Genomic DNA, 251,130 nt, shown 5'->3' on the forward strand with positions numbered 1-251,130 from the left:
GCAGGTGGTTCAAACACTGAGAAATTCTCACTGGATTATTTTCACATTTGTCCTTTTCCCCCGCTTCTCAACTACAATAAAATTGCGCGTATATTACTAGCACTGATGACATTACCTAGTTGGGTCATGAAACGTCTGCAAGGAAACCAACAAGCTCAGAGAGCATCAAGGACCCAGAGTCGTCGTGTCGTTGTCCTCGTTGTTGTTGTTGTTGTTGTTGTCATCCCCATCCCCATCCTCTTTCTCCTCCTCCTGCCCACAAATCTCACTCTCTTCTAGCACTGATGATGTTACGTAGTTGGGTGCCTGAAATGTTTTCCAATCCAGCTGAGAGAATACCTTCTTCCTCCTCCTCCTCCTCCTCCTGACGATGATGATGTTATCTAGTTGGGTAGTGAAACGTCTGCAAGACAACCATCAAGATCATAAAGCATCAAGGATCCCACAGTCCTCCACCTCCTCCTCTCACACACCCAATTCCCTTCTAGCACGGATGATGTTACTTAGTTGAGTCATGAAACGCCTGCAAGAAAGCCACCAAGCTCAGAGAGCACCAAGGACCAAATAGTTCTCTTCCTCCTCCTCTTCCTCCTCTCTTCCTCTTCCTCCTCCACTTTCTCCTCTCTGCAACCCCACCACTCTCTTCTAACACTGATGACGTTACCTAGTTGGGTCATGAAATGTCTGCAAGAAAACCAGCCAGCTCAGAAAGCACCAAGGACCGTACATATATTCCTGTTTATCATCCAAAGCTCCCCTAATTTTCAGACTTTTAAATCCAGGTTTTAAAATTCCCCATTGTTGTGGCCAATTTTATCTCTTCTTTCTCAGCCAAGGAAAACTACTCGGCTCTTACGCAAAGCCGTGTTTATACGACTCTGGGCTCAACTTCCCCGTCCTTTTCTTTGCTGGTTTTAAAAACATAAAATAACAGGCTTTGCTTTTCTTCCTTTCGGACAAATGGATGAATCCCCCTTTTGTTTAATTTACTTCTTTAAGCGGAGAAATGATATACAGCTGGTCCTCAGCTTACGACCCCGGTTGTTGTGCCCCAAATTTTCACCGCTAGGCAAGGCAGTTGCTAAGTAAGTTTTGCCCCATTTTACAACCTTTCCTGCCACCGTTGTTAAGCGAGACACGCTCGTCGTTCCGTGAATCGTGCCGTCGTTAAGCCCATCTGGTTTCCCCCGTTGACTTTGCTTATCGGAAGATGGAAGGCTGCAATACATGCCAGTTGGAAAGCGCCCAAATTTCAAACTCGTGACCAGGGGGATGCTGCAACGATTGTTAAGTGTGAAAAACAGTCATACGTCACTTTTTTCAGTGCCGTTGCAACATTGGCCATCAATCTAAAGGTTTTGAGTCGAGAACTGTGGTCGTCAGTTGAGAACAGAATACAGAGCAGAGGGTTGGACTAGATGGCCTCCAAGGTCCCTCCCGACTCTGTTCTTTTGTTCACTGCCTCTACTTTCAAATAGAATAACAGAATTGGAAGGGACCTTAAAGGTCTTCTAGTCCAACCCCCTGCTCAGGTAGGAAACCTTACTCTACCATTTCAGACAAATGGTTGTCCTACCTCTTCTTAAAAACTTCCAGCGTTGGAGCACTGACACCTTCTAGAGGCAAGCAGTTCCATAGATTAATTGTCCTCACTGTCAGGAAATTTCTCCTTAATTCTAAGTTGCTTCTGTTCTTGATTAGTTTCCATCTATTGCTTGCCTTCTGCTTTGGAGAATAGGTTGACTGCCTCTTCTTTGGGATAATCCCTCAAATATTGAAAAACTGATCATGTCACCCCTAGTACTTCTTTTCATTAAATTCGACATACCCAGTTCCGGCAACCGTTCTTCATATACTTTAGCCTTCACAGAATAAGTGTTCAAAGGGACCTTGGAGGTCTTCTAGTCCAAACCCCTGCCTAGGCAGGAAACCCTACAACACTTCAGACAAATGGTTATCCAACATCTTCTTTAAAACTTCCAGTGTTGGGGCATTCACAACTTCTGGAGGCAACTTCTGTTCCACTGATTCATTGTTCTAACTGTCAGGAAGTTTCTCCTCAGTTCTAAGTTGCTTCTCTCCTTGATTAGTTTCCACCCATTGCTTCTTGTTCTACCCTCAGGTGCCTTGGAGAACAGTTTGACTCCCTCTTCTTTGTGGCAACCCCTGAGATGTTGGAAGACTGCTATCATGTCTCCCCTAGTCCTTTTTTTCATTCAACTAGACATGCCCAGTTCCTGCAACCGTTCTTCATATGTTTTAGCCTCCAGTCCCCTCATCCTCTTTGTTGCTCTTCTCTGCACTCTTTCTAGAGTCTCCGCATCTTTTCTACATCGTGGAGACCAAAACTGGATGCTGTATTCCAAGTGTGGCCTTACCAAGGCCTTGTAAAGTGGTAGTCACCCTTACTCTGCTTGTGGTATATTACCGCTGCATTTCCCAACCAAGATGCTTTACTTCGAATCTTAGAATAGAGCTGGAAGGGACCTCAGAGGTCTTCTAGTCCAGCCCCCTGCTCACCATGGAGAAGCTTCCTCCTTCCATCTATGAAACACAGCTTCCCAAATCCCTGTCCTTGCCATGAGGACTAGGAACTTGCAATAAACAACAGCTTGGGAGGCAGCACCAGCTCCTCGGGGCCGGTGCTATTTTTAATGGCCAACAGATCTGACTTGGCAGAAGAGTTGTGTTTCATAACAGCTCCTGGAACCTCATCCGTAGTTTGACCCCTGGCCAACATCCCAGCGGCCCAAATCAACTTCCCACCCATGTCTACACACGCCTGAATTTCTCAACCGGCAGCTCCTCCCCATCTCTTATAGGCTCTGGACAGGCTCACACGCTCACCCTTTCCCCAAAAAGTATTGGACTGTGAAGAAGACTATCCGGGAGTCCAGATCTGCTTGGAGTGAAAACGTTCTTGAGGTCAAGGAGAAGAAACCCAATTTTTTTTTAGAAACCTCCTGAAGTCCTTTCGCCTCCTCCCGTGCGAACCTATGGATCAAGGGGCTTCAGACTTGGAGAAGCCCCCCCTCAGCACTTCATCCGACGAAGATCGCAAAAATTCGCTCCTTCCCTGCTGCAGGAAATTATGTCGGCTGTTTCCTTCCAATTTCTGGGAAGAGGTGAAGAATATTTTGGTGATGGCCGGGCCGTTGGTAAGTCTCTTCTTCGCTTTGCAAACGTACAGCCCATCAGACATGTTTTTAAGGCAGGTTTAAAAACAAAACAGAATATCAGAGTTGGATGGGACCTTGGAGGTCTTCTAGTCCAGCCCCCTGCTCAAGCAGGAGACCCAGTAACCCTTTCTGACAAGTGGTTGTCCAATCTCTGGATGCCGTATTCCCAAGGCCTTATAAAGTGGTATTAACACTTCACGTGATCTTGATTCTCTCCCTCTGTTGATGCAGCCTAGAACTGTGTTGGCTTTTTTGGCAGCTGCTGCACACAGCTGGCTCCTATTTCAATGGTTGCCCACTAGGACTCCAAGAATCACCTTATTCTCTCTCGGCTTAGCCAAGGTCGGCCGACTTTCATTTTTATTTTGTTTCTTTACAGAGATTCTCAGTCATCCAGGTTCCAGATCATGGTTCTCCCAAATGTCTTTTCTCAAGGGCAACTGGACTTTTCTAGCTTATTCTTCCTTGAAAATGTTTCGCTTCTCATCCAAAAAGCTTCTTCAGTTCTGAAGAAGGGAAATGTTTTTCAAGGAGGAAAAAACCAAGGAAGTGCAGTTGACTTTCGGAAAAATAAAAACACCTTTGGGATTTTATTTTGTTTTATTTATGAACAACTCTAGATGTTTGTGGTTTAGTGGCAGCAAAAAATTCCCCAGCCAGAATGCTTTAAGAGGGGTGGACTTCAATTCCCAGAATCCCACAGCCAGCAGGCTTTAAGATGGATGGACTTCAATTCCCAGAATCCCACAGCCATCATGCTTTAAGAGGGGAGGAATTCCACTCCCAGAATTCCCCAGCCAGAATGCTTTAAGAGGGGTGGACTTCCACTCCCAGAATTCCCCAGCCAGCATGCTTTAAGAGGGGTGGACTTCAATTCCCAGAATCCCACAGCCATCATGCTTTAAGATGGGTGGACTTCCACTCCCAGAATTCCCCAGCAAGCATGCTTTAAGATGGATGGACTTCAATTCCCAGAATCCCACAGCCATCATGCTTTAAGAGGGGAGGAATTCCACTCCCAGAATTCCCCAGCCAGAATGCTTTAAGAGGGGTGGACTTCCACTCCCAGAATTCCCCAGCCAGCATGCTTTAAGAGGGGTGGACTTCAATTCCCAGAATCCCACAGCCATCATGCTTTAAGATGGGTGGACTTCCACTCCCAGAATTCCCCAGCAAGCATGCTTTAAGATGGATGGACTTCAATTCCCAGAATCCCACAGCCATCATGCTTTAAGAGGGGAGGAATTCCACTCCCAGAATTCCCCAGCCAGAATGCTTTAAGAGGGGTGGACTTCCACTCCCAGAATTCCCCAGCCAGCATGCTTTAAGATGGGTGGACTTCAATTCCCAGAATCCCACAGCCATCATGCTTTAAGATGGGTGGACTTCCACTCCCAGAATTCCCCAGCCAGCATGCTTTAAGATGGATGGACTTCAATTCCCAGAATCCCACAGCCAGCATGCTTTAAGAGGGATGGACTTCCACTCCCAGAATTCCCCAGCCAGAATGCTTTAAGAGGGGTGGACTTCCACTCCCAGAATTCCCCAGCCAGCATGCTTTAAGAGGGGTGGGCTTCCACTCCCAGAATCCCCCAGCCAGCATGCTTTAAGATGGATGGACTTCAATTCCCAGAATCCCACAGCCAGCATGCTTTAAGAGGGGAGGAATTCCACTCCCAGAATTCCCCAGCCAGAATGCTTTAAGAGGGGTGGACTTCCACTCCCAGAATTCCCCAGCCAGCCATGCTTTAAGAGGGATGGGCTTCCACTCCCAAAATTCCCCAGCTAGAATGCTTTAAAATGGGTGGGCTTCCACTCCCAGAATCCCTCTGCCATCATGCTTTAAGAGGGGTGGGCTTCCACTCCCAGAATCCCCCAGCCAGCAGGCTTTAAGAATGATGGACTTCAATTCAGCATTCAAGTGGGGGAATTCTGGGTTTTGAAGTCCAACCTTCTTAAAGTCCCACAGTTGAAAAACATTGCTAATCTACAACCAAACCCTGAAATTGCTATTATTGCGCCCTTTCAACCTATTGGAAGCTTAAAGATGCACAGCTCCAGGATTCACATGGTAGCTTCTACCACCCTTGTGCGTGGCACTTTGAAGGGTCCCAAATCTTCACCTGCCCTCTCCTCACCTTTTTCCCCTTAGATGGTGATTCAACTCTTGGTGTTTATGATTCACGTCGTCAGTACGATATTTTGCGGGCACATGGGCAAGGTTGAACTGGCATCCGTCACACTTGCCATCGCGGTGAGTTTCTCTTTTTACCTGTTCCCCCACCACCTCCCTCCATCTTCTTCGGGTGGTACCTTCCAGCTGACTATTGGCTGACCTCTAAAAGCTAAACAGAGCCAGCCCTGGGATGGAAGACCACAAGGAAATCCCAAAGCTCACATAACAAACGCCTCGCTCAGCAACAAGTAATTTGGGGCTCCGTTGTGGTCGTAAGTCGAGGACTAGCTGCGTTGCGTTATTGCTGTGAAGGTGTAGCTTCAGTGGGAAATTGTATTGTATTGTATTGTAAATTGAAAGGTGCGCTTGGAGTTTCCAGTGTAGATTTTGCAAACTGTAGAGCTCCAATATTAGGATTAAGAGAGGGATTAAACCTTAACCCCTTTTATAATCTCCCTCTTATGATTTTGGATAAGAATAGTAGCAGGTAGGTAATCTCTGGAGTTTCTCACGTTTTTTTCCTCCTCTTTCTTTCTCCCTGTTTTTAGGTGATCAATGTGACGGGCATTTCTATCGGTTTCGGGCTGTCCTCGGCTTGTGACACGTTAATATCTCAGGTGGGTCACAACGGCAACTTTTTTACCTGCTTGGGGGAGATGTGGGGGTAGCTAAACAAGATCTTCCATGGAAGGCAGCCAGAGGTGGGTTTCGCATAATGTCCACGCATGTCCGTAACCTTTCACGTGTCAGGTTTCCTTAAAAATGCCCTAATTGATTCATGAATATATTGAGTCAAGGTTCAGTACCAAAACCAGTCGTTTATTAGGAGCACCACAGGCAAGATCTGTTCGCAGCAGTGACATGCGGTGAGGTTTATGGCTGGTGAGGCACTGACACAGTGGTGGGTTTCAAATATTTTTAGACTTGTGGACTTCAACTCCCAGAATTCCACAGCCAGGCCTGCTCAGTTCTGATTTAAAACGACAGCATTTGTTTTTCTCCTTTGCGAAATAAGTTTCCTTTTTTCATTTTCTTTTTCTTCTCCCTTCCCCTCCTTCCTCCCTCTCTCCCTTCCTCCCCCTCTCTCAAACACACACACACAGAGAGAAGTTGGATTGACTATCTCTCCTACCCCTTCCCTCTCTCACTCACTCTCAAACAAACACACACACACACACAAAAGTTGGATTGGATATCTTTTCCAGTGGCTTGAAAGCAGCTCCTCTGCCATCCCCCCCCCTTCCCCTGCTGTCTTCCCCAAACACCTCCACCATTGCAAATGCAGCCTGCTGTCCAGGTTGGAAATGCCTGGAACGCAATAAAGCCCACCCACTCACCTCCTGCTGGCAGGCTGGGGTGAGAGGAGAGGCAGAGAAGCCAGAGGGGAGCCGATCCGAGCCTTCCAAAAGAAAGAGGCTGGGGGAAAGTGTGTGTGCTACAGCATGGCTCTTTGCCTGGCTTCCGTGGATGACTCTGCTTAACTGTTAAAAAAACCCTCTAAAAAAGCGCCCTCTACTATGAGGCAGGAGAACTGCGTGCCTGACCTACGTCAGGAATTTTTAGGCTTTTAACCCTTGCTTAACTCTGCTCGAGTGATCATAAAATGCCTAAAGTCAGACTAGAGGAGGCCTGCAGTTCTCCTGCCTCATAGTAGAGGGCGCTTTTTTAGAGGCTTTTTTTAACAGTTAAGCAGAGTCATCCACGGAAGCCAGGCAAAGAGCCATGCTGTAGCACACATACTTTCCCCCAGCCTCTTTCTTTTGGAAGGCTCGGATCGGCTCCCCTCTGGCTTCTTTAGAGGCTTTTTTAAACAGTTAAGCAGAGTCATCCACGGTGAGGCAGCAACTAGCTCAGCTTTTTCCTTTTACATTTTTTTTTCTTTTCATGATGAGAGCGGTGAGGCTGTGCCTCACTTGCCTCACCTGACTGCACGTCACTGGTTCGCCGTCAAGTCTATGCTTTGTTTGGTTTATAGCTGAACTTTACCCCTGTTCCTTCCCTCCCCTCAGTCTGTGATACCAAAAGAAAGAACGCAATCCATTTTCCTTATTTATCTCTATTCAGGATGTTTGGAAGGGCTAAATCTGGGGATGGAGCCCCTTCAAAATCCAAAAGAGTGGCGTTTTTTAAAAAATATTTTCTGCACAAGAGATTCCATGTCCCCTTTGCTATTACGGGATTTGAAAGCGCTCCTGAGACGGTGATATAACATTGTTTATCTGTGGGATCCTTGGTGCTCTCTCTCAGCTTGGTGGTTTTCTTGCAGATGTTTCATTGCCTAATTAGGTAACAGCATCAGTGCTAGAAGGGAGGAGGGCTTGTAGGGAGGAGGAGGAAGAGGACGAGGACGGGGAAAAGGGCTGTGGAGTCTTTGATGCTCTCTGAGCTTGGTGGTTTCCTTGCAGGCGTTTCATGATCGAACTAGGTAACATCATCAGTGCTAGAAGGGAGTGGGGCTTGCAGGGAGGAGGAGGAGGAAGAGGAGGAGGAGGGAGAGGGAGGAAAAGGAAAACCGAGGGATCTTTGGTGCTCTTTGAGCTTGGTGGTTTCTTTGCAGACGTTTCATGACCAAACTAGGTAACATCATCAGTGCTAGAAGGGGGAGGAGGAGGAGGAGGAGGAGGAGGAGGAGGAGGAGGAGGAGGAGGAAGAGGAGGAGGAGGAGGAGGAAAACTGATGAGTCCTTGGTGCTCTTTGAGCTTGGTGGTTTCCTTGCAGACGTTTCATGACCAAACTAGGTAACATCATCAGTGCTAGAAGGGGGAGGAGGAGGAGGAGGAGGAGGAGGAGGAGGAGGAGGAGGAGGAGGAGGAGGAGGAGGAGGAGGAGGAAGAGGAGGAGGAGGAGGAGGAGGAGGAGGAAAACTGATGAGTCCTTGGTGCTCTCTGAGCTTGGTGGTTTCCTTGCAGACGTTTCATGACCAAACTAGGTAACATCATCAGTGCTAGAAGGGGGAGGAGGAGGAGGAGGAGGAGGAGGAGGAGGAGGAGGAAGAGGAGGAGGAGGAGGAGGAGGAGGAGGAGGAAAACTGATGAGTCCTTGGTGCTCTTTGAGCTTGGTGGTTTCCTTGCAGACGTTTCATGACCAAACTAGGTAACATCATCAGTGCTAGAAGGGGGAGGAGGAGGAGGAGGAGGAGGAGGAGGAGGAGGAGGAGGAAGAGGAGGAGGAGGAGGAGGAGGAGGAGGAGGAGGAGGAAAACTGATGAGTCCTTGGTGCTCTTTGAGCTTGGTGGTTTCCTTGCAGACGTTTCATGACCAAACTAGTTAACATCAGCAGTGGTTGAAGGGAGTGGAGTTTGCAAGAAGGAGGGGAACGAGGAGGAGGAGAGATAACCAATCAAAGGGTAACTGTAGGAGGAGGACCGACAGATCCTGGAGGTGGAGTCAAAACAGGAACCAGCCTAGCATCCTAACATAGCCACAAACAAACCTGGCCAAAGCTAACCATTGGTCAAGAAGATTCCCGCAGATAGGCTTTTTGCACTCTATCCCTTTCCTTGGCCTTTCACATGTGCCACCTCTGGTCTTTCCCCTTCTTCTTCCAGACGTACGGCGGGAAGAACATGAAACGGGTGGGCACCATCCTCCAACAAGGTGTCCTGATCCTCCTCCTCTGCTGTTTCCCATGCTGGGCGTTTTTCATCAACACAGAACAGCTCCTGTTGCTAATCCGGCAGGATCCGGAAGTCTCCAGGTGAGGAAGGCGATCGAGGCAGGTACCAATCCCACTCTATAAAGCAGTGACGGCTAACCTTTTTGTCTCTGTGGGCCAAAAGCGCATGCACGTGGGCGCAACAGCACACGCATGTGCCCTCACCCATAATGCAACGCGTGATGTGCTCCACCCCCCCCCCTGCACACATAACACCACCCCCCGCACCCCATTTTTGGCCTAGCAGGCGTCCCTGCAGCTTTCCGGGACCAAAAACAGTCTCCCTCATGTGCCCCGCCCCCGCGCATGCGCTATCACTGCGTTAATTGGTTTGCTAGCTGTGCTGAAGATTTATTGCGCATGCTACAGTTCTTATCTGACAAGTTTTACTGCGCATGCATTTTCACATGCCTTCTTAACTTTCACTTCTGTTCTTTTGTTCGCCTGCCAAGAGAGGTAGGCACATAGCTCTGCCAACATGTAATAAATTCAGTTAGCAAGCTTGTATTTCTACTTTCTTTTATATTAAAATGTTTTTATTAGATCATGCTTCGGGTTTATTTTTGCTTATTCAAGAAATATACTCCGAAGATACCCCAAAATTAACTAGCTGATGGAAGGTGCGCACGCATGCGCAGAGGACCAGAGGGGTAGGTTCGCCATCATAGCTATGAAGCTTTAGTAAGGCCACACCTAGAGTACTGCATCCAGTTTTGGTCACCACATCAAACATACGGTGAATGGTTGCAGGAACGGGGCATGGTTAGTCTAGTGAAGAGAAGGACCAGGGGAGACAGGAGAGCATAGTGCATGCTCCCAATTGCGAAACGGTAGGGGAGGTAAGTGAATTCCACTCCTGATACCCAGATGCTACACTGGCCATGTGTTGATGTTGACGTATGTATAAAAACAAAATAAAAAGCCTACAACCCCCCCAAAATATCACGTCTACTTAGAACAGTTTTAATCCATCAAGAATATCCATCCAAAATTCACATCGAGTAAGATTATTCGTTGAAAATTCGAAATTGGCATCGACTGGGAGCATTGTATGACATTCACACCCATTAAGAAATCTATTTAAAATCCACACCAAGGAAGCATTCAACATTCAGCTCCGTTAAGAAAGGACTCGAATCCATAATGAACATCCATTCAAAATTCAAACCATTTAAGATCTTTCAGAATTAAATGAGGAAAGAGCACCCATTCAAAATACAAAGTTGGTCACAAGATCACATGGCCCCCTCATAAAAATTTCCCACAAAACTGGGCCTTTTGAATTTAATTAAGTGGGCATTATCTTATACACACACACACACACACACACACACACACACACACACATACATACACACACACACAAAGTTAAAGTTTGAGGTATGTCACAAGATAGGGCTTCTTCAAAGAGGCTATTTTAGCTCGCAATGTGGTGCCCGAAGGGGCTACCTCAAAGCATATGAATTTTTAAAGACATCCATGAACGTAATTGCGGAATAGAATAATTAGAAATTAATGCCATTTTTTTTTTGTCTTTCCAGGCTCACTCAGGTTTATGTCATGATCTTTATCCCAGCGCTGCCTGTAAGTTTCCAGCTTTTCCTTCACTTTTCTTCCAGAGTCAGGAAAGAATTGATAGCTTCCCTTTCAAATATCTATCATTTATCTATCCATCCATCACATCTAGTTTTCTAGCTATCGGTATCTATCTAAATTTAGCTATTTAGCTACCTATCCACTCATCTATCTATCATCTATCTATCTATCTATCTATCTATCTATCTATCTATCTATCTATCTATCTATCTATCTACCTACCTACCTACCTACCTACCTACCTACCTACCTACCTACCTACCTACCTACCAGTGGTGGGTTTCTACCGGATCGCACCGGATCGCGAGATCCGGTTGAAGAATGAACCCGGAAGTAATTTCCTGCCCCGCCCCCTTGGCGTTTTTTGCATCGGGGCTGACTTCCCGCCGCCACTGCTGTTCCTTGTCTTCTGGCCGCGGCCCCACGCCGTGGAAAACATAGGCGCAATTACAGCCCGGAGCAGGAGCAAAGCCCCTTTCCCAACTGGCCTTTCCTCGCTTGGAGGGCTTTGGAGGGAAGCTTCTGCAGAAGCCCGGGTGAGTGACAACAAGTTCCCACCGTTACGAAGTCTCGGAGGCTGTAATTTTCTGAGCTGTGCGCGCGCGCCTGTTTTCCACGGCGTGGAGCAGCGGCAAGGCTCTGCGCAGCCAGCGATGATTCCGGGGGCCATCCGGGAAGATGAGGAACATGAGGGGGGACCCTGCCCCCCACTGATGGCCTCCGGAATCATCGCTGGCCGCGCAGAGCCTTGCCGCTGCTCCACGCCGTGGAAAACATAGGCGCAATTACAGCCCGGAGCAGGAGCAAAGCCCCTTTCCCAACTGGCCCTTCCTCCCTCAGAACGCTTCAGAGGGAAGCGTCTGCAGAAGCCCGGGTGAGTGACAACAAGTTCCCACCGTTACGAAGTCTCGGAGGCGGTAATTTTCTGAGCTGTGCGCGCGCGCCTGTTTTCCACGGCGTGGAGCAGCGGCAAGATTCTGCGTGGCCGGCAATGACTCAGGATGCCATCCGGGAAGACGAGGAACGCGAGGGGGAACCGTTGACGGCCTCCGCAATCATCGCTCGCCTCGTAGAGCCTCGCTGCTGCTCCACGCCGTGGAAAACAGGCGCGCGCGCACAGCTCAGAAAATTACAGCCTCCGAGGCTCAGAACGCTTCGGAGGGAAGCTTCTGCATAAGTCCGGCCGAGTGACAACAAGTTTCCGCCGTTACGAAGTCTCGGAGGCTGTAATTTTCTGAGCTGTGTGCGCGTGCCTGTTTTCCACGGCGTGGAGCAGCAGCGAGGCTCTGCGAGGCGAGCGATGATTGCGGAGGCCGTCAACGGTCCCCCCTCACGTTCCTCGTCTTCCCGGATGGCATTTGGAGTGATTGCCGGCCACACAAACCTCGCTGCTGCTCCACGCCGTGGAAAACAGGCGCACGCGCACAGCTCAGAAAATTACAGCCTCCGAGGCTTCGTAACGGTGGGAACTTGTTGTCACTCGGCCGGGCTTATGCAGAAGCTTCCCTCCAAAGCCCTCCAAGCGAGGAAAGGCCAGTTGGAAAAGGGGCTTTGCTCCTGCTCCTGGCTGGAGGCTTCCCTCCGAAGTCTTGGGATGTTCTGAGGAGCCCCCCAAGGAAAAATGCCGCTGCCAGGTAGTTAAAAGTACCTCTCTGATTCTGTCAAACTCTGTCAGTCTCTCTCTGATTCCCTCTCTCACTCCCTCTCTGTTCCTCTCTCTCTCTGTCTGTCTGTCTCACTCACACACACACACACACTGTGGTCACCTTGTTGAGTGTTCCAATCACATTTGAAACACTCAACAACTGGCCTGCCTTTATGGTATTTTGCAGCATTCTGCAGTCATAGGACCAAAATATATGGTTAAAAGCATATATTTTGGTCCTATGACTGCAGAATGCTGCAAAATACCATAAATGCAAGCCAGTTGTTGAGTGTTTCAAATGTGATTGGAACACTCAACAAGGTGACCACAGTGTGTGTGTGTGAGTGAGACAGACAGACAGACAGAGAGAGGGAGTGAGGGAGGGAATCAGAGAGACTGACAGACACACACACACACACACACACATACACACACAGACAGAGAGGGGGAGGGAGGGAGAGAAAGATAGAGAGACACACACAGAGTGAGTGATTAAGTGAATGAGTGAGAGACAGACACACCCACATACACAGAGTGACGGAGAGAGAGGAAGGGAGGGGAGAGAGACAGAGACAGACAGACACACACACACAGAGTGAGTGAGAGACAGACAGACACACACACACAGAGTGACAGAGATGGGGGAAGGAGGAGAGAGAGACAGAGATAGAGAGAGAGAGACAGACAGATAGACACCCAGAGAAAATGACAGAGGGAGACAGAGAGGGAGAGAGGGAGAGAGAGACAAAGAGCCAGAGAGAGAGAGAAAAAGAAAAAGAAAAAAAGAAAGTGGGAGAGAGAGATGAAAGAAAGAAAGAAAAAGAACTTATGACCACAATTGAGCCCAAAATTTTGGTTGCTAAGCAAGAGCATCGTTAAGTGAGTTTCACCACATTTTCCAAGTTAGCCATGCCCACCTGGTCACATGACTGCCAAGCCACTCCCACCAGGTCACATGGCTGGCAAGCCACTCCCACAAAGGAGGCCACACCCACAGAGTAGGTTCCAAAAAAATTTGAAACCCACCACTGCTACCTACCTACCTACCTATCTATTCATTCACCAGTATCTATCTGTATCTAGATAGATAGATAGATAGCTACCTACCTACCTAGCCATCCATCCATCCATCCACCAGTATCTAGCTGTCAGTCTGTCTGTCTCCATCCATCCATCCATCCATCCATCATCCATCATCCATCATCCATCATCCATCTTATCATCTTATCTTATCTTATCATCTTATCTTATCTCTACCTACCTACCTACCTACCTACCTACCTACCTATCTATCTACCTACCTACCTACCTACCTACCTACCTATATCTATTCATTCACCAGTATCTATCTGTATCTAGATAGCTAGATAGCTACCTACCTAGCCATCCATCCATCCATCATCCATCTATCTTATCTTATCATCTTATCATCTTATCATCTTATCTCATCTCATCTCATCTCATCTCATCTTATCATCTATCTATCTATCTATCTATCTATCTATCTATCTATCTATCATCTGTTGGTATCTACCTGTATCTAGCTAGCTGGCTGGGAATTCTGGGAATAGAAGTCCAAAGATCTTACAAACAATGAGAACCAATGGTCTAGATATTTTCTAAAAAGTCTTCCAAACTAGGCATTCAGGATGCAACAATTTTATGGCTTGGCAATGCTGTAAAAAATATGGCAATTCCTTTGTTTTAGAGCAACTGAACAACAAATTAACAAATCTTACTTTTTTCTGAATTGCTGATTTTTTTTTCTAATTTCCCTTTTGTTCCCTCTTCCAGGCAGCCTTTATTTACCAGATCCAAATGCGGTATTTGCAAAACCAGGTAGGGCATTCCTTTCTTTCTTGTGGTTAAGAATTTGTCCTCTTTGCCTCTGGAATAGGAATAGGAATAGGAATAGGAATAGAACTGAACTGAACTGAACAGAACAGAACAGAACAGAACAGAACAATAGAATACAAACAGAACAGAAACAGAAATAGGACAGGACAGAATAGAACAGAAACAGAACAGAATAGAACAATAGAACAGAAACAGAAATAGGTCAGGACAGAATAATAGAATAGAAACAGAACAGGAACAGAACAGGAATAGAGCAGAACAGAAACAGAAACAGAAATAGGACAGGACAGAATAGAACAGAAACAGAACAGAATAGAATAATAGAACAGAAATAGAACAGGAACAGAACAGAAACAGAACAGAAACAGAAACAGAAATAGGACAGGACAGAATAGAACAGAAACAGAACAGAACAGAACAGAACAGAACAGAACAGAACAGAACAATAGAACAGAAACAGAAATAGGACAGGACAGAATAATAGAATAGAAACAGAACAGGAACAGAACAGGAATAGAGCAGAACAGAAACAGAAACAGAAATGGAACAGAATATAACAGAAACAGAACAGAATAGAACAATAGAACAGAAACAGAGCAGGAACAGAACAGAAACAGAAATAGGACAGGACAGAATAGAATAGAATAGAACAGAAACAGAACAGAATAGAATAATAGAACAGAAACAGAGCAGGAACAGAACAGAAACAGAAATAGGACAGGACAGAAACAGAGCAGAAACAGAAATAGGGCAGGACAGAATAGAACAGAAACAGAACAGAACAGAACAATAGAACAGAAACAGAACAGAACAATAGAACAGAAACAGAGCAGGAACAGAACAGAAACAGAAATAGGACAGGACATAATGGAACAGAAACAGAACAGAATAGAATAATAGAACAGAAACAGAACAGAAACAGAAATAGGACAGAACGGAACAGAACAGAACAGAATATTCTTTATTGGCCAAGTGTGATTGAAAGGAAATTTTCTTAAAGAGGCTTAGTAGTTTGAGGGGTTGAAAAAACATGGTCCCACTTGAAGTGTAATTCAAAAAAGAAATAAAAGAATATGTATCTCATTGCAGAAAATCATCTGGCCAGAGGTTTTTTGTGGCATCGCTGCAAACATCATCAATGTCCTGGCGAATTATGTTTTCCTTTACCAGTTCAACATGGGCGTTAGGTAAGTACAGGAGGCTGTTGGGGCCAAAAATATCCATTTTCAGGGCAGGATGATTTGTTCTTCTCCATCCTTGGATCCCAGGTTTTCTTTACCAATTTATTTATTTGTTTTTGAAAACCCGACATCAATTATGGGTTTAGCAAAAAGATTGTTGATAAAACAATAGATTAAGTGAACTGGATTTCATCAAACCACAAAATGTGAACAAAAAATTCAACTAAGGGTAGTCCTCGACTTACGATAGTTCATTTAGTGACCAAAGTTACAACGGCATTGAAAAAAGTGACTTAGGACTGTTTTTCACACTTGTGACCGCTGCTCCATCCCTCGGATGCTTCGGATGCTTGGCAACTGACTCACATTTATGACGGTTGCAATGTCCTGGGGCCACGTGACCCTCTCTTGCGACCTTCTGACAAGCAAAGTCAAAGGGGAGGATAGATTCACTTAACAACCGTGTTGCTAACTGAATAATTGCACTGATCCAAGTAATAACGGCGGTGAGAAAGGTCGTAAAATGGGACAAAAACTGTCTCACTTAGCAATGGAAATTATGGGCTCAGTTGTGGTCGTAAGTCAAAGATTGGCTGCATATAGCAAAACGTAACAATTTAAAGGAGTAACAGAGATCCATTACAGGTAGTCCTCGACTTATGACCATCATTGAGCCCAAAATTAATCAGTTGTTAGGTGAGTTTTGTTCCATTTTACGACCTTTCTTGGCACAATTGTTAAGTGACTCACTGGAGTTGATGTTAGCAACATGGTTGTTAAATGAATCACTGGAGTTGATAAGTTAGCAACATGGTTGTTAAGTGAATCACCGGAGTTGATAAGTTAGCAACATGGTTGTTAAGTGATTCACCGGAGTTGCTAAGTTAGCAACATGGTTGTTAAGTGAATCACCGGAGTTGCTAAGTTAGCAACATGGTTGTTAAGTGAATCACTGGAGTTGTTAAGTTAGCAACATGGTTGTTAAGTGAATCACCGGAGTTGCTAAGTTAGCAACATGGTTGTTAAGTGAATCACTGGAGTTGATAAGTTAGCAACATGGTTGTTAAGTGAATCTGGTCCGTCCCCCCGTCCCCCCATTGATTTTGCTTGTCAGAAGGTCGCAAGAAGGGATCGCGTGACCCTAGGACGCTGCAACTGTCATAAACGTGAGTCAGTTGTCAAACATCTGAATTGTGTGATCCCTAAATGAACAGTTGTAAGTCGAGGACTACCAGTACGGATAATCCTTGGCTTATGACTACAATTGGAAGTGGGATGCGGTCATTAATTTTACAATTTTGCAACCTTTTCTGCCACAGCTGTTAAGTGAAGCATGCGGTCCTTAAGTGAAGCAGACAGTCACTAAGCAGATCCTGGTTCTCCTATGTCCTCTGCTTGTCGGAAGGACCCCTGGGAAAGTCACGGATGGCCATCCAATGTTCCTGGGAATGCTGCCAAGCGCTCCAATTTGGACCCTGCAGCCACTGAGACCGTCGTAGGTGTGAGGATGGATCATAGGCCACCTTTTTCGGGGCCGTTGCAACTTCAAATGGACAAAGGAAGGGGTCGTAAGTCGAGGACCATCTGTATTGGAATTCCTCTCCATCAAAGGCATGGCGAAGAAACGGAAAGCAACATGGTGTGAATAGTCACAAAATGAACCCCCCACACACAAAAAACCCTCCCAAAGGAATTATTTTTTTAAAATGCACCCTAATTTCTCCTCTGCGCCTCTTTTCCTTTCCTCCCAGGGGGTCTGCGTGGGCCAACACCATCGCTCAGTACGCGCAAGCCATCGCCCTCTTCCTCTACATCAAGTGGAAGAAGCTCCATGTCGAAACCTGGGGAGGTGAGATCCCCCCCCCACCTTATAGCCACGAGGAAGAGGGGGGTTTGGCCCTTCCTCACTCGCCCCCCTCGCCCACTCCTCAATTAGAAGGTGGATTAGAAAGACAGTTTGGTCTGGTGGAGGGAGGGCAAAGCCTTTTCTTACGGCGTGCCAAAATTGCGCCCCATGTGCAGGCCCACTCACCCCCTCCCTGCCCACCCGCACATGTGTATACACCAGGCCCACCCACCTTTTAGGCATGAAACCTATCTGGGTGACTTTGGGTCAATCACTAGGAGACAGTGAGTTCTAGTTTCGCCTTAGGCATGAAACCTATCTGGGTGACTTTGGGTCAATCACTAGAAGACAGTGAGTTCTAGTTTCGCCTTAGGCATGAAATCTATCTGGGTGACTTTGGGTCAATCACTAGGAGACAGTGAGTTCTAGTTTCGCCTTAGGCATGAAATCTATCTGGGTGACTTTGGGTCAATCACTAGGAGACAGTGAGTTCTAGTTTCGCCTTAGGCATGAAACCTATCTGGGTGACTTTGGGTCAATCACTAGGAGACAGTGAGTTCTAGTTTCGCCTTAGGCATGAAACCTATCTGGGTGACTTTGGGTCAATCACTAGGAGACAGTGAGTTCTAGTTTCGCCTTAGGCATGAAATCTATCTGGGTGACTTTGGGTCAATCACTAGGAGACAGTGAGTTCTAGTTTCGCCTTAGGCATGAAACCTATCTGGGTGACTTTGGGTCAATCACTAGGAGACAGTGAGTTCTAGTTTCGCCTTAGGCATGAAACCTATCTGGGTGACTTTGGGTCAATCACTAGGAGACAGTGAGTTCTAGTTTCGCCTTAGGCATGAAACCTATCTGGGTGACTTTGGGTCAATCACTAGGAGACAGTGAGTTCTAGTTTCGCCTTAGGCATGAAATCTATCTGGGTGACTTTGGGTCAATCACTAGGAGACAGTGAGTTCTAGTTTCGCCTTAGGCATGAAATCTATCTGGGTGACTTTGGGTCAATCACTAGAAGACAGTGAGTTCTAGTTTCGCCTTAGGCATGAAACCTATCTGGGTGACTTTGGGTCAATCACTAGGAGACAGTGAGTTCTAGTTTCGCCTTAGGCATGAAACCTATCTGGGTGACTTTGGGTCAATCACTAGAAGACAGTGAGTTCTAGTTTCGCCTTAGGCATGAAATCTATCTGGGTGACTTTGGGTCAATCACTAGAAGACAGTGAGTTCTAGTTTCGCCTTAGGCATGAAATCTATCTGGGTGACTTTGGGTCAATCACTAGGAGACAGTGAGTTCTAGTTTCACCTTAGGCATGAAATCTATCTGGGTGACTTTGGGTCAATCACTAGGAGACAGTGAGTTCTAGTTTCACCTTAGGCATGAAATCTATCTGGGTGACTTTGGGTCAATCACTAGGAGACAGTGAGTTCTAGTTTCACCTTAGGCATGAAATCTATCTGGGTGACTTTGGGTCAATCACTAGAAGACAGTGAGTTCTAGTTTCGCCTTAGGCATGAAATCTATCTGGGTGACTTTGGGTCAATCACTAGGAGACAGTGAGTTCTAGTTTCACCTTAGGCATGAAATCTATCTGGGTGACTTTGGGTCAATCACTAGGAGACAGTGAGTTCTAGTTTCACCTTAGGCATGAAACCTATCTGGGTGACTTTGGGTCAATCACTAGAAGACAGTGAGTTCTAGTTTCGCCTTAGGCATGAAACCTATCTGGGTGACTTTGGGTCAATCACTAGGAGACAGTGAGTTCTAGTTTCGCCTTAGGCATGAAATCTATCTGGGTGACTTTGGGTCAATCACTAGAAGACAGTGAGTTCTAGTTTCGCCTTAGGCATGAAACCTATCTGGGTGACTTTGGGTCAATCACTAGGAGACAGTGAGTTCTAGTTTCGCCTTAGGCATGAAACCTATCTGGGTGACTTTGGGTCAATCACTAGGAGACAGTGAGTTCTAGTTTCGCCTTAGGCATGAAACCTATCTGGGTGACTTTGGGTCAATCACTAGAAGACAGTGAGTTCTAGTTTCGCCTTAGGCATGAAACCTATCTGGGTGACTTTGGGTCCATCACTAGGAGACTGTGAGTTCTAGTTCCCCTCCCAGACTCCCACTAGTGACTTCTCAATTAGAGGATGGATTAGAGAGCCAGTTTAGTCTAGTGATTAAGATATCAGGTTAGAAAGAAGGAGATGGTGAGTTCTAGTTCCGTCTTAGACATGAAGGCCGGCTGGGGTGACTTTGGGCCAATCACCAGGAACTGTGAATTCTAGTCCCACTTTAGTCATTAAAGTCAGCTATCTAACTTTGGGCCAATCACCAGGAGACAATGAGTTCTAGTCCTACCTAACGCAGGATGGTATCAGGGGAGGGGGAAGTGGGGGTTGGCCCAATCACCAGGAGAACTCTGAGTTCTAGTCCTGACTTAGGCATGAAAGCCAGCTGGGTGACTTTGGCCCAATCACCAGGAGACTGTGAGTTCTAGTCCTGCTTTATTAAAAATGGCATTTGACTCTGTTTTGTGGACACTTAGATATACTTGTGCCGGACTCAAAAGCCAGCATTCTCTTGTTGTTTGACGTTTGCTTTCAAACCACGAATCCCGGCTTGTTCAAGCGATCTTCCTTTATTTTTCCAGGTTGGTCCATGGATTGCCTGCAGGAATGGGGCCTCTTCATGTCACTGGCATTTCCTAGCATGCTGATGACTTGCATTGAATGGTGGACCTTCGAAATTGGAAGCTTTCTGATAGGTCAGGAGTGGGCAGGGGGAGGAGCAATGGCTGGAGGTGGGTGGAGCCAAAAGGCATGACCCGCCCTTTCTCCTAGAAGTAGTCCTCAACTTACGACCACAATTGACCCCAAACTTTACGTTGCCAAGTGAGAAATTTGTGAAGCGAGGTTGGCCCCATTTTTACGACCTTTCTCGCCACATTCATTAAGTGAATCCCTGCAGTTCTTAAATTAGTCACACGGTTGTTAAATGAACCGGGCTCCCCTGTTGCTTCTCAGTAGGTCGCAAAAGGGGATCACACGACCGCGGGACACTGCGACCGTCATAAATAGGAGTCACTTTGCCAAGCATCTGAATTTTGATCGCGTGACCACCGTTGCCACAACGGTCACAAATGTGAAAAATAGTCCTAAATCATTTTTTTCAGTGAAATTTCGAACGGTCACTAAATGAACTGTTGTAAGTCGAGGACTACCTGCACTTACAAATGTTGCAGCACCCCAAGGTCATGTCATTTACACTTGAGCGCCTTCTCAATAAGCTGTGAGAGAAGCCGGACTCACTTAATGATCACACGGTTGTAAAAGTGAGGGCGACTCACTTAGCAACTGTCCTGCTTAGCATCAGTAATTCTGGTTCCAATTGTACATTGAGGGTTGTCATAATCCTTGGAGGAGCCCTCAGGGAAGAGATCCAAAAAGTCAACATGGCGGCTGAGCCGCCATGTTGACTTTTTACAATACAATACAATACAATACAGTAGCAGAGTTGGGAGGGACCTTGGAGGTCTTCTAGTCCAACCCCCTGCCTAGGCAGGAAACCCTATACCGTTTCAGACAAATGGCTATCCAACATCTTCTTAAAGACTTCCAGTGTTGGGGCATTCACAACTTCTGGAGGCAACTTCTGTTCCACTGATTCATTGCTCTCACTGTCAGGAAATTTCTCCTCAGTTCTAGGTTGCTTCTCTTCTTGATTAGTTTCCACCCATTGTTCTTGTCCTGCCCTCAGGTGGAGAATAGCTTGACTCCTTCTTCTTTGTGGCAACCCCTGAGATATTGGAACAATGCTATCATGTCTCCCCTAGTCCTTCTTTCTCTTAAGCTAGACATACCCAGTTCCTGCAACCGTTCTTCATATGTTTTAGTCTCCAGTCCCCTAATCCTCTTTCTTGCTCTTCTCTGCACTCTTTCTAGAGTCTCAGCATCTTTTCTACATCGTGGCGACCAAAACTGGATGCAAATATTCCAAGTGTGGCCTTACCAAGGCCTTGTAAAGTGGTATTAAGACTTCACGTGATCTTTTTTTTTTTTTCCAAACAAAAATTTTATTAGTTTTACAAAAAATAATCGGGAAAAGGGATGGTGAATAAGATTACAAATTTTGACAGCTACATTATGCAGGAAATGGCCCTCCCCCCATTCTCATAACTTTCATTTATTAATACATTAAGTTGTTACTACTTAATATTTTGTCAGCATATTTTAGCCTTTTATCTTCAAGTGATTTCAATCATTTTACATCAAACAGATTTTCTAGTTCATTTTTGTGATCTAAGTTTTCTCGGTGTTGCCTCTTCTCCCCCCACCAGCAAGGCTCCAGCACCTCCCGTGTCCTGTGTGTCCCGTGTAGTGTCATCAGATTTATCCAGGAGGACTTTGTTTTTTTCCATGAAGGCCTCAGCCTCCATAGTTGTGTTAATTCTAACTCTGGTGTCCTCCCAGAATATCAGCATACCTTCTGGCATGAGCCATCTAAACCACACCCCTTTCTGGTATAATTTCTTCGCTAGAAGCGAATATTTTTTTCTTTTATCTCTAACTTTCTTTGGGATTTGTTTCAAGGTGGCTATTTCTCTATCCTTGTATTTTAATACTTGCCCCCTTTGTGCACTCAGAATCTCATCTCTTGTAGTCTTTCTGAGAAATTTAATGTGGACCTCCCTTGGAACATTGTGTGTTCTGGCGTATGCTGAGTTTACTCTATAGACCAGGTCAATATCCCACCCCATCTGTTGTCTGTCTTTTTTGATATATTCAGCCAATAATTTTGTCATAATGTCCCTCAAATTTTCATCATCAGCTTCAATTACATTTTGAAATCTAAGGAAGAAAGACATCCTTTCAAACTCCATTTTTATCTGATGGTTCTCAAGTTCTTGGTTTCCTTTCTGCGCCCCCCCCCCCCAACCTCCCTCCTCATCTCAGCCGTCCCCTCCTCCAAAAGTTCCAATCTTTGTGTATTTTGGGCCGTTCGGTTCTGGTTTTCTCTGAGCTGTTCATTCATTTCTTTTAGTTGATTCTTCAGTTCTTCCTGCCCCTTTAAGATCGTTTGAAACATCTGTTGAGTTAGGTCCACCTCAAGGGGCTTGGGCTGGAGCAAAGATGTTAGTGTCTGTTGTCCACTGGGGCTGGACGCTGAGGATGTCGAGGCAGAACCAGCGAAGCCTGGTTTCCCCGGTGGTGGTTTTTTTTGTGCCATTGTGGTAAGAAGAGCTCAGAAATGTCTATGTCAATACAGGAAAAAAGCGATTGTAAAAGTAGATAGCCGAGAGAGATCAAAGACTTCACGTGATCTTGATTCTCTCCCTCTGTTGATGCAGCCTAGAACTGTGTTGGGTTTTTTGGCAGCTGCCGCACACGGCTGGCTCCTATTTAAATGGTTGTCCATGAGGACTCCAAGATCCCTCTCACAGTTACTACTATTGAGGAAGGTACCACCTATACTGTACCTGTGCATTCCATTTTTGTTGCCTAAATGTAGAACCTGACTCTTTTCAGCATTGAATTTCATTTTATTAGATAGTGCCCAATGTTCAAGTTTGTCAAGATCCTTCTGTATCTTAAGCCTGTCTTCTGGAGTGTTGGCTATTCCTGCCAGCTTGGTGTCATCTGCAAATGTGATGAGTTCCCCATTTATTCCCTCATCCAAATCATTGATGAAGATGTTGAAGAGTACTGGGCCTAAAACAGAGCCTTGGGATACTCCACTGCATACCTCCCTCCATGTAGATGCAGTTCCATTGAGGACTACACGTTGAGTGCGGTTGGTCAGCCAGTTACGAATCCATCTGGTGGTGATGCTGTCTAACCCACATTCTTCTACTTTATCTAGTAGTAGGTTATGGTCTACCTTATCAAATGCCTTACGGAAGTCCAAGTAAATTATATCGACGGCATTCCTCTGGTCCACTAATTTTGTCACTTTGTCAAAGAATGCAATGAGATTAGTCTGGCATGATCTGTTTTTGCCTTTGTTCTGACTTTTTGGATCTCTTCCCTCAGGACATCCCTGAATATTTATTTTTCCTTTTTCCTGTGATTTTAAAATTTTATTTCAGGCCTCCTCAGTGTGCTGGATCTGTCTGCGCAATCTGTCATCTATGAAATTGCCACCGTAGCTTATATGGTAAGCCTTTCCCGTCCATCATATCGCCACAAAATAGGGCGAGGTCTGCCATTTTGACTTTTTTGACCTTCCTTGGTAGACACCTGGAATTAGCAAACCAAAATGTAAATTTCCCTGCATTCTGTGTGCATCTTATGCTTTGCATGGGCTGTAATTGATATGCCGGTACAGTCGGTCTTTGACTTATGACTGTTTATTTAGAGGCCCTGTGTAATTACGAGGGTGTGGAGAAAAGGAACTTATGACCAGCTCTCACACTTACGACCATTTGCAGCATTCCCCCACGGACACCGGATCAAAATTCAGACGCTTGGCAACTGACTCATATTTATGACGGCTGCAGGGAGTCCCAGCCAGCTTCCAACAAGCAAAGTCAAAGGGGAAAGATGGATTCGCTTAAGGACCATGTGATTCACTTCATGACTACCCAAAAAGGTCGTAAAATGAGGTGCAACTCATTTCATGACCATATCACTTAGCAACCAAAGTTCCCATTGCAATCGTGGCCACATGTCAAACAACTGCCTCATTTACTGACTGTTCACATTTAACAACCATGAGAATTTTTTTTTACAATCAATCCTCACATTTATGACGGTCACAGGTCTATAAACCAAAGGAAAGTGGAAGTCAGATCATAAACACAGTTGCAATGTTTTGCTGAATGACCAGTTATGGTTGCTAAACTATCTGTGCCGTCCATACAGGAAGTCTTCGCTTTACGACCACAATGGAGCCCGAAATTTGCCTTGTGAAGTAAGATAGTTGTTCAGTGCGTTTTGCCCCTTTTTATGACCTGCCTTGCCACAGCTGCTAAGCGAATCACTGCAGTTGTTAAGTTAATAAAACGGTTGCTAAGTGAATCCGGCTTCCCCATTGAGTTTGCTTGTCAGAACGCTGCACAAAGGGATCGCGTGACCTCGGGTCCCTGCGACCGTCATAAATATGGGTCAGTTGGCAAGCCACCTGAGTTTTGATCATGTGACCATGGAGGGGATGCTGCAATGGTTGCAAGTGTGAAAAAAAAAGGGTCATAAGTCACTTTTTCTTCAGTGTCCTCGTGACGTCAAACGGTCACTAAATGAACGCGTGTAAATCGAGGACCACCAGTAGGGTATTTATTTTTTTAATTTTATATTAGAAAACTTACATTATCGCCTACTTGCACTTGGCGACTGAAGGCAGGAATATAAAAAAACAGGAATATAAAAAACATCACATCAAAAATAAAAATAGTAAAATAATTTTAAAAACAATAAATTATTAAAGTGATAAATTCAATTCAACGACCCTCTAAAACAGGGGTGTCCAAACTTGGGAACTTTAAGACGTGTGGACTTCAATTCCCAGAATTCCCCAGCCAGCATTCCCCAGGCAACTTTAACAGTTGTGGACTTCAACTCCCAGCATTCCCCAGCCAACTTTAAGACTTGTGGACTTCAACTCCCAGCATTCCCCAGCCAACTTTAAGACTTGTGGACTTCAACTCCCAGCATTCCCCAGCCAGCATTCCCCAGCCAACTTTAACAGTTGTGGACTTCAATTCCCAGCATTCCCCAGCCACCTTTAACAGTTGTGGACTTCAACTCCCAGAATTCCCCAGCCAGCATAAGTCCATAAGTCTTAAAGTTCCCAAGTTTGGACACTCCTGCTCTAAAAGGATGCAAATGACCAGCTGTCTGCAAGGAATATAAATCCTTCCATCCCCCGCCATCCAGTCAGAGTTGAAGAAGCTTCTTGGATGGGAAGGGAAACGTCTTCAAAGAAGAACCAGAAAGTCCAGTTGCCTTCCACCTTAATGGGCTCCATCCCATTCTGGGAATATATATATATTTTAAAAAATCAATAAATCCAGGTCTGTCTCCTCTCTTTGTCCGTTTTAGATTCCCTTCGGGATCGGGGCCGCCACCAGCGTCCGAGTGGGCAATGCCTTAGGAGCTGGGAAGGTGGAAGAAGCCCGGAAGTCTTCTGTGGTCGCCATATTTTGCACAGGTATCATTCTGGGGCCCATAGAAAGAAGAGAATCCATGGGAAGCATAAACCAGCATTTCAGGACCAGAATAGAGCAGGAAGGGGCCTTGGAGGTCTTCTAGTCCAACCCTCTGCTCAGAAAAGACCCATTCCAGGCAAATGCCAGTCCAGTCTCTTCTTAAAAACCTCCAGTGATGGAGTGTTCACAACTTCTGGTGGCAAGCTGTTCCACTGGTTAATTAATTGTCCACAGTTAGGGACACACCTGATCTAGGTGCTCCTTAAGTGTTTACCTGTGTATTTTTATTTATTTTTACTTATTTTTATTTATTTTTATTTACTTTTATTTATTTTTATTTATTTATTTTTATTTTTTATTTATATTTATTTATATTTATTTATTTTTATATTTATTTATATTATTTTTAATTTTTTTATTTATTTGTATTAATTTTTATTTATTTATATTTATATTTATTTATTTTAATTTTATTTCATTTTATTTTATTTTATTTATTTTTATTATTTTATTTTATTATTTTATTCTATTATTTCATTTTATTATTTTATTTTTATTTATTATTTTCTTTATTATTTTATTTTATTTATTTATTTTTAAATTTTATTTTATTTTATTTTAATTTTAATAATTTTAATTTAAATTTTTTGAGCCAGAAGCCAAGTTGCTTTCAGGGCTGCCTTGGTTTGAGAAGATATGAAAGCAACGGTTGCAGGAATTCGTTATGGCCAGTCTCGAGACGGTTACTTCTCTCCTTGATTAGTTTCCATCCGTTGCTTCTTGTCCTTCTGGTACTTTGGGGAATAGCTTGACTGCCTCTTCTTTGAGAGCAGCCCCTGAGATATTGGAAGACTGCTATCATGTCTCCCCTGGTGCTTCTTTTCTGGAATAGAATGAATGAGCTGGAAGGGACCTTGGAGGTCATCCAATCCAGCCCCCTGCTCAAGCAGGAGAACCTCCTATACCAGTGAGGGCTAAACTTTCCGCCGTCGCGTGCTGAAAGCCCCCTCGCCTATAATGCAAGCGAGTGCGACCTCCCCTGTGTGTGCTGAGGGAGCCCCAAAATGCAATGCGCCCTGCTCCCTGTGCGTGCCGCACATCCCTGCATGTGCCCTGCCCCCCCCCCGAGCATGTGGGACAGAAACCCGAAGAACAGCTGGGCGGCAGTAGGTGCATGTGCATGCACGGTAGAGCTGGGCTCAGGCAACGGCTGGTGTGCCCGCAGAGAGGGGCTGCTTGCCACCTGTGGCACACATGCCAGAGATTTGCCATTTCAGAGTGGTCACTGCTGGCTCCTATTTAGCTGGTTGTCCACTAAGACTCCAAGATCCCACTCACCAGTGGTGGGTTTCAAAAATTTTTAAAACCTCTTCTGTAGGTGTGGCTTGCTTTGTGGGAGTGGCTCGGCCGTCATGCGACCGGGCGGGAGTGGCTCAACAGTGATGTGACCGGGTGGGAGTGGCTCGATGGTCATGTGATCGGGTGGAAGTGGCTCGGTGGTCATGCGACCGGGTGGGAGTGGCTCGGCAGTCATGCGACCGGGTGGGAGTGGCTCAACGGTGATGTGACCGGGTGGGAGTGGCTCGGTGGTCATGTGACCGGGTGGGAGTGGCTCAATGGTCATGCGACTGGGTGGGAGTGGCTCAACGGTGATGTGACCGGGTGGGAGTGGCTCGGTGGTCATGTGACCGGGTGGGAGTGGCTCGGTGGTCATGTGATCGGGTGGGGTGGCTCGGCAGTCATGTGACCGGGTGGGCATGGCCAACTTGGAAAATGTGGTGAAACTTACTTAACAACGCTCTTGCTTAGCAACCGAAATTTTGGGCTCAATTGTGGTCATAAGTTCTCTTTCCTTCTTTCTCTTTCTTTCTTTGTCTCTTTTTTTTCCCCCTCCAGTTGGATTCTTCCTCCTGATGTGTGTTGCGTTGACAGCCTCGAAGGATGTTTTGGCGTACATTTTCACAAGTGAAAAGTGAGTGTGACAGTCGGGCGTGAACCCCTCAGATCCTGAGCGTATCTTGAATGCACAGGTTGTCTTCGACCTCCCACTATTTGTTTAATGACCACCTGAACTTATAATGGCAATGAAAAAACTGGTTTATTTACGGGTGTAAATTCAGGGGGGTTACCAAGGAACACCCCCCCTTGGTGGCCATGTGACTGGGGGGGCTGCTATTGTAACTTCAAACGGTTGCTAAGTCGAGGACTGACTATTCCAATAGTCCTGGACCTACAACCACAATTGAGCCCAACATTTCTGTTGCTAAGCGAGACAGATAAGTCTGTTTTTCCCCATTTTACGACTTTTCCCGCCACAGTTGTTAAGGGAATCACTGCCGTTGTTCAGTTAGACGCACGGCCGTAAAGTGAATCTGACTTCCTCGCGCTTGATGGAAGGTCACCAAAGGGGATCCAATCACGTGACCCCGGGACGCTGCAAACAGTTGTAAATATGAACCAGTTGGTCTGAACGGTCTGAATTTTGATCAGGTGACCAGGGGGATGCTGCGACGGTCGTAGGTGTGAAACATGGTTATAAGTCCCTTCTGAAGGTGCCTTTGTAGCTTTGAATGGCCACTAAATGAACTGTTGTAAGTCGAGGACTACCTGTAATAATAAATCTGTGTGTTTGTGAGTCCCAGGAATCAGGGGTGTCCAGTTTTGGCAACTTTTAGACCTGTGGACTTCAATTCCCAGAATTCTGATAGTTAGTTACAGATGAACAGAGTTGGAAGGGACCTTGTAGGTCATCTAGTCCAACCCCCCGCTCAAGCAGGGGACCCTACATCAACTCTGACAGATGGCAGTAAGTCTCTTCTTGAAAGCTTCCACAACTTCTCTTCTCTTCTTTTCTCTACTTTAACAGACAGATTGACTGAGTTTGAAGGGACCTTGTAGGTCATCTAGTCCACCCCTCCCAATCAGGAGATACTATTCCATTTCTGACAGATGGCAGTCCAGTCACTTCTTGAAAGCTTCCAGTGATGAAGCTCCCCCAACTTCTCTTCTTTTCTCCTCTCCGCTCCTTTCCTCTCAACTCTTTAACAGTTAAACAGAGTTTGAAGGGACCTATGGGGAACTCATCAAATTTGCAGATGACACCAAGCTGGCAGGAATAGACAACACTCCAGAAGATAGGCTTAAGATACAGAAGGATCTTGACAAACTTGAACATTGGGCACTATCTAATAAAATGAAATTCAATGGTGAAAAGAGTAAGGTTCTACATTTAGGCAACAAAAATGGAATGCACAGGTAGAGTATAGATGGTACCTGGCTCAGTAGTAGTAACTGTGAAAGGGATCTTGGAGTCCTAGTGGACAACCATTTAAATAGGAGCCAGCCATGTGCAGCAGCTGCCAAAAAAGCCAACACAGACCTAGGCTGCATCAACAGAGGGAGAGAATCAAGATCACGTGAAGGGTTAATACCACTTTATAAGGCCTTGGTAAGGCCACACTTGGAATACGCCATTCAGTTCTGGTCACCACGATGTAGAAAAGATGTGGAGACTCTAGAAAGAGTGCAGAGAAGAGCAAGGAAGAGGATTAGGGGACTGGAGACTAAAACATATGAATGGTTGCAGGAACTGGGTATGTTTAGCTTAAGAGAAAGAAGGACTAGGGGAGACATGATAGCAGTGTTCCAATATCTCAGAGGTTGCCACAAAGAAGAGGGAGTCAAACTATTCTCCAAAGCACCTGAGGGTAGAACAAGAAGCAATGGGTGGAAACTAATCAAGGAGAGAAGCAACTTAGAACTGAGGAGAAACTTCCTGACAGTTAGAACAATTAATCAGTGGAACAGAAGTTGCCTCCAGAAGTTGTGAATGCCCCAACACTGGAAGTCTTTAAGAAGATGTTGGATAGACATTTGTCTGAAGTGGTATAGGGTTTCCTGCCTAGGCACGGGGTTGGACTAGAAGACCTCCGAAGTCCCTTCCAACTCTGCTATAAGAAAGAGTTTGAAGGGACCTTGTAGGTCATCTAGTCCAACCCCCCTCAATCAGGAGACCCTACACCAATTCTGTCAGATGGCAGTCCAGTCTCTTCTTGAAAGCTTCCAGTGATGAAGCTCCCACAACTTCTCTTCTCTTCTCTTCTCTTCTCTTCTCTTCTCTTCTCTTCTCTTCTCTTCTCTTCTCTTCTCTTCTCTTCTCTTCTCTTCCCTTCTTTAACAGACAGATTGACAGAGTTTGAAGGGACCTTGTAGGTCATCTAGTCCAACCCCCCCCCCGCCCCAACCAAGCAAGAGACCCTACACCAATTCTGTCAGATGGCAGTCCAGTCTCTTCTTGAAAGCTTCCAGTGATGAAGTCCACAGCTCTTAAGGATTGGACACCCTGACTTAGAAGAGGTTGGTGCTGATGATGGTTTTAATCTTATTTGTCCCAAACAGAGAAGTGGTTGACCTCGTGGGTTATGTGATGCCCGTCTACATAGCCTTCCACCTGTTTGAAGCTCTTTGTGTGAGTCCTTTTCTTTCTCACTTCTTTCCACTGGGCTGGAGAGGGTTAAATAAATTTAAAAGCTGGAGTTAAGCCCTGGCATCCTCAAATGTTTTAGGGTTACAGTCAACTGTGGTTTGTTTAGTAGACCAAACCATGACTTAATGGGGTATATGAAGGTAGTTTGCTGTAGGGTGGAATGGGCGGACTTCAACTCCCAGAATTCTCCAGTCAGCATACTTTGTGGTTGAGTGACTTCAATTCCCAGGATTCCCTAATCAGTCTGCCTTAATTAACTCCCAGAATTCCTCAGTCAGTCTGCCTCACTTCAAATCTCAGAATTCCCCAGCCAGCAATGCTTTAAGATGGGTGAAATTCAATTCCCAGAATCCCTCAGCCAGCCTGCTTTAAGATGGGTGGACTTCCACTCCCAGAATCCCCCATCCAAAATGCTTTAAGATGGGTGGACTTCCACTCCCAGAATCCCCCAGGCAGCATGCTTTAAGATGGGTGAACTTCAATTCCCAGAATTCCCCATCCAAAATGCTTTAAGATGGGTGGACTTCCACTCCCAGAATCCCCCAGCCAGCATGCTTTAAGATGGGTGGACTTCCACTCCCAGAATCCCCCAGGCAGCATGCTTTAAGATGGGTGAACTCCAATTCCCAGAATCCCCCAGTCAGCATACTTTAAGATGGGTGGACTTCAATTCCCAGAATCCCCCAACCAGCCTGCTTTAAGATGGGTGGACTTCAATTCCCAGAATCCCCTAGCCAGCATGCTTTAAGATGGATGGACTTCCACTCCCAGAATCCCCCAGCCAGCATGTCTTAAGCAGGGTGTACTCAGTGCTGGGATTTAATTTTTTTACTACCGGTTCTGTGGGCGTGGCTTGCCTGGCGTGACAGGGGCGCTGCAAAATCCCCATCCCCTCCCAATCGGGAGGCAGAGAATAGATAGGAGCGAGGCCAGTCAGAGGTGGTATTTACCGGTTCCCCGAACTACTCAAAATTTCCACTACCGGTTCTCTAGAACTGGTCAGAACCTGTTGAATGCCACCTCTGGGTGGACTTCAACTCCCAGAATGCCCCAGCCAGCACAGTGAGAACCCTGGGAGTTGAACTCCACGCACCTCCAGTTTGCAGAGGTTCACAAACTCTCTTGTAACCCGTCCTTCTTTTCGTCCCTTGCAGGCGACAACCAGCGGGGTGCTGCGTGGCACCGGAAGGCAGAAACTAGGCGCCATTTTCAACACGTTGGGCTACTACACTGTAGGCCTGCCCTTGGGGGTCGTCCTCCTTTTCGTCGCCAAAATTGGCATGATAGGTACTGGCACTGAGCAGAGAGTGACACGGCAGCTCTTGTCCACGTAATCCTCGAGTTACGATGATAATAATTGAGCCCCACAGTTAGAGTTGTGACTCATGAGGATCCAGTGACGTGCAGTGAGGTGAGGCTGGTGACATCATCAGGAAGGCGGGGAATGGGACCACGTGTGCTGGAGGCTCAGGCTGCCTCAGCCTCCAGCATACGTGATCCCATTCCCCGCTTTCCTGAGCGTGCTCCGCCGGCTCGCGCTCCGCAGTCCTCGAAAGCGACTGGGGAACGACGAGAACCTTCCTGCCTCTGCTGGACTTTGCGCGCTCCTCGCGATTGCATATTGCAGTCGCGAGGAGCGCGCGAAATCCAGCAGAAGCAGGAAGGTTCTCGTCGTTCCCCAGTCGCTTTCGTGCCTTTGTCATCCGGGAGCGCCGATAACATTTCTGCCTCCGCAGCTCCCGGGCGCGGATGGACGGAGGTAGCCAGAATGGCACCGAGGCAGTCCGGCAGGCGAGCGACCGAGGATCAGGCTGCCTCGCTCGCTCTTTCGTCTGCCCTGACCGCCTCGGCATCGGTGTGGCTATATCCGTCCGGCCGCGCCCGAGGCGGTCTGGGCGGACAAAAGAGCTAGCGAGGCAGCCTGATCCTCGGTCGCTCGCCCGCCGGACTGCCTCGGTGCCATTCTGGCTACCTCTGTCCGGCTGTGCCCAGGAGCTGCGGAGGCAGAAATGTTGTCGGCGCTGACGGATGACGAAGGCACGAAAGCGACTGGGGAACGACGAGAACCTTCCTGCCTCTGCTGGAACCCAGTCGCTTTCGTGCTTTCGTCATCCGGGAGCACCGACAACACTTCTGCCTCAGCAGCTCCCGGGCGCGGCCGGACGGATGTATATAATATTATAATGTTATATATATATATATATATATATATATATATATATATATATATATATATATATATATATATATATAGTATATAATATTATATACTATTATTTCATGAAGAGAGGTGAGGCTCTGCCTCCCCTGCCTCCCCTGACCGCACGTCCCTGTGAGGATCATAAAACAGGTCTGATTTGACTTTTGCAATCTTTTTTCCCACAAGGGTTGCTAAGCAAACTCGCTGTTTGCGAAAGGGCGGTTTTTTTGTCGTAAACTGGAAATAAATGCAGGTTTGGAACAAAAAAAAGTCGCAAATCGTAGTCAGGAGGTGATCGTGGGAATCTTCAGATGTGGGACAGTTGCCCAAAAGGTGGACATATGACCGGGGAGAGGGACACGACGACGTCACAACTTCGAAACCAGGTTGCAAGTCATTCCAAAGTTGCTTTTTTTTCAGGCGACAAGTGGACTTTCTTGGTTTTTCTTTGAAGACATTTCGCTTCTCCTGCAAGAAGCTTCTTCGGCTCTGACCGGATGGTGGGGAATGGAAGGATTGATACTCCTTGCAGACAAGCTGGTCATTTGCGTCCTTTTAGAGGGTCGTTGAGGCCAATTGGAAGTTTGTCTGTGTCCTTGGGGACACAGACTGAGGCTTCCCAAGAGCCTGAAGCAAACTCCTGGCAAAAACCCCTTTTATTAATTGACTGTGAATTCGGCTCCTGGTCTTTCAAGGGAGGATTTACGGTCACAGACCTTATCTTGCTTGGAGAGCTCCCAGGCTGATATCTGCAGAACTTGGCAAGGAGTCCCTGAGAGTCATGAACCAATGAAGTGAACTAATGGTCTCCTGCAAACTCCACTCCCCTTTCGCTCCTCTTTTATTCCCTCTGGGAGGGGCCATTCATTGGCCACCTGTGGACTTACTCCCAAGTCGACCCCTGTTCCTTAGCTGTTCCCTTCCTCTGGCAACTCTGTGCATATGCACGCTGGGAACAGGCTCCAGCTGTTCTTCTGCCTCACTGATCTCTGACTCCGAAGGCAGCTGATAACTGGCATACGGTCCTGGCCCCCTCTCTGCCTCCGACACAGAGCCCTCATCCGAGCCTTCCCCAGACTCCAGGACTGGCCCAGGTTCCTCCCCAACCCTCCTCACTGTCCGGATCTTTTGGAAATAAAAAATAAAAGGATGCAAATGACCAGCTGTCTGCAAGGAGTGTCCATCCTTCCCTTCCCCACAATCCGGTCAGAGGTGAAGAAGCTTCTTGGATGAGAAGCAGAACGTCTTCAAAAGAGAAAAAAAAAACCAGAAAGTCCAGTTGCCTCTTGAAAAAAAACACCTTTGGGACAACCACGACCTGAATGTAGGAGAACCTCCGTAGACTTTCAGGATGCAAGTCCCTTTTCCATTTCCACTTAGCGTCTTTAAACTGTCGCTAAGTGATGAGTCCCAAATCGAGGACTACCTGCGTGTAATTAATACAGTGGCACCTGGATACTCAACTGTTTTGAAACTCCTTGAATTTGGTGCTCGACGCATTTTGATGCAAAAATGTTGCCCCGGTACTCATCGTTTGTTTAATACTCAACACATAAGCTAGAACTTGTCGGTGACGGCTGCCTTGTGATTCGCTGCAGCTAGTCCTCGACCTCCGACTGCCGTTGAGTCCAGAATTTCTGTTGCTAAGTGAGAAATTTGTTAAGTGAATGCTGCCCCATTTTACGACCTTCCTTCCCACCGCTGTTAAGTGAATCGCTGCAGTGATTCAATTAGTCACACGGTTGTTAAGTAAATCCGGCTTCCCTGCTTGTCACAAGGTCGCAAAAGTTGATCACGTGAGGCCGGGATACTGCAACCGTCATAAATGTGAGTCAGTGGCCAAGCCCTCTGAGTTTTGATCGCGGGGCCACAGGGAGAGTTGCAACTGCCGTAGGCGCGCAAACAATCACAAGCCACTTTTTTCAGCGCCGTCGTAACTTTACTCCTTAAGCGCATGGTTGTAAGTTGAGGACTCCCTGTGTCCAAGGTCATTAAGTGAGCTTGTCTGGGACAGTCGCAAATGGCAGTCACATGACCTCCGGACACTGTAAGCATCATAAATACGAGAATCATCTTTAAGTCACTTTGAATGGCCGCTAAGTCACCGGTCATAACTTGAGGACTGTCGTGTGATATTTTTTTAAAGTTTCTCCTCTTTGTGCTGTTTCTAGGGTTTTGGCTGGGAATGCTGACTTGCACCCTGATCCCCTGCATCTGTTCCATCACTTACGTTATCCGCATGAACTGGGACCAGGTGGCTGAAGAGGTAAGCGGCAACCACGCTCCACCCCTAGGGAACACTCCCCCTGCAGGACGATTCCTATCTCCCTTTTTTTCCCCCCGTCCTGGCCATTGGCGCTCTTTCACCCCGCTCATCTTACAAGGAGTCCTCTATTGACAACGATGATCAAGCCCAGACTTATATAACGCCGGTCATTAAACAAGTCACCGTGTAACCCCGTCCACTTTTGTAACCGGCTTTTTTTTATTACAGAGGTCGTTAAGTGAACGCCACGGTTGCAGAGCAAAAGCTGTGGTTGTTCAGCAAACGTCGTGGTCGTTAAATGAATCCGTTGTCTTTTCTTTTCTTTTCTTTTTTCTGGAAGGGGGACGTAAACCTTGGTTTCTGGCAAAACGGTACAGGGTTTCCTGCCTAGGCAGGGGGTTGGACTAGAAGACCTCCAAGGTCCCTTCCAACTCTACTATTGTATTGTAAGTGTCGTAAATCATGATTAACCTGACCCCCGGAGGCTGCAAATGGCTGTAATTGTGGGGCAATTGCTGAGCTGCCAAAATTCAAACATATGATCATATGAGTCAGAAACATATGAGTCTTTAAGTAGCCCCTAGGGGAGGTGTGTTGTAGCTATAAGCAGACTCTAAGTGACCAGTCGTAAAGCGAGGATTCCCTCCATGCAGAAATTCCTGTATGTTTTACTTATTGATTGATTGATTTGTTTTGTAGCCTTCCTTTACTATTTCTACAAATAACTCAAGGTGGTGAACATATACAATGCATCTTCCTCCCCCTATTTCCCCAGAAAAACCAACCCTGTGAGGTAGGTTGGCTGAGAAGGAGGGACTAGCCCAAAGTCACCCAGCTGGCTTTCATGTTGAAGGTGGGACTAAAACTCACAGTCTCAAAGTGATTTGCCCAGAATCACCCAGCTAGCTTTTATGTCTAGGCCCTAGGATGATACTAGAATTCACAGTCTCCTGGTGATTGGCCCCAAATCGTCCAACTGGCATTCACAACTGAGGCGGGACTAGAACTCCCCTCTCCAGGTGATTGGCCCAAAGTCACCCAGCTAGCTTTCATGGCTAAGTTGGAACTAGAACTCATAGTCCCCTGGTGATTGGCCCAAAATCATCCAACTGGCTTTCATGCCTAAGGCAGGATTAGAACTCACTATCACCTGGTGATTGGCCCAAAGTCACCCAGCTGGCTTTCATGGCGAAGGTGGGATTAGTATTCACAGTCTCAAACTACCGTTAATTGGCCCAGAGTCACCCAGGTAGCTTTTATGCCTAGGGTGATACTAGAACTCACGGTCTCCTAGTGATTGGCCCAAAGTCACCCAGCTAGTTTTCATGCCTAAAATGGGACTAGAACTCCCTATTTCCTGGTGATTGGCCCAAAGTCACCCAGCTAGTTTTGGGTCTAGAACTCCCTGTCTCCTGGTGATTGGCCCAAAGTCACCCAGCTAGTTTTCATGCCTAAGGTGGGACTAGAACTCCCTGTCTCCTGGTGATTGGCCCAAAGTCACCCAGCGAGTTTTCATACCTAAAGTGGGACTAGAACTCCCTGTCTCCTGGTGATTGGCCCAAAGTCACCCAGCTAGTTTCATGCCTAAGGTGGAACTAGAACTCACTTTCTCCTGGTGATTGGCCCAAAGTCACCCAGCTAGCTCTCATGCCTAAGGTGGGACTAGAACTCCATCTCCTGGTGATTGGCCCAAAGTCACCCAGCGAGTTTTCATGCCTAAGGTGGGACTAGAACTCATAACCATTAGACCAAACTGCCTCTCTTCGTTTCACACTCTTCTAGCAAAAAGGAGTTCTTAGTGTTAAGACGCATGCAAGCGCGCACTGCGCGTGTCCATGTGGACGCCACCGGGCCTGTTCCAACCGTACCGGTTGGAACGGTATCCGGAACCCACCAGTGGTCCATCCCGTCTCCTCGCTCCACTACCCTTCCTGGCCGAACCGCGGAGGAAAACTACAATGCTAATCCGGCCCTCCGAGAAATCCAGTTTGACACCCTGGCCTACAGTCACTGTGTGTGAGTTGGTTGGCCATATAATTTTTTAAAAAAATAAATAAATACGTTTAATAAAATATCTGCTGTCCGGCCCGTCTCTTTTTAGGCCCAGCTCCGTGCCAAACTCTCTCAGAAGCCAGTGGAGGATTTGAACTCGGTTCCCATCCCGGACAAGGCCGTTTCTTCTTCCAATACGGAACGCAAAGCAGGGTTTGGAGGTGAGCGAAGGAGCAAGACTTTGTAGCCGTGCCAGGCCCGGCCTTGCCGATACAGGCAGTCCTCGACTTACGACCATTCGTTCAGTGTCAGGATTAAGGAGTAAGAATCAAGTTTGCATTTTAAAGCAACAAGGAGGGCTTTAATCGAATCGGGTCCTGGAAAAAAAAAAGTTCTTCATTTTAAGATATAGTGAATTGTGGCCTCTATTCTGGTCGTTAAGTCGAGGACTGCCTGGAGCTGTGTTCGAGTCCCGCTTGTCCTTTTCTGTTCCAGGAAACATGGATGCCCAGAACGGCGTTGTGCTTCTGAGCTTCACCATCATAGATGGCCCAACCTTGCAGGACAAGGCAGCGTCCAGTGTCCCCAGGAGGGGCCGCGTTCTGACTACCAAAGAACTGATTGTGAGGCGGGGACTGGCGGTGGCCAGCGCCGTGGGAATTCTAGTCGTGGGAATATTGATACGGATATTCACAGTCGACAATTAACAGCTGGGGAGAGACTAGAACAGCCCCTCTTGAACCCAAGGCAAAGAAACGAGAGCGGGGTGCTCAGTGGCAGGAACCTGTTTCATCCAGCAGAGGGCACTAGTGTGTTATACTCAGAAATTCCACCAGGGGGCAAAGTTCAGAAGTTACAGACGTTATACTCAGAGGTTCAACCAGGGGGCGACGTTCAGAGGTTACAGACGTTATACTCAGCAGTTCCACCAGGGGGCGCCCATCTCAGACAAACATCGTGGGACGTTGGCCATTTTGCTTCGCCCAAGTTGGCCGAATCCGGCGTCTCAACATGCAAAAAGACTTGATTTTGGGGAGTTCAGAAAGTTTATTTCCATCACGCGGCCACCTGTTGTAGATAACCTAACGTATTTCATGTAACCTTTCCAGATAAACATCTTTTAGTAGTAATTTTTTTTTAACATGGTTTTTAAATGTAGGCCAGGGGTGTGCTGGCTGGGGAATTCTGGGAGTTGAAGTCCACAAATCTTAAAGTTGCCAAGTTTGGACACCCCTGATGTACGCCTTTCAAAGAAACAAGAAAAGCAGGTTAGAAAAGGTTAGCAAACAAGCAGATATGGACCCCAGGGAGGTCAAAAAAGTCAAAATGACACTCCAACCATGTCATACCATGTTTCCCCGAAAATAAGACCTCCCTGGATAATAAGCCCGATCGGGCTTCTGAGCGCATGTGCTAAAATAAGCCCTCCCTGAAAATATTGCAACGCAGTAGCAGCCATGAGGTGACCACGCTCGCCGCCTCCTGCACCTCAAAAATAATAAGACCTCCCCCAAAATAAGGCCAAGTGCTTATTTCGGGTGTGGATGGGTCAAAAGAAAATAAGACCCTGTCTTATTTTCGAGGAAACACAGTAGAAGTTTCATTCTTGTTTACGTGGGATTGCAAAGATGAAGTTCCAATGACATGGTTGGAAGGGTGCCATTTTGACTTTTTTGACCGCCTTGTGGATGCCAGTGGCCCTCTATTTTTTGGGGGGGTGGGGTGCCCTTTAATTTAAAGAGATTAACCCAAGCAGCAGACGGGGTAATTAATGTAAGATTTATTTGGCTTGTGCAAGGTGGGTTTTTTTTTAGCTATGGTTTGGTCCAACGAAGCTCTGAGGATCTTAGCTAGGAACTCAAGAATGCTATTTATACACGGAACACAATCTAACCAGGATTAGGCCCCCCTTCGGGTTTCTCTCTCAAGCTTCCAGCATTTGGAAGATTCTCCTTTCCGTCCACCGTAGTTCATTCGTAGGTTTTAATCACTTACTATTGTAGGAAGAAAAATTTACAAACCAGTGAGAAACGTACTGGAAATAAAATGGAGGCTGATTGGAAAGGATTCAGAACTACAGTGTGTAGTTGTGGGACAGCTGACAAATTGGTTTGACGAGTACCCGGATTGCTATAGGGTTCTGAGATGCTCCAGGGGGTTGTGCAATATAGTGAGCCTTGTGTCTTTTGCTATTCTGATGGTGGTGAGTTAATCCTATTATTTCCTAGAAGTCATTTCCTGTTCTTAGAATTTGGGGATGCCCCCCCCCCCCTGTAAATTTTAATCCCATCAACTGGAGTTGAAGGTGTTTTATTTGTGAATAGGCTGGCCTGGATTTCTTAATGGGCACAAAATATCCATCTCTAAAGACTTCGGGCATCTGCTGGAGGCTGTGGGGTGTTGCTTTCTGCCTCTAAGAACACGTTTCTCCATTTCTCCTTTGGGGAAATAGACTATTCAGCCTCTTTTAATATTCCCCCCAAAATTTCAATCTTTAGAAAGGTGTGTGGTTACTTCTTACACTATTAATCCTAGTTTGTTTGACGTCTGCTGGTTTCAAACCTAGGGTGATTGAACCAATGGCCAAGGGATGCCTAGGGCGTGCTCAGGATAATGGGATGCGGAACTGATCTTGAGAGATAGGAAGAAGCATATTTGCAACTGTCAGAGAAAAGGTTGCTAAGCCCAAAGCAGCAATAAGGACGTGGGAAACATCTTAGAAGATACCTTCACTAGTATCTTGAGCTGTAAATATGAGCTGGAGGGTGAGATTTACTTTCAATAACTGCGGAGCTCCTGTACAATGAATTTATTCCAGCTGGGGATGGTGGGAATTGTAGTACAGCTACATCATGCCTCCAATAGCATACGGCCTAACACATTACTCTCAAACCTCTGGACATATCCTTGGGTAGCATTTCTCAAGCTTGGCAGCTGGACGATGGGTGGATTTCCACTCCCAGAATTCCCCAGTCAGCGTGCTTTAAGATGGCTGACTTCCACTCCCAGAATTCCCCAGCTAGCATGCTTTAAGATGGTTGATTTCGACTCCCAGAATTCCCCAGTCAGCCTGCTTTAAGATGGCTGACTTCCACTTGCAGAATTCCCCAGCCAGCCTGCTTTAAGATGGCTGATTTCCACTCCCAGAATTCCCCAGTCAGCGTGCTTTAAGATGGCTGACTTCCACTCCCAGAATTCCCCAGTCAGCATGCTTTAAGATGGCTGATTTCCACTCCCAGAATTCCCCAGTCAGCCTGCTTTAAGATGGCTGACTTCCACTTGCAGAATTCCCCAGCCAGCCTGCTTTAAGATGGCTGACTTCCACTCCCAGAATTCCCCAGTCAGCATGCTTTAAGATGGCTGATTTCCACTCCCAGAATTCCCCAGTCAGCGTGCTTTAAGATGGCTGATTTCCACTCCCAGAATTCCCCAGTCAGCGTGCTTTAAGATGGCTGATTTCCACTCCCAGAATTCTCGTCAGCGTGCTTTAAGATGGGTGGACTTCCACTCCCAGAATTCCCCAGCCAGCCTGCTTTAAGATGGGTGGACTTCAATTCCCAGAATTCCCCAGCAAGCATGCTTTAAGAGGGATGGACTTCCACTCCCAGAATCCCACAGCAAGCATGCTTTAAGATGGATGGACTTCAATTCCCAGAATCCCACAGCCATCATGCTTTAAGAGGGGAGGAATTCCACTCCCAGAATTCCCCAGCCAATATGCTTTAAGATGGGTGGGCTTCCACTCCCAGAATTCCCCAGCCAGCCTGCTTTAATATGGGTGGACTTCCACTCCCAGAATCCCCTAGTCAGCCTGCTTTAAGATGGCTGACTTCCACTCCCAGAATTCTCCAGTCAGCCTGCTTTAAGATAGTGGTGAATTCTGGGTGTTGAAGTCCACCCAACGTCCAGCTGTCACGCCTGAAAAACACTCTGCATAGATCAAAAATATCTCTGTGGAGGACAAACCGGGACAAAATCAGCTGCCCTCAGAGCAAAACAATTTTGGGTTCAAATGCATCCCTCTTTTGTTCCCTGCCATAAAATTGTCTTTCCCGGAGAGAAGAAATATAAGAATATAGAAGATATATTCTCACCCGAGAAATCAACCTTTGCCGCTTACCCTAGTTGAGTTTAATGATTAAGGAGAAATTGTGTTAACTCTTGTAAGTAGGTGTTAGAAAAAACACCCCACCCGACACACACACACACATACACACACATGCCTGGAACAGTTTTTTTTTTTAACACCACATTGTGCGATGATGGCCTCTGTGGAATTGCGCTCTCAGAAAAGTACCACCTGAAAAAAGGGGGAGAAAAAATGTTAAAACTTCTGCATTAAAAAAAAAAGGACAAGAGATACAGGTAGTTCTTGACCGATGATTATTGCAATTGGGACCTTACAACCTTACTGACCCTTCAAAGTTACAAAGGCACTGAAAAAATGACTTATGACCGTTTTTCACATTTATGACCGTTGCAGCATTCCCCTTGGTCACATAAGTAAACTTCAAATGCTTGGCAACTGGTATATCCTATCATCTACCTACCTACCTACCTACCTACCTACCTACATCTATCTATCTATCTATCTATCTATCTATCTATCTATCTATCTATCTATCTATCTATCTATCTATCTATCTATCATCTATCTATCTATCTATCTATCACCTATATCTCTCTATCTATCTTTATCTATCTGTATCTATCATCTATCTATCTATCATCTATCTATCTATCTATCTATCTATCTATCTATCTATCTATCTATCTATCTATCTATCATCTATCTATCTATCTATCTATCTATCTATCTATCTTGTATCTATCATCTCTATCTGTCTGTCTGTCTGTCTGTATCTATCATCTATCTATCTATCTATCTATCTATCTATCTATCTATCTATCTATCTTGTATCTATCATCTCTATCTGTCTGTCTGTCTGTCTGTATCTATCATCTATCTATCATCTATCTATCTATCATCTATCTATCTATCTATCTATCTATCTATCTATCTATCATCTATCTATCTATCTATCTATCTATCTATCTCTATCTATCCATCTATCTATCTATCTCTATCTATCTATCTATCTATCTATCTATCTATCTATCATCTATCTATCTATCTATCTATCTATCTATCTATCTATCTATCATCTATCTATCTATCTCTATTCTATCTTTCTATCATCTTCCTTCCCATCCCTCCCTACTTCTGTCTCTATCATCTTTCTCTTCTCTTCTCTCTCTCTCTCTCCATCCATCCAATCATCTACATCTACTCATCTATTTATCCAAATATAAAATAACAGAATTGGAAGGGACCTTGGAGGTCTTCTAGTCCAACCCCCTGCTTAGGTAGGAAACCCTATACCGTTTCAGACAAATGGCTATCCAACATCTTCTTAAAGACTTCCAGTGTTGGGGCATTCACAACTTCTGGAGGCAACTTCTGTTCCACTGATTAATTGTTCTCACTGTCAGGAAATTTCTCCTCAGTTCTAAGTTGCTTCTCTCCTTGATAAGTTTCCACCCATTGCTTCTTGTTCTGTCCTCAGGTGCCTTGGAGAATAGTTTGACTCCCTCTTTTTTGTGGAAACCTCTGAGATATTGGAAGACTGCTATCATGTCTCCCCTGGTCCTTCTTTTCATTCCACTAGACATACCCAGTTCCTGCAACCGTTCTTCATATGTTTTAGGTCCCCTAATCACACAGCCTCGACAGGTGCTGCAACCTGAGCTGAGCTCCATCCTCTGCACATCAAAGGTGACTCTTGATCTCATCGTAAATACTTTAATCTTGTTTTCCTGGCAGCCATCTGGAGTGCATTGGCATGTTTTCTTTTCAAATTCCCAGGCTATTTTCCACCCGAGAGATTTCCTGGTTGCCTCTCATCCAAATAATAACTTGATATTCCCCTGCTTGGCTTCCCACTAGATGCGAGATGCCATTGTCAGCGAGAGGACGGACAGTCCTCGACATACGACCGTTCGTTTATGGACCGCTCAGAGTCCCATTAACTCCCATTAACCCCTGCCTCTTCCTTAGCAACAGGAAATTTCATCCTCCATGCTGGTCGTAAGTCGAGGTGTAAGCTCAAGCAGTTGCTAAACAAGCGGTCGTAAGTCCAAGACTAGCTATTGCATTTCCGGAAGCTTTGTGGAGGGGTCCATTTCTTGTTTCGGCCTACTGTTGTGGCCCGCCAGTGGCCAGCGTAACTACCAGTAGATTCGGCCAGTGAGGAGGTTGGGGAGGAACCTGAGCAGCAGCCCCCATTTCCCAGACCCCCCCTCCCCTCCAGTTTTCCTGACACCCTGCCAGAAAGAGAACTTCTAAGTCTCTTTTAATAGCTAGCTGCTTTACAAGAGAAACTCGGTGCATTGTGGTCAATTTTATCTTCTCGCCCTCCAAGTAAGACCTCCCTTGCCCTGGTAGAAGTGGGCCCTCCTCCTACTTGCAATAGGGGACCCCAGGTCAGCTGCATTCAGACAACCAAACAGCTACTTGTGTAGGTTGTGGTTTGCCGGCAGCCTGCGGAGCTGGCAGTAGAGTCGGAGAGTGAGGAGGTTGGGGAAGAACATGGGCCAGTCCTGGAGTCTCTGAGGAGGGCTCTGTGTCGGAGGCAGGGAGGGGGCCAGGGCTGTCCGACAGTTATCAGCTGCCTTCAGAGGCAGGCATCAGTGAGGCAGAAGAACAGCTGGAGCCTGTTCCCAGTGTGCGCATGCGCAGAGCTGCCAGAGGAAGGGAACAGCTAAAGAAGAGGGGTCGACTTGTGAGTAAGGCAGTGGTGGGTTCCTGCCGGATCGCACCGGATCGCGCGCTCCCTTTCGGCGCTAAACCCGGAAGTACGTTCTGGCCCCGCCCCTGGCGACAGGACGATGCTTGCCTGCGCTCCACCAGCTCGGCTGGGAGCGGAGACGTTTCCTCAGCGGAGCGGAGTGCCTGAAAGGGACGCAGGCTCAGCCTGCCAGGCTGCCACCGCTCCACTGAAGACATTGCTGAGCAGAGAAACGTCTCCGGTCCCAGCCGAGCTGGTGGAGCGCAGGCAAGCGTCGTCCTGTTGCCAGGGGCGGGGCCAGAACGTACTTCCGGGTTCAGCGCCGAAAGGGAGCACCCGATCTGGTGCGATCCGGCAGGAACCCACCACTGGAGTAAGGCCACAGGTGGACGATGAATGGCCCCTCCCAGAGGGAATAAAAGAGGGGCGAAAGGGGAGTGGAGCTTGCAGGAGACACTGAGTTCGCTTAATTGGTTCGTGACTCTCCGGGACTCCTTGCCAAGTTCTGCAGATGTCGGCCTGGCAGCTCTCCAAGCAAGATAAAGTCTGTGACTGTAAATCCTCCGTGGAAAGACTTTGTTGGATGTGAATGACCAGAATTCACAGTCAATTAATAAAAGGGTTTTTTGTTGGGACAAGGAGGTTGCTTCAGGCTCTTGGGAAGCCTCAGTCAGAACACCTATTCCGGAGCCCTGACGTCACACATCCTGGCCAGGACTCACCTTGATCACAACAGCGGCCACGATACCAAGAACTGCCAGGGCGACGAGGCCAAACTTCCACATGCTGAACCGCTTCAAGACGATGAATTTAGCCCAATCCACCTTCTTCTGGCTGTTAGGGGGGTACCGAATACTGTTGGCGGCTTCCATCTTGAACGACCGGATGAGACAGGCGCGGAGATGGGAAAAGGTATCGAAGCCGAAACGGCCGTGGTAGGCACCCATGCCACTGTTACCTGTGGGGAGAATCAGTTTTTAAGGGTCATAGGTGGGGAGAAGGGAGTTGTATAAAAACCAGGAGACAGGGAGTTCTAGTTCTGTGTTAGGCATGAAATCTGGCTGGCGGACTTTGGGCCAATCACCAGGAGATGGTGAGTTCTAGTCCCCTTTAGGCATGAAAGCCAGCTGGGTGACTTTGGCCCAGTCACCAGGAGACAGTGAGTTCTAGTCCTGACTGAGCTATGAAAGTCAACTGGGTGCCTTTGGGCCAATCACCAGGAGACGGTAAATTCTAGTTCTGTGTTAGGCATGAAACCTGGCTGGAGGACTTTGGGCCAATCAGCAGGAGACGGTGAGTTCTAGGTCCCCGTCCCCCCCCTTTAGGCATGAAACCTGGTGGGTGACTTTGGCCCAGTCATCAGGAGACAGTGAGTTCTAGTCCTGGTTGAGATATGAAAGTCAACTGGGTGACTTTTGCCCCAAATACTAGGGGATGGTGAGCCCTAGTCCCCCCACCCTTAAGCATAAAAACCGGCTAGGTGACTTTGGGCCAATCACCAGGAGAAGGTGAGTTCTAGTCCCCCCTTAGGCATGAAAACCTGGTGGGCGACTTTGGCCTAGTCGGCAGGAGACAGTGAGTTCTAGTCCTGGCTGAGGCATGAAAGTCAGCTAGGTGGCTTTTGCCCCAAATACTAGAGGATGGTGAGTTCTAGTCCCCCCCCCCCCCCTTAGGCATGAAAGCCAGTTGGGCAACTTTGGGCCAATCACTAAGAGACGGTGAGTTCTAGTCGTCCCCCTCCCTTAGGCATGAAAGCCAGCTGGGTGACTTTGGGCCAATCACCAAGAGACGGTGAGTTCTAGTCCCCCCCCCCCTTAGGCATGAAAGCCAGCTGGGTGACTTTGGGCCAATCACTAAGAGACGGTGAGTTCTAGTCCCCCCCCCCCCCTTAGGCATGAAAGCCAGCTGGGTGACTTTGGGCCAATCACCAAGAGACGGTGAGTTCTAGTCCCCCCCCCCCCTTAGGCATGAAAGCCAGCTGGGTGACTTTGGGCCAATCACCAAGAGACGGTGAGTTCTAGTCCCCCCCCCCCCCTTAGGCATGAAAGCCAGCTGGGTGACTTTGGGCCAATCACTAAGAGACGGTGAGTTCTAGTCCCCCCCCCCCCCTTAGGCATGAAAGCCAGCTGGGTGACTTTGGGCCAATCACCAAGAGACGGTGAGTTCTAGTCCCCCCCCCCCCTTAGGCATGAAAGCCAGCTGGGTGACTTTGGGCCAATCACCAAGAGACGGTGAGTTCTAGTCCCCCCCCCCCCTTAGGCATGAAAGCCAGCTGGGTGACTTTGGGCCAATCACCAAGAGACGGTGAGTTCTAGTCCCCCCCCCCCCTTAGGCATGAAAGCCAGCTGGGTGACTTTGGGCCAATCACCAAGAGACGGTGAGTTCTAGTCTCGTCTTAGACACAAAAGCCAGCTGGGCGACTTTGGGCCAATGCCTTTCAGCTCAACCCTCCTCACAGGGTTGTTGTGGTAGGAAAAATAGGAAGAGGAAGGAGCATTAGGTATGCCTGCCACCTTGAGGTACTAATAAAATAATAAAGGTGGGATATGCATAAATAAATAAAATAAAAGCAAATTGAAAAACCTAATTCATAAATAAAAATAAATATATATCTCTTCCCTTTCAAAGCCTCTAGAACCATGGTGGCAAACCTATGACACGCCTTCCACAGATGGCATGCGGAGGCCTCTCTCCGTCGCCCAGGTCAGCTTTACCACGCATGAGTGCGCGCCTCCCACCGTCTAGCTGATTTTTGGATCTCTGCCGGGCATATGGGAGACGTACGCGCATGTGCGGGAAGGCACGTGGGGGAGGGGTCGCGCGCACATGCGCGTGGGGGTAGCACACCTCCCCCACCGTTTTTGGTTTCAGGAGGCTTCAGGGAGGCCTGCTAGGCCCAAAATGTACCTGTGTGTGTGTGTGTGTGTGAGAGAGAGAGAGAGAGAGAGAGAGACATGCGCAGGAGGGGCGAATTGCATTATTTACCTCAGTTTCTTGATAATTTACCTCAGTTTCTTGATAATTACACACACGTGCGATTTCGGCACGTGAGGAAAAAAAGGTTAGCCATCGCGGTTCTAGAAGATCTATTGCACAAAAGATGTCTGTTGCTTTGGGCATACCTTGCCAAATTGGGACGTCAGATAAGTCAAGGCGTTACATTAAATGTTAAAATGTCAGCTTCTTTTTCCAGCATTCCTGCTCACTGGCCAGCTTTAATCCAACCTGGCTAAACAGCATGCTGGGACTGGGAAGGTGGCCTTGGGGGAAGGAGGAATCTTAGCAGAAAATGTCCCAAAGGTGCTTTTTTTCAGGAGGCAATTGCACTTTCTGGGTTTTTTATTCCTTTTGAAGACGTTTTGCTTCTCATCCAAGAAGCTTCAACAGAACTGAGGAAGCTTTTTGAATGAGAAGCAAAACGTCTTCAAAAGGAGGGAGAGGGGAAAGAAAGTCCAGTGGCCTCCTGAAAAAAGTACCTTTGGGACAGCCATGACCTGGATTTTGGAGAATCTCTACCAACGTTTAGCTATGCAATTTGGGATAAAGACCCTTTGAATGGCTGTGGGAACAGGAATGGATTTCCAGAGGAAAAATTGCAGACTACAAGAGCTATTTGCACCACTCAGGTGACCCTGAGGACACAGATAAATCTCTAAGGGGCCTCAATGACTTTCTAAAAAGGATGCAAATGGCCAGCTGCCTGCAAGGAGTATCAATCCTTCCCTTCCCCACCATCCTGTCAGAGTTGAAGAAGCTTCTTGGATGAGAAGCGAAATGTCTTCAAAAGGAAAAAAAATCAGAAAGCCCAGTTGCCTCTTGAAAAAAAAAGCACCTTTGGGGCAACTGTGGCTTGGATGATGGAGAATCTCTATAGACTTTTAGCTATGCAATTTGGGATGGACACCTTTTGAATGATTGTGGGAGTAGGAATGGATTTCCAGAGGGAAAAAATGGCAGACTACAGGAACAATATTGCACCAGCCAGGTGACCTTGAGGACACAGATAAACCTCCAAGTGGCCTCGATGGCCCTCTAAAAGGATGCAAGTGACCAGCTGTCTGCAAGGAGTATCGATCCCTTCCGTTCCCCACCATCCGGTCAGAACTGAAGAAGCTTCTTGGATGAGAAGCGAAACGTCTTCAAAAGAAAAATAACCAAGAAAGTCCATGTTGCCTCCTGAAAAAAAAGCCCCTTTGGGACAACCAAGGACTTGGAGGACGGAGAACCTCTTAAAGACTCTAAGCAGAAAATCGTTCTAATTGGGGAACCCAAACGGCCTTCCCCTCTGAGACTCACCCACGCCCCCGAAAGGTAAACCAGGAATGGAGAAGTGCATGAGGACGTCGTTTGCGGTCACTCCGCCACTGGAGGTTTCGGCAATCATTTTATCGATGACCTGGGAGGCAAGAGAGAAGAACAGGGACTGCAAAGGACGTCGACACATCGGTTGATCTGGATGAGAAATCAATGCCAACTCCCATGTGGATGGGTGGGGTACAGCTAGTCCTCGACTTACGACAGTTCCACCGCACTGAAAATAGGGACCGACGACAGCATTTCCCACTCGCGACTTTTGCAGCATCCCCATTAACCCCTGGTCAAAATTCAGACGCTTGGCAACTGGTTCATATTTATGACGGTCGCATTAACCATGGGTCACGCAATCCCCTTTTGTGACCTTCAGCTTGTTGGATTTACTTATCATGTTCCTAACTTATGGACTGTGGCAAGAAAGTTCGTAAAATGGGGAAAGAGTCACTTAACAAACGACTCGAGAAGGGAAAGGGAGAGAAAGAAAGAATGAAAGGAAGGAGGGAGGGAGGGAGGAAAAAAAAGGGAGGGAGGAAGGAAAGAAAGAAGAAAAAGGAAGGAAGGAGCTAGGAAGGAAGGAGAAAAGGAAGGAAAAAGGAGGGAGGGAGGAAGGAAAGAAAGAAGAAAAAGAAAGGAAGGAAGGAGCTAGGAAGAGAGGAAGGAAAGAAAGAAAAAGAAGAAAAAGAAAAAAGGAAGGAAGGAGCAAGAAAGAAAGGAAGAAAGAGGAAGGGAGGGAGGGAGGAAAGAAAGAAGAAAAAGAAAGGACGTTAGGAAAGAAAGAAAAAGAAAGGAAGGAGCAAGGAAGAAAAGAAGGAAAGAAAAAAGAAAGAAAAAGGAAGGAAAGAAAGAAAGAAAAAGGAAAAGAAAGAAAAAAGGAAGGAAGGAAGGAAGGAAGAGGGAGGGAGGAAAGAAAAGAAAGAAAGAGAAAGAAAGAAAGAAAGAAAAGAAAGAAAAAGGAAGAAAGAGAAGGAAGAAAAAGAAGGATAATAATAATCCAGGAAAGGTTTATATCCGAAGGAAGAGAGTCCTGAATTGAAGGGCACGGAATGATGTGGGAGGCCTACCCTACCTTGCTGTTGTTGGAGAAGACGTAGAGGGCCAGGGGCTTCTCCCGCTGGTTGATGAACTGGATGGCTTCCTCTAGGCCCTTCACCGTGACGATGGGCAGGATGGGGCCGAAAATCTCTTCCTGCATGACACGGGCTTCCGGATTGACGTCCGTCAGGATGGTGGGAGCTGGAAAAGAGAGGAAGGGAGAGAAGGCCACGAAAATAGCCACGGTTCTTGGCTTAGTGGCAGGGCCAGCCCTAGCATATGTTTTTACCTACTATATTTATATTTATTGAGAGTTTTACAGAAACTCAAAGACAAAGGAAGGAAGGAAAGAAGGAATGAAGGAGAGGGAGGGGAAAGAAGGAATGAAGGAAAAAAGAAAGGAAAGAAAGAAGAAGGGATGGTAGGTGGGAGGAAGGAAGGAAGAAGGAAGGAGAGAGAGAGATGGGGAAGGAAGAAGGAAGGAAAGAAGAGAGAAAAGAAAGAAAGGAAGGAAGGAAAGATGGAGGGAAGGAAGGAGGGAAGAAGGAAGGAGAAAGAAAGAGGGAGGGATCGATTGATTGATTTTTAAGAGATGAACCCATTAAACTTTGGAGTCTGAAATGGTAGAGGTTTTCCTGCCTAAGCAGGGGGTTGGACTAGAAGACCTCCAAGGTCCCTTCCAAATATGTTCTTGTGATCTGTTCATCTTTTACACTCGGGTCAAACTGAAATTCTTGGATGGCCTTAAGTTATTAGAACATAGACTCCCAGGGCTGGTAGGGACCTTGGAGGTCTTCTAGTCCAACCCCCTGCCAAGGCAGAAGACCTTATTTGCTATCCCTACAAGACATTTTAAAGGCCTTCAATAAATGGAGGGGAGTGTGTGTGTTGGGGGCTCACCTATGAAACGGGTGGACTCATCCGTTTCACCCCCGTAGGCCACCTTCTGTCCTTCCAAAAGGCCCATCAGTCTCTTGAAATGGCGCTTGTTCACGATCCGCTCGTAATCCGGGGAGTCCTTAACGTTCTCGCCGTAAAATTCCTGTGAGGGAATCAACATGGACGGGTTGCTTTATGTAACCAGGATTGGCCTCGGCCTTACGAGAAGTCCTTGAGTTATGATGACCACAATGGAGATTGGAAGTTCCATCACTAAGAGAGATGGGAGGGAGGGAAAGGAGGGAGGGAGGGAGGGAGGGAGGGAAGGAAGGAAGGAAGAACAACAGCAGAAAGAACAACAGAAAGCAAAAGGGAGAGCAAGGAAGAAAGCAAAAGGGAAAAAGGAAGAGAAAGGATGGAAATAGAATAGGAAGGGAGGAAGGGAGGGAGGGAGGAAGGAAGAAGAGAGAGGGAAGGAGATAGGGAGGAAGGAAAGAGGGATGGGGAAGAGAGGGAAGAAGGGAGGAAAGGAGGAAGGGAGGGAGGGAGGAGACAGAGGGAAGGAGATAGGGGGGAAGGAAGGAAGAGAGACGGAGGGAGGGAGATAGGGAGGGAGGAAAGAGGGAGGTGGAAGAGAGGGAAGAATGGAGGAAAGAAGGGAGGGTGGGAAGAAGGAAGGGAAGGAGATAGGGAGGGAGGGGGGAAGAAGAGAGAGGGAAGGAGATAGGGAGGGAGGAAGGAAAGAAAGAGGGAGGGGGAAGAGAGGGAAGAAGGAAGGAAAGAAGAAAGGGAGGGAGGAAGGAAGAAGACAAAGGGGAGATAGGGAGGAAGAAAGGAAGAGAGGGAGGGAGATAGGGAGGGAGGGAGGAAAGAGGGAGGGGGAAGAGAGGGAAGAAGGAAGGAAAGAAGGGAGGGAGGGAGGAAGGAAGGAAGAAAGAAAGGAAGGGAAGAAGATAGGGAGGAAGGAAGGAAGGGAGGGAGAGGGAAGGAGATAGGGAGGGAGGAAGAGAGAGGGAAGGAGGGAGATAAGGAGGGAGGAAGGAAGGAAAGAGGGAGGGGGAAGAGAGGAAAGAAGGAAGGAAAGAAGGAAGAGACGGAGGGCGGAAGGAGAAAAGGAAAGGGGGGGAAAGGAGACCAATTTTTCCAACCTGATTTCCTTCAGCATAAAAGGGAAAAAAGAGAAATTTTGAATTTCCTGTATTAAGATCCTGTCATTTTGCCCTGGAGTTCCCGTGGGATTTGTTTCATGCCTGGCCTACCTCGAAGGCTTGGGGTTGGGGATTTACACCCTTCCCCTGCAGTTACAACCCCGGGAAGCTTTTGCTAAGCCATCAGTGCAAAAAAGAAGCCACTTCCATTTTATTATAACCCCAAATCTTTGTGTTGCTGCTTGCAAAGGAAGCTGCTTTGCTCCTAATCCCGGCCGAGGAAAAAAGTTTCCTCTGGAGTTTTGGTCAAGGAACAATGCACGTTTCTCTCTTTTGGAAGATTCAACTGGCATTTGCCCAGAAACTCCGAAGTTCTGATGCCATCAAGACAGTGGTGAAATCTAATTCCCGCCCGCCTCCACCGGTTCTGTGGGTGTGGCTTGGTGGGCAGGTGGTGGCCTTGTGACTGGGTGGGCGTGGCCAATTTTTTTTTCACTCTCTAAAGCATTTTTTTCCTACCTATTCGCCCAAACTGGCAGGGAAAAAATGCTTTAAAAAGTGGGGAAAACAACCTTCCGAGGATCGCGTGACTCACAGCTTTTTTTTACTACTGCTTTGCAGAACAAATGACAACCGTCCCTAGCGGTTCGGCTGAACCAGGCCCAACCGGGAGGATTTCACCCCCGCGTCAAGACCTGGTTTTACCCCCCAGTGGCCTTCCCACGGCCTCGTTCTTACCTTGAGGTTCTTTTTAATGATCTCCACGACCGTCTTCTGAATGGATGGGCTGCATAGGATGTAATCCGGGGCAATGCAGGTCTGGCCACAATTCATGTATTTCCCCCACGCGATGCGCCTGAAGGATGAAAGGATCCCAGAAGGTTAAGAGGAGGAAGGGGCTCCTTTCTATCCTCCTTCTCTGTGATTCCCTGTTCTGTTCTGTTCTATCCTATTCTTATTTCTATTCTATTCTCATTTCTTATTCTATTCTTTTCTATTCCATTCCATTCCATTTCTACATTCTATTCTATTCTCATTCCTTATTCTATTCTATTCTATTCTACTCTATTCTCTCTGTTTTCTATTCCATTCCAGTCCATTCATTCTATTATTCTATTCAATTTTTCTATATTTATTCTATTCTATCCCACTTCTACATTCTAATATATTCTATTCTTATTTCTATTCTATTCTTATTTCTATTCTATTCTCATTTCTTATTCTATTCTCATTTCTATTCTATTCTATTGTGATTTCTGTTCTCTTCTGTTCTATCCTACCCTATTCTTATCTCTATTCTATTCTCATTTCTTATTCTATTCGATCCCATTTCTACATTCTATTCTATTCTCATTTCTTATTCTATTCTCATTTCTATTCTATTCTATTCTCATTTCTTATTCTATTCTATTCTCATTTCTATTCTGTTCTGATTTCTGTTCTGTTCTGTTCTATCCTACCCTATTCTTATTTCTATTCTATTCTATTCTCATTTCTATTCTGTTCTATTGTGTTTTCTGTTCTGTTCTATCCTATCTTATTCTTATTTCTATTCTATTCTTATTTCTATTCTATTCTCATTTCTTATTCTATTCTCATTTCTTATTCTATTCTCATTTCTATTCTATTCTATTCTCATTTCTATTCTATTCTATTGTGATTTCTCTTCTGTTCTGTTCTATCCTATCCTACCCTATTCTTATTTCTATTCTATTCTCATTTCTTATTCTATTCTATTCCATTCCTACATTCTATTCTATTCTCATTTCTTATTCTATTCTATTCTACTCTATTCTCTATGTTTTCTATTCCATTCCAGTCCATTCATTCTATTATTCTATTCAATTTTTTCTGTATTTATTCTATTCTATCCCATTTCTACATTCAATAATACAATACAATAGTAGAGGTGGAAGGGACCTTGGAGGTCTTCTAGTCCAACCCCCTGCCTAGGCAGGAAACCCTATACCGCTTCAGACAAATAGCTATCCAACATCTTAAAGACTTCCAGTGTTGGGGCATTCACAACTTCTGGAGGCAACTTCTGTTCCACTGATTAATTGTTCTAACTGTCAGGAAGTTTCACCTCAGTTCTAAGTTGCTTCTCTCCTTGATTAGTTTCCACCCATTGCTTCTTGTTCTACCCTCAGGTGCCTTGGAGAATAGTTTGACTCTCTCTTCTTTGTTATATTCTATTATATTCTATTCTTATTTCTATTCTATTCTTATTTCTATTCTATTCTTATTTCTATTCTATTCTCATTTCTATTCTATTCTATTGTGATTTCTGTTCTGTTCTGTTCTATTCTATCCCATTTCTACATTCTATTCTATTCTTATTTCTATTCTATTCTCATTTCTTATTCTATTCTCATTTCTATTCTATTCTCATTTCTATTCTATTCTCATTTCTGATTCTATTCTATTCTCATTTCTATTCTATTGTATTGTGATTTCTGTTCTGTTCTGTTCTATCCTACTCTATTCTTATTTCTATTCTATTCTCATTTCTTATTCTATTCCATTCCATCACATTTCTACATTCTATTCTATTCCAATTGGGCCTAGTCACTCTCTCACGCCCGCCTACTTGACAGGATTGTGGTTGTGAGGACAAATAAAAGAGAGAATGGTATGTATGTTGAATCAAACACCAGAAGGAAAAGAAGGAAATAATGTCATCATTATTTTGATTACAACTTGTGCGCTAATCTGTATTAAAATGGCACCTTTGTCTACCATGTGAAACCATCACGATTCAAAACATGTTAATTGTTTGGGTGTGTAGATACATCTCGACAAAAGTACGTCCCTCCTACACATCCATCCCACACAAAAGTTTTCCCACGGTTGCTTTAAAAAGGGGTGAGTAAATTTACTCAGCTCTGCGTTAGACCTAGATCTAACAATCCAAACTTTTCAAAGTTGGCCGTTCCATTCCATTCTGTAATTCTATTCTTCTTTCTATTCTCCATCCTAGCCTATTCCTACGTCCGTGCCAGTTGCCAAGCATCTCCATTTCCATCCTGTGAACCTTGGACATGCTGGACGGCGTGTGAGAAAAAGTTCCTTTTTCAGTGCCTTTGAAATCTGGCTACCGGTCGAAAATGCCAAACCTACCTGCAGGCCACCTCAAGATTGCAGCCCTCATCGATGTAACAGGGGCTCTTCCCGCCCAGCTCGAGCGTGACGGGGGTCAGATGCTTGGAGGCGGCTTCCATAACAATTTTGCCAACGGTGCTGTTGCCCGTGTACAAGATGTGGTCAAATCTTTGCTTCAGCAGTTCCGTCGTCTCCGGCACTCCTCCGTTGACCACTGGATACAGATCCTGGGGGAGGGGGGGGTTGGGACAGGGGATACAGGCGGTCCTCGAGTTACGACCACAGTTGAGCTCCAAATCTATGTGGCTAAGTAAAACCTTTGCTAATTTTGGCGAATGCTACAACTTTTCTTGCCACCGTGGTTAAGGGAATCCTTGCGTTTGTTAAGTGAACTATGGGATTGTTAAGTGAATATGGATCCCCTATGGAGTTTCCTGGTCAGAATAAGGCAATACAATAGCAGAGTTGGAAGGGACCTTGGAGGTCTTCTAGTCCAACCCCCTGCCTAGGCAGGAAACCCTATACCGTTTCAAACAAATGGCTATCCAACATCTTCTTAAAGACTTCCAGTGTTGGGGCATTCACAACTTCTGGAGGCAACTTCTGTTCCACTGGTTAATTGTTCTCACTGTCAGGAAGTTTCTCCTCAGTTCTAAGTTGCTTCTCTCCTTGATTAGTTTCCACCCATTGCTTCTTGTCCTGCCCTCAGGTGCCTTGGAGAATAGTTCAACTCCCTCTTCTTTGTGGCAACCCCTGGGATATTGGAACACTGGTATCATGGGGAAGAAAATGGTAAGTGAGCATTTGTCTACCCTAGACGAGTTCAAATCACCAGGACCGGATGGATTACACCCCAGGGTTCTGAAGGAACTAGCAGACGAGATCTCAGAACCACTGAATTTTATCTTTCAGAGATCCTGGAACACCGGGGAACTACCAGAGGACTGGAAAAGAGCTGATGTGGTTCCCATCTTCAAAAAAGGGGAAAAACAGATCCAGGAAACTACAGACCTATCAGCCTGACCTCAATACCAGGAAAGATTCTGGAAAAAATAATCAAGCAACAAATTTGCGAACACCTAGAAGCAAACAAAGTAATAGCCAAAAGCCAACATGCCTGATCATGCCAGACTAATCTTATTGCATTCTTTGACAAAGTGACAAAATTAGTGGACCAGAGGAATGCCGTCGATATAGTTTACTTGGACTTCAGTAAGGCATTTGATAAAGTAGACCATTACCTACTACTACATAAAAATGAAACGCACAGGTACAGTATAAGTGGTACCTTGCTCAATAGTACTAACTGTGAAAGGGATCTTGGAGTCCTAGTGGACAACCATTTAAATATGAGCCAGCTGTGTGCAGCAGCTGCCAAAAAAGCCAACACAGTTCTAGGCTGCATCAACAGAGGGAGAGAATCAAGATCATGTGAAGTTTTGATACCACTTTATAAGGCAATATTTGCATCCAGTTTTGGTCGCCACGATGTAAAAAAGATGTGGAGACTCTAGAAAGAGTGCAGAGAAGGGCAAGAAAGAGGATTAGGGGACTGGAGACTAAAACATACGAAGAAAGGTTGCAGGAACTGGGTATGTCTAGTTTAATGAAAAGAAGGACTAGGGGAGACAGGATAGCAGTCTTCCAATATCTCAGGGATTGCCCCAAAGAAGAGGGAGTCAAGCTATTCTCCAAGGCATCCTCTATCCCTCTGTTGATGTAGCCTAGGACTGTATTGGCTTTTTTGGCAGCTGCTGCACATGGCTGGCTCATATTTAAATGGTTGTCCACTAGGACTCCAAGATCCCTTTCACAGTTACTACTGTTGAGCAAGGTACCACCTATACTGTACCTGTGCATTCCGTTTTTGTTGCCTAAATGTAGAACCTTACTCTTTTCACCATTGAATTTCATTTTGTTAGATAGTGCCCAATGTTCAAGTTTGTCAAGATCCTTCTGTATCTTAAGCCTATCTTCTGGAGTGTTGGCTATTCCTGCCAGCTTGGTGTCATCTGCAAATTTGATGAGTTCCCCATTTATTCTCTCATCCAAATCATTGATGAAGATGTTGAAGAGTACTGGGCCCAAAACAGAGCCTTGGGGGACTCCACTGCATACCTACCTCCATTGAGAAATAGTTCCATTGAGGAAGGTCGCTAAAATGGGATGATGTGACCCCTGGGCAATGCAACCGTCGTAAATGTGAGTCAGTTGACAAGCATCCAAATATAAATCCTGTGACCATAGGGAGGCATGTGGGGGGGAGAGCACGGGGGGGGACGACACGCGCATCCTTCCTTTTTCTCCTCGCGTGCCCAAATCGCCCACACCCTTAATGCAATGCGCCCCACCCTGTGAGCATGTGCATGCAACCCCCCCCCCGTGCTCCTCCCACCCCCCCGCATATCCCCCTCCTCAAGCCCCATTTTTGGTTTCAGGAGGCTTCAGCGAGGCCTGCTAGGCCCAAAACGGGGCATGGGGTTGGGGGGTGGATATGCGCGGAGGTGGGAGGAGCATGCACAAGCTCAGGGAGTGGGGCGCATTGTATTATGGGTGTGGGTGCGAAAAATTTTTAGCCACTGTTCGATCCTGTGAAAGACCCCCACGCTCTCAAAAACACACGAGTCCTGGAGGTTGGCAAATGAAGCGCAACCACACTTCGAAGCAAACACGGCAACAATTCTTCACACTGACCTTGTCGAGGTATTGAGGGAGCAGCTTTTCAAACAACTGGGCTGTGTTTTCGCTGATCTCCGACGGCTTGACCACCACAGCATTGCCTGAAAGACACACATACACGGGAATGGAGAATTAAAGGGCGCCATGAGGCCATCTAGTCCAACCCCGTGCTCTGTGCCAAACAAATTACAGGTAGTCTTCAATTGATCAGTCCTAGGCTGCATCAACAGAGGGAGAGAATCAAGATCACGTGAAGGGTTAATACCACTTTACAAGGCCTTGGTGAGGCCACACTTGGAATATTTGCATTCAGTTTTTGTTTCCACGATGTAGAAAAGATGTGGAGACGTGGAGAAGAGCAACAAAGAGGATTAGGGCACTGGAGACTAAAACATATGAAGAACGGTTGCAGGAACTGGGTAGGTCTAGTTTAATGAAAAGAAGGACTAGGGGAGACATGATAGCAGTCTTCCAATATCTCAGGGGTTGCCACAAAGAAGAGAGAGTCAAACTATTCTCCAAGGCACCTGAGGGTAGAACAAGAAGCAATGGGTGGAAACTAATCAAGGAGAGAAGCAGCTTAGAACTGAGGAGAAACTTCCTGACAGTCAGAACAATGAATCAGTGGAACAGCTTGCCACCAGAAGTTGAGACTAGACTTGTTTGAAATGGCAGGGGTCTCCTGCTTGAGCAAGGGGCTAGACTAGGAGACCTCCAAGGTCCCTTCCACCTCTTTATTCTATGGATGGATGGATGGGAAGGAGGGATGGAGGGAGGGAGGAAGGGAAGGAAGGAAAGATGGGGAGGAGAAGGGAGGAAAGGAAGGAGGGAAGGAAGGAAAGGAAGGACGGAAAGATGGGGAGGAAAGATGGGGGGGGGGAGGAAAGGAGGTCAATGGATGGAAATTAATCAAGGAGAGAAGCAACCTGGAACTAAGGAAAAACTTCCTAACAGTGAGGACAATGAACCAGTGGAACAGCTTGCCACCAGAAATTGTGGGCGCTCCACCACTGGAGGTTTTTGAGAAGAGATTGAATGACCATTTGTCTGAAATGGTATTATACCGTATTTTTTGGTGAATAAGACGCACCAAGATTTTGAAGAGGCAAATTTTTTTAAAAAGTAGGTAGGTAGATAGAGGGATAGAGAGGGAGAGAAAGAGAGAGAAATACAGTAGGTAGTTAGGGAGAGAGAGGGAGAGAGAGTAGTTAGGGAGGTAGAGGTAGAGGGAGGGAGGGAGGGAGGGAGGGGGAAAGAGAGAGAGAGAGAAAGAGAGGGAGAGAAAGAGAGAGAAATACAGTAGGTAGTTAGGGAGAGAGAGGGAGAGAGTGTAGGTAAGTAGATAGATAGAGGGATAGAGAGAAAGAGAGAGAGAGAGAGAGAAATACAGTAGATAGGTAGGGAGAAAGAGAGAGAGTAGGTAGGTACGTAGGTAGATAAAGGCGGGGGGAGAAATACAGTAGGGAGGGAGGGAGAGAGAGAGAGAGAGAGAGAGAGAGTAGGTAGGTAGGTACATGTTTCCAGGTGTATTTATCCATGGGCTGGAGAAGGAAATCGCTGACAATCTGCAGCACCTAAGACTTGGTTTCTGCTGGCACAGCACTTGATCAATCTAATTCTCATCAATCAGTTAAAGAGCTTTCCAAAAGGAAAAAAAAAGTTTTTGAACTCTGCAAACCTCCCAAAAATGGCTCATTTTTCGCAAAAACGAGCCTGTTTTTTTTTCAAATAAAAGACATGAATAGCCTTGGGGGGGATTGCAGAGTGCTCCTGGGGGTGTGGAGGGGCCAAAAACGAGCAAAAATGGCCCGCTTTTTGCGGAAACGCGGCCGTATTTTGTCAAAAAAATTGCATGCATAGCCTTATGGAGGCTTATAGAGTGCTGCTGGGGGCTGGGGGGCAAAAAACGGGCCATTTCTTGCTTATTTCTTCTCTCCCCAGCCCCCAGGAGCTCTCTGAAAGCCTCCATAAGGGTATGCACGGCCATTTTTGCAAAAGGGGGGGAGGTTTCAGGAGACCAAAAATCCTGCATTCACTATATAAGACGCACCCAGATTTTCAGCCTCTTTTTTGAGGGGAAAAAGGTGCGTTTTATACTTTGAAAAATACGGTAGGTTCTCTCTGCTTGACTGGAAGACCTCCCAAGGTCCCTTCCGGCTCTATTCTGATGATGAGGAATTTCAGGTGAGTAAACCATATACCTGCACCGATGGCTGCTATCAGAGGCCCCATGACCAAGACGAAGGGGTAATTCCACGCCCCGATGACCAGGACCACGCCCAGGGGCTCCCGATGGATGTAGGTCTTGTCGCCCAACGTCATCACGGTTTTCTCCACGGGCTGGGGGCTCGCCCAGTCGGGGAGCTTCTCCATCATCTGGTCAATCTCGCCCAGGACGATCATAAACTCGTAGCTGAAGCTGTTGAATGCACTCTGCAAGAATTATGTTTGGTTCCGTTAGGGGGGGCTTGATATAGAATTGTGTAATAAATACATGAAAATCAATAAAGACAAGCAAGGGATGCCTTGCAACGAGATGGGTACCAAATAAAATGTATAAATAAATAAATAAATAAATAAGAGCTTTGGTTTAAAAATCCTAAGTCTCTGGACATAACATACTTAGTGCTCTCTGAGCTCCTATTTTACCAAAAGCCACCACATATTTCCTCCAGGTGGGAAGGAGAATCAAGGTGGGAAAATCTTGAGTTTCTTTCTCACACTTTCCTGATTTCCTGGGGTAGGCGCCTGTTTTACTAAAAGCCACCAGGTATGAAGGAAAATCAGTGGGAAAATCTTGAGTTTCTTTCTCACGCTTTCCTGATTTCCTGGGGTAGGCGCCTGTTTTACTAAAAGCCACCAGGTATGAAGGAAAATCAGTGGGAAAATCTTGAGTTTCTTTCTCATGCTTTCCTGATTTCCTGGGGTAGGCTCCTGTTTTACTAAAAGCCATCATATATTTCCTCCAGGTAGGAAGAAAAATCAGTGGGAAAATCTTGAGTTTCTTCCTCATGCTTTCCTGATTTCCTGGGGTAGGCTCCTGTTTTACTAAAAGCCATCATATATTTCCTCCAGGTAGGAAGAAAAATCAGTGGGAAAATCTTGAGTTTCTTTCTCACGCTTTCCTGATTTCCTGGGGTAGGCGCCTGTTTTACTAAAAGCCACCAGGTATGAAGGAAAATCAGTGGGAAAATCTTGAGTTTCTTTCTCACACTTTCCTGATTTCCTGGGGTAGGCGCCTGTTTTACTAAAAGCCACCAGGTATGAAGGAAAATCAGTGGGAAAATCTTGAGTTTCTTTCTCATGCTTTCCTGATTTCCTGGGGTAGGCTCCTGTTTTACTAAAAGCCATCATATATTTCCTCCAGGTAGGAAGAAAAATCAGTGGGAAAATCTTGAGTTTCTTCCTCATGCTTTCCTGATTTCCTGGGGTAGGCTCCTGTTTTACTAAAAGCCATCATATATTTCCTCCAGGTATGAAGGAAAATCAGTGGGAAAATCTTGAGTTTCTTTCTCATGCTTTCCTGATTTCCTGGGGTAGGCTCCTGTTTTACTAAAAGCCATCATATATTTCCTCCAGGTATGAAGGAAAATCAGTGGGAAAATCTTGAGTTTCTTTCTCATGCTTTCCTGATTTCCTGGGGTAGGCTCCTGTTTTACTAAAAGCCATCATATATTTCCTCCAGGTAGGAAGAAAAATCAGTGGGAAAATCTTGAGTTTCTTTCTCATGCTTTCCTGATTTCCTGGGGTAGGCTCCTGTTTTACTAAAAGCCATCATATATTTCCTCCAGGTATGAAGGAAAATCAGTGGGAAAATCTTGAGTTTCTTTCTCATGCTTTCCTGATTTCCTGGGGTAGGCTCCTGTTTTACTAAAAGCCATCATATATTTCCTCCAGGTAGGAAGAAAAATCAGTGGGAAAATCTTGAGTTTCTTCCTCATGCTTTCCTGATTTCCTGGGGTAGGCTCCTGTTTTACTAAAAGCCATCATATATTTCCTCCAGGTAGGAAGAAAAATCAGTGGGAAAATCTTGAGTTTCTTTCTCACGCTTTCCTGATTTCCTGGGGTAGGCGCCTGTTTTACTAAAAGCCACCAGGTATGAAGGAAAATCAGTGGGAAAATCTTGAGTTTCTTTCTCACACTTTCCTGATTTCCTGGGGTAGGCGCCTGTTTTACTAAAAGCCACCAGGTATGAAGGAAAATCAGTGGGAAAATCTTGAGTTTCTTTCTCATGCTTTCCTGATTTCCTGGGGTAGGCTCCTGTTTTACTAAAAGCCATCATATATTTCCTCCAGGTAGGAAGAAAAATCAGTGGGAAAATCTTGAGTTTCTTCCTCATGCTTTCCTGATTTCCTGGGGTAGGCTCCTGTTTTACTAAAAGCCATCATATATTTCCTCCAGGTATGAAGGAAAATCAGTGGGAAAATCTTGAGTTTCTTCCTCATGCTTTCCTGATTTCCTGGGGTAGGCTCCTGTTTTACTAAAAGCCATCATATATTTCCTCCAGGTATGAAGGAAAATCAGTGGGAAAATCTTGAGTTTCTTTCTCATGCTTTCCTGATTTCCTGGGGTAGGCGCCTGTTTTACTAAAAGCCACCAGGTATGAAGGAAAATCAGTGGGAAAATCTTGAGTTTCTTTCTCACACTTTCCTGATTTCCTGGGGTAGGCGCCTGTTTTACTAAAAGCCACCAGGTATGAAGGAAAATCAGTGGGAAAATCTTGAGTTTCTTTCTCATGCTTTCCTGATTTCCTGGGGTAGGCTCCTGTTTTACTAAAAGCCATCATATATTTCCTCCAGGTAGGAAGAAAAATCAGTGGGAAAATCTTGAGTTTCTTCCTCATGCTTTCCTGATTTCCTGGGGTAGGCTCCTGTTTTACTAAAAGCCATCATATATTTCCTCCAGGTAGGAAGAAAAATCAGTGGGAAAATCTTGAGTTTCTTTCTCACGCTTTCCTGATTTCCTGGGGTAGGCGCCTGTTTTACTAAAAGCCACCAGGTATGAAGGAAAATCAGTGGGAAAATCTTGAGTTTCTTTCTCACACTTTCCTGATTTCCTGGGGTAGGCGCCTGTTTTACTAAAAGCCACCAGGTATGAAGGAAAATCAGTGGGAAAATCTTGAGTTTCTTTCTCATGCTTTCCTGATTTCCTGGGGTAGGCTCCTGTTTTACTAAAAGCCATCATATATTTCCTCCAGGTAGGAAGAAAAATCAGTGGGAAAATCTTGAGTTTCTTCCTCATGCTTTCCTGATTTCCTGGGGTAGGCTCCTGTTTTACTAAAAGCCATCATATATTTCCTCCAGGTATGAAGGAAAATCAGTGGGAAAATCTTGAGTTTCTTTCTCATGCTTTCCTGATTTCCTGGGGTAGGCTCCTGTTTTACTAAAAGCCATCATATATTTCCTCCAGGTATGAAGGAAAATCAGTGGGAAAATCTTGAGTTTCTTTCTCATGCTTTCCTGATTTCCTGGGGTAGGCGCCTGTTTTACTAAAAGCCATCATATATTTCCTCCAGGTAGGAAGGAAAATCAGTGGGAAAATCTTGAGTTTCTTCCTCATGCTTTCCTGATTTCCTGGGGTAGGCTCCTGTTTTACTAAAAGCCATCATATATTTCCTCCAGGTAGGAAGAAAAATCAGTGGGAAAATCTTGAGTTTCTTTCTCACGCTTTCCTGATTTCCTGGGGTAGGCGCCTGTTTTACTAAAAGCCACCAGGTATGAAGGAAAATCAGTGGGAAAATCTTGAGTTTCTTTCTCACACTTTCCTGATTTCCTGGGGTAGGCGCCTGTTTTACTAAAAGCCACCAGGTATGAAGGAAAATCAGTGGGAAAATCTTGAGTTTCTTTCTCATGCTTTCCTGATTTCCTGGGGTAGGCTCCTGTTTTACTAAAAGCCATCATATATTTCCTCCAGGTATGAAGGAAAATCAGTGGGAAAATCTTGAGTTTCTTCCTCATGCTTTCCTGATTTCCTGGGGTAGGCTCCTGTTTTACTAAAAGCCATCATATATTTCCTCCAGGTAGGAAGGAAAATCAGTGGGAAAATCTTGAGTTTCTTTCTCATGCTTTCCTGATTTCCTGGGGTAGGCTCCTGTTTTACTAAAAGCCATCATATATTTCCTCCAGGTATGAAGGAAAATCAGTGGGAAAATCTTGAGTTTCTTCCTCATGCTTTCCTGATTTCCTGGGGTAGGCTCCTGTTTTACTAAAAGCCATCATATATTTCCTCCAGGTATGAAGGAAAATCAGTGGGAAAATCTTGAGTTTCTTTCTCATGCTTTCCTGATTTCCTGGGGTAGGCGCCTGTTTTACTAAAAGCCATCATATATTTCCTCCAGGTAGGAAGGAAAATCAGTGGGAAAATCTTGAGTTTCTTCCTCATGCTTTCCTGATTTCCTGGGGTAGGCTTTCTCTGCCGTCCCCTTCTTCTTCTTTTGCCCTCCATCGTTCCCAGCATGAGGCTCTTCTCCAGGGAGTCCTTCTTCCTTCTGATCAGGTGGCCAAAGTAGTTTCCTCTTCAGGATCTGGCCTTCTTTTTTTTTTTTTTTGTAAATTTTATTGGTTTTTTACAAATCTTTTTAGGAAAAGGGTAAATAGGTATAGAAAATTTTGACAGCTACATCATGCGAAAGGTAGAAATCCCCCCAAATCTCACAACTTTTACAGAAAAGAAAAGAAAAAACATCAGATTTAAATAAACATTGGCAGCTTTTGGTTTTACATTATATCATCAATATATTCAATCATCTTTTGTGTCACTTCCAACAATTACATTATAACAACAATTGCAATAATGTTTCAACCTCATTTTTGTGACCTGAGTCTTTTCAGTGTTGCATCCTCCCCCCTGTCTGCTGGCAGAGCCACGGCCCCTCCCTCCTTCATATCTTGTGTACTGTCCCCTGTTTCATCTAGAAGGGCACTGTGTTTTTTAATGAAGGCCTCCGCCTCCACAACTGTATTAATTCTAATTCTGCTGCCCTCCCAGAAAATCAGCATTCCTTCTGGCAATAACCATCTGAACCAAATTCCTTTATTATATAATTTCTTTGCTAAAGAGGAGTATTTCTTCCTCCTATCTCTTACTTTCTTCGGAATTTGTTTAAGAATGGTTATTTCTTTGTCTTTATATTTTTAATGGTCCCACCCTTCGAGCTCCTAAGACTTCATCTCTTGTAGTCTTTCTAAGAAATTTAACATGTATTTCCCTTGGAAGGTTGTGTGTTCTAGCGTATGCTGAGTTGATCCTATAAATCAAATCAATATCCCATCATAGCTGTTGTTTATCTCTTTTAATGTATTCTGCTAAGATTGTGGTCATGATCTCCTTGAGATCTTCATTCTCTGTTTCTGGCAAATTTTGAAATCTAAGAAAAAAAGACATTCTTTCAAATTCTACCTTTATCATGTGATTTTCAAATTCTATATTCCCCTTCTGAATTGTCTTAACCTCTTCCCTCAGCCCAGTCGCGCCCTCCTCCAGCACACCTATTCTCTGTTTATTTTGTGTTGCTTGTTGTTGCGTTTCTCTGAGCTGGTCATTTAAATATGCCAGTTGTTTTTTCAGTTCACCCTGTCCCTTTATAATAGTTTGAAACATTTGAGCAACAGATAAATCCTTTGAACTCTCTTCAGTTGCTTTAGGTTGTAGGAATGAAGCCAGTTGTGTCTGTTGAGTAATCGGGCTGGGCGTTGAGGATGTCGGGGCTGAAGCTGCCTTACCGGGCGGTAATTTTTCAGGACCTATATTAAGTTCAGAGATAGCTATAAGTCTGTACAAAGAAATGGCATCTGTGGAAAAACACAACCGGGAGAGATCGTGAGGCAAGCAAGCCCAGAAGAGAACGTTAGTCTTCCTATACAGCTCCAAGTCAAGTAATATGAATCAAATGTTCCAAATCCAAGGGAGATACATGAAAGGAGAGGCTCCTGGAGATCTCTAGGGTGTAGTATAGTACGAAGCCAGAAATTCTTTCAAAAGGGAAACTTCATTCATAAGTGCAAAGAAGGAGGAAGAAGTTGGCCATCTTGGCTCCGCCTTCACAGGAGATCAGAAAGCAACATGTCCAAAGTTTCCATAAAATAGTTTAAAAGAATCAACTCAGCAGTCATCTTTTGCAATTGTAGCAGAAAGTCATTCTCCCATTGCTTAGAGGAAGAGAAAGTAACTTTTAACTCTCTCTCTCTCCTCTGAGAGAGAAGGATATTCCGAATGCCGCTTTTCCGAGGGGGGGTGGAAACCCCCCCTCCAGTCTTAACACTTCGGAAGATTGAGACCACAATTTAGAAAAGCTGCTGTTCATCAATTGATTAGGTAAAAAGGAGATTGAGGGAAACTTCCCACCTCACTGCATTTCAGCTGTAACGTCCGATTAGTTATTTCCTTCCAGGCTCCGCTCGAAGGCGTGCTGCTGCGCACCCCCCACGCTTCCCGGCTCCTGGTCCCAACAAGCCGCCCTATGGCAGGCAGCCCCTCCAAGGCCCCCTGTACTCCTAAAAGAAGCCCACCGAGAAGACGAGCAGCGGATGCGAACGTCCGTCGCCTTCGGGGACCGGAAGTCGTCTCCCAGGATCTGGCCTTCTAAAGAGATCTCCTCTAGGACTGACCGGTTGGATGGCCTTGCAGTCCAAGGAACTCAATGCAGGAGTCTTCTCCAGCACCAGAGTTCAAAGGCCTCCATTCTTTGGCACTCAGCCTTCCTTACGGTCCAATCTTCACAGCCATCCACTGCAACTGGGAAAACCATCGCCTTGACTATGCACACTTTGGTTGGCAGGGGGATGTCTCTGCTTTTTAGTCTGCTGTCTACATTTGCCATTGTTTTCCTCCCCAGGAGCAAGCATGTTTTAATTTCTTGTCCTCATCTGTGGTGATCTTGAAAATAAAATCTGTGACTACTTCCATTTCTTCCCCATCTGCCAGGAATTGAGAAGGCCGGATGCCATGATCTTAGTTTTCTTGATGTTGAGTTTCAAGCCAACTTTTGCACTCTTCACCCGCCTCAAGAGGCTCTTTAGTTCCTCTTCACTTTCGGCCATTAGAGTGGTATCACCTGCATATCACTACCCGTAATAGTACCACGTATTTACTTCCTCTTTGGGGTAAAACCTTACCACGTCATCAGGGGAGAGCAGCATCCCCCATTTCCATCTTCCCAGACCCCCCCTCCCCTCCAGTTTTCCTGACACCCTGCCAGAAAGAGAACTTTCTAAGTCTCTTTTAATAGCTAGCTGCTATTAGAGAAACTCGGTGCATTGGGGTCAATTTTATCTTCTCGCCCTCCAAGTAAGACCTCCCTTGCCCTGGTAGAAGTGGGCCCCCCTCCCACTTGCAATAGGGGACCCCAGGTCAGCTGCATTCAGACAACCAAACAGCTACTTGTGTATGTTGTGGTTTGCCAGTAGCCTGCGGAGCTGGAAGCAAGATTCAGACAGTGAGGAGGTTGGGGAGGAACCTGGGCCAGTCCTGGAGTCTGGGGAAGGCTCTGAGGAAGGCTCTGTGTCGGAGGCAGAGAGTGGGACGAGGCCGTCTGACAGTTATCAGCTGCCTTCGGAGTCAGACATCAGTGGGGCAGAAGAACAGCTGGAGCCTGTTCCCAGTGTGCGCATGCACAGAGTTGCCAGAGGAAGGGAACGGCTAATGAAGAGGGGTTGATTTGGGAGTAAGGCCACAGGTGGACGATGAAGGGCCCCTCCCAGAGGAAATAAAAGAGGAGCGAAAGGGGAGTGGAGTTTGCAGGAGACAATTAGTTTGCCTAATTAGTGTGAAGATTCGTTTATGACTCTCAGAGACTCCTTGCCAAGTATTTTCTTGTACAGTGCTCACTTGTACTGATAATGTTACCTAGTTGGGTCATGAGATGTCTGCAAGGAAACGACCAAGCTCAGAGAGCACCAAGGACCCCACAGTCCTCCTCACCCTCCTCCCTGCAAACCCCACTCCTTTCTAGCACTGATGATGTTCCCTAGTTTGGTAATGAAACGTCTGCAAGGAAACAACAAAGCTTAAGAGAGCATTAAGGACCCCACAATCCTCCTCTTCCTCCTGCTCCTCCCTCCCTCCTCCTCCTTCCCACAAACCCCATTCCCTTCCTGTACTGATGATGTTCCCTAGTTGGGTAATGAAACAATCACGTTCAGAGAGCACCAAGGATCCCACAGTTTTCCTCTTCCTTTTCCTGCTCTTTCTCCTCCTCTGCAGCAAACCCACTCCCTTCTAGCACTGACGAAGTTACCTAGTTGGGTCATGAAACGCCTGCAAAAAACTCGACCAAGCTCAGAGAGCACCAAGGACACAACATATTCAGTTCCTTGCTTCCCCTCTGCGTCGGAGGCAGAGAGGGGACAAGGGACATCTGGTAGTTACGTGGCTGCCCCCGGAGCCTCCAGAGTCAGACATCAGTAAGGGAGAGGAACAGGGGGAGCCTGTTCCCAGTGCGCGCATGCGCAGAGCTGCCAGAAGGCAAGAACAGTTAAGACAAAAGGGGCGACTCGGGAGTAAGGCTTGGAGATGATTGGCCCCTCCCATAAGACATAACAGAGGAGCAAACGGGCGGGAGCCTTTGCAGGAAGCAATTAGTTCGTTTTGGTCGGTTCAAACTCTGAGAAGCTCCGTTTGACTCTGTGCTCCTGCAAAACTAATTGGCAATGAGGTCTCTGACAGCGCTTCAAGGGAGATAAAGGTGGGCGTTTATCAGCATTACCCCGAAAGACTGTGGCAGACTTCTGTCGGACTCTTCACAAACTGTTTGTGACTCATTATGGGGTGTGAATGAACATAATTCACTGCCGTTTAAATAAAAAGAGGGTTTGGGGGACTAAGTGTGTGATTTATGCTTTCTCAGGAAGCCTAGGTCAGGACAGTGTATCCCCTCCCATCCCCAGTGCTCCACGTAGCACCGTCAATGTCAACTCATAAAGTTGCCATGGTGAAGAAAGGGAGCGCATTCCATGGATACCTTCGGCTAGAGTCGTAGCTCAGATTATCACAGCAGGCTTGTGAGGCGTGCACCTCATTGGTGAATGTGATTTATGACACAGACTGAGGGGAAGGAGGAAACAGGGGCAAAGTTCAGCCGTAATTAAAATGAGGTCAGATCAGAATGCAGTGGGGTATTGCCGAAATGGCGTCCCTAATAAATGACTGGATTTCTTTTGAAACTTGGCTCGAGGCTCATGAATGAATGAGGGCATCTTTCGGAAACCTGACAGTCAATCAACACACCCAAGCGCTACGGCACCAACCTTGTTGAGATCCGCCATCAGGGCTGCGGCGAACTCCTTCTCTTTCTCCTGCATCATCTTCTTCAAGGCTTTCAGCTGCTGGATCCGGAAAGCCAACGGGCGTGTCTTGCCCGTGTTGAAGGCAGCCCGGGCCTGATCCACCGTTCGCTTCAACTTCTCCATCGCGGTTCCTTGGAAGCTGCAAGAAGACAGAAAGGGTCAGTCACGGCAACTAGGAGGGAATAAGGCCAAAGGCGAGATAGCACGGATGATGTTCCCTAGTTGGGTCATGAAACGTCTGCAAGAAAACAATCAAGCTCAGAGACCACCAGGGACCCCACAGTCCTCCTCCCCCTCCTCTAGCACTGATGATGTTACCTAGTTGGGTCATGAAACGTCTACAAGAAAACAACCCAACTCAGAGAGCAAGAAGGACCCTACAGTCCTCCTCCTCCTTCCTCCTCCTCCTCTCCTTTCTCTTATTCCTCTTTCTCTTCTTTCTCCCTTTCTGCTTTTTTACACCACAACCCGCTCCCTTCTAACACTGATGATGTTACCTAGTTGGATCATGAAACGCCTGCAAGAAAACAATAAAGCTTAGAGAGCAAGAAGGACCCCACAGTCCTCCTCCTCCTCTTCCTCCTTCTCCTCCACACAAACACACCTCTCTTTTAACATTGATGATGTCCTCTAGTTGGGTCATGAAACGTCTCAGGAAGCACCAAGGATCCCACAGTCCTCCTCCTCCTCCTTCCCCACACAAACCTCTCTGTCTTTTAGCACTGATGATGTTACCTAGTTGGGTCATGAAATGTCTGCAAGGCAACAACCAAGCTCAGAGAGCACCAAGGACTCCCACATTTTGACCCATAACTACAAATATTCTCTTCTATCAGTAAGGTCAAAGGGACTGTAGGTTTTGGGGTTTTTTTTAACTGTTCGACTGTTCCTTTCGGTTAACCTTATTTATTTATTTTTATTGCTGTGTTTCTACTGCTCCTTGATCGAAAGCATTCTGCCCAAGGACTGTAATGTTGGGTAATCTGGATAGCGTAATAATAGAATAACTAGTTTAACCACAGAGTATAACCTCTTCTTCCATTCTTGTCCTCTGGAACATAGCAATTAACCAATAAACAAACAAACAAATAACCTATGGAGGTAAAATGGATTCGAACCCATTTCTAGGTTTAAGCCTCGATTATAAGGGGCAGACGGGCCCTACAATTTGGGTTGGACAGGTGTGGCGATGAATTCATAACCTAAACCAGTGTTTCGCTGGCTGGGGAATTCTGGGAGTTGAAGTCCAGACATCTTCAAGTTGCCAAGATTGAGAAACACTGATCTAAACCATTTTAGGCATGGCAGTCACATCCTGCCCCCACCCCCAAATTGCCAATGCATCTCTGGGTGAATTTACAAGATTTTAACCATATTCAGTCGTGAGGGCTCCTAGGAAAGTAATCTCCAAACTCGGCAATTTTAAGACTGGGGACATGCTGGCTGGGGAATTCTGGGAATTGAAGTCCCCAAGTCTTAAAAGTTGCCAAATTTGGACACTCCCTGCCCTAGAGTTAGTCAACTATTATTGCTTAATAGCACTAACTGTGAGTAGGGATCTTGGAGTCTTAGTGGACAACCAGCTAAATAGGAGCCAGCAGACAAAAAAGCCAACGTAATCCTAAATTGCATTAACCGAGGGATACAATCAAGATCAAGGAAGGTACTAATACCACTCTATAGAGCCTTAGTAAGGCCACACCTAGAGTACTGCAGCCAGTTTTGGTTACCACACTGTAAAAAAGATGCTGAGACTCTAGAAAGAGTGCAGAGAAGAGCAACAAAGATGATTAGGGGACTGGAGGCTAAAACATATGAAGAACGGTTGCAGGAACTGGGTATGTCTAGCTTAAGAGAAAGAAGGACTAGGGGAGACATGATAGCAGTCTTCCAATATCTCAGGGGCTGCACAAAGAAGAGGGAGTCAAACTATTTTCCAAAGCACCTGAGGGTAGAACAAGAAGCAATGGGTGAAAACTAATCAAGGAGAGAAGCATCTTAGAACTAAGGATAAATTTCCTGATTGAGCTTATTATCCGGGGAGGTTTTATTTTCAGGGAAACAGGGTAACAATATGGAAACCACTTTATAAGGCCTTGGTAAGGCCACACTTGAAATACGGCATTCAGTTTTGGTCACCACGATGTAGAAAAGACGTGGAGACTCTAGAAAGAGTGCAGAGAAGAGCAACAAAGAGGATTAGGGGACTGGAGGCTAAAACATATGAAGAACGGTTGCAGGAACTGGGTATGTTTAGCTTAAGAGAAAGAAGGACTAGGGGAGACATGCAGTCTTCCAATATCTCAGGGGTTGCCACAAAGAAGAGGGAGTCAAGCTATTCTCCAAGGCCCCTGAAGGCCAGAAAAGGAACAATGGATGGAAACTGACGAAGGAGAGATTCAACCTGGAAATAAGGAGGAATTTTCTGATAGGGAGAACAATCAACCCATGGAACAGAAGTTGCCTTCAGAAGTTGTGGGAGCTTCATCCCTGGAGGCTTTCAAGAAGAGATCTTTCGGAAATGGCATAGGGTCTCCTGCTTGGGAAGGGGGTGGGGGTGGGCTAGATGACCTACACGTTCCCTTTAATCTCTCTCTCTAACTTTGCTCTCCCATCTGTCCTGGGACTTACAGGTTAATTTCCAACGGGTGCTTATTAAGAGGCCATTGGGATTTAGCTCATCCAATTGGAATGCCATTGTCCTTTCCGCAGCAGGTGAGAACGTCAACGCTCGGCCAAGAATTTGTGACCTCCTTGATCGCAACCTCCCACTGTGTTCCCGGCCAACACCCACGTCAGGCTTGGGTTTCTTAAGAGGCTTTTGAGCAACACAATATCCTGGCAGGTCAACCTGTGCGACAACTACAACCCTTCTTCAAACAGCTTGAGTGGGAATTCAAAGCTGCCCAGCCCCACTCGAAAACCAGGCCTTTCTTTCCTGTCTTTAAAAGGATTCAGGATCACTAAGAGGGGTTATGGGAGGATCAGGGCCAAGAATGAGACAGGAGGAAAGCAGCGCTGTTAAGGTCGACTCCGTGGTACAGGTGGCCTTCTAGTTACGACTGTAATGGAATCACAATTGAAGTAGGATAGGATAGGATAGGAATAGAATAGAAATAGGAACAGAATAGGAATAGAATAAGATAGGAGGAGGATGTCAATGCCTAAGGCATCTCCATGACTACTATCACCTTGAGAAGGGGAGGGAAATTCCATGCATACTTTTGGCCAGAGTAAAAGTCTCACATTTCTGTACTGGGATATGAATGCGCATGTCCAGAACCCTGCCATAACGTCCTGTTGGAGAATGTGATTGATGACCTCAGCCAGAGGGGAGGGGGCACAGGGGTTAAGGTCAGACGCCATTAAGTGTGATTTAGTTTCAGCTACACAGAAGTCCGTGCTAAGATGTTAGTCCTAATAAACGAATGGTTTTACTTTGAATTTCGTCCCCGGGGCTCGTAAATTAATTAGGGCAACTCTTGGAACCTTCACAGAGGAATGTAGAACAGAATAGAATGGAATAGGAATAGAATAGAAGGAATGTAGAATAGAATAGAATAGAATAGAATAGAATAGAATAGGAATAGAATGAATGTAGAACAGAATAGAATAGGAATAGATTAGGAGGAATGTAGAATAGAATAGAATAGAATAGAATAGAATAGAATAGAATAGGAATAGAATGAATGTAGAATAGAATAGAATAGAATAGAATAGAATAGAATAGAATAGAATAGAATAGAATAGAATAGAATGAATGTAGAATAGAATAGAACAGAATAGAATAGGAATAGATTAGGAGGAATGTAGAATAGAATAGAATAAGAAATAGAATAGAATAGGAGGAATATAGAATAGAATAGAAATAGAATAGAATGAATGTAGAGTAGAATAGAAATAAAAATAGAATAGGAGGAATGTAGAATAGAATAGAATAGAATAGAATAGTAATAGAAATAGAACAGGAATAGAATAAAATAGGAGGAATGTAGAATAGAATAGAATAGAATAGAATGGAACAGAGTGGAATAGGAATAGAATAGAATGAATGTAGAATAGAATAGAATAGAATGTAGAATAGAATAGGAATAGGAATAGAATTGGAGGAATGTAGAATAGAATAGAATAGAATAGAATAGAATAAGAAATAGAATAGGAATAGGAATAGAATTGGAGGAATGTAGAATAGAATAGAATAAGAAATAGAATAGGAGGAATATAGAATAGAATAGGAATAGAATAGAATGAATGTAGAATAGAATAGAAATAAAAATAGAATAGAATAGAATAGGAGGAATGTAGAATAGAATAGGAATAGAATAGAAATAGGAACAGAATAGGAATAGAATAAAATAGGAGGAATGTAGAACAGAATAGAATGGAATAGGAATAGAATAGAATGAATGTAGAATAGAATAGAATAGGAACAGAATAGAATGAATGTAGAATAGAATAGGAATAGGAATAGAATAGGAAGAATATAGAATAGAATAAGAAATAGAATAGGAGGAATGTAGAATAGAATAGGAATAGAATAGAATGAATGTAGAATAAAATAGAAATAAAAATAGAATAGAATAGGAGGAATGTAGAACAGAATAGAATAGAATGGAATAGGAATAGAATAGAATGAATGTAGAATAGAATAGGAACAGAATAGAATGAATGTAGAAAAGAATAGGAATAGAATTGGAGGAATGTAGAATAGAATAAGAAATAGAATAGAATAGGAATAGAATAGAATGAATGTAGAATAAAATAGAAATAAAAATAGAATAGAATAGGAGGAATGTAGAATAGAATAGAATAGAATAGGAATAGGAAAGAATAAAAATAGAAATATAAAAAGAAATAGAAATAGCTTATATGCTGCTTCGCGGTGCTTTTACAGTCCTCTCTAAGCGGTTTTTACAGAGTCAGCCTCTTGCCCCCAACAATCTGGCTCCTCATTTGACCCACCTCCGAAGGGCGGAAGGCTGAGTCAACCTTGAGCCTGGTGAGATTCGATCTGCCAAATTGCAGGCAGCCGGCAGACAGCAGAAGTAGCCTGCAGTACTGCACTCTAACCACTACGCCACCGTGGCAAAGAGAAGAGAATGGAGAAGAGAATAGAGAATAGAATAGAAAATAGAATAGAACAGAACAGAAAATAGACCTGACTAGAAGCTGGAAGGGGCCTTCGAGGTCTTCTAGTCCAACCCTCTATACCATTTCAGATGTGACTGTCTACTCTATTCTGTTCTTAAAAACTTCCATCTGGAGGCAAGCAGTTCTTCTGTTTAATTGTCCTTACTCCCAAAGGTACTTTTTTTTCAGAAGGCATCTGACGTTTCGCTTCTCATCCAAGAAGCTCCTTCAGCTCTGACCGGATGGTGTGGAACGGAAGAGATTTCTACTCCTTGCAGACAGCTGGTCATTTGCATCCTTTTAGAGGGCCATTGAGACCACTTGGAAGTTTCTCTGTGTCCTCAGGGTCACCTGAGTGGTGCAATATTGTTCCTGTAGTCTGCCATTTTTTCCCTCTGGAAATCTGTTCATACTCCCACACCTTTCGAAGGGTCTATCCCAAATCGTATAGCTAAAAAGTCTGCAGAGAGTCTCCATCATCCAGGTCATGGTTCCATTCCCCACCATCCATTCAGAGCTGAAGAAGCTTCTTGGATGAGAAGTGAAATGTCTTCAAAGAAAAAAAACCCAAGAAAGTCCAGATGCCTCTTGAAAAAGCACCTTGACCTGGATGACGGAGAAGCTCCACAGACTTTTTAGCAAGTCACATTAGTCCAGTTTAATGTTTTGGGTGAATCCAGCCCAGGAATGAAGATGATACTAAACCGGCAGGAATAGCCAATACCCCAAAAGATAAGCTCAAGATGCAGATGGATCTTGGCAGACTTGAACACTGGGCCCTCTCTAACAAAATGAAATTCAATGTAGAGAAAAGTAAAGTCTTACACTTAGGCAAGAAAAACCAAAATATAGACTGGGGTGAAACCAGGCTTAATAGCAGTGACTGGGAGAAGGATCTTAGAGTCTTAGTGGACAACCAGCTAAATATGAGCCAGTTGTGTGCAGCAACAGCCAAAAAAGCCAACACAATCCTAAATTGCATTAACAGAGGGATACAATCAAGATCAAGGGAGGTACTAATACCACTTTATAAAGCCTTAGTAAGACCACACCTAGAGTATTGCATTCAGTTTTGGTTACCACACTGTAAAAAAGATGTTGAGACTCTAGAAAGAGTGCAGAGAAGAGCAACCAGGATGATGAGGGGACTGGAGGCTAAAACACACAATGAACGGTTGCAGGAACTGGGCCTGGCTAGTCTAGGGAAGAGAAGGACTAGGGGAGACAGGAGAGCATCTTCCAATATTTGAGGGGCTGCCCCAGAGAGGAAGGGGTCAAGCTATTCTCCAAAGCACCCAAAGGCCAGACAAGGAATAATGGATGAAAACTGATCAAGGAGAGATTCAACCTGGAAATAAGGAGAAATTTCCTGACAGGGAGAACAATCAACCCATGGAACAGAAGTTGCCTTCGGAAGTTGTGGGAGCTTCATCCTTGGAGGCTTTCAAGAAGAGAGACTGAACTGCCATCTGTCAGAAATGGTGCAGTAGGGTCTCCTGCTTGGGTGGAGGGTTGGACTAGATGACCTACAAGGTCCCTTCCAACTCTGTTCATCTGTTAGACTTCCAAACAGAGTCAAACTTCCAGAAGGGAAAGAGGCAGCTTCCCCTGTTGAATTCCTAACTGAAAAACAACTTACTTTTTTTTTTCAACTTAAACAAAACTGCTTGGACCCCCACCCCCTAAAATTGACCTCACCGCTGCTCTGCCCCACATCCTTCCAATCCTGCCCCTCCTTCATCCTGGTCCCCCCCCCCAGCCAAATTCTTGCTTTTTCCCAAGGCACAGAAATTCAAGGCAACCCCCCCCCTCTCTCTCCCATTTTGGAAGCAAAGCAGGGAAGACATTCCCCAGGAAAACTCGCCGTAAGAGGTTTTGCTAAGGCATCTCTCTCTTCCCCCACCTCCAGCAGGCAGCAATTCAACAGGGCCAGCTGTGCAACAGAGGGATGCATGCATAAGGACCAACTCTAGTAGAAGTTTAGCAAGAACTTATCACACACACACACACACACACACACACACACAAAAACCCCCAAATTAGGCAGTAATCCCACAGGTCGATCCCCCAAGCCCAACTTTCCCTTTACCTCTGCAAAACCCGGGAAGCAGCAGGCAAACACTCAACAGAGGCAGCAGATCCAAATGGAGGCTCTGCCCCTGTTGAACTTCCGCCTGCCTTGCTTAGGAAATAACAAGCCTCCAGCACCGCCCTCGGATCCAACCTTGACAGCTTGCAGCGAGCATTCCCAAGTTGCAAAGTCCTACCCGTGTTCAGCGACACGCCTCTCTCCCGCGTGACCTTCCTCCGGGCCTTGCAGACGGGTCCTTCCGACTTCCGGCTCCATGCCCGACTTCTGGCAAGCTCTTTTCCGGTTTAGGCGAGCCCCGCCCCCTCCTCTCCCAGCGCTGTGTGTTTGTTCGTCCCTGGAATTAGCCTCGCAAGACAATCTTAACCAGGCGCCCCGGGCGGAGACAAAGAAGCTGCTCTCGCCTGCCGCCCGCGGTGTTCTACGGTACTGCAGGCGCCTTTGCTGATCGTCCGCGCGTTATAATAGGTAGGTAGGAAGGAAGGAAGGAGGGAAGGAAGGAAGGAGGGAAGGAGGGGGGGATAGACAGACAGACAGACGGATGGATGCATGGATGGGATGGGATAGAAATAGATAAATGGATGGGATAGAGATGGATGGATGGATGGGATAGAAATAGATAGATAGATGGATGGGATAGAGATGGATGGATGGATGGATGGATGGATGGATGGATGGATGGATGGATGGATGGGATAGAGATACATGAATGAATGGATGGATGGGATAGAGATACAAGGATTTATGGATGGGTGGATGGATGGGTGGATGGATGGATGGATGGGATAGAGATACATGGATGGATGGACGGATGGATGGATGGATGGATGGATGGGATAGAGATACATGGATGGATGGATGGATGGATGGATGGATGGATGGATGGATGGGATAGAGATACATGGATGGATGGATGGATGGATGGGATAGAGATACATGGATGGATGGATGGATGGATGGATGGGATAGAGATACATGGATGGATGGATGGATGGATGGATGGGATAGAGATACATGGATGGATGGATGGATGGATGGGATAGAGATACATGAATGAATGGATGGATGGGATAGAGATACATGGATGGATGGATGGGTGGGTGGGTGGATGGATGGGATAGAGATACATGAATGAATGGATGGATGGGATAGAGATACATGGATGGATAGATGGGATAGAGATACATGGATGGATGGATGGATGGATGGGATAGAGATACATGGATGGATGGATGGATGGATGGATGGATGGATGGATGGGATGGATGGATGGATGGGTGGGATAGAGATACATGGATGGATGGATGGATGGGATAGAGATACATGGATGGATGGATGGGATGGGATAGAGATGGATGGATGGATGGGATAGAGATACATGGATGGATGGATGGATGGATGGATGGATGGATAGGATAGAGATACATGGATGGATGGATGGATGGATGGATGGGATAGAGATACATGAATGAATGGATGGATGGGATAGAGATACATGGATGGATGGATGGATGGATGGATGGATGGGATAGAGATACATGAATGAATGGATGAATGGGATAGAGATACATGGATGGATGGATGGATGGATGGATGGGATAGAGATACATGGATGGATGGATGGATGGATGGATGGATGGGATAGAGATACATGAATGAATGGATGGATGGGATAGAGATACATGGATGGATGGATGGACGGATGGATGCATGGATGGATGGATGGGATAGAGATACATGGATGGATGGATGGATGTGATTGAGATACATGAATGAATGGATGGATGGGATAGAGATACATGGATGGATGGATGGATGGATGGATGGATGGATGGATGGGATAGAGATACATGGATGGATGGATGGATGGATGGATGGGATAGAGATACATGGATGGATGGATGGATGGATGGGATAGAGATACATGAATGAATGGATGGATGGGATAGAGATACATGGATGGATGGATGGATGGATGGATGGGATAGAGATACATGGATGGATGGATGGATGGATGGATGGGATGGGATAGAGATGGATGGATGGATGGGATAGAGATACATGGATGGATGGATGGATGGATGGATGGATGGATGGGATAGATAGATAAGATAGATAGATAGATAGATAGATAGATAGATAGATAGATAGATAGATAGATAGATGGATGGATGGATGGGATGGATGGGGAATTCTGGGAGTTGAAGTCCCTGGTTCATGACCCTGGTTTGGGTCATGAAACATCGGGAAGAAAACAAGCAAGCTAAGAGAATATGAAGGACTCCACAGTCCTTCTTCTCCTCCCTCCTCCTCTTCCTCTTCCGCCCCACAATCCTTCCCACAACTGATGACCTAGTTGTGTAATGAAACATCTGGAAGAAAACAAGCAAACTCAGAGAGCACCAAGGACCCCACAATTCTCCCCCTCCTCCTCCTTTTTCTCCTCCTCCTTCTAGCATTGATCATGTAGCCTAGATGGGTCATGAAACGTCTGCAAGAAAACCACCAAGCTCAGAGAGCACCCAGGACCCCACAGTCCTCCTTCCTTCTCCTCCTCCTTCCCCCTCTTCCACAAATGCCACTCCTTCTCAGAACTGATGTCATTAACTAGTTGGGTCATGAAACATCTGCAAGAAAACAAGCAAGCTCAGAGAGCACCAAGGATCCCACAGTCCTCCTCCTCCTCTTCATCCTCCTCCACCACAGACCCCACTCCCTTCTAGCACTGATGATGTGACCTAGATGGGTCATGAAACGTCTGCAAAGAAACATCCAAGCTGGGAGACCACAACACAAATATTCCCACCCTCCTGTATTTCTGCAAAACCTCTTGCTACTCCGACAATATTTTGGAACTCCCAGGTTTAGCTCCCATGCCAAATGATTTCGAGATTAAGTCATTTAAATTTTAATTTTACAGCAACCTCTCCTTTATGTATATACCTGCAAGCACTTTCCCACGGCATCAGTGGAGGTTCGGCTGTTTCATGGCTTCCCAGGGAGGTGATGAAATCTGTAGTTAGCACATAGACAAATAGCCTTGGGAAGCATGAAAATAGCCTTAGGTCAGAGGTCGGCAAACTTCAACATTCAAAGAGCCATTTGGACCCATTTCCCACCGAAAAGAGCCACAAAGGTCCGAACCGGAAGCCCCCGTTCAATTCTGGAGCTGACCGGAAGTTCAGTTCCCCCACCATAGAGTCTCCTCCTAGCGCAGCGTCCTTTTTCCTCTATCTGTCATAACCGAAAGCCCTATCAATGTTGGAGACGACCTGAAAACCCTCTCCTTGCCATGGAGCAGTGATGGCGAACCTATAGCACACGTGCCACAGGTGGCACACGGAGCCATTTGTCAGGGCACGCGAGGCACTGCCCTGTCAGCTGGCCAGCGCGCATGCCATAAGTGGGGGGAGCACAGGGGGGGGTCATGTGCAGGCGTGCTGCACCCATAATGCAATGTGCGACCCCCCCCAGTGCGCATGCGTGCACTACAGGCACGATCCCCCCATTTTTGCATGCTTTTTTCGCCCTCCCCAGGCTCCTGAGGCTTTATGGGAGCCTGGGGAGGGCAAAAAGAGACTTCCCCGCCCCCCTGCCCCCCCAGAGGCCCTCCGGAGGCTTCATGAGCTTCCTCGAAGCTTCCGGAGCGCAAAAAACCAGCCCTACGGGCAAACCAAAAGTTCGGGAACAGACTTCCGGTTTGCTCGGAGGTTCTTTTTGACTGCTCCGGAGGCTTTATGGAAGCCTCCTGAAGGTCCCTGAAGCCTCCGGAGAGCTTCCAGTGGGGGGCGGGGAGGCTGTTTTCGCCCTCCCCAGGCTCCTATAAAGCATCTGGAGCCTGGGGAGGGCGAAAAAAGCATGCAAAAATGGGGGAGGGTCGCCCCTGTAGTGCGCGCATGCGCACTGGGGGGTCATGCATTGCATTATGGATGCGGCATGCCTGCACACAACCCCCCTGCACTCCCCCCCACTTATGGCACACGAGCCAAAAAAGGTTCGCCATTGCTGCCATAGAGTCTTCTCCTGGCGCACTGTGCTTCTCTCCCCCGCCCCCCCACCGGAAGCTCCTCTCGAAATTGTGGCGACGACCGGTGACGGAGCCGCAGCAGACGGAGGAAAGAGCCACATGTGGCTTCAAAGGTGCAGTTTGCTAACCCCTGCCTTAGGTTATTGTTGAGGAGGCCATATAGCAGTCATGGCGAACCATTTTGTAAATGCGTGCCCACACCCACAATGCAATGCTCCCTGCCCACCTGTGCCAATGTGCACAACCCCCTGCACTTGCGTGCAAGCCTGCGCATGATTGCACGCCCCCCATGCATGCGTGCATGGCACCCCCCTTGCGTGCGGCGGGGGGGGAGTTTTAGCCTTCCCCAGGCTCTGGAGGCTTTCCTTAAGCCTGGGGAGGGCAAAAATGACATCCCCCAGCCCTCCGGAAGGCCGAAAATTAGCTGGTGGGCACGCGAAATGCCCGCTTGAGCTGACAGCTCACGTGCCGGAAGATACGGCTCCATCTCCGCTATATCGGGAGTCCTCGACTGACAGCTGTTTGTTTAGCGACCGCTCAACGTTGCAACGGCACTGGGAAGTGACTTTTACGACCGTTTTTCACATTTACGACCATCGCCGCCTCTCCCTTGGTCACGTGATCAAAATTCAGACGCTTGGCAACTGGCATGTACTTATGATGGTTGTCCCAGGGGTCACGTGACCCCCCCTCCTTTTGCGAACCTTCTGGCAAGCCAAGTCAAGGCCGAAGCCGGATTCACTTAACAACCCGGTTGCAAACTACAATGAATCCCTTAACTGTGGTAAGAAAAGTCACATAAAATGGGGTGGGGGGAGGGGGGAATTCACTTCGCTGTCTTGCTCAGCCGGGATTGTCGTTGTAACTGAAGGACGCCTGGCCATTTTTTTGCCTCATCCCGAGGGCCCCTGGTTGGGAGGAAAAGACAGGAGGATAAAAACTCCCACGCTAGATAGATAGAATGAACCGAAGGCCACCGGCTCTCCATCTCAGAGGAAATGAACAAAGCCTCACAGTTATAAAAAGAAAGATATTTTCACCCACTGAATTATTAGCTGGTTTCATCACCGCACTAAATAGGCCAGTCTGCCCCTCAGGAACACGGAAACGGGCTGCAAACACCGACTTAGGACCACAATTGAGCCCCCAAAGGCCTGCGGTTAAGTGAGAAAAACAATGTGTTTTGTCCCATTTAATGACCTTTCTTGCCGCCGTTAAGCGAATCACTGCAGTTGATAAGTTAGCCACACGGTTGTGAACCTGGGTCCCCTCATTGACTTTTGCTTGTCGGAAGGTCGCAAAAGGGGATCCTGTGACACACACACACACACACACACCCAACCGTCATAAGTATGAATCCGTTGCCAAGTGTCTGAATTTGGATTACGTGATCAGGGGGATGACGTTACACAGGTCGTAAGTGTGAGAAATGGTCCTCAGTCACTTCTTTCAAGGCCCTTGTAACTTGGAATGGTCACTAAATGTTGTAAGTCGAGTACTATCATCTACGGGCAAGGTGAGCCTCAGTATTTCTGAGATACTACTCGGAGCAGTCAAACAGGTTAATCCCCAGGTAGCTTTGCAAGCTGCATACTCAATTCCATTACGGCATGAAGAGGATCAGACAGGATATAATGGCCCTTGCTGAGAAAGTGGAAGCGAATGATCAGGTAGCTAGTCCTTAAGGTTTTTTTTGTTTGTTTGTTTAAACACAAAATTCCTAGCAGAACAAACCCTTTATGGCAGGGTTGAGCTCTTGCAACTTTTTAGCCTAATTTCAAAAAGTCATAGAATCACAGGGTTAGATGGGTCCTTGGAGGTCTTCTAGTCCAGCAGTGTTCTGACCGACGTTTCCCAAGATCATGAAGCCGACTCCTCGTCCCAATAAAACCCCTTTTATTTAGGTTAACGTGAATTCCTCTCCAGCAAAGTCCCGGCCATCAGTCTTTCAAGAGATTTCACAACTACAGACCTTTATCAGGCTTGGAGAGCTGCCAGGCCGATATCTTCTAAACTCCATGCTGTAGCAGCAATTCCTTGGCAAAAAGTCAGGAACGGATCTTCACCCTAAGGAATGGAGCTCATTGTCTCCTGCAAGCTCCACTCCCCTTTCATTCCTGTTTACTCCCTCTGGGAGGGGCCATTCACCTGTGGCCTTACTCCCTAGTTGCCCCTTGTTTCTTAGCTGTTCCCTTCTCCTGGCAGCTCTGCGCATGCACACACTGGGAACAGGCTCCAGCTGTTCTTCTGCCCCACTGATCTCCGAAGGCAGCTGATAACCGTTGGATGGCCCTGGCCCCATCTCTGTTTCCGACACAGAGCCCTCCTCAGACTCCAGGACTGGCCCATGTTCCTCCCCAACCTCCTCACTGTCCAAGTCTGGAACCAGCTACGCTGGCTGCTGGCAGGTGACAACAACCGGACCCCAACATTTCCCGCGGTGGTGAGTGACAGCAGCCGGTGAGGAAGCAAGGGTTTCACCTAATCTCGCAGCTGGGCAAGTGGAGTTTCGCGCGGACTGGTTATCAGTGGGTCACGGACTACTAGTACCCATAGATGGACCAGAGCAGAGGTGGGATGCTCCCAGTTTGGCCCGGATCGGCCAAATCAGTAGTAGTGGCGGCAGGAGGCTCCTCCCACCTGCGTAGATGCACAGAAGTGTTGCCTGCATGCACAGAAGCATTTTGTGCATGCGCAGCAGTGGTGGGTTTCAAATTTTTTTAGAACCTCTTCTGTAGGTGTGGCCTGCTTTCTGGGAGTGGCTTGCCGGCCATGTGACAGGGTGGGAGTGGCTTGGCAGTCATGTGACTGGGTGGGCATGGCCAACTTGTAAAATGTGGTGAAACTCACTTAACAACGCTCTTGCTTAGCAACCAAAATGTTGGCTCAGAAACTCTGGCATTTGAAGCCCGCAAGTCTTAAAGCTGTCAAGTTACAAGACCCTTGCACCCCTAACCCTTTAGGAAAAAAACACCCAGGGGTGTTCAAACTTGACAGCTTTAAGACTTGTGGACTTCAACTCCCAGAATTCCTCTTCTCACTCTTCATATTTATGACAATAAAGATTATACTTATGGAAACTAATCAAGGAGAGAAGCAACCTGGAATTGAGGATAAACTTCCTAATAGGGAGGACAATTAATCAGTGGAACAGCTTGCCACCAGAAGTTATGAATGCCCCAACACTGGAAGTCTTTAAGAAGATGTTGGATATCCATTTGTCTAAAGTGGTGTAGGGTTTCCTGTCTTAAGCAGGGGGTTGGACTAGAAGACCTCCAAGGTCCCTTCCAACTCTCTTATTCTATTCTATTCTGTTCAAAATATTATATGTTGATCCTTCCATTTTTTTTTCTGCAAGAAAAGGTTTCCTTACCTGCTTTATTAAGATCCAGCCAATTTGTCCATGCAGAGAATTTTGAGGCTGAGTTTTAAACCAAATGTTGAATAGGCTGGACGAGAAATTGCGACAGACGGATGAAACCGTACACTTCATTGACGCATGGCCATTCCCAAGTATTGCCCAAGTTTCAAAGAGCACCAAAGCACAAGGGCCATAAAGGAATATATTGTGGCTCATGAGCTCCTTTTTAAAGAGATATTTTTATGCCATCAATAAAATGCCAACAGATCTATGGAACCTGTTTTATCGCACCATAAAGCAAATAATAATAATAATAATAATAATAATAATAATAATAATAATAATAATAATAATAATAATAATAATAATAATAATAATAATAATAATGCAGAAAATAGAAGTGCAGAGGAACGGAGTCACCTTGAGAGAAGAAGAAAGTGAAGTGTTGGTTAAAAAGAAAAGTGGAAAAAATACCATAATTCCAATAAGGGCAGATTAGTAGATGGTAATCGAAGATTAGGTAATGTAACTGTGTTATGAATATTAATAGTGTGTTAAAATATATTGTACTCCCGTGATGGATTGACTATTGTTAATAATTGGCGTTATTAGTAATTCCACGCATTTGGAACATTGACGCTAGGGTGGAATAATGAGTGATTTTCATAATATTGAAGGACAATACCTAGGAAGGGATAACAAATCTAGGGTGCAAAGAAATGTTATTTATGTTTAAATGAATGAATGGGGAAATGTCAAAGGAACATGAAATGAGACAAATACTGTTGAAGTTGGAAGATAAGAATTTCACATACTGTTTGTGTTATTGTTGTTAACGTTGTTTATGTATGTTTATTACTGGAAAACAAAAAAAACTTTTAAAAAGTGCACTGGCAGTGCAAAGCAGTGGTTAGGGGAGACCTTCAAAATACGAAGTTCCATTTTTGAGGTGTTTAAATATTCTCCCAACTTGTCCCCTTGTCTTCCTTTAAGGATTTCTCATGGGTGAAAACGGAGCATTTTTGGGTATATAAAGGGAAAAAGCTCGTTTATCAGGTTGTGTTGCAATTGCTCAACACTAGAAGTTTCCTCCTTCTTCTTTTTTTACTTCTCTTAAAAGTTCCCCGTACAAAATTCCCTAAGAATTAAAAAACAGGGGCAGCTGCCACATTGGGATGCCTTAAAAGTCGGATTGGGGCATTTAAGTGGGCGCAATGTGGCAACGGTCCCTGATCGTTTAAAAAAAGAGAGAGAGAGAAAACTATTTTAGGATTCGTTGCACACATCCCTCTTTGGAAGACGGTGCCCAGGAACTATTTGCAACCGGACACAAACATTTAACCTGGAGCTCAGCTGATTTTGAAGAATTTCTAACAAATCCCACCGCCTCCGGGCACTGATGATGTAACCTAGCTGGGTTGTGAAACGTCTGCAAGAAGAAAGCTAAGCTCTGATAGCAGCAAGGAGCCCCCTGTCGTTGTTGTCGTCACCGTCCTTCTCCTCCCCCCTCTTCCTCCTCCCCCTCCTCTTTCTCCTTCCCCTTCCTGCAAGCCCCACTCGCTTCTAACACTGATGACATTCCCAAGCTGGGTCATGAAATGTCTGCAAGAAAAGCACCAAAGACCCCACAGTCCTCCTCCTCCCCCTCCCCCTCCTCCTCCAACCCCCTTCCCTCCTAGCACTGATGATATAACCTATCTGGGTCGTGAAAGGTCTGCAAGAAGTCAGCCAAGCTCTGATACCACCAAGGAGCTTCCTGTCCTCCTCCTCCTCCTCTTTTGCTTCCTCCCCCTCGCCCTCCTCCTTCCCCTCCTCCTCCCTGTAAACCCCACTCCCTTCTAACACTGATGATGTTCCCAAGCTGGGTCATGAAACGTCTGCAAGAACACCACCAAACTCATGGAACATCAAGGACCCCACCGTCCTCCTTCCCCTCCCCTCCGCAACCCCCTCCCCCTTCTACCACTGACAACGTTACCTATTTGGGTCATGAAATGTCCACAAGAAGACCCCCAAGCTCAGAGAGCACCACGGACAACCCCACCCTAAAGTTTACCCCTGAGTTACAAACCTTCTCTTCCATTTATTTCTCCTTTCACCCCAAGGAATGAAAACATGGGGATCCCACCCCACTCCTTCCTTAACCGTTGAAGTCCAGCTGGGCTTCAACACAAGACCTCAACCCCATCCTCTCTTAAAAATGTCCTCCAAAGTTGACAGATCAGCGCAAAGGACTTCCTTCAGCCTAGCACCCGTGAGACATTCTTTCCTTTTAAACAACGAGCCCACTTTTAGCTAGACTAAGGTTCAAAATCTGAAACCTGCAGCGCAAAGGAAGAAGGAGCCAACTTACCCAGCGGTGAGCTCTTGCTCTCTCTCGCCCCGAGTGTCCTTTGTCCTTTCCAACAAGCAAAATAGTTTTTTCCCCCCTTTCCTCCTCCCTTGGCAGCCTGGCTGCCTTCCCACTGCATTAAACTGGGATCCAGGACTGTACCGTATTCTCAGGAAAACACATGCATGTAAAAATCACAAGCAGAAGGAGCCAAGCAAAAGAAAGAGACTCCGAAAAGAAATCTTGATTCTTTCATCTGCTGTTTTTTTTTTTACTTTTTCTTTTTTGGGGGGGGAGTTCAGCGCAGCGAACCGGTTCCAACCGGTACAGGAACCCCACCCGGCTTGAGTGGGAGAGGGGTGGGGTGGGGGTTTGGGTTGAACTAGATGACCTAACAAGGTCCCTTCCAACTCTGTGAATCTGCATCAGGATAAATGAAAAATATCAAAAAATGTTTTTATTTTTAATTTTTTTAAAAAAATATTAAAAATAGAAAACATCGAAGGCTCTTTTAAGACTGAAAAACATAGATGACATTATAAGATTGTAAAGTTCCAGCCGTTTTTTCTTGAGCCACTGAGGATGCCAAAGAGAGTGGAGACTCGAGACGAGGCTTGCAAAAAAATATTAGCTTTTATTTGTGGCGGTAGCAAAAGCTGGGTGACAAAACTATATCCAGAACATACAAACCAATGCATGGAAGGAATAGCCACCCCCTGCAAGAGGGGCTCAGAGTATTATCTACATTTTAGGCAGATAGAGACAAAGTTTATCCAATCAGAGATAAAGATTCGTTACCAACGGGGTCTTTAAAGCGTCCTTTTGTTCAAGCTCCTGCCTCTGTCTACCTTATCTATGGAGTAACCCTATAGCCTTGTGTAGGGAGTGGCAGCCCCTCTTTGCCAAGTTGCTTTTTGGCAGAATGCTTTAAGGATTTATGAGCCAGGAAAACTCCCTAGTTTTGTTCCTTTATCTACACAAAGCCACAAAGAAGAGGGAGTCAAGCTATTCTCCAAGGCACCTGAGGGTAGAACAAGAAGCAATGGGTGGAAACTAAACAAGGAGAGAAGCAACTTAGAACTGAGGAGACATTTCCTGACAGTTAGAACAATTAATCATTGGAACAGAATTGCCTCCAGAAGTTGTGAATGCTCCAACACTGGAAGTCTTTAAGAAGATGTTGGATAGCCATTTGTCTGGAACGGTATAGGGCAGGAAACCCTAGGAAATGAATATGAATACAAGAGAATGTGAGGACAGGGATGGTAGGTACGCTGGTGTGCTTATGCACGCTCCTTAAAGACCTCTTAGGAATGGGGTGAGGTCCACGATCGACAGTTTGAGGTTAAAGTTTTGGGGGTTTGGGGAAGAAACCACAGTGTCAGGTAGCGCATTCCAGCCATTGACCGCTCTGTGGCTGAAGTGAAGCCGTATTTGCTGCAATCGAGTTTGGAGTGGTTTACCATAAGTTTGTACTGTATCTGTTGTGAGCGCCTGTGCTGTTGTGGTACACGGGCACACAATACATACAAACTCAAGGTAAACTGAGCGTGCCTAAGTGCACCAGCGTGCCCAGCCTTCCTGTCCCAACAACCCCATCTACCCATTTCATGCGTTCATAATCTTGTATATATTATCCCATGCACACTTGACAACCCAAATAAATAAATAAAAATAAATCTAGTTACAGTTTGGTTGGCCTGGTCAAAAGTAAAGATTGCTCAAGCAGGCCAAAGGTAGCTTTGCAGAAAGAATGGAAATTGTGAATTTATTTGCTCAGTGGAGTCATCGTCGGTAGTCCAAAAAAAAAAAAAAAAAAAAACCAACGGTGTGAACTGGAGAGGTCAGCTGTCTTATGCGGTCAATACAATACAATACACTAGCAGAGTCAGAAGGGACCTTGGAGGTCTTCTAGTCCAACCCCCTGCCTAGGCAGGAAACCCTATACCGTTTCAGACAAATGGCTCTCCAACATCTTCTTAAAAACTTCCAGTGTTGGGGCATTCACAACTTCTGGAGGCAACTTCTGTTCCACTGATTAATTGTTCTCACTGTCAGGAAATTTCTCCTCCATTCTAAGTTGCTTCTCTCCTTGATTAGTTTCCACCCATTGCTTCTTGTTCTACCCTCTGGTGCCTTGGAGAATAGTTTGACTCCCTCTTCTTTGTGGCAACCCCTGAGATATTGGAAGACTGCTATCCTGTCTCCCTTGGTCCTTCTTTTCATTCAACTAGACATGCCCAGTTCCTGCAACCGTTCTTCGTATGTTTTAGTCTCCAGTCCCCTAATCATCTTTCTTGCTCTTCTCTGCACTCTTTCTAGAGTCTCTGCATCTTTTCTACATCGTAGTGACCAAAACTGGATGCAAATATTCCAAGTGTGGCCTTCCCAAGGCCTTATAAAGTGGTATTAACCCTCCACATGATCTTGATTCTATCCCTTTGTTGATGCAGCCTAGAACTGTGTTGGCTTTTTTGGCAGCTGCTGCACACGGCTGGCTCCTATTTAAATGGTTGTCCACTAGGACTCCCAGATCCCTTTCACAGTTACTACTGTTGAGCAAGGTACCACCTATACTGTACCTGTGCATTCCGTTTTTCTTGCCGAAATGTAAAACCTGACTCTTTCTGTTCAGTTGGAAGATGCATCTAGATCTGGGCTTTCCAATCTTGGCAACTTTAAGATGGTATGGGCACTTCAGTTCCCAGAATCCCCTAGCCAGCAGGCTTAAGATGTGTAGACTTCCACTCCGATAATTCCCCAGTCAGCATGTTTAAGAGCAGTGGATTTCCATTCCCAGAATTCCGCAGCCAGCTTCCTTTAAGAGATTTTGCAGTATTCTTCCCCTGCCATGCCCACCATGCCATGCCCACCGAACTGATAGTTTAAAATTTTGAATTTCACCCCTGGTTTCAATTCCCAGAATTCCCCAGCCAGCATTAGAACTGAGGTGCATGCCTATTAAAGCATTCTGCCTGGGGAATTCTGGGAAATAAAGTTCACTCTTCTTAGTGTGCTGGGTTGAGGAATTCTGGGAGTGGATGTCCGCCCAACTTAAAACCAACTGGCATAATGTGCTGACTCTGGGGAATTCTGGAAATTTGAAATCCACCCATCGTCAGCATGCTAACTGGGGAATTCTGGGAGCTGAATCCACCCATCTTAAAGCAGGCTGGCTGAGGAATTCTGGGAATGGAAATCTGCCCATTTTAAAGCATGTGGACTGGGGGATTCTGGGAGTTGGTGTCCCCATCCCTTTAAGTCGCCAAGAGTGAGAAACTGTGATCTAAATGAACAAATGTTCCCATTGCCACTGGGACACTCCCCCTCCCCCCACCACTTAATTTCAGCAGGATGTCTGGAAGACTGACCCATCTTTCCCTCTTACCTATCCCTTTTCAGTTCAGGGAGTCAAACTATTCTCCAAGGGACCTGAGGGTAGAACAAGAAGCAATGGGTGGAAACTAATCAAGGAGAGAAGCAACTTAGAACTGAAGAGAAACTTCCTGACAGTTAGAACAATGAATCCGTGGAACAGAAGTTGCCTCCAGAAGTTGTGAATGCCCCAACACTGGAAGTCTTTAAGAAGATGTTGGATAGCCATTTGCGTGAAATGGTATAGGGTTTCCTGCCTAGGCAGGGGGTTGGACTAGAAGACCTCCAAGGTCCCTTCCAACTCTACTATTGTATTGTATTGTATCCTTTCTCAGGGCAATCCTGTTCAAAAGGACTGGGAGCAAGAAAAGAAAATGGTATATGGGTGAAATCTGTCACTCGAGGCTGGAAAAAAAATTATGGTTGCTTGATTGAAAAATAATTTTGCACGGAGTTGTCCGGGATCCTGGCATTTTACAGAGTAAAATAAAAGGAGAAAGTTCATTGTTGCCTTAAGGGGTGGGGGTAGTCTAAAATTTCGGAGCCTGGGAAGAAGGGGGGAGAGAAGTGGCAAATGAAGATGAGCAGGAAATAGCCAAGCGCACAGTATTAGTGTCAAGGCTGAGATTACAGAAGAGCATGGGAAACTTTTAAGGAACTTTTAATCTTTAATTGCAACACTCTTTGCCTCTTTTTTCATTTTTCTATATACCGTTTTTTATATTTTAATATTTCATTCGTATACCACCCGATGTTCTGACTGAGGCTTCCCAAGAGCATGAAGCAAATTCCTGGTCCTGATAAAAAACCCTTTTATTAATTGACTGTGAATTCTGCTCATTCCCATCCAGCAAAATCTTTCAAGGGAGGATTTATAGTCACAGACCTTCTCTGGCTTGGAGAGCTGCCAGGCCAACATCTGCAGAACTTGGCAAGGAGTCCCGGAGAGTCACGAACCAATGAAGGGAACTAATGGTCTCCTGCAAACTCCACTCCCCTTTCGCTCCTCTTTTATTTCCTCTGGGAGGGGCCATTCATCATCCACCTGTGGCCTTACTCCCAAGTCGACCCCTCTTCTTTAGCTGTTCCCTTCCTCTGGCAACTCTGCGCATGCGCACACTGGGAACAGGCTCCAGCTGTTCTTCTGCCCCACTGATGTGTGACTCCGAAGGCATCTGATAACTGTCAGACGGCCCTGGCCCCCTCTCTGCCTCCAACACAGAGCCCTCATCAGAGCCTTCCCAGACTCCAGGACTGGCCCATCTTCCTCCCCAGCCTCCTCACTGTCCGAATCTGCTGCCAGATCCACTGGCCTCTGGCGGGCGGCAACACCAGAGTCCTTCTGGGAGGAAGAATCGGGGTATTTAAATTTGATAAACCAAAATAAACTCAAGTTGCTAAACAGGTGTCTTTTCCTCCATCCGAAGTAGAGATCTGCTTTATTGATGTTCCAAATGATCGCTTTGAAAAGCAAGCCCGAGATTTTAATCACACATTTGGTCTTTCCATTAAGCATTGATATTGTACTGACTTGCAAAATTAATTAATCAGGAATCTGGTGGCATCTCTTCTAACGAAAGTTTGATTCAGGCTTTTGTGAACTGCCAAAAAACGACAAACTATGTAATTTAAATCCTGCTGCTTTCAGAAGCGGCAATAAATCTTCTTAGTCAGAAATGGGGCTACTGGGCTCCTTCCTGAACTTTCCCCCCCACCCTCAGCGTTTTTCATATTTTGCAATGTTAAGACGTCTATTGTTCAACTCCCAGAATTCCCCAGCCAGATTGTTTTAAGATGATTAGACATCAGTTCCTGTGCTGACTGGGGAATTCTGGGAATTGAAGTCCATCTGTTTTAAAGGAGACTGGCTGGGGAATTCTGGGAGTTGAAGTCTGTACGTCTTGCTATGGAATTCTGGGAGTCTTGAAAGCAGGCTGGTTAGGGAATTCTGGGAGATGATGTCCATAGGGTATAAAGTTGTCAATAGTTCCTCACCTCTGCTTTAGAGCGCAATCTCAAGATTAGAGATGGGAAGTCCTGGAATAAATCTGGGAAAATTGGCAAAAAAAACCATTTTTTTTTTTAATTTTATCAAGATCAGGTGAAGGGTTAATACCACTTTATAAGGCCTTGGTAAGGCCACACTTGGAATACAGCATTCAATTTTGGTCGCCACGATGTAAAAAAGATGCGGAGACTCTAGAAAGAGTGCAGAGAAGAGCAACAAAGATGATTAGGGGACTGGAGGCTAAAACATATGAAGAACGGTTGCAGGAACTGGGTAGGTCTAACTTAAGAGAAAGAAGGACTAGGGGAGACATAATAACAGTCTTCCAATATCTCAGGGGTTGCCCCAAAGAAGAGGGAGTCAAGCTATTCTCCAAAGCACCCTGAAGGCAGGACAAGAAGCAATGGGTGGAAACTAATCAAGGAGAGAATCAACTAAAAACTAAGGAGAAATTTCCTGACAGAACAATTAATCCGTGGAACAGAAGTTGCCTCCAGAGATTGTGAATGCTCCAACACTGGAAGTCTTTAAGAAGATGTTGGATAGCCATTTGTCTGAAGTGGTGTGGCTTTCCTGTCTAGGCAGGGGGTTCGACTAGAAGACCTCCAAGGTCCCTTCCAACTTTTGGGAGGAAAAAAACAGAAAAATAAATGAGAAGAAAAACTTTGCTTTTTCCCGAGGCTTTGTTTCCCGCAGGCCTTCCCATCTCTAATCAAGATCCAGGAGGAAATCCGATGAGCTGGCAGAACAAGCAATGATTAGCCGTATGAAGTTCAACAGGGCCAAGTCCAAGTTTGAAGACGGGGAAGCCCAAGGCAGGAGTAGAGATCAGGGCATTATCGCTTCACGCCGTGCCAAGGGAAGCAAGCGTGTCACGCTTCAAGGGCCAGTTGCAACTCAAAAGGGCACCAGAGTTTTGTTAAGGGATAACCAGGACAACCTGGGTGGGCAGGTATTGAGGTCAAGGTAATCTCTTGATCATCCTGGCTTAAATAGGCCTATTCCAATGGTTAATGCAGTGGTTAAGCACAGTGGTGGGTTCCAGATCCCGTCACAACTGATACACTATGCATGGGGCCGGGCATTGCCACAGCTCTGCTACACCTAGGTGCTCGGTGAAGGTCACGCTATGCACGTGTGTGCAATTGGCCCATTTGCGTCAAAAACCAGTAAGGAATGCGGGTGGGCAGGCCAAATGAGCCACTGTTCCAGTACAGTGGCCGCTGCTCCCAGCTACCCCTGGTACACCCATACCGGGCCGTACCACCGATAACTCACCACTGGTTAAGCATGGGAGGGATCTAGTGGTGGGATTCAAATCATTTAACAACCAGTTCACCCAACTGCTCAGGTGGTTAGCCACTGGTTCTCCTCAACTGGCTGAATTCCACCACTGGAAGGGACCCTTCTTGGCTTGATGGTCCAGACCAGGATTTAGTTTGTTCCCCCCCCCCCACAAACCTTGGCAACTTTTAAAGATGGGTGGACGTCCGGCTCCCAGGATTCTCCAGCCAGCTAATCAAATTAATTCTGGTTTGTCTCCGTTTCTGCCTTAAAATGGCACCTCGGTTTTCAGCAGTGGCAGCCAAATGCTTCCAAGATGCCCCATAGCGCCTTGCCCACTGAAGAAGCTGTCAGCAGGAGAATCCTCTTGAGCTTGGTGGTTTTCTTGCAGACGTTTCATGATCTGACGAGGGAACTTCATCAGTGCTAGAAGGGAGTGGGGTTTGCAGAGAAGAGGACTCTCCAAATTGGTTTTTAAAAAAGTCAGATGTTTCATGACCCAACTAGGTAGTATCATCAGTGCTTGAAGGAATGGGGTGTTATGGAGTGGAGGGGGAGGGAAGAGGAGGACTGTGGGATCCTTGGTGCTCTCCGAGTTTGGTGGTTTTCCTGCAGACGTTTCATGAACCAAGTAGGTAAGATCATCATTGCAGACCTCTTCTTCCGCTCCACAAACCCCACTCCCTACTAGCACTGATGGTGTTCCCTAGTTGGGTCATGAAACGTCTGCAAGAAAACAGCCAAGCTTAGAAAGCGCCCAGTTTTCTCTTCTTCACTTTCCTCCTCCTCCTCTCTGCAAACCCCTCTCCCTTCTAGCACTGATGATGTTATCTAATTGGGTCGTGAGACGTCTACAAGAAAACCGCCAAGTTCAGAGAGCACCAAGGACCCCACAGTTCCTTCCGTGAAAGTTTAATTTCAACTCACCATCCCAGAATCAGATCCAAAGTTTTCTGGAAGAGGCATTATTGTTCCTTAAGCCAAATGAAAAGACAAACAAACAGATAAACATCAACACCTTGATTTGAATCCGATGGTGAAACCCTGTATTGTATACCAGCTGGATACTCATGCTCTGCTATGAAACTGTATGATCGGGCTTGATAAATTGACACAGCTTGAAAATTAACGAGTAGTTACGATCGGTCTCTCCTATTCCCTTCTCTCCCTCAGGCTTGCCCCACAGAAATCTCTCCTCTCCCATCCCCCTTCTCTCCCTCAGGCTGGCCCAACAGATGCCTCTTCTATCTTATCCCCTTCTCTCCCTCAGGCTTGCAAGAGCCTCTATCTTATCCCCTTCTCTCCCTCAGGCTTGCGAGAGGCCTCTAACTTATCCCCTTCTCTCCCTCAGGCTTGCGAGAGGCCTCTAACTTATCCCCTTCTCTCCCTCAGGCTTGCGAGAGGCCTCTAACTTATCCCCTTCTCTCCCTCAGGTTTGCCAAAGGCCTCTATCTTATCCCCTTCTCTCCCTCAGGCTTGCCAGAGGCCCCTCCTATCTTATCCTTTTCTCTCCCTCAGGTTGGCCTCATTCATCCTGTCCTATTTCCTTCTCTCCCTCAGGCTTGCCTCACAGAGGCCACTCCTATCTTATCCCCTTCTCTCCCTCAGGCTGGCCCCATTGATCCTCTCCTATCCCCTTCTCTCCCTCAGGCTTGCACAACAGAGGCCTCTCCTATCTTATCCCTTTCTCTCCCTCAGTCTAACTCCTTAGCATCAGAGCATTTTTCAGGTGGGGAGGGGGAAGTAGAATGTCTCAACTCCCAGCCCACAGGCCAGATGAGTCACGCACTGGCCATGCCCACATGGCAGTTGGAACAGAGTTCTTTTCAGGTGGGGAGGGGGAGTAGAACGTCTAACTCCTTAGCATCAGTGCATGTTAATAACACTATAAGAAATAGTAATGATCTGATGGCCATTTCAAAAAGTCCTTTCTTAGCGAGCACCTAGAAGCCAAGAACTTTTGTGCCAAATTTCAAGTTTATAGGCTTTACGGTTTTGTGATGATGCATGAGTGGCATTTTGCTTTTAGATATATAGATATATAGGAACATCTGAGTATCAGTTTATTATTGTTTCACTTGCTTTTTTTTAAACTTTAATATACATTTATACAGGCCATAATAAAAGTTATCAACAGGTTTTTTTCTCTCTCTCTTCAGTTAGTACACTACGGGTCGAGAATTAAATGCATGCAGTTACAAAGGAGAGGTAGTCGTAGAAACACCATATTATAAAGATCTAAAAATTACAAACGTCGTATAAATTAAAAAAAAAAAAGAACGAACACTTTCAAACAAACTTCCGAAATTGCTTATTACTGATAAATAAAAGTAAAAAGTACATTACTTTGTCATAAGGAAAAAAATAAAAATAAAAGACAGGGAAAGGGAAAAAAAAGGAGAGAAAAACGCACAAAGACATGTTCTTCACACGCTGTAAAATTCGATGGTGTTTAAATGCCAATCAACTTCCATCCAAGGAGGTTTGACGGTTCTTTTTTTTTTTTTTAAAAAAAAGAAGAGATTGAAATGATTCCATTATAAACAAGCTTATTTTTCTCCCTCCTTTCAAGTGATGGCAGTTAAGAAAGCCTCTATAGAGGTCCAACTATGAAATTCAGTTTTTAAAACAACTTTTCGAGTCACGCAAAAGGAAGGGTGGGAGGAGGAAGAGGTGACGGACAGCAGGAGAGATGCTGTCTCCAGATAAACCTGATTATAATTATTTCTTAATGCTATGTATTTTTATATATATATACATATATTTTAAAGAAAAGCTTCTGTTCCGTCCAGGTGGCAGCTGTGTCTTTTTTTTGTTTTTTGACCCAGAGTTCGGGGAGACACACAACTTGGCATGCAACAGAAGAAGGAAAGTAACCAAGCAAGCCATGATATAGGACAGAATGTTATCGAAAGTCAGATTATTATTTTTTGTCTCCATCTTAGCGACGTTAAAGACCTGCAGACTTCAATTCCCAGGAATTCCCCAGCCGACTAACTGGGAAATCCTGGGAGATGGAAGTCCGCACCTCTTAAAAAGTTGAGAAGATCGAGAAAATGCCACTCTTAGGAGTACGACTCAAGTATTAAGATAAAAGGGCTATAAAACCAAAGAATTCACCTTACCACATATCTACACAACTTTGAAACTAAGAAGGTTTGAAGTCCGAGAGGAATTTTTTTTTTTTGCGATGACTTTTCTTTTTTTGGCTCTCCTGAACCTCAATGAGTCAATAAGGAATTATCGTTTCCCATCTCTGCCCGGCCAGGAAGAATAGATAAATTGTGCCTTTTCTGTATTTTTTTTTTAATTATTAAAAAAAACCCCACCAATACACAGTTTAGTAAATTAGTGCAATATAAAGTATTCGGGCGAGAGGGGTCAGGAAGAACATCAAGCTCATACGTCTATGATTGACCTTCTCAAAGGGCTCTCATTTTGCCTTCTCAAGTTCTTTCTTTATTTGCAAAAGTCATCCTGATGGCTGGAAGTTGGGAGGCGTCTTCGCCACCCACGTCCGGCTGCGAAGTTTCACGGGACGGAAGTCCAGAGCGAACGATGTTCGTTTTTTGTCCCGCGATGCAAACGTCCATTCGTTTCCCGAAGCGAGAACTAATTTTTTTTGGGGGGGGGGGGATCTCTCCAGAGAAGGACGCGCACTCTGTTCTCTCGTAATCTACGAAGACGCTGAATCGTCGCTTGCCAAGATTAAAATTTGCAGTGGAAATGAGTTTTTCCCTGTCTGGCTGTGAAAGGAAAGATGGAGAGAGCGTTTGTCTAAGGACAATTTTTTCTCCCCTGACGTTATTTGCTTTTCACACACTGTTGTTTTTTTTTCTTCTTCTTCTTCTTCTTCTTCCTTTGATAGAAGCCAGCTTTGCTTCGGGATGGGAAATGCCCAGATTTTGGCTACACGAAGTGGTCCCCGGGGAGTAGGGCAGAGGGGGTCTTCTATTCGTAGACCGCGACGGCATTGCAACACAGAGCCGAGAGTCTCCGTTCGATACTAGCTTTATCTGAAAAACGAAGCAAAGGAAAAAAAAAACAAGTAAGTGGGGTACACAGTTGGAATCCTACATTCAGTTTTGGTCACCACGATGTAAAAAAGATGTGGAGACTCTAGAAAGAGTGCAGAGAAGAGCAAGAAAGAGGATTAGGGGACTGGAGGCTAAAGCATATGAAGAACGGTTGCAGGAACTGGGTATGTCTAGTTTAATAGAAAGAAGGACTAGGGGACACAGGATAGCAATGTTCCAATATCTCAGAGGTTGCCACAAAGAAGAGGCAGTCAAGCTATTCTCCAAGGCACCTGAGGGCAGCACAAGAAGCAATGGGTGGAAACTAATCAAGGAGAGAAGCAACCTCTCCTTTCCACTTAACAATGGAAATGTTGGGCTCAATTGTGGTCCTAAGTCAAGGAGTAACCCAGAAATGGGTTCCTACTGGCCGAGTAGGTAGTAACTCGGCCTGCCACCGCCCCCCCCCCCCCGAACCAGTTCTATTGTCGCCGCCGCCATCTTGATTTTCGGTTCTGTCCTGCGCAGAACAATTTTCATTGCAAAAATGTAATTTCCTCCCTGCTTTCTAACCTTGTGCGCATGCGCAGACCTTTTTACGTTGAAATGCGCATGCATTTGAAAAAATTTTGTGCATTGAACTTGCAGTAATGGTGGCAGCTACCCAGCCCTGAACTAACCATATAACGCAAAATGAGCAGCGTCCGAACGAAAAATGCCATTTTTGTATACAGGTAGTTCTTGACCTCGGTCGGCGATTCGTATACTTCAGGGGTGTCCAAACTTGGGAACTTTAAGACTTGTGGACTTCAACTCCCAGAATTCCCCAGCCAGCTGGCTGGGGAATTCTGGGAGTTGAAGTCCACAAGTCTTAAAGTTCCCAAGTTTGGACACCCCTGGTATACTTTAATGAAGGGTAATACAGGATTGCTGTTTTTTTCCCCCCGGCTGTGCTGTGCTTTGTTCAAAGTACGTCATTCTATAAAAGTAGCAACCCCCATCCCTCATCTCACCGCCCCACACTTACAACGGTTGATATTCTCAATGTCAACTGGGTCCTGCAAGATCTTTGCTAGGCCTTCCATCAGCAACGCAGCTTTATGGTACCGGTAAGCAATGTCTTCTGTCTGCTGAAACATCTCATCCAAAGCTGCTGCCTGGACCTGAGGAGGAGGAGGAGGAGGAGAGGCAGATGAGCAGAGGCCAAGAAGAAAAAGAAAGGAGACACACACACACATACACACTCTCTCTCTCTTCTACCCATCTATCATCTTTGTATCATCCACCCATCCTTCTCTCTGTCCATCCATCTTCTTTTGTCTGTCTGCCTAATCTATCATCTATCCATCTACTAATCTATCTATCCATATCTATTTATCTACATCTCTCTCTCTCCTCTTGGTATCATCCACCCATCCTTCTCTCTGTCCATCCATCTTCTTTGGTCTGTCTGAATAATCTATCATCTATCCATCTACTATTTACCTATCTATCCATATTTATCTACATCTATCAATCTACCTACCTACTTATCCATCCATTATCTTTGTATCATCCACCCATCCTTCTCTGTCCATCCATCTTCTTCAATCTGTCTGTCTAATCTATCAACTATCTACTACTTATCAATCTATCCATATCTGTTTATCTACATCTCTCTCTCATCTTTGTATCATCCACCCATCCCTCTCTGTCCATCCATTTTCTTTCATCTGTCTGTCTGAATAATCTATCTTCTATCCATCTACTACTTACCTATCCATATTTATCTATCCATCCATCCAACCATTATCTATCCATCTACTACTTACCTATCTATCCATATCTATTTATCTCCATCCATCCATCCATCCATCCATCCATCCATCCATCCATCCATCCATCCATCCATCCATCCATCCATCCATCCATCCATCCATCATCTATCCATCTACTACTTGGAACACTGCTATCATATCTCCCCTAGTCCTTCTTTCTCTTTAGCTTAAGAAAAAGAAGGACTAGGGGAGACATGATAGCATTGTTCCAATATCTCAGAGGTTGCCACAAAGAAGAGGGAGTCAAGCTATTCTCCAAGGCATCTGAGGGTAGAACAAGAAGCAATGGGTGGAAACTAATCAAGGAGAGAAGCAACTTAGAACTGAGGAGAAATTTCCTGACAGTTAGAACAATTAATCAGTGGAACAGCTTGCCTCCAGAAGTTGTGAATGCCCCAACACTGGACGTCTTTAAGAAGATGTTGGATAGCCATTTGCCTGAAATGGTATAGGGTTTCCTGCCTAGGCAGGGGGTTGGACTAGAAGACCTCCAAGGTCCCTTCCAACTCTGCTATTGTATTACTTATCTATCTATTCATATCTTTATCTACATCTCTCTCTCTCTCTCATCTTTGTATCATCCATCCATCTTCTTTCATCTGTCTCTCTCTCTAATCTATCATCTATCCATCTACTACTTACCCTTCTATCCATATCTATCTATCTATCATCTATCTATCATCTATCTATCTATCTATCTATCATCTATCTATCTATCTATCTATCTATCTATCTATCATCTATCTATCTATCTATCTATCTATCATCTATCTATCTATCTATCTATCTATCTATCTATCTATCTATCTATCTATCTATCTATCTATCTATCTATCTATCTATCTATCTATCTACCTACCTACCTACCTACCTACCTACCTATTCATATCTATCCATCCATCCATTCATCATTTATTTGTATCATCCATCCCTCTTATCCCCTCTATCTTAACGATTTATTTATTTATTTATATTTACAGGTAGTCTCAAATTACAACCACAATTGAACCCAAAATTTCCGTTGTTAAGCAAGACAGTTAAGGGAGTTTTCCCCCATTTGCCACACTCTTTGAATCACTGCAGTTGTAAAGCTAGTCAGGTGGTTGTTAAGTGAATCTGGCTTCCCCATGAATTTTGCTTGTCAAAAGGTCGCAAAAGGGGAGTTCCGGTTCCGGCGGCGGCGGCGACGGGCAGCTCTTTGCCCGCTCCGGCTCCCCGGTGGGCTTCCCCACTCCTTGGGGGGCACAGGACACCCCGCAGAGGGGTCCTGCCGGAGGGGCGGCATCGCGGAGGTCTCCTGCAGCGGCGGCAGCCGGCGGGGGCTCTCTCGCGCGCCCAAGGCACCGGGGAGCAAGCTCGGAGGGCGCATCGCGTTTCCACGCCTCGCGCCTCGCTACAAGCCGACTGGAGAATGCTACAATTGAAGGAAGCAGCTGCGGTGCGGTGAGGTTGCCTCTCTCTTCATCCCTTACTTTGCATGAAGATTTGATTCAGCTTTTAAAACTTTAAAACAACTTTCGGAGCATTTTGGAGGTGCGGCTGGAGGGAGGGGGGTTTTCCCCCCCCCCTTGGACAAGCGGCAAGAAACAATTTTGCTCTCAGCCCCCGGGGAAGGAGGAGGGGGGAGAGCCAACGAATGAAGCCTCACTTAGGCTGAGATGATTTTCTTTTCAATTTAATTTTACATATTACAATGATTTGAGGACTTTTGGAACTTTTTAAAACTTTGTTACGCCTCTGTGCCCAAAACTGGCAGGGCAAGATGGCACACTTCCGTTGTCTTTATGAACTCTGAAACCTGACTCCACCTTTAAAATTCAGGCTTCCGGTCTTTGTCTCCGTGTCTCCCAGAGGAACCTCTTGTGGATTGGTATTTTTTTAACCTTCTAGGGGAAATTTTCTATCTATTGCCAGACTTATTGGAGAGATTCTCTTCTGCCTGGTTATTCTGCTCCCGGATTCACCTGGCTACCCTTCTTTTCTAATTGCTTACTTCATATTTGGACTGAACTTTTAACGTTATAAAGGATGGCATCTAAAAGACCCCCTCCTGGAAAACCTGGCTTTGCCACTTCTGCTCCAACATCCGCAACATCCAGTCCAGCCACACAGTCAAAGATAACAGAACTGATGCAACATAAGACTACAGAGATGGACTTTCAACAAATGCTTCAACAAATCCTACAGGGCCAGGAGGAAATCAAGAAACAGTTAAGGGAAATGAAAGATGAAATTAAAGAAAATCAAGCCCAAATATATAAGAACTCACAAAGACTGAATCTTGTGGAAGGGGGGGTGGAGGAGGTGAGGGGGGTGGTGGAAGCTGTGCAGAAAGGGAACAAAGATCTTGACATCCAACAGATGAAATTAGAATTTGAGAGAATGTCCTATTATCTTAGATTTCAAAATGTTATAGAGGAAGATGGGGAAAATATAAGGGACATCATGACAAACATTCTGGCTGACTATACACACAAAGAAAAACAACAGATGGGGTGGGATATAGATCTGGTTTATAGAGTGAACTCAGCTTATGCTAGAACACACAATTTACCCAGGGAGGTTCACATTAAATTCCTTAGAAAAACCACAAGAGATGAAATTCTGGGTGTACAAAGGGGGCAAGCATTGACATATCATGATATGGAGATAACCATTCTGAAGCAGATCCCTAAGAAGATTAGAGAAAAAAGAAAAAATTATTCGCAATTAGCGAATAAATTATACCAGAAAGGGGTGTGGTTTAGATGGTTGATGCCTGAAGGTATGCTGATATTCTGGGAGGAGACAAGAATCAGAATTAATTCACCCATAGAGGCGCAGGCCTTTATGGAAAAAAATAAAACACTCCTAGAGAAACCACCAGACACTACAACGGACACGCAGGACACGGGAGGGGCCAGAGCTCTGCCAGTGGAGGGAGATGGGGCAATAGCAAGAAGACTCAGATCACAGAAATAAATATGAAAATCATATTATTATAAATTGACCGAAAGTGAAAATGGAATTATATTTGGATTTTATATTGTAATGTTTAATTTGATTGAATTTAATAATAGAACTAATATGCTGATTATAATCAATTATATACTAATGCATTATATATAAATGTACGCTATGGGTATGGAGGGAGGGGGGCCTCACACACTTTGCAACTGCCAAAATTTGTATACCTGTCCATTTACCCTTTTCCCTATAAATTTTGAAAAACCAATAAAATTTTATTACAAAAAAAAAAAAAAAAAAAAAAAAAAAGGTCGCAAAAGGGGATCATGTGACCCCGGGACACTGTGACCGTCGTAAATATGAGTCACTTGCCAAGAGGCCAAATTTTGATCACGTGACCATGGGGATGCTGCAATGGTCCTAAAAGTGTGAACAATGGTCATAAGTCACTTTTTCCCGCGCCTTTGTTAACTTTAAACTGTCACTGAAAGAATGGTCCTAAGTCGAGGATTATCTGTTATATGTTGTCCATCTCATTTCAAAGCAATATTTTGCTTTGGTTGAGAAAAAAAATCCTGAACCCTTTAATGACAGCCAGAGTCCACTACAGGGGAGAAAGAGAGGATTTCAACCGATACCAAGGGACAGAAATGCCACAGATGTTGTGACAATTCCTAGTGGACAACCACTTAAATAGGAACCAGCCGTGGGCAGCAGCTGCCAGAAAAGCCAACACAGTTCTAGGCTGCATCAACAGAGGGAGAGAATCAAGATCACGTGAAGTGTTAATACCACTTTACAAGGCCTTGGTAAGGCCACACTTTTCTATTCTATCTTATCCTATTTTCCGTTCTATTCTATTCTCCATTCCATTCCATTTTCTATTCTATTCTATTTTTATTCTATTCTATATTGTTCTGTTCTATTCTCTATATTCTATTCTCCATTCCATTCCAAATTTTATTCTATTCTGTTCTATTTTCTATTCTATTTTCTGTTCTGTTCTATATTCTATATTGTTCTGTTCTATTCTCTATATTCTATTCTATTCTCCATTCCATTCCATATTCTATTCTACTTTTATTCTATTCTATATTGTTCTGTTCTATTCTCTATATTCTATTCTATTCTCCATTCCATTCCATATTCTACTCTATTCTATTTTTATTCTATTCTGTTCCCTTCTGTTCCATTCCATGTCTCTGAGCATCTTCAGGGCCTCCAACTATGAGATTTATGGTAGATCCTGGCAAAGGCTTCACCCTTCCATCACAAAAGCACCTGGGATTGCTCTGCCCCAGGGATAATGAAGTCTGATGAAAGATCGCTTCGACAGCCAAAAACCTTTCCCCAAATTAAAAGGAAGAAGTAACGAGTGGAAAGCACTCTTAATTAATCTCCAGGTGCTCAAGTTGTGCCGGAGTTGTTTTGCCTGCCTGGGTTAAGAGCAGCAGCAGGTTTTCTAGGCAATACTCAAACTCATGACCATAAATGGGGCCAGGATTCCTTTTGCTAAGCGAGACAGTTGTTCAGTGAGCCGTGCCCGATTTGGCTACCTTATCCGCCCCCCCCCCAGTTGTTAAGCGAATTGCTGCAGTTGTTAAGCGAATCATGCAGTTGTTAAGCGAATCTGGCTTCCCATATCGATTTTGCTTGTCGAATGCCGGTTTTCAAATGGGGATCACGTGATCCCATGAGGCTACAATCACTATAAACACACGTGTGCTGCCCCGGGCCCAAATTTTGGTCATGTGACCCCGGAGACGGTTGCAACGGTTGTAAGTGCGAAGATCGGTTGTAAGCCAGTTTTTTCCAGTGCCATTGCAAGTTGGAACAGTCGCTAAACAAGTCAAGCGCGAAATCAGGAGAGATTCAGGCAGCTTCTAACGAGTATAAAGATTTATTGCAAGCTTAGCCTCTATGCAGGTAGTCCTCGACTTACGACCACAACTGAGCCCACAAATTCTGTTGTTAAGTGAGTTTTACGACCATTCTTGCCACAATTGTTAAGCAAATCACGGTAGATGTTAAGTCAGTCACCCGGGTGTTAAGTGAATCTGGCTTCCCCATTGACTTGGCTTGCCAGAAGGTCGCAAAAGGGGATGGCACGACCACCATCATAAATAGGAACGAGTTGCCAAGCGCCTGAATTTTGATCGCGTGACCACGGAGATGCGGCAACGGTTATAAGTGTGAAAAGGGGTTATAAATCATTTTTTCCATGCCATTGTACCATCGGACGGTCACTAAACGAACAGGGGTTAAGTCGAGGGTGACCTGTACAAGAATCTGAGCTACTAACGGTCAAAAGAAATGAGCGGGAGATAAGAAAGCGCATTCAAGTTGAACTGGACTTAAGGTCTTTTGCGGGTGCAAAGGGACTCATAACTTATGACATGTCAGGCCTGCAGTCTATATTCATTTTAGGATCTTTGGCCTGCCACTCTTTCTATTATTCTACTCTGCATTTTCTATGGTGGGAAAATGGGAGGAGAGGATTGTACAGAGCTAGATGATAGGAAGTCATAACAACATTCTTTCTAGAAAGCCAAGGTCATCCTTTGTCTTTGCACCTCTGCACCTGACCGGAACTAGATGGGCTTGTGGGTGTGGGGACAAGATCATGAACTTTCAACTGGGTGGGGAAAACCGGGAAGCTTTCAGATTTGGGTTTTCCACAGATGTGCCAACAGGTCTCTCTTAATAAATTGGAAGTTTGAGGAAAGTTCTGCCTTGGACTCTGATTTAATTTTGGATGATATTTGGAACGCTGACATGACATGTTTGACACCCCTCCCCCTTGGTTTCAGCCTGGACATTGCCTACAACCAATGGTTGTAAGTCAAGGACCATCCATGGAAAGGAAGCCACAATGTGATGCCTACACCTCCCCCCCCCCACCCGCTCTGTAAACTGTCTTCTCTACCGCACAGTGATCAATCTGGTCAGCTTCCCTGCTTTCTTACCATCTCCACCGCGCAACTGTAGATGAGCTTTTCGGCTGTGACGCTGTTAATTTCATCGACGAAACGCTGCTTATCCGAGAAAAAGTGGTTTAGCTTTTCGGTCAGCTTCTTGCACATGGCGATGCAGAATTTGTACCTCTCGTTCAGGTTTTTGACAACTGCGAAGGAGGAATTGGGAGGGGGAAAAATGCAGGCAATTAGCAATAATAATAATAATAATAATAATAATAATAATAATAATAATAATAATAATAATAATAATAATAATAATAATAATAATAAATAACAACAACAATAATAATAACAATAATAACAATAATCCCATTTGGCTCTTCGTTATGACAGAATGAGGGAGGATATATGCATAAGTTTGTATTAATTTATTTACTAGCTGGATATCTGTGCTTGGCGACAAAGCCATATCATTGGGCTATGCAGGAGAAATTGGCTCAGTGGTGGTCGGTGATTGAAAATACCTAAGGGAATATCGCTCCCGCCACCTTGAGTCCGGAAGCAGTTCCATAGGTAATACTTTATTTACAGTCACAGACCAAAACACGACCACTACAAAAGAGACACAGCAGCCAGTCGCCAAAAGCCCAACTAAGGGAGGTTACAGCTCTCTCCTCTAATGGTCACAGCTCTCAAGAAAAACCTGGAAACCTGAGAGGTGATGTACGAGGAAGAGACAGTAACCTAGATCTGTCCACGCTATCCATAGGGCAAAATAGAAGGACATGCTCTGCTGTCTCAACCTCGGCTCTGTCACAAGGGCACAGCCGCTCATTAATCGGGAGCCTCTTGAAACGACGATCCAGAAGTGCTGAGGGCAAGACATTGAAGCGAGCTAGGGAAAAAGCTCTTCTATACTTGGGAATGGTTAGGGTATAAAAATAGGAAGCCATCCTCAATCCATAGTTATTAACTTGGTTGAGAGTCAGGGGGGAGCAAGTTTTATTGGCTCTGGCTCGTAGATATTGTAAATCAATGTCCACAAGCCGTTGGACTATCCTAAATTGGGCATCCTTGAGGTCGTAGTTTCCCAAGGCATCCTCCGTGAAACCTAGCAGATGAAGCAGACATTTTGGTGAGGTAGCGACGTTTAGTACTGTAAGTAGACCTAGGCCGCTCCTGAGTAAAAGAGTGGAACGTCTGCCAGTTTGAATTGAGGTAACGGAATGTGAGGCAACTGGCAGTTGGAACAGTGTTCTTTTCAGGTGGGGAGGGGGAGTAGACCCACACCCGGTTGGTGACCTAGTGGCCGCATGGAACAGTGTGGCCACTGGGGCCTTGGACCGGGTTGCGCCTTTGCAGCCTCTCTTGCGGCAGCGAACCACCCAGGCCCCTTGGTTCACCGAGGAGCTGAGGGTGATGAAGCGCCACAAGAGACGCCTAGAGAGCAGATGGAGATCGTCACGCTCTGAATCTGACCGAACTCAGGTGAGAGCCCATTTACGGACTTACCTTGTGTCGTTAAGAGTGGCCAAGCGTCAGTATTGTGCCACTCTTATTGCGTCCGCAGATAACCGCCCTGCCGCCCTGTTGGGGTGACCCGCTCTCTCCTCCAACAGAGGCCGCGGGAAGCCCCTCTGCAGGGCAGAGCAGAGGAATTTGGGGAGTATCTGCAGGACAAAATCGCTCAGATTCGAAGCGAGTTGGTCCCTGCTAGTGGTCTGGAAGGGACGTCGGAGGTGGGTCGTGAGGTTCCATTCTGGGAGGAGTTTGACTCTGTTACTTCCGATGATATGGACAGGCTGCGTAGGCGACTGCGAGCCACCACATGTTTATTGGACCTGTGTCCCTCCTGGCTTGTACTGGCATCCTGGGAGGTCACACGAGGCTGGCTCCAGGAGTTAGTCAACGCTTCTTTGAGTGAAGGGTTCCTGCTGGCCGCCCTGAAAGAGGCAGTGGTGAGGCCCCTCCTCAAGAAGCCTTCCCTGGACCCAGCTTTACTAGCCAACTACCGTCCCGTCTCCAACCTTTGCTTTTTGGCGAAGGTTGTAGAGAGTGTGGTGGCACAACAGTTTCCATGCCACTTGGAGGAAACTGATTATCTGGACCCGCGCCAGTCCGGTTTCCGGCCCGCCACAGCACGGAGGCGGCATTGGTCGCGTTGGTGGATGATCTCTGGAGGGCCAGAGATGGGGGCTGCTCCTCCATCCTGGTCCTATTAGACCTCTCGGCGGCTTTCAATACCATCGACCATGGTATCCTATTGCATCGACTGGAGGGGTTGGGGGTGAGGGGCACCGTTCTGCGGTGGTTCTCCTCCTTCCTCTCCGGCCGAGTGCAATTTGTATTGGCAGGGGGGCAGAGGTCGACCTCGAGGCCGCTCACTTGTGGGGTGCCACAAGGGTCGGTCCTCTCGCCTCTCCTATTCAACACATACATGAAGCCGCTGGCCGAGATCATTCGTGGGTTTGGGGTAGACTACCATCTGTACGTGGATGACACCCAGCTGTACATCTCTACCCCAAACCACCCCAACGATGCTATCGAAGTGATGTCCCGGTGTCTGGAAGCCGTACGGATCTGGATGGGAAGTAACAGACTCAAGCTCAACCCGTCCAAGACTGAGTGGCTGTGGCTACCGGCGCCCCGGTTCAACCAGCTTATTCCATCACTGGCCATTGGGGGCGAACATCTGGCCCCCGTGGATTGGGTACGCAATTTGGGCGTCCTTCTGGATGCCCGGCTGTCCATGGACGACCATGTGACAGCCGTGGCCAGGGGGGCGTTCCACCAGGTTCGCCTGGTGCGCCAATTACGTCCCCTATTGGACCGGAGCGCCCTTCGCACAGTCACTCATGCGCTTGTGACGTCCCGGCTAACTACTGCAACGCTCTCTACATGGGGCTCCCCTTGAGATGCACCCGAAGGCTGCAGCTGGTTCAGAATGCGGCCGCGCGGGCAATCTCGGGAGTCTTTAGCTACTCCCATGTAACACCTCTCCTGCGCGGGCTACACTGGCTGCCTGTGGCTTTTCGGGTGCGTTTCAAGGTGTTGACCATCATCTTCAAGGCGCTCCATGGCACAGGACCTAGTTATTTGCGGGATCGTATCCTGCCCCATACATCCCTTCGGCCGATTTGCTCACACAGAGAGGGACTCCTCCGGGTGCCGTCCACTAGGCTGTGCCAGCGGGCGACGCATAGGGGAAGGGCCTTCTCTGTGATGGGCCCGACCCTCTGGAATGACCTTCCCCCTGACATTAGAATGACTACGGACCTCCGCTCCTTCCGTCAGAAACTCAAAACCCACTTGTTTCAGCTAGCCGGCCTGGCCTAATTCCAGCTTTCCCACCTCAGTTTTATTTTTAAATTTTTATGATTGGTTTTATGGTCTAAGTTTTTAATTTTTATAAATTCGTACAGGGGCTATTTAATCTAATTTTAGCTATGTATATTATTGTTTGTATGGTTTTTTAAATTTACACCTGTACACTGTCCCTTCGGGGAGAGGGGGCGGTCTAGAAATCTAATTAAATAAATAAATAAAATAGAACTCCTTACATCAGCGTGTGTTAACTACTGTATAAGAAATACTAATGGTCTGATGGTCATTTCGAAAAATCCAGGCCATGATGCAGTCCCATAGAACAAGGCCCTCTGGCTCTTTGCCACCAGCGGTGCTTCCATCCATCCTTCGGTCAAAGCCCCCAAGGATTTAGTACTGAAGCAGACCCCAAGTCAGATTTTCTGCCCCCTTCGGACCTACGCAAAAAGACCCCCAAGGATTTAGTACTGTAAGGAGTGAGTTTTATGACCATTCTTGCCACAATTGTTAAGCGAATCCCCGCAGGCATTAAGTTAGTCACACAGTTGGACAGTAAATCTGGTTTCCCCATTGACTTGGCTTCTCAGAAGGTCGCAAAAGGGGATCGCATGACAACCGTCATAAATCTGAACCAGCTGCCAAGCAACACAAGCGTTCACTGCACGTATCCGTCCCAGGGGCCGTAGTTTGAGGACCCCCGATTTAGTGCAATATAAAAAACGCAAATAATTTTTCTGCGGACCACCAACATTTTTTTGCAGATGCCCAAGTTGGTGACCGCTGGACTAGAAGACCTCCAAGGTCCATTCCGACCCTGAGATTCTGTTAAATGTTATCTGGAAACAGACCGAGTCGAAGTGCTGTTACCCTACACTGGTTTGCCTCCTCCAAGGACCCGTGACCCATTGTGCAACACAACACACACTCCGCAAAGAAACCCGGCGTGGGAGGCATGCAGCCACAGAAGGTCCTCAATTGAGGAGCGGCGATTTGGCAATCAGTGGCTAACGTTAGTAGGACCCACAAGTCAGGATGCTAGCGTTCTGGTCATCTGACCGGCTTGTGTTTTGAGTTAACGCCCTGAAACTCAGCTGAAACTGTTGCCTTTGCAAATAGTCCTCAACTTACAACCATTCCTTCTGTGACTGTTTGAGGTTACAACAGCCTCCCTGGCCTCCAACAGCACTCTGCTGGCCAGAAATTGGCCGGCAGAGAGCTGGAGGCCGGGGAGGCTGAAAACGGAGCGCACATGAGCTGCATGACCCCCCACCCCACCCCCCAAGCCCATTTTGTCCGGCAGAGGCACCGTGGGCTGGTCCTTTCCATACTTCCAGGCCGGCCCCCGTGGGCCAGATTTAAGTACCTTGTAGGTCGGCTCTGCCTCACTGGCCTTGAGTTTTGACACTCCTGGTCTGGGGTCTCTTGCTTGAGCAGGGGGGCTGGACTAGAAGACCTCTAAGGTCCCTTCCAGCTCTATTCTGATTGCTTGACTGATTAATTGCAATAGTCTAGTGCAGTGATGGTGAACCTTTTTTGGATCGCATGCCAAAAGCGGGAGGGGGGGGAGCGCAGGGGGGGGGTAATGCGCAGGCGGAGGCTTTATAGGAGCCTGGGGAAGGCGAAAACAGCCCCCCCCCCCCCCGGAGGCCCTCCGGAGGCTTCATGAGCTTCCCTGAAGCCTCCGGAGTGCAAAAAAACGGCCCTATGGGCAAACCGGAAGTTCTGGAACATGCTTCTGATTTGCTTGTAGGGCCGGTTTTAGCCACTTCCGGTTTGTCCATAGGGTCGTTTTTCATCCTCCGGAGCATTTAGGGAAGCCTCCTGAATGCTCCGGAGGGCTAAAACGGCCTTACGAGCAAACGGGAAGTACGTTCCTGAACTTCCGATTTGCCAGTAGGGTTGGTTTTTCGTGCTCCGGGGGCTTCAAGGAAGCACCGGAGGGCGAAAAATGGTCTCAAAAGAAGTCCGAAGTCAGCTGGCCAAGCTCCTTTCCAGCTCTCTTCTGATTGATTGATTGTCTGATTGATTGAAATCGTCTAGGGTCTCCTGCATGAGCAGTGAGGCTGGACTAGAAGACCTCCAAGCTCCCTTCCAGCTCTATTCTGATTGATTGATTGACTGATTGATTGAAATGGTCTAGGGTCTCCTGCTTGAGCAGGGGGCTGGACTAGAAGACCTCCAAGCTCCCTTCCAGCTCTCTTCCGATGGATGACACACATTTCACATGAACTCCGAGATTGGAAAACATTGTCGAGCTTTCTCCAGGAAAAAAGCCACTGGGCTTACCTTGCTTCACCGCAGTCGAGAGATTCAGCTTGGCCGATTTGATCTGGGCTTTGGCCAGGTGTAAAGAGGAGGCCAGGAGCTGGGCTGCCTTCATGTACAGGACCAGCTGCTCCACTTGCCTGGACAACAGGAGACAAGAGGGGCAGCGTCAATCTTTCCTTCGCTAACCTCAAGACTCTCAATTCTAGACTGTGCAGAGACGAACAGACTGACTTTGCAAATAAAGGATAAAGAGGAATCGGTGTACTTCAAGACATGGGGAAGATTCTATGAATGCTTAGAGAAAGACATACAGAAAAGAAAGTAAGGGGAACATATGGAATCCAGAGGATACGCCATTAAGTAGAAAAGGGGGGGGAATAGAAAAGGAAACAATAGAATATAAGTATCTATTCAAAAGTAAGATGCAAAGGGGGAAAATATATAATCAGGATAGATTTGAGAAGGAAAGGGAACAAGAAATGATACTCAACTATTTTTGGGTCTGTGGAAATACCACCCCAAGAAAATAAAAATTAAGAGCTGGAAGAGACAAACATACAACAATAGAAAAAGAAAGGAAGAGAGGAGGGGAAGAGGAGAGAAGGAAGATGGAGGCGAGGAGAGGGTAGGAAGGGGAAGAGGAAGAGAGGAGAAGGGGAGGGGTAAGGGAAGATGGAAAGGGAAAGGAGAGGAAGGAGGGAAGAGATAGAAAGAGAAGGAGAGAGGGTAGGAGGAGGAAGAGAGGAGGAGGGGAGAGGTAAGGGAAGAAGGAAAGGGAAAGGAGTGAAGGAAGGAAGGGATAGAAAGAGGAGAGAGGGTAAGAAGGGTAAGAGGAAGAGAGGGGAGAGGTAAGGGAAGAAGGAAAGGGAAAAGAGTGGAGGAAGGAAGGGACAGAAAGAGAAGGAGAGAGGGTAGGAAGGGGAAGAGGAAGAGAGGAGTAGGGGAGAAGTAAGGGAAGAAGGAAGGAAGTAGAGAAGGAAGGGAGGGAAAAAGGAAAGGGAAAGGAGAGGAGTAAGGAAGGGATAGAAAGAGAAGGAGAGAGTGGAAGAAGGGGAAGAGGAAGAGAGGAGTAGGGGAGAGGTAAGGGAAGAAGGAAAGGGAAAGGAGTGGAGGAAGGAAGGGACAGATAGAGAAGGAGAGAGTGGAAGAAGGGGAAGAGGAAGAGAGGAGTAAGGGAAAGGTAAGGGAAGAAGGAAGGGGAAGGAAAGGAGGGAGGAAGGAAGTAGAGAAGGGAGGGTGAAAAGAAAAGAAAAATAGGTTGATAACATAAAATAGGTCTATGGGATGCTAAGCAAAGCAACCCAGAATGAATATTTTAACCTTTGATATGGAAAAATAAATATGTAAACATGATAAAAGATAAATAAGAACAATAACTCTGTGAATGTATACCTATAATTGTGTATAGAGAACAAAAAAATAAAAACTTAAAAAAAAAGAGAGATTCTCAAGGAGAGGTTCCTCCACTGCCCCCCCTCCCCTCCCCACTTCCTGTTGCACCCTTTGGGTGTCCGAACGTCGGTGGCAGGAGGGAGATTGCCACGAACGAAAGCCGGGAGTTTGAAGGGATTACCCACCCCCAGTCTTTGCTCAGCCGGCTGATCTGATCCACCACCACGCTCTCCTGGATCTGGTAGAGGGACACGGCGGAGTCGCACAGCTCCGAGTTGCCGCTCCGGATGGCCGTCAGGTCCAGCACGCACTCCGTGAAGGCCAGCATCAAATTCAAGTGGCGCAGGGTGTCCGTGTGCTCCCTCTGGAGAGAAACAATCAAAAGGCCAGCTTAAATTTCCACCCGTGCTCGGAGGCCACCAAAGGAGGACTCAATCCTTGTGTGAGACAAATTCGATGTGTGTCTAAGCCAGGGGTGTCCAAAGTTGGGAACTTTAAGACTTGTGGACTTCAACTGTTGAAGTTGAAGTCAACAAGTCTTAAAGTTCCCAACTTTGGACACCCCTGGTCTAAGCACACCAGGCCAAATAAAGTCTTCTATTTCTATTCTATTCCTGTTCTGTTCTATACATCACGTGGAGTGTTAATACCACTTTATAAGGCCTTGGTAAGGCCACACTTGGAATCCTGAATCCAGTTCTGGTCGCCACGATGTAGAAAAGATGTGGAGACTCTAGAAAGAGTGCAGAGAAGAGCAACAAAGATGATTAGGGGACTGGAGACTAAAACATATGAAGAACGGTTGCAGGAACTGGGTATGTTTAGCTTAAGAGAAAGAAGGACTAGGGGAGACATGATAGCATTATTCCAATATCTCAGAGGTTGCCACAAAGAAGAGGGAGTCAAACTATTCTCCAAAGCACCTGAGGGTAGAACAAGAAGCAATGGGTGGAAACTAATCAAGGAGAGAAGCAACTTAGAACTGAGGAGAAACTTCCTGACAGTTAGAACAATGAATCAGTGGAACAGAAGTTGCCTCCAGAAGTTGTGAATGCCCCAACACTGGAAGTCTTTAAGAAGATGTTGGATAGCCATTTGTCTGAAACGGTATAGGGTTTCCTGCCTAGGCAGGGGGTTGGACTAGAAGACCTCCAAGGTCCCTTCCAACTCTACTATTGTATTGTATTGTATTGTATTGTATACTATTCTACTCTATTCCTGTTCTATTTTGTTGTATATTTTTCTGTTCTGTTGTGTTCTATTCTATATTCTATTTCCAGGGGTGGCGAACCTTTTCGGCGCTAAGTGCCCAAACTGAAACGCCAGCTAGCCTTCTCGCGTTCACATGCCGGAAATCCGAAGATCAGCTGGCCGGAGCACACATGCCTGTTTTTTGACCATTTTTCGGGGTGTTTTCAGGTCGTTTTTCGGTGCTCCGGTGCCCACGAAGACCAGCTGGCCAGCGCGTGGAAACTGGAAGAGCAGCTGGCTGAAAAACCAGGCCGTTTCGGGCACTCCGAAAACCCGCCTGGAAAACGCCTCAGAAAAACTGGCCTGTTTTTGTGCTGGTTTTGGTCATTTTTGGGGCCATTTTCTGGCTCCTGAAAGAGACTCTTTGTTCATTATCATCCGCTTTTAACGACCCCATAATCCCTTGCGGGGTGGAGTCTGGGCGACTGAATGGAGCCAAATGTTTACTGGCCAGATGCCTTTCCTGTCGCCAATGCAGAGTTTTATTCAGCATATAGATTTTCAGTGGGCCTAGAGAAATATCTGCCTCTACTCTCCTGATTGTGAGGCGAGAGCTCCACCTCTTGGCCACTCCGGGAAGGTCAGAAAATACTCCCCCGTCAATTGCTTGCAGTCCCACAAGTTTCATTAAATCTTGGATGGGGCTCTGGCAGCAAACAGCCTATCAACTTTGTGGAATCATCCATCACAGGCAGTCCTCGACTTACAACAGACCGTTCAAAGTTACAACGGTGCTGAAAAAAAGTGACTTTGGGCTACTTACTGCCGTTGCAGCATGGTTATGTGATCAAATTTCAGGACACTTGACACATCTTTATGATCGTCGCAGTGTCAGATTCACTTAATGACCAGGTTGCTAAGTTAACAACTGCAGGGGTTCACTGAACAGCGGCGGCAAGAAAGGTCATAACATGTGGCAAGACTCACTTAACAAATGTCTCGCTTTGCAACAGAAATTTTGGGGTTGTTGTAGCCCGTCGGCCCCTCTAGCAGCCGAATCAGAGGAGGAGGCGGTGTGGGAGCCTCAGGGTCAGCATCAGGGCAACCTGACAGCTCTGAGGGGGAAGAGGGAATGGAGCTGGCAGAGAGAGAGAGACAGAGGTGGAGCCTGGGCCGTCCGTCATCCCCCAGATGGAGAGTCAACAGCCCCCAGGTCTGGAGGCGGCTGATGAGGAAGAGGAGGAACAGCTGGGTCCAGTGATTAACGCACAGAAGGCAGAGGAGAGGAGAGCAGTGGAAATCTATGGGCTGGTCCTCGGGACGGAAGAGCCACCGCTGCTAGCGAAGCCTCACCCGAGCTCTGGGGATCAAAGGCAGGGGGTGGAGATGAATAGATGTGGCAGACAACTATTCATCTCCCTGCCAGACGGACTTGTTCGCCTGCGGGGAGAGAGAAAATTTTTGCCAGGGCTGCCGGCGCTCCTCATAAAGGAATCTTTTGAGTTCATTTCAGAGGGTTGGTTATGTTTGGAGAGCTGGGTCAGAACAGAGCTCAATTGTGGTCATAAGACGAGGACTAGCCTCCCTTGAAGTAAAAGGGTCTTAAGACCTTCTATGTTTGCAAAGTTGTGTTATTAATGTTCTGGACAGGGCGTATTAGGGCTATTCTATTCACATTCCTCTATTCTATTCTATTCTATTCTATTCTATTCTATTCACATTCCTCTATTCTATTCTATTCTATTCACATTCCTCTATTCCACATTCCTCTATTCTATTCCTATTCACATTTCTCTACTCTATTCTGTTCTATTCTATTCACATTCCTCTATTCTATTCTATTCTATTCACATTCCTCTATTCCACATTCCTCTATTCTATTCCTATTCACATTTCTCTACTCTATTCTGTTCTATTCTATTCACATTCCTCTATTCTATTCTATTCACATTCCTTTATTCCACATTCCTCTATTTTATTCTATTTCTATTCACATTTCTCTACTCTATTCTGTTCTATTCACATTCCTCTATTCTATTCTATTCTACTCCAGATTAATCTGTATATATAAAATCTGTATATATGAAATCTGTATATGGCTGTGTGTGTGTGTGTGTGTGTGTGTGTGCGCGCGCGCGCGCGTTCCAGCATAAGTCTGGAACACCTCGAGCAATTTCAACCAAACTTGGTACACAGATAACTTAACCTCTGGAAACAAATACTGTGGGGGTAAAACACCCCTAAAACCTCTCGGGGTATGTGTTCTGTTAAGATACATCCTGTTGTGCCTTGAAATGGATTCCACTGTACTGATGTAAAATGGCTTCTACCGTGCAGCGCAGTGGAGTTGCCATGGTAACAGCTTCACAGTACTCCACAGGGGGGCTCCCTCTCTGGAAACAAAGACTGGGGGTAAGACACCCCTAAAACCCTTCGGGGTGTGTGTTCTGTTAAGATACATCCTGTTGTGCCTTGAAATGGATTCTACTGTACTGACGTAAATTGGCTTCTACCGTGCACCGCAGTGGAGTTGCCATGGTAACGGCTTCACAGTACTCCACAGGGGGGCTCCCTCTCTGGAAACAAAGACTGGGGGTAAGACACCCCTAAAACCCCTCGGGGTGTGTGTTCCGTTAAGATACAGCCTGTTGTGCTTTAAAATGGATTCTACCATGCAGCGCAGTGGAGTTGCCATGCTAAAGGCTTCACAGGGGGGCTCCCTCCGGTAAAGGGTAAAATCCAACATTAGAAATTATGTCTGGTCCGGACATTTTCAACAACATCAGAGCTTTTCCTGTCTAATACAGAATTAGGATAAATAAATACTGGGGAAACGGTCAGCTAGTGTTGCTATCAATATTAGTTCTGGCAAAGATTGTGCAATTCCTTGGGGCTGGGTAAAGATTTATTCAGTGATTGGATTTTCATAGCCACCCATCTCAACAAGCCTCTCTCGGCAACAGACATCATAAAAGACAAAAAGCAAATTTAAAACAATTAAAATGCCAAACATGAACATACGGCACCAAGCAGAACTGGAACAAGGACGCTAATGCAGCCGCGAAAGGGGAGTTTTATTAAGACAACCAGATTTTAAAATCTTGACATCAGCTGTTTTGTTTACCAGTACAGGGAGTCCTCGACTTCCGACCACAACTGAGCCCGACATTTCTGTCGCTGAGCAAAACATCGGTTAGGCGGAGTTTTTGCTCCATTGCACGGCTTTTCTTGCCACGCTTGTTAAGTGAATCGCTGCCATTAAGTGACATGGTTGTTAAGTGGATCTGGATTCCCCATCAACTTTGCTTCTCGGGAGGTCGTAAAAGTGGAATCACGTCACACTGCCAACCGTCATAAATACGAGTCAGCTGCTGAGTGCTTGAATTTGGATCATGTGACCTCAGGGACGCGTGCCACGGTCAGAGGTGTGAAAAAAAAAACATGGTAGCAAGTCCCTGTTTTCGGCCCCTTGTTTAACTTTAAAGGGTCACTCAACCAATGGTCGTAAGCCGAGGACTTCCTGTACCCCATCAACCTTGCCTTGCAGTGTCTTTCTCAAACCCCATATACCTCCATCAAAGTTTCTTCAGGCAGTTCTGGAGCTTCGAAGCTGGGAGGCGAGGCGCCGTAAGGCATGTACTTCAAGCAAGGGGCTGCCTCTGCTCCAGGGGGGGAGGACCCCATATAAATCCCAGGGGGGGAGCCCATCAGGATCCGGCCACTGGTAGAACAGAGGGAGCCTCCGGAGCTGTTAGAGCCAACTAAAAGGCAGGAGTTTAAAAAAAAAAGACACATTACAACACACTCCATTAAGCAGGGGTATCAAACGCAAGGCTTACATCTGGCCTGCAGGGTGCTTAAATCCGCCCCCCCCCCCCACCCCGGGGCCGGCTTGGAAATATCAAAGGACCGGCCTGCGGTGCCTAAAGGGGCTGCATACGGCCTCCTGTTCTGACCTAGGCTTGCCAAGAGCATGAGCTAATGAAACAGCCTGAAGAACGTGGGATGACAAGGTCCCTTCCAGCTCAAGTCTGATTAATTACTTTTTTACTAATTACTAATTAATTATCTACAGACCCCTCACATCCTGGCCATAAATTGCTTCAACTCCTACCCTCTAAACAACACTATAGGATACTGCACACCAAGACAACTAGACACAAGGACAGTTTCCCCCCGAATGCCATCACTCTGCTAAACCGCTCATTCCCATAACAGTGTCAAATTATCTACTAAGACTGTATTACTATTCTTCTTCTCTTCCTTTCTAGTACCTCTCTCTTCCCACTTACGACTATAATCATGTTGCTTGTATCTTTACAATTTATATTGGTTTCTTTGTTTCCTAGGATGATTTGATTGCTTATTGGTAACCTATGACTATGACTAAGTGTTGTATCTTATGATTCGATGAATGTATTTTATTTTTCTTTATGTACACTGAGAGCCTCTGCACCAAAGACGAATTCCTTGTGTGTCCAACCACACTTGACCAATAAATAATTCTATTCTATTCTATTCTTATTCCATTCTATCATATTCTATTCTATAACCTTGTTGTTTGTATCTTTGCAATTTATATTGATTTATTTGTTCCTAGTACAATTTGATTGCTTATTAGTAACCTACGACTTACACTAAATGTTGTATCTTAGGATTCTTGATGAATGTATTTTATTCTCCTTATGTACACTGAGAGCATCTGCTCCAAAGACTAATTCCTTGTGTGTCCAAACACACTTGGCCAATAAAGAATTGAATTCTATTCTATTCTATTCTCTATTCTCATCTATTCTTATTCTGTTCTTATTCTATTTATTCCATTCTATTCTATCATATTCTATTCTATAACCATGTTGTTTGTATCTTTGCAATTTATATTGGTTTATTTGTTCCTAGTACAATTTGATTGCTTATTAGTAACCTATGACTTTCACTAAGTGTTGTATCTTATGATTCTTGATTAATGTATTTTATTTTTCTTTATGTACAATAAGAGCCTCTGCACCAAAGACGAATTCCTTGTGTGTCCAACCACACTTGGCCAATAAGAATTCTATTCTATTCTATTCTATTCTATTCTATTCTATTCTATTCTATTCTATTCTATTTCTATTTCTATTATCCCTCATTCAAACCACTGTTCCTCTCTGTCCAGAATGTGGACTTTGCTGTCTTGTCTTTCAGATGCAGATGGACCTCTGAATTTTGGCCCGATGGGTTGGTTCTCCTGTGTGGTTTTGAAGGCAAAAAACCCCAAGTGAGTCCAGTTGCTTTTTTAAAAGCATATTTGGAACAAATGTGACCTGAGAATCCGCACAGACATCCTTCTTCTGCAGCTTCCAAGTCTCCTTGGAGATCAGAGTTGGCTAAACTTGACTCCCTCCCTCCCGGACTGGCCTTTTTCCAGAGAGAATCTGCTCAAGGGTCCTCTGATCCTGAAGGAGTCACTTCCTCACCTGACATCGTCCGAGCTCGGAGAACCATGTGGGTGCAGGTCGGAGGCGTGGCACTGTTTGGAGGGGATCCTACAGTGAACATCACTGCCCTGGAACTGGCTCCAACTGGCATGGACGGATGTCCTCCGGTGAAGCCACAGGCCCCCGGAGGAGCTGGGGAGGAAAGGTTAGCCAGTTAGATCTCAAGAGAAGCTGGTATATGTTGCAGAATGTAGAATAGGATAGAATAGAATATGAATAGAGAATAGAATAGAATAATAGAATGGAAGGGAGGGGAAGAGAATAGAGAACGGAACAGGATAGAATAGAATAGAAAATACAATGCAATGCAATGGAAAATAGAATAGAATAGAATATGAATATAGAATAGAACAGAATAAAGAATGGAAGGGAGGGGGGGAAGAGAAGAGAGTATAGAGAATAGAGAACAGAATAGGATAGAAAATACAATGCAATGGAATGGAAAATAGAATAGAATACAGAATAGAATAGAATAGAATAATAGAATGGAAGGGTGGGGAGGGGAAGAGAATAGAGAACAGAACAGGATAGAATATAATAGAAAATACAATGGAATGGAATGGAAACTAGAATAGAATAGAATAGAATATGAATACAGAATAGAATAGAACAGAATAAAGAATGGAAGGGAGGGGAGGGGAGGGGAAGAGAAGAGAGTATAGAGAACAGAATAGGATAGAAAATACAATGCAATGTAATGGAAAATAGTATAGAATATAGAATAGAATAGAATTGAATAGAATAATAGAATGGAGGCGAGAGGAGAGGAAGAAAATAGAGAACAGAACAGAACAGGATAGAATAGAATAGAAAATACAATGCAATGGAATGGAAAATAGTATAGAATAGAATACAGAATAGAATAAAGAATGGAAAGGAGGGGAAGAGAAGAGAGTATAGAGAACAGAACAGAACAGGATAGGATAGAAAATAGAATGGAATGGAAAATAGAATAGAATAGAATAACAGAGAACGCTAGGCGTTAGAGAAGGATCAGCGGATTTCAAGAGGGGGTGGGTGACTATGTAGGGATTCTAGGCTGATCCCCCCTTTTAATTCCACCTCCACCTTCCGCCACTTCTTCTCCTACATTAGCCTACGTACAGGTGTTCTGACCGAGGCTTCCCAAGAGCACAAAGCAAATTCCTGGTCCTTACAAAAACCTCTTTTATTACCGTATTTTTCAGAGTATAAGACGCATCAAGGTTTTGAAGAGGCAAATTAAAAAAGGAAGTTTTTGCATTCCGCAAACCTCCCCAAAACGGCCCGTTTTTCATTTTAAAAAAGGGTATGCATAGACTTTAGGGAACTTAGAGTGTGCTCCTGGGGGTGGATGGGAAATTGAGCAAAAAAAAAAAAAAAAAGGCCTGTTTTTCGCTCATTTCTGCCCTCAGCCTCCAGGAGCTCTGAAAGCCCCCTAAAGGCTATGCACGACCATTTTTGCAAAGGGGGCAGGGTTTTGGGAGGCCAAAAATGCTGCATTCAGTGTATAAGACGCACCCAGATTGTTTTGAGGGAAAAAGGTGCGTCTTATACTCCGAAAAATAAGGTAACTTGCTGTGAATTCTGCTCCTTCACATCCAGCAAAGTCTTTCAAGGGAGGATTTACAGTCACAGACCTTCTCTGGCTTGAAGAGCTGCCAGGCCGATACCTTCCAAATGCAAGGCTGTACAAGAAAATACTTGGCAAGGAGTCTCTGAGAGTCACGAACAAATCTTCACACTAATTAATCGAACTAATTATCTCCTGCAAACTCCACTCCCCTTTTGCTCCTCTTTTATTCCCTCTGGGAGGGGCCCTTCATCGTCCACCTGTGGCCTTACTCCCAAGTCGACCCCTGTTCCTTAGCTCTTCCCTTCCTCTGGCAACTCTGCGCATGCGCACACTGGGAACAGGCTCCAGCTGTTCTTCTGCCTCACTGATGTCTGACTCTGAAGGCAGCTGATAACTGTCTGACGGCCCTGGCCCCCTCTCTGCCTTCGACACAGAGCCCTCATCAGAGCCTTCCCCAGACTCCAGGAGTTGCCCAGGTTCCTCCCCAACCCTCCTCACTATCCGAATCTGCTGCCAGTTCCACAGGCCACTGGCGGCCCACAACACTGGGTCTTTTCCCATGTGAAGAGCTTCAAGATTCTGAGAGAAGAAGGAAGCACTAGACCAGGGGTCTCCAACCTTGCAAACTTTAAGCCTTGTGGATTTTAACTCCCAGGGCTGGGGAATTCTGAGAGTTGAAGTCCACGAGTCTTTTAGTTGCTATTTTTGGAGATTCCTTGCACTAGACTAGCAGCCAGAAGAGCTGGCAGGAGATTCAGACAGCGAGGAGGTTGGGGAGGAACCTGGGCCAGTCCTGGAGTCTGGGGAAGGCTCGGATGAGGGCTCTGTGTTGGAGGGAGAGGGGGGGCGGGCAGAGCCATCTGACAGTGATCAGCTGCCTTCGGAGTCAGACATCAGTGAGGCAGAAGAACAGCTGGGGCCTGTTCCCAGTGTGCGCATGCGCAGAGTTGCCAGAGGAAGGGAACAGCTAAAGAACAGGGGTCCACTTGGGAGTAAGGCCACAGGTGGATGGTGAATGGCCCCTCCCAGAGGAAATAAAAGAGGAGCGAAAGGGGAGTGGAGTTTGCAGGAGACACTTAGTTTGCTAAATTAGTGTGAAGATTTGTTCATGACTCTGAGACTCCTTGCCAAGTATTTTCTTGTACATCACTCACTTGCTTCCCGCACTGATAATGTTACCTAGTTGGGTCATGAGATGTCTGCAAGAAAACGACCAAGGTCAGAGCACCAAGGACACAACATACTCAGTTCCTTGTTTCCCCTTTTTATAGGGGAGGTATGTGAGTTGACCAGGCTGAGACCGAGGGAGGGGTCGAGTGTGTCATTAGTCTCGAGTCCCTTTGCTGCCACAAGAGATCTACCATTATTTTTCGGAGTATAAGACGCACCAAGGTTTTGAAGAGGCAAATTAAAAAAAAAAGTTTTTGCACTCTGCAGACCTCCCCAAAACGGCCCGTTTTTGGTGAAAACGGGCCTGTTCCCCCCCTCCCCAGAAGGGCATGAATAAGGAGGCTTATAGAGTGCTCCTGGGGGCTGGGGAGGGGCATAATTGAGCAAGAACCGGTCCGTTTTTCGCTCATTTCTGCCCTCCCCAGCCCCCAGGAGCACTTTGCAAGGCTCCTAAAGGCTCTGCACGGCCATTTTGGTGAAGGGAGCGGGGTTTTGGGGGGCCAAAAATGCTGTATACGGTGTATAAGATGCACCCAGATTTTCAGCCTCTTTTTGGAGGGAAAAAGGTGCATCTCATACTCTGAAAAATACGGTAAGTCCAGCCCATCTTGAATTCCACTGACTCTTATCTACGAATATGTTTTGACGGTTAGCAGTCCAGATTCTTACAGTGGGCATTAAACATGTAATAAAACTGGCCATTTACGCTTGGTTCTTGATTTATTGTGCCTGACATCAGGTATCTTATGGTCCTCCCTGTTCCCCACGACACGTAGAAGGTCAAAACCACCTCCACATCCCTTCACCTTACCTGTATCCATCGGTCGCTCGGTGTTAAGGCTGTCATTGCTGCCCTGGTAGAGCTGGCTGCTGAGGGCAGCCTTTGCTGGTTGATCTGACAGCTTGCTGGTACTTACGGACCTGCGAAAGGAATAAAGGACATGGTCAGGGATAGGCTGCAGGGTGGGGGAAGGTCTGAATTGGAGATGTGAAAGCCTAGCGCAGGGACCTCCAAAAACGTTAATTTTAAGACTTGTGAACTCTTCAGAATTCAGCCTATCCGTTACAGTCATATGTCGAGGACTTCCTGTATTCTACCTTTAATTGAGAGAAATAAGGTTATCTGTGTAAAAGAACAGGACCTGAGAGACTCCATTTTTACACTTTACATAACACAAGCAGCTTCTGTAACACATTCAGTTAAGACCATATACAGAGGGAACAATACAATACAATACAATAGCAGACTAGGAAGGGACCTTGGAGGTCTTCTAGTCCAACCCCCTGCCTAGGCAGGAAACCCTGCACCACTACAGACAAATGGCTATCCAGCATCTTCTTAAAGACTTCCAGTGTTGGGGCATTCACAACTTCTGGAGGCAACTTCTGTTCCACTGATTAATTGTTCTCACTGTCAGGAAATTTCTCCTTAGTTCTACGTTGCTTCTCTCCTTGATTAGTTTCCACCCATTGCTTCTTGTTCTACCCTCAGGTGCCTTGGAGAATAGTTTGACTCTCTCTTCTTTGGGGCAACCCCTGAGATATTGGAAGACTGCTATCCTGTCTCCCCTGGTCCTTCTTTTCATTAAACTAGACATACCCAGTTCCTGCAACCGTTCTTCATATGTTTTAGTCTCCAGTCCCCTAATCATCTTTGTTGCTCTTCTCTGCACTCTTTCCAGAGTCTCCACATCTTTTCTACATCGTGGCGACCAGAACTGAACGCAGTATTCCAAGTGTGGCCTTACCAAGGCCTTATAAAGTGGTATTAACACTTCACGTGATCTTGAACATTTAGAGCAGGGGTGTACAAACTTGGGAATTTTAAGACTGGTGGACTTCAACTCCCAGAATGCCCCATGCCCCTGTTCTAGGAAAAGGGTAGATGCTAACTTTCTTCAAGAAAGTTACCCTTCTCCTTGTGTATTGGTTGTCCAAGGCAGTCTCCTTATCTATGGGGCAGAAGGATGTTCCTAAGTAACTAACTCCCTGCTCTGTCCTTCTTATTTACTTGACCGAGGATGTGCCTAGCTTTGAAGCAGAGAAGCGACAAACCAGTGTTAGAAGAAACGTCCTTCTGGGTTCAGTTCCAAGTGGGGGCAAAAGACACTGGAAACACGGAGGCTCTTTGGAAAGATGGTTTTCATGGTGGACAGGATCGCATGCCTTGAAGATGTTGGGTGAAGAAGAAAATAAAGGGGACAGATGCTGAGAGCACCTGGGTTTTATACCCTCTCAGGGCTGGCTCTTCGGCTTTGAAACGGAGATGAGCACCGCCCCCTAGAGTCGGGAACGACTAGCACATATGTGCGAGGGGAACCTTTACCTTTTAGAATATTTCATTCTTCTAGGACAGGGGCGTCCAAACTTCCTCTAAATCAGGGGTGTCCAAACTTGGAAACTTTTAAGACTGGTGGACTTCAACTCCCAGAATTCCCCGGAAGACTTGATTCTGCCAGCGGGCCTGGGGAAGTCAGAGTGGGATGGAGCCCACGAAATGGCTCTTGTGAGGTGCTGTCGACAGGGTGGCAGTGGGAGGGGGGAATTTTATTATCTTAATTTATTGTATGATTCTTTTATTAGTTTTATTATTTTTCTATGAGGTTTTATATTCTGGAAGCCACCTTGAGTCGCCATGTGCGAATAGGCAGCAATGTAAATTCCCTAAATAAAATATCTCTATAAAAATGGGTGTTTGTGTGTGTGTGTGTGTGTGTGTGTGTGTGTTTTCCAGCATATCTCTGGAACGCCTCGAGCAATTTCAATCAAACTTGGTACACAGATGACTGACTTTGTGGAGACAAATACTGTGGGGGTAAGACACCGCTAACACCCCTCAGGGTGTGTGTTCTGTTAAGATACGGCCTGTTGTGCCTTAAAATGGCTTCTGCCGTACTGCCGTAAAATGGCTTCTAATGTACAGCGCAGTGGAGTTGCCATGGTAACGGCTTCACAGTACTCCACAAGGGAGCTCCCTCTGGTAAGGGGGAAAACCCAACATTATAAATTACGTTTGGTCCAGACATTTCCCCACCCTATCAATAAATACCCGGGCAATGGCGGGTTATCAAGCTAGTAAATAATTAAAGAAATAAATAGCTGCTTTAAGAAAGTAGAGAATCAGTTCTTTAAAAAGTCAATGGAACCCCAAAACTTCTTGGATGAGAAGCAAATGTTTTCAAAGGAAAAAAGAAATAACAAGGCAACCCAGTTGCCTTTTGGCACAAGCCTGACCTGAATGGTAGAGAATCTACAGGCATTTATTCCGTAAAACTTTCTCTGCAGGAGATAATTTTTACTAGGGGAAAAAAAAAAAAAGGCCACGAGCGAAGGAATCAAATCAAACCTCGGGGTTGTTCCTAAATCCATCCGTGGTGATAAGAAATGCAAAACCCCTTTTTAAAAAGCACCATACTAGGAAACAGAGTGTTTATTCACACCCAGACTTTCTCTGGTTCAAGTGTCGGAAGTTAGAACCCAAACCCCTCTCCTAGAAAAAATGAAACAGCCGGGGAAATATTGAAAAGGCAGAATATTATATTTCCCTGGATGTGAAAAGGGAGAAACATGTTTTTAAAGTAGCTCCATGCAGCTTCCTGCCCCCCCACCCCCACCCCCCGGTCAATGAGCCATTAAACCTGGGCTAATCTACTCTAAATAACAAAGGTAGGATTAGCCTTCTACAGAAACTCACCACATGGCATCAGGGAACTCAACCAAGGTTGTGACTCAAAAGACACACAGCCTACAAGTTATGTAAGACACTTCCCTCCCCCCCCGCCCGAGAGTCTGACAACCAATCAGATGGAGAATAGTTTTTTGGGAGCAAGTTCTTTGAAACGAGGTATGTCTAACGTCCCTCGAGCAGGACTCCAGGCTTCCAGAAAGCAGCTTTTATTGTGCTTTTAAGTGCTTGCCGATTTACGATCATGCAAGGACAGCAGATGGAACAGCTAGAAGGCAACTCTTATATATATAAAAGTATATATATATCTTCCAATCGATGCTGAATGCTTCCAGGCATGACCACCGTAAATAGGGCGTAACAATTACAGCCCTTAAAAAATAATAACTTCCAACAAAGAGGATTAGGGGACTGGAGACTAAAACATATGAAGAACAGTTGCAGGAACTGGGAATGTCTAGCTTAAGAGAAAGAAGGACTAGGGGAGACATGATAGCAGTCTTCCAATATCTCAGGGGTTGCCCCAAAGAAGAGGGAGTCAAGCTATTCTCCAAGGCACCTGAGGGTAGAACAAGAAGCAATGGGTGGAAACTAATCAAGGACAGAAGCAACTTAGAACTAAGGAGAAACTTCCTGACAGTTAGAACAATTAATCGGTGGAACAGAAGTTGCCTCCAGAAGTTGCTAATGCCCCAACGCTGGAAGTCTTTAAGAAGATGTTGGATAGCCATTTGTCTGAAACGGTATAGGGTTTCCTGCCTAGGCAGGGGGTTGGACTAGAAGACCTCCAAGGTCCCTTCCAACTCTGCCATTGTATTGTATTGTAAATCCTTCTCTTCCCCACCATCCCGTCAGAGCTGAAGAAGCTTCTTGGATGGGAAGCAAAATGTATTCAAAAGAAAAAAACAAGAAAGTCCAGTGGCCTACTGAAAAAAAGCCCCTTTGGGACAACCACGACCTGGATGACGGAGAAGTTCTTCAGTCTTTTAGCTACGCAATTTGGGAGGAAGACCCTTGGAATGGTTGTGGGAGTAGGAATGGATTTCCAGAGGAAAAAAATGCAGACTACAGGAACTATTTGCACCACTCAGGTGACCCTGAAGACACAGAGAAACCCCCAAGTGGCCTCAACGACCCTCTAAAAAGGATGTAAATGACCAGCTGTCTGCAAGGAGCATCAATCCTTCCCTTCACCACCATCCGGTCAGAACTGAAGAAGCTTCTTGGATGAGAAGCAAAACGTCTTCCAAGAAAAAAACCAGAAGGTCCAGTTGCCTCTTGAAAAAAAAAGCACCTTTGGGGCAACCTTGACCTGAATGATGGAGAATCTCCATATAGACTTTTAACCTAAATAGATTTCCCCCATGATGGTTTGCCCCTCACCTGGGATTTCAGAACAGGGAAACTGAGTCTATCCACCTGGCCTCCTAAAACACAGCAAGCCCATAACGGGACATTTGGATCAAGGGGTAAAGGCAATCCTCCATTTGCAACCATACCTGAGCCAAAAATTTCCATGGCTAAGTAAGACAGTTGTTAAGCAGGTTTTGCCCCCTTTTACGACATTTTTGCCAGAGTTGTTAAGTGAATCGCTGCAGTTGTTAAGTTAGTCACAAGGTTGTTAAGCGAATCTGGCCTTGCTGGTGGGAAGGTCGCAAAAGAGGATGGTGTCATAAACACAAACCAGTTGCCAATTGTCTGAATTCTGACAACAGCAATTAAGTGTGTAAACAGGTCATAAGTCACTTTTTCCCAGTGTCCTTGTACCTCTGAACAGTCGTTAAGCAAATGGTTGTAAGTTGAGGACTAGCTGTACAAAATTATAAAAACAGGTCGGCCTCAGATTTATGACTACATTGGGACTGCAACTTCTGTCGCTAAGCGAGCTGACTATTAAGTGAGTCACATCCAATTTTGCAACTTTCTAACAAGTTAAGTGAGCCCCTGCAATTGTTAAGTGAATCATGCAGTCATTAAGTGAAACAATCTTCCCCGTTGACTTTGCTTATTGGAAGCTGGCTGGGAAAGTTGCAATTGCTGGGATTCCGCAATTGCTTTAAATACATGCACTAAAATTTTGATCGTGTCAGCACGGGGGGATGATGATGATGATGCAAGTCATAAGCGCGAGGACTGTTAAGTCCCTTTCAGTGAACGGTCACTAAACAAAAGGTCGTACGTTGAGGGGCTATAGAACAGGGGTCTCCGTGACAACTTTAAGCCTGGAGGACTTCAACTCTCAGAATTTCCCAGCCAGCAACTTTAAATCTGGAGGACTTCAACTCCCGCAACTTTAAGCCTGGAGGACTTCAACTCCCAAAATTCCCCAGCCAGCAACTTTAAACCTGTAGGACTTCAACTCCCAGAATTCCCCAGCCAGCAACTTTAAAAGCCTGTAGGACTTCAACTCCCAGAATTCCCCAGCCAGCAACTTTAAGCCTGGAGGACTTCAACCCCCAGAATTCCCCAGCCAGCAGCTTTAAGCCTGTAGGACTTCAACTCCCAGAATTCCCCAGCCAGCAACTTTAAGCCTGGAGGACTTCAACTCCCAGAATTCCCCAGCCAGCAGCTTTAAGCCTGTAGGACTTCAACTCCCAGAATTCCCCAGCCAGCAACTTTAAAAGTCTGTAGGACTTCAACTCCCAGAATTCCCCAGCCAGCAACTTTAAGCCTGGAGGACTTCAACCCCCAGAATTCCCCAGCCAGCAGCTTTAAGCCTGTAGGACTTCAACTCCCAGAATTCCCCAGCCAGCAACTTTAAGCCTGGAGGACTTCAACTCCCAGAATTCCCCAGCCAGCAGCTTTAAGCCTGTAGGACTTCAATTCCCAGAATTCCCCAGCCAGCAACTTTAAAAGTCTGTAGGACTTCAACTCCCAGAATTCCCCAGCCAGCAACTTTAAGCCTGGAGGACTTCAACTCCCAGAATTCCCCAGCCAGCAGCTTTAAGCCTGTAGGACTTCAACTCCCAGAATTCCCCAGCCAGCAACTTTAAAAGTCTGTAGGACTTCAACTCCCAGAATTCCCCAGCCAGCAACTTTAAGCCTGGAGGACTTCAACCCCCAGAATTCCCCAGCCAGCAGCTTTAAGCCTGTAGGACTTCAACTCCCAGAATTCCCCAGCCAGCAACTTTAAGCCTGGAGGACTTCAACTCCCAGAATTCCCCAGCCAGCAGCTTTAAGCCTGTAGGACTTCAATTCCCAGAATTCCCCAGCCAGCAACTTTAAAAGTCTGTAGGACTTCAACTTCCAGAATTCCCCAGCCAGCAACTTTAAGCCTGGAGGACTTCAACCCCCAGAATTCCCCAGCCAGCAGCTTTAAGCCTGTAGGACTTCAACTCCCAGAATTCCCCAGCCAGCAACTTTAAGCCTGGAGGACTTCAACTCCCAGAATTCCCCAGCCAGCAGCTTTAAGCCTGTAGGACTTCAATTCCCAGAATTCCCCAGCCAGCAACTTTAAAAGTCTGTAGGACTTCAACTTCCAGAATTCCCCAGCCAGCAACTTTAAGCCTGGAGGACTTCAACTCCCAGAATTCCCCAGCCAGCTTTTGCTGGCTGGGGAATTCTGGGAGTTGAAGTCCTACAGGCTTAAAGTTGCCAAGATTGAAGACCCCTCCTGTACAATGTAGGACAGGGGACAGTTACCTGCCAAAAGCCGTCTTGCTGTGTTGATCTCTCGCCTGCTTGTCGCTACTCTGCGCGGCGTGGAAGGCTGTGAGCTCTCTGACCTCCCCCATGTCCTTCGGCTGCGGCAGCAAAAGGTCCGAGGGCGCCTGTCGGCTGATGAGCCCCACCAAATTTGAAGACGCTTGGGTCTTGGGGATTTTGAACGGAGCTGTCGCCTATTGGAAAAGCATTAAAAGAATCAATAATGCCTTCCTGAATTTTAAATGACAGATAGTCCTCGACCTACGACCACAAATGAGCCCAAAAATTCCCGTGGCTGAGCGAGACTTTTTTTTTTTTAAAGCGAGTTTTGCTCCGTTTGACGACTTTTCCCTGCCGCGGTTGTTCAGCGAGGCAATTTCACAATTTCCTCTTCCATTTTATACTTCAGAAGAAATTTATATATTCTCCCTATCGTCTTTCTATCTGAGCTTTGAATAGTTTTATCCAATTCGTGTGGTTCTGTTTCGATGTCATATAATTTGGTATCTTTATTGTATTTAGTTTTGATTTGAAGGTAAGTTAGCCAGTCAACTTTCCTGTTCTGTTCTGCCAATTCTTCAATTGATTTTAAGTTTCCCTGTCTATCAATTAAGTCTCTATATCTTAGCATTTTGTTCAAATCTATAAAATTTGGATGGGTCGTCCTTTCTGTCGGTGATAGCCAATTCGGAATTTTCACATAGTGGATTTTTTTTATTTTGAGCCCTTTTTGCAATAACGCTCTTCTAATTAAATGATTTTGAAAGTATTTGTGCGTTTTATTTTTATCATCCCATAGGAATGTGTGCCAGCCTGCTTGCAAATCATGGACTTCCAAGGTCAAAATTCTTTTATTCTTTAGCTCTATCCAATCCTTCACCCATGTTATTATTACTGCGGATGCGTATAGATCCCAATTTGGTAATGCTAAACCTCCCCTCTCCTTGCTTTCTTGCATTGACTTTAGTCCACCCATTGCTTCTTGTCTTACCCTCAGGTGCCTTGGAGAATAGTTTGACTCCCTCTTCTTTGTGGCAACCCCTGAGATATTGGAACAATGCTATCATGTCTCCCCTAGTCCTTCTTTCTCTTAAGCTAAACATACCCAGTTCCTGCAACTTCATATGTTTTAGTCTCCAGTCCCCTCATCCTCTTTCTTGCTCTTCTCTGCACTCTTTCTAGAGTCTCAGCATCTTTTCTACATCGTGGTGACTATTCTGTTCTGTTCTATTCTTTCCTTGTTCTGTTCTGTTCTATTCTATTCAGGAAGTTTCTCCTCAGTTTCTCCTCCAATATCTCAGGGGTTGCCCCAAAGAAGAGGGAGTCAAGCTATTCTCCAAGGCACCTGAGGGCAAGACAAGAAGCAATGGGTGGAAACTAACCAAGGAGAGAAGCAACTTAGAACTGAGGAGAAACTTCCTGACAGTGAGAACAATTAATCAGTGGAACAGAAGTTGCCTCCAGAAGTTGTGGGTGATCCATGATTACTGGAGGCTTTAAGACGGGAGTCTACAACCACATGTCTGAAATGGTACAGGGTCTCCTGTACCAAGGGTTGGACTAAAACATCTCCAAGGTCCTTTTCAAGTCTGTTATTCTAATCATGAGATTGGACGCCCCTTTGTCCGAAATGCTTTAGGGTTTCCTGCTTTGGCAGGGAGTTGGGCTAGAAGACCTCCATGGTCCCTTCCAACTTGGTTATTCCCTTTCATTAGCTCTCTACCCCACCTACACACACACACACACACACACACACACACACTCATCCACACTCATCCACACCCTTCTCAATGAGGCTGCCGGGCAGAGTCTGGATCCAAGGACCACTTGAAGAGTGGGTGGGCGTCAGGATGGCTTTTATCCCCCCCCCCCCCCCAAAAAAAAAATCCTTGCTTTGTTGAGTTCCCAAGACTGGCAGCTACCTCTGCGGAATGGATTCCAACAGTCTGGGAGGGGTTGATGGGATTTGGGGAGGGGCTTCCCATGTGCTCCAATCCTTTTGTCTGGGTCAGGTGACTTTCCTTTCCTTATGGATCCCCTGAAGGGATCTTGGAGGTGGGGGTGGGGGGGTGGGGAGAGGAGATGCTTGGCTTCCTGCTAGTCTGACTGCTTCACCTTTAAGCCTGGCAGCTGCAGGCTGGTCTCCCAAGGGGCAACCCAGGGCATGGCAAGAGTTCTAGCCCTGCCTTAGTCAGAAAAGCAAATTGGGTGACTTTGGGTCAATCACTAGGAGACTGTGAGTTCTAGTTCCACCTTAGGCATGAAAGCCAGCTGGGTGGCTTTGGGTCAATCACCAGGAGACTGTGAGTTCTAGTCCTGCCTTAGATATGAAACTCAGCTGGGTGACTTTGGGCCAAGGAGACAGTGAGTTATTAGCTACTTTCAGCTTCCATGAGGCCGGATATTACAGGTAGTCCTCAACCTACAACAGTTCTTTTAGTGACCATTTGAAGTTACAGGTAGTCTTCAGTTTACAACGGTTCATTCTTATGACGGCTGCGGCATCCCCGTGGCCAGGTGATCCAAGATTTGGACGCTTGGCAACTGGCATGAATTTATGACCGTTGTGCTGTCCCAGGGCCATGCGATCCCCTTTTGCGACCTTCGGACAAGCCAAAAGTCAATGAGAAAAGCCAGAGTTGTGTGAGGACTGCACAATTCACTTAATAACTGCAATGACTTGCTTAACAACGGTGGGGGGAAAGTCATAAAATGAGGCAAAAACAATGAACAACTGTCACCCAGCTGGCTTTCATGTTAAAGGCGGGACTAGAACTCACAGTCTCCCGGTGATTGGCCCAAAGTCACCCAGCTGGCTTTCATGCCTAAGGTGGGACTAGAATTCACTGTCTCCCAGTGATTGGCTCAAAGTCACTTTGCTGACTTCTACTCTAAGGCAGGACTACAACTCATAGTCTCCTGGTGATTGGCGCAGTCACCCAGTTGGCTTTCATAACTAAGGATGGGCTAGAATTCACGGTCCCCTACTGGTGCCTTCACCATGAAACCAAACTGCTAATCTGCATAGCATCTTCTCACACTCACCTTTGTGGGGGAGCCAATGATAGTCGGCAGGGGAGTTTTGAAGGGCCAGTCCGAGCTCCTTGGAGACGACCCCATGTGTTTGGTGGGCGACGTCCCCAGACTGACCGGCCGGGTGGGCTGGGGCGAATGGCCATAGCTGCAGCCTGCGTAGGATGGGCAGATGGGATCGGAATGCTGCTTCCGAAGCTTCTGCTTGTTCTGGTAAATGTCCGTCAGGGTGGGCGTGTTTTGCAGTCGAGCTCCTGTCAACAGGAAGGACTGTGGAGACTGGGACTGCGTGGCCGAGGAACCTGGCAGGGAGGAAGAGAAAGATTAGGGGATTTGGGGCATCTGCTCAACCACGGACTTGCATCCGCATTTTTCAGCCCTGGCAACTGTTGGATGGGTGGCCTTTTGCTCCCAGAATTCCCCAGTCAGCTGGCTTTGAGACGGATGGACTTCAATTCCCAGAATTCCCCAGCCAGCATGCTTTAAGAGGGTGGACTTCCACTCCCAGAATTCCCCAGCCAGCATGCTTTAAGAGGGGTGGACTTCCACTCCCAGAATTCCCCAGCCAGCATGCTTTAAGAGGGTGGACTTCCACTCCCAGAATTCCCCAGCCAGGATGCTTTAAGAGGGGAGGACTTCCACTCCCAGAATTCCCCAGCCAGCATGCTTTAAGAGGGTGGACTTCCACTCCCAGAATTCCCCAGCCAGCATGCTTTAAGAGGGGTGGACCTCTACTCCCAGAATTCCCCAGCTGGCGTGTTTTAAGAGGGGTGAACTTCCACTCCCAGAATCCCCCAGCCAGAATGCTTTAAGAGGGGTGGACTTCCTCTCCCAGAATCCCCGCCAGGATGCTTGAAAATTGGTGGACTTCAACTCCCAGAATTCTCAGCTAATATGCTTTAAGATGGGTGGACTTCCAGATCCAGAATTATCACCTAAGTTCTCAGTTAACTCTAACTCCCAGAATGCTTTAAGATGGGTAGTCTTTCAGTCCCAGAATTCCCCAGCCAGCCTGACAACTGACGTACACCCATTTTAAAGCATTCTGGCTGGGGAATTCTGGGAGCTGAAGCCCACCCACCTTGAAGTTCCAAATTTCAAAACACATTGTGTTCTGCCCTTTACCCGAAGTTTTATTCTTCCAGACTAACATTTGTGGCAGTTCATGTCTCCAAACCTCAGCCAGTAAATCCCTGCTGAGACACCCCCAAAAGCAAACTAGGATCACGTCTCCCCTTTTCTTTTTGGACCTGGGGGGAGTAATGCATACAGCCCTACAAACCATCTTCTCTTGTCCAGATCTGTTTTTTAAAAGCAGCTCCTTTGAACAGGTGCTTTACAGGGGCACTGGAATTAACAGAATAAATCAGAACAACAGGGTTGGAAGGGACCGTGGAGGTCTTCTAGTCCAGCCCCCTGCTTTAAGGCAGGAGAGTCTGTATCATTACAGACAAATGACTGTCCAGTCTCTTCTTCAAAACCTCCAGCGGTAGAGCGCCCACAATGTCTGGTGGCAAGCTGTTCCACTGGTTAATTGTCCTCACTGTTAGGAAGTTTCTATTTAGTTCCAGGCTGCTTCTCTCCTTGAATTAGTTTCCATCCATTGCTTCTTCTCCTGCTTTGGAGAATAAGTTGACCCCCTTTTCGTCTTTGGGGCAGCCCCTCAAATATTGGAAGACTGCTATCATGTCTCCCAGCAACAGTGAGAACTGAACTGGACATGGAATTCCTGATTGGTTCAAAATTGGGGAAAGGAGTCCGGCAAGGCTGTTCACAGTCGCCCTGCCTATTTCACTTATATGCAGAGGACATCATGAGAAAGGCGGGGTTAGATAATCAAAAATTGGAATTGCTGGGAGAAATATCAACAACCTCAGATATGAAGAGGAGACCACTCTAATGGGAGGAAATGAAGAGGAACTAAAGAGCCTCTTAAGGCGGCTGAAGAAGGAGGAGAGTGCAAAAGTTGGCTTGAAACTCAACATTAAGAAAACTAAGATCATGGCATCTGGCCCTCTCAATTCCTGGCAAGTAGCGGGGGAACAAAGGGAGGGAGTGACAGATTTTATTTTCCTGGGCTCCAAGGTCACCGCAGATGGGGACTGCAGCCAAGAAATTAAAAGACGCTTGTTCCTGGGGAGGAAAGCGATGGCAAATCTAGACAGCATCCTAAAAAGCAGAGACATCACCCTGCCAACACAAGTGGGTCTAGCCAAGGCTGTGGTTTTCCCAGTTGCAACGGATGGCTGTGAAGGTTGGACCATAAGGAAGGCTGAGCACCAAAGAATGGAGGCCTTTGAACTCTGGGGCTGGAGAAGAAGACTCCTGCATTGAGTCCCTTGGACTGCAAGGCCATCCAACCGGTCAGTCCTGGAGGAGATCCACCCTGGCTGCTCTTTAGAAGGCCAGATCCTGAAGAGGAAACTCAAAGACTTTGGCCATCTAAGGACAAGGAAGGACTCCCTGGAGAAGAGCCACATAGATAGATGGATGGATGGATGGATGGATGAACGGACACTTATTGAGAGAAAGATAACAGGTAATAAATAGAAGATAGATAGACAGACAGATAATAATAATATATATAGAAAAGAGAGAAAGACAGACAGACATTGATTGAGAGAAAGAGGACAGGGAATGTATAGATCTTTGAACTCTGGTGCTGGAGAAGACTCCTGCATTGAGTCCCTTGGACTGCAAGGCCATCCAACCGGTCAGTCCTAGAGGAGATCCACCCTGGCTGCTCTTCAGAAGGCCAAATCCTGAAGAGGAAACTCAAAGACTTTGGCCACCTAATGAGAAGGAAGAAGGACTCCCTGGAGAAGAGCCTCATGCCGGGAAAGATGGAGGGCAAAAGAAGAAGAAGGGGACGACAGAGAAGGAGGGGGCTGGATGGAGTCACCGAAGCAGTCGGCGTGAGCTTCAATGGACTCCAGAGGGTGGCAGAGGACAGGAAGGCCTGAAGGAACGTCGTCCATGGGGTTGCGATGGGTCAGACATGACTTCGCAACTGACAACACCATCATGTCTCTCCCAGCCCTTCTTTTCATTAGACTAGACACAATTCTTGCAATTGTTCTCTTTGTTTTAGCTTCCAGTTCCTTAATTACCTTCAACCCTACTGTCTGGGGATCATGGATAGGAGAGTCCTTCCCATCCTCTGGTTGTACCAACCCGTTCTTTTCAAGCCACCCGTTGCAGGAAGGCATAATGAACGTGATGAGGGAGGGGGAGGAGGACCAAGAGGGGAAGAAAGCTCTGGTCCTCCCAGGTCACCCGAGTGGCTGAAAGGAGGCTTTCATGAGCTACAACAAAGCCCTCGCAGAGTCTCAGGGAGCTTTTCAACCCAGGCCAACTGGGGTGACGGCTGTGACTTGTCCTCACAAGACCTTCTCAAGGGGCCATGCTCACAGAAAGCATCTGACCGGCATCTGAGCACATGTGGGGCCCAGAAAGACAAGCTCAGGCAAGGGAGGGAATCTCCCTCACCCCATTCCATTTACTGATCTCTCTCTCTCTCCCCAATGCCTCTATGGCACTTCAGTCGTATAGAGATAGAGATGGGATGCCTAGAGAAGCCCTGTTCTAGCAAGGATTGGTTACCTAGCTGCAATCAGTCAGTCAGTCTCTACCAAGCTATACGTAGGTGGGTCTCCCTCCCTCATCTCCCTCTCTGTCTGTCTGCATCCATCTATCCATCATCTCTCTCTCTTTCTGTTCATCCATCCACCCACCTTCCTATCCATCTACATGTCTATCCATCTCTTTCTCTATCCATCCATCCATGCATCATCTCTCCGTTGATCCATCCATCCATCATCCACCCACCCACCCACCCGTTTATCCATCCATCCATCCATCCATCCATCCATCCATCATCTTCTCATCTGTCTATTCATCCATCTATCCTTTTCTCTCATCTATCTATCCATCCATCCATCATCTTTTCCCATCCACCCACCCATCCCCCTCTCTATCCATCCATCCATCCATCCATCCATCCATCCATCCATCATCTGTTGATCCATCCATCATCCACCCACTCACCCATCTGTCAATCTATCCAGCCACCCATCTATCATCTTTTGTCAGCCATCCATCCATCCACCCACCCATCTACCTATCCATCTACATATCTATCCACCTCTTTCTCTATCAATCCATCCATCTCTATCCATCTCTATCCAAGCTGGACTTCCCTGGCGCTATCCCCCACCGCGAGGAGGCGGAACCAGACTCTATAAACTGGTACCGCCCCAGGCACCTGATGGAATCTGATAGATTCCTGACGGAGCTTGGGCCAATACCTGTAGCCTTGTCCCGCTCCCGCTCCGAGGACCTAGTGACTGCCTGGAATAGGGCGACGACTGGGGCCTTGGACCGGGTTGCGCCTTTGCGACCTCTCCTGCGGCATCGACCCACCCGGGCTCCTTGGTTCACTGAGGAGCTCAGGGTGATGAAGCGCCACAGGAGACGTCTAGAGAGCAGGTGGAGATCCTCGCGCTCCGAATCTGACCGAACACAGGTAAGAGCCTATTTGCGGACTTACCTTGTGGCAATAAGAGCGGCCAAACGTAGACATTGTGCTGCTCTTATTGCGTCCGCGGATAACCGCCCTGCCGCCCTGTTTAGGGTGACCCGCTCCCTTTTATCGCAGAGGGCGCGGGAGACACCCTTACAGGGTAGAGCAGAGGAGTTTGGGGAATATCTTCAGGACAAAATCGATCAGATCCGGAGCGGGTGGACCTCCGTCAGTGGACCAGACGAGCCGCCAACAGCGAGTCTTGAGAGACCATTCTGGGAGGAGTTTGACTCTGTTGCCCCCGAGGATTTGGACAGGCTGCGTGGACGGCTGCGACCCACCACTTGTTTAACGGACCCGTGCCCCTCCTGGCTGGTACTGGCAGCCTGGGAGGTGACACGAGGCTGGCTCCTGGGCCTGGTGAGCGCCTCACTGAGTGAGGGATACTTACCAACCGCCTTGAAAGAGGCGGTGGTGAGACCCTTGCTCAAGAGGCCTGCGCTCGACCCAACGGAGCTAGCTAACTATCGTCCAGTCTCCAACCTTCCCTTTCTGGCGAAGGTTGTCGAGAATGTGGTGGCGCAGCAGCTCCCGCGACACCTAGACGAATCCGACTATCTAGACCCACGCCAGTCCGGCTTCCGACCCGGGCACAGCACTGAGACAGCCTTGGTCGCGTTGGTCGATGATCTCTGGAGGGCCAGAGATAGGGGTTGCTCCTCTATCCTGGTCCTATTAGACCTCTCGGCGGCTTTTGATACCATCGACCATGGTATCCTATTGCGCCGGTTGGAGGGGATGGGAGTCGGAGGCACCGTTTTGCGGTGGTTCGGCTCCTACCTCTCCGACCGGAAGCAATGTGTGTTGACAGGGGGGCAGAGATCGTCCCTGAGGCCACTCACTTGTGGGGTGCCACAGGGGTCGGTCCTCTCGCCTCTCCTGTTCAACGCATATGTGAAGCCGCTGGCTGAGATCATCCGTGGTTTTGGGGTTGAGTACCATCTTTACGCTGATGATACTCAGCTGTATATTTCAACCCCAAACCACCCCAACGAGGCTGTCGAAGTGATGTCCCGGTGTTTGGAAGCCGTCGGGGTCTGGATGGGGGACAACAGACTTAAACTCAACCCCTCCAAGACCGAGTGGCTGTGGTTACCGGCGCCTCGGTTCAGCCAGCTGACTCCATCGCTGGCCATAGGGGGCGAACAATTGTCCCCTGTGGAGCGGGCGCGCAATTTGGGCGTCCTCCTTGATGCCCGGCTGTCAATGGAGGACCATGTGGCAGCCGTGGCGAGGGGGGCGTTCCACCAGGTTCGCCTGGTGCGCCAATTGCGCCCCCTACTGGACCGGAGTGCCCTGCGCACGGTCACTCATGCGCTGGTGACGTCTCGCCTGGACTACTGCAATGCTCTCTACATGGGGCTTCCCTTGGGACGCATCCGGAGACTGCAGCTAGTTCAGAACGCAGCCGCGCGGGTTATTATGGGAAGTACACGTTACTCCCACGTAACACCTCTCCTGCGCGAGCTGCACTGGCTACCTGTGGCCTTTCGGGTGCGTTTCAAGGTATTGATCACCATCTTTAAAGCGCTCCATGGCATCCTACCACACACGTCCCTGCGGCCTATCCGCTCACACAGAGAGGGGCTCCTCCTGGTGCCGTCTGCTGGTCAATGCCAGCGGGCGACACCTAGGAGTAGATCCTTCTCTGTGATGGGCCCAACCCTCTGGAATGACCTCCCCCCTGACATTCGAACTACCACCGACCTCCGTTCCTTCCGGCAAAAGTTAAAGACTCACCTATTTCAATCAGCTGGCCTGGCACTTTCTTAGTTTTACCTCCCGGGGATTTATTCATTTTAATTGGGTTTGGGGTTTTAAAAGTTTTTATTATACTATATATCATATTTAATATTTATTATTCCATGTACAGTCTTGCAACCTCCTCCACCTACCTACTTATTTAATTATTCAACTGTTTTGCATGTATTTTATAACGTATTTTAGTGACTGTACACCGCCCCGAGTCCCTTTCGGGAGAGGGGGCGGTCTATAAATATGAATAATAATAATAATAATAATAATAATAATAATAATAATAATAATAATAATAATAATAATAATCATCTCCCTCTGTTGATCCATCCATCTTGCACCCACCCCTCTATCTATCTATCCATCCATCCATCCATCCATCCATCCATCCACCCATCATCTTGTCATCCATCCATCCATCATCTTCTCATCTGTCTATCCATCCATCATCTTTTCCCATCTACCCACCCATCCCTCTCTCCATCCATCCATCCATCTACTTAACCATCTACATATCTATCCATCTCTTCTCCATCCATCCATCATCCACCAACCCATCTGTCAATCTATCCATCCATCCACCCATCTATCATCTTCTCTCATCTACCCATCATCTTCTCATCTGTCCGTCCATCCATCTGTCCATCCATCCTTCCTTTTCTCTCACCTATCCATCATCTTTTCCCACCCACCTACCCCTCTCTCCATCCATCCATCATTTTTCATCTTTCTCATCTCTCTCTCCCCTCTACATCTCATCTCATCTCTTTCTCTCTCTTTCTCACATAACATTCGTGGACGTACCATGACTTGGTTCCTAAAATATAATTCTCCATCCCTCCCGTCAAAAATTACAAAATGGAGCACCCAGAGCCTTGGAAACCCAGAACAGAACTGCCTGTCATCTAACAATTCCTCGCCCTCTGCCTCTTAAGCGGTCAAATTATCACCACCAGCCTCCTGAACGTGCTTAGTTGGGAAGGCTTCAAAATTCCCGGGCAAAAGGGATCTTTGAGGCTTTGTACCTTCACAGGAGACAAAAAACTCTCCCTTAAAACTCGGATTGGGTGGGGAAACAGGACGACAAATAGAAACTGCTCACCTGAAGAGCTTCGGCCCCTTATTTCGTGCCCTTGCAGCTGCCCGCAACAGCAATGCCCAAGTTGCTCAGGTATGGTACCAACTGGGGGGGGGGGGGGGAGGAAATAGAGGAAATTGTCGAGTTTGTTTTTGCAAATACAGGTAGTCCGTGACTTAGAACCACAATTGAAGCCAAAATTTCTGATGTTGACGTTTGTTAAGTGAGTTTTGTCCCATTTTACAACAGACAGACAGATAGGTAAACAAACAGACAGACAGACAGACAAATATCCAGGCAGAGACAGGCAGACAAATAGACAGACAGGCAGGCAGATAGACAGATAAATAGACAGACAGAGACAGATAGACAGACAAATAGACAGACAGAGACAGACCAGGCAGATAGACAGACAGGCAGGCAGATAGACAGATAAATAGACAGACAGAGACAGATAGACAGACAAATAGACAGACAGAGACAGACAGGCAGATAGACAGACAGAGACAGACAGGCAGATAGACAGACAGGCAGGCAGATAGACAGATAAATAGACAGACAGAGACAGATAGACAGATAAATAGACAGACAGAGACAGGTAGACAGACAAATAGACAGACAGAGACAGGTAGACAGACAAATAGACAGACAGGCAGACAAATAGACAGACAGACAGGCAGATAGACAGGCAGCCAGGTAGATAGACAGATAAATAGACAGACAGAGAAAGATAAATAGACAGAGACAGAGAGGCAGACAAATAGACAGACAGGCAGACAAATAGACAGACAGGCAGGCAGATAGACAGATAAATAGACAGACAGAGACAGATAGACTGACAAATAGACAGACAGACAAATAGACAGACAGACAGGCAGACAGGCAGAGGCTGACAAGCAGGCAGGCAGGCAGGCAGATAGACAGACAGACAGACAGGCAGGCAGGCAGACAAACATATTTGATTGTTAAGTGAAACACTGCAGTTGTTAAGTTAGTAACATGGTTATTAAGTGATTCATGCTCACCTCTTTGCTTCCCAGGTGGTCACAAAAGGAGATCACATGACCCGGGATGCTGCAACTGTCATAAATATGAATCAGTTGCCAAAGGTCTGAATGTAGATCATATGACTGTGGGGACACTGCGAGGGTCATAAGTATGTAAAATGGTTATAAGTTGCTATTTTCAGCGCTGTTGTAACTTTGAATGGTCACTGAATCAACCATTGTAAGTCGAGGACCACCTGTACTAAAATCAGGGGGGAAAAACCCGAGGCAAAATCACCAGACGAGTTAGTAAAACAATAGATTTGAACCAGCATCTCCCCAATCACAACCCAGCCGGAGAATTACAGCATAATCGCTCTCCGTAAACACTATACATCTAGTCCTCGGTTTACAACCATTCATTTAGTGACCGTTCAAAGTTACAGCGGCACTGAAAAAAGTGACTTAGGACCGTTTTTCACACTTACGACCTTCATATCAGGCCCACGATCAGGTGATCAAAATTCAGATGCTTCGCAACGGGTTCATACTTATGACCGTCGCAGGGTCCCGGTGCCACACGATCCCCTTTTGCGACCCCGACAGGGAAAGTCAATGGGGAAGCCAGATTCACTTAACAAGCGGGTTGCTAACTTATCCACTGTAGTGATTCGCTTAACAACGGTGGCAAGAGAGGTCTTAAAATGGGGGGAAACCTCACTTAACAAATGTCTCGCTCTAGCAACGGAAATGTTGGGCTCAATTGTGGTCGTAAGAAGCGGGGATGATCGGGAGAGGCCCAAAGAGGTCGCCTCTTGGGTTTTATATCACGATTTTGGGCTTGTGCTGTATTGGGGCTCACCTAGTGGCGAAGGGGAGTACGGCCTCGAAGAGCCCGTGGACAGTCTGCGCCCCACGGTCTGGGCAGTGTCCGCCTGCACCGGGGAGCTGGAGCCGGTCTTCAGGAAGCCCAAAGGGCTGGTGTTTGAGCGCCGCACGGCCCCAGATCTGAAAGGAGAAGAGGAAAAGTTTAACTAGCTAAGACACCCAGGGGATAACAAAGTGACAATGTGTATATATTGCCCATGTGGCGACATCCTGACAGAAGGGCAATCTTGAAATGTTTGATGTTTGACTATTTCCTTAGCAAGTATATTGGTACACACACACATACATACAATTATATCTATCTATCATCTATCTATCTATCTATCTATCTATCATCTATCTATCTATCTATCTATCTATCTATCTATCTATCTATCTATCATCTATCTATCATCTATCTATCATCTATCTATCTATCTATCTATCATCTATCTATCTATCTATCTATCTATCTATCTATCTATCTATCTATCTATCTATCATCTATCTATCTATCTATCTATCTATCTATCTATCTATCTATCTATCTATCTATCTATCTATCTATCTATCTATCTATCATCTATGATACAGTGTTTTCCTGAAAATACAACCTATAAATAAGTCCCAGCCTGTTTTCTGTGCATGCACCCAATATACCGTATTTTTCTAAGACGCACCCCCCCCCCCCGAAAGAGAGGGTGAAAATCTGGGTGCGTCTTATACACTGAATACAGCATTTTTGGCCTCCCAAAACCCTGCCCCCTTCAGTAAAATGGCTGTGCAGAACCTTTAGGAGGTTTCCAGAGTGCTCCTGGGGGCTGGGGAGGGCAGAAATGAGCACAAAATGTGCCGTTTTTGCACTCTATCAGCCTCCTAAAGGCTATGCATGCTTCCCCCCCCCCCCCTTTTTTTTGTTTTGCAAAAAACGGACCCGTTTTTGCAAAGGTTTTTGGGAGGTCTGCAGAGTGCAAAAAGTTTAAAAAAAATTGCCTCTTCAAAATCTTCATGAGACTTGTACTCCGAAAAATATGGTAAGTCCTGCCCTGAAAATAAGCCCTACTTAAATGCTTGCTCGTTCTGTTTGGTTGCTCGCGTTGCCGCTGACACAAGGTGAGGCAAAGGGGGCAGTGGAGCTACCTGTCGCACACACCAGGTTACCTTAGGGGTGTGGAGCCACGGGGGCCCTGAGGTAAGCCGGTGCGCACGTCAGGCAGCTCCACAGATTGGTCTACAGTCACCCAGTCGGCTTTCATGCCTAAGGTTGACTAGAACTCACAGTCACCCGGTGATTGGCCCATAGTCACCAAGCTGGCTTTCATGGCTAAGGCAGGGCTAGAACTTACCGTCACCTGGTGATTGGACCAAAGTCACCCAGTCGGCTTCCATGCCTAAAACAAGCCTAGATCTATCTATCTATCGTCTGCCTGCCTGCCTGGCTACGTACCTACCTAATAGTAGAGTCTTTTCTGTCATTGTACAAAATACAACAACGTTGGTTATGTCTACCATATCTACATCAGAGGTGCGTTCTAACCGATAGTGGTATGCCGGCCTGGGTCGCAAAACCAGCAGGGATCCAGGCTGGCCATGCCTCCGAACCAGTTCCCCAGTCGCTGCCACCATCTTGTTTTGGAGTTTTGCGTGTGCGAAGAACAATTTCCATTGAACTGTGCATCCACGCGAGCAAAGCAGCAGTACCACCGACTAGAACCCACCGATTGACATCTATACCTATGTCTATGTCTGTCTGTCTGTCTGTCTGTCTCTCTCTTGTGTGTAGAGTAGTGCAGTGGCCTAGAGGTGGAGCTCTTGCCTCACAATTAGGAGGCTGTGAGTTTGATCCTAGGTAGAGGCTACGTATAGTGTAGTGTAGTGTGGTATAGTATAGAGCAGTATAGAGTAGAGTAGAGTAGTATAGAGTAGTGTAGTATAGAGTAGTAGCACTGAAAATAATGACTCGTGACCGTTTTTCACACTTACGACCGTTGCGGCATCCCCGTGGCCACGGGATCAAAATCTGGATGCTTGGCAACTGATTCGTACATATGACGGCCACAGTGCCCCAGGGTCATGGGATCCACATTTGTGGCCTTCTGATGAGCAAAGTCAATGGGGAAGCCAGATTCGCTTAACAACCCTGTGACTATCTTCACACATGCAGTGATTCACTTAACGACCATGGCAAGAAAGGCCGTAAAGTGAGACCAAACTCACATAGCAACTTAACACTTGCTTAGCAACAACAATTTTGGGCTCAATTGTGGTCGTAAGTTAATGTTGTGGCTGGCAGCAGATCCGGACAGTGAGGAGGTTGGGGAGGAAGATGGGCCAGTCCTGGAGTCTGGGGAAGGCTCTGATGAGGGCTCTGTGTCGGAGGCAGAGATGGGGCCAGGGCCGTCTGACAGTTATCAGATGCCTTCGGAGTCAGACATCAGTGAGACAGAAGAACAGGTGGAGCCTGTTCCCAGGGTGTGTCTGCGCAGAGTTGCCAGAGGAAGGGAAGAGCTAAAGAACAGGGGTTGACTTGGGAGTAAGGCCACAGGTGGACGATGAATGGCCCCTCCCAGAGGGAATAAAAGAGGGGCGAAAGGGGAGTGGAGCTTGCAGGAGACACTGAGTTCCCTTCATTGGTTCGTGACTCTCTGAGGCTCCTTGCCAAGTTTTGCAGATATCGGCCTGGCAGCTCTCCAAGCCAGATAAGGTCTGTGACTGTAAATCCTCCCTTGAAAGACTTTGCTGGAGGTGAAGGAGCAGAATTCACAGTCAATTAATAAAAGGGCTTTTTTTTTTGTCGGGACAAGGAGTTGCCTTCATGCTCTTGGGAAGCCTCGTTCAGAACACAGCCGAAGACCCAGGGAGATCTTACCTTGGTGACCCGTGGGGATTTGACCCTGGGCTGGTGGCCGACGTCAGGTTCTGCTCTATGAGCTGGTAGTTCCGTAGCTGAGTAGGGACTGGGATGGGCACCGTTTCGCTCCGGGGGGAGACGGAAGGCTGGCACTGCCTGTAGATGAGGGACAAAGAGAGTTGCAACGAAGAGAGGCAGGGCAACCTCTGGGCCACGAAGTCCTCTTCTCCGCGGGGAGAAACTTTCATGGCTAAGTGTCTGACGATGGCGAAGAGCACGAAAGAGACCAGAGGGTGCCTGTTGTTAATTCACAGGGAAGGAAACACTCAGGGAGGAGGGCTGGCTTTGTAGGAAGTTAGCACCCACCCCTCTCCTGGAAGAATGAAATATCCTGGGAAATAGTGAAAAGGCAGAATATTATATTTCCCTAAATGTGAAAAGGGAAAAACATGTTTTTTTAAGACAAAGTGGCCCCCTGCAGCTTCCTACCGCCCCCCCCCCCAGCCCATCCCCACACCCTTTGTCAATGAGCCATTAAAGCCTGGGCTAGTCTACTCTACATAACAAAGGTAGGATCAGCCACAGAAACTCACATGGCACCTGGGAGCTTGGGACTCAAAAGACACACAGCCTACAAAGTTAGCTAAGATCCCATGGGAGTCTGACAACCAATCAGAATACTTTTCTTACACAGGAAGAGGAAACTGAGAGGTGGGGGCCGAACAGGGTATAAAAAAAACCTCAGGAGTTCTAAGCAAGCCCCTTTCCTCCTCTTTTTTCTTCTTCACCCAACATCTGGAAGGGATGTGATCCCCCTTTTCTTTTCAGGAGCTCAAGCCATGTGATCCTGCCCACCATTAAACCATCTTTCCAGTGTCTTTCCCCCCCCCCCAAAAAAAAAAAAACCTTGAACCCAGAAGGACATTTCTTTCAACAGCTGGAAAATTCGGTCATGCAATATAAAAAAAAGAAGATGAAAGAGGTTGCAATATAAACATTTTTTTAAAAAGAAGAAAAGAAATGGATTGCCTCTCCTCTCCTTTTCTTTCTGGCGGTTTGAGACACAAAAGCAAACAAAACCTCCCTTTCTAGGAAAACCCACCGGGGAAGGGAGAACAGGAAGTTCAGAAGTCAGGATGGCTGAGTTTGTTGATTCAAGGCTCATAAAGTCAGGAGACTTGGGAAAAGAAACGGGGGGGGGGGGGAAGAAAAGAAAAAACAACAACAGATGACGCAACTTGTCCCTTGGATAGTAAACAAAGCAGCAGGGAGCACCTGGGCAGAGGGAGGGCAGGGCAGGCACCTGCTTGCTTTCGGCACCTTGGGCTGCAAATGCCGTGCAACCTTCGCTGGAAGACAGCCAGCTAGGACTAAGATTTTGGCCTGTTTCTGTCCCCCCTCCTCCCTCCCCAAAAAGACTTGAGTTCAGCTCCAAAAGCCTTCCAGATGGGGTCGCTCAAACCCACGCTTGGGGGTGCGGGAGGCAGGGAAGTCACTTGTCAGTATATAAGTAATTATGAGCTGGAATAGACATGGGAGCAGGTCAGCCAATGGGGACTGTTTGGTGGCTCGGAGCCTGGCTTAGCCTAAAATCAGGGGTCACCAAGACGATTGCACAGCTGATCTTTGGAACTTTCTTTTACTTTAAAGATGTTTTTTTTTTTACTGCAGGTTCTCCGGAAACACAGAGGGGGGAGGGGGAGGGCTTTTCCGTTTTTGCTCCCATCAGGCTTCCCTGAAGGCTGCTAGGCCAAAAACGGGGATGGGGTGCTGAAAAAGAAAGAAAGAAAGGAGAGAGAGAGAAAGAAAGAGAAAGAAAGAAAGAAAGAAAGAAAGAAAGAAAGAAAGAAAGAAAGGGAGGCAAAAAGCAGAGGAAGGAAGGACTATAAACCTGGCACTAGACGCAGCTTCCAAGCATAAACCAGTGGCTGGAAGGGACCTGGAGGTCATCTAGTCCAACCCCCTGCTCCAGCAGGACATTGCTAAAGTGAGTTTCTGTCTTTTGATCCCCCAGTTACATGACTACATAGCCACGTCTACCCAGTCACCACAGAACTGGTAGTAAAAAAAAATTAATTTCACCACTGGCTTGTACCATTGGTAAACCACAGGGTTGGGTGTTGAGTTCCTTACTCTATACTCTTTATGTGCATGACTGCATTCTCCATAGCGCTGCTAGGAGAGTCCAAGGAAGGGTTAACACAGCCTGTTTGCCCATGGACTGAGTAGATTTTCCCCCCTCTGGCCACGCCTCCTTTGCTTCTTCCGGCTCAGTTTTAAAAACTCAGTCCGCCCGATAGGACGAGTTTGGGGAACACTCAGCTTTGAGCAAATAGGCTGGGTTCTCCAATAGTATTTTTAGAGTATTTTATGTGTCGATATTAAGTTGTTATTAGGATTTTTCCCCAGATTTTATTATTTTGACTTTTTATTTTCCCTTTCTATTTTTTACCAAGAAGAAGATTTCCAAAAGTAAGACTGAGGCAGCGATCGGTTCCACAGCTGCTTAGTCGCAGCTGGGGGAACAAGCGAGGCCGCTCGTCCGGCGTCTGCTGGCGAACGCAGGGAAGGACGGCAATCCCCGTGTTTCCCTGGTCGCTTTGGAGGGGAGGCTTTTAAAAAAAGCCCTTGCCTTTCCAAACGGCGTCTTTTGCCGATCGGGAGAGCGGCGGCCATTTTGAAAAGCGCTGCTTTGGCGCGCTTTTCGGCTGCAGCCAATAGGAAGCGCCTGGACCTTAAGTGAGGCTTTTGGCGCGCAGAAGAGCCGGCGGCCATTTTTTGGGGAGCATTTTACCCACCGGGAAGCAGCAGCAAGCAGCAGAGCCTCTCCGCCTCAAGCAGACAGCCGCGGAGGATTGCGAGGGCTTGCCTGGGTCTCCAGCAAGCCTGAAGTTCCCCAGCCACCTAAGGGGAAGCGGCAAGGAGTGTCCTGGTGCCTGATCCAGCCTCCCACCTGAGTCTGCAGACGCTTCTGGAGCCGTCGGGCCAGCGTCCACTGCCCTTCCCACAGCAGCGACCTCTTCGACTCAAGACCAACCAAGGATGGCTGATGAAGGTTTGGAGCGAAGGGAGGAGCTGGCAGGGCCATCTGCAAAGCGCAGTAGGGCAGATCCCTCAGGCCAGGGGAGAAAGGGAAACAAGGGCGCTGGGGGAAAGCTTCCCACTCTTCAGCTGGGAGCAAAGCCCCCAAAATTCAAGGGGACAAGGGGCAGGACTCCCTAAAGGACACGTCTGCTAGGCCCCAGGTTCCCTCTGCACCCTTGCCAAGTGAGGCTGGGCCAGTTCCTTCCCCACCCATCCAGAGGGAGATAGAGCAGGGGGAGGAGATGGGGGATAGATCCCCATCCTTCTGTGATAGGGATTCCATGTCAGGGTCCCCTGCAGCCTCTCTGGGCTACCCAGGTTCTCCTAGCTCTTCAGTCAGGGAGGACATCCCCTCCTTTCAATGCTGTTTTCATGCAGAGGATCAGAGAGATCCTCCTAGGGGGGCCAGGGGACATTCCTATGCCCAATCCAGGCCTGTAGAGGACAAGGGCCCAGCTAGGTCAGCAGAGATGAGGGATCTCATCACGCAGGCTATTTCCCAGGGTGTGGTAGAGGCCATGAGGCTACAGGAAGGCAGGGGTGGCAAGGCCTCTAGGCCTGCTCGCCCCCTGGGGGAAAAGAGGACCAGAGTCCTCGATTCCCCGGGCACTTCTATCACCACAGAGGTGTCTACGTGGGAGGAGGAGACTGCTGAGGACTTTGCTCTCTCGGAGGATGAGGATATGCCTCCAGACAAGCCCTCCTTCACAGGCCTCTTTAAGCCATCCTTATTCAAGGCCATCTTACACAAGGCCAGAGCCTCTACTGAGCTTGGTGCCAAACCTAAGGACAAGGAAGTCCCCTCTACTTCCCAGGACCTCATGGCAGGGCTGTTCAGCGAAACAATCCCTGACCCAGAACTGATACCAGTCCCTGACATGTTCATGGAGGTTATTCAGCGCCAATGGGCACAGCCAGGTACCCTGGCCAACCCCAGTGGCGCAGCCAAATCTATGTACCCCCTAGAACCTAGACTGGAGGATGTATTGAAGCCTCCAGAGGTGGATGCCCCTGTGGTCTCTCTGACCTCTAACTCTAATCTCCCGGCCGAGCTATTAGAAGGGTTAAAGGCAGAGGATAAGAGGGCAGAAAAGGCTTGTCTCAAAACGCACCAGGCGGCTGCCTGGGCGATCAAAACATCCACTTCTGCCTCGTTCTTTACGAGGGCATCCCTATTATGGCTGCGCCAACTCAGATCTCAGCCCCCATTTGAAGCATCTCGTTGGCGACATGATCTTAACAAGATCATTACGGCTGTGGAATATGCCTCTGATGCATCCCTGCATGCAGCGAAATTCGCCTCCAGGGCACTAGCGTCTAACATCACTTCTCGCCGCCTGCACTGGCAGGCGGACATGAAGGCGAAGTGGAAGCTGGCTTCAGCTCCATTCAAGGGAGAGAACCTCTTTGGGGATTCCCTAGAGAAATTCCTAATTGAGACTAAGGATAAGAGGAAGATTCTCCCTTCCACCTTCAGGAAGCATGACAGGAAAGGTCAGGGCTCGTTCAGGAAACAGGCCTTTCGGGCACAGGAAGGTGCCCAGGCCTCCACCTCTTCCTATTCCTCCCAGAGACAGTTTAACCAGTCCTCTGACAGGTCCCAGGAACGAAACAACTTTTCTTCCAGGGGCAGACAATCCAATCAAGGGTCCTTCCGGAAGCCCTTTCGTGGGGGCTCCCACAACCGTCAGTTTAGACGTGGGAAGTGACCGTCTGGGGTCTCCTCCCATCGGGGGCCGCCTGCAATTCTATGCAGACCGTTGGGAGGAAACAACCTCGGACAAATGGGTCTTAAACACCATCAGGAGGGGTCTAACTTTGGAGTTTCTATCCTTCCCTCCGCGGACCTTCGTTCGCTGCCCACTATCCAAGAACCCTGTAAAGAGGGCTTTCATGCAGGCAGAGATAGATCATCTTCTGCAGATCAACGCAATAGAGTCAGTTCCTCCAGAACAGGAAGGGAGGGGGTTCTACTCCATTCTCTTCCTGGTCCCCAAGAGTTCAGGGGGGTGGAGGGCCATCTTAGATCTGAAGCGCCTGAACAGACATCTGGCCTACAAGCGCTTCAAAATGCAGTCTCTTCAGTCGATCCTAAGCTGCACGCGACAAGGGGATCTGCTCACCTCCATCGATCTCAAGGAGGCGTATCTGCATGTGCCCATCCATCCCGCACACAGGAAGTTCCTGCGCTTGTGTTACAACGGAAAGCACTTCCAATACAGGGCGCTTCCGTTCGGTCTTTCTTCTGCACCCAGAACGTTCACGAAGCTTCTTGCAGCTGTGGCGGCCCACCTGCGCAAGCTTCCGGTCCGCCTGGAGTGCTATCTGGACGACATCATCATCCACTCAAGGACTCATCAGCAAGCGGTGAGAGATGTAAACGTCACAGTCCACACCTTACAGGACCACGGTTTTTCCGTAAACATGGAAAAAAGCAACTTGACTCCTGCCACACGCATACAACACCTGGGCGCCATAATAGACTCGGTATCTTGCCAGGTGTCCCTGTCTCCAGAAAGAATCCGCAACCTCAGGAGCAGAATCCGGTCGTGTCGCAGGAACAGGTCCTGGCAGGTGGTGCAGCTATCCCAACTGTTAGGGATCATGATTTCTTGCCTCAACATAGTTCCCTGGGCACGTCTTCATGCAAGGGAGCTGCAATGGTTCTTACTTCCAATGCAAAGAGCAAAGATCAGCAACTCCACCAGGAAAGTTCGCATCCCACCAAGAGTGACTCGGTCTCTGAGTTGGTGGCAGTCTCGAGCAGTGGAGAAGGGCTGCCTATTCAGAGAACCCGACAGGATCGTGGTAACGACCGACGCCAGTCTCTACGGTTGGGGGGCGCATTGCCAAGGTCAGTTGGCGCAAGGCAGGTGGTCCAGCGCGGAGGCAGCCCGGAGCATCAATTGGCTAGAACTCAGGGCAGCCCGGCTTGCGCTGAGGAGATTTGCAGAACAGCTGAAGGGGCTCCACGTTCTGCTACTGACCGACAATGTGGCCACAAAGGCTCACGTGAACCGACAAGGAGGGACCCACTCCAAAAGGCTCATGTCAGAGGCGGAGGCCATAGGACGATGGGCAGAGATCCACTTAGCGTCGCTGAGGGCGGATCACATCTCCGGAACCAGCAACATGAGTGCGGATTGGTTGAGCCGTCAGACCATCGACAACTCGGAGTGGCAACTTCATCCGGACCTGTTCGCACAGGTGGTAAGGAGGTTTGGTCTCCCACAGGTCGACCTGTTTGCCACGGCGGCAAACACACAGCTCCAGCAGTTCTTCTCCCGCTACAAGTCAGCACAAGCGGAGGGGACGGATGCCCTGAGGTCCAGCTGGCCTCCAGGTCTTCTTTACGCGTTTCCGCCCCTCCCTCTGATCCCGCAGGTGATCTACAAGCTGCTGAAGGAGGGGGCGGAGCTCATTCTGGTGGCTCCACATTGGCCCAGGAGATCCTGGTTCGCGGACTTGGTCGATCTGTCTGTGGAACAACCGTGGAAAATTCCTCCAGACCAGGTATCCTTACGTCAGGGGGCCATCAACCATCCAGAGCCCCAATGGTTGCAGTTAGCCGTCTGGCACTTGAGGGGCAGCTTCTGAAAGACCAGAGCCTCTCAGACAACGTCATTAAAACTATCCAAGCTTCCAGACGTCCGGCCACTACTCGCATTTATGACGCGACTTGGGCTGCCTTTTCTTCCTGGTGCAGCCAACGGGACATTGACAGTGTAGAAGCGTCCATCCCTCAGTTATTGGACTTCCTACAAGAGGGCTTGGACAAAGGACTGGCGCCAGCCACACTCAGGCGCCAGGTTGCTGCATTATCCACCATCTTAGCCAGACACCAACCTCAATCCCTGAGTCACCATCCTCAGGTCAAGAGCTTTTTGAAGGGGGCCTACAACATTCGACCCCAGGTGGTGCACAGGTACCAGACCTGGAACCTACCCTTTGTCCTGCAGGCATTGACAGCGGCTCCCTTCGAACCTTTGAGGAAGGTCTCTCTTCGACATCTGACTCTTAAGACTGCCTTCCTCATAGCCATTACTTCAGCCAGAAGGGTATCTGAGATTGCGGCCTTCTCGGCCAAGGAAGAACTGTGCATCATTCACCCAGACAGGGTCATCCTACGGTTAGACCCCGCCTTCATGCCGAAGGTGAATTCTCATTTTCACAGGTCTCAGGAGGTTATCCTCCCGAATTTCTGTCCCAGCCCTCAACACTCCAAGGAGCGCAGGTGGCACAAATTGGACGTGCAAAGGGCAGTCCGCATTTACCTGAAACGAACTAAGGACATCAGGCACTCCGAGGCCTTCTTTGTGTCTTTTCAGCCAGGCTCACTGGGTCGCAAGGTGTCATCTTCAACCATAGGTCGGTGGCTGCGGGCTTGCATTAAGATGACATATGACCTTCAGGGCAAGCCGGTTCCACCTCGTGTAACGGCACACTCCACCAGAAGTGCGGCCACGACCGCGGCCTAGGCGACTCAAGCATCTATTCTGGACATTTGCAGAGCGGCCACGTGGGCGTCTCCCACGGCTTTCATTAGAAACTACAAGATCGATTCCTTTGCCTCTGCCGAAGCCTCGTTTGGACGTAGAGTATTACAGAAGGTTATTGAGGCTCCGGACAATGTCACTTCTTCCCGCCCTGGGACACCATAGCTTGGGCATGTCCCTTCCTTGGACTCTCCAAGCAGCGCTATGGAGAATGACCGTTGTCTTACCTGAACGGTCGTTCTCATGGCGCTGCGGAGAGTCCAAGACCCACCCAGGGTAATTGTTTAGCTCCGAGATTGTATCTTTACACAGGTGTGAGCTGAGGACGTCTTCGTCGGACAAGACCTCGTTTTTAAAACTGAGCCAGAAGAGGCAAAGGAGGCGTGGCCAGAGGGGGAAAAATCTACTCAGTCCATGGGCAAACAGGCTGTGTTAACCCTTCCTTGGACTCTCCGCAGCGCCATGAGAACGACCGTTCAGGTAAGACAACGGTCATTCCCACTCATGCTAGTAATAGTATCATTAAGTTTGCAGATGATACAACAGTGGTGGGAGTCATCTCCGGGGGGTGGGGGTGGGGGGGAGATGAGTCTGCCTATCAAGATGAGATGGACTGGTTGCTTTCATGTTGTGGAGACCATAACTTGGTCCTTAACACCAATAAGACCAAGGAGCTTATAGTGGACTATAGAAGGAATAGATTGGACATCCAGCCCTCGCTTATCAATGGAGGCCGAGTGGAGCAAGGGGCCAGTTTTAAGTTTCTGGGTGTTGTCTTAAAAGAGGACCGGAGATCTGGAGAGCTCACATTGCAGCCCTGGTCAAAAGGGCCCAGCAGAGAATATACAACCTCTCAGGAAACAACTGAACGGAAAACTGCTAGTGACCTTCTACCGCTGCACCATAGAGAGTAACCTAACTTACTGCGGCTGTGTCTGCTTTGCCAATTGCACAGGGGCAGATAGGACAGCGCTCTAGAGCAGGGGTGTCCAAACTTGGCAACTTTAAGACTTGTGGACTTCAACTCCCAGAATTCCCCAGCCAGCCATGCTGGCTGGGGAATTCTGGGAGTTGAAGTCCACAAGTCTTAAAGTTCCCAAGTTTGGACACCCCTACTCTAGAGGGTCAACGGAAGAGCTTTATATCTCTTGCTGCCTTAAGAAAGTTGAAAGCATCCCTAAAAGATCCATCTCATCCTGGGTCCCCCCCCCCCACTTTTTTTTTTTGAACTATTACCATCCGGCAGCCGGTACAGGACAATGAAAACAAGGACAAATAGGCTGAAAAACAGCTTCTCTCCCAGGGCAGTAACCATATCGAATTCTACGGTATAGTGAAATATTAACGCAATATTTTCAATTTTAATTATATAGAATGTGAAGGATGTATGTTTTTGTTTTATAGGGTTTTTTTTTAAACGAAAAGTTTATTATTAGATAAACATTAAAAACACCGGACGTAGTGCCACATTTCGGGCATAAACATTTCCATCTAGTTTTTGGATCTTACAACAATTACATTTTAGATCCATTACATAAGTAGGTGTAGTCAGTCAGGTTACCTGTCCATTAATTCCTTCTTCTAGCTGATTACTAACCATACAAATACACATCCGATTCCTACCTATCGCATCATCTTAATGCCATATTTTCCAATTCTTAACTTGTCTGTGTTTTTTCTGTCCCGGCCTTTTCCCCTCGTTTCTAACCATCGGTACCGTTTGTCCCAGATTTCGTGTCTCACCCTTGTCTTTGTTTTATAGTTGTAATGTACACGGAAGACGGCATTTAATTTCGTCGCACGAGCTGCAATGACAATAAAGTAAGCTCAACTCAACTACTTACCCTCCGCACATCAGGAACTCGCTGGAGGCTCTCCGGCCCACGGTTGCCAGGGAGAGGTCATCTGCAGGGAAAAGAGACGGATCGCACAACAGGCTCCTCTTATACACAAGTGGCTTGTCCACTTGCGATACCCCAATCGGGGAACTATCAATTCAGAATTTCAGATAAACAAGCTAACAGAAAACGACAGTCCAGTCAAGGAACTATTAAGAATAAATCCAACATTGACAGGGCAAGAGGCATTTGGAGAGGGGTCTCTAACCTTGGCCATTTTAAGCCTAAGATAAAGGTTCTCCTCCCACATCTGTGCTAGTCTTTCCTGACTCTAGGGGGCGGTGCTCATCTCCGTTTCCAAGCCGAAGAGCCAGCGCTGTCCGAGGACGTCTCTGTGGTCATGTGGCCGGCATGACTAAACACCGAAGGTGCACGGAACGCTGTTCCCTTCCCACCAAAGGGGGTTCCTATTTTTCTATCCTCATTTTTGTACGTGCTTTCAAACTGCTAGGTTGGCAGAAGCCAGGACAAGGAACGGGAGCTCCGCTTGGGATTCGAACCACCGAACCGCCGACCTTTCTGATCGACAAGCTCAGCGTCTTAGCCGCTGAGCCACCCCTTCTTTAACCCTGGTGAACTTCAACTCCCAGAATTCGTTGCTGGCTGGGGAATTCTGGGAGTTGGTCCGCCAGGGCTTCAAGTTGCCAAGGCTGGAGACCCCTGCATTGGTATATAAATGGAAAGTAAACCGAAGTCACCTCTAGTACTGATGATGTTACCTAGCTGGGTTAGCAAAGGTCTGCAAGGAAACAACCCAGCTCAGAGAACATCAAGGATGCCACAGCCTCACTCCTGCTTCCCTTCTTCCCACCCCCTCCTTCATTCCATAACACTCCCTTCCTCCCAGCACTGATGACGTTACCTAGTTGGGTCACGAAACATCTGACAAAAGGAAACAACCCAACTCAGAGAGCACCAAGGAGTCCATAGTCCTTCTCTTCCTCCTTCACTCCACAAACCCCCCTCTCCCTTCTAACTGATTACGTTACCTACTTGAGTCACGAAATGTCTGCAAGGAAACTTCTCAACTGAGAGAGTACCAAGGACATCCATCCATCCATCCCAGCCTAATTGAGGAACTACCAAGAACACTCCCACGTAACACTGTCAGGGCAAGCAAGCTACAGTAAATGAACAGAGAGCAAACCCCACTTCCTTCTAGCACTGATGATGCTACCTAGTTGGGTCATGAAACGTCTGCAAGAGAGCATTAAGGACTCCACATTTTTCCTCTTCCTCCTCTTCACCTGCTCCCTTCTACTTCTTCCTCCTCCTCCTCTCTGCAACCCCACCAGTCTCTTCTACCACTGATGATGTTAGCTAGTTGGGTAATGAAACGTCTCCAAAAAACCCACTCAGAGCGCATCAAGAACCCCACATTCTTCCTCGCCCTCTTTCTCCTTCACCTCTCCACGAAGCCACTTCCCCTCTAGCATTGATGATGTTACCTAGTTGGGTCGTGAAACGTCTGCAAGAAAGCAATCAAGTTCAGAGAGTACCAAGGATCCCACTGTGGTCTTCCTCCTCTCCACAAACCCACTTCCCCTCTAGCACTGTTGATGTTACCTAACTGGGTCGTGAAACGTCCGCACGGAAACCACCAAGCTGCTCAGAGCACCTACAAATATCAACTGGGATGGCCTTTGCTAAGTGGGCTGGTCATGTGAGAATCTGTTTAACAGCCCCATTGCTCATTGATGATCTGACCCTCTTAATTGGGGTAATTAAGTGAAAACTACCTGTAGAACAGGGGTGTCAAACTCAAGTCCCGCAGGTCGGATCTCCCTCATGGGGTGCTTAGATCTGGCCCACGGAGCCAGCCTGGGAACAGCAAAGGCCCACAGTGCCTCTGCCAGCTAAAATGGAGCTTGGGATGGGGTGCAGCCCACCCCACCCCACCCGGCTTCGTTTTTGCTGGCAGAGGGCTATCAAAACAAACTAAAAACAAACGGAGAAATGTTCCCCCTTTTTGCATTTGAGCACGCAAGAAGGGACAGGAAAGGAGGGAAAGAGGAAAGGCAAAGAAAAAGAAGAGAAGAGAGCAAGGAAGGAAAGAAGAAGGAAAGAGAAGAAGAAGAAAGGAGAATGAAGAGGGAAGGGAAAAGAAGAAAAGAAAGGAAGGAAGAAAGAAAGGAAGGAAGGAGGACAGGAGGAAAATGGAGGGAAGGAAGGAGGACAGGAGGAAAGTGGAAGGAAGGAAAGGGAGGGATGGAAGGAAGGAAGAAAGAAAGGAAGGAAAAGGAAGAAAAGGAGGTCAGGAGGAAAATGGAAGGAAGGAAGGAAAGGGAGGGAGGGAGGGAAGGAAGGAAGAAAGAAAGGAAAAGGAAGGAAAGGAGGAAGGAAGGAGGACAGGAGGAAAATGGAAGGAAGGAAGGAAGGAAAGGAGGAAAATGGAAGGAAGGGAGGGAAGGAAGGAAGAAACAAAGGAAAAGGAAGGAAGGAGGACAGGAGGAAAATGGAAGGGAGGAAGGAACGGGAGGGAGGAAGAGGGAAGGAGATTATAATGAGAGTGAGTGAGGGTCTCAGGGAATTAGCCCTTGGCCACCACAGGTGCTCCCAGATGACTGACATCAAGCTGGCCACACCCCCTGGCCATGCTCTCCTAGCCCTCCAAGGTCAAACACAACCCCGATGTGGCCCTCAATGAAGTCAAGTTTTGACATCCCTGCTGTGGAACAAACGAAGCTATTTTTTGCCCACTGTCTGCAATAGAGTAATTAAAGCCTCACCTAGGTGTGACCCTAGGCATTCCTCCCAACTGCAATTCGATGCCCACCACCTCCTGCTCTGCTTGTATAACAAAAGTTTGATCTTTGAAGGCCTCCTTCTCTCTACCAGAGTTCAGGAAAGGGTTACGAAGACAAGGAACTCAAAAGAGGAATGCATTCCTCTGAACTGGCACTTCTCTCTGACAGAGAGAGACAGAGAGAGAGAGAGAAAACAAAACATGTTTTTGATTCCGTTGAATCCGAGATAACTGTGCAAACACTGCTGCCCTGACAAATGGAAAAAAAAAGATAAAAGCTTGGGTACAAAACTTCTCAACTCCCTGTTCAACTATTCATGACTGGGAGAGTCCTGGGCACAAGGTCAACCAATGAAAAGGCACCGCAATTAAGTCAGCCAATGGGAGCTTAAAACAGATCTGAGTCTGTGCAAAGAACTGAAACAGAAACTACCGTATTTTTCGGAGTATAAGACGCACCAACATTTTGAAGAGGTGAATTTAAAAAAAAAATTTTTTTTTTGCACTCTGAAGACCTCCCAAACCCTCTGCACGCGGTTTTTTTGTGAAAAGTGGGGCATGCAAAGCGCTCCTGGGGGCTAGGTGCAAAAAAAAAAAAACCTGAGCAAAAAATGGCCCGTTTTTTTTGCCAGAAAAGTGCATGCATAGCCTTTAGGAGGCTTCCCCAGTGCTCCTGGGGGCTGGGCAAAAACGAGCAAAAACAATGGCCCCTTGTTCACTCGTTTTTCCCCTCCCCAGCCCTCAGGAGCACTTTGCAGGCCTCCCAAACCCTCTGCATGTCCATTTTTTGTGAAGGGGGGCGGGGTTTTGGGAGGCCAAAAATGCTGTATTTAGTGCATAAGACGCACCCAGTGTGAAGGTTCCAAGAGTTGCCCTAATTAATTTACGAGCCCCGGAGACGAAATTCAAAGTAAAACCATTCGTTTATTAGGACTAACATCTTAGCACGGACTTCTGTGTAGCTGAAACTAAATCACACTTAATGGCGTCTGACCTTAACCCCTGTGCCCCCTCCCCTCTGGCTGAGGTCATCAATCACATTCTCCAACAGGACAGTTATGGCAGGGTTCTGGACATGCGCATTCACATCCCAGTACAGAAATATGAGACTTTTACTCTGGCCAAAAGTATGCATGGCATTCCCCCCCCCCTTCTCAAGGTGATAGTAATCATGGAAACGCCTTAAGCGTTGACACCCAGATTTTCACCCTCTTTTGGGGGGGGGGGGGACATCTTATACTCCAAAACATACGGTAACTCTGTCTGGGCTTGTCTGCTGAAATGAAACTAACTGTTTCAAAGCCGAAGAGGCAGCGCTGTCTGAAGACGTCTCCGTGGTCACGTGGCCGGCATGACTAAACGCCGAAGGCGCATGGAACGCAGTTCCCTTCCCACCGAAGGTGATCTCTATTTTTCTACTTGCATTTTTACATGCTTTCGAATTTGGCAGAAGCTGGGACAAGTAACAGGAGATCACTCTGTTACGCGGTGCTAGGGGTTCGAACTGCTGAATTGCCAAACCTTTTGATCGACAAGCTCAGCATCTTAGCCACTGTGTCCCTGACAATCTTAACTGGGTCTTATTTTTGAGGTAGGGCTTATGTTACAACCATCCTGAAAAATCATAGGTAAAGGTTCCTCTTACACATACGTGCTAGTCATTCCTGACTCTAGGGGGCGGTGCTCATCTCCGTTTCAAAGCCAAAGAGCCAGCTGTGTCCGATGATGTCTCCATGTCATGTGGCCGGCATGACTAAACGCCGAAGGTGCAAGGAAGGCTGTTACCTTCTCACCAAAGGTGGTCCCTATTTTTCTACTTGCGTTTTTACATGCTTTCCAATTGCTAGGTTGGAGGAAGCTGGGACAAGTAACGGGAGCTCACTACATTACACAGTGCTAGGGATTCGAACCGCCAACCTTTCTGATTGACAAGCTCAGCGTCTTAGCCACTGTGTCCCTGACAATCTTAACCGGTGCTTATTTTCAGATTACCATATTTTTGAGACTATAAGATGCACCGGTGTATAAATTGCACCAAGATTTTGAAGAGGAAAATTTTTTAAAAAGCTTTTGCACTCTGCAGACCTTGTGAAAATGGCCCGTTTTTTTGTGAAAACGGGCCCATTTATTTTCAAAAAAAGGGCATGAATAGCCATTAGGAGGCTTGTATAGTGTTACTGGGGGGTGCCCCCCTAAAAAGAGCAAAAAATGCCCCCTTTTTCATTAAGAAATTGCATGCATAGCCTTTAGGAGGCTTATAGAGTACTCCTGGGGGCCAGGGGCAAAATTGAGCAGAAAACGGCCCGTTTTTCACTCATTTCTGCCCTCCCCAGCCCCCAGGAGCTCTATGGAAGCCTCCCAAACCCTCCGCAGGGCCATTTTTGCAAAAGGGGTGGGTGGGTCGGGAGGCAAAACATGTTGTATTCAGTGTATAAGACGCACCCAGATTTTCAGCCTCTTTTTTGAGGGAAAAAGGTGCTTATACAGTAGGTCTTATTTTTGGGGAAACATAGTAATAACCAGGCATGAACACCCCAATAAACATCTAAAAAGCCACACACACACAGCAGGAACCATATAAATACCACACAGAGCAGCCCAAAAGCACACACACTGCTAGAGAGATATTCTCTGAAGACGGGCTCCGGAGTCCGTGGAAGTCAAAACCTCTGGTCCCCAGTGACCGACCCACAGAGGGTCCTTCAATACAAATCAAATCTGCTACAAAACACACAACCTAACCCTGCCACACTCTCCTCAGGGGAGGCCAGTTAAAGCGTCAAGCAAAGAGGAAACCGAGAATTGTGAGGAGAAGCTGTTTTACTCATCAAGTAAAGGGAACCTTACACGACTGGTCGGAAGAGATGTTGTGGGGAACGAGGACGAAGTCATCGGTGTCGCAGGAGGAATTCTTGCTACTGGTGCTGGCCGAATCTTTGGATACCTGAAGGTAATTGGGAGGCCCCAAGGGAGGAGAGGACAGGTTGTCTTCTTGGATGTGGTGCATATCTGGAAGGGACTGGAGAGAAGATGGAGGGGTCAGAGGCAGCAGGCTTGCAAAGGCAGGTGGGGAAAGTCCACCTATTACGATCGCTCTATAGCAGAAGTGTCAGCAACTTGAAGACCGGTGGACTTCAACTCCCAGAATTCCCCAGCCAGCATGTTTGAGACTTTTGGAAAAAGTGCAGAGAAGAATTGAGATAGAATAGAATAACAAGAGTTGGAAGGGATCTTAGAGATCTTCTAGTCCAGGGGTGGCGAACACGCGGCTCGTGAGCCGCATGTGGCTCGCGGCCAAAATGATTGAGGCTCTTTGCCGGATCGCGCGCTTCGGCGCTAAACCCGGAAGTACGGTCGACGCGACGACGCTTGCCTGCGCTCCACCAGCTCGGCTGGGAACGGAGACCCTGAGGAAACGTCTCCGTTCCCAGCCGAGCTGGTGGAGCGCAGGCAAGCGTCGTCGCGTCGACCGTACTTCTGAGTTTAGCGCCAAAGCGCACGATCCGAGTTTAACAATTTTTAACATATATGGACTTGGGCTCTAATTACCACGATTGAGAAACACTGCTGCAAGACCGCCGGCGGACTTCTTTGCATTCAGGCGGAGCGAGCGCGCTCGAAGCGGTTTTTATAAGGCCAAATGGGAACGGAAGCGGGGGGAGCTACGCCCTCCCGTCCCCGCCTGGTACAACAGAGACGGGAAGACGAAGCTCTGGGCCTGGTCATCTGCTTCCCCGCCCACCCTGCCCCGGGCAGCAAGGGGTGATAGCGCGGTTGTACCCTGTCCAGCTCCGCGTTTTGTTTATTCTATTGCATTTTTTGAGAGAAATAAACAAAAAAAAATTGAGCGGAGGGAAGGGATTTTTCAGTTCTAGGGGAGGAGGCAAAAGGAACAAAAATAAGCCCCACTCCTAAGAGCAAAATATGCTGGGGAAAGCCTTGGGGGGGGGGTGTAGGTCACCAAAGAAAAAGGAAGCAAAGTGTGGAGAATTCCCGAAACTTACACAACGAAGTGGTGTGGCTCTCTGACTCTCACAGTTTAAAATTTTGGCTCTTTTTGTCGAACTTGTTCGCCACCCCTGTTCTAGTCCAAACCCCTGCTTAGGCAGGAAACCCTACACCACTTCAGACCAATGGCTGTCCAAGATATTGTTCCAATATCTCAGGGGTTGCCACAAAGAAGAGGGAGTCAAACTATTCTCCAAGGCACCTGAGGGCAGAACAAGAAGCAATGGGTGGAAACTAATCAAGGAGAGAAGCAACTTAGAACTGAGAAGGAATTTCCTGACAGTGAGAACAATTAATCAGTGGAACAGAAGTTGCCTCCAGAAGTTGTGAATGCCCCAACACTGGAAGTCTTTAAGAAGATGTTGGATAGCCATTTGTCTGAAACGGTATAGGGTTTCCTGCCTAGGCAGGGGGTTGGACTAGAAGACCTCCAAGGTCCCTTTCAACTCTACTATTGTATTATTATTGTATTATCTCTTTTTAAAAACCTCCAGTGTTTTGAGCGTTTACAACTTGTGGAGGCAACTTCTGTTCCACTGGTTAATTGTTCTCACTGTCAGGAAATTTCTCTGGTGATTCGCCCGAAGTCCCCCAAGCTGGTTTTCATCCCTTAGGTAGAACTAGAACTCACTACCTCCTGGTAATTGGCCCAAAGTTACGCAATCGGTTTTCATGGAAGGCGGGACTAGAACTCACCGTCTCCTGGTTGTTGGCCCAGTTACTCAATCAGCTTTTGTGCTCAAGACGGGAGTAGAACTCACTGTCTCCTGGTGATTGGCCCAAAGTCACCCAGCTGGCTTTCATGCCTAAAGTGGAACTAGAACTCACTGACTCCTGGTGATAGGCCCAAAGTCACCCAGCTGGCTTTCATGCCTAAAGTGGAACTAGAACTCACTGACTCCTGGTGATAGGCCCAAAGTCACCCAGCTGGCTTTCATGCCTAAAGTGGAACTAGAACTCACTGACTCCTGTTGATTGGCCCAAAGTCACCCAGCTGGCTTTCATGCCTAAAGTGGAACTAGAACTCACTGACTCCTGGTGATAGGCCCAAAGTCACCCAGCTGGCTTTCATGCCTAAAGTGGAACTAGAACTCACTGACTCCTGGTGATTGGCCCAAAGTCACACAGCTGGCTTTCATGCCTAAAGTGGAACTAGAACTCACTGACTCCTGTTGATTGGCCCAAAGTCACCCAGCTGGCTTTCATGCCTAAAGTGGAACTAGAACTCACTGACTCCTGGTGATTGGCCCAAAGTCACCCAGCTGGCTTTCATGCCTAAAGTGGAACTAGAACTCACTGACTCCTGGTGATAGGCCCAAAGTCACCCAGCTGGCTTTCATGCCTAAAGTGGAACTAGAACTCACTGACTCCTGTTGATTGGCCCAAAGTCACCCAGCTGGCTTTCATGCCTAAAGTGGAACTAGAACTCACTGACTCCTGTTGATTGGCCCAAAGTCACCCAGCTGGCTTTCATGCCTAAAGTGGAACTAGAACTCACTGACTCCTGGTGATAGGCCCAAAGTCACCCAGCTGGCTTTCATGCCTAAAGTGGAACTAGAACTCACTGACTCCTGGTGATTGGCCCAAAGTCACACAGCTGGCTTTCATGCCTAAAGTGGAACTAGAACTCACTGACTCCTGTTGATTGGCCCAAAGTCACCCAGCTGGCTTTCATGCCTAAAGTGGAACTAGAACTCACTGACTCCTGGTGATTGGCCCAAAGTCACCCAGCTGGCTTTCATGCCTAAAGTGGAACTAGAACTCACTGACTCCTGGTGATAGGCCCAAAGTCACCCAGCTGGCTTTCATGCCTAAAGTGGAACTAGAACTCACTGACTCCTGTTGATTGGCCCAAAGTCACCCAGCTGGCTTTCATGCCTAAAGTGGAACTAGAACTCACTGACTCCTGGTGATAGGCCCAAAGTCACACAGCTGGCTTTCATGCCTAAAGTGGAACTAGAACTCCCAGTCTCCTGTTGATTGGCCCAAAGTCACCCAGCTGGCTTTCATGCCTAAAGTGGAACTAGAACTCACTGACTCCTGTTGATTGGCCCAAAGTCACCCAGCTGGCTTTCATGCCTAAAGTGGAACTAGAACTCACTGACTCCTGGTGATTGGCCCAAAGTCACCCAGCTGGCTTTCATGCCTAAAGTGGAACTAGAACTCACTGACTCCTGGTGATTGGCCCAAAGTCACCCAGCTGGCTTTCATGCCTAAAGTGGAACTAGAACTCACTGACTCCTGGTGATTGGCCAAAGTCACCCAGTTGGCTTTCATGCCTAAAGTGGAACTAGAACTCCCAGTCTCCTGTTGATTGGCCCAAAGTCACCCAGTTGGCTTTCATGCCTAAAGTGGAACTAGAACTCACTATCTCCTGGTGATTGGCCCAAAGTCACCCAGTTGGCTTTCATGCCTAAAGTGGAACTAGAACTCACTGACTCCTGTTGATTGGCCCAAAGTCACCCAGTTGGCTTTCATGCCTAAAGTGGAACTAGAACTCCCAGTCTCCTGGTGATTGGTCCAAAGTCACCAGATTGGCTTTCATGCCTAAAGTGGAACTAGAACTCCCAGTCTCCTGGTGATTGGCCAAAGTCACCCAGTTGGCTTTCATGCCTAAAGTGGAACTAGAACTCACTGACTCCTGGTAATTGGCCAAAGTCACCCAGTTGGCTTTCATGCCTAAAGTGGAACTAGAAATCCCAGTCTCCTGTTGATTGGCCCAAAGTCACCCAGTTGGCTTTCATGCCTAAAGTGGAACTAGAACTCACTGTCTCCTGGTGATTGGTCCAAAGTCACCAGATTGGCTTTCATGCCTAAAGTGGAACTAGAACTCACTGTCTCCTGGTGATTGGCCCAAAGTCACCCAGTTGGCTTTCATGCCTAAAGTGGAACTAGAACTCACTGTCTCCTGGTGATTGGTCCAAAGTCACCAGATTGGCTTTCATGCCTAAAGTGGAACTAGAACTCACTGACTCCTGGTGATTGGCCAAAGTCACCCAGTTGGCTTTCATGCCTAAAGTGGAACTAGAACTCCCAGTCTCCTGTTGATTGGCCCAAAGTCACCCAGTTGGCTTTCATGCCTAAAGTGGAACTAGAACTCACTGACTCCTGGTGATTGGCCAAAGTCACCCAGTTGGCTTTCATGCCTAAAGTGGAACTAGAACTCACTGACTCCTGGTGATTGGCCCAAAGTCACCCAGCTGGCTTTCATGCCTAAAGTGGAACTAGAACTCACTGACTCCTGGTGATTGGCCCAAAGTCACCCAGCTGGCTTTCATGCCTAAAGTGGAACTAGAACTCACTGACTCCTGGTGATTGGCCAAAGTCACCCAGCTGGCTTTCATGCCTAAAGTGGAACTAGAACTCACTGACTCCTGGTGATTGGCCCAAAGTCACCCAGCTGGCTTTCATGCCTAAAGTGGAACTAGAACTCACTGACTCCTGGTGATAGGCCCAAAGTCACACAGCTGGCTTTCATGCCTAAAGTGGAACTAGAACTCCCAGTCTCCTGTTGATTGGCCCAAAGTCACCCAGTTGGCTTTCATGCCTAAAGTGGAACTAGAACTCACTGACTCCTGGTGATTGGCCCAAAGTCACCCAGCTGGCTTTCATGCCTAAAGTGGAACTAGAACTCACTGACTCCTGGTGATAGGCCCAAAGTCACCCAGCTGGCTTTCATGCCTAAAGTGGAACTAGAACTCACTGACTCCTGGTGATTGGCCAAAGTCACCCAGTTGGCTTTCATGCCTAAAGTGGAACTAGAACTCCCAGTCTCCTGTTGATTGGCCCAAAGTCACCCAGTTGGCTTTCATGCCTAAAGTGGAACTAGAACTCACTGACTCCTGGTGATTGGCCAAAGTCACCCAGTTGGCTTTCATGCCTAAAGTGGAACTAGAACTCCCAGTCTCCTGTTGATTGGTCCAAAGTCACCCAGTTGGCTTTCATGCCTAAAGTGGAACTAGAACTCACTATCTCCTGGTGATTGGTCCAAAGTCACCCAGTTGGCTTTCATGCCTAAAGTGGAACGAGAACTCACTGACTCCTGTTGATTGGCCCAAAGTCACCCAGTTGGCTTTCATGCCTAAAGTGGAACTAGAAATCCCAGTCTCCTGTTGATTGGCCCAAAGTCACCCAGTTGGCTTTCATGCCTAAAGTGGAACTAGAACTCACTGTCTCCTGGTGATTGGTCCAAAGTCACCAGATTGGCTTTCATGCCTAAAGTGGAACTAGAACTCACTGTCTCCTGGTGATTGGCCCAAAGTCACCCAGTTGGCTTTCATGCCTAAAGTGGAACTAGAACTCACTGTCTCCTGGTGATTGGTCCAAAGTCACCAGATTGGCTTTCATGCCTAAAGTGGAACTAGAACTCACTGACTCCTGGTGATTGGCCAAAGTCACCCAGTTGGCTTTCATGCCTAAAGTGGAACTAGAACTCCCAGTCTCCTGTTGATTGGCCCAAAGTCACCCAGTTGGCTTTCATGCCTAAAGTGGAACTAGAACTCACTGACTCCTGGTGATTGGCCAAAGTCACCCAGTTGGCTTTCATGCCTAAAGTGGAACTAGAACTCACTGACTCCTGGTGATTGGCCCAAAGTCACCCAGCTGGCTTTCATGCCTAAAGTGGAACTAGAACTCACTGACTCCTGGTGATTGGCCCAAAGTCACCCAGCTGGCTTTCATGCCTAAAGTGGAACTAGAACTCACTGACTCCTGGTGATTGGCCAAAGTCACCCAGCTGGCTTTCATGCCTAAAGTGGAACTAGAACTCACTGACTCCTGGTGATTGGCCCAAAGTCACCCAGCTGGCTTTCATGCCTAAAGTGGAACTAGAACTCACTGACTCCTGGTGATAGGCCCAAAGTCACACAGCTGGCTTTCATGCCTAAAGTGGAACTAGAACTCCCAGTCTCCTGTTGATTGGCCCAAAGTCACCCAGTTGGCTTTCATGCCTAAAGTGGAACTAGAACTCACTGACTCCTGGTGATTGGCCCAAAGTCACCCAGCTGGCTTTCATGCCTAAAGTGGAACTAGAACTCACTGACTCCTGGTGATTGGCCCAAAGTCACCCAGCTGGCTTTCATGCCTAAAGTGGAACTAGAACTCACTGACTCCTGGTGATAGGCCCAAAGTCACCCAGCTGGCTTTCATGCCTAAAGTGGAACTAGAACTCACTGACTCCTGGTGATTGGCCAAAGTCACCCAGTTGGCTTTCATGCCTAAAGTGGAACTAGAACTCCCAGTCTCCTGTTGATTGGCCCAAAGTCACCCAGTTGGCTTTCATGCCTAAAGTGGAACTAGAACTCACTGACTCCTGGTAATTGGCCAAAGTCACCCAGTTGGCTTTCATGCCTAAAGTGGAACTAGAAATCCCAGTCTCCTGTTGATTGGCCCAAAGTCACCCAGTTGGCTTTCATGCCTAAAGTGGAACTAGAACTCACTGTCTCCTGGTGATTGGTCCAAAGTCACCAGATTGGCTTTCATGCCTAAAGTGGAACTAGAACTCACTGTCTCCTGGTGATTGGCCCAAAGTCACCCAGTTGGCTTTCATGCCTAAAGTGGAACTAGAACTCACTGTCTCCTGGTGATTGGTCCAAAGTCACCAGATTGGCTTTCATGCCTAAAGTGGAACTAGAACTCACTGACTCCTGGTGATTGGCCAAAGTCACCCAGTTGGCTTTCATGCCTAAAGTGGAACTAGAACTCCCAGTCTCCTGTTGATTGGCCCAAAGTCACCCAGTTGGCTTTCATGCCTAAAGTGGAACTAGAACTCACTGACTCCTGGTGATTGGCCAAAGTCACCCAGTTGGCTTTCATGCCTAAAGTGGAACTAGAACTCACTGACTCCTGGTGATTGGCCCAAAGTCACCCAGCTGGCTTTCATACCTAAAGTGGAACTAGAACTCACTGACTCCTGGTGATTGGCCCAAAGTCACCAGATTGGCTTTCATGCCTAAACTGGAACTAGAACTCACCATTTCCTGGTGATTGGCCAAAGTCACCCAGCCGGCTTTCATGGCTAAGACAGGACTAGAACTCCCAGTCTCCTGGTGATTGGCCCAAAGTCACCTAGCCGGCTTTCATGTTTAAGGCGGGACTAGAACTCACCTTCTCAGTAACAGTAGCAGAGTTGGAAGGGACCTTGAAGGTCATCTAGTCCAACCCCTGCTCCCGCAGGAGACCTATAATATTTCTGATAGGTGTCTGTCCAGTCTCTTCTTAAACCCCCTCCGGTGTTGGGGCAGCCACCATTTCCAAAGGCCATTTGTTCCATTGATTCAAGTGTTCTCACTGTCAGGCAATTTCTCCTAAGTTAATTCTCTCCTGGATTAGTTTCCCTCCACTGTTTCTTGTGCTGCCTTCAGGGGCTTTGGACTGGAGGTCCTGGCGATTGGCCCAAAGTCACCTAGCTGGCTTCCCTGGCTAAGGTGGCATGAGAAGTCACCGTTTCACACTCTCCACCCTGGTACCTTAACAACTATAACAGATGGCTAACCTTTTTGTCTCCGTGTGCCGAAAGTGCACCCATAGTGCAATGCGCGCATGCCCCGCTTTCCCTGTGCATGCATGCATGACCCCCTTTCCCCCGCTCATGCGTGTGCGACACCCCCTCTCCCCCCTGCACACAGGAGTGAAATGCTACTGGTTCGAGCCAGTTCGCCTGAACCGATAGTAAAAAATACTGTGGGTGGGTTTAAAAATGCAATTATTATATATGTATACTTTTTCTTCTTTTAAAAAAAGGAGGAAGATATATGTTAAAATTAAATATGTATACTGAAAAGGAATGATAAACACCCCATCAACATAAAATGGAGTTTGCTCAGAGGCTGAAAAACACCAAGTAAATGAGATGAAGAGTGTGGAGTAGAGGAAAGAGGTAAGGGAAGAAGAGAGGGGGAGGGGAGAGGAGGAGAGAAAGAAGGAGTGGAAAGGGGAGAGAGGAGAAGGAGATAGCAAGGGGACGTAGAGAAGAGAAGGATGAACAGAGGGAAGAAAGGAGGAAGTAGGGAGGAGGAGAGAGGGAAAAGAATAGGGTATAAATACGGTGTATGGAGAGCAGACGAGACAATAATTGTTTTTGGGAGTTGATGGTGAGACGAATTGATGTAAACATTTAACAATATAATATGATGTTGGTTATGTAATAGTAGACCTGTGGTTATTTGTTATGAAAATGAAAAAAAAAACCTTTATAAATCAAAGTTCACAAGTAAAGAAGTTCTTCGGCCCAGTTCACACAATATTTCATTTCCTTTATTCACGCTCGTTGATGGGGCCGCCCGTTTCGTCAAAGAAGCAACGCCGGCCGGCGTACCACAAAGCGAACGTGGTTAATCAATACCTAAAAGCCGTTGTCGCTGTTAAGCATTAAAAAGGCGCATTAAAAAAAAACACCATAAAACCAAAGCGAGAACAAAGGAAAGCGCGGAGGAAGGGATGTTAATGAGAAGAAGAAGAAAGCTACTCGTTCACCTGTCCCTGAGGGTCCGAGGCCTACTGGCCTAACCAGATCTTAAGAGCCGCGCGATGGCGCAGGGGTTAGAATGCAGCACGGCAGGCTACTTCTGCTGATTGCCGGCTGCCAACAGTTCAATCTTGACCGGCTGAAGGTTGACTCAGCCTTCCATTCTATCCAGGGTGGGTAAAAGGAGCACCCAGATTGTTGGAGGGGGGGCAGGAGGCTGACTCTGTAAACACTGTGAGAGGTTTGGAGCAGTATGTAAGTACTATTGCGAAGGAAGGAAGGAAAGAGGGAGGGGAGGGAGGCACACAGCCATGGTGGTACAGTTGTTATAATCCAGTATTTCAGGCTAACTCTGCCCACAGCCAGGAGTTCAATCCTGACCGGCTCAAGGTATGATGTAGAAAAGATGTGGAGACTCTAGAAAGAGTGCAGAGAAGAGCAACAAAGAGGATTAGGGGACTGGAGACTAAAACATATGAAGAACGGTTGCAGGAACTGGGGATGTCTAGTTTAATGAAAAGAAGGACTAAGAGAGACATGATAGCAGTCTTCCAATATCTCAGGGGTTGCCCCAAAGAAGAGGGAGTCAAACTATTCTCCAAGGCACCTGAGGGTAGAACAAGAAGCAATGGGTGGAAACTAATCAAGGAGAGAAGCAACTTAGAACTGAGGAGAAATTCCCTGACAGTTAGAACAATTAATCAGTGGAACAGAAGTTGCCTCCAGAAGTTGTGAATGCCCCAACACTTGAAGTCTTTAAGAAGATGTTGGATAACCATTTGTCTGAAACGGTATAGGGTTTCCTGCCTAGGCAGGGGTTGGACTAGAAGACCTCCAAGGTCCCTTCCAACTCTGCAATTGTAATGTAAGTTTGACTCAGCCTTCCATTTTTCCGAGGTGGGTAAAATGAGGACCCAGATTGTTGGGGGCAAGAGGCTGACTCTGTAAACTGCTTAGAGGGGGCTGTAAAAGCACTGTGAAGTGGTATATAAGTCTGGTGAATAGAATAGAATAGAACAGAACAGAATAAAGTTGTGGGAGCTTCATTACTGGAAGCTTTCAAGAAGAGACTGGACTGCCCTCTATCAGAAATGGTATAGGGTCTCCTGATTGGGGTGGGGGTTGGAATAGATAACCAACAAGATCCCTTCCAACTTTTGTTAATCTATTTGTGAATAAAATCGAATAGAATAGAATAAATCATAATAGAATAAAATAAGAAATCATAATAGAACAGAATAAGAAAGAACAGAACAGAAAAGAAAATGGAATGGAATGGAAGAGAATAAGAATAGGATAAAATAGAATAGAACAAAACAGATATTCTTTATTGGCCAAGTGTGATTGGACACACAAGGGATTTGTCTATGGTGCATAAGACCTCAGTGTACACACCTACAACAACATATATCATAAATCATAGTTACAGCCATTCATCGTAAGTCACAAACAACTAAGAGGTAAGTCACAAGATACCAGTAGAGGAAAGTAGCAGGAAAGATAATAATACAATAATAATACAATAGTAGAGTTGGAAGGGACCTTGGAGGTCTTCTAGTCCAACCCCCTGCCTAGGCAGGAAACCCTATACCGTTCCAGACAAATGGCTATCCAGCATCTTCTTAAAGACTTTCAGTGTTGGGGCATGAGAAAGGAGGTGATAATAGCAATACAGTCTGCTACATAGGTAAATTTCTTAGGCCCAAGACAGAGTGATGGGAATTAAAGATGGAAGCTTAATAAAGAGAAACCCAACATGGACGAAGGAGAAAGTTCCTGTCAATGAGAACAATCAATAAGTGGTGGGGACACTGATGCACAGAAAATGCCCATCCATCTGCCCTCCCCCCCCCGCCCCTCAAATTCAGAAATACAGAGAACCAATTTTCCAAATCTGAGCAGAACTTACTGGGGGAGAAGCAAACCGGCAGGAGGGGGAGCTCCCACAGGATCCGCCAGAGACTGACCCAGCAGGGGCTGGAACAGGTACAGGGCAAGCTGAATGGAGAGGGAGAGAGAAAAGGAAGGAATGACTCCACAGGCAGGTGGGCTGCAAAACAGGAACAATTTCAAAAGGACAATCATCACTCTTGCAGGGTACCTGGGCAGGTGCATGCCTCCAGGGGGCTGCAGTCTAGATGAGGAGTCTCCAAACTTAACCACTTTAAAACCTATGGACTTCAACTCCCAGAATTCCCCAGCCAGACTTGTGGACTTCAACTCCCAGAATTCCCCAGCCAGACTTGTGGACTTCAACTCCCAGAATTCCCCAGCCAGACTTGTGGACTTCAACTCCCAAAATTCCCCAGCCAGACTTGTGGACTTCAACTCCCAAAATTCCCCAGCCAGCATGGCTGGCTGAGGAATTTTGGGAATTGAAGTCCCAAGTCTTAAAGTTGCCAAGTGCTGGATGGGGAATTCTGGGAGTTGGAAGTCCAGAAGTCTTAAAGTGGTTAAGTTTGGATGGAGAATTCTGGGAGTTGAAGTGCACATGTTTTAAAGTTGCCAAATTTGGAGACCCCCAGTCTAGAGTGTGCAAATACTGAAGCAGATAACAAGACAAGGTAGTCCTCGGTTAATAACTGCTCTTTCAGTAGCGGTTCAAAATTGCGACAGCACTGGATGAGGGGGGCTTATGGCCTTGACGTTCCAGCCATCCCAGTGGCCCTGGGGTCATGTCATCATGATCGGGGGCAGGTGGGAATTGGCTGGCACTCATGATGGTTGCAGTGTCTTTCGCTGATGTGATTCGCCGTTTGTGACCTTTCCTGCAGTCTTCCCCATAAGCAAAGTCAGTGGGGAAGACGGTGGGAAAGACGGTTGTTTGGGGAGGTCTCCCCTCCCTGTGCCCCAGCTCCTCTAGGTTAATAACCTGCCAGACACTCACACATCCATCCGGCAGCAGCCCTGCCACACTCTCTGGCCACTTGAGTACAGGGGGTCCTCGACTTACAACAGTTCATTTAGTGACCGTCCGAAGTGACAACGGCACTGAAAAAAGTGACTTAGGATCGTTATTCATGCTTAACGACCGTTGCAACATCCCCATGGTCACACGATCAAAAATCCAGACACTTGGCAAGTGATTCCTATTGATGACGGTGTGTCCTGCGGTCATGTGATCAACTTTTGTGACTCTCTCACAAGCCAAGTCAATGGGGGAAGCCAGATTTGCTTAACAACCGTGCCAATAACCTAACAACGGTGATCAGACAGTCGTAAAATGGGGCAAAACTCACTTAACAACTGTCCCACTTAGTAACAGAACTTTCAATTTCAATTGAGAAAGCTCAATTTTGGTCGTAAGTCAAGGACTACCTCTAAAAAATAAGCAACCAAACTATTAACCCAAAGCAATAGTCTTGATGTTGAAATAACACACATCAGCTCCAAAAACACTCTACAGGTAGTCCCCGACTTACGACAGTTCTCTTAGTGACTGTTCAAAATTACAACGGCACTGAAAAAAGTAACTTACGACAGTTTTTCACACCTACGGCCATTGCAACATCCCTATGGTCATGGGATTTATATTCAGATGCTTGACAACTGACTCATATTTACAATGGTTGCAGTGTCCCAGGGTCATGTGATCAAATTTTTGTGACCTTCTGAAAAATATGGGAAAACCAGATTGACTTAACAACCATGTTACTAATTTAACGATGGCAGGTTCGCCTGGTATGTCAGTTGCGCCCCTTCCTGGATCAGGATGCTCTGTGCACAGTCACTCACGCTCTCGTCCTTTCTCGCCTGGACTACTGCAACGCTCTCTACATGGGGCTGCCCTTGAAGAGCACCCGGAGGCTTCAGCTGGTCCAGAATGCGGCCGCGCGGGTTGTCATGGGGGTACCTAGGTGCTCCCATGTCACACCCCTTTTAGGCGGCCTGCACTGGTTGCCGGTTGTTTTCCGGGTGCAATTCAAGGTACTAATTATGACCTTTAAAGCGCTCCATGGCCTAGGCCCAGGGTACCTGCGAGACCACCTACTGCCACCAGTAGCCTCCCACTGTCCAGTACGATCCCACAGAGTTGGCCTCCTCAGGGTGCCGTCGGCCAGACAGTGTCGGCTGGTGACCCCCAGGGGGAGAGCCTTCTCTGTGGGAGCGCCTTCCCTCTGGAATGAGCTGCCCCCGGAGCTTCGCGTAATCCCCGACCTCCGGTCCTTCCGATGCGCCCTAAAAAGTTGGCTTTTGCAGCAAGCCGGCCTGGCCTGTTAATTTTATCTCATTTTTAAAATGTCAGTGTTATATAAATTGGGTTTGTTTTTTGGACTGTTTCTAATTTCCTTTTAACTTTTGTACTATGTGTTTTTTAATGCTGTAAGCCGCCCTGAGTCCTTGGGAGAAGAGTGGCATATAAATCTAATAAATCCAATCCAATCCAGTGGTACACTTAACCAATGTGGTAAGGAAAGTTGTTAAAATGGGAGGCAAAACACAACAAATTTCTCGTTCAACCGCATACATTTTGGGCTCCTTTGTGGTCGTTAAGTCGAGGACTACCTGTCTTTGAAATCAATCAAGGTGAAAACGGACAAATCCGCCAACCCTTTAGCCTCCCATCCCAAAAGCCTGAAGGAAAAAGCTAGGTCAGGGGTGTCAAACTCAAGGCTCGGGGGCCGTATCCGGCTCGTGAGGCTGCTCTAGAAACAGCGGACGGGCCAGCAGTGCCACTGGAGGCCATCGTGGCCAAAAACGGAGCTCCCGAGGGTCACGTGCGTCCTCCGGAGCTCCATTTTCACTGGCAGAGGATTGCAGGAGGCCGTCCCAGCCGAAAACGGAGCTCGGGATCCAGTTTTCACTGGCAGAGTGCTTGGGCTACCGCAGGCGGCCCCAACAAGCATGGCGTTGAGCTGGCCACTCCCCAACCCTGGCCACACACCCCTCCCCCCAGGTCAAACGCAATCCTGATGCGGCCCTCAACGACATCGAGTTTGACACCTCTAATCTTTCACCTTACGGAAAGCCGAAAGGGTCAGTTGAGAAGGGCATTTCGGCTTACATTTTTTGACCGTCGACACTTGATCCAGGAACGGGTGATTGAAGAAAGCTTCTGTAAGAGAAGAGGAAAAAACACCACAAACGGAGGTTAGAAACCGCCTTGACGATCCCAAGCCCACTTGTGGCTAAGGAAGCACTCATGATCGTACGTGGGTAGGCAAAGGCTCCCGAAGGCAGGGGCAACGCCGTCCCCTGGGACTTTAAAGAGGACGTGCCCCACCCCTTTGGCTTCGCGCAGTGACCGGCCTGTGATCCTGAGTGATCTGTGGCAGAGCTGGAATCTCTTCTGGTGTCTCGTGACTGTCGCTTCCCAGCTGGTGGGAGATGCCGTCCCAAAGCATCCAGAGAAAACCAAGCTGAAAGAGGTTTCTATTTATTACATCGGTGTTTCCTAACATGAGCCATTTTCAGAGGGGTGGACTTCAACTCCCAGAATACCTCATGCTGCCTGGGGTACTTTGGGAGTTGGAAGTCCACCCATTTGATCTTTTTTAAAAAAGTTTTTTTTAATTAAGTAAACATTAAAAACATCGGACGTAGTGCGACATTTCTGGCATAAACGTTTCCATATAGTGATTAGATCCTCTTGAGCAGTGTTCCTCAACCTTGGCGACGTTAAGTCCTCTGGACTTCAACTCCCAGAATTCCCCAGCCTGGGGGATTTTGGGAGTTGAAGTCCACAGGACTTAACGTCACCAAGGTTGAGAAACACTCCCCTTGAGGTGACGAGAAGCACATGGGAAGGCAGCCTCCCCTTCTCCACCCAAGATGAAACCAGTGCCTCTCCCACGTAGCAGGCGGGCTTGCCCAGGGCAGACAATCTCCCTCCTTCCACTGAGGAGTATCTTCAGACATATCAAAAACAAGCATACAGAGGCCGACTGGAGGTCTAGGTTACATTAGCCTAATGGAGCTATTAATAAATCACTGGTTTTAACAGATAACCCATCATGACATTAATAATGAAATAACAACTCTAACTATAAACTAAACTATAATATGGAACCTGGGGAAAAGATTTATTAATTTTATTAATATTTTTTTGTTTAGATTTTGTTATAAAGATGTAATCTCTCCTGGGTACTTATAGATTCCAGTAATAAATTTTTGTCTAGATTTATTATAATATAAATATAAATGATTCTAGACAAAAGCACGTTTAAACAAATATAGTTAAATGAGAATGATGGTATATCGATGGTATAAAGATTTTTGATTTAAAATGTACAATTCAATATGAATGAAGTATAAAGAACGATTGTCGTAACGCACGAAATTTATTTGTAACCAATCGACATGCTTTCTGGAAGATGTAATGAAGAATGTTTTTGTGTGTGTTTTTTGTTTAATTAAAACAATAAAATTATTAAAATCAATCAATCAATCACTGGTTTTTGTATTAAAACATTGGCTCAATTATTACGAATCAATTATGGCATCATTAGAAAACTTGACTAGCCTCCAATCCCCTAATCCTCTTTGTTGCTCTTCTCTGCACTCTTTCTAGAATCTCCGCATCTTTTTCACATCGTGGCGACCAAAACTGAATGTGGAGGCCTTATCAGCTCTCCTCCCAGACGACTCTCTGCCCTTCCGAGCTTGCCGAAGGGGCAATTGGATCAATAAAGAGGGCATCTTCATTATGGGCAGAAACTGGCAGGCTTTTACCATAGGTGGGGCATCCTGGGGCTTTTTCTATCATTTGGAATACGCCGTCCAGTTCTGGTCACCACAATATTTAAAAAAAAGGTTGAAACTTTGGAAAGAGTGTAGAGAACAACAAGGATGATTAAGGGAGGCTAAAACATATGAAGAACGGTTGCAGGAACTGGGTATGTCTAGTTTAAGAGAAAGAAGGACTAGGGGAGACATGATAGCAGTGTTCCAATATCTCAGGGGTTGCCACAAAGAAGAGGGAGTCAAACTATTCTCCAAGGCACCTGAGGGTAGAACAAGAAGCAATGGGTGGAAACTAATCAAGGAGAGAAGCAACCTGGAAATAAGGAGATACTTCCTAACATTGAGGACAATTATTAGTGGAAGAACTTACTCCCAGAAGTTGTGAATGCTCCAACACTGGATGTTTTCAAGAAGAGATTAGACAACCATTTGTCTGAAATAATATAGGGTTTCCTGCCTAAGCAGGGGGTTGGACTAGAAGACCTCCAAGGTCCCTTCCACCCCTTTGTTATCTTTGTTCTATCAAAGCTTTTTTTATCCAACCATCCTATTTTTTTTTTAATCTCACAATTTTGATTGCGTTGGACTAGAAGACCTCCAAGGTCCCTTCCAACTCTGTTATTCTAAATGTGTCAAGGAAAGTCGTAAAATGGGGCAGAACTCACTTAACAAATGTTTCGCTTAAGCAACAAAAAATTTTGGGGTTCATTTGTAGTTGCAAGTCAAAAACTAGCTGTACTCTTAGATCGCTTCTGCTCTTAAAACTTTAAAAAAGGACAAAGGCAGCTGGCCTTGGTTCTAGAGAGGGGACAAATCTACAACTGCATAACACTGTTGTTGGGGCTATACAAAAGGACACACAAACTCCCACAGGCATGTGTGGGCGTGTGCATGCTTTGTTGTGCAATAACTGCAACCGTTTGGCAGTTGAAACACCATCTCACCTAGTGTTCTTCAACAAACAAGAAAAGCGTTCGCCCTTTAACCTTCCAGGTGGGACAAGAAGTCATCCTTTTAGTGACAAAAGGTTCCTTGGCACTTCGCAGGAAAAACAGTGTGTGTTTTGTATGTGTGGGTGTGACAATGATTATGGGGCGGATGTTCGCCACACGCCTCCCACAAACCTCCCCCAGTGAAAACAAAATGCTCTGTGTGTTTTCTGCCGTGAATTGTTGGTGGGGGGATGATTAACAAAGCTTAAAGCAAGGTGTGTGTGTGTGTGTGTGTGTTGGCAAAGCAAACAACGGCTAAAACCGAGAGAACGTCAGCCACCTGGAACGCTTGAAACCCCTGGAGGAAAAGATTGGACATCCAAAGGCAGAACAGGGTGTTCTGAAATCCAGATGGGAACGGTCTTGAAAAAAAAAATGTGCCGGGGGGAAAAAAACCAGTCGCGTTACCTGGGACGAGAACAGACTGTCCCGGGTGATGAGCTTGCAAGAGCCGACGGAGCAAATCTGCTTTCAAAGGGCTCGAAATATTTCTTATCTTGCCAATTACATTTCCATTGGACCCCGTGTCCTTGTGTCTCAAAAGATCTGAGCAAGGATTTGATTGAGCCAATCACCAGGAGACGGAGAGTTCTAGTCCTGCCTTAAGCGTGAAAGTTGGCTGGATGATTTTGGGCCAATCACCAGGAGACAGGGAGTTCTAGTTCCCCTTAAGCATAAAAAGTCGGTTGGATGATTTTGTGCCAATTACGAGCAGACTCTGAGTTCTAGTCCCGCCTTCAGGCACAAAAAAAAAAAATGCCGTCACTGTTTTTCACACAACTGTTACAGCATCCCCATAGTCAAGGGCTCAAAATTCGAATACCGTATTTTTCAGAATATAAGACGCACCGGTGTATAAGACGCACCAAGATTTCAAAGAGGTAAGCAAGAAAAAAAACGTTTTTGTCCTGCCCGGCCCCCAGGAGTATTCTGCAGGCTTCAGCAGGGTTGGGAGAAGGGGAAAATGCCTCCGTTTCTGCAAAAACAGGGGCATTTTCCCCTTCCCCCAGCCTTGCTGAAGCCTGCAGAGTGCTCCTGGGGGCTGGGGGAAGGCAAAAACGGGATGTTTCGGGAGGCCAAAAGTGGCTGTATTCAGTGTATAAGACACACCAACATTTACACACTCTTTTAAGGGGGGGGGGGGAGGTGCGTATTATACTCTGAAAAATACGGTACTTGGCAACAGGCTCACAGACACACAGTTACCCCTTTTGCCAACCTTCTGACAAGCAAAATGCACGGGGAAGCCAGATTCACTTAACAACCGTGCTACCAACTTAACTGCAGTGATTTCACGTAACATCTGTGGCACGTACCGTCTTAAAACAGGGCAAAACTCAGTTAACTGTCTCAAATAGCAACGAAAATTTGGGGCTCCAAATTTCTGAAATTCTGAAACTTATAGTAAAGAGAACCCCATACTATTCATGCATTAACTGCAGCTAGAATTGTATTTGCGCAATATTGGAAAAGCGATGAGATCCCTATTGATGAGAAGACGATTAGGAAAATGTTAGAATGTGCAGAAATGAACAGATGGACGCTGGCAATTAAAGAGAAAGAACAAACTGAATATGGGAATTACTTTATCAAGGGTTAGAGAATAAAAAAGGAAGTTGGCAATAAAAGGATATTAAAGAAAAGCATAAAATATGTTAAGATAGAGATATAAATAATATGATAATTGTTAGCATGATGATAAGGATTATTATATTTAATGTTAGCACATTTTTATTAGAAGATACATTAAGAGGAAAAAACGAACAGGTTTACCATGTTCAACTGTTTAATAGAGAATTAATATCGATGTGAATGATGTAAATTTTGATGGTTATTGCATGAGTATTTACCGTATTTTTCGGAGTATAAGATGCACCAAGCTTTTGAAGAGGCAAATTAAAAATAAAAATAGGTAGGCAGATAGAGGGACAGAGAGGAAGCAAGAGAGAGAGAAATACAGTAGGTAGGTAGGGAGAGAGTAATTAGGTAGGTAGAGGGATAGAGAGAGAAATACAGTAGGTAGGTAGGGAGAGAGAGAGTGTGTGTATGTAGGTAGGTAGAGGGATAGGAAGAGAAATAGAGAGAAATAGGGGGAGAGAGAGAGAGAGAGACTAGGTAGGTTGAGAGGGAGAGAGGGAAATACAGTAGGTAGGTAGATGTTTCCAGGTGTATTTATCCATGTGCTGGAGAAGGAAATAGCTGACAATCTGCAGCACCTAAGACTTGGTTTCTGCTGGCATAGCACTTAATCAATGTAATCCTCATCAATCAGTTAAAGAGCTTTCCAAAGGAGGGGGGGGGGAGTTTTTGCACTCTGCAAACCTCCCAAAATTGGCCCTTAAGAAAAAGGTATGACTAGTCTTGGGGGGGTTTGCAGAGTGCTCCTGGGGGGTGAGGGGGCCCAAAAACGAGCAGAAAACGGGCCTGTTTTTTTGTCAAAGAAATTGCATGCATAGCCTTATGGAGGCTTATAGAGTGCTGCTGGTGGGGGGGGGGGGTGGCGCAAAAAACAGTCTCCCCAGCCCCCGGGAGCTCTCTGGAAGCCTCCCAAACCCCCCGCAGGGCCATTTTTGCAAAAAAAAAAAAAAAAAAAAGGGGGGGGGGGAGGCAAAAATTGCTGTATTCAGTGTATAAGACGCATCCAGATTTTCAGCCACTTTTTTTTTAGGAAAAAAGGTGCGTCTTATACTCCGAAAAATACGGTATACCCAGATAACACACTGTTTAAGGAAAGATGGAATGTTTATATTTTAAAAAAAACCTTTAATTTTTAAAAAAATGGGGCTCCAACGTGGTCGTAAATCATGGACTAGTTGCAGATACAAATGCTTTAAAGAAATCCATTCCAATTTCCAGACAAAGGCTGAACAACAAAGGATAAGAGTTCTAAAATATCATTCCTCTCTTCTCTTCTCTCCCCACCCTTTCTCCTTTCTCGGTTGTTTGCGGAGTCACATCTTTCTGAGAATTTGTTTTCAACAGAGAACAAAGTTTGCTCAATTCCAGGCAGAGAGAAATATGGGCAAAGGGGAGAAAATAATAAAATAGCAAAACAAGCCCATTCTTTCCTGCAGGCAATTAAAAGTCAAATTGGAGCAATTGTTTTCCATCTCCTGGGCATCAGCTGATCCACAATTTCAGTCTGGCAACAGGAGAATTTCGTCAGAAACTTTTCCCAGACAACAATCGCAAGAGCCAAGAAAGACGTTAGACGTCAGTGCTATAAATAACTTGGCAAAGCTATTTTCAGAGCTGGTTTTGTTCTAGCCACCTTATTTATTTATTTTATTGTTAATCATTAACGCAACGGGTCCGACTTTACAAGCTGCCTACAGCTTGTTCCTGCTTTTAAATGTGACTTGAAAGAAATAAACACAACCTTGGAACGTGGCTGTGTTTCTAAGAAATTGAGGATTATCTAAGCATCTTGTGCTGTTTACCAGACCCTGACTGGAAGCATTCCCAATCCACCATTGCCGGGCATGGCTGGGCACCGAACCAACCACTGAGCCGAAGTGACAAACACAGGGGAGAAATTGCCCATTCTGCGGGTATTGGCTTTTTTTTTTAATGCCCTCTTATGTCAATTAGAGTTTTTGTGGACCAAAAGAAAAAAAAAAGAAAAAAAATGAGATGCCATCAGGAAATCAATCCAGATTTAATCGCTGGACTGAAAGAGCTCAACCCAGATAATAAAAGACCCATCTGGCTAGATGCAGGGCTTGGAAGTCACTGAGAAAGGATCTACTACTCTTTTTTTTATATAATTGTCCTCTAGGGAATAGAATAGAACAGAATGGAATGGACTAGAATATAGAATGAAGTGGAATAGAAAATAGGGAAAAGAATAGAATGGAATGGAATAGAAAATAGAGAATAGAATAGAATGGAATGGAATAGAAAATAGAGAATAGAATGAAATAGAAAATAAGAGAATAGAATGGAATCGAATCGAATATAGAATGGAATGGAATAGAAAATAGAGAAAAGAATAGAATGGAATGGAATATAGAATAGAATGGAATAGAAAATAGAGAAAAGAATAGAATGGAATGGAATAGAAAATAGAGAATAGAATGAAATAGAAAATAAGAGAAAAGAATAGAATGGAATCGAATATAGAATGGAATGGAATAGAAAATAGAGAAAAGAATAGAATGGAAAGGAATAGAAGAGAATAGAATGAAATAGAAAATAAGAGAATAGAATGGAATGGAATATAGAATAGAATGGAATGGAATATAGAGAAAATAAGAGAATAGAATGGAATGAAATCGAATATAGAAGAGAATAGAATGAAATAGAAAATAAGAGAATAGAATGGAATATAGAATAGAATGGAATAGAAAATAGAGAATAGAATAGAGAATGAAATGGAATAGAAAATAGAGAATAGAATGAAATAGAAAATAAGAGAATAGAATGGAATGGACTAGAATATAGAATGGAATGGAATAGAAAATAGAGAATAGAATAGAGAATGGAATGGAATAGAAAATAGACAAAAGAATGGAATGGAATGGAATGGAATAGAAAATAGAGAATAGAATATAGAATGGAATGGAATAGAAAATAGAGAAAAGAAGGAATGGAATGGAATATAGAATAGAATAGAAAATAGAGAAAAGAATGGAATGTAATAGAATAGCTTTGTCATTTTGAATGTACACTAACTGGCATACATTAAAAATGAAATTTAGTTTCATACAGCTCTTGAAGAGTCACCACCTCCAATTCTACACTAAATAAACATGACAAGGAGGCTAAAACATACAAAGAACGGTTGCTGGAACTGGGTCTGTCTAGAAAGAGGAGGAGGACTAGGGGAGACATGACTGCAATTTTCCAGTATCTCAGAGACTGCCACAAAGAAAAGGGGGGGTCAAGCTATTCTCCAAAGCACCAGAGGGCAGGACAAGAAGCAATGGCTGGAAACTAATCAAGGAGAGAAGCAACTTAGAACTAAGGAGAAAAATTAATCAGTGGAACAACTTGCCTGCAGAAGTTGTAAAGGGTTCAACACTGGAAATTTTAAATAAGAGATTGGGCAACCGTTTGTCTGAAGTGGTGTAGGGTTTCCTGCCTGAGCAGGGGGTTGGACGAAGACCTTCAAGGTCCCTCCCAGCTCCATTCTGAATGATTCTGTTCTGTTTTATTCCGTTCTGTTCTGTTCTATTCTATTCTATTCTATGAGCTGCGGTGGTGCAGTGGTTAGAGTGCATTACTGCAGGCTCCTTCTGCTGCCTGCCAGCTGCCTGCAATTTCGCAGTTCAAATCTCACCAGGCTCAGGGTTGACTCAGCCTTCCGTCCTTCCCAGGTGGGTAAAACGAGGACCCAGATTGTTGGGGGCAAGAGGCAGACTCTGTAAACCGCTTAGAGGGGGCTGTAAAAGCACTGCGAAGCGGAATAGAAGTCTAAGTGCTAATTGCTATCCTATTCCAATTCTAATTAACTATACCTTTCTCAAGCCAAGGATTGTTTCTTTCTAGAGCAGGGGTGTCCAAACTTGGCAACTTTAAGACTTGTGGACTTCAACTCCCAGAATTCCCCAGCCAGCTCTGCTGACCTAGAGGTACAAGTTGTGAAAAGTCTGACACCCGGGATCATGTGATCACCAAGCAAAGTCAATGGGGAAGCCGGATTCACTTAGCAACCACGTTGCTAACTAACTTAACAACTGCAGTGATTTACTTGCACTATTGTGGCCAGGAAGTTCATTAACGGAGGGGGGGGGGGAATTTCACTTAACAACCGTCTCACCTAGCAAAAAATAATAATGCTGAGCGCCATTGTGGTCGAGGACTCCCTGAACTGTCTATAAAACAAGGCAGGTGATTTTGCCACTAACGGGGAATTTACTCTGTTCCGATTTATTTTCGAATGATGATTTTTCATTCCGGTTTTTTTCGATCCATAATAAAAGGTTGGCTGGTTGGTTCTGAAGCTGGCACTGGGCGAGGGGTGGCTTGGGGAAGGGCTTATGCTACAAGTTGGCCGTTTTGATTTTGCTCTCTCCCGTTGTCCTACTTGGGAGGCAGCTGTGGGGAAGAGTCCCCTTGGGGTAGGCAAGGTTTGGGGTAGGCCAGTGTTTTTCAACCTTGGCAACTTGAAGATGTCCGGACTTCAACTCCCAGAATTCCCCAGCCAGCATTCGCTGGCTGGGGAATTCTGGGAGTTGAAGTCCGGACATCTTCAAGTTGCCAAGGTTGAAAAACACTGGGGTAGGCATAAGGGGCTGGGAAGCACCAGCCAAGCCTTGGGATGCCATGAACCTGCTGAGTTTTAGATCTGATTCCAGAAAGGTCCTTCAAAAGCGTGAATGGGGCATCTGTCGGCAAGTCCTTCAGGCAACAGCAGCTGCGTCAAAGGACAGCCTCGTAGGAAGCAGAAAAGAGACACCGTTGCTTTCAGAAGTTGTGGAGAGGGGCTAAATTTGTCTCTTGCAACAAGTGCGCAGCTTGTCTATGGAGATTCATGGTTGTCCTATAGGTGCTTTTTTTACCACCACCCCGCCCCCCCAAAGAGGCAACTGGATTTTCTGCTTTTTCTTTGAAGATGTTTTGCTCCTCCTCCAAGAAGCTTCTTGGGCTCTGACTGGATGGTGGGGAATAGAAGGTTTTCTACTCCTTGCAGACAAGCTGGTCATTTGCATCCTTTGTAGAAAGTTGTTGAGGCCACTTGGAGGTTTATCTGTGTCCTCAGGGTCCCCTGAGTGGTGCAAATAGTTCCTATTAGTCTGCAATTTTTCTTCCTCTGGAAATCCATTCCTACTCCCACAACCATTCCAAGAGTCTTCATCCCAAATTGCATAGCTAAAAGTCTGTAGAGATTCTCCGTCATCCTGGTCATGGTTGTCCCAAAGGTGCTTTTTTCAGGAGGCAACAGGACTTTCTTGTTTTTTCTTTTGAAGACATTTTGCTTCCCATCCAAGAAACGTCTTCAGCTCTGACTGGATGGTGGGGAACGGAAGGGATTTCTACTCCTTGGAGAAAAGCTGGTCATTTGCATCCTTTTAGAGGGTTGTTGAGGCCACTTGGAGGTTTATCGGTGTCCTCAGGGTCACCTGAGTGGTGCAAATGGTTCCTGTAGTCTGCAATTCTTTTCTCGGGAAATCCATTCTCCGTCCTATTCCCAAATTCCTACTCCCTCCTACTCCATGGGTCTTCATCCCAAATTGTATGGCTAAAGGTCTACGGAGATTCTCCATCATCAAGGTCATGGTTGTCCTAAAGGTGCTTTTTTCCTAGAGGCAAATGCTTTGTCTTTGAAGACGTTTCGCTTCTCATCCAAGAAGCTCCTTCAGCTCTGACCGGATGGTGGTGAAGGGAAGGATTGAAGCTCCTTGCAGACAGCTGGTCATTTGCATCCTTTTAGAGGGTCCTTGAGGCCACTTGGAGGTTTCTCTGTGTCTTCAGGGTCACCTGAGTGATGCAAATGGGCGTGGAGCCTTCTACAACACAATCTTTTCAGCAGTTCCAAGAAGGCTCCACACCCATTTGCACTACTATCACGCGATCACCATTGGCAACTTTCCCAGACGCCTTCTGAGAAGCAAAGTCAAGGAGGAAATCTGTATTTGCTTAATGACCCCAGGATTCACTTAACAACGGCAGAGATTTGCTCAACCACTATAAAAAAAGTTGCAAAATCAGGCACGGGTTGCTTAAGAACCAGCTCGTTTAGCAATCTAAATTCTGGTCCCAATTGCGGTCAGAGGTCGAGGGCCCCCGTGCTATAAAAAAAGATGTCCAGACTCTAGAAAGAGTGCAACGGATATGGACCGTGCAGCTGTCCTGGAAATGGTAAGGGGTCGGCCCACATTGCTTTGGCCAGGCCCACCCAATCCGGGTCTGCATGCGTGCGCCCGGGCCTCAAAAATGTGCCTGATTAGGACAGCATAGAGCGGGGGCGGGTGTTCTGACCGAGACAGTTCCCAAGAGCCTGAAGCAAACTCCTGGTCCCGACAAAAAACCCTTTTATTAATTAGCTGTGAATTCTGCTCTTTCACATCCAGCAAAGTCTTTCGAGGGAGGATTTACGGCCACAGACCTTCTCTGGCTTGGAGAGCTGCCAGGCCAATCAGTGTGATTTCCCTACTGGAAAAAAGGTAAGGAAAGGAAAAGGAACTTTTTAAAAGCATTCCGGATCTTTTACTCACCAAAGTCCATTCTGTCCTTCTGGTTTCTCTGGAGCAGGTTCAGAAGCAAATCGGACAAGTAAGCTGATGTTTCCCTGGGGATGCTAAAGAGCAAAGCAAAAACAAAAATGGCAGAAAATTTATGTTCTGACCTAGACTTCCCCAGCAGCATGAAGCCAAGTCCTTGTCCCGATAAATTCCCTTTATTTAATTGACAGTGAATTCCTCTCCAGCCAAGTCTTTCCTCTCCCACTGTCTTCCGAGACAGTTCCCAATTACCGACCTTTCTTTCCGCTTGGAGAGTGGCCAGGCCAATATCTTTCAGATGCTGCAATACTTGGCAAGAATGCAGGAATGAACTGTCTCCTGCAAGCTCCACTCCCCTTTCGCTCCTCTTTTATTCCCTCTGGGAAGGGCCATTCATCGTCCACCTGTGGCCTTACTACAGAGTCGACCTCTGTTCCTTAGCTATTCCCTTCCTCTGGCAGCTCTGCACATGCACACACTGGGAACAGGCTCCAGCTGTTCTTCTGCCTCACTGATGTCTGACTCCTGACGGCTGATAACTGTCAGACAGCACTGGCCCCTCTCTGCCTCCGACACAGAGCCCTCATCCGAGCCTTCCTCAGACTCCAGGACTGGCCCAAGGCTAGGACAGACAAAGGTATTGAAATCAGTTGCCGCAATTTAAGGGAGGTCAATCTTACCTCGGGATGAGGTTTCTGTTCTTCTCATAAAACATTCGCAAATCCTGAGGACTATTTGCCTGCAAAAAAAAAAAGAGGAGGGATTAATTTAGATTATATAGACCCATGATGGCATATTTGGTGGCATGCCAGCCATCAGCCAGCTGATTTTTCGCCCTTGCAGAGCTCCGGGGGAGGCCATTTTCACCCTCCCCAGCCTTCAGGAAAGCCTCCGAAGCCTGGAGAGGGCGTAAAATGGTTCCAATGATCCAACCGGAAGTTCTGAAACAATCCATTTCCGGTGGGCCTCCGGAGGACCGTGGGAGGCTGTTTTCGCCCTTCCCAGGATTCAGGAAAGGCTCCGGAGCCTGGGTAGGGGTCATGAGCACATGTGCAGGGGTGGAGTGGGTGGTCGTGCACGTATGCGCGGGGGGATTGCACGATCATGCACAGATGGGCGGAAAGGATTGAGTGGGCACATGAATGCAATTTTAAATATGGTTTTAAGTGTTCTGAAGGCTTCAGGGACCGTCCGGAGGCTTCCCTGACACCTTCGGAGCGCTCAAAAGGATCATCCGAGCAAACCAGAGGACACTTCCGGTTTGCTTGGAGGGTGGTTTTAAGCGTTCCGAAGGCTTCAGGGAAGCCTCCGGACGGTCCCTGAAGCCCCCAGAGGGCCTCCGGGGGCAGGGGCGGGGCGGCTCTTTTCGCCCTCCCCAGGCTCCTATAAAGCCTCTGGAGCCTGGGGAGGGCGAAAAAAGCATGCAAAAATGGGGGGGGGGGGAGCGCGTTGTGAGCACATGCGCATTGGGGGCGTAGTGCACTGCATTATGGGTGCGACACGCCCGCACACAATCCCCCTGCGCTCCCCCCACTTGTGGCATGCGAGCCAAAAAAGGTTCGCCATCGCTGCCCTATACCGTTTTAGACAGATGGCTATCCAACATCTTCTTAAAGACTTCCAGTGTTGGGGCATTCACAACTTCTGGAGGCAACTTCTGTTCCACGGATTAATTGTTCTCACGGTCAGGAAGTTTCTCCTCAGTTCTAAGTTGCTTCTCTCCTTGATTATCACTTCTGTGATAAGAGAACAAACTCCATTCCCTTCTAGCCCTGATAATGTTACCTAGTTGGGTCATGAAATCTCTGCCAGAAAACTACCAAGTTCAGAGAGCACCAAGAACTAATCATCCATCCATCCATCCATCCATCCATCCATCCATCCGTCCATCCATCCGTCCATCCACAAGAGTCTAATCAAACAACCACCAAGGACACCCCATCAACACTAGCAGAGCAAACCATTAGTATATATGAAAAGAGAGCAAACCCCACTCCCTTCTAGCACTGATAATGTTATCTAGTTGGGTCATGAAACGTCTGCTATCCTGTTCCCCCGAAAATAAGACCTCCCCGGATAATAAGCCCAATTGGGCTTTTGAGCACGTGCGTGAAAATAACCCCTTCCCCGAAAATAAGGCCTCCCTGAAAATACTTAAGCGCATGCGTAGCTGTCCCCGCCATTTCCTCTGGTTTCCTCGAAGTGAGGAGACGAGGCCGGAGGGGAGGGGAAAGGGAGGGGGGAACATGCCCCACGCATCTCACACGCCCTTATCCTACAGCCGCTCCTGCAACTCTACTTCACCGTGCCCCTTCTGTTACACTAATGGCCGCCGTAAAACGAGCGGCAGGCCCAGTGATGCGTCTCACTACTGCAGCCGCAGCGATGAAGTGACCCCGCTCAACGCCTCCTGCACCTCAAAAATAATAAGACCTTCCCCAAAATAAGGCCAAGTGCTTATTTCAAAAGAAAACAAGGCCCTGTCTTATTTTCGGGGAAACATGGTAGAAACCCGCCATGTTCAGAGAGTATCAAGAACCACCCGTCCCCAACAACCTAACTAACACTAGCAGAGCAAACCATTAGTATATATGAAAAGGGATTAAACCTCCCTCCCTCCCTTCTAGCACTGATGATGTTACCAAGCTGGATCATGAAACGTCCGCAAGAAAACCAGCAAGCTCAGAGAGCACCAAGGACCCCACAGTTCTCCTTCCCTCCCCCTCTTCTTTCTCCCCCCCACTTTTGGCTTCTTTACTTCACAAACCCCACTCCCTACTAGCGCTGAGGATGTTACCTAGTCGGGTGACAAAATGTCTGCAAGAAAAATACTAAACTCAGAGAGCACCAAGGACTCCACAGTCCAACTCCCCCTTCTCTTCTCAAACCCACTCCTTTCTAGCGCTGAGGATGTTACCGAGTTGGGTCATGAAACGTCTGCAAGAAAACCACCAAGGCCAGAAAACACCAAGGACCGCACAGTCTTTCTCCTCCTCCCCCCACCTCCAGCACTGAGGATGTTACCTACCTGGGTCATGAAATATCTGCAAGAAAACCACCAAGCCAAAGACCCCACAATCCCCCTCCTCCTCCCCTTGCTTCCCCTCCTCCTCTTCCTCCTCCTTCTCCTCCATATTCCCCCCTCCCTTCTAGCACTGATAATGTTTCCTAGTTAGATCATAAAGCGTCTGCAAGAAAACCATCAGGTTCAGAGAGCACCAAGGATCCCCACACTCCCCCTCTCTTCTAGCACTGATGATGTTACCTAGCTGGGTCATGAAATGTCTGCAGGAAAACCGCCAAGCTGAGAGAGACCCAAGGACCCCCCTCATTTCAACCCTAAGCCACAAATATGCTCCTTTAATGTCCTCCTATTCTCTGTGCCTACCTGGAAGGGTGGCTTCCCAACCAGGCACTGGTAGATGACCGTGCCTATGCTCCACAGGTCAGCTTTAGCGTCATAGTGTTGGGACATGATCACTTCCGGGGCCTGGAAAATAAAAAGGTGATTGAGTAGCAGGAGGGAGGGAGGGAGGGGGCAGCTGTGGGAGAAAACAGCACTCAGGGGACAGGTGTGTAAGCGAATGCATGGCAGGGAGGGAAATATGATGTCAACTTGTTAAGCATTTCCATGACTACTATCAAGTTGACATAGGAAAAGGGAGAATTCCATGCATGCCTTTGGCCAGTCAGGTCTCATATTCCTACAGCTGGCGTGTGAAATGTGCATGCCGCAGCACCTTCTTGGTGGATGTGATTTATGACACAGACAGAAGGGAAGGGATACAGGGGTAACATTCAAACACAATTAAGCGGAATTCATTCGGTCATCTTTTGGAAACTTCACATATTGCACTTCTCGCTGTCAGGTTTCCGAAAGATGCCCTAATTAATTCATGAGCCCCGAGCCAAGTTTCAAAAGACATCCAGTCATTTATTAGGAACACCATTTCGGCAATACCCCAGTGCAGTCAGATCTGACCTCATTTAAATTATGGCTGAACTTTGCCCCCGTTTCTTCCCTCCCCTCAGTCTGTGTCATAAATCACATTCTCCAACGAGGTGCACGCCTCACAAGCCTGCTGTAGCAATCTGAGAGCCGACTCTAGCCGAAGGTATGCATGGAATGCGCTCCCCCCCCTTTCCTCACCATGGCAACTTATAACAGCCATGCAAATGCTTTATGAGTTGACACCCAATCTTAGCAAAACAACCCAATTCACATCCCCTCCTCCTGCTCATCCACCCCTTCCCAGCAACCTTATTTAGTTTTCACCCAGATGGGATTAGAGAGAAGCAGTCCTATCACCCTTCCCTCAAGAGAGGACCTGTGAGTTCTAGTTCTACTTTAGGTATGAAAGCCGGCTGGATGTCTTTGGGCCAATCACCAGGAGATGGTGAGTTCTAGTCTCACCTTAGCCATGAAAGTCAGCTGGGTGACTTTGGGCCCATCACTGGACGACAGTGAGTTCTAGTCCTGCCTTAGCCATGAAAGTCAGCTGGGTGACTTTTGGCCCATCACCGGGAGACAGTGAGTTCTAGTCCTGTTTTAGGCATGAAACCCAGCTCGGTGACTTTGGATCAATCACCAGGAGACTGGGAGTTCTACTCCTGCCCTAGGTATGAAACGCATCTGGGTGACTTGTGGTCCCTCACCTGAAGATGGTGAATTCTAGTTCAGCCTCAGGTATGAAAGCCAGTTGGGTGACTTTGGCCAGTCCCTCTCTCTCAACCTAACCTACCTTACAGGGTCATGGTGGGGAAAATAGGAGGAGGAAGGAGTATTATGCATGTCCACTAGCTTGAGTTACTTAAAGTAAAAAAGGCAGGACTTAAATAATAAAATAATATAATAAAAATAAAATAAAATCAAGTAATGAATATGCCCACTAAAGGAGAGGCAGATAAAAGCCTGTTAAAATATTCATGACTGGGAGAGACATGGGAACAAGGTCAGCCAATGAATAGGCATAGCGACAAAGTCAGCCAACGGGAGCTAAAACAGATCAGAGGCTGTGCAAAGAATTGAAACAGAAACTTACGCGGTTTGCTGCTCTGAGAAGTAAACCAGCAGCCTGTCTGCAGAAATGAAAGCAGCTACTGGTGCTTGCCTGTAACTCTCCTGCCTTGTGTTTACTTGGAAGAAACACCTGTTGGTATTGTACATTTATTCATCTATTCTTATGTGTATAAAGAAGTTCATGAATCCAGCTGCATCAGTTATCTGTGTGTGCATCTGGATTTGAATTTATACAACCAACTCAGACAAACCCTGCGTTTTGAACCACTTAATTTCAAATTTCATCCTTGCTATGAGATCTCTAGCTGGCCTTTCATAAGTAACTGGATCTCATCTTAATTTCTCTGTGCCCAATCTAGAGCCATCGTGCAGAAGCGAGTGAAAGTTACCGATGACCTATGCAAAGCGGAAACCCCTCTAGCAGAAAATGCTAGCTGCAAAGCTCTGCCTACAGCCGAAGAAAACCAAGAAAGACTTCACTCACCATATACATCGGGGAGCCGCAGAGAGTGGCTGCCATCATGTTGCTCTGGAGATAACGGGCGAACCCAAAGTCAGCTGCTTAAAGAAAAACAGATCATAGTTGAGCTCTCCACCGCTAATACGGTAACAGAAGGAATGAGTCGGAAGGGACCTCGGAGGCCTTCTAGTCCAGGGGTGTTCTGACCGAGGCTTCCCAAGAGCATGAAACAAACTCCTGGTCCCGACAAAAAACCCCTTTTATTAATTGACTCTGAATTCTGCTCCTTCACATTCAGCAAAATCTTTCAAGGAAGGATTTACAGTCACAGACCTTCTCTGGCTTGGAGAGCTGCCAGGCCCAGATCTGCAGAACTTGGCAAGGAGTCTTGGAGAGTCACGAACCAATGAAGCGAACTCAGTGTCTCCTGCAAACTCCCCTCCCCTTTTGCTCTTTTATTTCCTCTGGGAGGGGCCATTCATCGTCCACCTTACTCCCAAGTGGACCCGTTCTTCAGCTGTTCCCTTCGTCTGGCCACTCTGTGCATGCGCACACTGGGAACAGGCTCCAGCTGTTCTTCTGCCTCACTGATGTCTGACTCTGAAGGCAGCTGATAACTGTCAGACGGCCCTGTCCCCATCTCTGCCTCCGACACAGAGACCTCATCCGAGCCTTCCCCAGACTCCAGGACTGGCCCAGGTTCCTCCCCAACCTCCTCACTGTCCGAATCTGCTGCCAGCTCTGCTGCGGGCCACTACAAGGGGGGTCAAACTCAAGGCCTGTAGGCCGGATCCAGCCCACGGGGTGGGGCTGCGGGGTCATCCTGGAAACAGCGAAGGACCGGCCTACGGTGTCTTTGCCAGCGAAAACAGAGCTTAGGAGGGCCACACATGGCCCTCCCAGCCTCCGCTTTTGGCTACAACTACCTCCTGCAGCCCTCTGCCAGCGGAAATGGAGCCTGGGGAGGCTGTGGCGGCCCAAAACGAAGGCCAGGCGCATCGCACACAGCCTCCCCAAGCTCCATTTTTGTTGGCAGAGGGCTCCAGGAGGCAATAGTGGCCAAAATTGGAGCCTCGATGAGTGACGAGCTGGCCACGCCCATCCTGCCCACACCCACCCCAGCCTCCCAAGGTCAAACGTAACTCTGATGTGGCCCTCAATGAAATCGAGTTTGACACCCCTGTTCTAGTCCAACCCCCTGCTCAAGCAGGAGAAGCTAGGCAGGCATAATGTGGCCCAACCTTTCCCAATCTGGGAGCTCCAGAGACCTGTGGCTTTGAGTCCCTCATCTCTTAAGACAGGGGTGTCCAAACTTGGCAACTTGAAGACTTGTGGACTTCAACTCCCAGAATTCCCCAGCCAGCCAAGTTTGGACACCCCTGTATTAATAGGTCAGGAAATAACATTTGGTAGGGAAACCATTTCTGGACCCCTTGATGCTGGGTTTCACTGATTAATATAGTTATAGAAACGGCTGGCATTTGTTAAGTTGGTGAAGTCAAGGTTGAAATTGATGAAGTTGATGACGACGAAATTGGTGAAGTTGAGGTTGAAATTATATTTTGTACTTTACTGCACTGAAAAAAACCTGGAAGTTGGTCCCGATTTCCCCCCCTTTTTCTCCTGCATCTATACCTCTCTCTTCCCCCTTTCTTATTTTGCATTTTACATTAGGATAATGTTAACATCATCCTTTCAAGAAAGGAAAGGACATTTGATTTTTGGTGGAAGAGAACGCCGTAATACCAGCACTTCTTCACTTAATGACTCCTTCCAGCATCTCCCAAGCTGATGCGCTCAGAGAATGTGGAATCAGCAGCCGGCTATGAATTGTGGGTATGATTGATGGAAGCAGTTCAAGAACGCGAACAAGAGTCTACCTTGTTCAAATCTGTCTTGAGGCGAAACATTAATTCTGACTGTGCGGAAACTTCACCCGTGCCAGCTGAAGGTTGTAGAGAAATTTAATGTCAGGCCTGCAACCATCTTTCCTTTTGGATCTTTGGCCTGCCACACTTTCTATTTTTCTACTATGCCTTTTCTATTGTGGGAAAATGGGAGGTGGGGATTGTACGGAGTTAGATGATAGGTAGCCATAACACAATTCTTTCTAGAAAGCCAAGGTCATCCTTTGTCTCTGCACCTCTGCACCTGATCGGAATCGGATGGGTGGAAGCTGCCAGCATGGCAGTGGGAGATTGGACCATGTGATGGGCTTGTGGATGTGGGGGCAAGATCCTGAACTTTCAACTAGGTGGGGAAAACTGAGAAGCTTCACATTTGGGTTTCCCCAGATGTGCCAACGTGGCTCTCTTAATAAATTGGAACTTTGAGTAATACTTTGCCTCGGACTGATTCACTTTTGGATGCTATTTGCAACGCTGACACAATCGGAGCTAATCTTTAAGGCAATGATGGCCAACCTTGGAGGCATGGCGAGTCACAAATTAAGAAGATGACTATTTTGACTCCGCTAGTGTGTCACACCCTGTCCACCCCAGGATTTTCCGAATCTCTCCCCTCTGGAAGTCACGTGAGAGGGCCCTGCTCTTGTGGAGCATCCTGGGACTCACAAAACAGTGCAAAAATGCTTGCACAATTTTTGGATGCCTATTGGTTCTGTGAGAGCAAGAATCTCTTGCATGATTTTACAAGGATCCAGAAACTTGGGGTCCTAAGACAAGTCACCAAAGCTAACTCAACACAACATGCCGTGCGACAATTCAACGCTGCATTCATTGTTTCATTCAGTCACTTTTATGATTTGTGACCACGTTTTCGTCGAAATTAGTGCAAGTCTTGTATTTTGGGGTTGACTTTATTATTATTGGCCGTGGTTCCGTCGAAATTAATTTAACTTTCATATTTGTTGAATTGTCTCATGATGAGTTGGCTGTGGCGAACTGTTAAGTTGTTCTCGAGGCAACTGGACTTTCTTGTTTTTCTTTGAAGACGTTTCGCTTCTCATCCAAGAAGCTTCTTCAGCTCTGACTGGAGGGTGGGGAATAGTAGGTTTTATACACCCTGCAGACAGCTGGTCATTTGCATCCTTTTTAGAGAGCTGTTGAGGCCACTTGGAGGTTTATCTGCGTCCTCAGAGTCACCTAAGTAGTGCAAATTGATGTGGAAGGGAAGGGTGGGAATGCTCGGGGGAAAGCGAAAGTAACTACTGTATCTCCCTGAGACAACGCTTCAAGGTCACACAGCTGGGAGAAGAAAGCAGGTAGCAGCTTGAAGTGCCCATCCTGAAAACTACTTGCTTGAACCTGACTGGGGATGGTGTGTCAGGGATGGGAGGCAGTTATGGAAGGGAAAAGTTGAACGTAGGGATTTTGGCGCGCGATGATCCAGTTCTGGCTTTGCATTACTGCCCTACGCTTGACTTCTACTAAAATTATACCTTCCTCAACAAATGGAGCCAAGCATCGTTTGTATTTAGAGGTTTAAATGTAGGGAGGTCTGACAAGCCCACTGTGGTTTTTCAAAGTAACTTTTGAGGAGGAGCTGCTCATTCTACAACAAGCTCAATTTCATTGAGGGCTGCATCAGGGTTGCGTTTGACCTTGGGGGGGCAGGGTGAGGCGTGGCCAGCTCAACGTCACTTGTGCTGGGGGCGTCTGTGGCAGCCCCGTGGGTCAGATCTAAGCACCCCAAGCCTTGAGTTTGATACCCCTGTTCTATGAGGAGTCCGTGCTGGGCAATCGGCGCTGACTTGCCTATCTTGACGCGTATGCCGCTGACGTTCGACTTCCTGCGACTGGCGTACGACAGCAGGATGTTCTGTGGCTTGAGGTCCCTGTGGATAATGCCTTTGCCGTGGAGAACACGCATGGCAGCCGCGATCTGCTGCAGGAAGACCCGGATGGTATCCTCGCTGAGCGTTCCTTTGGCTAGGAGAAAGGGTGGAAGTAGGGCAAGATAATTTTTTTAATGCCTTCAGCATTCCCAGCGCTTCCTAAATTCAGGTGGGCTCTTAAGGGAATGATGGGATCAAGACCTCTAAATCAGAGTTTTCTCCAACCTTTTCGGGTTGGTGGCCGGAGTGGGGGGAGAAGGGGATAATTCTGTAGGAGGGGCAAGTGCATGAACGTGCAAGCGCCCATGTCATTTGCAGCGAGATTCGTGCGAATATGGCCGCAAGTGCTTGTGATGAGCCTCACGCAAGTATGGCCGTGAACGCCTGCGCCAAGGCTTTTGTGGAGGCAGGTGGCCTTGCCAGTAACTCATGTGGCCTGGTGGCAATTAGCCCGTGGCTCTGTAGTGGGCCATAGCCCACAGATTGGGGATCCTAGCTCTAAATCAGGGGTGTCCAAACTTGGCAACTTTAAGACTTGTGGACTTCAACTCCCAGAATTCTGGGGGTTGAAGTCCACAAGTCTTAAAGTTGCCAAGTTTGGACACCCCTGCTCTAAATACAAGCATTTCAAAAGATTGCACTCTGGCTGGAGTCTCCTTGATTCTCCTTTATACAGTAGTTCTCGACTTATGAACATAATTGATCCCAAAATTTATGTTGCCAAGCAAGACAGTTGCAAAGCAAATTTTGCTCCATTTTGTGACCTTTTTTAAAAAAAAAGTACATTTTTCTGCTTATTAAACAGTGTATTGTCTGGACCAATTTACTTATACAAGATATTAATAAATTACTAGTAGTGATAATAGTAATCATAATGACAGTAATAATACTAATGTGTGCTTATACGTAATAAAATTCTTACATTATTTACTTATACATATTAGTAATTGTTAATCCTCTTAATTTCTACCCCTTTTGGTCTTTTTAGGACCTTTTCCTGCCACACTTTTAAGTCAATCACTGCAGTTGTTAAGTCAGTAGCACGGTTGTTAAGTGAATTTGGCTTCTCAACCTTTAGTTGCGGAGATTTCTGCGCGGAGAATTTTAGTAATAAATCAGCTTAATTGAACCGTTGTATGCGGACCTGATCTTTCTCGCCTGACCACGCCTTAAAACATGCAGTTTATCAGGCGGCCACGGCCAGAGATGTTTAGACTTTGAAGGTGCCTCTGGCTGATGTGATAGGACTTTGACTTCTATACTGAGTAACAGCAAGGGACAACGAAAATGGGAGTCAGATCCTGTATATCTGGAGAGCCACAGACTTTATACAGCAACAAATACGGGTAGCACCTCGACTTATGACTACAACTGAGCCCAACATTTCTGTTGTTCAGTGAGACATTTGCTAAGTGAGTTTTGCCCCATGTTACGACCTTTCTTGCCACTGTTAAGTGAATTTTATTTATTTATTTATTTATTTAAACTTATTAGTCGCCCCCTCTCCCCACAGGGACTCGGGGCGACGTACACAAGCAACAGTCAGCACAGTGTCATACAGAGGAGGTAAAAAATAAATAAATAAATAATTACAATACTGAAAAAGGTTAAAACCCCAATGACATTAATAGTTTAAAAACTAAAATTGACAATTAAAAATGACCTAGGGGTGGAAAAGTTGTCGAATTATGCCAGGCCGGCTAGCCGAAACAGGTGGGTCTTCAGTTTACTGCGGAAGGAGCGGAGATCGGTTGTTGTTCTAATGTCTGGGGGGAGGTCGTTCCAAAGGGTAGGGCCCGGCACAGAGAAGGACCTACTCCTGGGCACCGCCCTCTGACAATCTCTAGAGGACGGCACCCGGAGGAGACCCTCTCTGTGTGAGCGAATGGGTCGCAGGGATGTATGGGGCAGGACACGATCCTGCAGGTAACTAGGCCCTATGCCATGGAGCGCTTTGAAGATGGTGACTAACACCTTGAAGGGCACCCGGTAGGCCACAGGAAGCCAGTGCAGCTTGCGCAGGAGCGGTGTTATATGGGAGAACCTCGATCTCCCCATAATTACCCGCGCGGCTGCATTCTGGACCAACTGCAGTCTCCGGGTGCACCTCAAGGGGAGCCCCATGTAGAGAGCATTACAGTAGTCCAGGCGAGACGTCACCAGCGCGTGAGTGACTGTGTGCAGGGCCTCCCGGTCCAAAAGGGGTCGCAATTGGCGCACCAGACGAACCTGGTGGAACGTCCCCCTCGCCACGGCTGCCACATGATCTTCCATAGCCAGCCGGGCATCAAGGAGGACGCCCAAATTGCGTGCCCGTTCCACCGGGGCTAATTGTTCATCCCCGATGGCCAGCGATGGAATGTGCTGGTTGTACCGGGGTGCTGGAAGCCACAGCCACTCTGTCTTGGAGGGGTTGAGCTTGAGCCTGTTGTCACCCATCCAGACCTGCACGGCTTCCAGACAACGGGACATCACTTCAACAGCCTCGTTGGGGTGGTTTGGGGTGGAAATATACAGCTGAGTGTCATCAGCGTACAGATGATATCTCACCCCAAAACCACGGATGATCTCGCCATGAATCACTGCAGTTCAATCAATCAATCACTTTAGAGCTGTAAGGGACCTTGGAGGTCGTCTAGTCCAACCCCCTGCTCAAGCAGGAGACTCTATGCCCGTGATGGCAAACCTATGGCACGCGTGCCAGACAGATGGCACGCAGAGCCTTCTCTGTGGGCAAGCGTAACATCGTCAGCTGCTTTTCTGGCATGCCAGCCACCTGGGCTTCACGGGTGCTGGAGCGCCTGAAAACGCCCCAAAAGTAGGCCATTTTGTGGGCCATTTTCAGGTTGTTTTGGGGCCATTTTTGGGTTGTTTTCAGGTTATTTGTGGCCCAAAAACCAGCTCAACAATAACCAAAAATGGCCTGAAAACAGTACGAAAAATGGCCAAAAAACAGGCATGCACGGACCAACCAGCTGCTCTCCAGGTTTCTGGTGCTCAGGTGCTGGGCGAAGACCAGCTGGCCGGTGCGCATGCGCGTGTCAGAAACTCAAGACCAGCTGGCTGGCACGCACATGCGCACTGGCCAGCTGGTCTTCGGGTTTCCGGCGCGCGCGCATAAACATACATTCTAGTTTGAGCACTCGATGCCTAAAAGGTTCGCCATCACTGGTACATGCATAAGAAATGGGTAGAAATAAATGAGGAGAGTAGGACAGGGTCAGTAGATATGCTGGTGCGCTTATGCACATCCTCCTTTAGGGACCTCTTAGGAATGGGGTGAGGTCCAAGGTAGACAGTTTGTGGTTGAAGCTGTGGTTGTTTGAGGATGTAACAACGGAGACGGGTAGAGCATTCCAGGCGTTGATCACTCTGTGGCTGAAGTCGTATTTTCTTCAATTGAGTTTGGAGTGATTTACCTTGAGTTTGTAACGATTGTGGGCTCGTGTATTATTGCGTGTATTACTCTAAGCTTCCCAAAGCCTATGCATGTCCTGGTTTTTTTGCAAAAAATGGGCTGGTTTTTGCAAAAAACAGGGCGTTTTTTGCTCGTTTTTCTCCTCCCCAGCTCCCAGGAGCACTTTGTAGCCCTCTCAAACTCTCTGCATGCCCTGTTTTTCACAAAAAAAATGAGGTGTGCAAAGGATTTGGGGGGCCGGCAGAGTGCAAAACCTGTGTTTTTTTTAAAAAAAAAAACCTCTTCAAAATCTTGGTGCGTCTTATACACCGAAAAATATGGTAAATAAATAAAAAGGTCAACCGAGAAGCCAGTTTCACTTCACAACCGCGTGACCCACTTAACGATGGCAGTGATTCACTTAACAACTCGAAAGGTCATCCAGCAGGACCAAAATTGACTTGGACCAATGTTGCCCTTAGCAACCAGAAATTTTGGGCTCAATTCAGAGGTGGTAGTCAGGTGAACCGGTAGCGGGAAATTTTGAGTAGTTCGAAGAAACGGCAAATACCGCCTCTGGTTGGTCCCGCCCTCCCGCTCCCGCCGTTCCCTGTTCTATATTCCCCTTGTTTTTTTAGCTCAGCTGATTCGCGCGGCAGAGCAAATTGCTGAGCCTCAGCTGAGCTAAAAAAAAAACAGCTCAGCTCACCAGCGCTGACACCGAGGGTGGTTCTTGAGCGCTGTGAGCATGCGCGCGCAAAGCGCTCTCTCATAGAACCGGAAGGAAAAGATTTTGATTCCCACCACTGGCTTAAATGTGGTCTTAACTCGAGGACTACCTGTTATCAGGCCAGAATTTTGTAGTCTGCTTCTCGCTGTCTCCAGAAGGCCACGCTGACTTCTGAAGGGCACAAAACATCACTTGCACCTTCCCACAGCAGCTGTGCAATGATGCTCAAAGTCCCAAAATAGCTACCTTGAACTTTACAGATCACTAGAGCCTTAAAAGGATTTCTCCTTCGTCTCCAAATCCTTTGGAGGGGGGGAAAAATGACTCCTTTTCACAGAAGTATGACACCCCCCCCCCCGCTCTAGATCATAACAGGAAATGTCTCTGGAAATCAAAACAAGGGCAGATATCGCTCAGGACCAACTTACAGGTCGCCCTTGACTTACAACGATTCGTTTAGTGACTGTTTGAAGTTACAACAGCACTGAAATAAGTGACTTATGAGCAGGGGTGGGATTTAAAACTTTTAGCCACCTCTGCCCGGTTGCTAAAATTCATCCTCCTGCAGCACGGCGGGGGGGGGGGGGACGACATTTTTACCCTCCCCGAAAGCTCCGGAGGCTTTCCTAGAGTCTCTGAAAGGGCGGAAATGGCCTCCCCTGGGCTCTGGCCCGTTGTGGCCTTCCGGAACTTCCCCGAGGCCCATTTTACGCCCTCCCCGATCCTTCGCACAGGCCTGGCATCCAAAACGGGCCTCAGGGAGACTCCTGCGAGTGGCAGGGCCAGCCAGTCCTTGCAACTACTGGTTTGGCGAACCAGATGTAAAATTAGCATCCGGTTCGCCCGAACCGATCCGAACCGGCTGAAACCCACCCCTGCTTATGACTACCGTATTTTTCGGAGTATGAGACGGACCTTTTTCCCTCAAAAAAGAAGCTGAAAATCTGGGTGCGTCTTATAGACTGAATAAAACCTCCTGAAACCCCGTCCCCTTCACCAAAAATGGCTGTGCATAGCCTTTAGGAGGCTTCCAGAGAACTCCTGGGGGCTGGGGAGGGCAGAAATGAGCAACAAACGGGCTGTTTTTTGCTCAATTTCACCCCCTCCAGCTCCTAGGGCAGGGGTGTCCAAACTTGGGAACTTTAAGACTTGTGGACTTCAACTCCCAGAAGCTGGCTGGGGAATTCTGGGAGTTGAAGTCCACAAGTCTTAAAGTTCCCAAGTTTGGACACCCCTGATTTATATAAAACATGGACTGTAGAGAAATTTAATGTCAGGCCTGCAGCATCTTTCCTTTTGGATCTTTGGCCTGCTGCACTTTCTATTCTTCTACTATGCCTTTTCTATTGTGGGAAACTGGGAGGGGGGGATTGTACAGAGTTAGATGATAGGCAGCCATAACAACATTCTTTCTAGAAAGCCAAGGTCATCCTTTGTCTCTGCACCTGACCAGAACTGGATGGGTGGAAGCTGCCAGCATGGCAGTGGGAGATTGGACCATGGGGTCGACTTGTGGGTGTGGGGGGCAAGATCTTGAACTTTCAACTAGGTGGGGAAAACCGGGAAGCTTTCAGATTCGGGTTTCCCCAGATGGGCCAACATGGCTCTCTTCATAAATTGGAACGTTGAGGAATCCTTTGACTCTGATTTACTTTTGGATGCTATTTGGAACCCTGACATTAACCCGAATCTGAAAACTTCCCGGTTTTCCCCACCCAGTTGAAAGTTCAAGATCTTGCCCCCACACCCGCAAGTCCATGGGAACCCTGACATTTAACTTCATTCCTTCTGGTAGGTCTGGGATCAGGAATACAATACAATACAATAGTAGAGTTGGAAGGGACCTTGGAGGTCTTCTAGTCCAACCCCCTGCCTAGGCAGGAAACCCTATACCGTTCCAGACAAATGGCTATCCAACATCATCTTAAAGACTTCCAGTGTTGGAGCATTCACAACTTCTGGAGGCAACTTCTGTTCCACTGGTTAATTGTTCTAACTGTCAGGAAATTCCTCCTCAGTTCTAAGTTGCTTCGCTCTTTGATTAGTTTCCACCCATTGCTTCTTGTTCTACCCTCAGGTGCCTTGGAGAATAGTTTGACTCCCTCTTCTTTGTGGCAACCACTGAGATATTGGAACACTGCTACCATGTCTCCCCTAGTCCTTCTTTTCATTCAACTAGACATCCCCAGTTCCTGCAACCGTTCTTCATATGTTTTAGTCTCCAGTCCCCTAATCATCTTTGTTGCTCTTCTCTGCACTCTTTTTAGAGTCTCCACATCTTTCCTACATCGTGGTGACCAGAACTGAATGCAGTATTCCAAGTGTGGCCTTACCAAGGCCTTATAAAGGGGTATTAACACTTCACGTGATCTTGATTCCATCCCTCTGTTGATGCAGCCTAGAACTGTGTTGGCTTTTTTGGCAGCTGCTGCACACGGCTGGCTCCTATTTAAATGGTTGTCCACTAGGACTCCAAGATCCCTTTCACAGTTGCTACTATTGAGCACGGTACCACCTATACTGTACCTGTGCATTCCGTTTTTGTTGCCTAAATGTAGAACCTTACTCTTACTCTGTTATTTCGTTATTCTTTAGAGGTCCCCTTTTGCTTGTTTCTGGCAGGTTATTCTGCTCCTGATGTTTTTAGCATGCTCCTCTCAAACTGCCACTAGAAGAAATGTTTTGAACTCAGGAATGAGCTGTGGGGGTCCTTGTTGCTCTCTGAGCTCCGTTGTTTCTTTGCAGACATTTCACAACCCAACTAGGTAACAACATCAGTGCTGGTACCCTCTGAGCTTAGGTGTTTTCTCCCAGACATTTCAAGACCCAACTAGGGTGACATCATCAGTGCTAGAAGAGAGGGGGGGGGGGTTGGCTCTCTGTTTACCCCAACAATGGAATTACTAACTCAGACAGACAAACAGTAAACCACAGCCTAAGGAAGGAACCACCAAAACACTCCCATCAACTCTGACAGGGCAAGCCAGTTGTATATAAACAGAAAGTAACCCCGCTCTCCCTTCTAGCACTGATGTTGTTACCTAGTTGGGTTGTGAAATGTCTGCAAAGAAACAACGGAGCTCAGAGAGCAACAAGGACCCCCACAGCTCATTCCTGAGTTCAAAACATTTCTTCTAGCGGCAGTTTGAGAGGAGCATGCTAAAAACATCAGGAGCAGAATAACCTGCCAGAAACAAGCAAAAGGGGACCCCTAAAGAATAACGAAATAACAGAGTTGGAAGGGACCTTGGAGGTCTTCTAGTCCAACCCCCTACTCAAGCAGGAAACCCTGTGCTATTTCAGACAAATGGTTGTCCAATCCCTTTTCTAAAAACCTGAGCAGCCACAACTTCTGGAGGCAAGTCATTCCACGGATTAATTGTTCCCACCATCAGGAAATTTCTCCTGTTAAAGGGCTGAAGGCAAAGAGTAGGAAACTGTTACCTTGCAAGTAATCTGCTAGGTCTCCACCGTTGCAATACTGTGAAAGAGAAGAAGGAAGGAAGGAAGGACCAGTATCAGAAGAGGTGAAGGCTAGGAGCTTCGTCTGCTTGACCTAAAACTGCTTCGCACATCCCATTAATTTTAAATTTTATATACTGTTTTGAAGTTTTAATATTTGATTGCCCAGTACCCAGAGTCCTTCTGCGAGGGAGATGGGCGGTTGCAAAATGTGATCAATAAAATCAAAATAAAATATACACTGAATGGTTAATAGAATAGAACAGAGCAGAACGGAACGCAGTAGAACGGAATGGAATAGAAAATACAAGAATAGAATAGAACAGAATAATAGAATGGAATGGAAAAGATAGAGAACAGAACAATAGAATGAACGGAATAGAATAGAACAGAAAAGAATAGAATAATAGAATGAATGGAACGGAATGGAATAGAACGGAAAATAGAATGGAATGGAATAGAATAATAGAATGAACGGAATAGAATGGAATAAAAAATATAGAGAGTAGAATAGAATAGAACAGAATAATAGAATGAGTGGAACGGAATGGAATAGAATGGAAGATACAGAGAATAGAATAATAGAATGAGCGGAACGGAATGGAATAGAATGGAAGATACAGAGAATAGAATAATAGAATGAGCGGAATAGAATGGAATAGAAAATAAAGAGAATAGAAAAAATAGAATAGAATGGAACAGAAGAGAACAATAGAATGGAATGGGAACAGAAACATAAAATAGAACAGAAGAGAAAAATAGAATAGAACAGAGCAGAATAACAGAGTTGGAAGGGACCTTGGAGGTCTTCTAGTCCAACCCCCGCTTAGGCAGGAAAATCTATACCATTTCAGACAAGAGGTGCAAGAACACCCAAAGCAGCCAGACTGGTTTCCTTGCTTGCCTAAAGCTCTTTCTCTTGATTTCATTTTCAGAATGAACGAAGGGGGACTTTCGTTCATTACTGGCACACTCCATTAACGTGTGTGATCTTAAATATAAACCATGGTCCTAAGCGCCAGACATAACCCAGCAAAATGGCAGAGATGCTGGAAATTAGAAAAAGACAATGGGACACTTGCGTGCCAGGGGTTGACGGAAAGGACACGCATGGCTGCTTCTCCATGCTAAGGGACTGCCATGTTACATCCCACAGTTGACAAGTTCACAATCCGGGGGGGAAATAGAAGCGTTTGCCAATGGAAACGCTGCCTGCATTTTATTTTTTTCGCACGATTATTCACACGCACTGCAGATACAGTGTGGAGAGAATGATAAATATTTTGATGCTTTTATTTAAAGGAACTTGCCGAGTACCAAATGTTCACCCTGTTTCCCTAAAAATAAGACCTCCCCGGATAATAAGCCCAATTGGGCTTTTGAGCACATGCACTAAAGTAAGTCCTCCCCGAAAATATTGCAACACAGCAGCAGCCATGAGGTGACCACGCTCGCCGCCTCCTGCACCTCAAAAATAATAAGGCCTCCCCGGAAATAGGGCGAAGTGCTTATTTCAGGGATCAAAAGAAAATAAGACCCTGGCTTATTTTGGGGGAAACACGGTAATAATAGAGAGAAATCAGCAGCCTAAGCTTTTTAGTTACCAGAAAGAGTCAGTTGGGTTATGGACTGGGAAATGTAACTGAGCCACAAACAAAAGCTATATTTATCTCTTGGTGAACTGATGGGACTTAAAAAGTGTTAATCCTTGGAAAGGAGAAAGAAAAGAAAAGAAAAAAAGACAGAAAAGCAGTTTAGACAATAAGCCGCCCCCCAAAAAGAAGGTATAAGGTTTATTTTAGGCTTAGATACCAGCGAATTGGCTCAAACCCATTGATGAGGACTTCTAAGCCTGAAATAATTAAAAAAGAAGTGGAAATAATTCTGGAAAAAAATATTCGGTGAGGTCTAGTCGTTCTCCCTCCACCCCCAACTAGCTACCATCCACAACCCAAAACAAACCCAATGCCTTCCCTTCCTTTTGCCTGGTGCATCTGAAATGCACCCAGCTTCACCTGCACATACAGCATTTTGCAATGCACCGCACTGCAGCAGCTCAATGGGGTGATCCTGATGACAAGCTTTGACAAGCTTCAAAAGAGAGAAATCTTTTACAAGGGCTGAAATTTAACAAGGCTGCCACATGTGCAGACTTTTTTTTTTAAGAACAGCACGATGAAAAGATGATTTTCTCTCCTGGGTAATTTAACCTGACGGTTTCCCTTCTCAGGTAGCTGGACCCTCCCCCCCAATTTCCTTTTTACACACATACACACGCTCTATCATTATCTATCTATCCATCTATCCATCCATCCATCCATCCACCTATCATTATCTATCTATCATTATCTATCTATCCATCCATCCATCAATCACCTATCTATCTATCCATCCATCTATCTATCATTATCTATCATCTATCTATCTATCTATCTATCTATCTATCATCTATTATTATCTATCTCTTTATTTCTCTCTCTCTCATTATCTATCTATCATCTATCTATCTATCTATCTATCTATCATCTATCTATCTATCTATCATTATCTCTCTCATATCTATCTATCTATCTATCTATCTATCTATCTATCTATCTATCATCATCTATCATCTATCTCTTTATTTCTCTATCTCTCTCATTATCTATCTATCTATCATCTATCTATCTATCTATCTATCATCTATCTATCTATCTATCATCTATCTATCATCTATCTATCTATCTATCTATCTATCTATCTATCTATCTATCTATCTCTCATTATCTCTCATATCTATCTCTCTATCTATCATCTATCATTATCTATCTCTATTTCTCATTATCTATCTATCTATCTATCTATCTATCATTATCTCTCTATCTAATCTATCATTCTCTCTCTCTCATATCTATCATTATCTATATCATATCTCTCTCTCCTTCTCTCCATCATTCTCTCTCTCTAATCTATCATTCTCTATCATCTCTCTCTCATTCTCTCTCTCTCTCTCTCTCTCTCTCTCTCTCTAATCTAGCTATCATTATCTCTCATATCTATCTATCATTATCTCTCTCTCTCTCTCTCTCTCTCTCTCATCCTTCTATCATTATCTATCTTCATTTGAGAGCAGGCATCAGAATTTCATTTTAATGTGCATATAGAAAAAATGACAATAAACTTTATCTTTTCTTTTCTCTATATTCTGCCATGACACGCTGTCCCGCTCCCCTTAATCCACAGGGAGACATTTCTTCTGTGAGGTCCTTGATGCTCTCTGAGCTGGTTTTTTTTTTCCCCCTCTTGCAGACATTTCATCACCCAGCTAAGTAATATCATCAGTGCTAAGGGTGAGTGGGTTTTTTTGCTCTCTGTTTATGACTTGTCAGTGTTGGCCCTCAGCCGTCCTTAGGGTCCAACTTTCACAGCCATCCGTTGCAACTGGGAAAACCAGAGCCTGGACTAGACGCCCTTTTAAAAGCCTAATCAAGATAACCATCAAGAACCCTCCCACCAACACTGACAGGGCAGGCCATTTGCATATAAGCAGAGAGGAAGCCCCACCTCCTTCTAGCACTGATGACGTTACCTAGCTGGGTCATGAAACGTCTGCAAGAAAACCACCAAGTTCAGAGAGCACCAGGGACCCCACTGTTCAACCCTGAATATTTTCTCTTTTATTGGTAAGACATGTCCTTGCCTGTTCTAAGTTTTCCAAGGGAAAAAAGAGAAGGACTTTTAATAATTACTTCTATAAGTATAGAACATCAAATATTAACCCACATACAGGGGGTAAATGCTCTGAAGTCTACTACCGGTTTGTTTGCGTGCGTAAGTGGTGGGTTGCTCTTACCTTTGCTACCGGTATGCTGCTCTTGATCCATTCGTGCATGTGCCTGACATGCGCTGCCCACACATAAGCACCCCACCGCCCCTGTGACACCCAGCTGCTCGTCGGAGGTCGTGCAGGTGCCACACCCTCTGTGCGTATGCGCAATTGGCCCGGTTGCCTTAAAAAGAGGTAAGGAACGCGGGCGGGCCAAACAAGCCACCATACCAGTACGGTGGCCGCGCCTCCTGACCACTACCGGTACGGCCATATCCCACCACTGGGTTGCAAGTGCACCACAGGCGCTACTGCGCAATGCTGGAAAAGGAGGATTAAGAAGCCTTTCCTGAGTCTGCAAAGGTAAGTAGAACAGCGGGGAGAACGGGACACCTGTGCTGCGCGATTTAATTAGCTAGAAAACAGGATTTCTAGCGATTATAAATCATGCGCTTCGCCTCCACCAGTAGCATTTTTTTTTACTACCGGTAGTATTTCACCCCTGCCCACATATATGATAGCAGTGATGGCTAACATTTTTGTCCTCGTGTGCCCACGCCCCACACTGCAGTGCGCCTTGCCCCCCTGCCCATACCGCATGACCCCCTCCTGTGCTCCCCTCACACATGCGTGTGACCCCCTCCTCGCATGACTGAGACTCCCCCCTGCAACTCCCCCATTTTGGGCCTAGCAGGCTTCCCTGAAGCCTCCTGGGATCAAAAACAACCTGGGGGAACACCCCCCCCCACAGCCTGTTTTGGGCCTAGCAGGCCTCCCTGAAGCCTCTTGGGACCAAAAACGGGCCACGGGGGAGTGACGCACCCCCCTGTGCTCCCCCCCCAATGTATGCGCCCCCCCAGCGCCTGCACATACAACCTTACTCCCTCCCACGTATGCGCATGTGTCTCCCGTATGCACGGCAGAGACCAGAAAATCAGCTGGCTGCACCCCCCCGTGCTCCCCCCACTGCCCCTATGTATGCACCCGAACCCCTGCCCCAGCACGCTCAGCCGCACTCCCTCCCACTGATGCACATGTGTCTCCCGTATGCACGGCAGAGACCAGAAAATCAGCTGGCTGCCGGGAGGTGCGCATGCATGCCCGGTGGAACTGAGCTGGGCGACGGCCTGCATGCCCACAGAGAGGGCTCCCCATGCCATTTGTGCCACATGTGCCATCACAGTATTATAGCATAAATCACATAACACCATGCATTGGAACCTAAAACCTGTGGATCGGTGATGGGTTCCTCCCGGTCTGGTAGTAGCTGGGAGCAGCTGACAGGGTACTGGTATGGTGGCTCGTTTGGCCCACCCACATTTCTATACCTGTTTTTAAAGCAACTGGCCAATTGCGCACGCGCGCACAGCCTGCGCGAGCCCCGACGAGCAGCTGGGTGCCGCAGGGGCGGTGGATTGCGAATGCGTGCGCAGCCTGTGTGCACAAACAGGACGTGCGGCCCCGTGAGCCGTGTAACGTTAGCGACGGTAGCGACGGTAAGAGCAAGCCACCACAGCTGTGGATGAACAGTATTTTGGGGTGGATATACACAGTCCCATTTTCCTTGGTACTGTACATATCTACTAATTTTAGAACTATTCAGGGATCCGTAGATGGTTTGGGGGACGCTGCGGGTACGTGGAATTTTGGATAACAAAGAGGTGAAACAACTCAAATTTAGCCACAAAGAAATTCATATCATAAATATACATACCTCCATTACGAGAAAGACGGAGTTGGGCATTTCCTGAAAGAAAGGGAAAAAAGAAACATCTCATTAAACAAGAATAATGGACCCTTTCTTACAATAAATCATTCCCTTTCACCCACCCGCCATCGATCTATACAGGAGATGTTTACGGCATTGACCACAAAAAGACAGAAATGTGTTGTTCGGAGGAACCGACTTGGATTTTCGGCGTTGGCACGACGCTCAGCTTTCAAATAAAAAGCTTTTAAAAAGACAAGGGTAGACAGACACGGATGCGGATTTTGGATTACAAACCACCAAAGCAACAATTATAATTTGATATGGAGGCGTGGCGGCGCAGTGGTTAGAATGCTGTATTTGCAGGCTGACTCTGCCCACGGTCTGGGGTTCGATCCTGATCTACTCAAGGTTGACTCAGCCTTCCATCCTTCCGAGGTGGGTAAAATGAGGACCCAGATTGTTGGGGGCAAGAGGCTGACGCTGTAAACTGTTTAGAGAGGGATGTAAAGCACTTTGAAGCGGTATATAAGTCTAAGGGCTATTGCTATTTCTCCCTCCCTCTCTCTCTTCCTTTTCTCCTTCCTTCCTTTCCATCTTTCCCTCCCTCCTTCCTTCTGTTTCTTTCTCTCTTTTCTCCTTCCTTTCCCTCTGTTTTCTCCTTCCTTCCTTCCCTCCCACGGTGGCACATGGGTTAGAAGGCAGTACTGCAGGTTAAATTCTGTCCACAGCCAGGTAGTTCGATCTTGACCGGCTCAAGGTCGACTCATCCTCCCATCCTTCTGAGGTGGGTAAAATGAGGACCCAGATTGTTGGGGGAAATAAGTTGACTCTGTAAACCACTTAGAGAGGGCTGTAAAAGCCCTGTGAAACGGTATAGAAATCTAAGTGCTATTGCTATATAATTTTATACCTGGCATGATGGTTGCAGCTTTTTGGATCTAGGGTACTTTGGAGTAACTGAAGGGGATTTCACGTCAATTTTTTGCAAGACCGTAACCCAAATGCATTCCCCCCCTCCCCTTAAGTCCATCACCCACAAGTCCATCACATGGTCCAACCTCCCACTGCCATGCTGGCAGTTCTACACATCCAGTTCCGGTCAGGTGCAGAAACAAAGGATGACCTTGGCTTTCTGGAAAGAATTTTGTTATGGCTACATAGCATCTAACTCCGTACAATTCCTCCCTCCCATTTTCCCACCACAGAAAAAGCATAGTAGAAGAATAGAAGGCCAAAGATCCAAAGGAAAAGATGGCTGCAGGCCTGACATAAGGGATCAAAACCCACCGGGGCCTTGAGAGGTCATGTAGCTGTTATGTACTACCACCTGCCTCCCAGTTACTTATTGATGAAGAGTAAACAGCCCTGGGAAGGCTACTGGGACGGCCTTCAGCAATCCCACTGGCAACTGGGGCTTCCCCAGTAATGGCACAACTCTTAATTTAGCTGGAAACCCTCCCAGTGTGTGTGTCTGTGTGCTGTTTGCAGGGAAACACACATCCTTTGTCACCGAGTCATGGCCCTCGCTTTGCAAACACAGCCGTTGGACTTAAAAGTGTCCTCACACGTCCTAGTCTGAATTTCATCATCATTTTAAGCCCAAAGTGGCACGCGAAGCCATGTCGCTCCACATTCACAGACTTCCCCGTTTGTCTTCCGGATTTCTGGCGCACATGCGACGATCAGCTGTCCTTCGTGCGTGTGGGACTGCCGAAAACCAATGTGCGCATGCACGCCGGCTAGCTGATTGTCGGGAGGGGGGGGGCATGTGTGCTAGGACCCGGAAGTTCATCTTTTCAGGAGCAGGATACCTTTGTGCGCGTGGCAGTGCCAAGAATCAGCATGTGCACGCACATCGGCCAGATGATCGTCAGGCGTGCATGCACACTAGAATCTGGAAGTTCGGCTTTTCTAGAGCACCATCCCAATGAGAGTGCATGCGCAATGTTAGCTGGGCTTTGGTGCCCAAAAGGTTTGCCACCACTGTTTTAAGCCATTGTCTATCCACCGCAGGATGAAGGCCATTTCTGCCCATTTCCAAGCCGTACAGGTTGTCCTCCTCTTACAACAGTTGTGATTAGGAAAATATTCGAATGTGCAGAAATGAATAGGTGAACACTTGCAATTAAAGAGAAGGAGGAAACCGAATATTGTAGCCGAGGGGAACTATTCTACCGATGGTTAGAGAACAAATACGAAAGTTAGAAATGAAAGGAGATTAGTGAAATCTAGAAAATATATTAATAGAATTAAATAATTTAAGAAGGGGATTGTTATAGTATCAGATATGTTATGTATATCAGTATTAAGTTACGAGCAGATAAATATGAGTATGGTTGTAAATCCTAATTGTTATTGCACAAGGTATTTGTACCCAGAGAACATATTGTTTAATGGAAGATGGATTGTTTGTATTAAGATAAAATAAAATTTTATATACATACATACATATATACATACACTATATCGCCAAACGTCTTCGCTCACAACTGAGTCGCATTATGTGGAGGGGTGAGTGAAGACTTTTGGCAATAGTGTGTGTGTGTGTGTGTGTGTTCATTTAGTGGCCATTCCAAGTCACAATGGCACTGAAAAAAGTGACTTGCGACCATCTTTTCACAGTTACGACGTCTGTAGTATCCCTGTAATCATGTGATCAAAATCTTATATAAGGTCTTATACTCCGAAAAATAGGGTATTTACTGTTTGCCAAATGCTTCACTTAGGTACCCTACAGATTTCTGGACCGCTGTCCTTACTGTTGGCCAGGCTGCTCCAGAGTGACGGTTTTAAGACAGGTAGTTCTCGACTTACAACCATTCATTAAGTGACTGTTTGAAATTAGAACGGCACTTTAAAACAATGACTTACGAGCATGTTTTTTCACACTTATGACTGTTGCAGCATCCCCGTGGTCGCGTGATCAAAATTCAGAGGCTTGGCAACTGATTCGCATTTATGATGCCTGCAGTGTCCCCGCGGTCATGCGATCCCCTTTTGCGACCGTCTGACAGGCAAAGTCAATGGGGGAAGCCACATGCTTAATAACTAAGCAGCGATTCACTTAACAACCGTGGCAAGAAAGGCCGTAAAAATGTGGCAAAACCTACCTAACAGCTGTCCACCTATTCTCCAAAACACCTGAGGTTAGAACAAGAAGCAATGAGTGGAAACTAATCAAGGAGAGAAGCAACTTAGGAGAGATTTCCTGACAGTGAGAATAATTAATCAGTGGAACAGAAGTTGCCTCCAGAAGTTGTGAATGCCCCAACACTGGAAGTCTTTAAGAAGATGTTGGGTAGCCATTTGTCTGAAACGGTATAGGGTTTCCTGCCTAGGCAGGGGGTTGGATTAGAAGACCTCCAAGGTCCCTTCCAACTCTGCTATTCTATTCTATTCTTCTGGCTAATTGTAAATAGGTAGGTAAATATATATATATATAGACCTGTCTGGAGCTGCCCCATAGATTTCTCTAAAAATAAACCTTGCTGTCCCAAAGAGAAGAGAGAAACAAAGAGCTCAATAACCAGGCATCATCTGAATGGCAAGTTCTAAAAGAAGGGAAACAGCTTACGTAAGGGCTCTGAATAATACCCGGCCACTGCACAGCCCTGTAAAGAGAATACAAACCCCCGAGTTTCATTTCTAATGAGGCCTCTGGCTTTACTCTCCTTTATTAAAAAAAAAGAAAAGAAAAATAGAGGAGACTCAGCAGAGAAAAGAAGGCAGGGAAGGGAGGCCGCTGCAGGTGTGCAGCTGAGGCCAGCAAAATGCATGTAAAGGCAGATGACAAAAGAACAATACAGCCAATGCACTGGGGGGTGGGGGGGTGGGTGTTGTTGTTGAACAGGATCAGTGGTTAAATGCAGTGTGTGTGGAAGGAATGTGGTGGGGCTCCCTGGGGTGAGGCTCAAAAGGGTCACCTAAATGGGAGGCCCAGCCATCTCAGCTGCTCATGACAGGAAGGGCCAAATGAGAGCATTTAGCCCACTCTAGTCCCTTTCCGGAACAGCCCGGACTACAAGTTTGGAGTGTCCCCTTATGACCGAGAATGTCATTTATGTATTTATCTATATTATATTGATTATTTCTTCAAATTAAGCCATATCCAGCATACCTTTCTCCTATTTTCCTCAAAACAATAATTCTGTGAGATGGATTGGGCTTAAGTGTGCAATTGGTCCATAGTCACTTGGTCAGCTTTCATAACTAAGGCAGGACTAGAACTCACAGTCTCCTAGTTGGATGGCCAAAAGTCATCCAGTCCACTTTCATAACTAAGGCAGGACTAGAACTCACAGGCTCCTAGTTGGATGGCCCAAAGTCACCCAGCAAACTTTCATGGCTAAAGCAGGACTAGAACTCACAGGCTCCTAGTCGATGGTCCAAAGTCACCCAGCAAACTTTCATGGCTAAAGCAGGACTAGAACTCACAGTCTCCTAGTCGATGGTCCAAAGTCACCCAGCAAACTTTCATGGCTAAAGCAGGACTAGAACTCACAGTCTCCTAGTTGGATGGCCAAAGGTCATCCAGTCCACTTTCATGGCTAAAGCAGGACTAGAACTCACAGTCTCCTAGCTGGATGGCCAAAAGTCATCCAGCAAACTTTCATGGCTAAAGCAGGACTAGAACTCAGTCTCCTAGTTGGATGGCCAAAAGTCATCCAGTCCACTTTCATGGCTAAAGCAGGACTAGAACTCACAGGCTCCTAGTCGATGGTCCAAAGTCACCCAGCAAACTTTCATGGCTAAAGCAGGACTAGAACTCAGTCTCCTAGTTGGATGGCCAAAAGTCATCCAGTCCACTTTCATGGCTAATGCAGGACTAGAACTCACAGTCTCCTAGTTGGATGGCCAAAAGTCATCCAGTCCACTTTCATGGCTAAAGCAGGACTAGAACTCACAGTCTCCTAGTCGATGGTCCAAAGTCACCCAGCAAACTTTCATGGCTAAAGCAGGACTAGAACTCACAGTCTCTAGTGGATGGCCAAAAGTCACCCAGCGAGCTATCATGCCTAACACGTGACTAGAACTCACTGTCTCCTAGTTAAGGCAGAACCAGAACTCACAATCTCCTGGTGGTTGGCTCAAAAGCACCCAGCCAGCTTTTATCCCTAAGAATCACCATCTCCTGGCACCTGGCTCAAAAGCACCCAGCCAGCTTTCACCCCGAAAGCAGGATTAGAACTCACAGTCTCCTGGTCTCTACCCTAGTGCCTTAAACACTGGACCAAACTGGCGTGCTTTCTCTGCCTCCTGAACTGCCTGAAAAGTCAGTATCAATCAGAATAGAGCTGGAAGGGATCTTAAGAGGTCTTGTAGTCCAACCCACTGCTCCAGCGGGAGAGCCTATACAAATAAGTCAGAAGAGGCAAATAATAAATGATAGACAAAGAGCCCGAACAGTTGGGATCAAAGTGAGAAAAAGAAGAAGGGGCAGGAGGAGGAGGAGGAGGAGGAGGAGGAGGTGGTCTCAATTCCAAGCCTTATAGGCAGACCCAGAGTTCAAAGCTCTGAGGCCACCCAGAGAACATCAAAAAAGGCCTGGAGTTGTACAGCAACACCAGCCCTCCCACACAGGTGTCCTCAAGATGCCATCCATGCTCTATTCGTTGTTACTATGGGGGCAGCAGTAAAAACTTTGAAAGGGAGCCAATGGCATTAGAAAATCCCACACACTATAGGGAGGAGGAGGCCTGTGACCTGACCAGCAACTAACTCAGTGGAGACTCGTATTGTCTTTATTTCATCATGTTATATGTAGTGAACACTGGAGGGGGTGGTTTTTTGAGAGCTGTACGCAACAAAATTTCATTTTAATGTATGCCAATTAGTGTTTAGTTTAGTTTAGTTTAGTTTATTAGACTTCTAGACCGCCCCCTCTCCCCGAAGGGACTCGGGGCGGTGTACAGGTACCAAATTAAAACCATACAATCGATAATAAATATAATTAAAATCGGATTAAACAGACCCCTGTACAAGTTTATAAAAATTAAAAACCAAACCGTAAAATTTAAAAATACAAACTGAGGTGGGAGAGCTGGAATTAGGCCAGGCCGGCTAGCTGAAACAGGTGGGTTTTGAGCTTCTGGCGGAAGGAGCGGAGGTCCGTGGTCGTTCTAATGTCAGGGGGAAGGTCATTCCAGAGGGTCAGGCCCATCACAGAGAAGGCCCTTCCCCTGGGCGTCGCCCGCTGGCACAGCCTAGTGGACGGCACCCGGAGGAGTCCCTCTCTGTGTGAGCGAATCGGCCGAAGGGATGTGTGGGGCAGGATACGATCCCGCAAATAGCTAGGCCCTGCGACATGGAGCGCTTTGAAGATGATAATCAACACCTTGAAACGCACCCGAAAAGCCACAGGCAGCCAGTGTAGCCCGCGCAGGAGAGGTGTTATGTGGGAGTATCTAACGACTCCCGAAACTGCCCGCGCAGCCGCATTCTGAACCAACTGCAGCCTTCGGGTGCATCTCAAGGGGAGCCCCATGTAGAGAGCGTTGCAGTAGTCTAGCCGGGACATCACAAGCGCATGGGTGACTGTGTGAAGGGCGTTCCAGTCCAATAGGGGACGCAATTGGTGCACCAGGCGAACCTTTGAAAGTGTGCTTTCAAAGTGACAATAAAGCTACTCTATTCTACTCTATTCTTCTATATATATATGCATAATTATATACATATAATTATTGACTTTTGTAAGGGGAGAGAGAATATATCAGAAGCGTTCTGGGGTGCAGGGCATAGAAAAGGTTGGGAACCCCTCTTTTAATCCAACCCCCTGCTCAAGCAGGAGGCCCTATATACCAGGGCCGTCAAAATTCCCTGTCCGCGGGCTGGATGCGTCACACGCACCTGGTTTAGCGAAGGGGGAAAAAGTGGCGATACATCAAGTTGCACCGTCATGATGACATGAGTTTGGCACCCTTCCCCTATACCATTTCCGACAAGTGGCCATCCAGTCTCTTCTTAAAAGCCTCCAGTGATGTCGCATCACAACGTCTGGAGATCAACGGTTCCCCAGCCAGCATAGCTGGCTGGGGAATTCTAGGAGTTGATGTCCACAAGTCTTAAAGTTCCCAAGTTTGGACACCCCTGGTCTAGACTGACCAAACCCAAATCCTGCAGCCGTTCTTCATGTGTTTTGTTCTCCAGGCCTTTGATCCTCTTCGCTGCTCTTCTCGGTGCTTTTTCCAAAGTCTCAGCAACTTTTTTGTAGGGTGAATGCAGGATTCCAGGTGTGGCCTTACTAAGGACTAGGTTTTTATTTCAGCTGCTTGTCAAAATTATTGCAGCTCAGAATCAATCGGTGGCTGAACTTTGCCTGCACCGCTCCCCTTCTGAAGGCCAATTTCATGTTAGGATTTTAAACAGTTTTCAAAAAGAGGAACTGTTTATTACTGAACCAATCTGCTCTGAGTGAGTTTGTTTTAGAGGGATTTCCCCCCCCCCCCAGCAGCAGAAGAGAGTAAAACCGCAGTGAATATTTATATAACACGGTTCTTAAAAATATTTTTGAATCCCAAATCCTGAGAATCGGGACGTTAAAACATGTTCTAAAGCAGTGGCATCTCTCACACTTTCCTTTGCCAAAAACTACTGGGTGTATTTTTTGGCCCAAGCTAAATGCCACAGATGGATTCGTAACAACCCAAAATTGCCTCACTTGTGGATGCTTCAATGAATATGCAAAGATGATTGACATGTGGAGACCGTTCGTAACTGCCTGTTACTAGAGCATATCTTATTTATTTTTTATCCCAGCTTCATTACTTTATAAGTAACCCCCCCAAAGGCTATTCATGCCTTTAAAAAAAATGGTCTGGTTTTTGCAAAAAACGAGCCGTTTTGGGGAGGTTTGCAGAGTGCAACCCCCCCCCCCTTTCAGAAAGCTCTTTAACTGATTGATGAGAATTAGATTGACCAAGTGCTGTGCCAGCAGAAACAAAGTCTTAGGTGCTGCAGATTGTTAGCAATTTCCTTCTCCAGCACATGGATTTACCACTTACCATCTATAACACCTTGACCCCATCGTGTTTTTAAGATTCTGAAGATTATTTATTCGAGGCTTGACCTGCTCCGCCTGCAGGACACCCCCCTCTCGCAGGCATGGCCCTTGACGCTTGCAAGGGCCCGCCTTGATGACGGGTTTATAGACCCCGAGAGGTGGAAGAAACGGAGGCTTAGGGACACCGCCCCGAGTCCCTTTGGGGAGAGGGGGCGGTATAAAAATCGAAAATAAAGGTAAAGGTAAAGATGGATAAATACACCTGGAAACATCTACCTACCTACCTACTCTCTCTCTCTCCCTCCCTCCCTACTGTATGTCTCTCTCTCTCTTTCTCTCTCTCTATCCCTCTATCTACCTACCTACTCTCTTTCCCTCGCTCTCTCCCCCTCTACCTGCGTACCTACCTACTCTCTCTCTCCCTACCTATCTACTGTATTTCTCTCTCTCTATCCCTCTACCTACCAACCTACCCTCTCTCTTTTCCTACCTATCTACTGCATTTCTCTCTCCCTATCCCTTTATCTACCTGCCTAACTCTCTGTCTCTCCCTACCTACTGTATTTCTCTTTTTATTTCTCTCTCTCTCTCTCTATCCCGCTATCTACCTACCTACTTTTTTAAAAAAAATTGCCTCTTCAAAACCTTGGTGCGTCTTATACTGAGGTGTGTCTTATACTCCGAAAAATACGGTAATGCGGAACTATATCTCACCATCTCCTGGTGATTGGCCCAAAATCAACCAGCTAGTTTTGATACCTAAGGTGGGACTATAACTCCCATCTCCTGGTGATTGGTCCAAGGGCACCCAGTCAACTTTTATACTTAATGCAGAACTAGAACTCACCGTCTCCTGGTGATTGGCTCAAAGACACCCAGTCAATTTTTACACCTGAGGTGGCACTATGATTCTCCATCTCCTGGTGATTGGCCCAAAGTGAACCAGCCAGCTTTTACTTAAGGTGGGACTAGAACTCGCCATCTCCTGGTGATTGGCCCCAAATAAACAACCAGCTTTTACACTTAGGTCAGGACTAGAACTCCCCATCTGTGGTTTGTAACCTGGTGCCTTAACCACTAGACCAAACTTTCCATACTAATCTTGCATTGGTATGATACTAACTGATTCACCCAATTCAAAAATATACAATGCAATACAATAGCAGGATTGGAAGGGACCTTGGAGGTATTCTAGTCCAACCCCCTGCTAAAGCAGGAAACTCTACACTGTTTCAGACAAATGGCTATCCAGCATCTTCTTAAAGACTTCCAGTGTTGGGGCATTCACAACTTCTGGAGGCAACTTCTGTTCCACTGATTAATTGTTCTCACTGTCAGGAATTTTCTCCTCAGTTCTAAGTTGCTTCTCTCCTTAATTAGTTTCCACCCATTGCTTCTTATTCTACCCTCAGGTGCCTTGGAGAATAGATGACAACGTTTCTTATTTTGCTGCCTGGTATTATTGTGGGCAGGGACGCGGTGGCTCAGTGGCTAAGATGCTGAGCTTGTCGATCAGAAGGTCGGCATTTCAGCAGTTCGAATCCCTAGCACCACGTAAGGGAGTGAGCTCCCGTTACTTGTCCCAGCTTCTGCCAACCTAGCAGTTCGAAAGCACGTAAAACATGCAAGTAGAAAAATAGGAACCACCTTTGGTGGGAAGGGAAGAGCGTTCTGTGGGCCTTCAGCATTTAGTAATGCCAGCCACATGACCACGGAGACGTCTTCGGACAGCGCTGGCCCTTCGGCTTTGAAACGGAGGTGAGCATCGCCCCCTAGAGTCGGGAACGACTAGCACATAAGTGCAGGGAAACCTTTACCTTTTTTTATTATTGTGGGCACCTCTAAAGATGAGGGACTGAAACGAAGCCATAGCTGGTAGCTAGGACCACAGCATGGAATCATCCCACCATCCTGCTTTGCCTGTTTCAGCTATCAAGAAGTGCTGTGTGCTATTTATTTATTTTGCTCACTTTCCTTCCTTTATTAAAGCATAAATGCAGCCCATAATTCCTGCTTTCCCAGGATGAGAGCCAAAAAAAAAAAAAGGGGGGGGGGGAGAATTGCCAACTGTTCAAAATTGCAACCTTGCAAATTGTCCTCGACTCTTTTTTTTCAAATTGAGTTCACTGTCACGACAATTTATTTTGTCCATCAACCCACCGTTGGTCAAGCTGGCCAGTGGGGCTTGGGCTCATTATTCTAGCAAGACCAATGGAACGCTTTGGGGGCAGTTGGCTATTACCGTATTTTTCAGATTATAAGAAGCACCTGACTATAAGATGTACCTAAATTTAGAAGAAGGGGAAAAAAAGGTTTTTGGCCTCCGCACCCCTTTTGGGGGGGTCTTTCATCAGGTCTTTTCCAGCCTTTTTTCTACCTATTTTTAAGGCTTTTTTTGGCCATTTTTCAAGGCTTTCTTCAGCCCGTTTTTGAGGATTTTGTCGGCCTGTTTTTTGGGGGGAAAACAAGCCGAAAAACCCCTCAAAAATAGGCTGGAAAAAGCCCCGAAAATAAGCCAAAAAAAGCCTGAAAAACGGGCTAAAAAAATTCTCAAAAACAGGTTGAAAGCCTCAAAAATGGGGTGAAAAACCCTCAAAAACAGCCCGAAAATAGGCCATAAAAAGGACCCAAAACGGATCGTGCGGAGGCAAAAAAATGGCCACTAGGTGGGCAGAACTACAGCAATATTTGGTCTATAAGATGTACAGACATTTTCATCCCATTTTGGGAGACAAAAAAGTGCATCTTATACTCTGAAAAATACGGTATGTGCCAATATTTACAGAGATACAGATTTTTGACTGGCTTACAGTCCATCTTATGATGAGCAGCTGACTTTTAACATTAGATGCCCAGGGTTTAAGACAGGAGCATCTCAAACTACAGGTAGTCCTCGACTTACGATAACAATAACCCCAAAACTTCTGCTGTTAAGTGAAACATTCATTAAGTGATTTGTTTTGCCCTATTTTACGACTTTTCTTGCCACGCTTGTTAAGTGATGTTAGTAACTCGGTTAATCCGGCTTCCCCACTGACTTTTGTCAGAAGGTCGCAAAAGGGGGATCACATGATCTTGGGACATAGCAATGGTCGTAAGTGTGAACCAGTTGCCTAGCATCTGAACTTTGCTCACTTGACCAGGGGGAGGCTGCAATGATCGTAAGTGTGAGAAATGGTCATGTCAATTTTTTCAATGCCGTTGTAACTTTGAACAGTCACTAAATGAACCGTTGTAAGTCAAGGACTATCTGTATTTCAGTGCTATAACTTTTAACAGTCTTCTTCTCAAGTAACTCTTTACAGCAGGGGTGTCCAAACTTGGCAACTTTAAGACTTGTGGACTTCAACTCCCAGAATTCCCCAGCCAGCAGAGCAAGTTGCCAAGTTTGGACACCCCTGCTTTACAGGATCCAGAAGAATATCTTTCTAGAATCTCGTGCCCTCCAGGTCTGTTGGGGTGACTACTGGAAGTCCTCGACCATTTTTCACACTTAACGACCATTGCAGCATTTCCATGGTCAGGGGATCAAGATTAAAAGAGCCTTTTCTGCCGTGGCCTCTGCCCTTTGGAACATCGTGCCTCTTGATGAAAGCCAGCTGAGTGACTCTGGGCCAATCACCAGGAGATGGTGAGTTCTAGCCCCGCCTTAAGCATGAAAGCCAGCTGGGTGACTTTGGGCCAATCACCAGGAGATGGTGAGTTCTAGTCCCGCCTTAAGCATGAAAGCCAGCTGGGTGACTTTGGGCCAATCACCAGGAGATGGTGAGTTCTAGCCCCGCCTTAACCATGAAAGGCAGCTGGGTGACTGGGCCAATCACCAGGAGATGGTGAGTTCTAGTCCCGCCTTAAGCATGAAAGCCAGCTGGGTGACTTTGAGCCAATCACCAGGAGATGGTGAGTTCTAGTCCCACCTTAAGCATGAAAGCCAGCTGGGTGAATACTGCATTCAGTTCTGGTCGCCACGATGTAAAAAAGATGTGGAGACTCTAGAAAGAGTGCAGAGAAGAGCAACAAAGAGGATTAGGGGACTGGAGACTAAAACATATGAAGAACGGTTGCAGGAACTGGGGATGTCTAGTTTAATGAAAAGAAGGACTAAGAGAGACATGATAGCAGTCTTCCAATATCTCAGGGGTTGCCCCAAAGAAGAGGGAGTCAAACTATTCTCCAAGGCACCTGAGGGTAGAACAAGAAGCAATGGGTGGAAACTAATCAAGGAGAGAAGCAACTTAGAACTGAGGAGAAATTCCCTGACAGTTAGAACAATTAATCAGTGGAACAGAAGTTGCCTCCAGAAGTTGTGAATGCCCCAACACTGGAAGTCTTTAAGAAGATGTTGGATAGCTATTTGTCTGAAACAGGGGTTTCTTGCCTAGACAGGGGGTTGGACTAGAAGACCTCCAAGGTCCCTTCCCACTCTGCTATTGTATAGTATTGATAAGCAAGGGCTGGATGTCTGATCTATTCCCTCTTATCCATTGTGGGAATCAAAGAGTCATCTTGCTGCCCTCAACATATAGAACATCAAAGTCCCAATTTCTTTTCCCCAAGAAGGGAGTTTACTGGTATTTAATTAATCTGAAGAAAATGACAGAAGTGACACAGAGACGTGGGCCCTCAAAGGCAGCTTCTTACAGGAAAGAGGGGGAAAGAATTATGTCCCCTATTTAGATTCAGAAGGAAATATGATTTCTTTTCCTGGGGAGCTGCAGGTGTCAACTTTATAATTAAAGGGGGAAAAGAAACAAGGAAGAAGGAAGGTGCTTTGTAGTCCAGTTTGCCAGGATTAAAAGTAGAAAATTGATATGGTCCACTGGAATACAAACACTGCTGGACTGGTTTTTCAAATTAATTGGTGCTTCTGTGTTCTAGTACCCACAGCATATATTTGACTGAGGGCAAAGAAGCAGTGATTAATTTCCTATGCTCTATTTCTCAAACTATAGCAAGGATACTGTGAAATACCCTCAAAAAAGAGAGATCAAATAGGAGCAAACAAAACTCCATGAGAAATGAATGGATTTAAATGGGGAAACAACTTGATGGGGGAGGAACTTTTTAAAAGTTTTATAATAATGAATAACAGAGTTGGAAGGGACCTTGGAGGTCTTCTAGTCCAACCACTTTCTCAAGCAAGTGTCCCTATACCACTTCAGACAAATGGTTGTCCTTCTTTAAAATCTCCAGTGTCAGAACATCCACAACTTCTGGAGGCAAGTACGGTAGTTCCACTGATTAATTGTCAGGAAGTTTCTCCTTAGTTCTAGGTTGCTTCTTTCCTTGATTAGCTTCCCTCCATTGCCTCTTGTTCTACCCTCAGGTCCTTTGGAAAATAGGTGGACCCCCATCCCTCTCTTCCAGGATAGATTTTCTATGAGTGTCTGTTTTATTACCCAGTTGCCTTTTTGTGGCATTTTTGAACACAACACACACACACACACACACACAGTATGGGGTGGTGGTAAGATCACAGTTGGAGTACTGCATCAAGATTTTGGTCGGCACTAGAGTATGTCACTCTAGTCTGATGAAAAGAAGAACTAGGGGAGACAGGATAGCATTGTTCCAATATCTCAGGGGTTGCCACAAAGAAGAGGGAGTCCAACTATTCTCCAAAGCACCTGAGGGTACAACAAGAAGCAATGGGTGGAAACTAATCAAGGAGAGAAGCAACTTAGAACTGAGGAGAAACTTCCCGACAGTGAGAACAATTAATCAGTGGAACAGAAGTTGCCTCCAGAAGTTGTGAATGCCCCAACACTGGAAGTCTTTAAGAAGATGTTGGATAGCCATCTGTCTGGAACGGTGTAGGGTCTCCTGCTTGAGCACAGGGTTGGACTGGAAGACCTCGAGGTCCCTTCCAACATTATTATTATTATTATTATTATTATTATTATTATTATTATTATTATTATTATTATTATTATTATTATTATTATTATTATTATTATACGACTGTATCACAGCGGCCAGTTGATTTGCCGGATTTGGCATTGATTACTAGTTGGGCCCCACCCAGGGGCCTAGGACGTCGTAACGTATTTTCGTAATATGTGTGCAGATCCAAGCAGTGCAGCTTTTTGCATTTGACTGATGGTGATTTTGTCAAGTTTTAACTGTTTTAAATGTAATTCCAGTGCTTTTGGAATAGCACCCAGTGTGCCGATTACCACTGGAATTACCACTGCTGGTTTGTGCCATAATCGTTGGATTTCAATTTTTAAGTCCTGGTATTTCGCGACTTTTTCATGTTCCTTCTCCTCAACCCTGCTATCACCTGGTATTGCGATGTCTATGATTGTAACCTTCTTTTTCTCAACCAGTGTGATGTCTGGTGTGTTATGCGCTAGTATTTTGTCTGTTTGTATACGAAAATCCCACAGGATCTTGACCATCTGATTTTCGGTGACTTTTTCAGGCTTATGTTCCCACCAGTTTGTTGTTGTTTTAATATTATAATTTTTGCACAAATTCCAGTGGATCATTTGTGCTACTGAATTGTGCTGCAATTTATAATCAGTCTGCGTGATTTTTTTACAGCAGCTGAGTATGTGGTCAACAGTTTCATCAACTTCTTTGCAGAGTCTGCATTTGGCATCATCAAAGGATTTTTCGATTTTGGCCTTAATGGCATTTGTTCGGATAGCTTGTTCTTGCGCAGCCAGGATTAGTGACTCTGTTTCTTTCTTTAATGTACCTGTTGTTAACCATAACCAAGTTTTTTCACTGTCCACTTTATCTTTTATTTTTTCCAGAAATTGACCATGCAATGCTTTGTTCTGCAAACTCTCCATTCTTGATTTTATCACATCTTTTCTGTATTCTTGTTTCGTCTGTTGGGCCTTCAGTAGATTTTTGTTCTTTACTTCGATTAATAGATGTTCTTGACTTTCTTTTAAATAATCAGCTAGTGCATGTTTTTCTTCTTCAACTATTTGCTTCACTTGTAATAATCCTCTGCCACCTGATTTTCGGGGCAGGTATAGTCTATCAGTGTCACCACGTGGATGTAAACTGTAGTGCATTGTCATTAGTTTCCTGGTTTTTCGGTCCGAAATGTCCAAATCAGCTTGTGTCCAGTTAACTATACCAGCTGTGTATCTTATAACTGGTATTGCCCAGGTATTATATGGCCTTGATTGTATTTCCACCATTTAATTTAGATTTCAAAATTTTCCTAACTCTGTTGGTGTACTCTCTCGTGACAATAGTTTTTACTTGTCCATGTTTGATGTTATCCAACTGCAAAATGCCTAAGTATTTGTAGGCTTCATTTTCGTTGCATTTAATTAGTTGGCCATTGGGCATTTCAATTCCCTCACATGTAGTGATTTTGCCCCTTTTTATGGATACAGTGTCACATTTTTCCATGCCAAACTGCATTGAAATATCGGTGCTGAATACTCGGACTGTGTTTGTCAGTGATTGGATTTCTATTTCTGACTTTCCATAGAGTTTCAAATCATCCATATATAATAAATGTGAATTTTTTTCAGCTTCTTTGGCTGTTTGGTAGCCTAATTTCATTTTTTTAAAGATTACTGATAGTGGGATCATCGCGATGATGAAGAGAAGAGGTGAAAGTGAATCACCCTGGAAAATTCCTCGCTTGATATTAACCATTCCGTAGTTCTCATCGCCTTTTCAGTGAAGGATGTAATATTTTTACTAATGCCAGTTGTTTCTAAGCATTTTATGATCCAACTATGTGGCAATGAGTCGAATGCCTTTTTATAATCAACCCAGACCATATTCAAGTTCGTTTTTCTTTTCTTACAATTTTCTAATATCATTTTATCAATTAGGAGCTGATCTTTTGTGCCCCTACTCCTTCTTTTGTTGCCTTTTTGCTCTACTGGCAAGATGTTGTTTGTTTCCAAATAATCCATAATGTTATCTGCAATAATGCCTGTGAGTAATTTAAAGGTTGTTGGCAAGCATGTTATTGGTCTGTAGTTTTCAGGTATTGTTCCTTTAGTTGCATCTTTCTGAATCAAGTATGTTTTTCCAGTTGTCAACCATTCATCAATTTGACCATTTTGTAAAATTTCATTCAGTTGCCTGGCCAACATTGCATGTAAACTGGTCAGATATTTGAGCCAGAAACCATGTAATTGGTCATTTCCAGGTGATGTCCAATTCTTTACTTTTTTTACTCGATTTTTGACCATCTCAGTTGTTATTTCTAATACTTGCATTTGTTTGTTACCAATGCTTTCCTCAAAGTCATGTATCCACTTTGCTTCCTTATTGTAGTCCTTTGCATTTCCCCACAATTCTTTCCAGAATTCAGCTGTGGCCTGCTTTTCTGGTTTTTGACTTTTGGTGCCACCATTCACATTAAGACTTTGATAAAAACGCCGTTGGTCTGATCGAAATTGTTGATTTTGTTTATACTGGATGATTCGTGCCTCATATCTTTCAATTTTTCTAGCTGTTGCTGTTATCTGCTGTTTTACAATCTCTACAGCTTCATTGATGTTTCTTGTATCCAATCTATATCTTCTGATTAGCTGATCTATGATTTTTCTGTTTTTAAGCCGTTGCTCATGCATGTTCTTTAAGTTGCTAGCATCTGCCCTTAATTTTTTGACTTTTTGTTCTAATCGGATTTTCCACTTTGGCTTTGATGCTTTTTCCATTGTGTGATTAGGTACTTTGATTTTAATGCCTAGTTCATTCGTGACTATTACAGCTGCACTGTACATTAACTGATTTGTTTCCAAGATGGATCCCGATTCAATTGTTGAAAGCACTGCATTAACCATTTTCATGATAGGACCCAAAATTTTCTTAGGGACAGTTTTTAATGATGGTAAACGTTGCCTTTCCTCCCTAGCCAGAAAATGCTCCATGATCTTGTCCTTCAGTTCATTTTGTTTTTGAGTTGGTTCATCAGTTGGTTCAATGGTAACTAGTTCTGGTGGTAGTGTTTTTATTTCCTCTCCGGCAGCTTCCTCTGAGAGTTCTCCCATGATTTCTTTAGTTGTGTCATGAGTATCACTTATTTCCTCTTGTGATGTTGTTGTTGTTTTTTTGCAATTTGCCTGAATTTCCTCAAGTTCAACTTCGCTAAACACTTTATTCCGTATAATAAATCGCCTTTGATCTGCTAGTTGTTGTCCACTAACATTTGAATCTGGATATTGTATTATTATTATTATTATTATTATTATTATTATTATTATTATTATTATTATTATTATTATTATACGATTGTATCACAGCGGCCAGTTGATTCGCCGGATTTGGCATTGATTACTAGTCGGGCCCCACCCAGGGGCCTAGGACGTCGTAACGTATTTTCGTAATATACGTGCAGATCCAAGCAGTGCAGCTTTTTGCATTTGACTGATGGTGATTTTGTCAAGTTTTAACTGTTTTAAATGTAATTCCAGTGCTTTTGGAATAGCACCCAGTGTGCCGATTACCACTGGAATTACCACTGCTGGTTTGTGCCATAATCGTTGGATTTCAATTTTTAAGTCCTGGTATTTCGCGATTTTTTCATATTCCTTCTCGGCGACCCTGCTATCACCTGGTATTGCGATGATGATGATGATGATGATGATGATGATGATGATGATGATGATTATGTTAATCTTTGGTGAGATTCACAGCCTTTGGGGCTGGTTGGTAGCCTAACAGCTCGAGTCCTAACCAGGGACCTAGGAACTGTTAAGGTAACGTTGGATTATTATTATTATTATTATTATTCTGTTCTTCTAATTCCATATTCTATTCTATTCCTATTCTATTTTATATATGAAGACAACCGCCATCAAATTGGAGAAAGTGGAGACAGCCAGCTTGCTGTCTGGGCAATTCTGGGAACTGAAGTCCACCAATCAGAAAGTTGCCACGGTTGAGAATCCCTGGGGTAAAGTGAAACTAAACTGGAATGAGAAACGATATTTGGAAAAACAAGACACAAAGGCTTAGTTCTTAGTTAGTACTCCTATTCCTACCCCAGGAAACGCCAAAGAGAGAAGAGAAGACCAGTGTGGATGTTCAGCAATTCTTAAAAGGAGGAGGAAAGAATTTGAGGGGTTTGACTCTTAAAAGATTCCCCTCTGCTTTGCAGACGACATTATTGTTTTTATTTATTCTATTTCCATGGCTGCCAATCTCGACAAATAAGTGCGGGCGGGGTACGTCATAAATATTAGTCTCCCGTGTTGTAAGTATCTCAACATGGAAAAAACCATTCAGCCTTATTTTTGTTGACTGCGTGATTACCAAATGATTTATACTACTGTACATTCATCCAACAACCTGCCAAGTCTCGTATTTTATTACAAATACAGGCGTTGCACGCCCGTGCGCTCAGAGCTCTGACGTTCGCACACATCCTTTCCCCTGTAAAAAGCTATTAATTATGTCAAGAGCTGGAAGGACCGACCAAACCTCCAACACTTGTTGGCATGGTCACCAAACAGGAAAAGCTTCACGGCAAATGTTTGCCAAGCTGGGAACGAGACAGGGGCAAATCACATTTCCAAAGAATAAACGGCAGTCCTTCCTTCCTTATTAGAAGTTCATGCAAAACTGGGGGAAGAAGGAAAAGCCCTGTGCTAAGCGAGGAAACGCATTTTTGAGAAGAAGTTGAGAAGAATGAATAACAGGATAAGAGAGTCGGAAGGGATCTCAGAGGTCTTCTAGTCCAACCCCCTGCCTAGGCAGGAAACCCTATACGGTTTCAGACAAATGGCTATCCAACATCTTCTTAAAGACTTCCAGTGTTGGGGCATTCACAACTTCTGGAGGCAAGTTGTTCCATGGGTTAATTGTTCTATCAGGAAATTTATCCTAGGTTGCTTCCCTCCTTGATTAGTTTCCACCCATTGCTTCTTGTTCTGCCCTCAGGTGCTTTGGAGACTAGCTTGACTCCCTCTTCTTTGTGGCAACCCCTGAGATACTGGAAGCCTGCTATTATGTCTCCCCTGGTCCTTCTTTTCATTAAATACTAGACATACCCAGTTCCTGCAACCGTTCTTCATGTTTTAGTCTCCAGTCCCATAATCCTGTTTCTTGCTCTTCTCTGCACTCTTTCTAAAGTCTCCACATCTTTTCTACATCGTGGCGACCAGAACTGAATGCCGTATTCCAAGTGTGGCCTTACCAAGGCCTTGTAAAGTGGTATTAACACTTCACGTGATCTTGATTCTATCCCTCTGTTGATGCAGCCTAGAACTGTGTTGGCTTTTTTGGCAGCTCCTGCCCACGGCTGGCTCATATTTAAATGGTTGTCCACTAGGACTCCAAGATCCCTTTCACAGTTACTACTACTGAGCAAGGTACCACCTATACTGTACCTGTGCATTTTGTTTTTCTTGCCTAAATGTAGAACCTTACTACATTGCAGACTGCACACTGATGAAAACGCCATCCAGAATAGCAGAAGCAGCCGTGAGAGGTTCATAAATGGGTTGTAAGTCCTCGATTGACAACTGTTCATTTAGCGACCGTTCCAATTTACAACAGCACTGAAAAAAGTGACTTATGACCAGTCTTCGCACTTGTGATTGTTGCAGCATTGCTGCAGTCAAGTGATCGAAACTGGGGGTGCTTGGCAACCAAGCATATATTTACAATGGTTGGAGTCATCTGAGGTCACCTGCTCAGCATCTGTGATCCCTTCCCTGACAGTTTCCGACAGGCAAAATCAATAGGGTCATCTTGTTTCAGAGTCACTTAGCAACCACGTAATTCACTTAACAATTCCAGTGAAGGAAAAATTCCCTAACGGTGAGAGCAATTAAACCAGTAGAACCGCTTGCCACCAGAAGTTGCGGTCCTCCATCACTGGAGGAGGTTTTTAAGAAGAGATTGGACAGACATTTGTCTGAAAAGGTATATAGCGTCTCCTGCTTGAGTAGTGGACTAGAAGACCTCTGAGGTCCCTTCTAGTCCTATGATTCTGGAAGAAGAGAGGGAGGGAGGGAGGGAGGAAGGAAATAGGGAGGGAGGGCGGGAAGAAAGGAATTCTAATGTTCTATATTTGCTTAAACCCCATGGCAAAAAAGGTAATAACATTGGGCCAAAGTCACTTAACAATTGCCTTGCTTAGCAATGAAAATTCTGGCCTCAACTTTGGCCATAAATCGAAGACTACCTCTGTATAAGCAGCCCCCGTGTCAGAAAACAGCAAATCACCCTTAGGTAGTCATGTTGTTTTACATCCTATCTTTTGGGAGAAGGCATGTATAAATAAAATTAAAAGGCAGATTGCAGCAATTCCTCAGGAATGGAGGTTCCAGCTTTTTTTTAGGGGGGGTGGGAGAGAAGGGAGGGTCAGACACGCAAACCACAATAAATGCAGATGGGGTGCAGTATTATTTCATCTGGATTCCAGGGCAGATTCGGTGTCTCTCCCATTGCAGTTGCATTGCAGTTTCCTCCTTCCAACATGCTGGTGGTAGGAAAAACTAATAAGGGATTCAAGAGCAAAAAAATAAAAATAAAAAAAATAAAAAAATTGGACTGCTGCCCTTACTTTCCCCAGGGGGGAAACAGTCCCCGAGAAGATGCAGAAAGGAAAGATAGATGCAGGCAAGAACGCATTTGCATCCAGAAACACAAAGTTGAGCTGGCAAGGTTGGGGCCTATAGGAAGTTAGCACCCACCCCTCTCCTAGAAAAATTAAATACCCTGGGAAATATTGAAAAGGAAGAATATATTATATTTCCCTGGATCAGAAAATGGAGAAACATGTTTTTAGGTAGGAAACAGACTCTCACTCTTAATAGCCCCCATCTTTGTCAATGGGCCATTAAAAGGCCTGAGGGAGTCTATTCTACATAACATAGATCCCCCCCAGTTCCAGGGTGATGGGATTAAGGCACGGTAGTATTAACCCTTTACCCATCTCACCACAGGGCACCTGGGAAGAAGCAATGCTCAACCAAACTTGGACTCAAAGCACAGCCTAGAGTGCTGCCCTTGCACGGCCCCATGGGAGTCTGACAACCAATCAGAATGCAAGATCAAGATCAAAGGCCAGAGAGGGCATAAAACCAGGGACTTTCAGCATCTCGCTCTCTCTTCTTCACCCAACATCTGGAAGCATCTGGTCCCCCTTTTCCGCACAGGAGCTTAAGCCATGTGGTCCTGTCCACCATTAAACCATCTTTCCAAGCAGCCTCCGTGTCTCCAGTGGAACTGAACCCAGAAGGACATTTCTTCCAACATTAGGAAAATGAGATCTTTTAGGAAATATAAAAAAAAGGCAGAATATTTCCCCTAAAAGGGGAGGCAGAAACTCTCACACACACACCCCTTAATGGACCATTAAGGCCTGGGCCACCTTATCTACAACACAAAAGTCATAGGACCCATCTAGCAACAGAACTCACCGCATGGCGCCTGGGAAGATTACATCACCCAGCAAGGTTCAACCAAGCCTGGGACACAGAAAAACCCCTGCATGGCGCCACGGGAGTCCGACAACCAATCAGAATACAAGCTCAAATTCAAAAGCCCAGAGAGGGCATAAAACGCAGGTGCTCTCAGCATCTCCTCCCTTTTTTTTTCTCTTTTGCCCAGGATCTAAAACCGTGTGGTCCTGTCCACCATTAAACCATCTTGCCAAGCAGTCTCTATCTTTCCAGTTGTCTTTCTTCCCACTTGGAATGGAACCCAGATGGGGCATTTCTTTCAACAGGCCAAAAACGTGGGATGAGTAGCAAATTCACTACCGGGTCGGTATAAAAGACCCAGCAGCTGCTGAAATATCGAGGGAGAACTGAGTGACCAGCATATTAGCAGCCTCATCTTGTTCCCAGTATGTGAGGGGTATCCTAAAATTAGAAATCAAGTTCAAGCAGTGGAAATGTCCCAAAGGTGCTTTTTTTTTCCAGGAGGCAACTGGACTTTCTGTTTTTTTCTTTTGAAGGCGTTTTGCTTCTCATCCAAGAAGCTTCTTCAGCTCTGACTGGATGGTGGGGGATGGAAAGGTTTATATTCCTTGCAGACAGCTAGTCATTTGCATCCTTTTAGAGGGTCATTGAAGCACTTGGAGTCTGACTTTTAACTATACAATTTGGGGTGAAGACCCTTTGAATGGTGTGGGAGTAGGAAAGTAATGAACTTTGGAGGGAAATTTATAGGGATGATCAGAGCAATATATTCTAGTCAGAGGGCAAAAATAATACTAAACGGGGAAGCAACAGAAGGTTTTAGCATAACCAAAGAGGTAAGGCAGGGATGCCCTCTATTCCCCCCCCCCTGTTATTTATCCTCTCAATAGAGACATTGATGTTACAAATTAGACAGAATAAGGACATAAAGGGATTGAAAATGAGAACACGGGAATACAAAGTCCAGGCCTTTGCAGACGATCTTGCATTTATCATAGAGAAACCCCTAGAAACTGGACTAATATTATTACGAGACATAAACCAATTCAGTAAAGTGGCAGGGCTTAAAATAAATACAGAGAAAACTACAATTTTAACTAAGAATTTAACCAAAAGTCAAAATGAAGAACTGGAGGAGGAAACTGGAAATTTCGAGGGCCAAGAAAATTAAGTATTTGGGTATATGATTATCGGCAAAGTGTTTTACAATAAAAGAAGATAACCACAATAAATTGCTACGACAAGGAATGGATTTCCAGAGGGAAAAATTACAGACTACAGGAACAATATTGCACCACTCAGGTGACCCCGAGGACACAGAGAAATCTCCAAGTGTCCTCAACGACCCTCTAAAAGGATGCAAATGACCAGCTGTCTGCAAGGAGTATCAATCCTTCCATTCTCCACCTTCCAGTCAGAGCTGAAGAAGCTTCTTGGATGAGAAGCAAAAAGAAAAAAACAAAACACCAGTTGCCCCCTGAAAAAAGCACCTTTGGGACAATCACAACCCGGATGACGGAGAATCTCTAGACTTTTAAGCAGTGGGAAATCAAATTCAAATTTAATTATTAGATGCCCGAGGCTAGATACAAGCAAGATACTCAATAAAGGAAGGATTACATCTTTCAATATATATGTAAATGTGTATAGGAGGAAAACAATAAGTGTAATGGACTCTAAAAATAATTAACAATATGAAGAGATTCTCAATCATCCAGGTCACGGTTGTCCCCCAAAGATGCTTTTTCCAGAAGACAACTGCACTTTCTTGGGGTTTTTTTTCTCTTTGAAAACGTTTTGCTTCTCATACAAGAGGCTTCTTCAGTTCTTCACTGAAAAAGATTCTTGGATGAGAAGTAAAAAAAAAAAAAAAAGACTTCTGCAGAGAGGAAGGTGGTCAAGCTATTTTCCAAAGCACCCGAAGGCCAGAGAAGGAATAAGGGATGGAAACTGATCAAGGAGAGATTCAACCTGGAAATAAGGAGGGATTTTCTGACAGGGAGAACAATGAACCGGTGGAACAACTTGCCACCAGAATTTGTGGGAGCTTCATGACTGGAGGCTTTCAATTAGAGGCTGGACTGTCATCTGTCAGAAGTGGTGTAGGGCAGGGGCATCAAATGTAAGGCCCACGGGCCGGATCTGGCCCCAATGTAGTCAGAACCAGCCCATGGGGCGATCCTGGTCTACCCAATGCGAAACATGCCATCAGTTTGGGGAGTGGCATCAAGCACTCAGTTGGCCACTCCCATCCAGTCAGCATGCCCCCCCCCCCCCAGAGGTCAAACACACCCCTGATGTGGCCATCAATGAAATTGAGTTTAACACCCCTGGTGTAGGGTCAGGGGGGGCTGGACTAGATGACCTACAAGGTACCTTCCAACTCTGTTAATCTATTAAAAAACCCGTTCGAAAGGACGCACGCCAGAAAAACAGGAGAAGGCAATTTGCTCACACACACACACACAAACAGGGGAAGGCAATTTGCTCACACATACACAAAACAACACCAGGGGAAAGCAATTTGCCTGCCACGGGATAAACCTGTGATTTCATAAATATGACGGCATCCAAGCATTGCCGGGAGACGCCGTTCACCGCCTCTTAAGAAGCACGTTACGTGGCCTCAAGCAGATGAGGCTAATCATCTTTTCACCTTGAAGGAAGGGAAGCAGAGGCGCTGAGGGTGCGAGGCAGAGAGAGGGAGGACAAAACCCACGAAGCGAAGCAGGGCGTGACTGCTTAAATTTTATTTTTCAATTTCACCAGCCTTTTTAAAGGGCCATAAAAGCCACAAGGCTCGAATTGGCCAATTTTGCATGCAATTGGAACTTCGGTCTCGTTAAGTTGACCGCTGAAGGATACACGGCCAGTCCTCGACTTACGACCACAATTGAGCAGCAACTTTCTGTTATGGTGTGAGACACTGGCTAAACGAATTTCCCCACATTCTATAACCTGTCTTGTCAAGTGAATCTCTGCTGTTGATAAATCACCCGTGTTTCCCCCAAAATAAGACCCTGTCTTGTATTTTTTTTTTTGCCAACAAAAAAGGCATCAGGTCTTATTTTCAGGGTGGGGAGGTCGGGAAATGTTTTCCATTGATTCATCTCACTTGCCCGGACTCCTTTTGACTGCCAGAGTCTCTTCTGCGGCTGGCGAGGCTTTCCTGAAGGCCTCTGCAGCCGATAATAGAGCTCTTGGATCGATCTGCAGCTCCGTTATCGGCTGCAGAGGCCTCCAGGAAAGCCTCGCCGGCCTGGAAGGTGTTGGGGGGTGTGAGGCCTAGTGGCAACTGTCAGAAGGTAGGGCAGCTCCACCCACCCACCCCCATCCCCACCCTAGCTTAATTTACAATACAATAATACAATAGCAGAGCTGGAAGGGACCTTGGTGGACTTCTAGTCCAACCCCCTGCCTAGGCAGGAAACCCTATACCGTTCCAGACAAATGGCTATCCAACATCTTCTTAAAGACTTCCAGTGTTGGGACATTCACAACTTCTGGAGGCAACTTCTGTTCCACTGGTTAATTGTTCTAACTGTCAGGAAATTTCTCCTCAGTTCTAGGTTGCTTCTCTCCTTGATTACAATACAATAGTAGAGTTGGAAGGGACCTTGGAGGTCTTCTAGTCCAACCCCCTGCCTAGGCAGGAAACCCTATACCGTTCCAGACAAATGTCTATCCAACATCTTCTTAAAGACTTCCAGTGTTGGGGCATTCACAACTTCCGGAGGCAACTTCTGTTCCACTGACTCATTGCTCTCACTGTCAGGAAGTTTCTCCTCAGTTCTAAGTTGCTTCTCTCCTTGATTAGTTTCCACCCATTGCTTCTTGTCCTGCCTTCAGGTGCTTTGGAGAATAGTTTGACTCCCTCTTCTTTGTGGCAACCCCTGAGATACTGGAAGACTGCTATCATGTCTCCCCTAGTCCTTCTCTCTATTAAACTAGACCGGGAGCGGGGTGTCGTCTTAATTAGGGCTTATTTGAGGGTAGGGCTTAACATTGGGCACATGTGTGAAAATCAAGTTACTTTCATGGGAGGTCATATTTGTGAGAAAACACAGTAGTAACAAGGTTGCTAAGTGAATCAGGCCTTACCCTTGACTCGCCAAAGGCGATCCCAGGACCCTGAGACGTTACACGGCTCATAAATGGGAGTCAGCTCCCAAGCGTTTGACTTTTCAACACAGGACTACGGGGATCGCTGCGATGATCGTAAGCGTGAACGATGGCGAGCAGCCGCATTTCCCCCCCCCCCATGCGGTTGTAACTTTCAACGGTCACGAAAGGCACTGTTGTAAGTCAAGGACTACCCAGGCCCTGTTTTACTCAAGATTCAAAGCAATGGTTGTCCCACAAGCCTTGTGCGTTTGTCAACCAAGAAGATGTTTAACAATAAAAAGATTTAGTGTACCTCGTCATATCAGGTGGAAAGTTTGTGACTGTATACGTAATTGAAAATAAGGATGCACAAAAGCTTGCAACTGAACGACACGCTGTATGTAATGGATGAGAATTTTTTACGTTGTCTTTTATGTTTTAAAAAATAAAATAAAAAAACAATAAAAAGATTTCTTACACTTGGGCGGAATGCACATATTCACGGGTGTAACGCTGATACCAGGACACCAGTGATAAAAAGGGGGATGGATGTTTGGTGCAAAAAATAAAACCGGTGAGAGCCAAGGTGGACGTTGCATAGGGATGGGATGGCGCAGCTATGGCACTCTCTGCGGGCATGCCAGCCGCCACCACAGCCCAGCTCCACTGCCCACGCGCCTCTGCCAGCCAGCTGCTCTCTGACATCCATGCCCGGGGGGCGCTTGCATTACATGTTGGGGCTTTGCACAGGCCCCCCGCGGTCCGTTTTGCCTTCCAGGTTGGTGCAGGTGGCTTTCCAGGCGCAAAATGGGGCACGCATGTGGCCTGGAGGTAACAAAATGGACGAGGGAGGGCACCAGTGGTGGGTTGCTCTTACCTTCGCTACCGGTACACTGCTTGTGGTCAGTTCGTGCATGCGCCGGACATGCGCTGCCTAAGCATACGCACCCCACCACTTCTGCAACACCCAGCTGCTTATCGGAGGTTGTGCATGTGCACAATTAGCCCAGCTGCCTTAAAAACAAAAATTGGAACGCAGGCGGGCCAAATGAGGCAACCGCTGCTCCCGACTACCTGTACGGCCGTACTGGGCCGTACCAGCTGAAACCCACCAGTGGAGAACAGACGCGCAGGGGAGTGCGGGGTGGTGGTGGCATACGCGCATTGCATTATGGGTGCAGGGTGGTGGTGTCGTTCGCGCATTGCATTATGGGTGCAGGCAGGCTGGTGTGCGCGCATCTTCAGCATATGATGTCAAAAAGGTTAACCGTCACGCATTCATAAAAAAAAAAAGTGCAGTAGGCAACTGAGAAAGACAAACGTACCTGGACGTCATACAGGGCCACGATATTTTCATGCTGCAGTTCCTGGAAAATAAAAGACAAGATAGTTCAGAAAGAAATCTGACCAAGACTGAGTCCTGTACAGATAGTCCTCAACCTACGACCGCAACTGAACCCAACATTTCAGGGTTCTTTTATTATTGTAATTTTTTTAAACACAAAAGACAACATAAAACATTCTCACCCATTACGTACAGCATGTCGTTTGGTTACAAGCTTTTGTGCATCCATATTTTCAGTTACGTATACAGTCACCAATTTCCCACCTGATATGACTAGCTACCTCACTTTCATTTTACATCATATATTCAATGACAGTTAATGTTTCTTTCCTAAGCCCACGTTTCCGTTGTCCAGTGAGATATTGCTTAAGGGAGCTCTGCCCCTTTTTACCACCTTTCTTGCCGCAGTTGCTAAGTGAATCCCTGCCGTTGGTAAGTCAGTCACGGGGTTGTTTTAAGTGAATCTGGCTTCCCCGTGGACTCCGCTTGTCAGGCGGTTGTGACTTTGGGACAGAGCAACGGTCGTTAAGTGTGAACCGGTTGCCAAGCGTCTGAATTTTGATCCCATGACCATGGGGATGCTACAAAAAGGTCGTCACCGTGGAAAGAAATGGTCGTTAAGTCCCTTTTTTTCAGGGCCATTGTAACTTTGGTGACTAAACAAACTGTTGTAAGTCGAGGACTACCTGTACACGTTGCTATCAGAATTATTCCCAGATTCTTGCTGGGAATCAAATAAGCGAACGTCCACCAAATCTATAGGCTCAACTGCACAGGGGGTACCACTACTAAGGAAGTCCTCTTCTCAATACATAGAGGATTATAGAATAACACAATTGGAAGGGACCATGGAGGTCCTCTAGTCTAGTCCAACCACCTGCTTAGGCAGGAGACCCTGTACCAGGGGCGTCCAATTTGATTTCACTGAAGGCCTGTTGTGTTTGACCTTGAGGGCCAGGGGGATGGCCAGCTCGACGTCCATTTTCGGCCTTGACAGCCTCCTGCAGTCCTCTCTGCCAGCGAAAGCAGGACTGAGGGAGGGGGAGCTCTTGAACCCCGTTTTCGCTGGCAGGAGGCTGTCTCAGTCGAAAACAGACCTTCCCGAGCTCCGTTATCACCGGCAGAGCCACCAGGGGGCTGGCCTTGGGCCGTTTCCCAGGTGGTCCTGTGGGCCAGATCTAAGGACCTTGTGGTCTAGATTCCGCCTGCGGGCCTTGATTTTGACACTCTTGCCCTATTCCAGTGATGGAGAACCTTTTTGGCACCATGTATGTGCACTGCAACGCTGGAAACCCAAAGACCAGCTGGCCGGTGCGCATGCGCACGCCAGCCAGCTGTTCTTTGGGGTTTCCGGCATGTGCATGCGCGCTGCTGGCCAGCTGTTCTTCTCGTGCACCAGAGCACCAAAAACCCAAAGAACAACTGGCCAGCACGTGCGTGCCTGTTTTTGGGGCGTTTTCCAATGCTCCGGCACCCATGAAGGCCAGCTCGCCAGCGTGCATGTTCCGTGCCAGAAGAGCATCTGGCTGAGAAACAAGCCGCTTTTCAGGCTGTTTCCTGGCCATTTTCAGGCGCTCCAAAAACAGGCCCAAAACCATCCTGAAAAACACCCTGAAAAATACACTGAAAACAGACCGGGTTTTGGCTGCTTTTTGGGCCGTTTTCCGGTGTTCTAGTGCCCGCAAAAACCAGCTGACTGGCGTGTACATGCATGCCGGAAATCAGAAGAGCAGCTGGTGGCGGTGTGCCTGCCCACGGAGAGGATTCTGCGTGTTACTTCTGGCACGCGTGCCATAGGTTCGGCGTCACGACCCTATACTATTTCAGACAAATGGTTGTCCAATCTCTTCTTAAAGACTTCCAGTGTTGGAGCATTCACAACTTCTGGAGGCAAGTAGTTCCACTGGTTAATTGTTCTCACTGTCAGGACATGTCTCCTTAATTCCAGGTGGCTTCTCTCCTGGATTAGTCTCCACCCGTTGCTCCTGCCATGAGCCAAGGGAGAGTAGTTGCCAAGTTTTCAATCCACCCAGCCTTCGGATGTCTTTGAAGCCAGTCCCATGTTAACTAGACCAGGGGTGGCTTCCCAGAAACAGGCCAAGGGGTTTTCTTGGAAAAGTTGACTCACCAAAGCCAAGGAAGGGCTCTAGGCTAAGTCCAAGAAAGATACTTTTACAGATGTACAGTTTCTTTCCTGGGTTTTTATAAACAGAGAGAGAGAGAGAGCAGAAAGTTTAGGTCAGTGACGCCCTTTTGATCTGTTTTGAGGAGGTGCTTGGCTTCAGCTTTTATTATCCTGGCAAAAGCGGCTCTGAAAATAAGGAACTGGGGTTGTCTTCTCTTACTTCGGGGGTTGACTTAAACCAGGGGTGTCCAAACTTGGGAACTTTAAGACTTGTGGACTTCAACTCCCATGCTGGCTGGGGAATTCTGGGAGTTGAAGTCCACAAGTCTTAAAGTTCCCAAGTTTGGACACCCCTGACTTAAACCTTCCCCAGTTCAAAATAACTGGAGGAGAGGGGAAGGAACTGAAGCCAACCGGCTGATCAGTGGAAGAATCCAAATTAAAGCATCAGTGACTGACTATCCTTGGCTTGAGGTAAAGGATAAAAGGTTAGGACAGGCAGAGGAAAAAGAACGCTGCGCTAGGAGGAGACTCTATGGTGGGGGGAAACTGGACTTCCCGTCAACAGGGGATAAAGGATACTGCGCTAGGAGACTCTATGGTGGGGGGAAACTGGACTTCCCGTCAACAGGGGATAAAGGATACTGCGCTAGGAGACTCTATGGTGGGGTAAACTTCCCATCAGCAGGGGAAAAAGGACGCTGCGCTAGAAGACTCTATGGTGGGGGGAAACTGGACTTCCCGTCAACAGGGGATAAAGGATACTGCGCTAGGAGACTCTATGGTGGGGGGAAACTGGACTTCCCGTCAACAGGGGATAAAGGATACTGCGCTAGGAGACTCTATGGTGGGGTAAACTTCCCATCAGCAGGGGAAAAAGGACGCTGCGCTAGAAGACTCTATGGTGGGGGGAAACTGGACTTCCCGTCAACAGGGGATAAAGGATACTGCGCTAGGAGACTCTATGGTGGGGGGAAACTGGACTTCCCGTCAACAGGGGATAAAGGATACTGCGCTAGGAGACTCTATGGTGGGGTAAACTTCCCATCAGCAGGGGAAAAAGGACGCTGCGCTAGAAGACTCTATGGTGGGGGGAAACTGGACTTCCCGTCAACAGGGGATAAAGGATACTGCGCTAGGAGACTCTATGGTGGGGGGAAACTGGACTTCCCGTCAACAGGGGATAAAGGATACTGCGCTAGGAGACTCTATGGTGGGGTAAACTTCCCATCAGCAGGGGAAAAAGGACGCTGCGCTAGAAGACTCTATGGTGGGGGGAAACTGGACTTCCCGTCAACAGGGGATAAAGGATACTGCGCTAGGAGACTCTATGGTGGGGTAAACTTCCCATCAGCAGGGGAAAAAGGACGCTGCGCTAGAAGACTCTATGGTGGGGGGAAACTGGACTTCCCGTCAACAGGGGATAAAGGATACTGCGCTAGGAGACTCTATGGTGGGGGGAAACTGGACTTCCCGTCAACAGGGGATAAAGGATACTGCGCTAGGAGACTCTATGGTGGGGTAAACTTCCCATCAGCAGGGGAAAAAGGACGCTGCGCTAGAAGACTCTATGGTGGGGGGAAACTGGACTTCCCGTCAACAGGGGATAAAGGATACTGCGCTAGGAGACTCTATGGTGGGGTAAACTTCCCATCAGCAGGGGAAAAAGGACGCTGCGCTAGAAGACTCTATGGTGGGGGGAAACTGGACTTCCCGTCAACAGGGGATAAAGGATACTGCGCTAGGAGACTCTATGGTGGGGGGAAACTGGACTTCCCGTCAACAGGGGATAAAGGATACTGCGCTAGGAGACTCTATGGTGGGGTAAACTTCCCATCAGCAGGGGAAAAAGGACGCTGCGCTAGAAGACTCTATGGTGGGGGGAAACTGGACTTCCCGTCAACAGGGGATAAAGGATACTGCGCTAGGAGACTCTATGGTGGGGGAACCGGACTTCCCGTCAGCAGGGGAAAAAGGACGCTACGCCAGGAGACTCTATGATGGGGGAATTGGATTTTCGGTCAGCTCCAGAATTGAATTGGGGGGGGGGGGGGGGGGCTCCCGGTTATGACGTTTGTGGCTCTTTGGGTGTTTAAGGTTGCCAACTCTTAGATCTACAGCTAGCCAATCTGAAGAATCTATTACAGGCAGTCCTCTACTTACAACAGTTCATTTAGTGACCATTCAAAGTTACAACGGCACTGAAAGTGACTTATGACCGTTTTTCATACTTACAACCGCTGCAGCCTCCCCGTGGTCACGTGAGCAAAACCCAGATGCTGGACTGGCTCCTATTTGTGAATTGACTCATGTTTATGGCAACTGACTCATATTATGACGGTTGTGTCCCAGGGTCAGGTGATGACTTTCGGCGATGACTTCTCGCAAGCAAACTCAAAAGGGGGGGGGCAGATTCACTTAACAACTGTGGCAAGGAAGGTTGCAACAGGGGACAAAACTCAATAAATACCTCACTTAGCAACAGGACGACTCAACTGTGGTCGTAAATCGAGGACTACCTGCATTTTAAGCAGTTACTAGAAATGAGGAACAGCCTTCCTTTGGGTTTCCTCCAAATTTACTTCTAACTTTTATTTCATTGTTGTCAAACTTAATTTTAATGTTTTTTTTAATGCTTTTGCATCTTTGCTTTTACGTTATTGCGAGTCGCCCAGAGTTACTCCAAACAGTGAGACGGGCAACGTATCGACTTAATAAAACATATTGTGGATTCCGCACAGCAAGCAAAACAGCCCCTGCCCCTTGCGTGACAACTTTTCCGCGTTTGACCGACGGGTGGGAAACAAATGACTGGCTGTGGTTTTTAATAAGCTTGACACTGCAAGAAGATCTAAATGTCAAACAGGATGTCACAAGCTCACTGTAGCATAAAACACTTGCTATTTTTAAAAAAAAAAAAAAACCTTTTTTTGCTTAGGCTCAGACCACAACTTTCTGCAAGGAAAACAAAAAAGAGGAGTGCTTGTTTGCAGAGGTAGCATGGCTGGCATTATAAAACTGAATAAAAACTTCAGAAGACTGTGTTCCTAAGATCAGGGATGGGGGAAACTATGGCCCTTTTAAGACTTGTGGACTTCAACTCCCAGAATTCCTGAGCCAGCCATGGCTGGCTCAGGAATTCTGGGAGTTGAAGTCCACAAGTCTTAAAAGGGCCATAGTTTCCGCCTCTATACAGGCAAGGAATATCAACTACTGTATTTTTTGGAGTATAAGATGCACCAAGATTTTGAAGACGTAATTTTTTTTTAAAGTTTTTGCACTCTGCAGACCTCCCAAACCCTCTGCACGCCTCGTTTTTTGTGAAAAATGGGACATGCAGAGAGTTTGAGAGGCTTGCAAGGTGTTCCAGGGGGCTTGGGGCGGGCAAAAACCAGCCCATTTTTCACAAAAATGAGCCCGTTTTTTGCCAAAAAAGGGGCCATGCATAGTCTTTAGGAGGTTTGTAGAGTGCTCCTGGGGGCTGGGGGGAAACAAGCAAAAAACAGCCTATTTTTCAAGAAAATGGGCCAAAAAAGGGCATGCATAGCCTTTAGGAGGCTTGTACAGTACTCCTAGGGTCCGGGGGGGGGGGAGGGGGGAAAGCAAGCAAAAGAGAGTCAGTTTTTCTCTCGTTTTTGCCCTCCCCAGCCCCCAGGAGCACTTTGCAGGCCTCCCAAACCCTCCACACGGCCATTTTCGCGAACGAGGCGGGGTTTCAGACAGCCAAAAATGCTGCATTCAGTGTATATGACGCATCCAGATTTTCACTCTTTTGGGGGGGGGGGGGAGGCAAGTGCATCTTATACTCTGAAAAATACAGTAATTAGCTAGCTTGGCCTTCCTCAAGCCTGGACCCCCAGCTTGGGTTTCAATTCTCATGTTTGCCAGCCCTGGGTGGGAGTCAAGGCCCCACCACATCTGGAGGGCATCACACTGGGACAAGTTTGAGGGAGGAGGTCCACAGAGATTTCAGCAAAAGATCGGGTTTCCTACCTAGGCAGGGGGTTGGACTAGAAGACCTCCAAGGTCCCTTCCAACTCTACTATTGTATTGTATTATTGCATCAGTGCAGTGGTGTGGGCTAGACAAGGTGTGGGCTAGAAAGGGGACAAAGAAACAATTCCAAGTTTGAAAGCATCAGAAGCAGTATGAGCGAAATCAGAGAAGCTGTTTGGTCTAGTTGTGGTTAAGGTGCTGAACTAAACCAGGAGACTGTGAGTTCTAGTTCTGTAAAGAACTAGGCTGGGGCCAATCACCAGGAGGGGGTGAGTTCTAATCCCGCCTCAGCCATGAAAGGCGGCTGGGTGACTTAGTGCCAATCGCCAGGAGACAGTGAGTTCTAGTTCTGCCTTAGATATAAAAACCAGCTGGGTAACTTTGAACCAATCGCCAGGAGACAGTGAGTTATAGTCCTGCTTTAGCCCTGGAAGTCGGCTGGGTGACTTTGGGCCAATCACCAGGAGATTAATAATTGTGGCAAGAAAGGCAAAACTCACTTAACAATTGTCTTGCTTAGCAACAGAAATTTGGGGGTCGTTGAGGACTACCTGAAAAACACTCCCCCCAAAAAACACATTTCTGGAATTTGGCCATTTTAGCGCCACATTTTGGACAATATTCTCTTGGGATGCTCTAAACAGGTTCCTGGAGGCTGCAGGCGGTCTGCTCACCTGGGCCATAATCTACGGTTTATAAAACTACAATTACTGGATTAACCAAACATATAATGCCAAAACCAAGCCAACCACATGATTTTGGCATGAAGGAAAGAAGGAACACAAGCTCAGAATGCACACCTTGTAAAGGTAGCCCTCAACTTTATACAGGTAGTCCTCGACTTACTACCACAATTGAGCCGAACATTTCTATGGTTAATTTTGTTAAGCGAGTTTTGCCCCATTTTACGATCTTTCTTGCCTCGATTGTTAATCGAATCACTGATGCTGGTAAGTTAGTAACCAGGTTGTTAAGTGACTCTGGCTTCCCCACTGACTTTGCTTGTCAGGGGGTCGCAAAAGGGGATCACGTCACCTTGGAACACACCGCAATGGTCATAAGTATCAACCAGTTGCCAAGCGTCCGAATTCTGATCAAATGATCACGGGGATGGCACAAAGATGGTAATTGGGGGAAATGGTCATAAGTCCCTTTTTCCAGGGTGGTTGTAGCTTTGAAAGGAACTGTTGTAAGTCAAGGACTACCTGTAATTGGTCATATAATGACAGTTCAATGTTATGATGAATTCCCCCCAAAAGTACATAGGATTCTGAAATTCTGTCAGACACCCTCCCCAAGTCACATGACCAGATTTCGGATGCTCAGCAACCAGCCTGCATTCACAACTGTTTAGGCAACAAAAACGAAATGCACAGGTACAGTATAGGTGGTACCTTGCTCAATAGTATCAACTGTGAAAGGGATCTTGGAGTCCTAGTGGACAACCATTTAAATATGAGCCAGCCGTGTGCAGCAGCTGCCAAAAAAGCCAACACAGTTCTAGGCTGCATCAACAGAGGGAGAGAATCAAGATCACGTGAAGGGTTAATACCACTTTATAAGGCCTTGGTAAGGCCACACTTGGAATATTTGCATTCAGTTTTGGTCACCACGATGTAGAAAAGATGCGGAGACTCTAGAAAGAGTGCAGAGAAGAGCAACAAAGATGATTAGGGGACTGGAGACTAAAACATATGAAGAACGGTTGCAGGAACTGGGTATGTCTAGTTTAATGAAAAGAAGGACTAGGGGAGACATGATAGCAGTCTTCCAATATCTCAGGGGTTGCCACAAAGAAGAGGGAGTCAAGCTATTCTCCAAGGCACCTGAGGGTAGAAGAAGCAGCAATGGGTGGAAACTAATCAAGGAGAGAAGCAACTTAGAACTGAGGAGAAACTTCCTGACAGTGAGAACAATTAATCAGTGGAACAGAAGTTGCCTCCAGAAGTTGTGAATGCCCCAACACTGGAAGTCTTTAAGAAGATGTTGGATAGCCATCTGTCTGAAACGGTATAGTTTCCTGCCTAGGCGGGGGGTTGGACTAGAAGACCTCCAAGGTCCCTTCCAACTCTGCTATTGTATTGTATTAACCTATGGCACGCATGCCAGAGGTAGCACACAGAGCCCCCTCTGTGGGTACATGCACCGTCGCCAGCTAATCTTCTGGGTTTTGGTGCTGGATTTGGCCATTTTTCAGGCTGTTTTCTGGCCATTTTGGGGTTGTTTTTCAGGCCACAAACAACCTGAAAAACAGCCTGAAAAATGGCCTGCAACCAGCTCAAAAAACAGCCTGAAAATCGGTGCCGAAAAGATTTGCCATCACTGAGGTGGGGCAACCGAATTGTGAAAGTTCCGCACCATTCCGGCAGTCCTCATCCATCTATTCCAAACCAAATTGAAAAGAGAACAGAGCAAAAGGAAAAAGCAAAACAAAAGGCCCTCAAAATGAAGGTTAGTCTATGTACACAGGTAGTCCTCAACTTACCACCATCATTGAGCTGAAAATTTGTTGCTAAGCAAAGCAGTGGGGTTCAGTGAATTTTGCCCCATTTTACGAGCTTTCTTGCCACAGTTGTTAAGTGAATCACTGCAACGGTTAAGTTAGTGACACGGTTGTTAAGTGAATCTGGCTCCCCCCCTTGACGTGGCTTGTCAGGATGTCGCAAAAGAGGATCACGTGGCCCTGGGACACGGCAGCCGTCATAAAAGTGAGTCAGTTGCCAAGCGTCTGAATTTGCATCGCATGAATATAAATATGAGGACTGGTCATAAGTCACTTTTTTTCAATGCCGTTGTAACTGTGAACTGGTCACTAAACGAACTGTTGTAAGCCAAAGACTACCTGCACACAGTCACTATAAATAAATGTCACAAACCTCGTGAAATGTAAAACTTAGGAAAAAAGGACACTGATTTTTTTTTCCAGGATAGGCAAGCACCGCTAGGTATCAACACAATGTTAATTTGCTGTGATTGTCAAAGCTCCCCCTTTTGTGAGCTACACAACAGCATAAAGGAGGCTTGTTGTGTTTGGAAGAAAACAAGCCTTCAAAATACAATACCTTCAGGATTTTTATCTCCTTCCCAAGCAGGAGCTGCGACTTCGACAAGTTCTTTTTGTTAATGCTTTTTATAGCCACTTCCCAGTCCGTTTTCTGAAAAGAGGATGGAGAAAGTGTTCTAAGTACAAGCACATTTTCTTATTTTGTAAACAGTCACAAGAAACAAGCAGATCTGGTGTTCTCTCTCTCTCTCTCTCTCTCTCCCCCCCCCCCTCTCTCTCTCCCCTCTCCCTCTCCCCCCTCTCCCCCTCTCCCCCTCTCCCCCTCTCCCTCTCTCCCTCTCTCTCTCTCTCTCTTAAAAGCTTTATGATGATGAAGATTCCTGGAAGAAGCTGGGAGTCCTCTTTTTTCCACCTGGTCTACAGCTTTCCCAACTGCTAATTGCAACTGCCAATACACACACACCCCCTCCACTCCTCCCTTAGGAAAGTTGAAAGTGGCTGGTGAATTCTGGGAGTTGAAGTCCACAGGTCTTAAAGTTGCTAAGGTTGGACACCCCTGATCTAAAACATTTAGGAGAATATGTCAAGTTGCGAACATTGGGTGTAAAAAGGACAATTTACAATCAGGACCACAGACCCAAACTTTACCGGTGTGCAACTAAAGTAGGGCAACTCGCAACTTTCTCCTTCTAGTTGTCCTTTTTAGGGTCCAGGCAATTAGCTTCGTCCCACTCTACCCTTGGGTTCAAATGCTTAACAGGCAAGATCAGAAACCTCCTGCTGTGTTAGATCAGTCAAGCAATGGTACCTTTTAAAGAGACCTGCAGACCATTCCCTTATCTTAAACAGAGTGCCCAGAAGCTCCCTGTCTCAACAAGATTGCAGATGTCCAATAGGAATCACACACACACACACACACAGAGGAGGGAGAGAGAGAGCCCAAGTTGTTCAAAGTTACCCAACAAAAAAAGACATTTGTGAAGATCCAAACATATCTATAAGTCAAGCTAGTAAATTGACAGAAAGATCTCTTGAGGGATAGCTTGGCCCCTGCAGCAGGCAGGCATAATTATTATTGGTTAAATTTATTTGCCAATCTCACCAGGCTGGAGCTGCCCCAGGCAGCTTACAATAACAACAAAGAAAGGAATGTAAACAGCATAGAAGTAAAACAGAACCATAAAATAAACAATGGAAAGGGGACAACCAGGAGAACACACACAATATGATAACCAAGAGTGGAGGTCAACCCTTAAAACAAAACACACACCCAACACCAAGAGCTTTTTGCAAAAGGAGGCAAGAAAAGAAGGGATCCTCCAGAATTCGAGGACCCATTTGACGTCAGATGGCTCACTGGATCCTGGCAGGAAAAGCAACTCTGGAAAAAGATTGTGTGGGGGGAGTTGCTCCCCCTCCCCTCCAACCCCATTTATTTACCCAAGCTAGGAAGCTCATTCAAACCTTTGGACAGGAGGTTGGCACCCGGTTGGCGAAACCCGAGGCTCCGAACTACAAAACCCATAAACCACCGTCTCCTTTTCTTAATTATAAGAGAGCAGGGTTGCCATCGGTGTGGACGAGAGGGGAGAAAGGGTGGGAGGAAACGGGCAATCCGGCTGACATCATCCCATCCCTGGCTCTGCCGGGGAAGGAAAACAAGGCTGGCAAAACCCAGCAGCGGGCACCACAGCTGCACCCCTGCCCAACCACCCACCTCCTCAAAAATAGGGAGGGAGGGGAAGGAAAACCAACAATTTTTGTGTGTGACAATGCACCCAGCTTTTAAAAATACACCTAGGGCTTTTTCTGAAGTGTACCAAACCTCAGAAACCTAGTTAGGAGAAGCCGAGAAAGGGCAGCTCAGGAGAAAGGCTTCCCAGGTAAACTGGAGGTGGGGAAAAAAGCACAGGAGCCAACTTCAACCCCATATAGCCCCCTCCTTCCCAAATCTGGCAGCCCTGTAAGCCCCCTCCCCCCCCCAACCATCCCCATAGGAGCCGAGACCCCCAATTCTCTCTCTCCCCACCCCCATACCTTGCGGTGCCGACCCTTAAAGACCACGGCGAAAGCTCCATGCCCGATCAGGTCTTTTTTGCTGTACTCAAAATCCCCCACCACCTCCATGTTTTTCAGGGGGGCATGAAGCTTGAGGGGTGGGGTGCAGGGGGGGACAACGCAGGGAGGACAAGGAGAAAGGGAAGGACAAGCCGAAGCTCACATCAGCAGGCTGGGGGAGGAGGAGGAGGAGGAGAGGCTAGGAGAGGGGGGGCTGGCTCTGCCCGCGTCCTGGGCCCCCCCAACCAAAGGGGGCACCTGCTGGCATGACGCTGCTACTGAGCTGGGGGCTGGGGGGCACCGGCCAGCTTCCCATAGGCGGTGGGTGTTTTCTGGCATGGGGTGGTGGTGGGGTGGATGAAGCCCCTTTGGGGAAGATGGAGCAAGCCCAAGAGGTTTAAAGAAGTGGCCCTTTCAAACAGGCAAGCATTCGAGGTCAATTCCAAACCAAGATTGTAAAAACCCTACCACTAAGATGGTAAAAACCCTAAAACCAAGATGGTACGAATCCTAAATCCCCAGCATGGAGGGGAGGGGGAAATTAAACCCCTTTAGAAAAGCCCACCTTGCCTTTAAAAAAAAAGAGTGGGGAAGAACATAAAAAAGGCATAAAGGAGCAAAGCAGGTTGCTGTCAATCTAAAGCCCCCCTTTTAAAACAAGGGTTAGGGGGTCCCAGGCCCTTATGCTGCCTGGAGGAAGGGGGGGGGATAAGGAATTAAAAAGGGGGGCTGTGACAGCTGCCCCGCGGAGGAGGGCGGGAGAGGATAGATAAAAGGAAAAATACAGGAAAGATTAACATAAGGGGGGAGGGGAGAAATTATTATTATTATTATAATTTTCCCCTTGCTTTTGCGAAGGGAGCCAATAGAAAGGGAATCAAAATCGCTTTTAAAGGGGGCGAAGGGAATTAAAACCTTGCCCCCCCCAACGACGATATCTGGCCTGGGAATGAATTAAAGGGGGGAATGGGTGAGGGAGTTCACCCCCATGCCCATCTCTCTCTCTCTTACATCCTGCTGCCCCCACCCCCACCCCTCGCCTCTGCCCCGGCTTAAAGGGGGAGGGCAGGTGGCCCTTCCTCGAAGAAGCGGTTTGAAAAACGAGGGGGAGGGGGGGAGAAAGGGTGGCAGGTCTTTTGCAAGGGTGGGGGGGAAAGGAGCGCAGGGAGGTGTCCTCCGCCTTAGGCCGCTGTGCCGCCCCTCGCGTCCTCCGGGGGCGCCGACAATCCGAGCGCTTTTCCCCCACCGGCGTCCGGCCGCGACTGGCGAAACTTCCGCGCGGCGCAGCTATTTATATAGGACTTCGCGCGCAGGCGCTTTTTTTTCGGTCTCCCTCCGCCGGAAAAGGGGACAAAAACACAAGGGTGGGCGGGGCGAAGCGCGAGAGAGGAAAAGGGAAAAAAGAGTCCGCGCGCGGGAAAATTTGAGGGAGAAAAGTTGCTCAAAAGGGAGCGGGGGTGGGGGAGGGGAATGGCTGTGGGCGCCCTCTTGAGATAAATAAAGTACTTTTTTCTAAATAAAAAATAAATCGACCGGAAGCCAGGCATAGACACCCGCACCTAAATCAAAAGGATTCTTGGGTCCCTCCAAGACTGAGTGGCTGTGGTTTCCGTCATCCCGATTTGTGCACCTTGTTCCATCTTTGGTGATAGGGGGAGAAATTTTAGCCCCCTCAGAGAAGGGACGCAATCTGGGAGTCCTCCTGGATACGCGGCTTAGTTTAGATCAGTGTTTCTCAAACTTGGCGACTTTAAGTCCTGTGGACTTCAACTCCCAGAATCCCCCAGCCAGCATAGCTGGCTGGGGAATTCTGGGAGTTGAAGTCCACAGGACTTAAAGTCGCCAAGTTTGAGAAACACTGGTTTAGAACACCTGACGGCCGCGACCAGGGGGGCCTTTTACCAGGTTCGCCTGGTACGTCAGTTGCGCCCCTTCCTGGATCGGGATGCTCTGTGCACAGTCACTCATGCCCTCGTCCTTTCTCGCCTGGACTACTGCAATGCTCTCTACATGGGGCTGCCCTTGAAGAGCACCCGGAGGCTTCAGCTGGTCCAGAATGCAGCCACGCGGGTTGTCATGGGGGTACCTAGGTGCTCCCATGTTACACCCCTTTTAGGCGGCCTGCACTGGTTGCCGGTTGTTTTCCGGGTGCGATTCAAGGTACTAATTATGACCTTTAAAGCGCTCCATGGCTTAGGCCCAGGGTACCTGCGAGACCACCTACTGCCACCAGTAGCCTCCCACCGTCCAGTACGATCCCACAGAGTTGGCCTCCTCAGGGTGCCGTCGGCCAAGCAGTGTCAGCTGGTGACCCCCAGGGGGAGAGCCTTCTCTGTGGGAGCGCCTTCCCTCTGGAATGAGCTCCCCCCGGAGCTTCGCATAATCCCCGACCTCCGGTCCTTCCGACGCGCCCTAAAAAGTTGGCTTTTCCAGCAAGCCGGCCTGGCCTGTTAATGTTAATGTTAATTTATTTTAAATGTATTGTTTCTTTTTTTTTAAAAAAAATCGGTTTGGTCTTTTTGGAATTGGGTTTAATCTTTTTTTTAACTTTTGTGATGTGTGTTTTTAATGTTGTACGCCGCCCTGAGTCCTTTGGAGAAGGGCGGCATATAAATCCAAATAAACCTTAAACCTTAAACCTTAAGGAATGCCGCAGCCAAAGTGTTCTTCTGAGGCAGAAGTTGGCAGCATTTGGCCTTCTCAAGGAGGGAGACCTCAGTGAGGAGGGGTGGCCAACTTTTTCCTCGGACTCTGCTCCTCTGGCCATTTTATTCAACAGGCCTCTTTCAGGATGTACCCCACTTACCACTTTCTGGAAAAGGAGCTGTCCTTTTTTTAAAAAAATTACTGGGCTAAAGTAATGAAAATAAAGATAAATAAATAAAAATATATATCTGTCTAGCTTCTTTAAAAAACATACATATTCAGCCTATCCATACCTCAGCTTTTCTAAGATTCAAAGGCCCAGGGAATTAGGAACTTGATTCAAATTTATTTTTATCCATATATTATTTATGTAGCCAGAGTAGCCTACTCTGCAGGGGTGTTGTGTAAATACAAGTATACATAGCTCTCGACTTACAACTACAATTGAGCTCGGCATTTCTGTTGCTAAGCAAGGCAGTCGTTAAGGAAATCATGACTTTTCTTGCCACGGTTAAGTCAATCAATGCACTTATAGGTGGTCCTCGAGTTATGACCATAATTGAGGCCAACATTTCGGTTGCTCTAAGTGAAACATTTGTAAAATGGGTTTTGCCCCATTTTACGACCTTTTTTGCCGCAGCCGTTAAGTGAATCACTGCAGTTGTTAAGTTAGACACACGGTTGTTCAGTGAATTCCGTTGACTTTGCTTGTCAGAAGGTCGCAAAAGCGGATCAGGCGACCCCAGGACGCTGCAACCGTCATAAATATGAACCAGTTGCCAAGCAGCTGAATTTTGATCAAGTGACCATGGGGAGGCTGCAATGGTCATAAGTGTGGAAAACGATCGTAAGTCACTTTTTCAGTGCCATTGTAACTTTGAATGGTCACTAAATGAACTGTTGCAAGTAGAGGACTGCCTATATTATGTTAGTAACACAGTTGTTAAGTGAAACAGGCTTCCCCATTAACTTCTGCCTGAGAAAGTCACAAAAAGGGATCAGTGGGACTTCAACTGTCATAAATATGAATCATCCTGAGGTCACGTGGTCACATTTTGAGACCTTCTGGCAAGCAAAGTCATTGGGGAAGCCAGATTCACTTAACAACCGCACGACTCACTTAACAACGGCAGCGATTCACCTGTGGCAAGAAAGATAGTAAAATGGGGCAAAAACTCACTTAACAAATCTCTCACTTAACAACAGAAATGTTAGGCTCACTTATGGACATAAATAAGGAATGCCTATATGCTAATCCATAAATCCTGATAAAACCACAGATGCGTTCACAAATCTCAACCCAATTATTTATTGTGAATACATTTATTTATTTATTTAGTTGGGAATGCCGCAACACTGGAAGTCTTTAAGAAGATGCTGGATAGCCATTTGTCTGAAACGGTATAGGGTTTCCTGCCTAGGCAGGGGGTTGGACTAGAAGACCTCCAAGGTCCCTTCCAACTCTGCTATTGTATTGTATTGTATTGAAATGAATCAAGGAGAGAAGCAACCTGGAACTAAGGAGAAATCCCCAGAGAGTGAGAAATTGGGATAATCCTTTGGTCTGGAATGGCGTGGGACCTCCTGCTTGAGCAGGGGGTTGGACTAGAAGACCTCCAAGGTCCCCTCCAACTCTACTATTGTATTGTATTGTATTGTATTGTATTGTATTGTAAGAAGTTGGATAGCCATTTGTCTGAAACGGTATAGGGTTTCCTGCCTAGGCAGGGGGTTGGACTAGAAGACCTCCAAGGTCCCTTTCAACTCTGCTATTGTATCGTATTGTATTATTTCTGAAATTTGGGAATATTAAGAGGTGTCGGGCTCAACTCCCAGAATTCCCCAATCAGCTTTTAAGGGATTGAAGTGACTTCTGGGAGTTGAAGTCCACACATGCCCAGTTTGAGAAACATGGCAATAAAGCATAGTGTAGTTGGATGCCACATTAAAAAATGGTTTAGCATCTGTTTTATATGACGTACGGCTGGTCCTTAACACCAATAAGACCAAGGAGCTTATAGTGGACTATAGAAGGAATAGATCGGCCATCCAGCCCTCAGTTATCAATGGAGGCCGAGTGGAGCAAGGGGCCAGTTTTAAGTTTCTGGGTGTTGTAAAAGAGGAACGGAGACCTGGGGACCTCACATTACAGCGCTGGTCAAAAGGGCCCAGCAGAGATTATACTATCTGAGACTTCTCAGGAAACAACAACTGAATGGAAAACCGCTGGTGACCTTCTACGGCTGCACCATAGAGTATTTTAACTCACTGCACCTGTGTCCAGTTTGCCAATTGCACAATGACAGATAGGACAGTGCTCCGGAAGGTTAACTTCATTGCCCAGAGGATCATGGGTTGCCCCCTCCCCTCCTTGGAAGAGCTTTAGAGCTCTTGCTGCCTTAAGAAAGTTCGAAACTTTCTTAAAGATGCATCTCATCCTGGGTCCATCCTCTTTTTTTGAACTATTACCATCTGGCAGACGGTACAGGATAATAAAAACAAGGACAAATAGGCTGAAAAACAGCTTCTCTCCCAGGGCAGTAACTATATCGAATTCTAGCGCAATATTAATGCAATATCGGGTTTCCAATTCAATTATGTAGAATGTGAAGGGTGTGTGTTTGTGTTTTTATTTTTATAGTTATAATGTGCACTGAAGATGGCATTTAATTTCATTGTACGAGATGCAATGACAAGAAAGTACACTGAACTAAACTTGTAAAAAGGCCCAAAATAATGTGCGTATTGCTGAAGATCAGTGCTCTAGAATCAATGACGGAAAATGCAGCTTTCTGCCGTGAATGTTTTTTAATCTCATTGCACGCATACAAAATTCTCCCGAATTCCTTATGATCCAAAAATGAGCCCAGGAGCTCCTAATCCTAATTTCCTCCCTTGTTTTAATTTTGCGGTGCTATCACATCACAATGGTGAACAGGTAAAAGATACGATGACACCCATTTCAGACGTTTGAACTGCAGAGCGACTGGGTACGACTGCAATTTTGGCGAACACATCACGAGAGTCTGAATCTAGCAATGTGAAGATCTAGACAGCTAGATTTTTAATCAAATCCTCTTAAGCTTGAAACGAAGGAACTTTTTAGTGAAATGTGTGAAATAAGGTATTAATTGCCATTTAGCAGCCTGAATGATCCAACACCGAAAGTTTTTAAGAAGAGATTACCATTTGTCTGAAAATGGTATAGGGTTTCTTGCCTGAGCAGGGGGTTGGACTAGAAGACCTCCAAGGTCCCTTCCAACTCTGCTGTTCTGTATTGTCCTGCTTTTTAATTGTATCCTGTACCAATCAAATCACACCTTGCTGCCTGCTGTTTGAGGCTATTGATCCAAAGGAGCAGATTGATTTTTTTTTTATTTAGAGGCCTAGAACATTTATTTTGCTATATGAAATAAATACATTATTTGATCATAGTACTAACGATTACCGAAAGAGGCCATTTGCTTAAATGGCTTTTTTTTTTTAAAAAAAAAAAAGGACAAAAACTCCTGGAGTCAGGAAGCAAATCTATGAATGACTATTACCGGTCTAAAATATTTATCTGTTACTTCTTCAGGACCTCCGAGACAGCTTCGAAGAAGACAGGGATAATATTAATCAGGAACAAAAGGTCCTTTTCATAAGCCTTCTGCAGGACCTCCAAAGATTTCATCTATTTTGAGACGCCAAATTTACCCCTGCCGTGAAACCTAAAAATGAAAACGGTTATTGCTGCGGCAAGCAACTGCAGCTATCCTTTCAACATCCTAATATTTCAAGGGTGAGTTACTCATAGGGCACAGCGAACGATATTGTATTAAAAGGTGAAAGACTAAAAGATATTGCATTAACCGAACTCCGTTTCAATGGATCAGAGGCTGCTGAATGGAGCCTCCAAGTTCAGGGGCAATCTAGCAAGTAGCAAGTGAACGATAGCAAGGGACGAATAAGGGTGATAGACAACCAACCTGATCCCTAAAAACTTTTCTTGAACTTTTGAGCCGATGCTTACATATTTTAGTGACTCCTTCAATTCTCAGCGCTTACCTTCTGTGTTTTCTCAGATGTCTTTGCATTGTGAGGAAGGCCAGTTTTATTGCAGTGGGCTACTTTAAAAAGCGGTTTCTTGCTAGTCCTCGTTACGACCATTCGCACAGCGGCCGTTCAACGTTATGATGGACCTCCCAAAAGCTGCAGTACTTACAGGAAGTCCGCAAACAAAACAAGCAGAATCGAACTCAAAATGCCTGCTGCTAAGCGGAGTGAGTTCTGCCCCATTTAAAGGCCACTTGCCACAGTTGTTAAGTGAATCGCTGCCGTTGTTAAAAGATAGTAACACGGCTGTTAAGTGAATCTGGCTTCCCCATTGACTTTGCTTCTCAGGTCGCAAAAGGGGACCGTCATAGATATGAACAAGTTGGCAAGCGCCTGAATTTTGATCATGTGACCAGTGGTCGTTAAGTGTGAAAAACAGTGATACGCCAACTTTTTCAGGCTTCTTGTAACTACAGTCACTAAATGAATGGTTGTAACTTGAGAACTAGTTATATGCAACTTTCCTTCTTACAATGCAATGGGAAAGGAACAAGGTTATCCCTCAAAATAACAAACCACATCATGCTTAACGACCGTGCTGCTTGATAGCAGAGTTGCCGTCCACCCCAATTTTGGGACGCTAAGCAAGAACTATCCTTGCATTATCTGTATCTGCTGTCAAACATTTTGATTTAAAAACTGGAGATGTGATTTAAAATGATATAATTAAGAAATATCATCTTCAAAATAAAAAAAATGCAGTGTATAGGAGCCCCGTTGTCTAAGGAGTATTTCTAAGGAGCTGCAGATTGTTGTGGCCTTCCAATGGCAACAGATTTGGGCAGTGGGGAGGTTGGGGAGGAACCTGGGCCAGTCCTGGAGTCTGGGGAAGTCTCTGAGGAGGGCTCTGTGTCCGAGGCAGAGATGGGGCCAGAGCCATCTGACAGTTATCAGCTGCCTTCGGAGTCAGACATCAGTGAGGCAGAAGAACAGCTGGAGCCTGTTCCCAGTGTGCGCATGCGCAGAGTTGCCAGAGGAAGGGAAGAGCTAAAGAACAAGGGTCAACTTGGGAGTAAGATGGACGATGAATGGCCCCTCCCAGAGGAAATAAAAGAGGAGCGAAAGGGGAGTGGAGCTTGCAGGAGACCATTAGTTCACTTCATTGGTTCGTGATTCTCCTTGCCAAGTTCTGCAGATCTTGGCCTGGCAGCTCTCCAAGCCAGATAAGGTCTGTGACTGTAAATCCTCCCTGGAAAGACTTTGCTGGATGTGAATGAGAAGAATTCACAGTAAATTAATAAAAGGGTTTTTTGTCGGGACAAGGAGTTGGCTTCAGGCTCTTATGAAGCCTAGGTCAGAACACAGATTTCCTGCCAGCCTCTGTCGTGTTTTGGGCGACTCCATTCCATCTTTGCTTCTTCATTTTACCAAATGTTAGTCAAAATTGTGGCTGCTTTGTACTATATTTTTTTTCCTCTCTGAATTTTTTTTTGGTGGTCTTTCGGTCTTCTTAAGATAATTTTTTTTTTAAGTGTTCGAAATATTTAAGTTCAGCCAAGCCTGTTGATACTTTTATTTCGTTTCTTGAACGTCCCAATTCTTTCTGTACTCACTTCGGAGTTTGCTATTTGAGGGAATGAGATAATTATATCCATCTTATTGACAGGAGTCCAAAGCAAAGGAATGGTGGCTTATTCGTGACCAGCATAGTACATAACGTAAGGTGAAACGTGGTCTGAAGATCTTCAGCATCCTTGTGGATAGTAACAGGGATGAAAATATTCAATCTATTTTTCTCTTGTGTTCGATATAAAAGGAAGTTGTCTGTCACGTTTTCTGTACAATGGCCCCCATTCTCAAACCCCCGAATCTTCCCTAAAACAGGAGGAGGAGCAGACTAAAGTTCGCACCAGAAAAGAAGTTTGAAAAGTTTGCCAGTCCTTCTGCTATCGTCTCCATCTGTTGGAAAGAAAAGAAAAATGCTTGAGAACTTGGCCTTGAAGTCCACGCATTTGAAAACTGCCAACGGTTGAGAAACATTGAATTAAGAGTAAAATGTTTTATTCTAAAGATTTATATGGGGTTCTTAATGCTCTCTGAACTTCGTTGTTTTTTCCAAGGTGGACATTACTCAACTCAGTAATATCATCAGTACCAGAAGGGAGCGGGGTTTGTGGAGGGAAGAGGAGAAGGAGGAAGAAGAAGAGGAGGAGAAAGTGGAGGAAAAGGAGGAGGGAGAGGGAGGAGAAAAAGGAGGAGGAAAATGAGAAAGAGAAAGAGCAGGAGAGGGAGAAGGAAAAGGAGGAGGAGAAAGAGAAAGAAGAGGAGAAAGAGGAGGAGGAAGAAAAGGAGAAAGAGAAGAAGGAGGAGAGGGAGGAGGAGAAAGAGGAGGAAAAGGAGAAAGAGAACGAGCAGGAGAGGGAGGGGGAAAAGGAGGAGGAAAATGAGAAAGAGAAAGAGCAGGAGAGGGAGAAGGAGGAGGAGGAGGAGGAGAAAGAGAAAGAAGAGGAGAAAGAGGAGGAGGAAGAAAAGGAGAAAGAGAAGAAGGAGGAGAGGGAGGAGGAGAAAGAGGAGGAAAAGGAGAAAGAGAACGAGCAGGAGAGGGAGGAGAAAAAGGAGGAGGAAAATGAGAAAGAGAAAGAGCAGGAGAGGGAGAAGGAAAAGGAGGAGGAGGAGAAAGAGAAAGAAGAGGAGAAAGAGGAGGAGGAAGAAAAGGAGAAAGAGAAGAAGGAGGAGAGGGAGGAGGAGAAAGAGGAGGAAAAGGAGAAAGAGAACGAGCAGGAGAGGGAGGGGGAAAAGGAGGAGGAAGAGAAGGAAGAGGAGAAAGAGAAGGAAGAGGAGAAAGAGAAGGAAGAGGAGAAAGAGGAGGAGGAAGAAAAGGAGAAAGAGAAGAAGGAGGAGAGGGAGGAGGAGAAAGAGGAGGAAAAGGA

General features: G+C 46.4%; 4 protein-coding genes across 7 annotated transcripts in view; 1 reads left to right on the forward strand and 3 right to left on the reverse strand.

Moving 5' to 3' along the window:
- The first annotated feature begins 2,981 nt into the window (after nucleotides 1–2,981).
- On the forward strand, nucleotides 2,982–37,795 carry LOC309388248 (multidrug and toxin extrusion protein 1-like). Its single transcript, XM_081945430.1, has 17 exons — nucleotides 2,982–3,158; nucleotides 5,332–5,433; nucleotides 5,904–5,972; nucleotides 8,903–9,051; nucleotides 10,551–10,593; nucleotides 14,045–14,089; nucleotides 15,197–15,294; nucleotides 17,040–17,137; nucleotides 19,783–19,896; nucleotides 23,218–23,285; nucleotides 25,169–25,277; nucleotides 27,172–27,247; nucleotides 29,674–29,743; nucleotides 30,916–31,048; nucleotides 34,133–34,227; nucleotides 36,329–36,440; nucleotides 36,715–37,795. The coding sequence occupies exons 1-17, from the start codon at nucleotides 2,997–2,999 to the stop codon at nucleotides 36,924–36,926; spliced, it is 1,755 nt and encodes a 584-aa protein (XP_081801556.1). The 5' UTR covers nucleotides 2,982–2,996; the 3' UTR covers nucleotides 36,927–37,795.
- Nucleotides 37,796–37,935: 140 nt separating this feature from the next.
- On the reverse strand, nucleotides 37,936–84,503 carry ALDH3A2 (aldehyde dehydrogenase 3 family member A2). Of its 4 annotated transcripts, none has more exons than XM_081945459.1 (11): nucleotides 84,404–84,503; nucleotides 67,405–67,582; nucleotides 58,363–58,594; nucleotides 56,177–56,262; nucleotides 53,501–53,709; nucleotides 51,119–51,236; nucleotides 49,254–49,395; nucleotides 48,388–48,554; nucleotides 47,304–47,403; nucleotides 43,730–43,965; nucleotides 37,936–40,519 (listed from the first exon to the last, which is right to left on the reverse strand). In XM_081945459.1, exons 2-11 carry the CDS (start codon nucleotides 67,564–67,566, stop codon nucleotides 40,505–40,507), a joined length of 1,467 nt encoding a protein of 488 aa, XP_081801585.1. In that variant the 5' UTR covers nucleotides 67,567–67,582; nucleotides 84,404–84,503; the 3' UTR covers nucleotides 37,936–40,504. The 4 variants fall into 4 exon arrangements, with proteins under 4 accessions (XP_081801585.1, XP_081801587.1, XP_081801584.1 ...); XM_081945461.1 differs by lacking the exon at nucleotides 84,404–84,503 and adding an exon at nucleotides 82,063–82,085; XM_081945458.1 differs by lacking the exon at nucleotides 84,404–84,503 and adding an exon at nucleotides 74,798–74,912.
- Nucleotides 84,504–93,094: 8,591 nt separating this feature from the next.
- On the reverse strand, nucleotides 93,095–242,772 carry ULK2 (unc-51 like autophagy activating kinase 2). The gene is made up of 27 exons (XM_081945398.1): nucleotides 241,499–242,772; nucleotides 239,520–239,612; nucleotides 230,317–230,358; nucleotides 203,531–203,563; nucleotides 197,994–198,030; nucleotides 190,343–190,516; nucleotides 186,651–186,724; nucleotides 184,535–184,636; nucleotides 181,827–181,885; nucleotides 181,141–181,223; nucleotides 170,311–170,361; nucleotides 167,215–167,303; nucleotides 156,680–156,851; nucleotides 151,033–151,093; nucleotides 141,627–141,764; nucleotides 138,753–138,898; nucleotides 136,929–137,009; nucleotides 129,502–129,791; nucleotides 126,454–126,650; nucleotides 119,938–120,047; nucleotides 116,381–116,533; nucleotides 114,492–114,682; nucleotides 109,916–110,094; nucleotides 108,357–108,475; nucleotides 102,795–102,952; nucleotides 96,093–96,228; nucleotides 93,095–95,065 (listed from the first exon to the last, which is right to left on the reverse strand). Exons 1-27 carry the CDS (start codon nucleotides 241,586–241,588, stop codon nucleotides 95,001–95,003), a joined length of 3,123 nt encoding a protein of 1,040 aa, XP_081801524.1. The 5' UTR covers nucleotides 241,589–242,772; the 3' UTR covers nucleotides 93,095–95,000.
- Nucleotides 242,773–248,906: 6,134 nt separating this feature from the next.
- Nucleotides 248,907–251,130, reverse strand: part of NLE1 (notchless homolog 1) — a 25,862-nt gene continuing 23,638 nt past the window's right edge. Inside the window, exon 13 of the mRNA XM_081945462.1 lies at nucleotides 248,907–250,159. Coding sequence (XP_081801588.1) covers nucleotides 250,147–250,159 — 13 coding nt within the window. The 3' untranslated portion in view covers nucleotides 248,907–250,146. The remainder of the gene's footprint in view (nucleotides 250,160–251,130) is intronic.

Source organism: Natrix helvetica, assembly GCF_964273705.1.
Source record: "Natrix helvetica genome assembly, chromosome: 2".
Taxonomy (NCBI): domain Eukaryota; kingdom Metazoa; phylum Chordata; class Lepidosauria; order Squamata; family Natricidae; genus Natrix; species Natrix helvetica.

Bases quoted from the DNA above. Each gene is read 5' to 3' on its own strand.
- LOC309388248 (XM_081945430.1), top strand. From the start codon at position 2,997: ATGGATCAAGGGGCTTCAGACTTGGAGAAGCCCCCCCTCAGCACTTCA. The intron at 10,594-14,044 runs GTAAGTTTCCAG...TCCCTCTTCCAG, and splicing joins TCTTTATCCCAGCGCTGCCT to GCAGCCTTTATTTACCAGAT. The intron at 25,278-27,171 runs GTATCATTCTGG...TTCCCCCTCCAG, and splicing joins GGTCGCCATATTTTGCACAG to TTGGATTCTTCCTCCTGATG.
- ALDH3A2 (XM_081945459.1), bottom strand. From the start codon at position 67,566: ATGGAGAAGTTGAAGCGAACGGTGGATCAGGCCCGGGCTGCCTTCAAC. The intron at 56,263-58,362 runs GTATATGGTTTA...TGTGTCTTTCAG, and splicing joins GATAGCAGCCATCGGTGCAG to GCAATGCTGTGGTGGTCAAG. The intron at 47,404-48,387 runs GTAGGGTAGGCC...CTTGCCTCCCAG, and splicing joins TCTTCTCCAACAACAGCAAG to GTCATCGATAAAATGATTGC.
- ULK2 (XM_081945398.1), bottom strand. From the start codon at position 241,588: ATGGAGGTGGTGGGGGATTTTGAGTACAGCAAAAAAGACCTGATCGGG. The intron at 184,637-186,650 runs GTGAGTGAAGTC...TTTATTTTCCAG, and splicing joins GCGGCTCCCCGATGTATATG to GCCCCGGAAGTGATCATGTC. The intron at 129,792-136,928 runs GTGAGCAGTTTC...CCTCCCTGCCAG, and splicing joins AAGGGGCCGAAGCTCTTCAG to GTTCCTCGGCCACGCAGTCC.